The sequence below is a fragment of the Aquila chrysaetos genome, chromosome 5 (assembly GCF_900496995.4).
Source record: "Aquila chrysaetos chrysaetos chromosome 5, bAquChr1.4, whole genome shotgun sequence".
In the NCBI taxonomy this organism is placed as follows: Eukaryota; Metazoa; Chordata; class Aves; order Accipitriformes; family Accipitridae; genus Aquila; species Aquila chrysaetos.
Window position 1 is genome coordinate 22165980 of NC_044008.1, and position 276397 is coordinate 22442376.

Here is a 276397-nt window from a genome sequence, read left to right on the forward strand (position 1 = left end):
TTCACCTGCTCTAAAAGAACCTGAGATTCTGCCAATCCTTCCCAGTGTAGCTGCTTTTGCATAGAACAATTACTGGGTAAAACTGTAGTATCAGCAGCAGGGGCTATGATCTATTGGCTGTGCTCTTTGGAAAGGAATAGCTTAATCACCTTTGAGCATCAGTGGGAATGCAACCTAATCACAAGCCATGAGAAACCATCCTGATAAGCCCAGAGAACAACTGCAGCACTGGAAATGGAAAATAAGGTCCTGTAACCTCATGGCAGACATGCTAAGCAAGGCATGTTTCCTGGACCAGTAACACAGATCTCCCAGTGAAAGAAAAGACTGAGAAAATCAACTATATCATCACCCCCTCTCTGCTGGGAGGCTCCAGGTCATTTGAAAAAGTCTCAAAGTCACAATTAAAGTCAGTCTGGGTTAGGCCAATCACAAAAAGCCAATGCCAGGGAACGTTACACTCTGCTACCAGGAGACTATTGATCTCTAGATCCAGTAAAAGCTGTGACTTATTTAAAGAGAATCCATGGAGATTTAAGAACCCCAGAAGCACAGACAGAAGTTTCAAAACTGAGAAAACTCTGACATGCTTATACCTAGTCAGAGAGCCAAGAAAGCCAGGATTCGTGTTGTGCTACATATGCAGCTAGGTGCTGTCATTGGAGTGCAAATTTGGAAGAATGTAGGTCCCCAGTTTTTCATAAAAGAATCTGAGTTCCCTACAAAGAGGTGTCTCTGAGAAAGCACACTCTTGAATCTGGCAATAAACCCATCTTCTCAAAGTAAAACACAAACCATGAGGTTTTATCCATAGTTTAAAATACCACATAGTTCCAAGGATGTGCACCTGAAAGAAATGAAAACAACTGTGATCATCCACGGTGAAAAGCTTTAGTAGGTTAATTATAGTCTCTCTCTTTCCAGAGAGGAATATATTTGATGATATTTGGGCTGAATTTTGAAATACTTATCATGCTTCTCCAAATATGACATTAACATTTGCTCATGCTGTGCATTGGATCTCTGTTTGAAAGAGAGAGGCAAGAAATATTTATCAGAGTGAATTCATAATACGGACATGTTGTTCCAAAACCTGCAAGGAGAACAAAGATATTATTCTGAAATTAAATGCACTACCTTAATCAGAAAGCCACTTGAAATTAAGTCTAAGAATAACTGTACTTTCAGCCATCTCCTGCCTTTTCAGTTGTTTAAAAACAAGTATTATCTTTTATGATGTCTGCATTTTTAAACTAAAATTGAGTTTTAAATATTTAAACAACAGCTAAATAACATTAATATGAGCTGATGTGGAAGAACGTTCGCATTTGGGAACTGCCATCATTGTGTCAATAATAGTTTAAAACACTGGAGAACTTGTCTTGCAAGACATAAATCTTTAATCAACCGATGAACCGTTAGTTATACATTAATTCATATTGAAAATGGCATTCCCATGTCAGAACCACACAAAGACAGGCCTACCATGACATGGAAACCATCTGCACATAATCCAAGTTACCATTGTTTAGCAATAGCTTGATAAGCTAGAGGTCCACTTAAATGTGTATAAGAGCCATTTCTTTTCATCACATCCTAGTTCTGTCAGACTGACTTTATGACATGAAAAAAATGTAACAAGATTATGCAGCACAGCTGGACAGCTCTTCTAGGCTTTCAACCAAAATGCTGTGTAAAATTTATTGTCAAACACACCTGTCCATTCCATTTGCTTATATGTCAGTGCACAATCAGTCCCTACAAAGCTCCTACTTTGTAGAGCACCTTGAGACACAAAGCTGGTTTAGACAGCCAGGTTTTATTTCACATGAAGTTGATAAGATGATAAAAGTAAAAGCATCTTTCCTTTAAGGAGGTTTGTAGCTATTAAAGCAGTGAACAAAGACAGTACTTGGTCTGAATTTGCTCAAGATCACATACTGGGAGATAAAGAACTGCAAGTCACATTCATGTGCAAATGCCCACATTAGTCTTTGTAGTTATGAGCATTACTCCTGCTTTCTTTTACTTTTCTCCATTATAATTACTTATCATTCAAAACAGTAAGTATTCCTGCCAATTTTACTTGATCTCCCATCAGTCTCTGATGTTGAGGTGCTGCTGATATGCCTGCAGGACCTGTTAAGGCTGAGTGAGATTACTTTAAAACAGCTCATTCACTCCTGTTTGGTTGCTACCAGAAGGTTGTGATGGACACTTGTGTCTGTTCCCTAAAGGCTTTCGTGAGTTTAATCTTATATCTTTTACAATGAGGCTTTACATCTTTCACTCTAGTTTTCTCACAGGTGAACATCCTTGAAGGAACCATCAAGGAAAGTATTTGGGCTTTTGTACTTGGCAGGAAGGAAGGAAGAGGAGGAAATAAATAATAAGCACCTCCTCCCCATATCACACACATTAATAGTGCAGTGTTAGAGTATTTGAAAGATAGAGGATATTTGGAGTTAAGATTATTTGGAGGATACAGGACCCCTCCACTTCCTAGGGGCAGTTAAACTCTTGTCTCCCACCTCCCAGGGAGAGTTTGAACCACTCCAAGGTATACTTGAGTGTGTTCTTAATTTGTCCTGTTAAAGTAGATCCACTTTATATGAAATATCCATCAGGGTAAAGAAAGAAAAAACAGGCAAGACAACTAATTTCCTATCCTTTCTCCACCAAAAAGTGTAGTATACTATGCAATACTGAACATTATTAAGAAGAGCACTTGAGAGAAATCCACTCTGGAGTAAGAAATACAGCAGTGGTTAATGAACTCTGTTGTGAGATATGGGTTCAGATCCCCTTGAATTGCAAGAGAATTGAATCTGGGTTTCTCACATCTTCAAAAATTCCAGTCCAGAAAAGAGTAATTTTTCTGTCTGGCTGTTTGTCTCTTTGTCATGCTTTTACCACAAATTTGTAAAAATACAGTTGTCAAAGCTTGTCTTTTTCTTTTGGACACAATGTTTTGGGGAGTTTAGGATTAAATTTGCTGATAGTTTTGACAACTGAAATAAAACCCAAAAATATTTTTCCTGGTTTCATTTATAGTTTAAAAAAGAGAGCACGCGAGGATTAGATATCTCAAGTTTTACTTCTAGTAAAATATGTATGAAGGCAAGGACACTGAACACGTGCATTACAAATGACTCTCACCCTGACTACCTCCCCAGCTCTCCTTGCAACTCTTTCTTACTTTGCTGCCTCACAGTTTGGGACCCATTTTGCCAGCCATCTTTGCCAGGAAGACCTAATGACACACTCCAGCACCCACATGTGTATTTATCCTGGCCCCAATCTGCTTCACTTCGATGCCAGAGCTAAAGGAGTAATTTTCCAGCCCATCACAGCAGTGCAGTGCAGGAGATACAGGCGTTAGGGCTCATTCCTGCTCCCCAGCTCACAGTTCTGCTATAGGACTGAGGCAGAAGCAGCCTTGGAGTGAGTTTAAATGCAGCAAGCAGGCTCCAGAGATCCCATAATTTCACCTTCTGTAAATAGAGCCTGCCCTACCTACTACCCCCAATCTAAACAGACTTCACAAGAAACAACTGGGTGCTGTGCAATATGCATCACTGAAGAGCAGATGTGGGAAGGAAAACTTCCAGAATATATTTTATTAATGTGTGAAGATTTCCTCTATCATCAATCAAACTGTTACATTCTACAACTTGTTTTTGCTTTGCAGAGTGCTCCCTGCAAGGCACCAAAAAGAAGGCTCTTCATGGTGGGTTGAAATTCAACCTTAGTATGATGGGAGACAACAGTGTTTGTCATCACAATGATCCAGATAAAATCCAGATTACTTTCCAGAATTCCTTTGCCCTCCCTGGGTAGGGGTGGGCTGGGCAGGGAAGGGTCTCACACCCAGATCCCACCACCATGTATTGATATATTGGCCAGCTGGCAAGGGATATATAATAACTGGCTAGGTACTGCTGCCTCTCAGCTCAGGGAAAATCAATGAAACGGCTTCAGAAATGCTTCTGTCCTCTTACAGCTCCTCCTGCTATCTCAGCGGTGCAGGGACCATTCCCACAGACTCACTGAATGTACTGCAGCCAAGAGATGCAGGGATGTAGACTATTTCTTTATCAGCTATTTAGGACCAGAGTGAAGACAGGCACTGAACTGAGAATAAAAAAATCTCATTTTTCTTATGCTTGTGTCTCCCATCTGCTGACAACCAGTGTTGAGGAGGAAACCACTAGATCTAAATATTTTGCAACTTTGGTCGTATTCTTACCTTTTTGTATGTGTAGTTTTCTAGGATTATTAACAAACACAGTGAAAAGCCCCATTGTTTAACTCTGTATTAAGCACCCATATCAGACCTCAGAAGGGTTGCTTTACATGTTTTTAAGTGTACATCACTAGCTAGTTGACTGCTAGCCATCTTTTTGTTCTGTATAGAGGTCAGAGGTATCTGTAGCTTTTGTACTCCCAAATGCAAGATTATCTCTAAAATCTATTTTCCCATCTTACATTTCTTTTGTTCAGAACAGTGAAAAATAGACTGCAATAAGGTTTAGTACTTACCATGAACACTACATGCATTATGTGAATGAAACAGGTCTAGCCTAGATCTGTAACTTCCATAATTTTTTTTAATTGTTCTTGTCTTTGCCAAGTCCCCAGAACAACATAAGTTGATTTCATATCATTCGAATGACTACCAGTATTACATGCTTAATATAAACGAACAACATCTGAGGAAAAAAATAAGACTAGATGAACATAAACACCAGAGGATGATTCATTCTTGGTGTAATTTCTGTGTCAATGGAAAATACACCAGGTATAAATTTGGCCCCGTGACGCAGAACTTCCAGGAAACATGAAGCTATTGTAACTAGAGATCTCTGCTGACGTATGAATTGAAAAGCAAAATAGAAATGAGGCAAATTCAGCATGGGCATAAAAGGACAGAAGCCAGCTCTACTAATTACCCAACTGAAAGAAAATAAAAGCCTGGATCAAAATAACCTAATGTACAGAAAGAAAAGGATGAAAACATGAGGCAAGAACAACAGAATGATGACAGATTTGAGAAGCAGCACATAGTAAATAGGATGACTAAAATGGAAAGTGTTTTCCATGACATTCAGCACAGAAGACAAATCTTTGACTTCTGAGAAACTCAGTTCAGAGAGTGTTCAACGAACTACATCTTTCAATAAACATCCTTTATGCCTATTAATAACCAAAGTAATACAGCTTTTGCTAACACCATGGTCATACATAAAATTGTGAAGACATGGCTTTTGATCTGATGAAATTAGGGTAAAGGTGATCCATTCCTACATAATTGGTACTGTCATTTTGATAACTTCACAAGGGCACAAGTACCAGTTTGTCTCAGATGTCCCACACTTTCAATTTAAACTCTTATTAGTGTAAAATATAGGTAGTAGAGTAGGGTGCTGAAGAGCAAAGGTCAATATGCATTTTATTACAAATAAACCCATCTTATTGGCACATTTTTTTCCTAAATTTGATAAGAGAGTGTCAGAATCATCATTAACCCTACTGTCCTAATCTTCTGCCGTGGAGGAGCTATAGGAACATGTCACACCTCCCTCCTTCCCTGTCTGCCCTCCCTGCCTGGGTTTGCTGCCTATGGAGGATGGGAGAGAGGGGGCCACCCGCATCTTACTCCAGGGTAGAGTTAGACACAGTCAAGACATGCACTTGGTGCCCAGGACTGCCTGTAGCAATTATCCATTAATGTGCACAGATTCTACTGTGAAGAGAAGATAATTCAGGTCAGAGAACAGTGGTGAAATTTTGCTTGAGTTATTTTTAAGAAACCAGCATATTTTGTTATCTAAGGTTGTTCCTAACAATATCTAAGGTTGTTCCTAAACCAGTTAACTTATTAATGGTGTCACCAACTGTATTATAAACCCTTACGTTCCATGCAAGCTGTGACAAGTCAAACTGTAGATTCTTTTTTCTGATAGTTTATTAAAGGCAAGAAATGGTATCATTAAAAACTCAGGTTGACAAGTTCTCCAAGAGCAGTGAGGAGAAGTTTAGGCTCACTTCCAGTCATGTATTTCTCCTCCCAGGAATTAACAATCAAAAAGGGATGGGAGAGTGAAGAAGGAAGATAAATCCAGATCTTCAAATGGCCTCTCTCATCCTCATGACAAGGTAATTAAGTTATGGGCTGAGAATTTACCCTTGTTAAAACATGAACCTGTCCTTCCTGGTGAAAGCTGAGTGCATACAAATGATCTCACCAAGCTGTACCCCTAAAACTACACCATGTAATCATGAGCATAGCCACTGTGTAAACTTATATAAGCACAAATTAAATTGCCACAGACAGACGATACTGAAGATACAACCTAGATGCAATCTGATTTCTCCATGTTCTCCAGGATGGGACTAAGTCTTATCATCCTTCGTAAGTGAGCTTTTTTCAGTTGTGTTATTTAAAATAGTGTAATCAGAGGGAAGTAGCACTTTGTGATAGCCCTGTATCAGACTAATAATTACTAGATTGCAGATCTGGAATCTGAAATCATTAACAGCCTATTCATGACTATCTTTTGGCCTGTTAAAAACTACTCCAAATAGACATATTTGAGGAAGATTTTGGCAATTATGAACCTATGTCTTTCAAAGTACTAAAATTGCAGTTGCTGTGAGTTACTACATAGAGTTGAATTCTCAAATAACAGACTTTCTAAAAGATAAAGAAAACAAACAGACACATACAGAAAATCCTTACTGAAATTTTTATCATGGAAGTATTTCCATCTAAAACAATGAATAGTGTTCTTGCTTGGCTTTATTGTCATGAATTATCTATCTGTTATGATTGTCTGAACTACAAAAGAGATTTCAGTGTTTAACAAGTAATGTTTATCTCTTGATTTTCCATTATCACATTAATATTACCTAATTTCTAAAATACTAATAAATAAGGAAAAGAAGATAGTATTCTTCTCAGTCAATCCAAAATAGGACATTTTTGTCCAACAGAAAAACAAATCATATGTGTTGTTAAATTGGTTGATTTGTTCTCTGTCTTACATTTTGCAAGGAAGACTTGAGGTGTAACAGGCAGGGATTTAGTAAAAGCCATTTTCTAAATAAACAAAAGTGAATTATTTCCCTGTGGCAACCACCCTGAAGAATATCACACAAAGAATCCTACATAGTTTGATGCTTCGTTTTACATGATAAATGATGACCATCTGTCCAGGCAAGGATCAGTAGTACGGTTTCTCTTACAAAGTAAAGCAAGGTCAGAAGTTTATGCATCCATCTTTATGTGTCTGAGATGGCAAATAGCACCCTCAGTGTATTACAAGTGCATCAGTTTGCATCCCTGACCCAAAGTGAAAAATTTGGTGCAGATGATGCTGTTTACTACTTGAACAACATGAGCCAATTTCTGTAACAGTGACTTGATCCTGAAATCTACCTTCATGTAGCCTCTCAACATTGCCAATGGGATACTTGTAAAAATATGAACTATCAACTTCAGCAGCAAAGAATTTAAGGAGTATTGCCCTTCTGAAGACTTCTATTGTGGATATGACTAACTAACCAACAAAAAATGATCCTTTCTATTTAATAATCCCTAAAAACAGCAGCTGGCAAACAGGGGAACTGGACAGGAAAAGAGTCATGTGGTTGGGTAAGAGAGACATAAAGTGACAACTTTAGGACTAGAAGGAGTTGGAGTACTAGTACAGGCACCTGTTTTTCATTTAGAAGAGGGACAGAGATAGGAAAGGAACTTCCCATCAGTCTCCCTGATCTTTCTTCCCTTGTCTGGTTTCCCACGATCTAAGGAGAGAGGAGGAGAGGAGGGTTAGAAAAAAAAGTAAGCAGAAGAGAAAGGGGAAAACACATTGCTAATTTCTTCCCCTGCTCCTTCTTATCCGTGACAGGCAATACCACAGGAACAGTAACAAAACAACAGCAGGTACAAAGGACCAAAGCAGGCTAGAAGGACCAAGAGGGAGGTGTCATGGGGATACAAGGGATCACCAGATCCCTTATTATTGCTTGGCCCTGAGAAACTCCTTAGCAACCCAGTCCACATACATAGACTTTACCACCATTAAAATGTTTGGACGTGTCTCTGATGCTGCTAAATATTCAAGGTAAAACCTATCCTATCCCTTTGTAACAATTTTATATAGATCCTTCCACATTTGAGTCCTGGCTTCCAAATTCCCAATACAGGACAATATCACTAACTTCCCTACTTCTGCTTACTCTAGGAAATTCTCCTACTGCAGGAAAACTTCTCTGACGGACCATTCTAATTTTCCCTCCCTTTTTTTTTTTTTTTTTTTTATTTGTATACATAACTGGGAATATTTTTCCAACGGTGAATTAACTTGCAGTTTTCTAGACTTCCTGTGTCCTGTGTGCCTGTGGTCAGAGAAAAATGTCTAACATGATTTGTGTTAGATTCTCAACAGAGAAAAACGGAATTTGATCTTTGCTTTTAATAGAGATGTAGTGTTACCACCTTCTGTTTTGCATATAGGTTAGCCTGTTTTAGTGATAAGGGCTTGAAGTAATGCACTTCTGTGCCAGAGCTGATTCAGCACCCAGTGGTCTGATTTACTAATGTAAATCAGGACAGCAACATTGCTGCCTCTTGGTATACTCTCTTTCCCCCCATCCTCACTCCAACCCGCTGTCATTTCTAGATATGTTCAAGGCATTTGGCATCTCCATGCAGAGAAAATAATTCTTTGCACCATGTCTTACCCACATTTTCAGGTCAATAATATTAAATTTCATAACTGGGCTATGCCAATCACAGCTGGAGCAGAAGGAACCTAGAGGATTTGAGGAACTATTGCTCTGGTTCTAAATAGCGCTGTTCTTGTCTCTCTGAATCACCAGGTTTTTTGTCTGAGGTCTCCTTGCTTTTAGTTACCAAATCACATAACCAAGCATTTCTTGTCTGAGATTATAATATAAAACTACAGTAGAAGATTAAAATGCAACAGTCTGCCCTACACTATTTACATCCCTGACATCTAGCAAAGGTTTCTACAGAGCACTTACAATTCTCTATTAACTCTGTATCTAGATACACCTGCTAGGTCACTGTACAGGAGATGTGCTTCAAGAGACAGGTTGCACAGCAAGCAGAAGGTAATGGAATGGTCACATTAAATTTAACAACAGAAGCACCTCCTAATTATAAAGCAATATCCATTATTTTCAACACAATTTTATCTCTATTAAAAATAACTATCAGTCTGTGTAATCATTATATGAGTAGTGCTACAGATGAAGCTACCCAAAGGGCTATTTTTTCTGTATCTGAACTGATTTATTTTGCCTACATCTAATATTCCTAGTATATTACCTTGCCAACAGATATATGGACATACTGTTCCATACAGCAATGTATGAATTGGTGACCTTGTTAAGAAGTTAGCTATATATTAGCCCCATCTCCTGTGGGTTTGTCACCTAAAGAAATTTATGCCACACTAGTCACCTCACCAAGAAAAACATAACATAGAGAAATTGAGGGAGAAAAGTCAAGGAAAATGTGATGAGAAAGAGTAGGGATATCAGTAGAAATCATAAAAATATGAGGATTATTTTCCTTAGAATGCAGGTGAATAAGAGGCTATGGGATTCAAAAAATACAAAGAACAAGACTGAGAGATTCATTTTCTCTGTGTCAAAGCACAAAGGTAAGAGGATATTCAATCAAAATAGAATATCATTTCACATGATATTTACTCAAACTCTGGAACTACATTTCCAGATGTCACAAGCATCAGGACAGTAGCAAGATGGAAAAGGAGATTACATGTTCAGAGGTAGCAGAATAAAATATGGAACAGAGCTAACAGCATTTCAGAGGAGATTAATCTTCATGTTTCAGGGTGTAGTGAAACAGTGTCTTAACTTTTCTGAGGTATCTGAGCTGGCCACTTTCATAGTAAGACTGAATGGCTGATCAGGCCACCTAACTAGACTGCCATGTTAGATTAACTCCTAGAATAGTCTTCACCTGCAGAGTAAAATGTTGAGACTGAGCTAAATTGTTTTCCTGTTAAAAGCCAGCCAAAACCTACAAATGCATTCACTTTTCCACCCCGGTGTTATACCTGCCTACTATCCATACAGTGAGAGACTGCATTTTCCTTCCATTTGAATTATTGCAAAAAATTATGTTAAAAAGGGAAGTTAGAAGGACAAAAATAATTTGAAAGATCAAAAACACGTGTACAGATATGGAAGGAAGATGCCTACCTTCACCTTCTGAAACTGGATTGAGGTTGGACTGATAACCTCTGTAGAAACCCAGAAAGAACTATGTATGCAAGCTATGGGACATAAAATGCAGTGCTCTTCATCTTAGAGCCATTTGGTCTGTGGAAATCAGCCACATATTATCATCACAAAGAGCTGGAGGGACATCTAGTGGACTTGTTTACAAGTAGGAAGGCCTTTGTGCTATCATTTTACTGCACCGCTCCACATCAGAGGTGTTAATGGTGGTCTCCCTGTTAAATGAGCATACAAAATGCCAGAACAGTACTAAAATCCATGCCATGCAAAACAGGCAGCCAGCTATAAAACATACTGTCATCTACTCGAGATCTGTAGTCCAATTCTCATATCCATACCGAGATACAATTTAAAGCCAATCTACAGCCCACTGACACTATTAGATCAGAACTACAAGTTTAAAATACGAACTTGAGGCATTTTAACTATAAATATGTATAGTGCACATTGTGCCAGCCTTCCAAAAGGTGTTTATGGTTTAACACCTATGAAAATTCCTTTACAGGCCGCAGGCAAGAGATAATTCTATTTTAAATATCTTCTTTAAGAGTAAGAGAGAACTGTCTTCCAACTTCACCCTAATCCTATTGGCTTCAAGAGGAGGAATGCATTTTGGAAAGCAGAATGAGACATTCAGCGACATGTATTTTATAGAAACTTTATTCTTATCCAGGCTATGAATATTTACTTCCACTGGCCTTGCTCAATAATATACCTGAACATTTCCAGGCTTCTTAGGAATGGAGATACAAGTGTACTTACACATTCAGGGAAGTGGACAGAGCAGAGTTGGGGAATGCGCTGATTCTCGGGAGTAATCCTACTAATTTCAAGTACCTTTGAAAAATCCAAGAGACACTATATTTGACAGTCTAAACATTTTTGGTGCCTGAGTCCAACGATGTATTCTAAAATAGTTCATCATCTTAACATCTGTATCTTTAAGAATATCTTTAGCTAATCTGGTAATTACCACAAATTTTAATTTGAGCTTCTTGACCTGCAAATGTGTTCAACTTTGTACCAGACACGGGCAATCAATTTTCTGTTTAACTGAACTCTTGAAGTATTTTAGTTTAAGAAGCAACTGAAGGAGAATCAAGCAAAAGCCATTTCCCTCTTCTTTCCACCTGAGTGAAAAGCTGAGTCTCAGCTTTTCTCTCTCTAGTTTTCCCTCTATGGTTCTCTCTAGTTGAAACTATAGAAAGAGAAAAGTCCCCCAAATGGTGAATTTCAGTAACATTTTCAACTTCTCAAATTTAAAAGTTATTTCATTCTATGGTCTGCTTTGAATAATGTGAAATGGGCCAATATCAAAGTAGGCCAATTTAGAAAATTAGAACGGGAATCAGTTCTGTTGAAGAAGCTAATAGCTGAAAGGAAAAGGCCAACTTCTCTCAGATATAAACTTCCTAATTTACTGAGCCTTCCCAATGTGCAGAGTTATACTAAAACCACAGCTCTTGAAAAGCATGGAAGTCTCAGGTCAATGGAAACAAAGACTAGGAATAAAACAGGTAGGGGTGAAGAAGAAATCTTTATTTAAAATTTTTTAAAAAACCCTCATGTGTCTGTCTTATGATTTTTCTGGAACTTAGCAGATGGCTCTTCAGTCCTTGACAATGAAGGGCCTACAGGTACAACCTGGAACTGCCTGGAAACCAGGCTATCATCCATTTAAGTTCTCAGATCTGTTGTGTTTCCATCTGCAAGTTTTGTCCAGGCAGCCTGTGCAGACTTCAGGAATCTGAGTCAAGCTGGTGGTCATTCAGCTGCAACTCAGCAGCTGAAATAGAGTCATCCTGATACAGATGGGATTCAGTAGATCCTATTTTGTTTATGCACTACACGCCAATCTGTGTGCCTTGTATCCATTGTGAGTGGTTTCCTCTCTATCCACACCCATATTTCAGTCTGGAAGATGAGACAGAAACACAGCATCCCTACAATGAATAACAAAAAGCTCTACGAGTGCCTGCTTAAGCTACAGTCCCTGGTGGGAACCTTTCTTTTCCTCCAGTTCTCACCAGCTTAGCTCTGGTGTCTCCCAGGTGTTTGTGATGCTGCCTGGAAGAGGGAGGGCTGCCTGCATCCAGTGATCAAAGATATTACTCTTGTCCTAGTCTGAGCATAAAATTCATGTCACATAGGGTAAATTCCAGCTGGCTGTCCCAACTCTGTGCTGGGACACAAAGCTAGGAGACCCAAAATGTTGTGATTGAAAGGACAGAGACTGACCAGACTCTGATCAGTTTCTAAAGGGACAGTCTGTCCTGTCATAGCAGCACACGCCACGAGAAAGATCAGAAGATCTTTATCTGAATAATGGTAATTTTTCACCACATTAGTGAAAAATACAATGAAAAATGCTAATTTTAGAAAACAATTAGTTTTTCAAGCACCTGCACTTTTCACCCCACCCTGTAGCCCAGAGTTCTTGGTGTTGGCTTTGCAAAAAAAATCACTAGGATTTTTCTCAGATGTTTCTGATCTTGCAAGGGGAATCTCCTCCTTTTCTAGAATCATGTATTTTGACTACAAAGCAATAAGTGAATAGAATCAATGTGACAGAAGGTAGACATGCAAACAGGAAAACTCACACTTGGAAATTTTACTACATTGTTGGTTGTTTCATACAGAATAAATATTTGGTACCACAACATTGATGTGCTATAGGAATACAAATACTGAATGCATCATACACAAATAGGAGGCTGGGAGCAATCTAATCTTCAAGTAATTCTGAATTCACATGTCAAAGAAGATACCCTCCTTCAAGAAAGTATACTCTTGCTGTTTGAATATATTCCTTATGAAAAGTGCTCATTTAAGGTTATTTTGCCATACATTAATAACATGGACATTTGTAGTCCAAGCACATGTTGCTATACACCCTAATGCACCTAATGCCCTTCCCATCCATCGATAGATTCAATTCCAGGAGGAATGACCTGACACTGTTTCTACCTCTTCTATGTTCCTTTATTATGTTTTTCAATCAGGAGACCTCATCTACTTCTTCTTCCTGTCTGTAGCAGATACTCACCACAACACCCATATTCGTCACCCACTAACCCTAACCCATAAGCTCTCAGCTGGCTCATCATGCATGCCTAGGCAAAGTTCATCTACAGTGTGTAAACTCTGTACAAGAAGAAAGCAATATATCTTCAGAAGACTGGCTTTCGGAAACAGAAGTCTGCACAACCCATAAAAGAAACATATGCTTCCTGTTGCACCAACACAGGAACACTGCAACTTCTACTGCCATGTTGCCTAACACAGGCCAACATTTTATAGACTACAAGAGTGTAGAAAGTATGGTTTCATAAGTAGACAGCATTTGTCCACGGCAAGCTCTGAGATGCAAATACAGATTATTGAGCAAGACACTTGCTTTCATTGACATTTTGACTAAGGTTCCTATATTTGCTTGAATCCAAATATGAAAGCAAAGGTTCTGAAATACACACAGAAAACTGAAAACAATCTCATAAAAAAGCCCAGAGAAAACTGGCCAGATTTCCATTCCTGTAATTTTTTTCACATTTTGCCCTGAATGGACTAATAAAGCCTATCACAAACAGAGACAAAATATCTGACAATCTTTCTTCTGACTGTGCTAGTGTTAGATTTGTTCCTGTCTCACAGTGTTTTCATGGATAGACATAGGAAAGGGGAACACCACCAGCATTTGGCCAATGGATTTTATAATTAGATCATATAAAGGACATCTCCTGAAAGGTAGACAGGATCAAAAGTCAGCTCTGTGCATTTACTACGTGTGTAGTATTTATGGAAAAGTTATGAAGAGGATCAATAGTTACCCAAAAACTGAAGCTGAGGGTTTCCTTGGATAAAGATCTTGCAATGTGCAGTTTAACAAAGAGAGGCTGATTGCTGTGTCCCAGTTAATTTCGGGGAGCATCCATTTGGACTGCAGGAGCGAATTGCTGCACTCTGTATTGCTAGATGTTCTAAATCCAAGTCCAGACCTACAGTTTAAAAGTAAATTTTCATTTCTGTGGCATTCAAAATACATAGTTACATTGAATTTCTAAAAGGTTGCAGTGAACAAGCCCACGCAAACTATTCAAATGGTGAAGGTGGCTTATACCAGCCTGAAGATGACAAATAAACCTACTGCTAAGCTCATTGCTGAAAAAGGCAGCCAGCCAAAACACAAGGTTATTCCCAACAGATTTACAGGCCAGCAAAAAAAATCCCCATCTCAGGCTTGCAATCCTTTTGACTGAGTAATAATAGAAGTATTATTTCTACCAGTGCCCTTCCCATCCTTATTCGTATTTCCACCCAACTCAATTCAACAACAAAGGGTAAAAAGAAAAAAAAAAAAAACCCTCTTATCTGTTTCAGTCTTTAGGATCCAGAGAGCAAAGGAAATCTTCTCCTCTCTCACTAACTTTTTCTTCTTCACCTTTCTTTTAAAAAGAAGACACGTCTCTTCCTTTAAAAACACTTTTCCTGGAATCACAGGGTTGGCTGAGGCTGGCAGGGACCTTTGGAGATCGTCTAGTCCAACGTACCTGCTCAAAGCAGGGTCACCTAGAGCAGGTTCCTGTGGACCACGTCCAGCTGGGTTTTGAATAGCTGCAAGGACGGAGACTCCACAGCCTCTCTGGGCAACCCATGCCTGTGATTGACCACTCTCACAGTAAAAAAGTTTTCCTTATGTTCGAATGGGAATTCCCATACTTCAGTTTGTGCCAATTCCCTCTTGTTCTTTCACTGGATACCCCTTAGCGCGTGCGTCTGTCTTCTTTACTGTTCCCCATCAGATATTTGCACACTCTGAAAATATCCCCCTGAGCTTTCTCTTCTGCAGTCTAAACAATCCCAGCTCTCTCAGCTTTTCCTTGCACATCAGGATTGCCTCTAATCCCTTAATCGTCTCAGTGGTCCTTTGCAGGACTCGCTCCAGCATGCCCATGTCCTTCCTGCCCTGGGGAGTCCAGGCCTGGACAGAGCACTCCAGCTGTGGCCTCCCTAGGGCTGAGCCGGGGCCGGGGGAAGGATCACCTCCCTCAGCCTGCCGGTGCCACTGCCTGATGCACCCCGGGAGGCCGCTGCCCACCTTTGCACAAGGGCACATGTCTGGCTAATAATGTTGGTTGTACCCCAGGTCCTTTTTGGGAGCACTGCCACCCATCCAGCCAGCCCCAGGCTGCGCAGGTGCAGGGGGACCTGGCGGTGCCACGTGGCAGGCAAAAACTCTGCCACCAAAGTTTTCTCCCGCTGTCTGTCTGGGGCCTCACGAATGCTTTCACGTTGCCCTCCCTTATCACCACTAAGACAGACCAATGTAGCCAGTGATCATTTGAAAGCCCAGCATGGAAACTTGTATCTTTTTAGGAGTCGGGCCCTCTGCCCTGACAGGCGCCATGGGCAGCCCTCACCACTCCCGGCCTCCAACCCACGGGAGCCCCCAGCCTGTGCTGCACCGTGAAACATACGGGCAACGTCAGCATACGTAGGAAAGCTGCTACGCTCCTGTTATGCCGCTCCATTTACCAGTGCATAGAAGATATAATTCTCCGCTGAGCACTGAGAGGCTTCGGGGCGCGCTCTGTTCGGCCTCCTCGGTTAGTTCCCGGTAAATCTGCCAGGCACGGCACGCACCCCGCCATCCGCCTGCGCTCCCCGCGGCAGTCCACCACACGCCTCGCTCGGGCCGCGGGCAGTCGGGCGGGATGGAGCCAGGCGGCAGGGCGACGGCCGGCAGCCGGCGTGACACCGCTCACCCTGCGCGCCGGCGTGCGGCAGCTCTTCGGTAGCAGCGCCATCCACGCGGCAGACTAAAGCGGATTTTCCCGCGGCGGCCTTCGTGCCCCGGGTGCTCGCTGCCACCGCCTCCCCCGCCGCCGCCGCCGCCGCCCGGGAGCGGGAGGCGAGAGCCGGCAGCGCCGCGGGGCGCCCCGCCGCCGCCAGGGGGCGCCCAAGGGCTGCGGCCCGGGCAGGGGCGCGGGCGGTGTCTGGGCTCGGCCCCGCGCCGGGCGGCGGGCGGCGGCGTTATACCGGCGGGCGGCGTTATACCGGCGGGCGGGCGGTGTTATACCGGCGGGCGGCGGGCGGTGTTATAGCGGCGGGCGGTGTTAGTGTTATACCGGCGGGCGGCGTTATACCGGCGGGCGGGCGGTGTTATACCGGCGGGCGGCGGGCGGTGTTATAGCGGCGGGCGGTGTTAGTGTTATACCGGCGGGCGGCGGCGTTATAGCGGCGGGCGGCGGGCGGTGCGCGGTCCGTCGGGGGGCGGCGGTCGTGCCGCCTGGCTCAGCTGCGGTGACGGCCCGCAGGGTCCTGCGCTTCCGCGTGAAAAGCGGTAGGCGGGGAGGGGAGGAGGGAGAGGCCGTGAGCCTCCTCGGGGTGCCGAGACTCTTTTGTTTGTTTTCCTGGGCAAGAGCAGATGAAATCCCAGAAATGCCATTTCAGATTGTTGCCAAATGATACTGAGCAAATCAAAATGTGGTAATGAGTTGCAACAGTAGAGGATCGTCTCTGGGACACAACTCGGCAAGAGTTTGTACGTTTCGGTAAACAGAACTTGTGTGGTTTCAAAAAAGTGGGGGTGGGTTTGGTAAAGCGGCTAACTTAGGAAAGGGTACGTTTCCACGTAAGCCACCATCTCCAGGAGTGTCCTGTGTTGTGAAACCGATCATTTCCGTAAGGGGGTTTTTTGATTCCTTGATGTCAAAGCAAGAAGCGAGTATCAACTTGGTGCCATTTGTACGTGAGGTAACACACAGAAGGTCATAAACTCGTTTTAGGTCATAAACTAAGCCATGGGCAAAGCACAGCCCAGAATTCCAGTCCACCTTCCTATCCAACACAAAACTCTAGTACCATACTTATGCAGCAATTCACACCCTTCCACATCGTACAGTTTGATGCTTCTCATTGTAATACTCTTGCACAGCTTTAATTTCGTAGCAACTTTGGCAAGATACCAACCCTGAAAACATGTCTTGCAGAGGCAGAAAAGAACCGTTATCAGCTTGAAATACTAATTCTTATTTGCAGTCTCAACAAATTTCCACAAATGGAGGTGGTACCATGGTTCTCTTAAAGCCAACTCCTGCCATTTCAGAGGGGGCAGGAATTCATTCTCTTTGTGAAACACGAAGAGCATTAAAACATTTAGTTCAGTAGTGCTGGGACTAGACCCTTTTCTCAGTGCAGGGATCAAACCCTCTCTGAAGGCAGGGTTAAATTTAAACAGAATGGCTAAAGAGACACAGTCTCTAAAGGAGGTGTTCTTCCTGCTATCTCTGCCTCTCTCTCCATGAAGCTCTAACTTATCTCTAATCAAGCAGAAGACCATTTTTTTCCTGGGTCAGTTTTCTGCCAAGGAAGGGAGTTAAATCAGCTCAGGGTCTGACGAGTGCAAATACATGCAAGATTAATAGGGAAATCATGCAACTGAGAGCAAGGGGAGACAAATGTAGGATGAAGGACCTCATCCTTCAGCAGTGATGACTGGCCCAAGCCATCTTAAGCCATCAACTTCACCACCAGTAGCTGAAAAACTGTATACACCAAACCCTCCTCCCTGAGTGAAGATTACCTTTGGAGTTTGTCACATCTGGATTCCTCTCCTTCTGTAGGTGACCTTAGCTTAAAAGTACACACGATGTTGCCAGAAAAAAAACAGACAATACAGTTTTCAGTCCTTCCACGGGGGCTTTTCTCAATGAGTTCTATTAAAAGACAAAGTTCATGCACAAATAAAACCTCCCTTTGTCCCAAGTGCATGAGATTTAAGCACACATTCTCCCCCCTAACTTGACAGCAAAACAGTGTTGATTGAACCATCTTCACAAAAAAATGGAAATACTCACTACTCATGGATGAAGTAGCCCCATGTTGTGTTGTAACTTCCTATTTTTGCTTTTTTCCCAGTTGCCTCAGAATGGTACTTGCACAGGAAGGGCAGCATGTACTACTCCTGCTTTTGACTTTACTTTTTTCTTAACCATTCTTGAGAAATGCTTTGGGTTTCTACCAAAACTTTCTCACGCCTCACTGGAGGACAGTAGTACGCTTGGCAGTGCTGTGGATTCTCATGGTGGTGACCATGACCTCCAGAAGACCAACAGTCTTGCTCAGTGCCATGTTCTCCACACACAAGAACACCTGCTTGGGTGATGTTTCCATTTGCTTCAATGGCAGTGCCACTCAGGTACCAGGAGGAGGACACTTTGCTTCTGCATTGCTGTATGACTACTATACATGGGACTATCATTTGTCAAGACACTGACTGTTCATCAAGATCTGACATATACTTAAAAAGGAAGTATCACCCAGTCAGAGAGGATCTGCAGAAAGAATGGGAATATCAGCAATGCAGGCTGAAGAGCGAAGGCAGCAAGTTCAGGCACATCTCGGCTCGGATGAGCAACAGATGATACCAGCAGAGAGGAAAGTGCAGGTCCCTGCCCTTCAGCTGCTGTGGGACCATGTCCACAGTTTATGGACAAGTCACAGGAACACTGTCTTCCCATTTACAAGTGCAATTTCTGCACTTCTGCTTGTAAAAGATAGATCTCATTGACATGACCCGAATGTGTCTTCACCTAGTTATTATCCTATTAAGATAATTATATCACTGTTTTGATCAGCGAGCATTTTTGTCCTATACCTTCACACACATTAAGATCCCCTGCTTGCTATAGTGGATGCAATAAGCATTTATTTCATTAGGATCATGTCTTGGTTTTATTAAACATCCTTTGTATTGCAGTTATGATTTCCATGTTCTTGGCAGCATGGGCTTTGATGTGTAAATTCTTCAGACGGGTTCTTGGAATAAACACCACAGCTTTCTGAAATAGCCAAAAATAATCTGTTCTGAGCAGAGTCCTGGAATACATGTGAGAGGCTGGGAGAAGGGGGGGAGGCAGCTCAGATTGGCCTCTGCTCAGGGATTCCGAAACCATATGAGCAACTCGTGGTGCACAAGACATTTCAAAACATCCCCTATGAGGGAAGGTACAGAGAGAAACTGCTGCTGCTGCCAAAATGCAAAAGAGGAACTCCCAACTTTAAATCCTTTCTGGGTTGATTATGAAGTTGGCCAGGTAATTTCTAGTTGCCATGTAAAATGAACACTCTGAAAGAGGTTTCCTCTATGACTAAAATTCCTGTACTTGAGCTAAGACAGCCACAGTGTAAATTATTTCCCTGTTGCTGGGAGCCCAGCAAATATGGCCCGTTACTTCTATATTGGACAGATAACACAGCAACATTACAAAACTTTACCATGGAAAAATTACTGGTGAATAGCTCGTATGAAGGGGCTTATCTTTTGTCATCTGCAGTGGAAAGAGTTGGATTGGGAAGCTGGTTCAAACATCAAATGTATCTTTTTGCTATTCTTGTTGCATTCGTTTCTTTCATTGTCTTTATCATATAAAATACTAATAATCTGCTCAAGTGACTTGCCCTCCATTTTGGTGTCATGTCACCCAGCATAGCTATGGGTGAAGGTTTTCCTTATCCACTGGCAACTGGCTTAGAGAAAAAGAATTTCAGGCAGTGCTCCAAGAAAATCCAGACCTTCATTTTCAGCCATGACCTGAAAAATAAGCTTCAAGAGCAGAGGTCACAATCTTCCAGATCAATGAGCACACAAGGTGATGGCTGTTGTGGTTGACTGAGGTAAGCCACTACATCCTGCTTCTACTCTCACAGGGGAAAAACTTGGATTTACCCTGCCACTAGTATATTCTGGGGGTGGTAGTTTGCCTTTGGGGATATTCATGACATTTATTTTGTTTCTCTCCCCCCATGTCCCCTTTGTTTACACCCATTTGTATGGTGCATTGCTTATGGGTGAGGAAAAACCTTTTCTTCAAAGCCTAGAGAGCTTGGTTTAATTTCCTCAATTTAATTTAATTTCCCTATAGTTCTGCATGGGACTGCAAAACAGGGTGTGCCTGTGCTTATTTATTAGGGATCCCCAGGGGCTGAACTTGGCCAAGGGACTGAATCATGCCATCCTTTCTGCCAGTCAATCCCTGGCAAAAAAGTTACATGAGTGAAGATACCAGAGCTGCCATCACCCTGTGCAGCAAGACAGCAATGAGATTATGAAAGGAAAGCAGTTTTAGAAAAAAGAAGTCATTTTAGCTGCGAGTGTGTGGAACTGTGTAAGAGCTCTTGGCATATGCATGGCACTTGTACCTGGCCTTGCAGTCTCTTTGCTGTGTATATTCAAGAGACAACAGTGTGAATATTTATATATCTATACCTGCCTATGTAGGTACATAGTGGGCATGCACTCTGTCGTGGTTCACGCTTCATGACGGGGGCAGAAAAGGCAGCCTGTGCCTATAACTTAGCAGTTCCCTTGCTGAGGAAAACAAGGCAGGTAAGAGTAGGCAGCATAGTCTGAAAAACTCCAGTTACTGTAACGTAAGTTACCTTGAGAAGATCCCTCAAAAGGGGAGCCCTTTGAGGGATTTTCTGCTGTGGGCAACATCCAATTCACAATATGCAGAAGTGAAGAACAGTGATTACAGGAGTGCATTGCCAGCTATTAAATCCAAAGGCTTTTGTAAATTAACGTGTGATCAGAGATTTAGGTTTGCTCTTTCAAATGTCTTTTTCACTGACACTGCTGAGACATCTCTGATGCTCTCTTTCACTGCGTATGAAAAAAAAAGTAAACAGCATAACAACAACAGAAAATGGTCCATTAAAAATGCTAAAAACACTCTTACATTCACAACTAAGTCCATCTTGACCATCTTGTAAGAGCTCTTTATGCAACCTACCATCCTTTTGGAGAGTTCCTAAATGGTTGGAGATTGGCATACCCTCCGCCTCCATTATGGCCATTGCAACACCCAAGGAGACAGCCAAAATACGTGATCCAAAAGACAAAGCATGGGATACTCACTGGCACCTAGCTTTTAGGCCACTATTCCTATATAGGACTTGTGAGTTCTGGGGAAGAACATAATTGAACTTTTTTAGGTTAGTAAAGATTTCTTCAATCACTTTCAGCAGAGTGGATTTTTAAGAAATACCTTGTCCAGGTAGAAACAATGTAGTCAGGATCTGCTAATGTAGCATGATCAACTTTAGGAATAGGCTGCTTCAGTGCTTCTTACATCTCCAGACAGTAGTTTGGGGTGGAGAGTTGCTGTAAGTCACACAGCATTAGATAGTCTCTTTCAGACAGGAAAGCTCATCATAAAGCCTGGTAATTCTGCCTGTCAAGGTTTTGCTGATGACAATTAAGGTAGCAAAGATTAGTAGAGAAGAGATTTTCACTTATCGCAGCAACCACCTAGCTTTAGGCTGAGGGGTGATGGGATGCTTTTCCTCCCACCTCCGTTCTGTGACAACAGAATGGGGTACAGAAGGTTTGGGTTGGGTGGAGTCACAGGATTCCCCTCTGATTTTGGAAAGAGCTGTAGCAACCAGAAGGAGCTGAGAGAAAGCCCACAGTGATTCCTCCGTTGTCCAGGAGACACTGGCAAGGCATTCCCAACTCTGAGCTCTTCAGAAATGGAAACATTTACATTTCTTTTTGGTTAGTCCTGTAAACAAGTCAAACCTGCAGTAAGTACAAAAGAAAAAAAAATCCTTGTTGTTCAGAATCTATGACTGTTCACTTGTGGTGTTTAAAGACATGCCTGATTAAGTTACCCACCAGACTGTTCTAATAACTGCAGCACAGAGTGATCTGATGCCAGATGCATGAGTTCAAAAGCTCGATTACCTCCTGGCATTCAGAAAAGCTCTTACTGCTTCTCACTTCATTGTCATTGTCTATCATTACCTATACTGATTATCCTGAGATATGCTACAGAGATCACTCACAGGCTTTCTGGGCTGCTTCAGACTCTAGTGCTGGGGGAATTTGCAGAGAATGTCTGTCTCGCGGGCAATATGGGCAGTAAAATACCTGCCAGAAATTTACCCAAGTAGGATAAAATACAAAATGCAAGTTAAATATGTTTTGTGCCTGCCTCTGGGTCCTTTTCTGTCTCTCTCTGAAGTAAATATTGGCAAAGGATTTCACCCCAAAAGGCCTGTTTCTACTCATTAAAATTACCCAGAATTAGATCATTAGCTCAGTCTGTGTGGTTAAGTTACATTCAGAAACTGAACCTTGTTCACTTTCCAAACAGTGCCTGTTTCTTTCCAGTGACTCTAATAAGAGAGCAGACAACCAGCTCAGTGGTAGATGTCTACACCTGATCAGATGAATCCCATCATCAGCCAAATTGTTGCCCTAGCTACTAGATTAGAGACTTCTCAATCCCTACATTTTTTCATTGTGAATACATGTTTTCTTTGATCACTCTGCATAGTCACGTTACTTCATTATGCTGGGTGTATGATGGGAGGTGAAGACCTGAAAATGAATCATTTGGGCTCACTTCAGTAAACCAAAGTGGATTTTTTTGATTGTGGACTATGATAATGTTTCATTTGGATTTTAAAAACAGCAGGAAAACTTCTAGATTTTTAATTAAACTTTTGTGGGAACATCTGTTCTCTGAAGAACTACATGCTCACGTTTTTTCTTCATGTGTAACAAAAACAAATGTTGAAATGTTGGAATTTTGCTTGGGATTGAAACTGGGTTCTGTTTAACAGCACTAAAAACATACTGAATTCAGCCAATTAGGTCACAAAGTTACAAAAGGACATTACAGCGAAGAACCTACCATATTTAAACAGCTTTGTAGTATTTTCCTTTTACACCATAATGCTGATTGCTATGAAATACTGACCACATCTATATTAGTAAGCTGGACAACTTACGGTGTATGTTTTCCGACCATGTAAACAAATGGGACAGCCTGGCTTGCTTGCAACAGCATAGCTAGACCCTTTCCACAGCATGGTCTTCACCAGACCACACATTGCATCTAGCCCCTGGCCTCGCATTAGCCCTCAAGCAACTCCTGGCCATCATCTGAGGGAGCGCTAGTTAATGGTCATGTGCCAAAACTGGGCCAGGTGGAGGGGTAGCGAACACCAAGCAGTACAAATGATAGATTCTCAAGCCAACGCCTTGGCCCTGTTTAGCTTGCTTGCAGTTTGCTTTTAGTTTACTATTGCTAAGTAAAAGTCTCTTAAGTAGTGTAGGCTGGCTCATGCCCACACCGCTAAAGGTTAGCTCCCTTCAGAGCAGATCTCCTTGTGCCTCAGTGGTACACTGGTGGTTCTAAGATACTGCTACTATTCGGTCTGCTGCTTTCAGTTCAGTGTTCAAAATAATGTAAGAGGCGTTTTGCAGTCCATCGGGATGTTTTCATAGCAAGCACTGAAGGGTGTGTATTGCATGCCCAGGGATACATGACAGCAATGTGTGGAGGTGAATGGGAGGGCAAAAGATGCTGATATATTACGGAAAGACTGTACAGGGGAAGAGAGCCAAAGCCAGGGTAGTCCCATACATACTACCTTTTGGGAAAAAAGCCTGGAGTGAACTGTCTCCAGGACTATGCCTGGGCTTTGTCCTAGCTAAAGCAGATAGAAGAGGGCCAAACCAGAGCCATGGAGTGAAACTACAACTAAACAGAGTGACTGATCAAAGTCTCTCTCCTTTGCCCTTCTGCATTTAGCAGCAGTAGTGCCTTCAGATTGTAATCAAATGTTTCACAATGGTCCATCATCACCTTTGGGAACTCCCCGTGGACTGGAGAACTGGACTCTAGAGTCAAACCATGCTTAGCTCTCAGATTCTCTAAAGCCAAAACTTTCCAATGTCAAAATTTCACTTTCAATTTTAGAACAACTGGACTTGAAGGGCATGTACATTTCCTGCACAAAGGATAACATAAACCTTTGCTATTCCAAACTGGAGCATTTTTGTGTATGGTTTGTGGCCAGGCTTTGAAACAACACTCTGTTGCATGGTAACCATCAAAGTGACACTATCATCTGTTTTGCTGAGATACGATTTTATTACAGTGGTGCCCAGTGAAGAGTCCCCTGTAATAAAAGATTCATAAATGTCTGTTTTCAAAAGGCCTTATCTGAACCATAAAATTTATTTTCAGGCATGTGCTATAAAATAAGGCTGTGGCACTCAAGCATGATTTTATATTTTTGGCAGCAGCGTAGACGGTATGTTTAAATTTGAGTCGGTTTGCCCTGATTCAGTCTTTCTTTGGTAACTTAAGGGATGTCACAAATTATTTCACATTTTTATAGTGTTGGATTTTTTAACAGATTTCATAAAAACCCAAAAGAAGGCTGGTTTTATGCCTGTAATTTTTATGGACCAATAAATCTGTGAGATGGACTGCTGTTTCACAGCCAAATTCCAGCTCTGTACAAGCATGTTATTTTCACTGTCTTTGTAGAAACACTAATTACTATAACCAAGACTCCGTACAAAATCTTGTAGATACAGGTCTGTAATCTACTGGGAAACACCCTGAGGAATCACTTTTTTTTTTACGCACTTTTATGTTTAAAGCTTAACCTGACTGACTGGTGACTTCTCACAGAGAACTATTGTTTCAGAGCAATAGCAATAAACAACGTAATAAATATGAAATCATTTCAGATCTGTGTGTTACCATCTTCTGTCAATTAAATGAAGAAGAGTTCTTCTTTTTCTCATGCACAGCAGGACCTAGCCCAGTCCCCTGGGCTGGGAGGTGGTGGGGCAGGGACGCTACCTGCCAAATCAGGCACACATAGACGTTCATACCCAGCAACAAGCCTCTACTTCCCCACGCTGCTTCAATGCCCAACAGCTGCACCTGCAGCCTGCCTGCAAAGTCCCCGGTGTACCAGTGCATCACCCTCGCTTATGCATCACCCAAAATGCCTGTTAATCCTGGGCCATCCTACTGCCAGCTCCACTCAGCACCACAGACACTGCCTCCCACCTATCATCAGCTGTCTCAACGCCTAGTCCCATGCGCAGCCCCTCGTTGTAGATCCCTTACCTGCTGCCAGATCCGCCGCACTCATCAGCAAAGTCATTTAATTGCTAGCTACAGAGCCACAGGGCTGTAGAGCCAACGAGGAGCTGTGCAGCAAGGCCACCCCAGGACACCCACTGGCCACGCGCTGGCCGCTGTTGCTACACTCTGTTTTGCCCTCCAGGTCTCTTTTTCAGTCAGTGTGGCATGGTGAAGAGTGCGACCACCAGAAATACACCAAAAGAAGTTTCAAGAGGTGCGCTGACTTGATGATATAGTCAAAAACAAACTCGGGAAAGTTCATGCTAGGAATTAGGTTACACAGAAGTACTTTGGTTTCTAGGAAGAAGTGATATTGCAAAAATACTGTAATGTAAAACGAGTCACCCAAATGAGTTCATAGGTTAGATCATCTCTGCGCTACTGAAAAGGAATTGAATCTAAGCATTTTTAAAAAGCTAGAAAGAAAGGAAAGTGACTGACTAGGATGTAGCTCTGCTGGCATGGGAACAACAGTGAGCTACATGAAACCCAATATTAGAGGCAAATGGCTAAACATAGGCTGTAATATTTGTTCATTATATTGTATAGGTAACAAGCATGCTGTCAAAGAACTTGTCTTCACCTCTTCCTCATCCCCATAATCCCAATACATGCAAACATTTTACCAATCCCACAAGACTGTGTCTCTGTAATTCAGTTTTATCACGCTTGAGTCCACATATCTTTCACTCTTATTATTTAAACTAAATCACAGTTACTAGCTAGAATGACTTGAAATGTCTCAGGTTTTCCTGCAATTCAGAGTTTTCAGAATGAAAATAGTTCTTTTTTTTTTTTTTTAATTTTTATAAAGCTAGGTCTTGACAGAAGGCAAAAATTGATCATCTTTCCTTTAACTCCGTGGAAGGGAAGGGAGTAAAAGTAAACAAGGCAGTGGAGATACTACGCTCCTGAGAGAGCAGAACGAAGAATTTCTATAAATAACCCTGTCATTTGGTGAGAAAATGCCAGCTGCAGGAGGCAGCTCCTTACTGGAATTAGCTACAGCAATAGAGAGGAACACACAGCACAGATACAAGGTGCCAAACTCCTGGCTGCCTGAGGCCATCCCTTAAAAAGCCTTTGGCAGCACATGGCTGGTGCTGCCAGAAGGGACCGTTCCCCAGGGTGACAGCGTGGTGATACCCACACCGCCGTCCCGAGCCTGTGCTTGCCTATCCCTGCTCTACAAACCCGCGTTCACTTCACAGAAGCCTTTTCAGAGGCATGCGTTTCCTCCCTTCACTGGCACTTCTATCTATACCACACCACCAGCATGTTGTACTTAGATCTTAAAGAGCCTGGTAACTTATATGAATAGGGCCTTATCCTCTATTTTTATTTCCCAGTGGCCAGAGGATTTTTCACTGCTTGTATCTGCGCAGAAATTGTAAAGTTTCTTCTGCTGCTGAGCTGGGTCTGCTCCTGCTTGAAAAAGAAGCGCACAAAACACTTACTCCTTCCTATTTAACCCTATATAACAAATTACATTAAGGGGCACAGTTCTTTATGAAAAGACCTACTACAAATCTTTTTGGCTCAGAGGGGACACCTGACCAGAATAACTGATCAGAAAGTACACCCCAAATGAGTTTCTAGTTACAAAAAAAACCCTATTTTCCCTTTCTGTACCAAATTTGAAATGTATAACTGTGATCAACTCCTGTCATGATTCAAAAGCTGGAAAAAAAATTGCTACCCTTTGCTGTTTAGCATAAATTTGTCACTGATATTTCAGATAGGTCTAATCAGACTGACGTAGTCATAGGTAATTATTTTCCCAAAAAGTCATTACACAGTACATTAGCCAAGGAATAACGTTTTAATGCCTAGGACTGCATAATGAGTTCAGCATACACGTGAAAGCTGAGAAGTTCACCCAAAAGAGGAAGTAGTCATTTCTTATCACCTCTAATTTGCTTACATTCCTGTGGCTTACTACATAGCACAATAAATTCCTATTAAGTATTTCTATAATTCAGATCAATCTGTCATCATCCAACAATCTGGCTTGAGCTAGCCTGCAAAAGAGCAAACATCTACAGCAAACAGAGCATATCCTGTCTGTGATTGATCTCTTTCTCAACTTTCATACTTAACATGCCTCATTAAAAGTGAAAATGCTGGTTCATTCCCTCAACACCCATGTGGACAGAAGCGGTGATAAACCACGCAGCTTGGAGTGCATTCAGCATGACTGTCCTCAGCAGCCCAGATCTCTGAGACCCCTGGAGCTCTATGGAAAATGAAACTATTACAGTATCTCCTGACTGCTGCAGCTTCAGAGCGGCAACTCCGTGTGTTACTGATCCACCGGCAACCCCCAGATTTCCAATTCAAAATCCCAGCAGTGTAAAATGCAAGTGGGTAACCATCAGCCTGACCACTGCAAAGCCTTCCACCTACCTCCTGCAGAAAGCAGCCTACTGGAAGAGGTAGTTTCCAACAGCAAGCTATAGGCTAGACGGTGCTACACTTAAAGCCTCCTCCTCTTCTTCCAGATGTTCCAAATATCCAGGGAGTTGGGATACCATATACTTGACCTCCTCTGGAGGTTCCTTATCTTGCCCCCTTCATGAGATAGTATTAAGAAAAATGAAATCTGTAGAGGATTTTAATGGTTTTTAATTTAATTTCATTAACCTTGCAATTTGAGTAGCTGCTAACTGGCTGAGAACAGGATTGGTTAGCATAGCAAAAAAACGGTGACTTAGACCTTCCCGACTGACCTGTGCCCTCCTCAGGTGCAGTGATTTTTTTTTCAGTTCTACAACAAACCAGTTAAGACCATTCAGAGGAGAACAGCCTGAGCAGTGGCAGTCCCTCAGGGAGCACAGAAAGATCCCAGCCTGCAAAGACCAGTTTGCTCAGTGTTATCTATGCAAATTCCAAGGGGGTTTCTCATCTGAAATAACCCATAACCAGCAGAGAAGAGGAAGTCACACTTCCTCACACACCCACATGAAAGATAATTGACACTAATGGCATTTGCTGTATTGCGGTAGTTTCTCCCTTTGTCACACTGTGTTGCTCTCTAGTTCTGTCAGGGGTTCCCAGCACTGGCTGACTTGGTCTTATCATGACAGCCTTACTGGAAACTGTTGTTTCTTTTGTTTTTATTCTTCACAGGATTCATCATTCATGATTATTGCACCAGTTTTCAGAAGTGTTCGTCAAGTGGAAATTCCCAACTTTGAACAAACTTACACAGATTACAGTCTATATTATATTTGCCTAGCTTCCTTATTGGAAACTGGGGACAGGTTGTGCTTTTAGAATTAGCTGGTTTACTTTCCCTGAGTTACCCTCCTCTGAAAATGAAAAGAAGTTGTGTTGTAACTGGAAAGCGGCCAAGGATAAGCAGTTTTAGAATGGGTTGTGTGTCAGATCATAACCTTGGTTATTGTCATTTCCAGGCCGAGGCTCAGCTCCCCGACGTAGCGTGCAGCCATTAGAGCCAAGGAAGTAACATAATTACCTGGACACAGCAACAGGCTGTTCCCTGCGGTGGCACAGCCACCACGGCACAGGCATTGATTTTATGAATTCTCCCTCTGAAATCTCTGACATAATTTTCTTGTTCATATTGTCTGCTTGAAAGAGCACTTGGAATCGCCCCAAAGCATCCTCTTATGTAATCGGCTGAAGCTAAAAATCAAATTCTGGAATGAGAATTTACATTGAAATGGTTGTTATTGGTGGTGAAGCTCCATTTAAAAATGAGTCCATGAACTCAGCCTGAAGTTGACACAGTTTAAGGACTGGAACAATTTTCAGGGAGGCCTAGAAAAAATAAATGAGGAAAGAGAAAATGAAAGATTTAAGAAAAGATGAGTGATTTCAGCTTTTAGATTCCTGCCTGATAGTGAAGCAATTCTGAAAGACAACTTGAATAAATTAAAATTTACCTGAAAGACAAACACTGATACTATGTCCCTCTTCCTACCCAATGACAAATTATGTCTTTCCACATAAACAGTTGGACGATACAAATGACTAAAGTAAAACAGATAACAAATTACTAATGTAAAATAGATAACTGATTAGAAGAAAACATAGAAACTACTTCTGAAGCCAGTTTCTCACCACAAGGAATGTGTAGAGCAAAATAAACATTTGAATCTCTCTGGCAAAATAAAGTAGGAAAAAGAGCATGTCATCACAATGCAATAAAATGATATTATGTCTGTGGGCTTTTTTTTTTTCCCCAATGGAAGCTAAGAGAAGGGCTAGAGAGGGTGCAGAGGTGGAAACCAATCTTTGGTCTGCATGGCTGGATCCAAGGACACTATGAACAGACCAAGAGATAATTCTTTGTGCAATACTGGGAGAAGTATTAATACAAACTAATACTTCTGTAATAAGGAGAACCAAGGCAGTAAACCCAAGTCACTTTCAAAGTCAGGATTCACAATCAAGCAATTCCCCCTCCTTAGAAATTACCTCTTAGTGTGTGCATGTGTGGTCCCTGAAGACCTGGCTCTGCAATTCATACCTCAGTCATTACCTCATAGGAGGGGATAATTTGACAGCAGATATATCCTTTGTATTTTGTTTCAAAAGGTACCACATTAGTCATAGGTTGCACATTCCTCTCATGCACATTCCTGTCTTTTGTATATCACTTTAGCATTCTTCTCCTTTTGTTCCCCTTGCATCTAAATGGAATTGAGATTTTTATAGGAAAAAAAAGGCATTTGCAAACTTGCATTCGCCTCCCCATTCTTGTCTTTGCAAAGTGGAAGTACCTCCAGCAGGGTCTGATACTGCTATATTAATAAGTAAACTTAGTCAAAAATTCAGAGTTAAAAAGCTGTGAGGTAAAAATGGCAATAATTGCTGTTCTGACTGTGATTTCATGTTCAGATTGGAAGAACGTTTTAGGAACCGTGGAGCTGAAACAGAAGCACCATGAAAAGGAAACTGCTGACGGTGATCTACGGTAGACAGAAGTGGGTAGGAAATGGGTGTCTGAAGAGAGATGAGAAACAAAAGAGGTCTGAAAAATTTACTTAGCTGCCTTGACAGAAAAAATATTAGGGAACTGTGGACTTCAAGCTTTGCAAAAACTTCTATGATGATTCATGACCATGTGCCCATTTTTCCTCTGAAAGCTGTATGTGGAGTAACACTAGGGAAACCAGAGGAGCCACATCTATGAAGAGCGCAACCAAGCCCTGCAGCCATCATGGCAAAGCCACCCCTGCTTTTCATGAGGAAAATTATTCCCAGTAAATAATATCATGAAGCACCACAATATACTGATTAATCTGTAATTAGCTTTCATTTGCTTTTATTTCTTTTCCAGTGAAGCAGCATGGAAGTCACCCCCAGAGTAATCGCTCCACCTCAGGATTAACAGCTCTCCTCTGGAATGAGCAATAGCCCAAACAGAGCCTCACCCAGGCCTGCTCCCTGTACCTCATGTGTTAATCGATATTGCATATGTATGTGTTTGCTTTATGAAATGCATGTTAGAACAGGAGGGTAGAGCATTTCATGTACCTATTATCTATCCTCTTTTCCAAATAAATTCTTTGGAGGCATTTTCCTGGCACACAGTAGATTCTCTCGGTCTGCAAGCTGGCCCAGGCCCCAGGTTTTGCAGCCTATTATTTTCAGTACACTCAGCAAAAATGTTGCACTCCCCACCTGTCCTAGAGTCACTCCCACCAAAGCTGTGGTTCTACCTTTACAGGTACCACAGCACAGCCATATATTCACGGGCCAGCTCTTGGGCTCTGACCAAGAGAATCCCGTTCCTTCCCATGAGTTACTGAGATGCCAGGCAAAGACAGCTCAGACACATCAGTGTTCGGGTGTCGGTCATAACAAGTTTGCGTTGAGGTTCAATCTCATCAGTGCCTGGAGGGAATTTCCAGCCTTGTTTGTTCTCCTCGCTGTACCTCAAGCCCCTACTTCGCATTTCTTATTGCATAGGTGGATGGGAGTCCCTCTCCCCCCTCCTATTCTCTGTCAGACCCAAAAAGTGCTTTGTGCAATTCCCAAATTCTGGAGATGGGGCAGTACAAAAATACCAGAGCTCAGACACACATGGCGTTAGCAGTCATCTGGCTTCACATCCTACTGGATAAGCTACTGGATAAGCTAACTTCCAAACCATCATACTGTAACCTTCAGTACTCAAGTACACCAGGAGTGGGAAGGCTTCTGTTTCTTCTTCTCTGTGTCACTTTTAAGAGGAAAGAGAAGCTGAGTTGCTGCTGACGAGCAAAGTCCCACTGGGCTTTGAAAACACACAGAGCAATGGTGTCCAGAGAGTTCTCCAAACGGTCTGTCTTGAAGATCAAAGAGACTGACAGATGTCAAGGAATGAATAAACAAATGAATGGACAAACAAACAAGCAGATAACTAAGTGTCCTGGATTTTGCATGGAGAATTTCACTATGCAGTTTCAGAGGAACCATGCAATTGTAGAAGTACATTTCAACACAGGTTGAAATTCCCCCTATCAGACTTCCAAATGCAGCAAGACCTGATCCTAGGCCCAACAGGTAGTCTCTCCTTTCCTTACCAGTTGTTACAGTTTGAATGCTATGCTCAGTTTTTCACAATTAATCAAATAAATGCTCAACCTACGCAGCTGTTAAGAAATGCTTGATAAAAATCACAGCTGAGAAGGTGAAGGAGAATGGCTGAGAAGGTGAAGGAGAATGACTAATCCAAAGCAAACAGTACTTTGCATAAATTAAGAAATGAATACAGGGAGACATATTCACTGCAGAGCACTTCCCTTTGGAGCACTCCGTGGCTAATTGCAACCCAGTGCAATTCCATTCCACAGATTTTATTTTTGGCCCCAGCTGTGCTATTAAGCAATCTATCTTAAGACAATGATGTCTTCTAGTGACAAAAAGCTGAGGATGAGATAGAGGGCATCAAAAAGGTATCCAGCAATTTAAAAAGAAATATTCAAGTAAATTTTTACTGTTGTAGAGGGAGCACATGATGGTTTCTCAACTGTTCAACATGCTCATAAATTATCTAGGTACTGATATAAACCATTTGCTGATGATCCTAAGGTATTCAAGCTGAATATGACAAATTACAAATGGGTTTCACAACAGCGAGCAGCTGGTGATAAAATGTTAGATGATATTCAATGCTGATAAATAAAGTGATGTGTGTGGGGAAAAAAGAATCCTAACTTCACAGCTACAGAAAATACCATTGACCTCACCACCACCGTCACCACCTCTACCATGAAACCTTAACTACATGCAGTATGTATCCTCTGCTGCCTCACGGTAACACAGTAGACTTGTGAAAACAAAAGCTACCATAATGAGTAGGTTACAAACTTTTCTAAAGCTACCTATCTTGCAGAAAAATATTATAGTCCATATATGATACAGTCACATACAACTTGCTCTAGATAGCAGTGATTTGGGCTGAAGGATCAGGACCATTTTCCCTTAAAACCTGACTATATAAAGAGCACAGAATTATAACAGTGCATGGGTGCCTCCTTACACGACAACCTACTTACTTACTATACAAAGATCCAGGTACAGACTGAACATCCTCCGGATGGGTCTTCCCTGCAGTTTGGCAGAGAAGCATATTAACATGCATAGAAGTGTTACCAAAAACTGCCTAATACAAGGGAAGTGCCAGAAGTTGTCTTTTTTATCCTCCTGGTTTTGCTTAGTTAAAGAAATTATAATGAAGACTCTCTCTCTTCTGTCCAGTCTACAAGAAGCAGGTTCTGCACAGAGCATAAAGCTGCATTTTTTTGTAATATAGTGCTAAACTCTGATTTAGCCATAAGCACTAAGGAATGAGATCTCGGATTTCTAACAGTTCTGTGTTGTCAACAGTTCAGTACTTAGTAGTACTGGTTAAAAACAGGCATGTAGTTGTCAGCATTATTAGGTAGGGAACAGAGAACAGGACAGAACATGACAAGGCCACTATATAAATTCATGAAGCACTCATATTTTGAATACTGTACACAATTCAAGTGATTTCCATATAAAGAAAGATTAAATAGACCTGAATTCTTCAGACTGACAAAAAGATCAGGAGAGATAACATAGAGGTCAATAAAGCATAAGGAGTGTGAGAAAATAAGTACAGAGAAACTCTTCATTATCCCTTATGACACAAGAGCTAGATGACACCTAGAGTTAAGTGAATGACATAGTGGCTGGTGACAGGTTTAAAGCAAAGACAGATACTTCACATACCACTGGCTTAAACTTTGGAGTCCCTTGCCATAAGAAATAGAAAATTTGAAAAGTTTACATGAGTTCAAAAAAAGACTTAGGTAAATTCCTATAAGAAAAAACCTTCTGGAGATACTAAACACACACACAAAAAATTATTAAGTTTTTAAGACATGGGCATTGAGGTTGGGGAATGTCACCCTATAGTTTGTCCTGATTATCTGCAGATGTACCTGTTGAAGACAGAATACAACCTAGATGAACCTTTGATTTGACTCAGTACAAACTCTCATATGTCCTTATACAAAGCCAGGGAAGCCTGAGGTGACTGGATAGAAATGTGAAAAAGGTAATGGTGCAGAGAAGCTCTGTTGACAGTGTGCATTGAAATCCTGGCTAACTCATCAAGATTGGTTTTTGGAGTACTCTACAACAGGTAAGGAAGGATGGGATTTACAGGGGAAAATATTTACCTTTTCCTACCTCTGTGATTCTCTACATTCCCCAGATGGTACTTTTTGCCTCTTCTGGCTCCTCAGCCCCAGTTTCCCAGATGCCAACCAGCTGGGCCCCAAGAACGGGAGAGAAAATGTAGTGTTGTGTGGCAAAAAGGGAATGTGTGCCTCTAGGTCCAGCCCCACAATCCTCCCCCGGGATGGACTTGATTTTGAGATGGCATAAAGGGAAGCGGCTTGTCTTACCATGTGATACAACATGGTTGAAGGAGGAGCTTCTTTGTCAGAGGGCACAGTCCTGGCAACGGTGAAAAAGTAGCTACACCCACAAAATTTCAGGACTGCATCCTGTCCTGACTTATATCGATGGAGACCTAAAGTCAAGCCTTTAGGGGAACTAGCAAGGATGACAGCAAAAGCATGGAAGCTCATAATGTCCTGATCCAGAGCCCATCAAAATTTGCCTAGTGAGGAACAGACTTTGATTTCTTATGCTTCTATACCATATATATAATTTGTACTCTCTGAACAAAACCTATAATTACCCACATTTCAAAGCTGTTCTGTATGTCTCATAGTTTAAAAACTTGTTCTCCATTTACCTGGAAATGAATCACTGGACTTCACAGGAGAATTAAGAGCTTTTGTGCTTCTGCGAAATGAAACTCAGTAGTGTGCATATATTGCCAAGCAAAAAATAGCACAAAAGACAAATGGAATCCATATTTGACCGGGATTTACTACTAATTACTACAGATGACTTATAGAGCAGAGGCGTACTTTCCTTGGGTGGAACAAAGTCTGTTTTCTTTGTGACAATACTAAGTGAGCAGTGAACAATGCTGTTTCTGGCAGGCATAGTGATTGTTGCTGTCAAGCAGTGGTTCACAGGGCAGGTAATACGCAAAAGAAAGATTCTTGTGATGTTCATTCTTTGTCTCCCCTTGTCTCACACTTCACACACATGAACACACACACACCCTTCACAAAAATTCACAACCGTCAGATTAGACATGGGGTGGGATTTGTGGTTGTGAACTATATTACAATGAACATTCTTTAAGTGACCCTCCCATGTTGCTGGAGTTTTTCAGAATTCCATAAAATTGCCTATTACATTTAAAAGCAGTTTCTTTACAGACCTTAAGATACAGATAAGAGAATGCTGCTACCCTGTATGCTAAGTCTTACGCAAACCTATCTCCAGGAAAGACTTGATGCAATGGTTCTTCATTTCTGTGAGCTGGAACCAAAATATTGGAGTATTTAATGGAGAAAGAGAATGAAACCTTGTGAGAATCTAAACCAAATTAGCCTGTAGTGTTTGAGTCTTATAAAATACCAGAAACATAGATGGTGGCTTATGTTCTTCAAACACAGTCACTACTTTTCTCTTGTAACGATGACAGAGCATTGCTAAACTGGAGTACAGTAGAGCATCCATTCAGGAATCAGAGTCCTCTTTCATCTGAGGCAGTGACACAATGGCAGCAATTTTTGTACAGCTTTTTCCCATGATACCCAATGTCTCTGCACCAAGCAGATAATGACAAGTGATAAACAGCTCTCACAAGTACATTTACATTATCTTTGTGATCTTTTTCATGGAGTAAATCTTAGTCTGCAATATCAGCTTGTGCAGAATAGGTTGCATATATACTGTTCCAGGGCTCTTTCAAGAGCTCACTGGCTATATCCACACACCCCAAAGGGAGGGGAAAATACCCTGGAGCCAGAGCTGTGCCCATACTTTGTCTCAGATAGGAAAAGTTGGTTTGCTCCAAATGAAGGCCCTGGAGTGAACCAATATGTATGTAATGTGGATGATCAGAACCCTGAAGTAAACTGGAACAATAAAGTTTCACCCTAGGGACTACAAAATATTTCTTAGACAAAGAAAATAACAAAATATCAGAGAGTTTCGTATTCTCCAAAGACTGAGGGTCATTTCACAATGCCTCTTCAGACCCAGTTTCCTGAAAGTTGGCCCTGTATCACTTTCAAGCGCCTGATAAGACCTTTGTAGCAACTGGAACACATTTAGCTTAGCATCCTGTTGGTGTTTGTGTCTCCAAAGTATTCTTTTAAGGTAGTTCCAGCTGGCTGTGATTCAAAGGACTGCCTCCTCAGAGACATTCCACCTCATGGGACACAGGAAAAATAGGAGGACAAGAGAGAAAGAGATAAACTTATTAATAATTTCATTCACTCAAGAACAGATCTTCAAAGCCATTTGTGGACTAGAGAAAGGCAGAGGAACAAAGCTTTCTGAACTTCAAGAGTTCTGCTCACAGAAGAAAAGTCAGACAATTGCTCATCAGAGAGGAACTAACATGTGCTTCAGCTGTGAAGGCATAGGTTCTTGATTTGTCCCTGGCCTTTGTTGGACTTTGGGCATGCCACAAAGGCCTAAATACCCCCCAAGGTATCCAATTCAAGAACTTGTGAGCTCACTTTCATGTGGAGGCCAGATGGACCTGCAGTGGAGCAGCTCCCAGGAATGAAAATTAGCACACAAAACTAAAAAACAATGCAATAAGATGGCATCTGAAGGTTTTGCAGCAACAGCTGAAGGACACAAAGTCAAGCAGCAGAAAAATATTGGTTGGATTTGACTGCAGTTTTTACTGACAGACTGGGAAGCCTTGTCGCAGCATTCCTTTTTGGAAGTGGGGATGATGTCTGGTGAGCTGGCCAGCAGCAACTAGCTGTTTGGTGAATATTCTCCTGGTAGTAGAAGCAGATGAAGTCTGATCACTTTGGAGCTTACAAATAAAAGTGATCTGTAACACACCCTTAAGCGGAGCTAGAAGTGTGCCTCCAGAAAGAAACTTGAGGGTCACAAAACACCACAGAATTCAGCTGCCTGAAAACAGGCCAAAGGACTTGAGTCAGGCTGGGTATTTATGACAGTTTTCTGCTCATCATTAACTCCCAGAAACTTAAAGGAACATAGGAAGGATGCCTCAGCTTGCATCATAACAAAAACCCCATGGTCTCTGAAGGAAGGGACCCCAAATGAGGTAGCTCATTTGACTCAGCTCAGTCTCATACCTTAAATAAGCCAAGACAGAAAGAGCAAATTTGGGAAACACAGCTCAAGTAACACTACAGAACATATATCCAGAAAAAAGGCTGAAGTTTTGTTTATATAGCAAGGTGAGGACAGATACCAGATTGCTGTCTGTGACCTGACTTGGCCAGAGCAAGTTATCCTCAGTCTGGAAACCACATTAGTGCTGTGGTCAAAATGATCTGTCCTGCCTTTCAGTAAATCTTATTAGTTTAGGCATATTTCCACACAAATACAGTTAAGTGACTTCCAGGACTGAGATACACAGCCATCTTAGAGCACAAACAGAAAAAGTATGCATGGTCGAGAAATATTTTGAGATATTCAGACACTCATGGCTGTAACGTTCATCAGTGTAACCTGGGTAGGGCACAGATAAGAAACTGGGTAAATAAAAAAACACATCAATGGAACAAGCAGAACATTTTGGGTTATTATGATAGCGGTATCTGCAGACATAGAGAGAACCATGTCTTCCAGGGTGAGCTGGCAACAACCCAGCCTGAAAGCACTCAGCTGGCCAGGGTCTTGCAGATAAAAAATCAATGAGTAGAAAATACAGATGTAGGAAGATATTCTGGATTTCACAAAGAATGTGAATAGAGAGCAGAAAAGGAAGAGCCACCAAAGAGGAAGCTGAGTGGCACAAAGTCCAACACTGCAAGATAGAAATAGATTCATTATAATATTAAGTAATTAAAGAAAGTGAAAATTCTGCTTCTAAAAATAAAGGGGTTTCCTTTTGCAGTAAATGCAAAAAATGAAAGAAACAGTTCTGTCAAATTCCAGTACTTTTAAGGGAGAAAATGGTCATGAAAGGACTATTAAAGATATATGGCTGTTGTGTAACTCAGTGTTTCTCCACTCATTTGAATCACACCTTTGCTTTCTCTCCTCACAGTTAGGACTGTTATTATTGAAGAAGAAAAAAAAAAAGACAGGCTGTTCCCACACCCCTTCTAACTCATGCTCTGCACTTAGAAGCTGAGGCGTAAGATAACTTGCTGATGACCCAACAAACTGTAAAGTCCTATGCATAAGAAGCCCACAGGCACACTGAAGAGGACTCCCTGTCATACAAGGATGTTCTGGGTCTGTTTGTCTCCCGCTCACCATGACATTGTGCTCCATGAGGGAGGGGACAAGATAGCATAAGACAGGAATGAAGGTGAGAAGCAACCAGGTGGGGAAAATGTATGCACTGGATGCAGAGCAGTACATGCCTGGTTACTCTCCGCTCGTTCCCATTTTACCTGGATGTTCTGGTGAGGAGTAGGTCTAAGCCAGCAATGTGAATCACACCTGGGCTGGCTGGCTTCACCTGCCCCTTCCATCTCCTGCCTCACGCTCTTTGTCCCCTCCAGTCCATCTCCCCCACCCCACTTCCAGACATCCCTGCCTCCACTTCTGCATGTCCACTTGATCCTTTACCCTTTATGGGCTTCCTTCTGCAGGCTTCACATACACGGTTTCCTGCTGAGTGCTTCTCCCTACCTGTGCCCATAAATGACTCAAAGCACATTCTCCCCATCTTTTATCTAGTCATTCTATCTCTGAGACTTCTTTTGCCTTTCATCCTTTTTTCTTCCAAACACATCCCATCAGAGAATCTCTCATGCAAAAAGTGTTGGCCAAGCGCAAACCCAGCTTCAGAACGCATGCATATAAGCTATGAGAGCAAAGCTTGGAAACCTCTGCGGTGGGTGTTCAGCCACTAAGTATGTACTAGAAGAAGTGAAATATATGAGAATAGTGGCTATTGGCTCAAAGGCAATAGTTTTTTAATTATATTGGCTACGATATGAAAAGGTCCAAAACCTTACAGAACTCATGTGGAGATATCAATGTGGAATACGATCCTATCCCAAGCTGATTTTGAAAATTGGACCTTTAGAACTTAGATAGGAGCTTACACAGCTTTAAAACAAGATGGTTTCGGTTTCATTAGTCAGAATGTAGTCAATGGCAGGAAATACATCTTGCAAATTCCACCTGTTGAAAGATGCTGTCTGGAGAAATTATCATCTGCTTTTCAGTAGATCTCCTGTTTTTATTATATCAGCTATATATTAAGGAGTCATTTAGTCCAATGTAAGATGGAGAGTAGATGAGATATCTCTTGACATTGACGTTTCCTAGGAAATCGTAATTTCTAGAGTTTTTGTGAATCCAATACAGGAACTGACCTTTGTTCATTTAGTCAAAGTTTTTTAGAAGTGGCACTTAGTGCCACATTAAAGAGCCTATTCCTGCAAAATGTGAGCCAGTGATACTGACAATGGACTGGAACTGTAGAAAACCAGAAGAGGGCTGGGAGTAATAGCTCCCACCATTGCTACTGGACTTGTTCCAGTACTGCACTAAACACAGCAGCATTACATGTTTGCACTAAAGGGCTTTCTGGATAAGAGAGAGAAATTGTTTTCTTAATCCAGGAAAGATATTTCTGTGTACAATAAAAAACTTACAGGGCATATGAGATATAAGATAAAGCCACCATTTTTTAAGGCCAGCTGCTACAGGATATGAGCAAGGGGAATTTGTTCATTACAACTTTTCAAAGTAATTCGAAGCAAATACATTTTTTTCCTGTTTGCTATAAGCACAGGTACGTGATCAGGTTGCAGTGTTACATTACAGTTCAGGCAATCTTGCTACCTAAGGAACTAGCAGGAGCAGCACCGTTTCCACTCCGCTACAGCTGGGCTGCTTCCCTTCTGCTGGCTCACATATGCCTGACTTTGTAGTTCAAGGAGTGAAATCAGCAGTAAACTAACCCTACAAAAGTAGCCATTATTTCTCTTCTCATTTATTTCTCTGAAGTAATTTATCAGAAGTCCAGAACAGAGATGGTCAGGAATACAGCCTGCAGAGCACTGGACTAGATCTGCTGTGACTGTTATTGTGGCTCAGTGAATACACAGCTACTCATTAGGATGTGGCAATTCAAGCATGCCACTCAACTGTAACTTGCTATCAAGGAAATGTATCCACTACTGCAAATAAAGACATCCAAAATGCTGCAGCAGCATCAATCTGGTTTCCCATGCCAGAACCAGTGTGAGTGTGGCAAGTGAAAATAAGTCCCTAAATAAGTGGAGGAAAACTGCTTTAATTTATGTGATAAATTTAAATGTCAGTTTCAGGTTTGTGCAATGCACTAGACACAACAGGAAGTCTTTTCAAGAGATTACTACAAAGCATCTATCAGTGCTTTTGCTATACCTCAATGATATTCTGATATATGCTGATATCTCAGAAAAACTGGGATATTGATGCTCTGTCATAATAGTAAGAATGTACATATGAAATGAAAACCAAATAACTGCAGGTTGTCTCAAAATAGAGTGATTGGACTGGGGCCACAATAAGTGAGAAGGGAATTTCCTTCAACAAAAGAAGGGAGGCTTTACAGAATTAGCCAACTCTATAGGCAATCGCCTAGGGGATTTTTGCATTTGGCTGTTGTTACAGCATGTTTACTTGTGTGTTGGTCAATATTGCACAATTATTGCATAGTTTGGGTGAGAAAAAGAAAACATTTCAGTGGCCAGCAGAGTGAAATTAATACTTTTAGAGTTGGGAAAGATTCTCATACCTTCTTTCAGGATTGACCTATCAATGTTTAAAATCCCGTGTGAAAAAGAAAAAAAAACACTTTATTTTTGCAGCTGTAATGTCACAAGGACAGTAGTGCCTAGTAGCTTAGTAATGCAGAACACTAACTTCTCTAGAAAAGGCACCACCTGAGTGGAACTCCTTCCAGTGGGTTACATGTATAGGGTGGCCCAATCACTATTTGAGGGAGCAGGAATTTTGTAATCAGAAGAGACAAAGTTTACCTGAAGTAGTGAATTAGAAACAGGACTCTTAAAGATCAGCTTGGGAGTCAATCAGAAGAGCTACCAGTAAATTTTCTCTCTACACAAAGGCAAACAGGCAGACCTGAGCCAAAGTATGGAAATACTATTAGGGATTATTTGGAAACATTGCCATAAGCAGGAATGTCTTAATGGTAAGCATATAGGCTAAGTTGTCCAGGCTCCCTCTAAAACAAGTATCCAAGCAGAATGAAATATGCTTGGGAAGTACCTGTCTCTCTGCAGTGGCTATCATAGGAGCCTAGACTACTACCATTGAATGAACACTTCACTTTCAGGCAGTTAAATTAGTGACATGTCTGCTATGTTCATCATTCAAGCTTTCCTGTGAAACAGCAGCAAAGTGATCAGGACCATGGCTGGTCACATTCTCTTTGGTATTTCCATCGCTGCAGCCAGTAAGAGAAGATATACTGCAAGAGATTTAGTGTCTGTGCAGCTGAAACAGGATCTTATCATTGAAAGCATCCAGCTTCAGTACGGCTATTGTTGCTTCAGGACCTCATATGAACTTGTCACTTGTCTTAGCTACACTTGGTTTTCAGATCCTGCCACATCTGTATAATTTTACTTCATTTTCAGTCTGAGGACATATTCAAAAAGTTTATCTTAAGACTTTGAGGCAATAAAAAGAACACTGTACAAATCAAGCTTTCCTACCAAAAAGACTTTTCCACTGGAGGAAAGTGAAGAGAGTAATGTTATGATGCTCTCTCAGTTGAATAGCTGAATGTCTTGTTTCTGGCTGCAGTCTGGAGGGTATTAAAGGAAAAGCAGATGTCTGAATAGATCAGTGCTTCTATTTCACAGCCAAAGCAAGTAAATAAATGCTTTAGGAAAGCCGCCTTACCGCCTCTGCTTTTAGAGCTGTAGCACTGCTTGGAATAAAAATGTATCTAATGGATGTGCAGTCTACACAATGAAGCTTTGATATCAGAGGAGCAAAGCAGAATTTGTCCTCTTCAGGGCACCTCAAAGACCTTGTGTTTCAACACAGCAGATATGTCTCACAGCATATTTGTCTCCTGTAAATTGCTCTTTGAAAGTCTTGAAAGAAAAAAACACATTCAGATGGAAAATATTTTTTATTGATCAACTTCTTGTTCCAGACCCTCACTCCCCACCCATATTCCTGATCCCACATGAGCAATTCCACATGGTTTCAGGATTTGCTATTAATCATCTTTTAGTTTACTATTTCCTTGTTACACAACAGGAAGTAAGGATGTTTGACAGGAGTATTCAGTGAAATAAAGGCCAAATGTTTGATAATCAGTACAGTGTGTAATATTATTCTCAACAATTGAGTATAAATACTGATACAATGGAAAAAAATATACAGTTCTTTCCACTAAACCGTTTCCTTCTAGGCTGGATTTCCACATGACAGTTTTAAATAGCTATCAAACCAAAGATGTGTACCTCCTCAGACAAATAGGAAAGTTATCTCAGAGTCAAATACAAATGCAAACACAGAAAGCAGTTGTTAGATATATTTACGGAATATGGTCTGTTATGGTGAGATAGTCAGAATGGCATCGGAAAACAAAGGAAATTGCAAAGAAGGATAATGTAACAAAGCTGAGAAAACTTCCTCCATTCTTCATTTCTCAAAAACTTTTTCTTATGGTTTAAAAACAAGGGTTACAAATAAGAAAATCTGAAATACTTGTTCTATAGGTACATGAGGTACTATGAAAGTACTCATTTATAGCATATTGTATATAAAATATTAATTTAGAAGGAAAATGTGAACCTGATTCTCTAATTAAGTGATCTAAGACATTTTTTGTTTTGAGATACCGGGAAATGAGGATTCATAATCCCGCTTCTTTTGGACATGTTAAAATAGGCTTAATTTGCTAAATTCTTCACTTGTGAGAATAATCTCACAGTAATTAGCAGAAACTACTAACATGAGAGATGACCAGTTAGACAAGATTTGCAAGTTACTCCAAAATACAACTTGACATTGAGAAGATACTAAGGACCTCAAAAATGTGTTGTAAAATTCAATGCAAGGAATGCACACTCTTCATTCTAGGGGAAAAACAGAAGAGGAAAGAAGATTGGCTTTTTTTCTCTGAAGTGTGAGAGACTTCATTGCGTTCATATATAGTTGGAGTTAAATAACAAATGTAACCATTTGTCTACAGCTTGTGGACTTGACTGTCACAGTCCAAACAGCCCTCATATGAACAGAGGAACAAAAGCAAGATATTTTATTCTGAATGGTATCTTCTGGCAAGGGAAAACCCAAAGACTGCCTCAAAGCAAAGATGGTAGCCACTTCTCAACCACATGACTTGCATAACTTCTACAAGGCTGCATCTTTTTCCCATCTTTGAACAAGGGCTTTTCAGAGCATCTCTACTCTCTGTGGAGTTCTAGGTTGCCTCTGAAAGGGTATCCTTAAAGGAAAAGCATTTTTAAGAGCTCAGGTTCTACCAAATCATATATCCATGGGCTGCATTAATTACTGATTTGTTTACAACCTAGGAATAGGTGTTTTGCGAAGGGCTGTGGGAATGAAAAGAAGCACTGGAACAGCTGAGCAGACACGTGTAATGAGTGAGAGCACAGAGGGGACTATCTGCCTGCAAATGTCAGGGAGAAAGCAGGGGGCAGGTGCTAATAATGTGAATGTCACGCTCAGCAAATCTGAGATTGTTCCAGGGCTCTTGAAGGTTGTCTTGTTACTTTACAAACTTCCTACTTCCACTGGTTATTTGTCTCCCTTTGTCCTCTCTCTCTCTGGCAGCAAGGCAGCTACCTCTGATGCCAGACTGCACTGTGGTGCAATAGAGAGAGAGCAAGAGGAGAGAAAGTACAGGAGCAAGAGATGTCTTCAGTGGGGACAAGGGAAGGGGAGAGATAGGAACCTGATATTCCTGCTGGCTAGTACAAAATTCACTCAGACATTTCTTCTGTTCTTTAGAGAGGACAATGATATGTTTTCAGGATTAACAACTCTATCAACTCTCAAAGATGTTTTAAACTATGCATTGGATGGATACCTGTGTGTCATGGCCTTTGCTGAGTTTCCATCACTGTATGTCTGACCACAAAAACCTGAAGAAACAAGTTCAAATGTAGGTTGCCATTTTGTTTTCATTATGGTTCACATATTTATTCTCAAATTAACTGATTTGGATTATTCCTTCATTCAGAATAGAGAAGTTTCTTTTTTAATAGGCGAAATAATGTCTTAAAATATTTGGCTACATTAAACAGAATCCAGAAAAGTGGCCAAAGGAAAAATAAAATTTCAAAAGAACACAAAGTTTTATTTCTAAGTCAAAGCTATTAAATGAAAAAAAACCCGGATTTTCCCATTTCCATCCCCTGGAGACCAAATAAGGCTAAGCCACTTTAATTCAAAAGCACAGCTACTGATAGAAAAATGCAATGCATTGCAGTATAATGCATTCTTCACGCCACAAAACTCTTTTTGCATCTGGAAAGGGAGTAGCCTTCATGATGGTTAGCTACACTGATTTTTTTATAATAGATACTGTCATCACTGGAATCTTGGTCTTGAGTAACAAAATACATGTTAATAACATAACATCACGGCTCTTTTGGACACAGTGATGCTGCTTGGTATCTTTAACAGTGATACTTAAAACAACGTGAATTTCTATTTTACAAACATATATGCAGTAAATATTTTCACTATGCCATTATAAGACTATTTCTCATTTACTTCGACATTTTGTATAATCCAAATTGTCACAAATTATGGACGAATCTTAGGTTTAATATTCCCTTCACCTTTATGTGGATTGTTTTTCTTAACAGCTTAGGTTCAAACACAATAGCATCCCAGTGTAAGAATTATAACCCCTGGTGACATTGTCTTTAAGAAACTTTCATCATCTGATTTTGAAAAGCTAGTGCTTGAGAAAATATCTTTGTTATAGAAAATAAGCATTTAAAAATACAAAAGTCCTTAGTAGTAATGCTATTACTGTTACATTAACAATCTTACACATGACAAGCAGTTGATGGGTCCTGATGAGTCATTAAGAACACAGGAATTGCAGCAATGAGTTGAACACACCTAGTTCAATGTCCCATCTCTGACACTGACCTGTACCATCTGCCTCAGAGGGAGGTTTTGGGAACCCCCTCTTGGTCAGCTGTCAGAGGTGGAATTATCCACCCGCTAATATGGACTGCATTATTCCAAAAATATAAAGTATGGCAGAATCCATGAAGCATGAGGTTAGTATCCTCTATACAACAAACATAGTGATCACGTATTACAGTTCTGATATTCTTGATATGTGCAGGGTTTCTCAGCTATTTTTCTGAATCTCCACAAATTCTTGATCAGAACAAAAACTTGTGACAAAAAGTTCCACATTTAAATCAAATACTGTGCCCCAAAACTTCTTTACTCAGTTTTCGGTATTCCACCATTTTCATTTAATACACAGACCCATTCTCTCCTACAATAAGGCAGAGGGAAATTCCCAGACTGCCATCTCTGGAGCCTTTCATTATTTTACATGCTTTTGTCATACCCTTAACCTTTGTTAAAAGGAAAATATGAATAAGGAATATGCATCCAGACTACATGAATCACAACACTCTAACTATTTAATTGATTCACCTTGAGTGGGCTTGTTATGAGTTTTTAAGTGGAGGAGAAACCTGAACTAGCATTATGCAAGTGCTTGCACCGAGAACTGCATTTAAACTACAAATTCAAGCCCCCCTCCTTTTTAGTATCAGGCTTCCAAATCTGAAGCTGTAGTTAACAGACAAGTATTTTTAGACAACAGAGAAAACCTGTCGTAGGAATCACTATGTTTACAATTAACTGGGAGGGGAGGTTGGTTGTTTGGGTGGGTTTGAGGAGGTGTTTTTTGGCAATGCTCAGATTGAGCTTTCAATCAGCTTGACTCCTTTTAGATGCTTTAGTTCTAAACTAGTCAAACCACTCCTGCGCTTTTCACTGTAAATCCCACAGCCTTAGTTCGCTCTGAACTCACTAACTTCTACAACACCTTACTTTCAGGGCTTAGAGATTTCAGAATATTCTGACTCCATGAGCATAACTGAGTGTACCTCAAATCATAATAATATCCTCACCATACTTCTGCAGTGAAGTACTGCTGTCCCATTTGCAGAGGTGGGGAATTAACAGTAGGGCTGTGCTGCAATCACTACAAGGACAGCACTGTGTGCCTACTTGCCAAGGATTGGTTTTAACTAGTTACCTCATGTACTGACAGCAAGGTAAATATAGGTGTGGCATGTAGAACTTGGCACAGGATGGAAAATTCACCCAGGAAGCAGAGAAAACAGCCAGCCACACAAGTTGCCCTTGCAGTAGCTAGTTAAAAGGTAGTTGAAGTATATCAGTCCTTGTCTATAAAGGAAGCTGAGCACATGTAGCTCACATGCAGACATCTACATTCAGTCATGTGAATCCCACCTCAGTTTCCCAATGAAAACACACTTCACCTGAGATGCTCTCTTCTAGACAGTGAAGACCTAATTCTTCTTTTGTTATCATTCATACTTACCACAGTGGATATCACAGATCTGCAGTGGAACTGAATAATCTACATCTGTCCTCCAGCCCTTTTAAAAGAAAGAATTGAGGCTTATTCCCCTCTCAGCAGAACTGTTACTAAACACTTGTGTTGACAAAACGAGATTGCTTTATTAGTTTACTAAAATGGCTGCATTTTTTAATCTGTTTTTAAATGAATGCGTAAGGAGACTGCTGGTCTAGTGTATATTTAGTGAGTTGCAATCACTGTTAGGTTTCTAAATTATAAAGCTAATCAGATTGGGGGGGGGGGGGGGGGGTGGAAGAACCATATTCTGACAGATAATGTCTTATTTAAAAAATAAAATTATTTATGCAGGAAAACACCAATTTTACCACCAAATCTGATTTTTCACTAGGGAAAGAAGACCAAGTCTCATTACCCAGAAGCCTCTTGCCAATCTCACTTTCATCTTGCCCCTTTCTTCCTAGCAGCAGAAAGTGAAGCTGACAAGGGCCTTCCAGGGCAGCTGCTGGAGCCTCGCAGCTCCAGCTGTCAGTCTCTCTTGTCCCAGTATCTGCTGAGAACATTAACTCCAGAGAGGAATAAACCTATCAGCTTCATGCTCATTTGTTACTAATGTTGTCTTAATAAAGTTCAGCTACAGAAATAGTGTGCAAAAATGTCAGAAATAATTTGCTCAGCTCTGCTTTCAGCAGTGCTAATTCTAGCATACTGTGCACTTACTGTGCTGTCTGCTATATGCCTAACCTTTTCCAGCTAATGTCAATTTTTGAAAAATTTATCTATGATTTACTTGGATCTTTTGATACCTTGGAACTTTTTATTACAAAGGAACATATAAAGACAGGATTAACAATTTCCTGATGATATCCCTTTATCTGCCACTGACAAAGGAGCAAGATCATGGAGAGCAACTTCTCTGTTAATTAATGTCATCTCAACAAGAGATGGTGGCAGCACATCAAGCTATAAATAACGCTCTTTGCCAACTCTGTTCACACAGTAATCAGATTTGGCTGGGAGGAGAAAGCAGTGAGAGTGCCTGCTGGCTTTTTTTTTTTTTTTTTTTTTTTTTTTTTTTTTTTTTTTTTATGATTTGTTTATTTTGTACAGAGTACCTGGCAAAATCAAGGCACATACCTGAATGCAAATTGTTGACCCACACATTTCCCGTGACATAGTGATTGATACAGAATCTCCCTAATGAAAAGAAAAAAATTGAAAACTATTATTTTCCATACCCTGGAACAATGAAAATGTATTGTGTCTCTCCAGCTCTTGGTTCATTTCCCAATAATGCTACATGTTCTACTGTGTCAGAAAATTAATAAAGTATATATTCATTATGGAAGGTTATTTACTTTCAGAGATATCCCCAGATCTCGATGACCATAAGCAGCCAGTGTAGTTTTTCCAAGCACAATTTGGGCAGCACAGGAAGAGGGCTAATGTTGCTGCATTTTACGATGCATCATAAGGCAGAACACCTTTCCCGCCATGGCTGTTCACACCATGTTAGCCAATGAGCATCTTCACTTCTTTTCCCTGGTGTACATGACTTGAAGGAATGACCCTTTCTTTACAATTCTTCTGGGTTTCCCATCACATTGTATGCTGAGAACAAGTTTGGCCTGAAGGTAAAATTGTCCTAAATTACTGTTCTGACACTTAACGTTTGATTGTTTATGGTTTTTCCTCAAAATAATGTTAGTTACTCCACTAATAGCTATGAATCCTACACTGCTGTCTTTAGTGTGGCAAACTCCTAAAATAATTTGGGGCAAATTAGATTAATATGTTCTTTTTTGAGCATGACTGAACAGGGATTACTAGGTAGAGAATGAACACTGGTTTCTGAGAACACAGTGCTAAGCCTTGGTGAAAACCTTGTGTATATTTCTCATGGTGTTGAGACAGGAACTTTATATGGGCTCCCATTCTGTCACAGTAGCAGAGGACATAACAGCTTTGTACCAAAGGGAAGAAAACAGCATTTTTAAATGCATCAGTGCCCTTCATGAAACACACACGTCAATACCTAGTTGCAATTTATTGGTGCTCCACCATTACACTTCTCACTTAGTAACTCACGCAGGGAACCTTTAAAACCAGAAAGTCTAAACTCCACAGATTTTATGTGAAATAAGCCAGCTGAAGGGAAGTGCCACTCTAAAGTGTTCACTGAACATAGTGTTTGACAACTCTTCCACCGTACAGATTTCCATCTCTGCCAGTAATACAGCATTTCCCCAGATATCTTGCCCCATTAGGACAGACTCTTGATAGCGCCACCAATGCCCTCTGTGGTCTGTGTTGATTAGGATAGCTGTTTTTTCCCAGGCCTTTCCCCATGATTATTAAGCTCTGGAATCTCCTGCAGGAGCAGTTATCATGTTCCACTTGAGCATGTCCTCATGTCCTTGAGCAGAAAAGCTGAGTTGGAAAATTGCTTTTAACAGCTGCTCTGTTACATTCAGCACCAGAGATGTAATAAAGACCTAAACTGATTCATTAGAAAATAAATTCAGCTTTCAGTGTCCACCCCTTTGAGTTTAAGAAGTCCTTATTCATAGCTGCCTGCTTGTCAGCTACCCCCTGGTATGTGCACCCTGCACACTGAAAGCATCAGAGGTACTTCAAAAAGTCACAGTTGTAGCATGTACCTGCATCCAGTGGCAAATAAAGAAGTACAGCTGGAATATATCCTAAAAAGAGGACAGGTATAGGAGCTACAGCATGCTTGTGTCTTCTAAAGCACATCCCCTACAGCAGAGTGAAGTCAATGGGCACAGTCAAGAATAACAGCAGAAATCACAACATCTGGATTTCTCAACTTTCTCAAAATCCATCATATGACACCTTATATACCTGGTCAGTGGAGCAGAAAGCAGGAGCACACATTTAGGGGTGGATATAAGGCTGCTGAAGAGCTGGCTGTTGAACCAGCAAGATGCCTTTCAGCATGGTGGTCCTAGTAGCTCCAGCTTCTAGGACCTATCCTTCTAATATTCTCCTATTTGAAAAATAATGCTATGGCCACTCTTCTGCTCTTTGACCCCGCTTTCCAGATATACGTCTCAGTAGATCACAAGCCAGGCCAACAAGATAACTCTCGTAGGCAGGGTTGAAGAGCAAGGGCAAGCCACAGTGCTGCACTGAAAATGTATGAAATATAGGCTTAGTTGCAAGAGAGGCATAAGGCTCCCATTTCATGACTAGCTGCTGCCCAAAACAGAAATCTCACCCTCCCATAATCATTTCCCTCTTTCCCCCTGCTTTGCTGGAAGAAGCAGTTGTGTAGTCACACAGTCAGCTTGCTCAAAAAGCTAATTTGGCTGAAAACTTACCTTTTTTGTGTGTTGAGTTTGTTTTGGCAGCTGAGAGATTTATAATGGCTCAAGATCATCATGGATTTATGCCTCAAGTCTTACATTTCATGATGCGAGATTTGCTAGGTCAGCTGTATCAGTGACCCACATATGAAATACTAACAGTAACAATTGCTATACACATGCTACAAATACTATACTGCAGAAATGATGTTAAAACAATATTAAGGTCCTGCTCAATAGTCACTTCCTTTGATGTGACTCATTTGACTTCAGGATCTTTATATATTTCTTGCTTCAGTGTGAGATCAGAATTAGAACTACATGCTTTAAAAATGTTCCAGTAATTGTTCCAATATGTACATGCATGGGTTTATTAATGCTTTCAAGCTGCAGAGCAATAAATGGAATAATAAATTAATGCAGTTAGATATGTTTAAAAGTCTTACAATGTTTAAGAAATAATATATACAAACCACAGAGACTGAATGGTGCATCCCAACAGATTCACATGAAGCCAGCTGCGTCCTGTTACACACAAGCACTGAGAATTGTGCCTTGGTTTGGGATGTGAAGAAAACTTGTATTTGTTCTGCAGCTGCAGCAGTTCTCATTTTCCAAGCTGATATTAGGGGAAAAGACTTACTTTTAGACATACCAGGACATATATTATATTCTAAATTGTTATATCTAAAATAAAAGCCTTTTTACTTCGTTAAGTGCCATCAAATGACATGCAAGTAATTATTTTGATTCCCATAAGTTACTTTTTATGCTGATAAACACTTGATTTACTGGGGATTCATAGAAGTAACAAGCTGTCAAATCTCTTTGCCATAATTTACAAGCTACAGTGATGTGAACCCATCTCACTTGCTTACTGGAGAAGGCTCATATCTAGTGACCGATTTAAATATTACTCACAATTTAATATTATGTAATTAAAAAAATATACTTACCTGGAAATTCTCCATGAGCAAATGGACATTTAACCCAAGAGCCTTGCTTGGTTGTAAACTGAAAGCAGAGAAATCTGTTAGGAAAACTGGATTTTCAATTTCAATCTGTGGCTACAGATTCAACTAGAGATGATCAGTGCATTCCAGAAAGTTGCAGAAGGTGAATTCACAGCTTTCCTGCTCTATGGTATCTTCCAACCCTTGATTTAAATTAGGTCCCCCAATTCTTCAGGTATTTATAGACATGCTTATTTTACAGAAACATGTAGCTACACTAACCTAAAAGTAACCTAAAAGAAAATAATATGCCTACATTAGCCTTATGTGGCATTTTTTTCTCGACTAGAAAAATAAAAGGTACTCCAGTAAATGTAGTGTATTGATCATTTTTATTATCAAATATTTAATATGGAAAATGTTATACATTAAGTTTAGTTCATACTTCAGAGTTTGCATTGACCTAAAACATTTTGTGCCCTGCTTTTCCTAAGCACAAAAAACAGAGGGCACAATCTGACCTATGTCCTATCTATCATTGCTGCTGCACTTCCAAAGAACCTCCTTTTAATCTAGTCTTTCACATTTCCTTTATTCTTACTTCCCATTCATCAGAGCTATGAAACAAAATATTGAACCTAAAGAACATTAGCAACTAATTTTTTTAGAGCTGACAGAAAGAGGGTGGTTAAAAAGAGTTGTATAAAGAAATCCCTTTACCTTCATGCAAAGTCTTGGGTGAGTGTCCACACGAGAATATTTAACCTGCTTGAAAGGAGAGCACTCAGCATTAGCTAGTTTCATTAACTAGTTTCACAAAAACAGTTACCCAAAATTTTCATTATTTGATTACTGAGAAAGGAACTGCTTTGTCTACTTTATAAACATTCCAGAAAGTTAATCACATAAAATAATAAGAATAGAAACAACCGCTACTTTGGATTACTGAATAATTTGCTTCTTTTTATCTGTAACGTGTAACTTTTTTTATAGTCAGTCTGACCCATTAGAGCTAAATTAATTGATTCTATGGTGGCTTGTGTGCAAAATTCTGATTACACACTCATCTTGTTTCAGTCCCTTATTTACCACTCATCAACAACTCAGCAGAACATTTAAACATACACCCAAAAATGCTGATCCACTTTCAGTTCAGAAATTTTTCATTTTTCCATATCCCTATTCCAGAAAAGACTAAATGTAGACTGCATTTTAGACATCCACTTAAGTGACCTACAAAATGTTGCTTTCTTGATTAACAACTGTTTACCCTTCAAGGACTTCACCATAAAAAGCCTTGTCTCATATAAACAATTACTATCCATGGAAGTGATCTTTCTTAAATAAACACCGTTGCTCAAGTGACTAAGCATAACACACTGCATCATGACCAAACACCTCTTCCCTGTAACTTTTTTGAGAAGATCATAACGGATGTCCTCAGGTATGTCTACAATAGGGTCACAGAAGATAGTTCTCTAAGAGTCCAGTGAGATACGGAGCATTGCCATTGACAGAGAAAGCCCCAGCCTAATTAGAGTTAAGAGTTATATAGCTTTTGGGCCTAAGTCAGTACATGTGCATAGTATTAGAGTATCCAGCATTGTGTGGATTTACTGGGGGAGCCGGCAGTATCTGAGGAATCTCTGAAGTAGTCTCCAGCACACTATAGAGATGTTTTTCGAGGTTACGGTACAATAAATGGACCAAATTCAATATCAAAACTTTTAGGATTAATTAGAAAAAAAGGGAAAATTCATTCTGTCCATGAATATTAATATTCAGCCATTAAATGCAATGAGTAAATACAGGAAAACGCTCATTGCCTGTAATAAACTAATCTTGGATTGTGTTCTGGGTAATAGATATGACCATTACCAGCCAAACCTCATTTTAGGCTTTTTTTTGCTTTTTTTTCCTCTCCTGCAAGCAATGAGTTGTGCTTGTTGTCAGTAGGTGACAAATCCCACAGGGATGACTCACATGTGTAAAATTAAATATATTTGGTTTTGCAAGATCAGAGCTTTGTTGAAACCCATTAAAATGGTGAATCTGAACAATCACTGAACACTTGGCCAGGAGTTACTAATCAAAAAAGTATCCAACAATCTTGAGTCAACCCCCCCCCCCAAGTCATGTCATTAGAATAATACTCATAAAGTTTCAAAAATTCAGAATTTGTATTTGATTTTATTTGCCTTTTCAGTTGTTACCTCAAGTTTACTGGCTTTTCTCCACAATCAGAAAAGCCTGAAACCTACTTTTCAAGACAAAAGCCAGAATTCTAACCAACCTCATAACTCCAGTGCATTCAGCATCATGAGACTTCAGATTGAAGTATTAAGCAGCTCAAGATACAAGCAATGAAAACCCTTTTCAACTTTAGAACATAAGTGCTAGAAAAACTGAGGGACTCAATATGTCAACACCCATAATTTCAAGACATTGGACCAGGCTGAGGAAGGCACTTCAAAGAGACCTTAATAAAGTACAAAACAATTGTGCCCTACCAAAGTACCATTATGTGTCCAGTAAGATTTAAAGAGATTTAGGTTCATCTCACTTACATCTTCGGTGTCTGAATGTTAAATACCCAAATCTGATCTAATCACAATTATTGTGATAGTCAGTGAAAAGAAAGAGGTACCTTCAGAGAGAAATCCCTCCAACCTTTCTTAAATGCCTATCTTCAGATGAGAAGAGTTGTCCTCCCAGTATGTCTGTTTCACTTACTTTAAAGGGAATCTGACACGAATAGCATAGACTTGAACACCTATCTTTTAGACAACAAAGTCAGGGCAGATGAATCATGCCTTTACTATAAATGAAAAGCAGACCCTATTTACCCCAAAGAATTTAGCAAACATTACTAGCTTCACAGTCATCTCCACTTTTTATTTCTTAATAGTGAGTCAGTGAGCATTTTGAATAAATCCTGTGGTTAGTGTACAAGAACAGACTGTGATTATGAATAGTCTTAAGTATCAGAGAAGAAGAGAGGAATTTGCAAATGCTCTTATTCCAAAGTCTAGCTCTTCACATTACGTCTTTGGTGATGGCCTTCAATCTCACAGTTTGAATAAATCCGCATAGTTCTTACTTTCTCAGGAGAATTTTTGGAAGAGTTTTGTATATCTTCACAGTGGTCGTTAGACTTCATTAACCTGCATAGGTTAACCATGACAAGCACAGGACAGGCTGGCTCCCAAGCTAGGGTTTGTGTTGCTGGGTTATAAACAATATTATCCCATAGCGCCTTTGTATCTGTACACAAAGAGTCAAAATATTATTCAAGATGTCTAAAAATGAATCAAAATTGTTCATAAATCTGGAACCTATACATGTGCTTAAAACCAAAAGCATTACTTTTCCATTTCTTTGTCATTTTCAACAATCAGAACTGCAGTGTTTCACGCTGTAACAGTGTAAAACTTTAATTCATTCCACCAAAGTGTTGGCATTTACCAGAGGTACTCAACCTGAGAGCTTAGTCTTACCAGTCTCCCACTACGGTGATAGATAGGCATCACTAGGGTTCTTAAGCAGGCTGCACAAGCTCCTGGAAGTTCATTCTCTGCCCATCAATCACAGGGGGAGTGTAACGCAAGTAAATTCCTAACCAAGAACCTTCTGTTAACCGTGTATAGTAAATCGGAATGAATCCGTACATTAGTGACTGAAGATGGTATTGGAGACGATTCTGTGTGTCTTGTTGTCGTGAGCCAAAAAAAGAACCAATCTGCTTTAGATATTCCAGCAGAGCTGTCACTTAGAAAAAAGAAAGATTTAAATAGAAAATAATGTGGCTTAAAAGCTGGAACTCCCTATATACTTGAATAGCTGGGTGCTACAGTCTAAAAAATTGCCTGAGATTCCTGCAAGGAGGATAGTTGAGCAAACAAAAAGTATAGCTGTGAAAAAGTATTTCCCATCTTCACTTCCTTATCAAAGCTATAAGTTAAGTTTTCAATTGTAATTGTCCATTGGAACTTCCTAAATGGACAAAAATAAGCTTCAAGAGCTTCAGTGTGCCAAAGCACATACTGCCTTTCCTCTTACTACGTAAAGCTTTGTATCATATGCTTCAGCTATCCCTGTAGTCCTGATTCAAGGGCATCAGAGAGCAGAATGACTGCAGTAGGAAGGGAAGGAAAAGAAGCAGAATACAGAAGAAAGGAAGGAATCATGGGATTAATGAGCCCAATTTCCTGCACTTGCAAAGCATAACCATTCCAAGCACAGGAAACAGGTAGAGCTAGGAGAAAACTTGGAAGAAAACAACCTGTGCCCCATGAGACCCAGCCTCAGGCTGAACAGCTACTAAGAATAGAGGTTAGGACTTCATACTGCAGATGGCCAACAGGCTTTGCTTTTATGACCTTCAAGACAGATCTGACTACATGACATAGACATAGCTACAGACAGAGCTTGAGCATTCCTATAAGTGCTGTCCATTGCATAAATAGATTTAAAAAAAAAAAATCACTTTTTATTTAGTCAAACTGCCCTCCATTGCTACAAAGGAATGGTAGTGTCACAAACACTGCATTCTGCCACAATAAAATAAACCTGAAATGAAGGCTGGGCTTACTAAAGAGGAAATTGCTTCCATTTTAACACAAATGTATCGGACCTGCAAGAATGTGGAAGGATTGCAGTGAATGTCTATGCAGTTTAATGGAGTTTGGATGCACTGTTGTGGGTTGGTGTTTTTATTCTCTCTCAAGGTTTTTTTGTTGGTTTTTTTTTTTAAATCAAACACTAAAATCCCTTAATGGGCTTCTTAGCATAGTCTGGGGAAAAAATATTGTTGTACTTATGTTGGACTTAACACAATAAAACACTTTTTCAGCCTATGCTTTTTTCTATCTGTCTGGTAAAACTTTAACTAAAACCCTATGTAATACAACAATTTCTTTTTCAACTGTCATCTCAGACCAAACTCTGACTTTGCTGGAACACTTTGTATGAATATTTTCCCATTAAGTATGGGAACTCCCATATGCAGTTAACTGTCTTCTTTTTCAACTCCGTATTCCCTCCTTTAAGTTGGATTTCAGACACCTTCTTCAAATCTCTCCTTGAAGCCTTCTTCTCACATAAGCATTTCAAAGCTGACCTCAGTGGCTTTTCTTCCTTCTGGCCAACTTGTGTGTGACTTAAGAAAATGTGGGAAATGACTAGAAAGTTACTTAGTGTTTATATTGGCATAAATTTGGTGAACAGTATGGTCTGAAAGTAAGTTATTTCATCTACCCACAGTATGATAATTTCCTTGAAGTTTTGCAATCCATGGTTTTCACCTTAGATGAATTTCAAATTGCAACATACTACTGGAGCTGCTGAAAATCACTCATATAAAGAGTAATCGCACAGTACTTGCCATTTTCAAAGGGGCAACGTTGTATCCTCCTTGCATCTGGAATTGCCAGCCAACCCTAGAACCCAAAAAGTGGCCATTAGCTAGAGATTCTCAGATACACTAGGTTTTAACATTTCAGACAGAATATGACAGAACACCTTTCCACCAAAGATAAAGATGCTATGTTTATTAGAAAGCTTTGGAAATAGTTTTTTAAAAGGATGTTTTGCACTAGATACCTATATTATTGTTCATCGTTAGGGGGATAGGAGCTGTTGAACTAAGGTGATTCCTTTTAACACTATATCCCTACTATTTCTGAGTCATATATTTAGCCCAATTTCATTTAGAAAGTCTTCCAGTTTGATTTTCATTAAGTTTCTTACAGTGTCATTACTTTCTAGGGATATCAAAAGACATTCAAGAATCACATCAGATCTCCTGGCCTTTGTAATGGTAAAGGATGTATCCTTAAAATCTGAGGACTAACACTTAACCCAATCTACAAGTATATGTGCATGGCTGTTACTATACCCTAATTATTTAGATTCACGTGCAAACGTTTGTGTTACTCTCAGTCCCCATCTGTTTGCTCAGCAATTGTATTGTGGAATTCTCTGTGTATATGCTGAGAGGAATAACATCTTTCCAGTGACCTCATACCTTTCAGAGTGGAATAAAAAAAATCCTTAGGCTTGGAGGAGACCTTGTGGTTCAACTCGCATATTAAGGTATCTGATTTTAGGTGCTTACAATGTACATATCTGAGTGCAATTGAAGTGCCCAAATTACTATTACAGTAGCCATACGAAGATCTAGCCAATGTAGCCAGTGGAGTCTACAGTGCTATCCAGCTCATCCCAAAATAGCCATCTACATTTGGTCAGTTGAGTAACTGACTGCATTTACTAGATTTCCATTGACTATAAGAGTTTGGACATCTAATTCAAATGTAGATATCTACATCTGGACATCTACATTTAGGTATTTTAATACGCAAGGTAAATCCTACCCCAAAATTCACTAAGAAACTAGGTTCACATAGTATCTTTATATTTTACCAAGATCATTTTAAATTGGTTTGATGACTTTTTATTTGTTTTTATGAAAGATATTCCAAAATCTCACTTCTCAGATTATCAGGAAAAAATCTGTAGCTATCCTGAATATATTCATGGAATGAAGTTTATCCCCCTTCATTCTTGTGGCAAGAATTGCTTTAGCTTAAAAAAATCTGTTCTTTTTCCTTATAAGTGACCCTTCTGATCTGTATTTAGATAACAAACATAGTTTCTCTTTGCATGTGTTTTACCAGGCTAATGAAAACATGTTCTTTGAATCTCCTTTATAAGACAGTCTCTCCGTTCCCCAACCATTCTAGATTTTTTATGTACATCTTCCATTTGAATTAACCTTTCTTGAATATGGATACAAGAATTGCCTACAGTATTTCAAAGAAGGCCTTGCCAATACTTTCCTGTTAGCTTGGAATAATCTAACCCACTAGACCTTCGTTCACGTTTACATCATGTAAGCACATTAGTTTAATCATCCTGCAATAAACTATTACACTCAGATCTTTTTTCTTCCACTGTTATTTCTAAATGAGGACTCACATCTTACAGCAAGAATTCTTTTTATTAGAGCGAGTCCATGAACTTCCACTTCATATATTACATTTCATCCTCCTTTAGTTATATCACATATGAAGATCTCTAGTCTCTTCCAGTTATCCTGACCCTCTTCCATTTTGATTACACCTCTCAACTGTATTATCAGCAAATCTCATTAACATGTTCCCACATTTTGTGTCCATGTCATTGCTGAAAACATTTATATAAGAACTGCTCTAAGTGTGGTCCTTAAATAACCTTCCTACTAGCACAGCCCCATTCAACAGGAGTAGTCAAGTTAGCCCTCCAGCTAGGCATTATCTACCATACAAATCTTGTTCTTGCTCCCAGCTTCCTCAATTCCTCTTTTCGTTTCTCATGCAGTACTATATCAAATGCTATGCTGAAATTCAGTCAGATTGAATTTTCTGTCTTTTCATTGCTTATAAAAATCAGTCAAATTAATCTTACACAATACTTTCCATAAATTAATGTAAATTGTATCCCATTTTCTTCTTATCTCCATGTTTTAATTAGTGTTTCCTAAAAAATCTCTTCCACATTTACATAATGATAAGGTCAGACAAGCCTTAGTGAAAAACTTAGGTCTAAAGCCTTTTTCTACGGATTTTTCCTCCTTTCTTAGCACAAATCCCAGATAAATTTCTTTAATCAGAAACACAAGTATATACCAAATTCCAGACTGTATTACCTCAATGCAAAGACAAGGGAGTAGCTGAGAATATTTCAGAGAAACTGATTTTAAAGATTCCTTCCCTTTTATCTGAAATGAAAAAGATGGTCATGAATCCAGGACAGTAAACGACTTTTAGTAAAGCTACATGAAGATATAGAAGGCCATTTCCTATAACTATGCCCTCAATGAGCACTTCTACCTACAAGCCACCTCCCACCAGTTCAACAAACTGCTCTGAGCTTTAACTCACCACAGCAAATGCCCCTACATCTTCACAGGTAAACCATTTGTGGCACAGGCGAACATAATAATCTTGATCTCGAAGAAAGTTGGATGCATTCACTGATATAATTTTCCTTGCCCTGTCTACTTTATAATCAAACTGCCCAGCTGAAAAAGAAAATTCAAGCATGAAACTATCACGTCTGTTTCTTTATTACTTTATTATTTCTATTTTGTTATTTCTTTAGAAAACATACAGAACGTATTTCATAACTTGATGGAGATGAAATTCAACTTCTATAGATACTTACCTAGGATGTTTGAATTAATTCTTTTTATGTCCTGATATTCCTAAAGGTATTCTTATTTTATGACATTTAATAATTTTAATGAGAATAAATCTCAACATTATTCAGTTTTAAATTAGCACTGGCAATTCTGAGAGGCCAGTACACCTACCAATTTTACCTCAGCCTTAGTACTTGGAAGTCTTATGTAGTTCATGTACAAATACTTGAAATATACACACTAATACTACTACAAAAGCTGATTATCCCAAGGTTGCAACTTCCTTTCATAGACAATATGTGCAACTATGTTAGACAAATACAATATGTGGGGGGATGTTTGTTTTTTTTTATATTCAAGGGTATGCCAAAATCAGGATAGCAGTTTGGCAAATTAATTTCAATCTGTTTATGAGATCTGTCTATAGGCAAAATATAAAACCAGCCATCCAAAGTGCATGAAAAGGACACAAACCCATTTCCAAAAGTTTAAGCATTAAGTAGGTTGTCAATATGTTTATCTGCTCTCTAGCATTTCCAAGCCAATATAAAGAAACCCATTTTCCAGGACATTACCTATCAACCACATGGTAATTATAAGTAGTGGCATTTCTAAATCATCGTTTTTTTCCCTGCTTATTCAGCTCTGAAAACATATCTTTGTATAGGTCACCAGAAATATCTCACAGCTTTAAGCTGTATAGAAGATCAGCTCACCTGAACAAGCTGGAATATATTTTCCCACATCACTGTTTCTGCAATCTGCAAAATAAAAGCCAGAGTTTTCTTCAGTGCTGCTTTATTTATATAACTGTGTAAATAAACTGCCAAATTATCCAATAGCTTCCCAACAGGAAACCAGTCTCTAATACCACTTTTTAAAGGCAGATTTACATCCAGTGCTAGATAAACAGCAGAAAAAGAAAAGCACCCTTACTACAAACAGAGATTATATCACAACTTGCCTTAAGAAGCTATCTCACCAGTGTGGGGTTTCTACTGGAAAACCTCATCAGCAGTTTAAGGTGGCAATCTAGGATATAACATTGCATTTCTTTACCCAGTACCTAAAAATAATTTAAGTAATAATAATCATAATAACAATAATTTCAGTTATTCTGTCCTTGAAAGCTACTCCTGTTGTTTACCAGGTTTATTACTCTGTTATAAACAACTGTGTATTTTTGCTATTCTGACTCTACTCTAGGCTTACAAAGAAACACCCTATTTAGCTCCCAGGAAGCTTACCAGAATTAGAGGCCAGGTAACACTTTCAGAATTAATATCTAGTATTTGTATCTTCAAAACTTAAATCTTGATTTAAGAACACTAAATCAGCTCATAATGTGCTGCTTACTGTTTGCACCTTTCCTTGCTTAACTTGGTATTAGAGCAGCGCTTTTCTGTCATTTCCCCACATAGTTCTTTTCCACAGAGAAATATTTCCTTTTTTACTCACCCTTGTAAAGTGTCTTAAAAGTGGGCTTTATAAAATGTTATTTTCCCCCCTCTTTATTCACAAAGTACATATCTACTTCAATAGTGAATTGGGATTTATCAAGAAAACAAAAGGCTTTTTAAATACAAAAAGGCTTTACTGCTATGAAAACATCAAACAGACACAATGTCTCTTATACTGTTGCCACGGGACGATACTGTACCAAGGGGCAAGGGAAAGAGCCGCCCACCAACAGGCTCTGGAGATGGGAAGGCAGAACAATCCCAGGCACTGGATCAAACAAGGAGTCTCATTTCATTTTTCGCACCACCATTTGGTGCACTTATCTCCACTAGCCACACTGTATCTTGGTCGGACCACAGTGCTGAATCTATTTTTATATGCATATGGCAGGCACTTTACCCCCAAAACATGGAAAAATGCTACCTTATCTTATCCAGTTACATGAAAACAGGCAATAGAACAGCTAGCTAATGAAAGTAAAAAGAAATTTCTTTACATTTTGTTATTAAGCTTTCCTCAATCTCTGAAACCACCTGCAGCCTAACTACGAAGAGAAGCAGAGGCTCCATCTTATGCCAAGAGAGCACACAGGACTGAACCTGCAGGCAGAGAAATAGCACATGCCAATCACAAGAAGGCCAATTAGGACAAATGCATAGTGTAGTTCAGTTTTCCGTGTACTGTTAGATACAAACTCTGGTCTCTGGTTTTTATAGTGAGTCAGATATTTATATGCACAAAATAAATCATCGAAATGTAGAATAAGACTGGTCCTGGCATACATGATCTACCATCCCAGAACGTGATTTGGCTTTGCATTTAGGACTTTTTGGTTTGGTTTTGTTTTTTTCTTTGAAAAGATGTTTCTTGAAAAACTTCTGGTTTAAGATGTTTTCCTACCTTCAACATAGTATTCCTGACTCAGCTTGACTTCACAGTAATTTGGTACTGTTTTCATGGTCACATAGATGTGTTGTGCTACATTGACTTCAATGCAATTGAATTGTACCTGTACCTGTTTAAAACATTTATAAAATCAAGTTTGTGCGTGACTTCCAGAATACATGAAAACCACTGATTATCAGAGTTAAGCAAGCAATATTCTTTATTTAAATTTATTTATATTTACAAGGAGCATTAAGCAGTCTCAGATATTGTAGCATTAAGAATGTAAAAGAAGCAGAGTATCATTACTTCTAATCCAGGATGTTGCTATCTTCTTCAATTCCAGAAATCCAAGTATCTACAAGCTATCAAATAATCCTAAAAGCATAGAAATACAGGTACCCAATGCTTGTTGAACTTCAAAAGTTCATACTACCAAAAGTTACAGTTCGTAGGCATTTTACAAGCAAAAACACTTGCCGAATAGGAAAAAAATGTCTGTTTAAACATTTAATGGTAACTTCAGCAAATTTGTTCATTCCAGGAACAGTTTGTGAGAGAGAAAGTAATTTAGGAGACAAAAGTTGAGGTCCAGTTATAGCAGGTCATTCCCTCACTGATAGCAGTAACTATTAAAAATTCCATATAGGTTTTCATGTTGGATATACTCCTATTTGGTACAAGGCATTTGGAAGGTAAAAGACATCTTATGTCACCATTCTAGTCACTGAACTGAAACTAAGAAAATTTCTTTAAATATGTTTGTTGAGTCTTGCCTATAAACTTACCTTACTCTAAAAGCTACCAATTGTTCAATTGCTGGCCCTGCATTGCCTATAGGGATGTTTGATCATCAAGTAATACAGAGCATAAACTGCAATTGCAGTTTGGGAGAAAACTTTGTTTCACGTGTGCAATCAATATAACATTTACAAAGCACACAAAGTAACACATTTTGTATGGCATTAATAACAGTTACCCACCAGTAATTGAAAGCAAATATTCATGTCTTTTAAACAGTTGGTCAAGGATGGTTTGGGTTTTGGGTTTTTTTTCCCAGTTGCAAATTTTAATAAATACTTCTGGGTTCAGTTTAGTAAAAAAATTGTACTCTGCTGTTGCAATTATTACCATGACTTTAGGACAGATGTGCACAAGTGCTTAGGCACTTGGCTGTCTTCTAGATGTGTGAATTCCATTGACATGGTTGGACTTAAATCAATCATATGTATGCACTTAAAATCTCTGTGGCATTGTGCTTCCTAGCAAGTGGAGTTACAAAAGCTTCCCCACGATTTGGTGGGCACAAAAAGAAAGCTAGCAAAATTGATACAAAAATTAGGCTTTGCAGAGGCAGCTTCTCTTGCAAAAAGGTAAGTGGGAGAAGTACAAAAATGGTGGAGAATTGAATTTATAGGTTATAAAAGGACATTTTGTTATGGAGTTTCATTTGACAATGCTGAAGCATACATTTCATCGCAGTTTTCCACAAAGTCAATAAGAGAGAAAAATAAGAGAGATACAAAATATATTTTTTCCAAAGGCTCATAAACATTTAAATGAAAAACAACCCAAAAAGGGAGTCTACCTTCTTTCCATTAAGCATCTTGCTTTTTTTCCTAGCAAATCTCACATTTGTGCACTGAGAATGCTGTGTGTCCAGTGAAAGAGAACATATTTCCAGCCCACGGATATTCTCTGAAATGAGTTAGGAATAGATTTCAAAAATATAATTTAGGCACCTTTAAGAAAAACAAAAAATAAATTAAAATATACCATATCGTAAGCTTTCCTTCTGAGTGAAAGGCACACATATTTTATCTGTTTAAAAAAGGGGCGTTATATATAACACACATGTGGGGTAGGAGCAAGGATTTAATACAGATTCCTATAAATTAAAGCTTTAATTATGCAAATTCTTATGCAAATTTTAAAAAAAAAACAACTATTAACTCTGAGTGAAGAATATCAGAAAAAATCTAAATGGTAACACACTAAGGACTTGAATGGCAGGGTGTTAGTAAAAATAGACTATGCCCAAAAAGTTTGAATGCTTTTATTTTATTTTAGTGTAGAATTGTAACTTCAGACACATAAACCATTTCTTCTGCTGCTGGAGAAGTCATTCATGTCTGAATTACCAGAGCAGACAGAAATAATGTGTGTGTGTGCGCGCGCGCGCACGCATGTGCGCACACCCATGTCAGGGTAAGAAAGAAAAGGGCACCAGTATGCTTCAGGCACTGGTAGAGGACAAGTTAAGTGTATTACATTGGGCGTAAAAATTCAGTTGTCTCAAATTCATTATCTCAGTTCTCATTCCCTCAAGAAGGGCCACGGTTTTATCTTGGTTTGTAGTAAAATAGTTTCACAAAAAATATCTTTCTGATATAATTACATGAAAACAGCTTGGACACAAATATTGCAATACGGAACAAAATTTGGCTGAACAGCTATAAATAAAAAGTAAACAGAAATGATTCAGTAGCAGTTCTGCTTCCTACCATCCAGACTCAGAATTCCTTTAATGTTTAAATGTAGAGAGCATGCGCTTCCTTGGACACATTTCATCACTGTTGAGATCTTCATGCTTTTCAGAACCATAGAAGATAAAGATGCAGGAGCATCATGGCAGAAGCTGTTTAAAATGCCACCTACAAATACAAACACAAAGACAGAGAAATCTCATTGTGCACAGGATATCTGGGGGAGAGAAAGCACCAAAGGTGAAGCTCCAGCTCTACTGAAATCAGTAGGGAAATCACCACTGACTTCAGCAAAGCCAGTACTTTAGCTAAGACTTTCACATGGCCCACATAGCTAGTTGGCTTCACTAGCAATGCAGGGGGATTGGAAAGAACGACATTACAGATGGGGTTTGATAATAAATTTCCTGGCTTAGGGAAGTGCTAACCCACAAGAGGAAGGAATCACACTTCTAACAGTTAAGGCTAGCAGAGCATACCTAGAGTAATAGTGTTTTTAAACTATCAGATCTGCTAGATAGTGGCTAGACTAATAGTTTATTTAAACTTTTTTTCAAAACCATTACCTGTATATTGTGAGCACTCTCATAGGTAGTATTTTAATTTTAGGATTGGCCGATGATCTCAATGACTGTTAAAATATCACTTTCACACAAGAGGGCACCATTGCATTCCTAGTCATGGAAAAATCCCTCACACCTACAGGATTTCCTTCTGCTTTAGACCAGAACAGCAAGAGCAGAATAAATATTATCCAGGCCTTCTTCAAGGTGTAAACAGTAGGCACAAAACACAGCTACTATGTCTCATCTTATTTTCCTATGGCAATTTAGTCACCCCAAAGCCTTAGGACATCAGTTTGTGCAGCCACCTTCTGTAAGCTAATGTAAAAGAAAAAAACAGTCTTAAGGCCGCAAATCTCAACAGTTAGCCATATTTCATCTCTTTCTACTTCTCAGACCGCCCTGCACAGAAATCAGTTAGTTATTTATGAATTTATTTTGGTACAGTGGATTTAATCCTCAATGCATTCCTTGGGCTTCTCTACCTCACATACATTGTAGTCTCAAAAATTAAGAGTCCAAGAAACTATCAAAATGAATAGCCAGGGAATTGGGTTTTGTCCCTTAGCTTTGTGGTATACAATGCAGCATACCTCATTTTAGCTGTAACTACATCATAGCAATTTCTTTGAAATATTTCTTACCCTTCTCACTTTGGTCCATAGCATGAAAGTTAAAAGACACCCAAGTAAAACAAAGTATTTTACTGCACATTCTCCTCCCCCTGGGGAGGGGCTGGAAGACCAAAAAAACATTTGACTCTTATTAGTCATGCTGCTTAACATAGTCCTAGAAGGAGTTCAAATAGTATAGCGAAGAGCATAGTATGAAACAGCAGTGCCACGATACTGTGGTTGCCATAAAATACAGGGTAACACTCTTAACTCAAATCATCAGGAAAGGGTGCATCCCTCAATGTCTAGCCAAGCATTGCTGTCAAGCGTGGATGCCCACTGACTCACATGGAAGACAGATCCACAGTTCTCACAGAGGAAAGGTAGGATGTGGAGGAGGAGGAAGGACAAATCTTACCCTTACTTACCCCTCCAATGAAGGAAAGTGCTCTAAATTTAAAGATTGGAAGTGTATTAACCTGTATAGGACCTCTTTCTATATTATGAGACCCTCACTTTCACAGTGTCCAGTTGCAGTTGAAGCCCATTGTCAAGGATTGGATACTGATACATGCAGGACGTGAAGACAGGCTGACATAAATGTGGTACCTTGGCTTGAATCTGTCAGGCCTTAAGGTGCCCTCACACTTGGTATCAGGAGAAATAAGTCCTGCATAATACATATCAAAAGTCAGAAAAGACAAACACTTCACACCTGAATCTCCATTCCATTATCCTGGTTTTGTACCATTAAGCTTGGAGGCAACAGGATATGCTGATATGAACCAAGTGGAAAAGAATGGAAAAACAAGCACACTCCACCTCAACTGACAGTAGAGTCAACTCTCAATTATCCAAGGTAATATTGTCAATGAGAGAAAACAATTTGTGCAAACCAAAGAAAAAACACTGATCATTCAAAATATACAAATTAGGCTTTACGAGCAGTGGAGTACATTGACTTTTGAAAAATTTGTAACCATGTTTCCACAGAGATGAGGCAGCCTTAAGAAGTACAGTACACAGCAGCCAGATGTGAACACTATATTCCATGTTCCAAGAACGGGTGGTGTAATAATCCTGAAGGCACATCAGGATGCATGGAGAGTTATTGTACAACACCCAATCAATCCACCCACAGTTACTTGGGAGGTTATTATATTGCAGAACTACCTGATAATTATTACTAATAATGTGATAAGTGATGATTAGTTTTAGCTCTTTCTCTTTGCTCAAAAATATATTTTCTTGACTGCATCGTATGACATGCAGTTGTGGATACCAAATGGTATCCAGGACCAACTGTTTCTGCTTAATTCCTTGGTTGTTGGTGTAACTTTCTTGATCCAGGCCTATTATCTTGCCCATTCCCATGTCTGCGTAGAAATGATTTAAGGGAAAAGCAATGTATATGTAAATATACACATTGTCAAAGCTGACAGTTCTTTACAAAGTATTCCGTTTGGGTGAATTTGACCAGATTTTTTGACACTACTTATTTTTAGGAGAGACTGTCATGACTTAATTGAATTCAGTCCTTAGTTACTACTGCTTGAGGTATGGTATTATCAAATGTCACAAGCTTGGAACTATCTCAGGAGAATCCTAAGCCATACCTATGTGCGTTAGTGACAATGGATCAGTATCAGGCAGATGTACAAACACAGTTTTAGGGACTACCGTCTGTCCGTAAGCAGGGACGCTGTCCTCCTTGATCACAGTTTCTACCTTCAAACTGAGAACAAATAAGTAATACACTAGATAAAATGAAATTACTTTTCCACTTTGGATTTTTTCCATTAATTTTAGGATGCATTTTGACAATTGCAAAATATGCTGCTCATTAATAATAATTTAAATTGATCATATCATGCATGAGGATATTAGCTTTGGATCACAATAAATATATGATACAAGGAAGAGCTGACAGAAAATAATTTCATGCTATAAATCATCACAGTATGAGACTCATTTCTGACTAATTCTTCAGTAAACTCCTACCTTATCATCTTTTAATCCCCCCGTTAGTTTTCTCTGGAACACACACCTCTTTCCTTTTCTCACGAGTAGTTTGATCTACACCCCAGAAGACATAAAGATACATCTTGCTACGCAAACCATCTGATGAGTAAATCTTGCCTGAATTTTATGTTTATGAATTATAACTGTAATTAGCCCTACATGAGAGAGGGATTGTTGCTGTAATAAAAGATTCCTTAATTATGGACACATATAAGCCCAGGCATAAAGAAGGCAAGGCTTATTGTTCAGCATGTAGACACTTTCCTTGTACTTTTGCCATCAGCTCAACCACAGCAGATTATTTTTTTATCTGATGATGCAGCAATCAACCCAGAACTGTCACGACAGCAAAACACACCTTATGTACACTTGGATAATAGAAGCCAGAGCTGAGCCATGAATACGCAATAGAAATGATTAGATGGATAATTTGAAGCCTCAGGCAAGAAGGTGAAATTGGAGAACAGAAAAAAAAATGGCAGAGAAAACCCATTAATAACAGGTCCAGGCCAACACCCAACAGAAGATCCTAACTGGGGTTTTTTTTTTCTGGTATTTCTTCCCTACAAGAATTGTAAGAATCTGAAATACCTAGTATACTGACAGTGCTAAATTTTTGAGCGTATCTAAAGCACACTAAAATTGCTTCACTGGAGCATCATTCCATGAGTATAAATTACAGTAGCGTTTCAAACCTATTTGCATAAGATTTACCACAGTATCTGCTGCATCTGTGCATTAGGATGATTCAACAAGATTCATAAACAAACTAGATATGCTCTCCTAAGATAACCACATGGTGCACTTCAGTTAATATATACCAAAATTCGCTACTTAAAAGTACTTACACCAATTATGAAATTGATTAAATTTCAGACTGGCAGCCTCTCTTTCACAATAGATTGCAATGCACAGTAAATTAGACCAGTTTCACAGTTGTATGTTCAGAAAATATTTCAAACTTTCAAGGACATGGGACAACATGGTGATATACCATGCCAAATACATTTTCTGAGAATGTAAGGCTTTTTTTAAATCATTGATATATTGATAACAATGTCTGGATATATTACAGTGCATTTCAAATACTACAGTAGCCCTTATGTACTACTAATGGTCTAGAAGAGCAGGAGGGAGAAGGCAGAGTCAAAGCTATGTTGCCAAATACTACTGAGCTGATAGCTGCAAATTCTAGGAAATAAAGTCATCTATTTGTTGCAGCTAAAAGCAATGACTACTGCAAAGGTGCTCTATTATACAGTTAAGGTCTTTTAAGGTAATTTTACCTCAAATAATAAATAATAAAAAGAATGACTATAGAAAGGGAAGTATGGAAATTAGTATACACCCACTGTTGCACAAGTGAATTAGGATGAAGACTAAAAAAAATGTTTTTTCATCACCCCTATAAGGCTGAGTCATCCTACATGCTACTTGTATTAAAGATAGCTGATAAGTCATTTTCAGGCAGCACTGAAAACCTACAACCAGCTCTGCTTCATGTACATAATCTTGAAAGATAAGGATCTTCAGTTTACAAACTCTTCAGTGCCCAATGTCTATATCCAGTTAAAAGCTAAACATCTAGTTTAAGCTTATGTCCATCATCTAAGCACCTCTGGCAGTCAACAGAGAGGGAGAAGCCCTGTTGCCTCCCTCCCAGTACATAAATCACCTTGTCCTAAAATGGGTTGAATGAATCACCACCTCGTGGTACCTGCAGTGAGTCTCCACTATCTAGATCTGCATTTGTGTAATACCCAGCACAGATTTTAACTCATAACCAACAGTATTGCAGGTGTCCTTCCCTTTGAGACTAGGGTTGAAGGGTTTGGTTTCCTCAGCCTGTGCTGCCTGAGGGCATGAAGGCATGCTTCATCTAGGCAGAGCAAATGGCAACGCCCCTGTTTCTTCTATCTTCCACGTAGTTTGTGTAACTAGCAGCTCAGCTGCTTAATCCTAAAAAGATTCATTCACAATCCTTGAACCGGCCACCGATGGTTCGCTCTGCTTACCAGCAGAAGACTAGAGACTTTTTCTGATGGGACTTTTAACTGCATCCCTTCCACAGCTTTGTTCTTTCTCTCCACCTCAACATGTGTCCCATAAATACCATGCTTTCAGAGCAAGAATCATCACAGCTGATGTTCGGCTCACGGCCCACGCCATAGCATCAGCATCTCACACGCTTGTGGCTCAGGATTGCGGTTGCTCCCTGTCTATGGACTCTCTGCCACACAGATCCAGGAAAGGCACTCTGGAGACAAGCAGTGCTCAGAGCTGGACCTCCAGCTAGGACTGTCCTCTCAGAGGGGACTGCCTGCAAGGCAGCTGCCTCGTACTTCCCTGTCAAGTGACTGTGTGCACTGGAGGAGTGATTAATGGAGGCTTCAGAGTTCAGGTAATTCAAGAGCCTATGTTATTACTGTAGGCAATAATAATAAGTAGAAGCAATAAAAACATGTGAAATGACTAAGCAATTCTCCCAATTACCATCTATGGTAAGGAAAATTATAAAGCAACAATGCACAGTCATTATTAACCTATTATTTATCAGAGCCTACCAATTTCCAATGTTTTGTACATTACCACAAACTGGTGGTAAATACTGTCATGACAGTGACCTGGTGTCACCAGGAAAGTGGATATATTATCTGCAATAAATTATGTTTACTTTTCAAAAACAAATGTAGTAAAAATATGAATGATATATACTCACTGGAAGGTTTGCTTTTACAATGAATCCCCTGCAAACAGAAACAAAAATAATATAAAAGCTGAGGTAACAATAAAAATAAATATTGCTTTATCATTGTACAGAAATATAAACATACCTTAAACAAGTAAACATATTCACAGTCCACAACAGAAATAATTTTCAAGACAAAAAAAAGAGATTTTCAAATACAGTGAAAATGCACAACACTACTGCATATGACAGCCCGATACATATGGGGACACAAGATCAGCATTAGCCTTATTTTCATGTATTTCTACTGAGCTGCAATTGTTATAACAAGTACTACAGTTCCATCAAATACAGACATCATTTTATCAAGTACTGCCATTCACACTGACCAATAGCTTATTTATTGTTTTGTCAAACTTTACAATGGACTGCTTCATACCAAGGCAAAAAACCCAAGTGATTTTTTAGTGGAAGACATCTAGAACACTACAGAATATTATATAATTTTTAGAAGATCACACTAGGCCAATGGAAGGAAGTATTACAGTAATCACAAATGAAGTTTAGAAGTAAGACTTGCCTTTTTATTTCTGAGAACTATCTGGCTCAGAATCCTGAAGATGAAGTTACTCAGGCACAGTACTTATCATGTTCAAATGGGAAAGTGTTTTTGTAAGAGGCATAGTGAACCTGACACTGAGATTTTAACAAGTTTCCAGCTATCTTTCAGACAGACTACATCCATTTTCCCAGTAAAATAAACACTTAACCACACACTAAAATTCTGTAGAGTACAAAAATAACAAATCTTACTTTGACGACTATGCATGACATTCTAAAGACCATTACTTAGCCAGCAAATACCGTTTTATGCTGTTCTGGCATTCAAGTTTCTGACATAGCACTTATACCAATATTCCTTTGTATACGGCATATATGCTCTCCTTTGCTTTCCTTTAAAATCAGTGTCTCATTCACAGAGATGCTTTTGTCACACCCACAAAAGAAGCAGGCACCACCTTGTCTCCTCTGCTCTCAAACAGACCGGCAGCTTTCAGTCTTTTTAAAACGTTTTAGGATCTTGTCAATAAGCCAACAATCTGTGAGTTTTAGAGCCAGCAAATTCTCTCAGTGGACATTTGGAAGTTCTCCAGCTGTAGACAAACACAGAGACTGCAGCCTGGGTAAGCATTAGCACAACATAAAATAACTATTGCTTGGTCTTCCATGAGGCTTTTGTCCACAGGTAATTCTGTCCTCCTCATAAACGTAGCTGTAGAGCAAAATCATATTATTGCTGCAGGTGAGAAATGACAGCATGTTAGCTACCCTGTGGCAGCTGCCTAGAGTACCTGAGAAGTGTGTTTTCTGTCCTTCATTGCTGCTTTTAAGTTTGTAGCTAGATAAGCTTGTTTTTAAAGAAGGCCTTTAGAAAACCAGTGACCAGTATCCAAACTGTATTAGTTCTCATTCCTTTATCCTTTTGGCACTTCTGTTTTTAATAATCACTTCTGGAGCTAAGTTGCCATCTTTTACAATTAGCCATTTGTTACTATGACTCATAAAAGTGCAGATGCACAAAAGGTGGTATTTTAAACCACTTTTTATAATAAGACAGAGATAGTCATATACTTTCGTAGACTGAAGATTACAAAAATTACTTGTGACATTGTTAAAGATACTACTTTGGCTGTTTCTACACAATACTACATCAACACTCAAAGAAGTAGGGCCTGTTGCAATAGGACAAGAAGTAATGGTTTTAAACTAAAAGAGGGTACATTTAGACTGGACATAAGGAAGGCATTTTTTACAATGAGGGTGGTGAAACATGGGAACAGGTTGCCCAGAGAGGTGGTAGATGCCCCATCCCTGGAAACATTCAAGGCCAGGTTGGACGGGGCTCTGAGCAACCTGATCTAGTTGAAGATGTCCCTGCTCACTGCAGGGGAGGGGGGACTAGACGACCTTTAAAGGTCCCTTCCAACCCAAACTATGCTATGATTCTGTAAAGGAAATCAAACTTCTTTACATAACTGTTCTAAAACTGAGGTACTTCTATTTCAATTGTTTCATAAATTATTCAAATTCCCCTCAAGGACTGAAAAATGTAACTGATGCGGCCTCATTTCTGCTGTAACATGTTCATAGAAATACTTGTCATTTATTAATTATTTCTGCTTCCCCCCCCCAAAAAGCTTCATTGGTAGTTTGCCGATTCTCCCAATGCACATTCATCAATAGAAAGAAGACTATAGCTTTCTGAATAATTCAGTGCAACACTAAACCAATAGAAGTGGAACTTGCCAGCTCATATAAAACTACTGGAATTTTAACTGCTGTTTCAAAGCCTTGATTTTGAATTATTTCTAATCAAACCCTGCAGGAATATGCAGAAGGACAATTTGAATTCAGTCTCTTTACTTGAGGTTCTCCATGTCCTTAGGGAGTGGAACAGACAAATATACAAAATTACTGCAAAAAAATTGAGCGAGTGAGTTAGGGAGCTAGCTTTCTTGGTAAGCAAACCTAACTGTTGGATCAACTGATTGCTGAGCCACTGCTTACTGGAAGAAATTAATCTCTCATGAGGTTGATAATTTAGCAAATTACTTCCGTATTTTTAACTTCCCATTTTGCAGCCAGACTACTGAAAATATTTTGGTTAGGTGGCTTGAGAAGTTCCCAATTGTCAGTCAAAATTTCTTAGACCGTCATCTTTAAACTAACTTCTCTAACTATTCTTTCTGGTTGCAATCATGCTGCAAAAATTACATTGAAGTAAATGACAAAATTCTCACAAAACGCAGAGGATTCAGCCTTTTACTTAAAGAAGGCCAGTGCTCTGGAGCCCCTGTTATGACACCGGAAAAAAGCAAACTGTATGTAAATAAATTATCTTAAGTTACAAACATGAAAAAAACCCCACTCACTTCTGTGGGGCTGTGGGATGATGCAGAAATCCTCCTATACCTTCTAGTCTATCCTAATTAATTATTGTTTTTCACTATTGCTCAGGTGAATCCTACCATCTGAGCACCTTCCAGTACCGTCTTGCATTTATTTTCTCATCTTCTCCTTGGGAAAAAAGAAACATATCTATCAGTGATTTTTGTTCTGGTAGGAAGATGTTTTGTCATTCTTGGGCACTTGTTTTTTTCTGAGTGAGGACTTGTTGGGAAGGTTTACATAAATAATCAAACATTTGCATAAACACTTGCCAGTTACAGCGAACATTTGGTCATAGCTCAATTCCTTATTTTTAGTGTCTCTTTTTATTTTACAATACCAAGGGGGGTGGGGGTGGTATTTTCTTTTATAATCATTTTGCAAAATAGTCAAAACAGACAGTTTGTCTCAAAGAAGAACTCAAATAAATTAACCAAGTTCCTCTCCCACTTTCTATATCTTTTGTTTTCAGGAATTTTCAGTGATGAATGCAATAGAAAAACATAACACACTAAAACCAGAATGGAAATTTTCTTCCCCTTTCACAAATGCCATGGGTGTCTTTATGCAAAAATAAGATCCTGAACACGATAGTACATTTTACTCCTATACAGAGAGCATCTTTGATTCATATCTGCTTTGGCAAACAGCCTAAGCAAAATATACTTACACAACGCACAAACAGTTAGGGATTTTCCTATTTCCCTAGGGTTTTCCCCATTTGTGGTATTACTCAACTGTAGCTAGAGGTTATCTGAACAGACACCACCAACGTGCAGCATTCTGAATAGAAGGTGTGGTGCCAACTTTTTAGCTAGCAAAGCAACTTCTCCTCAATCTAAGCCAATTGTAATATCACATTGTTTTGTTTAAAGACTGTAGAGAGAAGAAAGTGAGATCAGCAGAGGAAGACTTGGATTTCGGGGCACAGAGAGTATTTTCATGAACTAAAATTGCCAAGGAAAAGAAACAAAGATTAGATCTGCTTCCCATTTCCTCTCATATCTCCAGGCACTGAATCAAGCACAGATTTGTGGAAATTCTTCCCTGAATGTTCTGTCATGTAGGAAAGAGTCTGAGGCAAATTTGGTTTCACAGTCTACCTGTTAGCTCTGTTGCACCTCGTTCATAGAAGAATTGGTGGCAGCTCTTCCACAACTCCATAAGTAATAGTAATATGCCTGAAAATGCCTTAAAATATATTCTTTAATTGGGACCAGGTTGTCAGACACTTAACATTCACTCATTAAGGTGCTTACATTAAAGTCAGTGAATGTAGAGTGAACAGTTTTTCCCCCTTTTGAGAGATCCCCAGTGGCAGTGCTATTACCCACATTCCTACTTTAGGTTCAACTTTCAGAGAGGGCAGAGAAAAAGGAATAAGACCATATTCTGATGTTTCCCTGTATTCCAGCAATTTTTGTTCTTTGACCACCACTAAAATTAAGCATGGTACTGTACATATTCTTACAACACAAGGAAAGTGCTCAAATTGTAGCCAAAAGGCTGATAAAGATGAATTTAATCATGTTCTTTTTGATTCCCAGTCGAGGCACAAATCCATCTTATTCTGCACACAATTAGAAAAGATTTCCCAGATCACAGGGTCTAGTCCCCTGATAACCATAGGTACCACATCATCTAATCCCTTTCAAAAACTGGTGAAGATTCATTTTAAAATCAGTCAGGCCTTCATATGCACTGCTCCAATGGCCAAGACTAATCCAGAAGCCCTGTTCTCTGCCAGCACCAAATCTTTTGATTTCTAATGTAAACACAATAATGGTTAGCTTGTATTGACTTTTGATTGTGCCCATTATCTTTTCACTTAAATAGATGCTTTCCACCCTGGAATCTAATTTCCATTTACCTACAACCAGTAATATACTTTTTCTCAGCTTTTTGCGAGACTATAAGAGCCAAGTTCTTTTATTCCTCCCTAATAAAACTGGCCTTCCTTCTTACCATCACCCTTCTCAGCAGCTATTTCTACTTTAATGCATCTGTCCAAATGGAGTGACCAGAACCACACACAGTTCTGAAGACAATTTCCCACTAGGGTATATTTGGTGCCTTGTAAAGTGGTGATATTCTTTGTCTCAATTGGGAGCAGCACAATCATGTCATATCCTCCAATACAGAGAGGGACCTACTTACCCCTTTCTCTGTAAATAACCTAGCAGCAGCCTTCTGGTCTCCATCTGCTCACCCCATTCAATTCATGGAAGGAAGAGCCTACAGATGCTGGGCCATAAGAGTCCTAAATGGTGTCTCATGGCCTCTAGTGAAAAACCTGACAATGCTGTGATCTCAATCACTTCCATAAAGAAAAAGGTCTTTGAGCAGTGGACAGCCACAGTCAAAGTGATACGGATCTATACAATTTAAGAACTTTGGATGGAAACAGAGAGGATTCAAAGCTGTATCATGAGCTCCTCAGACTATCAACAAATGACTAATTTCTTTCACAGAGACATACAGTCCCAGAAACCATCTAGGGAGAATTTCACAGCTGGAAACAACTGAGTAAGCTTTAGCTTTTTCCAGAGCTATTTTCACAGGCGAAGGAGATAATGGCTTTGCACTTTACATGTCCTTGATGCTGGTGGGGATTGGAACCTCACACGATTTTTCTCATTCTATTCTTATAAAGATCACTACTGTATTTATCTTACCAAATGTAAGGAAGCAGAGGTCAAGTATTTATACAAAAAAGCATGTTATTGGAAATGGGTGAAAAGGAAAAATAATAGGCCTACAGAACACACTTGGAAATTTAATAAAATTGTGGCTGTATTTACGGAGAACCAGAGGAATTATAATAATTAATACTCATACTATGAAAATTTAGAACTGTTAAAATTTCATAGTACTACTGATACAGTGTCCCCAAAAGACCTTTTCTCAGAAGGACCATCTGTATTGGTTTTGATGTCATGTGTAATTACTTTCATTGCCAAGGTAAAACTATCTTACTGATGATCCTTTTTAATTTTTGGCAAACCACAAGGTTGTTCTTCAACTTTTACTGACAATGTGGTGATTAGATACATGTGAACAGCGTGCAATGGGATCAGCTAAGCAATCACAGAAGGAAACATTTGGACTGTTATCCATGCAGAAAAGAAATAGGCACCTGAACTTACAGCAAAGCATTATTTTGGACTACTTTGAACTACTGCTTCTACAAAAGCACCTGGATGTTGCTTGATTTTTTTTTACAGAATGCTAAAAACAAAACATCTGAGCCATGCCTACGCATTATCCAGCTCCAAGTCTCTCTGGGTGTATTCCAAGCTGAAGAAAAAACATCCCATCACATTAGTGCATTGCTGAACCTAAGAGGATAAGTACTACTGAGAAGTGGGATATTAAGCTCAGGGTCAGCACAGTGCACGAGGCCACACACTTTTTGGATGAGAGCTGGCTTGTGTCCAACAGAGCAAGGCAACATCTGCCTGTGTAAACACCATGTTGATGTGCTCTCAACTAAACAGTGAACTGACAATCAATAAACAGGTAAGAGATTATTGGGTTTATTGAAGATGATTGGACAATCTTCAGTAAGGCTACACAGTGGTCTAAAGCATAGCCTTTTACCAATTTTTGTTTCCTGCACCATTTGCCATTTCACTTGTATACACAAATGTATGGACACTGTCCTCTACAACCTGCTGTTTCTTACAAGGCCAACACTTCCATTACAGTCTAGCAGTACTTCAGTAATACTGGAGCACATGACTAACACAAGACCCTCAGGCCCCTTAGATTTTTGTCCTTCTGTTTACATGCTATTCAGGTATAACCGAGATTTCTGTCTTCAAGTCAGTATGTATTTCCTCCTGCACTGTATTGATGCAGAGGAATCCTGTTCCCATATTTTAGCTGGACTGCATGTGGCATATAATGTCTTCTGACCATTACTGTGGCTGCATAGCTGTAACCCTTTTACAGAACAAGTGAAAGAGTTGGCAGCACAGTAATTATATTTCTGGGAACTCTTTGCAGTGACATGCATTTATCCTATAAGTGGATGTCAAAACAGTATTGCTTTGAAATCTCACCACTGGGAAGAATATTCCCCCGTTGTATTTTTTTTTAAGTGAATTGTATGTAAAAATAATGCTGTGATACAAAAAGGATCTACATACAAACCACTTGCTTTCAAATTTATTGGACCAAAGGGAGCTATGACAATCTGAAATAAAAGCTGCTTGTTCTATTGTATGCTTCAACTCCAGGACGAGAAGCAGAATTTGCTTGAAGCAACAGTATGCTCTAGCTTCTTTATTTAAGAAATAAAAACCAAAAAAAATAAAATAAAACAAAAAAATAGTCAATCATTTTGATGTCATGTTTCCTAAAATATTAATACAAGTTGTTAACAAAACAGAATTGCATACAATAGACAAAGTAAAATTAAAATGCACTTTGAATGCCATACCCTCAGCTGGTATAAATCAGCATCATCCCATGCATAGAGTGTCAAAAATTTCAGACCACTCAGCTACTTGAAAGGACAACTAATCTACCAAATCAGCACTTCTAGTCTAACAATGAGACAGGGACATTCTAACACAGCATTAATGGTTATCTCAACGAATGACTGGAGATCTCATACAGAGGATGAAAAAATGGAATCAAAGAAATTTAGGGCAGAAGGGGTCTCTGGAGGTAGCCAAGTTCAGCCTCCTGCTAGAAGGAGTGCTTTCACCAACACCAGATCAAGTCAGCCATTACTTTGGCCATTTCTTGAAAAACTGGAGAACATAGATTCCACAAGCTCTCCAGACAACCACAGATACCCCATGCTTTGAGGTTAGGTATAATGATCTCTGTAGCACAGAAGAGGCTACAAGAAAAACTTAGTCAAGATCCCTCAGCAGCACTGACAGCACTGAGACTTGCAGCCTCAGAGGTGACTGGAACCAGTGGGCAGTGAGATTGCCACAGAGAAGGAAAAAAAAAAAAAACCAAGAACTGAAGTGAACATTACGAGAAGAGACCCTCCGGGATAGAATTGCTCCTCCTGCTGCTGCTGAAGGCAGTTGTTTTTTCTTTTGGAAATACTTATTTTTCTCATGGCCAGAAGAACTTTTTCTATTCCAGTTACTGTCTTCTCACACATCCTAACACTACTGCTCAGCAAAAGAGGCAATATATTGCAGGCCTGGCTTTCCAGTGCTCTGGCATAGATGGCGAAGCCCTCACCGTCTTGCTCTAGGCAACTACTCATTTTGCTTATGTTTAGAGTCAGTTCCAGGAGCAGAACACTGCTCCACTGTACACTGTGACCTTTATAAATGATAAATGCCATCCTGCTCACATTCACACATTGTGGAGGATTATGGTTGAGTGAAACTCTTTCCACTGATTTGAATGAACTTTGAATCAGATGCAAGTGGGGAAAAACTTTTTGCCTATTGTGATGGGCTGACCCTGGCTGGACACCAGGTGCCCACCAAAGCCACTATATCACTCTCCCTCCTCAGCTAGACAGGGGAGAGAAAATATAATGAAAGGCTCATTGGTCGAGATAAGGACAGGGAGAGATCACTCACCAATTATCATCACTGGCAAAACAGACTCAACTTGGGGAAAATTAATTTAATTTATTACCAGTCAAAATCAGAGCAGGATGATGAGAAATAAAAACTAAATCTTAAAACACCTTCCCCCACTCCTCCCTTCCTCCTGGGCTCAACTCCACTCCTGAGTCTCCCGATTTTCTCTGCCTCCTCCCCTCAGTGACACAGGGGGACAGGGAATGGGGGTGCAGTCAGTTCATCACACGTTGTCTCTGCCGCTCCTTCCTCCTCAGAGGGAGGACTCCTCATGCTCTTCCCCTGCTCCAGTGTGGGATCCTTCCCACAGGGTCACAAGTCCTGCCAGAAAACCTGCTCCAGCATGGACTCCTCTCTCTCCACGGGCCCACAGGTCCTGCCAGGAGCCTGCTCCACCACGGGCTTCCCACAGGGTCACAGCCTTCTTTGGGCATCCCCCTGCTCTGGTGTGGGGTCCTCCCCGGACTGCAGGTGGATATCTGCTCCACCGTGGACCTCCATGAGCTGCAGGGGGACAGCCTGCCTCACCATGGTCTTCATCACGGGCTGCAGAGGAATCTCTGCTCTGGCACCTGGAGCACCTCCTCCCCTCCTTCTGCACTGACCTCAGGGTCTGCAGGGTTGTTTCTCACATATTCTCACTCCTTTCTCCCAGCTGCTGTTGTGCAACAGGTTTTTTTCCCCCTTCTTAAACCTGTTTTCCCAGAGGCGCTACCACCGTTGCTGACCGGCTCGGCCTTGGCCAGCAGCGAGTCCATCTTGGAGCCGGCTGGCATTGGCTCTGTCGGACATAGGGAAAGCTTCTAGCAGCTTCTCACAGAAGCCACCCTTGTAGCCCCCCTGCTATCGAAACCTTGCCACGCAGACCCAATACAACTATACAAACTTCAGCTTTTTTGCAAAATAAGATTAAGTCAGCCAAATCTAAAAGAGGATTTATGTACCTGAAACATGATTTAAGCAAACTGTGGTAATCTCAGCCAAGCACCATGATACGATAATACCCTATTAATTGCCACCTAAAACTGGAGGCACCTAAGCTTATTAGGCACCTCCCTTTCTGATCTGAAAGTTCCCTGGATGCAAGTAGTTTGGTGTTTAGTTCATGACCAGAATGAAGCTAGAATGACATCCAGCTCATGCCAAAGCTCACCTGTGAGACACCTGCGTCCCCCAGCATAGCAGGTGGCTGGAGAAAATTTAATAGTAACAGAGGTCAAACTAACAAAGCTCAAGCCTAGCTTCTTTCAAATTGGAAATATTAGAAGAGGAAAGCAGAATGTGGGCATATTCCAGCTTTTATGCTCTAGCTTTCAAGTCCTAACCTCAAGGGACAGCCAGGTTCACATCCCCATTACCCTGAAACAGTTGTAACCCTAAGTTGTCCGTTTGCCACACTGCCCAGTAAATGAGAGGGTTTCCCAGGCCTCCTGTCAAAGCAGTGATATTGTTTAGAGAGGAAATCAAAGAGCGATGGTTTGAGAGAAGGACAGGCAAGATGCAGTGTAATTTTTAAACCTGAGTGCTTTCAACATTCAAATGGGAGATCTGTTTCCTACTTCAAAGGCCAGTTACTTACATTTTATTTTAAGCAGTCACGAGAAAAAAACCCAGAAATTGAAACTTTGGAAGAGTGGCTCTCAGCAGCTACTCTAAAGAGAGAACATCAGACTCTGGTTCATAACTCAGGTGCCTGGGCTTTAGCCAGTGAAGATCAGTCTAACCCAGTGCGTAACTTTTTCCCTTGCCTAACTTGAGGCAGCACCATGCTGAGCATGCAGGTTTCTCATGCTGCCCTGACAAGTCACTAATGCTTTCTCATGATCTCCATTTAATCTGTATTTAATAACCTGGAACCATAGGAAAGGAGCAGGGTCATAGAATGCATGAATGTTGCACAGATACTATCCTGAAATATTGGGGGCGGAGGGGCTTAAAAACAAAAATGAACTTGCTAATCCCAACACTGCCAGCGTGGATCATAAAGTCATACTAAAATTTAGAACAACGAAGCACACTTGGCAATAATTTCTTATAACAGTTTCAAGACTTTGGAGGCCATGTGTCAGGGCTGAGACACTCTTCAAAGCCATGGAGAGAAAAGCAGGAGCACATGTTTCTGGTTTTCGTAGCTCCCATAAAAATGGTGTTTCTCCCTCTTCTCCTTACACAGAGAAAAATTTCAAACCTAAATAAACTTGGAACTACCCCTGATTATAGCTCTTTCTGCTGAGAAACATTTTTAAATGTTGACTTTGGTTTTATTCTAGCCTTAGCTTGTTATGTTGTTGTGTAAGGATGTAAGGTCATAGAAATGATCCCTCAGGCCATGCTAGAAGCAGTGGTAGAGTAGTCTCAGATGGCAATCCTGAGAGGCCACTGCATTCCTTCCCGGTGCCACAGTATCAGTTAAGGAACTGCTTCCATCAAAGACTTAATGACAAAGATGTCTGACTAGCTCTAATTGTGCTTGCTTGAGTTACAGAAACACTCTAGCCACAGCAAAATGAGGAAAATCTTCTTAGTACATGTAGATGAAAACCTTTTTTTTGCAGCTGTATACCTGAAAATTTTTGAGAGAGAGGGTTATTTCCTAACTATTCATATTTGTATTATTATGGCATCTGAAAGTCTTAATCCTACATCAGAAATCTTATACCAGAATCCCTGCATACATGCCTTTCCTCTCCTATCAAGAGCAAAAAAAGCCAAAAACACCTTTCCCTGAAAGAGCTAGCAGTGTGAGTACATGAAAAATTAAAAAACGTTCAAAATTTGTCATGTAGAAAAGCCCTACTGAAAATATCTATATTGTGCATTCCAGCTGAAACATTTGCAGTTTGAGATAACTGATATAGAAGCTAGTTATGAATAAATTTGGAAATGCTACAGAATAATAAATCATATAAAATACAAAATAAAAAATAAGTACTTGAAAAGTCATTGCATGGTCTATTTCTCTTTTTACTGTTAACTCATAATTTTGTGGGGGTTTGGGGTGGGGGAGAAAAACAAAAAACCAAACTATGGAATAATCATATAGTTTGGCTTTATCTTATGTATCTTCCACGTACTATAGTTGCTAAAGTTAGCACAGTCCAATTAAAGGAGGCAGAGGTCCAAAAGAAGGGCTTCCAAAGAGGCAAGATTCTACCAACAGTACAACAGCAGCATTGTTTCACCTGACTCTCCCAATCACGCTACTGTCCCTAGAGGCAGCAATAATTCCTGGGCATGGCCTCAGCTTAATAAACCCATCAGTGTTCAGTACCTTCATATGTTGCTTCACCCTATGTCTCATTTTTCATGATAGCCCTTACTCACTGAAAACCACCTATGCCACACATTCCCCTAAAAAGTGCATGTGTTTTTTTCCCCCTAAGTGGAAGAGAAACTAAGCTACAAAGGCAGACTGAATGGTTACACAGATGTGACCATGCTCTAAAAATTATTCTATTATATCATATATAAATAGAATATATTGAAAATGAGGGGAAAAAATTAAAAGAACACATACTACTGACCAAAACTAAGCATGAAGCATGATACTATAATGAGAATTGCAAAAATAAATTTAAAAAAAAAAAAAAAAAAAACAACACACCACAAATGGGGAAAAAATACAATACAAAGATATCAAAATTTCAAAAGTAATAGAGAAAACTGTCACCGCAGTCATGGAAGGAAGAAGGAAGAACAGCAGGTCAGGGAGATGAGGAAGTGGGAAAAAGTTCAAGGAAGTTTGCATATGTAGGGGTGAAAGGGAAAAACAAAACTGGAGACAGTGAAATGTATTAACTGCAATAAATTCTATTTCCTCAAAGTTTTTCCAAGAAAAGACAATGAATGCACATCTAGTACTGTACAATATTGTTTGATTCATACTTTCTGAAAATATGCAGGCAAGTAGAGGCAACTCCAAGACAATCAGTTTTCCAGAAATTATTGAAATTTACCACACATATTCAAAGCAACTAAGTTGAAACATTTTCTTGCAAGAGAAAGAGCCACAGATAACTTGAAAAGTAAAACTAAAACTCTCTTCATTTTTGCATAGACACTTCCTGAATGAGATTGTACATCCCATACAGTTTTTGTGGTGAGTCCCATATTTTGCATGCTGAAAGGGCAGGATATGCAATACAGCAAGACAGGTTTTGACTCTGTTGGCTGTTCCAAAGGACTAAGTTAAATATGACTTGAAAGACCATCTTTAGATCCCACAAAAGAGAAAATGATGAATGAAAGCAGAGCTATTAGGGTTAGAAAAGAACTCAAGGTACCATCTACTCTACATTTCTGCCTTAGGAAGAATGACCTTTATCTGAGACATATGTGAGAGATATTTTCTTAGCATGCGCAGAGATCTCTGTAAGCTCCACAGGCAATCTATTCCAGTGCTCAGCATTAGTTACTGTGACTTTCCAGCTTATTCATGACCTCAGAAAATTCTGGCCCAGTGAATTCCTACAGTTGTGAAGGCAGGGTCAGGGCTGTGATGTGTCCATATCACATCTGAGTATACATGAATTTATCGGTTCTGTGACCATTCCTAGCCAAGTAGTTCAGAGCTGGTCTGAAACTTCCCCAGCAACACAGTGCTGTTTGGTGTATATTTTCTGTTTTGTGTTTTTAAGGTGGCAAATAATTTCCTGGTTTTCAAAAAATAGCCCATAAATGTTAACAAAATCAGAAAAAAAGTTTTACAAGGAAAAATATTTCCCTGAGAGTATGAAAACTACACTGAAAACATCTGTGCCAGAGTTGATATACAAAACCTAGGGATCTCTTGCAGCTATGATGGTAAGGCAATACATAGAACTTCAAATGTGAGTTCCTGGTTTGAACAGCCTGGTAGCCACAGCATGGTGCATGGGAATTCACAGGTCCCAGAAATCAAACGATTTTCAGTGAGACATAGAAGGAAACTCCTTTCTTAGGTCCAAATTACCTACCTATCTGAGAGTGAGGCCTAGCTTCTCAATGCTGAGCCAAAAAGCCAGGAGAGTATCCAAAGCTATCCTTAGAAAGAAGTCCTTTAAAACCTCTTTTTGTTCCTTCTCATTTTTGATCATCCCCTGGTTCTCTCCCATGCACAGGCATTCTGGCAAGAGAGGAAGAACGGGACAGTATAAACAAACATGCAAAGTAACAGGTACAGGATTGCCAGCTCCAGCAAATGTACAAATTAAGCTAATCCTAGACCTTAATGCAAGAATTCCAGCTAAGTCACACCACGTAGTCTCATTAAAGTTATTACTGCTCCTAAAAAATTTGTCCTGCCTAGATTTGATCAAATTACAAGTAGCTTTCCACCTGCAAAGCAGTCAGTCAGACAGCAATATTCTGCAACTGTGGAAAGCACCTACTCCCAAATCTCAATATTCACCACTGAGCTTTGGGTCCAAATGGAGCTGAAGGATACCGTTCCTCCCTAAGATCAGGGCTGAGAAAGATTTGTGTGCTAAAATTCACTGCCAATAATAAAGGTCAGCTGCTTCCATCTCCTGCTGAGCTTGCTTATATATCTTTTTTTTTCTTTTTTTTTTTTGTAATATCTACCTCCTGCTACGGGTACTGATTGCACATACTTATGTTGACGTCTCAAGGTGGTGAAGCTTCTAGCACTGCCTTGTGTTTCAGTTTCAGGATATCTTGTTGTGTCCAGTTCCAACATCTGTTAATTTTGTGCCCCCAACTTTCATGACTGTCTGTATTGCCACTGCTCTTGCTGCTTGAGTGGCTTATCTCCTTCCAGACCTTGCAACCTTTTTCAGAGTTCTTGAGGAAGGGAGAAATGCGAAAGAAAAAAAATCCCAAGAGGTACCATTTCATTCTTTGCAAGTTCTGAATTGCAGAGCTTTCTCCATCTCCACCTCTCCTTAAAGATGTGGTGGTAGATGCTCTAATAATGAGGAACACTGGAGAGTTTTATAAGTCCCTGCTTGTACCTGTCACTGGCTGTTTTCTTCTCAGGGGGTGAGGAAATGGGATGGCACCCAACCAGTGGCATAGTACACAGCAGGAAACATGGAAGCTAAGTGTCTCATCATTGCCAAGCTATTTTTGACCCTAAGAGTAAATGTAAAACACAGTCCAAGAGATAAGTCACCTAAACTTGCTAAACTGCAGCTCTCCTGACTACCAGCAGAGAAGGCAAGCAGGGGTATCTAAGCAAATGGGTTAATATCTCTCTAATACAGTGACTCAACATGATTGAGCCCCTTAAGTATGACTGCTTTAACTAATGAGTACTTAACACTTAATTATAGTATTCAAAGCACTTAATTAAAACACATAATTAAGACACATCACACAGGAAGGTCAGCACTATTTTGTACTTGTGAAAACTGGAGAAAGGAAATTACTTGAATAGGGCCACACAGGTGAGACAATGACAAGCAGGGATGCAAAACGAAGGCTTTCTATGTAGGGCATGCTCTCGTGGATTGTACTGCATCTCAGCAACTATTAGCAGAGGATATGTTTTATATTTTTATGCATCTCCTCCAGTTATCAGGTATATCGATGCATACACAAAGAAGTCTGTGGTGAATCATCTGCCTATGTTGGGACTTCACACTGTAACTGTGTCTCTCTCTCTCACTCATTCTGAGGAAGCCAGGTGTGTGATCAGTCTCTTTAGAGATTTTCCATGTCTAATACTAGTTTTTCAAACAGATTTTAGAGAACAACTGAATTATGCCACCTAGATTATCACGTCCATTTTTTTAGAGACTTGGGATCACTTTTAAAATATGAATTGCTTACCTTAATAATGAACAAAGAATGCCAATTTATTTCAGCTGAGTTAGTGGCCTAAGGGCTGTATGATATCACTGGTTTTGCAGCGCGTATTATTTAGCAAGGATGGATGGATCCATGGCATAAATATCCAGTAAAGAAACACCACATACTTCGACTATGAATAGCATGAACACGCAGCAGCTATATCAAGAATTTGCTGCCAATAACCTTTATAATTGCAGGGAAATCCCAGATTCAGTTTAGGGTTTCCTTCTTTATCCATGGACTTTGGAAACATTACTACATTTAATGGCAGACAATACAAACACTATTTCATAGTTTTCTGGAGAGTTTTTTTTAAATGCAGTGCTCTTGATCTTTACCAGCTGTTGAGTCAAATTTGGCATAAGCCTGTTTCTTTGTGTACTGCCTGCAAACAATATGGATCATAAAATGAGTAGGGCACAAACCCAATTTCAATTGTAGGCTGGGATTCCCCTATGCTTTCACAGGGAAACTTGGTTGATAACTTTGTTTGCTATTGGGTGAGGCATGGAGACCAAGCCCATTGTATTTAACCTTTGAATACCAGAATATCACTCGAGCTCTAAAGTCAAGCCATTAAAATAAGAAAGGAGAAATAAGTCATAATACATAATAAAAACTTGATTGTTCCTTTGCCATCACTCAACCCACAATTCTATATTTTCTTGCTGTTTAAATTTTTATGTAATGCTTTCATAAACATCCAATGTTCTTTTGGGTTTTTTTGCTTTCCTGTACTGAAAAGAAGTACAGTTTGTGGTACAGTAATGAAACCTGGATATTGCCTTATATAAGGCAATGCAAGGATATCTTGCTCAATATTCATGGTAAACTAAGAATGATTCATAAAGTTGTAATAAGATCCAAAATCTAAACAGTTCAGTGTGAAGGGTTTTTAAGTCACACACCTCAAAACACTATTATGTTACATAAAATAGTTATGTCACTATTTCCATCTTAAGTACAACCAATGCTTTACTCTGATAAGGAGTACCCAAGGAGGTCAAAACAGCTTACAAATATTCAAGGGACATAGCCACCTTAAAATTTAGTGTGCTGGTCAAACTCAACAGTTTCAGTTATTAAACCTGCTCAAAACCTTCTGACAATACCCACAGTCTGAAAAATGCAGAAAAATGCAAATTAATTACTTTTCATTCCCCTATTGCTTTACGAAGAACCACATAACCTCAGGGTTGACTCTGCAGAAGAGAAATCCACTATACAAACTTATGGGAAAACTTAATAAAGAAAAAAACAATTTTCTATAATATTCACTTGTAGCAATAGCAGCTACAGAAAACTTCTGATAGTTTTAAAGCTACAATATGTCATTATCACATTAAGCAAATTGCTAGAAAAAATCTTTGTGATCTGATGTGCTATAGCAGAAGGCAGCACACATATATTGCACACAGACAAAGACAAATTGTGACCCCTGGTTAGTGCCCCTATAAAGACCATTGAGTTATAAATTATGGAGAAGATAAACTGCTCCCTTTTAAAGTAACTCAGGTAGGAATGGGATTGAGGCCACAAACTGCGGTTGGTTATGCAGGGAAATTGAAGTTACTTCCAAAGGAAAAGAAAGAAGGAGTTTTCACTAACAAGCTAGCCATGAGACTCTAAAGTTCATGTAGCTAAAATGCTTTGCACTAGATTGAAAATGCTATGCTGGCAGTAATTTGTCCTGTTGAGATCATTATTGTTCCCAGTGAGAAAACATTTTTGTCCTAAAAAGTCATTAATGCATTCAAGATTCTACTGAATACATCTAGCAGAAACAGTGCATAGAGAACACGAACTGAATCCTATCTTTAACATCACAAATGATTGATTGATTCCATTATACTGGAAACAATGTATTTCCCCTGTAAATAAAAAAAAAAAAAAAAAATACACTTTGGTCAGTTATCAAACCTTCAGTATTGGAAAAGTTGTAAGACAAACGCTTGAAAGCAAAGAAAGGGATCCAGTCTACCAAACCTCAGGGTTGTGTCTATACGTTATGCATCTAGCAAATCGGTCATCTTCTTTCTCTGTCATACCCAAGATATGACAAAGAAAGATGTCCTTTAAGGTCCCCAGAGGTAAGTCCTATCCCCTAGACTGAATCTCACCGAAAAAGGTTGCTATTGTTTTTTACATGCTGAGTCTGACAGTCATACACTCTTTGGAGGGATAAATCAGAACAGTAAATCATTTCTATTTTAAACTCTCATTGCAGCAGACCAAGGAGCGTAAATTATTTAAAATACATGTGTGTTTGCATTCATAAACATAAGTACATAAAAATTCTTGAAAAGTGCTCAGGTACATCTAGAGATTAATCTCTTATGACTACGTTTTATTATTCTAAAAACATTGTCTAAGTGGATAGAGGCTACAGAATTTGAATGCAGGAATATGGGGTGGGGCGGGGGGGGTGAGGGGATGTCCCCAATCTAGTATTTTATAAGCACCTTTATTCATGTTATTTTCTAAGATACGTATAAAATATAGAATAAATTGCTCTAACATGTATTAACTTAATATCTGCGCAGTACCACCACATTTAGACAATCTTTAGTATGTCTTATTGCCTGTCATAAACACTGACATCTTCAAGCAGAAGTCTGTACAGACAGCCAAATTCTTTCATGCCATCAATTTCACTTCTCTGTAGCAAGTACATAGGTATCATCCTCTACTAAGACTGAAAGTCAGATTCCCTATTATTTTATCCTTTTTTAATTTATCTTTCAATTTACTCTATTCTTACAGTTTCAGAATGCCAACAGAAGCAGAATATCTCCATACTGCCCCTTTGTGGGCATATTTGGAAACACACAAAATTCAAAGCTGTTAAAGAGATGGTATGGTTCACACTCCACTTTTATGCACATACATAAGTCATTAAATTTAATACTGCAGTTACAGTCATCCCACAAAATGAAAAACAGGTTTTACTCTTTCTCAAGCTTAATTCATTTATTCACAGGAAAGTCAGTGTTTCACATATTCCTAACATAATTAGCAATTTCTGAAACCTCCCGTTCCTCCCTCCCTCATCTCTTTGGCACCACTGCTGTTGTAAAAACTGACTCTCCAAAGTAATGAATATGAACTAAATAATTTTGTTCAAATAAAAAAGACAGATTAAAAAAGGTACTAACAACAGCAGTTGGAAATAGTGTAAGATGCATTTTCTCTGCTCCCTTCCTAACAGTCATTTTTGCCACTTTGGATACTTAATTCAGAATGACAGGAATATAAAGTGAATGTTCAGGACAGCTGAAATATTTTTCCATTTTTGCTTTCTTGCTTTTCTTACAATTATTTTGGCAGCATACAACTACTATACTAATAGATAGCAAATAGGAACAAGTAAGAGATTACCTGAGAACATGAAAGTCCACATTCTTCAATCCTGGGAATAATCTGACAATCAGAATTCCAAAAAAGAATTATTAGAAGAATCTGAACATGAATACTTATCATCCTAAATTGAAAAAAAAAAAAAAAAGCAAAACCTCAGAAGAGATCTTCTACTCTGACAATTCTCCCTCTCATGCCAAAACTTTAATATGAATTTTAGTCCCTCCCACAGCACCTCTGAGCTCCTCCCTCTAAAACTTTCCAAAGACAGAAAATTGCTAGTTGTGAGAAATATAAAGCATGTTCAACTCATTTCTTATGTTCCGCAGTGAAAAATGGGAAACGTGAATTTCTGACAATCATAGTAAAAGCCTTTTCCTTCTGGATTTCATCATGTCAGCTTTAGATCAGTTTTAGCAAATTTCTTTTCTGTAAATTCTATGTATAAATGGGAATTTTGTTTCTAGAGTGATGTACCAGGCAGGTTCACTGGAATCCAAATGCATTCTTATGTCTATTTATTTTCCTGGTTTCCTAATGCATTGAATAAAAAGAAAAACAGCTTTGCTGAGGTAGGTAGTCTTGGAAGACTGGTTTCTTGGTTTTCATCAGGAGGAAAACCAGATTCTTTTACCCTAGAAATCTGCGCCTTGAACTTTTTTCACTTATTATTTAATTGTATCAACAGAAGCCTCTTGTTCTATAGCCTATCTCCAGTTTTTGGATTTTCAACACACTTGGGAAGTATGCATGCTTTGCCAAAGAAGCTCAACACCACCAGCTCTGAAAGCAGGGTACGAGTGAGTCACAGCACCTCAATACCTGTTAACGTAACAAAATGCCCAGGAGTGCCTTTATGGGTGCTACCTTGCATAGCCCCACTACCCTTCACAAGGAACAAGTATTCCAAAACCACACTGTGGTTCATATGGAGGCTATATGTGGTGTGTTATGCTCATAGGTGGAACAGGGAGTTATTCCTCCACAGGGAGGGCTTGCTCACAACTAAGAGAGATATCCTTCAGCAGGACAGTGCCAGAACCCAAGTCCTCAGTGCTCCTGCAAAACTTCTTACATCAGTTAAAGTAGGGAACACAGAATTAACACCATCTGCTAGGATCTGGCTTTACCAGTATTTTTTTAAATAAACAGGTGAATGACAATGTCTACTCTGCCAATGTATCTAGTACACTTGTATTTTAGATACTTCCATGTGAGTCCAGTTTGTCAATTTTCCAAAAAGACTTTATTTTTGGAAGTATCAATCACAGCACTGAACAAATTGTTATTTAATTATTTTGGTTAAAAAATAACAATTAAATTTCATCATCTATACATAAAAATATATCAGATGAAAGATCTGCCCAGTCCACTCTCCTGTGCCCAACAGCATCAGAAGCAGATGCTTAGGAAAAATAAGAAAGAAGTTAAATGTGCTACTTCCATGGATTATTTTAACCTATATGCTGCCAAGTTCCAATGCCCTGGATCTTACGGATTTTCTGAACCGAAAGCCTTGTGGACATCACTGTTTTTAATAGCCTTTTCTGGACCTTTCTTACACAAATTTGTACAACTTTTTGCATCTATTTATCCTTTTGGTTTTCAAAACTTCTTGTGGCAATGAGTTACACAATTAAACTATGTTTATTTGCTTTGTTTTGATTTTAAAACTGCTTCCAAATAGTTCAGTTGGGTTCCCCCCTTGTTCTTGCTTTAGAAAAAATAGAGAATATCCATTATCATCTCACCTTTGCCAAAACAGTTACAATTTTATTGATTTCTAACTTATCTCCCTTATTTTTTCTAAGATTAAGAATATACCTCTTCATTTTTACTATACCCTTTTGTAAGATAAGGGTCCCGCACACAATATTCAGGAGTGAGCAGATCAAGGATCTTTTACACAATAGCATTCTGATGTTGACTGAATCATCAGAAGCATGATGTCCCTCTCCCAAAAAGCCATTTTGACCCTCCTTAGTTTAACATTTACCAGTCTGCCTACTGCAAGCAAGCCAGTTCAGCACACACCACAGTTAGTAGTTTTGCAACTTCAATTGCAATTTATGGGGCCCTGTAGAATACTGTTTGATTACTGTTTCAGATATTTGTTTTAAACTTAGATCTGAGACAATTCCTCCACCTCACCCTTCAGTAGGTTCCCTGTAATGAATTCCACCGGAAGCAAGCATTTCATTTTTTTTTACTGTGTCGTTAGAGTCCTTGAGCAAAAGCTGTCCGTTCATACCTCCATTACTAGTCAGTTCTACAGATTTCTCCATTACTAGTCAGCTCCATAGACTTTTTAGGAGGCTTCCTTCTCATCTTTGGTTAAAAAAGGGTGGTATTGACCTTTCTTAAAAATGTTGCATTGGGAGCTGCAAAAAGATGTTTTCTTACAGGTGGCATTTGGGGGGATATCTTATATATGTACCGTTATGAGTTTTCCCTACATTACTTCTAAAGAAGCTCCTTGTGCCTGGAAAGCTTGTATCCTTTCAACTGCTCCTTTTAATTTCCTTTGGAGACTTACTCATTTTACATACTTCCTTTTTTACTTATACATTAGCATAGCACATTTTTTCAGATGTTGCACTTGTGTCACTACAGAAGAGCAGATTTTTGAGTGGCTGCCTGGAAAGGGACCAAGAGTTCTTTCTCTTTCTATGGGGTCTGTGATTACTTGCTCCAAGCAACAGTCATTTGTAGTGTTTACAAATTCAGTTTCTGCATCAAGCCCTGAGGTAACACTCCTCCAGTTTCCATAGAAATGACTGATGTCGCTCACTTACTAAGTTTTCTTCTCTCTTACTGTTTCTGGTATTTCTTAGCACACCTGTGTCACCTTCTGAATAAAGTGGTTAGTAGCACTGCTCTAACAGTATACTCTTTCTATGCAGGAACACTGTTTCAGTCCAGACAGTTTCTGTAATAGCTGTTATTAAGTTCAGCAGGCAACAACCTTATTGTTATTTACTTTATTTGACAGTAAGCTTTTTTAAAATCATGTCTAGACTAGCACAATCTACTTTACTGTTCCTACATAATTTATATCCTGCAATTACAGTGTTCATCCATTGTTTTTATTACGTCAGGTTACAGAACCCCCATTAAGCTAACATTCCCATGAAAAGCTGGACAGTATAATAGACCCATGCCGTGTTTTTTGAAAAACTATCATTTATGTAGAAGCATCTATGCATGTGAAATTTATATGGGCACTATCTCTTAGGCTCCCTCCTCAAATGGGACTCTAATTCTTGATAATAATTCTTGAAAATAATTTCTTGATAACTGATTTCTCTTATTCCTTGTTCCTCACTACACCTTACCTATATTTTAATCAACATTTGTCTTGTGTTTGACATTTTTATTACTTCATCCCTGAAGAACAGATGATAGCAAATTATATACTATCCTGCTTCTACCAAGGTTCCCTCTGTCTTTATTCTTCAGACTTGTAAAAAAAACCCTTAATAGGAAGTGCATCCTTTTGCACTTTAGTATTATAGACACTTTGTGCCCTAAAGCTTTATTAGAGCACTGATCAAGGATATAGAAGAGCCAAAATCTAAACATTTCTCAGTCCCAGAACGTTTGAGTTCAAATCTTGCACACTTCAGGATGGTAGCCTGGCTGCTGAGGTTTTTTTAATAAAATGCAGAGATAGACCCTAGGGTACAGAGCAAAATCCAGTATTTCCTGTTCTCCATTCCCTCTTCGGTCAAGCCTGATCTCTGGACCATCAGCCCAGGTGCCTTCTTTTTAATTGCTCTCTGGCTTCACAAATTTTGCATGCTTGGCTACACACTTGGCCCATTTCAAAAGAGACCACTAATATAATTCTACTGTTGCTCAAGTGTGTTTAAGGAGCATTACATGGAAATAAAAGTTAGGACAGGTGTATCACCAGACATAACTAAGCAGCCAGACATGGATTTTGTGACTTTTTGTGCAGGAGTTTAGGCACAGAACTCCACACAGACTTCCACCTTGGCTACATATGTACTGACTTTGTCGAGATGAACATATCAATGCCTAGGCTGGAAGGCATGTCCCTGTCACATCCATACTGGAGAAGTCCCAGCCTTCTTTGGAGCACAATAGCCACATTCACACTGCATTTTGCGAGAGTATCCTGTCATACAGCACTACACACTTTCATGTCTCACCAACACAGGCACACATATCTTATAATTATTATTCCAGCTGTCTTGAGATGAAGGGCCATGGCCAGCACAGTCCCATGGCTCCTCTTTTAACTTAGTGTGCAGTCATATTGCCTGCACCAGGCAACAGACATCTTGCCTCAGGGCCACTCACATCAACCACACGGCAGCTGAGTGTTTATAACTTAACAGCTTCTTGTCATGTTGGGCAAGCTCTGGAGCGGAGCCATGTGGGGTGCTACTGTCATCACAACAAAATATTCACAATGATTCAGAACTACTTGGGAGCTGTACTTTTCCAGGAGTGTGCCTACATCTCCTGTCCAGAGTGAGCCTGCGCAGCCAGGCCAGGTACTCAGTGGAGGGTACCAGCAGGGCACACAAGTCCCACAGAGCCACAAGACAGGTTGGTGAAACAAGAGCTGCCCAGTGCTCCTGTGTCCAGCATGTTACTGCTTCGTTGTCCAAAAAGAATCATGCCTTATTTCCTCTACATGATCCAAGGGGACCCTCACTCTCTTCCCCAACGCCGTCCCCTTCCTACAACAGTGATAAGTATTCAGCAATGACGGCAGATGTTACAGTAGGTAGCACCTTAGGAGCATTGCCTACAACCTGTAGAAGCAGTCAAAGCACACCCAGAACTGCAGGTAGAGGCTGGAAATATCATTAAAGCACAAGTCTGCAGTACAAGGGGCAAATGAAATGCTAAATGGGACGCAAGGATGCTGCTATTTCACCTGGCTGATGCTGTACTATAAGCAGGCACTTATAGCTAGACCCAATGTTGATGAGATTACACACTATTTGTAATTACCCTGCATTTGGGCCCCTTTGGAAAATGCAACTTTCAAAATATGGCCTTAAGCAGAGGAAGGTCAGGTGCACCAGACACCTAGGGATTAAGTCCTATGTATGCAACTACTATTAAAACCATGTATACTGTATCTAGGTAGCAATGTCTAGTTAAGAAGTGATTTACTTCCAGGTAGAACTACTAGCCATAGTATTGTTTCCAGTGATATTGCTTCCCTGCCAAAGCAAAACAGTTTCTCCTGTGAGTAATCAAGAGTTCCGCCTTGTATCTACTTCTCTCACAACCCACAGTTCCAGGAAAAAGGCAGGAAAGGATGAAGCACTGCTGGAAGATTGTCCCTGCCCTCACCCTTCTCCCTCCAATACTGTCATGGTTTAACCCCAGCCAACAAGTAAGCCCCACACAGCCGCTCACTCACTCCCCCCCACGTTGGGATGGGGGAGAGAATCGGAAGAGTAGAAGTGAGAAAACTTATGGGTTGAGATAAAGACAGTTTAATAGGTAAAGCAAAAGCTGCACATGCAAGCAAAGCAAAACAAGGAATTCATTCACCACTTACTTACCATCGGCAGGCAGGTGTTCAGCCATCTCCAGGACAGCAGGGCTCCATCACACGTAACGGTGGCTTGGGAAGACAAACGCCATCACTCCTAACATCCCCCCTTCGTCCTTCTTCCCCCAGCTTTATATGCTGAGCATGACATCATATGGTCTGGAATATCCCTTTGGTCAGTTGGGGTCAGCTGTCCCAGCTGTGTCCTCTCCCAGCTTCTTGTGTACCCCCAGTCTACCTGCTGGTGTGGTGGGGTGAGAAGCACAAAAGGCCTTGACTCTGGGTAAGGAGTGAGTGAGCAGCTGTGTGGTGCTTTGCTGCTGGCTTTGGTTAAGCCACGACACCCACTGAGGAGGGCAGCGAGCAGCTGGAGTTTGGCCCTTAGCTAAAGTTAACCCACCACAAGTATAAGACAGGCATGGGGTCCATGCTGGTATTTGAGAGGACCCACAAGCATAGGATGCCTGGGAGATGAGTGTGTGTGTGTGTTTGCTAGCACACACCAAGCTGGACCAGTTGGCGAGTAGGAGACCTGTGGAGCAGGTAAGAGGGCTTGGGATCTGTGCAGGGGTAGTGGACAGAGAAGCCATGCTCCTGCTGCTCAAGGGATATGCAAATGTCCATGTGAACAGAGTGGTGGGTGGGTGTGCGTGCTTTCACTAGTGAGCTTCAACCTGGATGAGCGGAAGGGGACAAGGTGACTTGGCTGTCTGCACTTACATGAGTCCTGGCAGTACTATATGCGGGTGCTGTTGAAGGCAGTGCCTCCTCATGGCAGCATGTGTAGCCAGCTGTGTCAGTGTCCTCCGTGTGTGTGTCTCTGGGACGCATGCTCAGTCTTGCTGCTGGTTGAACCTGCGAACAGAAAAGCAGCAGCTGCGTTCATCAGCCTGGGACAGAGACCTCTGGGCCTCAGGACAGCTCAGGCTGGGGTCCAGCAGCCAGGCACGAAGTACCCTAATCCCCAGAGCTGCTGTAGGAGCAGCCCCTTATAACACATTCCTTAACAGACATTTAGCACAATCAGTAGTTTGAATTGGTATGTATACAATTATCTACATTAAGTTTTTTACTTACTAAGGGATTGCCAGTTGGTGGGTTTTTTCATCCCCACACAATCTGTGAACTGTTGCTATTCTTTTCCATCCAGATCTGTTTACAGAAACAGCCTCAGGTATAAGCTGGGTAAAACAAGCTGCGCAACTCTTGCAGCTGAAGGGGCGGGCAGTGCTGCTCTTCCTCTGCACACTCCTGGTGGCACTAGTCTGACATTTCAGTAAGATGATTGAACTCTTTAAGCCTACAAGAAAGTGCAACTACCTGTGTTCGAGCTTTCTATACACAGAAAATTGGCTACAAGTTACTGACTCATAGATCTAGCACCTTCTGTGCCAGTCAGCAATGCTCATTTTTTGCACTAATAATGCTGCTAAATATTTAAGGGTTCTGTTTAAAATATTGCAAGTTAGTTGTTAATGACATATCATCTTCAACATCATTTTATTCAAGTCTTGCACAGTTCTATTTATTTTTTAAAAAGCCAAAACAACCAACCAATCCAGAAATAAACAAACCCCGCGTTTTTTTCAAAAACCAAAGTGCTCTGAATGACTTCAGATTCAGGGACAGAAAACAGTTCTATCACTTATCACCTTGTTGTCCATCTTTTCTGGATTGGGGCAGGCATTCGTAGATAAATATTTTTTTATATTTATCTAAGTATGTGCAATATAGCTGAGCAAAATGAGCTGCATTTACTTATTTTCTCCCACTTGAAAATGTTTCCAGATATATTTATTCTGCTTTTTATTCTGTATACCTTCAGAGAGGAAAAAAGAAGTCATGAAACCTCATTTCAGTTGGATTCTACTTGAAATTCAGCTTGAAAATACTTGCTATAGAGATGCACAGTATATATAGGCTGTCATCATAAAGGTATAAGCAGTGCTCTTAGACTTTCAATGGCTGTAGCTGCTTAAGCTGCAAATTAGGCACTTTTTCCTCAGAAAGGAATCTGAAGCCAACTTAGATACTACGGCTGTCTATACAGTGCATGGAGAGTGTGCAGAGGTTGAGAAGAGGGTCTGGAATTCCAAGCATCCTGAGCAGAACTGCCTAGTGCTAGGCTATTGGGAAATGCTAACAAGAAGCTGTGCTTAAACCCTTAGCCCCCTCAAGAGTTCATGACTGCAAAGACATGCCTTTGCTCACTTTTCAAAAGCCACAGTTCTTCTCTTAAAAGACAATTACATCTTCTCTTAAGGCACTTAAACATTGGAAAGAAAAATAAAGCAGGGCATTTTGCATTGTGACTGGATTAAAACCAAATCATGCACAAATTATATCAATGCAAAGACTAGATACATACACAATCCACAGTGGCTTCCAATTTTACATGATTCATCCATTTCAGCCTATCCATCTATGAACTGACAGTTCAGAGACAGGAGATAACAAGTTTAAAACCCCTCCAAGCTGAGAACAACACTGGCTCGAAGTGCTTGTCCTCTCAGGTGAGTGCTCTGATCTCCAGGCTAGTACATAAAACACAGGCATCAGCACTTTTCATTTAAAGCAGTCACAGCCACTTTTTAAATGGGACCTGATCAAAACAGTGCATTAAACACACCCCTAGAACAAGCCTTTTAGGTAGACCACCACCTAGTTCTTCCTAGACTCATGAGGAAACCTAACTTTCAGCTGGTATTAGGAGACTACCTTAAAAGAAAAAGCTGGAAAGACTGGAGCCAGCTAGAAAAGTGAGGAAGCAAAGAAGGGTGGATATGATACAGATGTATAATGAACTAGACAAATCAACTTAAGACTTATCCTGTGCTATTAGCATTATACTCATAAAAATGCTGTTCATGACACTTACAGTTAAATATTTGCTAAATGATTACTAGCTGGTGTTTTAGAAAACTGATGTAAAGGCCAGTTAAAAGAATGCATTCTTTGAAAAGGAAGACATGCATGATCTATTTTCCAGAAATGTGCATATTTTTCTGCTTTGCCTTTATTAATAGGTGGGAAAAGTTTGGGATCTGAAATACTGTGTGTAGATTATACAGGACAGCTGGGGAAATTGGTGTGCCCAAAGGATTTTGTCTGCACGTCTTTTACTTTACATTTTTCCCTAGTTGAGAACTCTTGTACATTACAATGAACATTTTTAATTTTTCCATATCGACATTTTGTTTTTCATAATCTAAAGGTACCATTGACTCTCTTTGCTTTCGGCAGCTGGTTGAAAGACTCTTTGGTACCCTTGATTCTGTAACGTTAACATTAGTGGTGGGAACAGCCTTCTGTCTTGAGATCTGTAACATTAACTGAAGGTGGGTTGAAAGTAGTCTGGAGACAAAGAGACAGATCAGTGACAGATTCAAAATATTAAATACTGTAGAGTCTCATACACTAACTCTAAATGCATATCAGACAATATGGAAAACCTAAAAACTTAAGAACATAAGTATATAATAAACACAAATCAAGACAAAAAAACATGTAAAGCATCGGCCTTCTTGGTAAACTATTGCTAACTAATCTTACCAATCTCTCTGGACATATTTGTCCATCTGTTGCATCTTTTCTTACACCTAGTAGGTAAGCTTTCAGTAAGTGGTTGTTACCTTTGGTATTGGTCTGGTAATGTCTCCAGCACAATGTGACTTATATATTTTATTTAGTTTCCCAAACACAACTGTAATGAAAATAGTAAAAACAACTCCTGTCTACATCCAGTATACTGAGTTGTAAAAACTGAATACAACTAAATTCTACTTTCAAGTAAACTAAATGAATGCAGACACAGAACAAATAACAGAAATTGAATAAAATTAGTAACATCCTCACTAAGATTCAAAAGCACAAAAAAAATATTTTATTTCTTCCATTGTAACAAAGATTTTGGGGCTGAACTACACACTACAGAGTTCCTAAATAACTGATTCTTTTGAAGTCATTGTCATGAAACCTGTATAATACTGGAAGAAGGAATTTGTCAAGTGTCACATGAAGTTATAGGAATATTCTCTTACATACACAATTGACTGAAGTGCTCTGTTTTAAACTGAAGCTACTATAGCAATAAAACATTTCTTAGACTTTAAAGCAATTTCCAGAACAAGCTCTCCTTGACCAGAATGGAATGCTATATCCTCCGTACCTGTTTCCAGAGAAATTAAAATTCTTCTGTATCCTTGCTTTTTTTCAATCTTTTATACTATTGAGAACAACGCTGTTTGCACCTTCTTGTGCCCGTGTACATAATTTTGCTGTGACTGGGGCTGCAGGAAATCTGGTTGGGCTGGTGTTGACTTCAGTCATCCATGGCTCAAAGTCCTACCCAAGAATAAAATCTGCTCCATTTGACTCAAAACTGTTCCTCCTGGGTTCAAAAATATCTTAAGTCATCTTCATGGTATAGTCAACCTTTCTGTTTCAAAAATGAGATTTTAATTACAATAGGAATTTAGGACCCTTACTATGCTTTTCTAATACTTCTTCCTCCACCACTACAGCTATACTGTAACTATTATAAGTAAATGCATACAACTGTGTAAGAGGCTGCCATGACAATAAATTCAAATTGCAACCGTTTTGATTACATCAGTGGGAATAAAAACCCGAAACCAAACGAACAGTATTTGTCCCTTAAAAAAAACCCTGTTCAGTACAAGCTAACCCTTGGCTACTTTTAAAAACAAAACAAAATACAACATTACTCAAGATATACCTTTATCTGTGTCTACATCTCTCTTGTTGATTTTTTTCTTCGGCGTCCTGTGGTATTCTACTGCTGGCACTTAAACAACTCACTTGAAGGAGAATACAGAAGCTGCTGTATTCCAGAAATCCTCTAAAATAAGTCACATTATTGTAAGTTCTGTTTCACTAAATCTAATCAATCCATCAATAATTCTAAAGGAATTCCACTGCCTCCTTGCCCTCTGGAAATTAAACACTTGTAAATCAATCCTTTGTCTAACCCTCAACCTAGTACAGAAAAAGATATTCAGTTTGGGCAGTGGACTGGCACCAGCTTCCTTACTCTGAGGCATTTCTCTGAACTACATCAAGCTCTACAAGTAAAACCCTGCCAAGTTCCTCTTCCTTATGTCATCAAACATTCATTTATTTGAAATACATTTTAAGAGACAGAATGTCATTCACATGTCACTTAAAGAACTTTAACCTTCACTTAAGAAGTTCTGTATGTGTAGGCTTACACATTTGGAAGGCAGTAAATCTGTGCCCATACTTTCTGAACTGTTGCATAATCTCTTTGGTTTTATACTTAACAACAATCCTCCTAATGAAAAGGAGGAAATTAGACTCTGGGGAAGTCCAGTGAAACAACTCATTATTCTGGGTGGAAGTAAAAAAAGGGAGGAATTTTTTTTAGAGACTGTATACACCTCCTAAGATCATGTATGCACTGTGGCCATTTTCCACTTCAACAACAGTGAAAATTTAGCAGCAATATGTTTCCCCTATGCTGTTTAGTGGTGCAAAATCAGCACTGGTGACTCTGGCCAAGCAGCTGCTTTAATAATACAGTCAGCTGATCAATGGAGCTTCAGAAGCAGAAGTATGTCCTCTGTAAATTAGGTGTTCAGGGCAGTACATGCCCCTTCAAATTCTTTGGCCTTATAACTGCTCTGGGTACTACTTACTCATAGTCAAGTATCATGGATCTTCCTTAGCACATGATATCAGTAAGATAAGACTATTTTAAATTAGCTACTCAATTATAAAACCAAAATACTTGTTTTCCCTGCAATGCCAGTTATTTACTGTGCTTGAAGTATCTGTCATGCAAGCAATACACTGCAGTGGCAGGGAATCTCTTATCCTGAAAATTTAAAAGAAGAAGGTGTTATCTTCAGAGAATGAAGGTATTTAGTACATGTGAGCAGCATAGCTTTTAGAAAAGTAAGAAAAAAAATATGGATGCACTTTTCAAATAAATGAGAAGCTATGACTAAGACCCTCTAGCTGATCCATCTCAAAGGCATTGTAAAAATTACAACAGGCATGGAACTTGTGCAACTTAATAAAAGAAGCTTGCTTTGAAAAGCTAGAAAATTTCATTCTTTTCTATCATGCAATAGAAAGAAAAGGTTGCCTCTTTAAGGTCAAACTCTTTAGTTATGCAAATTATGCTGAAACACTAGAGTTAGATAGCTGAATAAGTAAGGAATCTACCTCACCTTTCTGAAAGATTCTGAGGGTAATAAGGTATTTTAAGGATTAACATTTTTGTTTTCTCCAATACCATAAGAGCATGACTCTGGATTTACCAGCATATCTAAAACAGTAGATTTTGCTTATACGTATCTTCTTGCAGGAGTGAAGATACACAGTGAAACAGCAGAAAGTGTCTGACTATATTTGATGTTGTAAAGTGTTAAGTTTTCTGAACCCAACTCAACACAGTATTTTAGCACCTGTTTTAACGGTAATGGTTTAATTACTTCAACAGATCTATGCATATTTTATATGGTACATGCTAAGGCACTTCAGTAGATATGGGCAAGTGTTCAGTACCTTCCTGCATTAAGTTGTAGGTACATAAAAATATTCCTGGTTAAACAGTCAAAGGATGAAAAGACCTAGCCATAAAAATCTCACTTTTCATATTCCATGCAAATACCCTAAGAGTGGGAAAAGAGGGTAGGAGGATTTGCTTGAGTATAGCAGTGTAAATTTAGCAAATTTAAACAGAGTGCAATCTTAATAAAAAAAAAAAATACACACACACACACATATATATATATACACATTTGCTCTGACTTCACCACCACGTCATAGTACACAGAATGAGACACAATATGCAACATTGACACACACACAAATTGAAATGTATATTTTTATTAAGCATGCAGCTCCACTAAAAGGATCCCATTTCATGCTCTGATGATATGATACAATCAGATTAGCCAATTCTAGCTGCTTGCTGCTGCAAAAGAAAGGCAGAGACCTGCTACGCCTACTTCCTTCAATCTCAGCCTTGTTCATTAGACTACCTGCCAACATGATTAAATTTGTTGACCTATCAGAAAACCAATCCATCCTAATAAACTGAACAGCTTCCTTTGGGTCAGCTAGCAAGTTAGCTCAGATGATACACAAGAGCCTACAGGACAAGACAGGAATGCATGGCTGGAACCAAGTGTGGGAAAGGTAAGGAAGGACGTGAAACTGCTTCTTCCATAAGAGAGCCTGATTCCCATACAATAATTAAAAGTGGCAACCACAAGATTCTCCAGTATAACAGGCATTCCTAAGAGACAGAGCAGTTTATTAAAAGATACTCCCTACCTTATTCTACTACTTAATACCTACCTAATTCAAATGATCCTTTTCCTTATGCACAGTCAACCAGTCTTAAGTCAGAAAAGGATCTAGTTAATTTAGCTAAGTATTTAAGACCTACTGCCTTCTAATTGTTAACATAAATGCTTTTATTATTCAGTAGTAAATCACTTGTAGTATGGACTCCTCCCACCTAACTTTAAGATAATCTTAAGAGCTGAGGATTCACATTATGTCTGAACCAAAATAACAGCTTATTTCTCCTCTCTCCTTCCTTTCTGGCTCTTTCCCCTTCATATTCAGTCACACAATTTCACTCTTCCCTCTGCCATTGCACAGACTCTGGCACTCTTGTCATCAAAAATGAATTAATTCAATTATTCCAAGAAGAAAAAAAAAAAAAATCTATTTGCTGCATTAGTGAGTTAAACAAGCCTACTCTGAAATGAAATGAGTACCTAAGTTGATTCAAGGTAAACAAACAGCAGTGGTGCAGGGCAGGGAATGGATGCTGGGGAATGGGAGGATGTCAAGGAGAATACAGCTTTAAATTTTAGTCCAGCAGTTAACTCAGTTCAAACCATCTCATGAAACTACAGCCTCAGTATGTAACCAATCTCTTTTGACTCCCTCCCTAGTGAACAGAGGAAGATAAAATCTGAAGCTCTCTGAAAGTCCTTTTCTCCCATTTCACCACCTAGAGACAGAGCCTAATTTCCAAACCTGGGTACTAAAATGGAAGTAACCCAACAAGTCTGACAATATGACCAAAAGCCATAACACAGCACTGAGGCAAGTCCCAAAGCTGGGGGGCCTCAGCCTCCTGCCATGTAACTGCCACATACACAGTGCAGGAGAATCAGTTCAAGCACTTCGCACGTATAACAATTTGGCTGAATGTTGGCATGCTTCCTAAAAAAACAGGTCCTAAGCCAAGAAAAGATTTAAACCAAAACAAAATCTAACCCCTAGAAATCTATTATTTATACCTGCTCTCTTCCTCTTGTCCTTACTCCTCTGCCATTGTTACTTAAACAGCTATGGAGATATTAAAATTGCAAATTACTTCTCAAGCACCTAAATTATTGTCTTCTATCTGAAGCCAACAATAGAGCCAACTTTGAATTCTGAAGCCAAATCCAAATCAGCTACTTGAAATCTCACCATACATATTAACATACTTTGCTTTGTGCAAAAACATGTAATTAGGAATCTAATTTAGGAACATTTGGGACATCTATGCAATATTTACATTCATGTTCGAATACAAAAACCTGACACAAATATTTGAAAAAAAACTTGTGCCTTTGACAATGACAGCTACAAATATGAATAAGATAACTTACTTTCCATCTCTCCACTCTTTCCAAAGATTAATTATGAATACGTCATGAGCTTAGCAAAATGTGAAGTTTCACATGGACCTTATTAACAATTTTATGTGCACAGGCTCCATACTGATGTAAAGATCTGACTGCTCACTGGGGCCCTGCAGAGTAAAGCCGAATATATTGATATTTCTCTTCAGACTTTTAGCTTCTTATCTCACTTACTGGTGATCAAGTTTACAAAGAAATTGGATCCTCTTCTATGTAACCTAGCAGCACCAGTAACTGCCATCTGCAACTTGGAGACCATGTGATTTCAGCAACCTACTTACGTTAGCGGTGAAGGAGCCAATTTTTCCATAATAATTCAACATCTGGTTATAATGCAAGTAGGCCAGTTACTAGCATCCTTTCTTACACTCAAGAACAAAGAGACATCTTCATTTCTTACCATCCTAGACTGACATAAAAAGAGAATTTGTATTATCATATAGATTTAAACCCTTGGAAATTACTAAATATATCAATATTAGACTGGAAAGAGTTTTACACACTATTTCTGTATAAAGTCACAGAAAGGATGAACTACCGCAACCACTTAGTCAGAAGAACATGTTTTTCCATGAAATATTAGACTGTCTTTATAAGTCACCTTAAGAGCTCTGGTATATGGGGCACTCAGTCTGGAGTGCAGAACAGTCAATGCTGGCAGAAGACATGTTCACCCTGGCAGATGCAGGATGCCCAGATCATTCACATATAGGTACACACTTATAAGGACAGCCCAAATGTAAGCCACACACAAATCCCACCTGCCTTTGAGCCATACAACATTAGAGTGCTCTCTAAAAAACTATCTCAAGGCACCTGTCAAGCCATCATAAGCCTCATAATACTCTCACAAAGCCAGTTGTGGGAAGTGGTAAATATCTGGGCTAAGTGTAGGCCCAAACATACATGAAGGACTCAAACCATCTCTCCTCCCTACTCCTCAGAAGTTCTTAAGTTCACTCAGAACCTGCACCTGAGCAGCAGTTTATGTTTACATATTGTAACTATGAAACAAGCTCAAGCTAATTTTTTTAAATACAATATAGCCCACTGTACTGTCTATATATTGTCTGTACTGCCAGCAGAACTCTTTTGATTCTGCCTGCTCTCCAGGCACAATGAATCTTCACTTCTAGAAAATAGCAAAGAACTTCCATTTCCCATTGTCGACAATAGTGAGACTGACACTGGCTCCTGCAAGTATGTAAGACAAGGCATGAGCCACAGGTGTTGATTTGGGTGGTACGTAACATCAGCTCACTGCTTAACTGCTACAAATTAAGCACAAATTTGTCCATCACTACTAGCTCTCTACTTACCCATGCTATTCAATCTGATATTTAACACCTGATTCAACAAGGGTTCCACATCCTTTTTATATTTATACGTGACTGATTTACCACAAAATTACATGTTAAACTTATACAGTGCCAAGTTCTTTCCAGCATAAACAGGTATTTACTGGCATCGCTTTCTGCTAGCCTTCAGGCAAATACCTGCTCCATGTGTCTCATTCTCAGCAAAATTTGGCCTGTTGTGACTCTATAGCAAAAAAACCCCAACCTTTACAACAGGGAGAAAATTAAAGAAAGAGTTTTCATGACAGATATTACAGGTAACAAAGATATAAATCAAAACAGAAAACCAATAGACAGGTATATAATCTTACCACTGAAGCATGAATGTCACCTGAATTGTTAACACAAGTTGCTTCTTACAGCAAGGTATTTTTGTTTCCTTAAAAAAAAAAAAAACAAACCACACAAAACAAACAAACAAACAACAAACAAACTATCATGTATCAATGTTCTGTTATCATTTTAAAGTCTACCAGGGAAATTTAGGAACACGATAAGGGCAACCCCAGAGGATTAGAAAATAGGCAGGAGACTGACAGTTCCTAAGACATTGTACATGTGTCCCAGGTTAGTTCAAAGTATCTCTGAGCACAGACAAAACTGATTTTGCTGTCCTGAGTATGAGGAACCAGGCTGCTCTCATAGAGTTGGAATGGTGATGCCAAAGCCTTGGCCAGACTGCTTTGTCACTCTTCAGCTGCCTGAGGGCAGAGAAACTAATCACTACTGTGGAAGGAACTACCATCATCTGCAAGCAAGCATCCCAAATACATCAAATCATTTAGAGACAGCAAAGATGGCATTCTATGGCTCTGGAAGAAACACACAGGCCATGAGGTCAGTTGACACTCAGAGGTCTGCTGCCCTATATACATCTGCCTATGATTAGAATTAGCACTATTTTGCTCTGAAAGAGATACTTCATATTTTATTCTCCTTAAGAGTCTTTCTCTCCACATCAAAATACAAAAAATTATACTGAAGGAAGAGACTGAGTTCTTTAACTTTTGAGGCTCAAGTTGCAAGGTTTTACTTCTAAATCAAGCTAGGAATAATATATTTTACATACACATAGTGTTCAGTCCCACGGTTTTCCCACAGAACAGTATGCAGATTGATCTCTTTGCACAGAACAAGTAACAAAAAATCTCTAAAGAAGGCAGATATTTAAAGCAACACTCATTTCTTACCACTGACCTTCCCAGACACCTTTCCAAACAGGCAAAGACAGCCCATCACAGTTTTGCTTCCCAGCAGCTACTGTAGGATGGTGATGAGGAGCTAAACTACCTTCTCTCTCTTCTGCTCCTTAAGTCATTGTACCTTCTGTTTTCCAAACAGGACCACTTGCAATTTCTCAGCACCCCCACATCATCAAGTCCTTTCAATTAGAAATACCAAACAAGCAAATTATACTTAATCGCTTTGTGGTGATCACTGCTAAGGGTGAACAGATTTTCTCGTCCACATCAGAGAGGTTGATGAGGTACCCTACCATTCTTCCTAGGGTCTTCACAACAACTACAATACAGACCACCCTTACCATCCTGCAAAGCCACTTGTACAAGGAAGCCTTTTCTCCACTCTTTTTCCTTAAACTTATATGAATTACTGGGTACAATCCACATATGCTGAAGACTTTCTTTTCCTAAAATTAGAATCATACAATCATAGAACTGTTTGGGTTGGAAGGGACCTTTAGAGATCATCTCATTCCAAACTAGGTTGCTGAAAACCCTATGCATTATTAAAGAAAAAAAAAATTAAAGAAAAATTATTTACAACTTATTAAAGAAAATTATTTTAGAACACTATTAAAATTGTTAATAAAATTATTAGAGAAAAAGCTACAAACTTCAGTGTTCAAAAAAAAATCCTCTTAAAAAAGAAAAAAAAAAAAAAAAGGAAGTATATTCACAATTTTCCAACCTTTTTGTAGACAGGCTTTTAAGAACTTAAAGCTCAGAGAAACTAGAGTTATTAGCAAATATGGGGGTTTTGCAATTAAGAGTAAATCAATTACCAAACATATTTACCTTAACTGCATTTCTAGAAATCTTACCAAATTGTATTTGTCTGGGTTTGGGGTAGAAAGTAGTTGTTGTGTGTTTCTATGGTTTAGCCCTATAGAAGAAAAGAAGCAAAAGCAACTATAATCCAAGCAGCAATAAATAAAAGCAGTATTGGAAAATTTTCTCTCATTTCTGTGCTAAGGACTACATCTATCTATTTATTCAGTTTTACTACTTAAATTAATACTAACATACTGAAAGGCTTAGAGATCTGGAATTTTTCAGATTGATAGAAAACACTTTTACCTGAACTCTGAGGCTGCTGATTACTGTTAGGTAGGGAAGAGCATAAACCCTGTGATGAATTACTTTTATAAGAGCTGACTTTGTCCAGATTAAATTTTCTAAAAATCAAAAAAATTATTACATTTCTCAAATTCAGATGTATATACTGATTTTGTTATCATCACATATACCCACAACTATATAACAACATCAGTAACATTGGAATGTAAATAAAGCAACACTGCAAAAATACAACACAAAGTCCTGAGTTTACTATGGGCTTATATAAACCAACTTTGTTTCCTAATGCAGATGAAAATTTGATGACCTGGAAAAAGAAAAGCATTTAAAGGCAAGTTCTTAGGAACCAATTTCCCTAATATGAACTGCAATACATGTAACTTACCCTTTTTTTTCCACCAGACCACAGCTACGAGTGCAACTAAGTACTTGAAATACTTTGTTCCTTTGATTTTAGCAACAAAAAATATTAATTTTATCAGATTTGGTTTTCTGCTATGACCACAATATTTTTCAATCAAGGTTGCTTAAAGGAATAACACTAGTGAGTGAATTAGAAGTTATCCTTATCTAAAGAGCTGTAGTGCATTTAGGATTCACACCATTAGAAATAACACAGGCTGAAATGCCTTGTTCTGCTCACTTAAATGTGTGAGGATCCCACCTGCCAATGAGCCTTGGTGGCACAAAGTAAGATTTAAATACTAAACCCTCCTCAGTGCAAGCAATCACAAGTAATAATAAACAGACCCAACTGCCTCTGTGGAGAACAATGTTATATCCAGTTGTACAAAAAGCTCTCAGTTCTCCACCTCACTGTATATTAAAACCAATTCAGCCATTCTACTAACTGAAAATGCACTGCAAAAATCTTCTCGGATTATTTACCACAAGTACTACTTCATTCTGGTGAAATTAATTTTTTTTTTGGCTTTGGTTTGTTGGGGGGCAGAGGATTCTCTGATAGACCATGACATCTCCATGAGAACCATTATGGCTCGCCTTTAAAGTCCTAGTGCATCATTATGAGGACAGACTGGATTTTAGAGAGAAATATATACTCTGTAATTAGATACTAGATCAATGGATCAGATTATTAATAGAATAGATACTGAAGTATTGGGTCATGACACTCACAAAAAATGGAGGTTAACATACACGAGATGCTGCACATGAGGACACCAGCAGTTTCTAGAACAGAAAGTAACCCTTAATCATCTGGAAGGACTGAAATAAAAACTCCTTCCCAACTTTCAAAATTTCAGCTGAGGTCAGCAGGGTAGGATTTCAGATTTTAGACTGTATTAACACCAGGACCAAACAAGAAATAAAAATAAGTTGAGTCACAGAAAAAAAGGAAAGCTGCTTCTCACCATGTCCTCCCTTCTCACCAGATCTAGGAAAAGTCTTTCCTTGAAAAGCATGGACCAGCAAATGACAGGGATATGGGGAAGTCTGGAAAGACTTGTAGAATGGCAACTATCAACAAAGTGATGCTATGTAGCCCTCAAAAAACAGGAAGTCTAGGATAGGGTTTGAAAATGTTGTAAGCGGCAAAAATGCTGGCTTAAGATAACACCGTATCTGCTGTCCTGTGCTGTAGCATCTCAATCCTTCAGATGAACTGAGAGTGTGAAGCCACATTGTAAACTGAATAAGGAAACCGATGCAGCTTTATAACTTTTTCAGAACAAAGTGTGATTTTGTGCGATTTGAGTGATTTGGGGGTTTTTAGGCAGATCAGTCTGAAGCATCACAGGTGTGCTGGTGGAACTCAGTGTAGCAGCAGACAGTATGGAGCACGTTGACATTTTAATGCTATCTTTTTTCCTTCCCATTTCAACCATGAACTTCAGTGTTTATATAATGCAGATAAAATAATTCTGATTTTATGTAACTTTTTATATAAATCATATGTTGGAAACAACATAAAAATAAATACAAAAACTCCAGGATGAACCACATTGAAATAAACGAGACTCTTTCCATAGACTTCAATGGAAATGGGTAAATGAGCAGCAGAACACGATGGAACAATTTAAACCAGGACTGCTGACAAAGAGTACATATCCTCAGAACTGAGCCTGAGTGACTCAAGGCCTCAGTCTAGAAAAACAAGCTCCAGAGTAGTTGATATTAATCCTGGTTATTTGTTAAATGGTGAGCCTGGGAACAACCAAGAACCAGTCACAATCCCTGCACTGTCAATAGGGGCCAGTAGGAAAGACAGGCTACACCCTATACAGACAGTGTAGAGGTACAGAGGTAGGAGCTATGGAGGTAGGAGGCACTCCATCAGCAACCCCACTCTGCTGGCACTTCTGAAAATAACCAATGTTGGGGCAACCTCCAGCAACTCAGCCCCTGCAGAAGCACTTGGCCTCTTGTAGCTGCTGGAAAGCAGAGCTTGTAATACAGGAACATATTTCCAAGTTCCTTCTGGATGCCCAAAGTCTGATGTCATAAAGCATAAAACCATGCAATACAAAACAGCAAATCATCTTATGCACACAGTGTTTGAACAGTCTTATTTTCCCTTTCCAGAACCTACAGGTGGTAAGAATCCCTACAAACTCTGGATATCTGAATTTCAGCCTCCATGGTTCACAATAAGCAGAGGAGAAGAGAACAGGGCCTGTTTAAACCTAAACACTCTGCCCTTTGTTTGAGAAAATGGCCACTACCAAGCACCTACATAAAAGGTGTTTCTTGGATTAGGAGCTACATCAAATTTTAATAACAGAGTCAGCTAGGGGAAAAATTGTTCAAAAAAGCCATTCAATATCAGTTTTAGATTTTTTCTCCAGAAACAGTTTATCTTTACAGAACAAAAAAGAATAATTATAACCTGTTCACTAAAGAGGTTATAACTTTTGAACGAATGAAACAGAAAGGTTAAGTAGGAAATAGATGTTAAAAAAAAAACCTCCAAAGAAAACTCCAGTAAGCATTATATAAGGCTATTTTATACCCGGAGACATCTCCTGTCTTGAAAAAGGAAGTATGAAAAGCAATTTTTGCTTATATTTGATGGTCATAACTTGATATTAACAAAACACTGATTAGAAAGTAATTGGCCAACACAAACTGTTTTCATGGGCATTTCTTTCTTCATCGCTTAAAGCTAGCAGGCATAGTTTTCCTTTCGCATGAATCTGATTTACCATAACACGTTCAGCTCTCATTGTTATTTCACTCGTTGGCTGTTTTCCCTATATTTATATAGGGGCAGAAAAACAGTTTACTGTGAAATATCTCATACTAGCATTAGACAGGTAACACCAGATAAGGGGGGGAAAAAAAAATCCAAAACTCATCTTTCAAAGATACTTATCTAAGATACTACTATTCATAAAATGGATGATACCAACGTTTTCTTCTGTCAGTGTCTCCCTGAGGGACTTCCCACTCAAACAAAAGTACTTCTAACATTTGAAAAAACAGGAAACCATTATAAAACCAAATCAATTGCCAGGGAAGCCTGACTACTCCAGTTTCTGAAACTAATTCAGAATATATTATTCTGATCTCATGGATTCACTTCACAAAGACAAGACCCAGATCACAAAACATGCAATTTTTTATTTGAGAAACTCCTTTAACTCCAACTATAATTGACAGTGATCTACACACAAACCAACTGATTACATGGTCAGTCTAAAGTTGTAATTCCTGGTACGGATCATGTACAAGTCTAATTTTTCAAACGGGGAATGGAGAAGAGAAGGGTCATATGACCAAGGCAAAACATAGCAAAGGAATGTGACAGGAAGGGACAAAGGAAGTACTAACAAAAGACAAATACTCTGTTGATCTACTTCCAATGAGGCAGAAGTCCAATTCTACCTCCAGTTGATATGAAGTCATATCCAAGATCAAAAAGAGGGCCACTATGAGTTTGCAGTGTGCTAAGCTGACTAATTAAGCAGGAAACTATTCATTTTTTTTAATCGATAGATTTTCTGCCAGTTTAATCAGATACCAGCCATGGCTAGCACAAGGGTAGAGGCCAGAGGAGACAAACCCTTTCAGCACTTAGATCAGCTCATTTGCCTTGTAAAAATCTCCCCCTTCAGTTGCTGGAGACAAATGGTAGGAAAGATCTAAAACACTCGTAACAACTCAAAACTATCCATGCAGAACATATATGTACATGTAAAAACACATATACACAGTCCATTTGACACAGAGACATTTCTGGATACAGAGAGGTCTGTATTGCTGTTGTGGGGTAGGCATTGTACCATTTCTTCCAGATGCCTCATTCTAGTTGAGCGCCTAAGGTACTTTAAGCCCAGGTTCACAACAGAAGCTTAGGTCCAACAAAACTACAGACATACTGCTTTTCTAACTATAACTAGGCATGGCTCTTAACAGAAAAACAGTAGTCAGAAACACCAAAGGTGAGACTTGATACATTGGATCCTAACTGCAGTTTTCCTCCTCACCCGTCTGTTCTTATAAGGCAGGTTACTACTAAAAACAAAAAAATATACATCAATAGTCAACTGTGTGTTCTTGTTCCTGGTGAGATGCTACAAGAAATTTGCCTGCAGGAACAGAGAGCATTAAAAAATGCTCTTAAAACTGCTTCTGCTTTCCTAGCTTTTCCTAGCTAAGTTGGTAGCTGAGGAAGGATTCATGCACCAGGTACACACAATTTTATTTTTTTTCAGAAGCTGCTTCAGCCAGATTTATTTGTTTATTTTACCTAGGGCTATTTCTTTTTTTTTCTTTTAAGCTAGGACCCCAACTCCTGGTATAAGCTAAGCAGTAGTCCATGGCATTAATTCTACTGAAACCCAGCAAGGCTGGAATGGGCATTCTCCAGCCAGTTCCAAGCAGAAACCCTTGTAACATGGCACATACACTGTTACCTCAACCATGCTGACCTCAGAGAGGGGTATGATTTTTTTGCCTTTAACAGGCTTCCCTGCTGTGCTGTGGAAACAAATTATCTACCAGCACACCCTAATTAAAGCTACAAGCAATCAAGATTTACTTCGTGTCTATCTACAGTCTGTCCAGTTTCAATCCATGCGTGAGATTTAGAAAGTTGTTTGGATGTTTATTTTTAGGTAGAACTGTCACCATTTCTTTGCAACTTTCAAAAAAATATTGTACAATCAAAAACTAACTTGTTCTACCTATAAAAATGGTCAGATTGTAGCAGACATAATAATTTATCTGCATTGTTGAGAGAATGTTCACACAAGTACCACCAGTAGAGGCATGAGATTTGGCAGTATTTAAGAAACAGAAGCTGCAGCCTCTCATTGTTGATGTATTAGTCTGGACCAAAACCACACACTATTTTAGGTGATCAGAGAGGTTGCTACATACAAGCTCTGAAGAAGCACTGCTCTAAACCTGAAAGAGTATTCTTTATGTATTAAAATGCCGTAATAATTGTCAGCTTTCCCAAAAACAAAAGAAAACATGCTGGCATACCTGAAGTGCTCTGCACTGTATGTACCTTTCTCTCTACTTCCTCTCCCCAAAAGCAAAGAGGCAAGCTTTGCAGCATGCTCTGAACAAATTATTTGGGTTGTTTCAGATTAAAAAAGAATGAACTTCAAAGTCTAGAACTTGTCAAAAAACATCAATAAAGCAATAAAAACAGAAAAACAATAAAAACCCCACCACCTTGTCAGCAGCTATCACCCTAGTTACACCAAAAAGCCTATTAACATGGAAATTCTTACAGTGTTCTTAATCTACATGATCATACACATAATTCAGCTAGGAGGAAAAGGCAATCTGTATGGGAGATATCCCATGTTTAAGGGCAGCTAGGTTCTGTAAGTTTTAAAGATAGTTAGGAAAATAAATAAATGAAAAGTAATATTCCTAAAAATACATTTTCATAGGTGAAAAAACTCTTAATATCAGTAGTATCTCCTGTTATTTGGCTGATTGCTTCTGTTTGTTATTTTTTTGTTTTGGCTAGTAGATTTTGTGCCTGGCCACTCAGAAGAAGCCCCTTCCCCTTTAACAGTCCAGAAATGGAAGCTTAATGGGAAAGAATATTCTGTTTTCACGTCTCCAATTAGAATGTCAATCCACATTCTTGAGTTTCCACATAATAAAGACTTTTATTTATATAAAAGCAATGAGATGCAAAACAACTTTACAACTCCTACAAAAGTGAAGTATAAGCAAAAATATCAATTATGACTTGTACTCATAACTTTACAAAAGCATTTATCAGTTACACTGACTGCATAACTGCAGTTATAACAATCTCCTGCAAATATATGAAGCCTACTACATAGTCATATTTTACTTTGCCATCAGCATAAATCCATGTGACTCTCTACCTTTTTTCTAAAGGTATGTTCTAAAGCAACACTAGAATACAGATACCAACAGAAAAGACAGATGTGTTAAAAGTATTATCAATATATTTCAAAATTATTAGAAAGACACATTATTTACTGTGTTACTCCTTGGCTCCTACTGCTGTAACTCTATTGCTGTTTATAAACTGAAAAATTTTTAAGCCTTAATTCAAACAGTTGATTTACTGTATTGGGTTGTACTGTATTGGCTGCATTTGCAGAATCCAAACTACTGAGCCATCTGCACCACAACTGCTTTCCAGGCTTTGTCTTTGTCAAAATCCTTTAAGGTATTATTGGAAACCTAAAAGTAAACAAATTTCAGACAAATGGAAACATGAAACAATGGTTTGGTTAAAAACTGAAGTTCAAGCAAATAAATATCTGAGAGAAGCTAGGAGAATGTAAACATGAATAGTTAGTCAGAGCTATTAAAATATTCTGTGCATTGTAAATTGTATAGTTTTGTATATTGTATAGTATACATTTACAATATAAAACGTAATAGTGTAAACTGTATAATACTCGAGACATTTGGGTCAAAGAAACTTGGCCAAATTCCTATTTTAAACATGTTACTTAGGTCATTTTTTCAAGATTTTTTCCAAAATGTGACTGAAAGCCCTAGCACCTTAATCTCTAAACCCAAAGCCAGAAGTAGCCCCCTGCAGTCCAACTGAAGCAAGATTTATCTACATACATGCAAGCAAACTTCTTGCCCAAGAACACAGACTTCTAAGAAGCCAGAGACCTACAACTTCACCTGTAACAATATTTGTGCGTTTCAATACTAAAAAGTAAGCAAAAAGGTTTTGCTTTTCCGGACAAAGTGCTCCTTTTAGCATTTAACTCTCACCCAATATCTCAGTGACTCACAAACTAGGAATACTTATGTATTATGTAAATAAACCCCGGAATAGATCTGTTTAGCCATGCCATGACCTATGCTCTAAAATGTGACTTGCTGCAGTGGAAGTGCTGCTGTGCTTCATCTTTTATACAGAATGTAACTCTCAGGACACAGATCCAGAAAATAAGCAACCTACACCAAACGCCCCCAGCAGCCTGAGGGCACATAAATCCACAGCTTCCACTTTCTGTTACCAGCTGTATAATGACTTGACTGAATTTCAGTCCCTGCTCCCAATGCTTTCTATCTAGTGCTGTTTCAATGCAGATGCTCTTTCTAGAGCAGGGACTGAATCCAGCACTCTAGCGCTGGGCCATGCAGTAAGCATTCAGCTAACCTGAGTTACTCTCTCCTAGTCTTTAAAGATACAGCGCTTTGATCTGTACAGCAGAGGTGAGGAAAGCCTAAGGGCTACCATGCTGTGCTAGGAGATGGATGTAGTTAACCTCCGTGGGCTGAAGAAAGCTGGGTTCCATCAGTCCCTGAAATAGCACTCTAGCCCTGAATGACTACATGAAAAGTGGTAGCAGTAATATAATATTGGCATCACCATGCTCTAAAAAAAGTATGTGCCAAATCTGTATCTGAAAGGATAGCTTGAACATGTAAGTGCAGGAGGGAAATGGAGGGAAATATAAATTCTGATCTTTATGACCAACTTTGGTAGTGTAATTAGGACACAGAGAGACCTGGGATTCCAGGCAGCCTCCTCTGCACACTACTTCATACCGTCCAGCACAGATAGCCACTCACTCAGCTTGCCCATTGTTGTTCCTACGCTCCACGTTCTTAACTCTTTCCATTCAAAGCTTAGGGACCTTAAGAGAACTAACTCGGCTTAGTAAATTCACTCCCCCACAGCAGGCCGTGGAAAGGTACAACTATATCGAACACTCTCATTCTATAGCCCAAAACTTCTGCTCACATTGAAAGGGTAAAAATCCATTCCTTTCTTAATAGATGGCTATCTCATTATTAGAACATGGTCATGCAAGGCCCATCATCTTTTCTGTAACTTCATTCTGACATATGAACAGCTATTATGGATCTGCATCCTGGGGAGTAGGGAATACCATTTTATCTTAGTACAACGATGAACCTCATCTTTAATTGGGAGCCCATACTACAAATAAGAACAAAAGGGGGCTTTAACATTACAACTGTTTTTCTCTTAACAGGACTTGTCACAGACATACAGATATTGCATCTGTCATGCTCCAGTTATCGTTTAATCAGCAAAATATTATCTCTTTATTACAAAATTCACCAGTGCATTAACATCTTCACAGTTTTAAAGAGCAGCTTTTAATTGTGATCTGAATTAAGTAACGAAAACATTATCAAAAAAAATCTTTTAAAATACAGATTTTTAAATTTAACAATGGTTATAAATACATACCTCTGTTGTTCTGTATTCCTGTTTTTTAACCTGTGATGCTGTCCACGATGAATCATGTAGTTTCATTTTTGTCTTGTAATTTACACACTGTATTACAGTTCCAATAGTAAGGCATGCCTGAATTAGCAGCATCAACATCAGAAGCAACAGGAGTACATCATAAGACTGCTGAAAATAGGGACATGAATATGTTAACTACTTGAATAAAATATTTTCTGCCATTCTCACCCCCATATTCTTGAGATTTGTATCTAGGTTTCATTAACTCAAATTATAATTTACAGTTTATTTCAGCATGAAGCTTCAATTAAAATTTGAGTGCCTGAGTTTGCTCAAAGTAGAACAGATCGATAATTTTTAATAAAACGTTAATTTGCCAAATGATCTTTTCCTCTAGAAAGAGAACAGAATTGAGGAAAACATCCTCTGAAATATAAAGCCTCACTGCTGGTTCTGACCCGAGCAATGTCACAGCTATGCCTGGGCCTGGCCCTGTGCCTTGCTGGCTGCAACCTTGCCCTGTTGACCTGAATTCCTGGCTGACCTTGGATCTGCCTCACTACTATGGACTTGTCTGGCAACCACTGAACTATTGGCTGAACCTGGTTACCATGGCTGGACCTGCCTTGTTTTTCTTTTTTTTTGGTACTGCAGGACTGAACATCATCACAGATTGATAAACACTTAGACGGTAAAGCCCTAGAAAGCTCTTCAGCAATGCACATATGGAAATGCTTTAAGATTTGCAAACTTTTCTTCTTCTCTGCCCCAGGCCAGGCTTTGAATGAATCCAGGTGTAAACTTACAAGCCCAACTGTTGGTAGACATCCTAAGAAACAGAAAAATGTATTCTTCAAGTAAACCTAGAATCTTTCATTTATATACTACAAATTTATAAAAACCTCAAGGATGCCAGCATATTACATATTATTCTTACTGATTCTTTAGAATAATATCCCTTTTTTTTTTAAACTATAATTCCAGGGTGGCAATAGATTTAACATACTTAAAATTATATCATTAAATAAAGAGTTTTTTAATAATTTCTGTAACATTTTATTCAATCTTTATAATGCAGTACCTTGTCTTCTTATACTTCCTAATTCATTCTTGTGTTGCTACTGTAATAGATAGATGTTAATTTTCCAATTGCATAAAAATACATACTTTAACAGCAGGTGGATAATTTTTAAAGATGTCAACAACTTGCATGATACTGAAGGATAAGTATGCAGAAGCAGTGAACAACAATGGAGAGGTAACACTGCTAATGGCAATCAGGACCTCAACCTAAAAAATAAAAGATAATAAATGTTAAATAAGAATAAGAACAAGTTAACACTTCAGTTTGTCAGCTATATCTCCTCGAAGCAAGCATAACAAAAGTGTGTAAAAGCATATAAGATCACACATATGAGACAAACATTAAGAGCCATCCATACTGCACAGAGATACAGAAGCAAGCTCTGAATAGACTAAGTTTCCTAGCCAAAACAGTTGTTTTGTAATTCATTTTCCATTTAATATGGATGATAGGTTTTTTGTTTGATTTTTAAAGTGCCTTTCATATGCAGATAGAGGAAGCAATACCCAGTTTAAAGACCCAGTATAGAATTATCATTTATTGTTCAGTTTGTATGAAATAATGAGAATTAACAGCAGATATTGCAGACTTACAACCTAAAATAACTACGCAAATAAATTTGAGTGCTTTGAGGCAAATTTATTGCCATACAATAGCAGCTGAGTTTTCATTCAAATATCATCCCTACAGGATCAAATTCTGACTTCAGTTGTGGTCATGCATCATTACTGACTTAAATATGGTTGCATGATTATAACTTAACACAGATGTTTTAAGAAGGCTTAACTACACATCTGGGACATTCAAGGAATAAATACACTCTACTGAATATTCTTAGTCCTTGTTGCTAGTCATGCAGATGACAGAACAGAAGGGACCTCAGCTCAGGAGCATGAGAGCAATTCGGGGCATACCATGTGAGGTACGTCATTTTCCTATCCATTCCAAAAGAACCAGTAACAAAAAACCCCAACAAACAGTCCTCTGAATTCTTTTCTAGCACTGGTGGAATTAAGTCTCCAAAGAAACTACTGGATTTCTTTTCAGGAATATCAGCATACACTCATGCTACATATTTCTGTCACATTTTGTAGAAGTAACTGAAAACAAGTGAGCAAATATGAGTAGTGCCCACTATCACAGGCAGGCTTTCTTAGCATTATTCCACTCTAGTGACAAAACCCAAGAATTTTACACACTTACCAGACATTTACTTGGATATTCAGCAGCTACATGACTTGCAATAGCACTTGGAAAGCACTAAACAAAAAAACGTAACAATATTTACCTACTTGAAAATTACAAAAATTACAATTGAGTTACAGTGATTCCCCCTAGTCACAGATCGCATCCTAAATTTCCTGAAAAGGTAAAACTGTATAGACTTATTATGACAGTATTAGGAATCAATTATTGAAATGGAGATAAAACCAATCTTCATTTAATTTGCATTTGACAAGTATCATGCATTAAACCTACACATGCTCAAATATAATAATCCTCAAAACTTGACACCTCTACATAAAAACCTAATGAACCCTACTGAATTTTGTTAATTCTGAATGCTGAAAAACTTGTTTGTGATCTTTTTCCACTTCATGCTGAGGGATTTTCCAGACATGGGAGCCATATATAAACCTAATGTTCATTGTCTTCTTTCTCAACAGGTTCAATCTGTGGCAAGCAGGGTAGCACAGCATCCTTTATGAATCCACTGCTCCTAGGTACAGGCTGTTACTACTGACAAGGGTTAACAATCACAGTCTCAGGCTTTTAAGACAGTTAAGGCTGACAGGCTAAAGATGATGTTCTAAGGATTCTACCATGCTGAAACTAAACTCAACTTTTTATTTTGCAGCCTGAAATATTCTAAAACCTAGGACTTATTTGACAAAACACTTTACTTCCAATACCCTTGTTTTATTACTCATTTCCATTTTACCGAACTAAGGACTGAAAATGTATCAGAACATTTTATAAGAACCAAAGTATTGTAAATCAAAATAGAACAAGCATATTGCATAAATATATTAAGTATACTGAAGCGCTAATTCATTTGCTAAGCAGCAATTGCCATTTAGTATTAGGGCCAAATAAATATTCCAGTAGGGAGGGCAAAAATGAAAAAAAAAATTTAAAAAAAAAAAAAAAAAAATCAAAGACATTGTTTTAAAAGAGTACCTTCATTTTGCACTACTTACAGCAACTAAGATCCAAAAGAATGTTACTGAAAGATATGGACCTGAGACTAGAACATCCATATTCAAAGCAATTATTCCACCAAATACTGATGAAATTCCAATAATCACCTCAATTACCTAAAACAAAGAAGAGCACGCAAATTATTAACAGTGCATTTGAACACCAGATTTCCTATTTGCATATAGAAAGGAACTCACTGGAAGGAAAAAAATGCATTTATGCTATTAGCTATGCACGAAGTCAATGTTTTTCAGATCTAAAATACTGCAAAACTCCAGCTGGCTTAAGTGAAAACAAGATCAGCTTCATTATACATATTTATGCTCTCATTTATTAGCTCCACTGAACAACAGTTCAGTTTACACTATTTATCCTTCAGTCATTAAGTAGTCTCCTTCCTATTATACACAGCAGTTATCATTTATCTTGCAATATTCTAAAAGGAAACATTTTAAGAAATATCTCTCATTTCTGTTTTTATTCTTTCAGCTCTTACCTACACTGATCCCTTCGTGGCTTTAAAGAAGCTTAGGACTTTGAAACATAAAGGAACAAATGGATTTAATGAAAGAAAACAATACTTTTCTTACTGAGTATGACTTCAGAATTCGAGTAGGAAAGCTGACATTGCTCAAAACAACGGTACTGTCATGTGCAGTATTCTAGAGGTGAATAAAAAAATCATGATCAAAAAAACCACACAAAGCAATACATTTCTTTCTAATATCCTGTACAACTTGTACCTGTTACAGGTCCTAACGGTGCCGTGCAATGTCTGGCTGGCCCATCAGAGCCGGTAGTGACCCACCACAGTGTTCACTAGTGTCAGACCACATCACTCACATTAAAAACAAATGAGGTAGTCCCAGATGACCTGTTATACAACCACTGTTCAACAATGAAATATGGTCATCTTGTCTCCCCTTTCCACCTTCAAAATACATACTTTCTTCCTGAGCCTCCAGATTTTACTGATGTGGATAAACAGTAACTGAAGGAGGACAGTACACTACACGACTTTATCTAGCAAGCAATACTTCTACTGGAACACAAAATGGCGCAGCATGTTTGCTTCATTAGTACCTAAAAGAAGTACTGTTGTAGAAAAATGAGGGTGGGATTTGGGAGAGCACTTGTGACTAAAGAAAATTTTATCTATAGCCCCAAATCCTGAAGCCAATATTTGTTGTCCAGATACCACCAAACTGGCATACGTGATGAATACTTTCTCCACCTCAGGCTTCAAAAAGGCATTGCTTGCACACATAAAAATCACAGTATTCTAATGTTTTATACATCATTAAGTTTTGTTCTACAAAACAGAAATAAAACATTTGCCATGCCTGTTCATAAGATATTCAAACAACCCAGTGCTGTATAATAGCAACAGTTCATTTTGCAGAGGGCCCATTGCACTCTTAAAGATAGAAGAGGCTATTACTGTTAAGTACGGTCCTTTTATTTATTGTTCAAATCTAGTTTTACCATGTAATATGAAGTTATATACTGGAGTTGCCAGTAACTTGTCAATGTATGTAATACAGGAAAAATCAAATATTTTTTAACACCAAAAAAAAAAAAAAAAGACATTTTTAATCCTTAAGGGTACCTACTTTCTTTCTCATACAGCACTCTTCAGTAGACCTAGCTGAAATGATTACAGTAGTTGCCATGAAGATTTCCAGCAGAATAAGCAGAATCAAGTTGAAATTTATCTGTCAATAAAATCCCAGACATAAATGAGTTACAACTTCCATACTAAAAATAAAGGAGGGGGTGGGTTCTAGCAGGATCCAGCAAGCTATTTTCTGTGACATTTAGACATTATTAATTAGATATCTTGTTAACCTTTTTCTTGGTTTTTGATTAATTTCTCAGACAACACTTAGCTGTCTACATAATACTCAGAATGCCTAACCTAAGAAAGAAACATTTCTTTCATTTATGGGAATGTTCTGCCTGAAGATTTTATCACTGTCTTCCAGAAGAGCACTTAATGACAAGAGGGTGATTGCTGGGCACGTTTGCATTTTGCAGGACCTTCCCTGTGAAATCAGAACACTGCAACAAATCATGGAAGATTCACAGGAACAGAAAGAGGACAAATACGAGCAAGCCTAACTAGCCCAGGAGCTAAGGCAATCCACTGCGGGAAGGAAGGAGGGCCACAGGCTCCCAGCCCCTATGCTGCAATCCAAATGGTGCAATACAATGTCTAATGCTGAATGAAAACACAATCCAAAGACCTGGGCCAAGACTCCTATGTGCTCTACCTAGTGCTAGTAGAGCACTGATGAACACTCTTTGTGGTTTCATAAGTCTTGCAGGTCTCACAGACTACATTATTGTGTAAAAACACAGATGCTGTCAGTCCTCCTGCCATTGCTCACCTTCAAGAGACAAATTAGTGAATGTAATACTTAATATTTCTCTTTGGTTCCTTATTGCCTCATGAAAAGAGGTAGATACCTACTCTACATGGGCTGAATCATTTCCTAGAGGCACACAAGTTAGGCAGAGTGGATCTCCCTCTGTCTTCAAAAACACCATGTTTTTCCACTGGCAGCCCAAGAAAACATTTGGTGGTTAGGTCAGGCCATTGGGCAAAGTACCAAAAGTTCAGGGAGAAGTGACTCCATTCAGAACCTATACAATTACAGCAAACCATTGTTCAATGACTTAGAACAGAATTATATTGTTATCTTATGTCAGACCTGCTTTGTAGATGATCAAATCTCAGTTTTTCTCTGACACGTATCTTGCAGCACATGTTTTTTGAAAAAGATTATAAGTAGCAGATTTGAGAGGCTTTTTTGGGCACTGAAATTCATCCTTCTAAGGAAATCATAATTGGAACTATGTGCCTTGCAGTACACAACAGACTGTACAGTTGTACTAGAGCCACAAACAGCAATAAATGTCATAGTGGTAAGCTTCTAGGGAAAGTGCTAGCATAAAGAATAAAGACATTATTTGGCAAAAGAAGACGTGTCAAACATGGCCTGCAGAACAATTTAATCGAGCCCATAAATTCCCATGATTTGGACGTGTTTTGACACATACTGCTGGTACTGACGTGGGCTGGCAAGGCCACACTATACACTGCAGTGCCAAGTAGATGTACAAGTTTAAGTCCAGAACCAGTGTAACTACATTGATGACTAGCTCATTTAGTGCTAGCTCATTTAATGCTATAAGTAGTAAATGACAGAAATTGAAAAAGTAATAGTAATAAATTAGATTCTTTAATTTAACTTTTATCTTTCCAGTGTGTTTTTTCTGGTATGACATGTCTAGAATATCAGACAGAGCCTTCCACTCATAAAATCAGTTCAATGTCCCTAGACCAAAGTAAAAATATCTTATCTCCAGTTTTGGAGTTTAGGTGGTTTTGGTTTTATTTTTTAAACGGAAATACAGCTAAAGCTAGAATTAAGTACTTTTTTATACCATCTGTAACAATGGAAATTCAATGTTAGATTTCTAAGCACTAAAGAAAATTCTCTCTACAACTACCACTGTACATAAAATCTATCAACAGATGCAGAGAACCAAATAAGTTGTGTCCCTAATCCTCTTCCATGACTAAAGAACATGCAAGTGCAACTGGGTAGAAAGTAGTAGATTAGTACAACCCGAATCCAACTTGCTCTGAACCTGCAGCAGGTATTAAAAACATGGTTCACTGAAACTGTATGAAAGGGTTGAATTAATTTCAACATTAAATAATTTAAAGTTCAACATAGTTGCTTAAATGCATACTTTTAACACGATTTAAGATATCTTACAGGTGTTTCAAGACATCTGCACAGGTCTGACAAATAATGACAGATGACCTAAAGGAGACATGCCCTCTTGCATCAGCAGGTGGAGCAAGGCAGGACAAGCCAGCACATCCCTAATGGAGACACACACTTACGGTTAGGCAGCTAAATCTACACTCCAATATCTGTGTGCACCCACATTGCCTACACTTCCACTATTGTGTCAGTGGAGACCTAGTCTCTACAGACAAGAGAGGGAACCCCAAAAGCTACTTGGCCAACCAGTCACTAGGAGTGGGGTTCAATTATACTGGCTGCTAGTGCCATATGAAATACTCAAGCATATTGAACGTGCCTGCATGAATGGAATGTATGACACAGGACTGGTAGGAGATTCTCACCCATCCAGAGTAGAAGCAGCAGTCAGGCAGAATATCTCACAGCACTTTTAAAATAAGAGACGTCTAAGTTCAGGCCACGGAATCCTGCCTTAGCCATCTGTGCTGAGGCAACAAGATTGTATGGCAGGGTCCCAGCGACTGGATCATCTCAACTATAATGGAGGTACACTGAACTTGCAAGGAGACAATAAATGTGTGTACTCAATTTGGAGTTAATTTGAATCCTGTTCAAGCTCTGAACGCTTTCAGTTGCAGTGGCCAGCGTGCATGAGATTCTACTCATTTTTGTCCATCAGGCTTCTTACTCCAAGAGCTGGGAAGGAACAGAGTGGCAGCAGCGGCAGTTTGCATCTTTGACACATCATATCATTCCTCTTGATAGTGTACTAACTACAGAACTGCACCCTACTGGAGTGGTGTCACACAGCCACAGTCTAGGACATGGCTTGTATCTTGCATTCCATTTACCCATCTAAAGGAATTTCACAGAGCTATCCATCAACATGAGTTAACACTAATGAAGTATTACCCAGGTCCTTTATAAAGGGGGAGGAGAGCAGGTTAAATGTGAATTGTCTTAATTGGATAACCTTATCTTTTTTTATGAGTCTTACTGCCTTTAAACTACTGACAGTGATTTTGCATCAGACCTAGTATTATTTTCTTGTGCAGTTTCCCATGGGGAGGGAAAATAAATATGATGATGAAAGAACAGTTAAAGAGATGGTATTCTACATTTTCTTTGTACCACATGGGTAGTGGAAAACAGCTGGCAGTGACCTGCCAAACAGTGAGACTGTCTCACTGAAACAGTATCCTTCAAAGAGGAGAGCAAGTCAGCACCATGAATAACTCTTAAGACAGAAAGGTTCAAAAAAGCTTCAGAGCCAGCTTTGCACACACTGTTATCCTGACTTATCTTTATTCAGTGATCAACGACATAGTATGGACATGCAATAGGCAAGTGAAAAGAATTAAAACCATGTAACCAAGGATGTCATGTGGATATTATTGTAGATAACTAACATTTGGCAAAGAGAGAATTTGCCTTGTTATAAATTTAATGTTTGTCACTTACACTTTTCCAGTCTAATATAATCTCTTTTTTCAAATTGTTCGATCTGCCTTGAAAGTACAAAAGCTGTTAATATTTAATAATAGAAAATGCAAATTTTTATGCAATCTAAAAACTACTCACTTCAGAAGTATGCAGCTAAAGTTAACCTCTTACACACAGGGCCAGCTCCAAGCTTCTCAAGAGCATAAGCAAAATTGATTTTGTCACACTGGGGCTCATGACAAAATAACTATTTATTGTGGTGGCAAAATGAGTCCCCTGGGCCCACCTTTCCTGGGCAGACATAGCCCTCCACTGTTCCGACAGCGCTGTGATACTGTCTACCAGGGGAAGGGGATGCAAAGGGTCTGGTAGTCTCCAGTCACACTTCTCTGCTGTTTTCTCTCAGAATGCTTGGACTGGTTTCTAATATTGGAACTCTCTACCAAGAAAAGAAGGGAAAAGGCAGTACCCTCCGTGTCTTGCACATAATTCATTCATCCCCAACAGCCTAAAACACTTGAGGGGGCAAATGCAAGAGTGAACTGCTACACTAGCAATAAGCTAGCAAAGGCTGTGCAAAGAATTGACTGGTGTAAACTGTCCTGAGATACACACAGGACCTAGGGGGCCATGACATTGTCCCATCAAACACAGGGCAAAACTGCCCACATCTAAAGCCAGTACTACTTGAATTCAAGTGATCTGACTGTCCAGAGTCCTAAATCTCCACAGCTCCGACTCACTGCAGTACTCCATCTCTCTGAAAATTGGGCCAGCTACACAGAAATGTGAAGCTAGACTTAGTTACCCAATTTGAAAAGCAGGTTTGTAAGTATTGGCCTAATACACTGCACTTTCTAAGGGGAAGTAAACACAGTTAATTTGAAAGTTCAACATCTGTGAAATCTGGAGCTAACCAGATATTAAACTAACATAGATAACTCCAAAGCAAACTCCACCTCTGCACTGTTTTTCTGTTAGAAAAGTCTTTTGTTACTAACACTAATTCAGATCTGCTATATTATTATAGGGAGCTATTATTACTGCTGAGCATTTAGTATCACAACAGCTGATATGATGGGGGAGAAGAACTGAACAATAGCACATGAGAACAGTCATTAACCTTCATACGAAATGTATGACATAGTTGCATTGAGTACCGCTATTCTGTGATAGTATATTATGAACATTCATCAATGACAATACCTATTGCTATGCTATTTACTCATACATGTAATATTCTTGTGTAGTATAGAGGTCTTGAAATATTTTACTATAGAAAAAAAAAACCAAAACCACCTTATAGTTCTACTGTTTGGCTCAGACTACCAAAGACAGATGTTAAAAGTTGTGACTCAAAACCAGTGAACTTTTCCCAGCATGAAATATGTGTGCTTCAAATGATGTAACTGTTGCATTCTCTTTGTTGATGATGTATAAGAAAAATGTTCATCAAAAGTTTCTTTCCTGGTGGCCTCACAAGCAAAACTATCCATTGAAGAAGGTCCAGGAAAGGATTGTACTTAATCCGATGATGAAATGTCCTAGAAGTAGAACTGTTTGGGACACCTTCTCATTTCAGTAAAATTCAACCCTAAAAACTGACTAGTCTACAGATGAGCTACTAATTCATTTTCAATTTTCTCTTCTGACCCTGCTCTTTCAAAAAAAAAAAAAAACCAAAAACAAAAAAAAAAAACAACAAAACTTGCTACAGTCAATAGAAAAATAGTCAGTTGATCAAACTGGATCACATTTGAGGATCTAATTCATGTTTTCAAACTTTGAATACAAGACAGGAAACTAATTTCCATATTAATCTCCTCTAAGTTAGCTATACTGTGCATCTTTTAGCCATATAAGTTTTCATCCCCAATGTCAATTTTCCAGTCTTGTCTTACTCAGAAAAGTAAAGTTACTGCTAGATGATCTCTCCTCACAGACTAAGTGGGAATACTGGGGTATTGACAACAATTTAATTACATTTGATCCCCCCCCCCCCTTTTTTAAACAAAGATAAATGTAGCATTAATTAGTAATTGTTTTAGTAACTTACATTTATAGCTGATGGATTAAGGACAAGTTTGCATCCAAACCAAATTAAACACGTTGTTGTAACAGCAAATGTAGAGACGAACAGAATCTGAAAATTGGGTATCTGAAAAACAGTTTCAGAATGGGTTTCTCTCTCATTTTAATCGGGGGGGGGGGGGGCATATAACTGCCAATAAAATCTTATACTTACCACATTAATTTTATTCCTTGCTATAGCAAAGCTCACAACTGCTGAAGGAATACACTAGGAAAATTAAAAGAGAAGACTAGTGGGATATTCTGCACAAAGAATTTTATATATATTTCTATACATGTAATTTATTTGGTCTGAATTCATATTTCAGTTAACTTAGACAAACAGATCAGAAACACTGAGGAAAGTCTGTCACTCTTGTCTGAGCTCATTAATTACAATCGGTATCTGAGGATTACAAGAGGTTTAAATATGCCTTCCATATCCCTCAGTTCTGACTAGCTACCCAGCACAATGTGATGAGTCAAGAAAAGAAAGAAAGTCTTTCATGAGGCATTTCATGCCTTTGTTAGTTTAAATTAACTCTAGAAGGCCTGAGAACCTTGAGCAGGAAAAGAAAAACACTGCTACTCCCAAACTGGGCCTCCACATTCTTTTAAACAAAGTCATGGTTGTGTAAGTTAAAATTTGGCCAGTCTTAACACAGTTCTGAAGAACTTTGTTAAAACTGATCTGTTGAGTCAAATTACACTTTAAGAATTGTGCTTGGGATCTCCACTATGTTCACCAGCAACTGTGTTTCTATACTTAAGGACAGAGCTAAATGGGAAAATCATGCATAAAAGAAAAGTTTCACAAAGTAATTTCTCTATCCCTTAGCAGTTCCCCACCACAACAGATAAGGTACCATTACAGATCCAACTCTATTTTACACAAATACATAACGTTACAACTTACTAATAAGGAAAATAAAAATATACTCAACTAAAACTATTAAAAATTATGCATTATTTAACATGTAAACATGTAACAAATGCTGCATTTCTTTACTAATTACCTTTTCATACGTCTGAATGCTGATGGCTTAACAATGGAACCACTGTAACTAGATTAATATCGACATTTAAAATTCTTGGCAGCATTTCTTTAACACCTAAATTACCTGTATTTAACATCATTAAAACATCCTTTTATGTCCTGGATGCCTAGAGTCTCTAGAACACTGCATGACTATGATTAAGCAACTGAATCCTACTACTAGTCAAGATGGTTAAAAAAGTCTAGAGAGCAATTCAGCTCATGCTAAACTAGACACTTAGTGGTTAATTGGCTATGCAGCTCTCTCGGCTCTTCCAACTATATTGACTCCATTATCTATAGTAGGAGCTGTAACACCTTGCTCACGAACAGACACCCAAACGTATACATCTTTACCCACAGTAAGCCATTGAAACCCAACGTGATAACCTTCTGCATCTACCAGATCTTTGGAAATTCCCCATAAATACAAAGTTCAAAGAGACAAGACTTGGGGCAAAAAAAGAGGCATCTCAGTAACTAACACTAATCTTGCAGATACTAACTTCAAAAACTGCTTCAACTTTATTCTAACACCTCTAGCAGAAACATAAGTGACAACTCATTCACAGAGAAACTCCTGGAACTTGTTTGTTTAAAGTAAAGCATTAGTTTTGTAGCTAATTTAAAACAAATCTAGAAGTCAAGTTGCAAAAATAACAATGACAGAACAGAATCCTGCCATGAACAAAGCAAGTACATCATACTTATCTTATGCATATAGATCTAAAGTGTAGATTAAGCATATATAATACAGTAAAAAATATGAGTCTTAAAAATATAGTAAAAAATACTGGACTTCAGAAAATGTCAGACACCTTTAACGCATATTTTACTAATAAAATAATAATATTCAAGAAAACTTTAGTCTGCTTCAGTACTTGGATATTATGGCAAAATAAACTTAAAAAGTAATACTTGGAAATACAATCTGAAATACATTCTGATAGCATTTAGCCAGGAAATTCCCTAAATAGATAACAATGCAAATTTTCTTAAATCAAGCACACAAAAACTATTCATGCAGATAACTACTGCATGCCAGTGGTGAGCTGGTTAATGAAAATAGTAGCACAAACCAGTTGTCTTTATGACAACCATCATTTCCTTAACCATGGGATTAAAACCCATTTAATGAACTGTTAAATAGAATTAAATCTTCCAGGAAGAAAGTTAGTAGTAAAAAGACAGACAGAATAAAAGACAATAAACCCACAAAAATTATTTACTATTGATCTTGCTGTCAAACAGCCACAGCAAATAATTAAGAATGCTTACTGAACCTGCTGCACAACGTAAATAATCCATTTCAGATGGAAAAATATTTCCCAGATATAGTGAAAATCCAGAAGTAATAAGGAGACAAGTCTGCAAAGCAACAAATAAGATAATTTAATATGAATAAAACTATTTTTAAAAAAAAAAAAGCAACTAGTCAGATAGAAATCAGTAACTCCTTTCAAATTAAGCTACTGCTGAACACTTAATAATGCAGTGTTTGTGTGAATAATGTTGAAGAAAAATATCAAAACATGCTGAGTTCTGAAGAAGATGTTTTGCTGGTTACCAAGACTTAGTACCGAACAATATAATCATGTTTGAATCAAGCATTGTGCTCTGACTTGGCAAATACCTAATAAAATGCTCAAAAGGTAATTGCAGTGTTCGGTAGTAAAAATGTTTCAGAAACCTCAACTAAGCCTCTACTTTGCATTCTCTGCTTGGCACCACCAACATTCATTGTGTGTATGGGCTGCTGGGCAATTACCAACTAGAACACAGTAACAAAAATAATATTAGGATACACTGATAAAGATTCCTCCACCTACATTCCTGCCTCCCTCCAAACTCTCTTCCTGCTTTGGTCCAGTGGCACACCCATAAATGTTCAACTCCTCCTGTTCCCTTGCTAACTATTCCACTTATTTCATTATTATCAGAGTTACACTCTCAGCAATAAATGATTAGTGTATTCTACTAACATTTTTTCTTTTTGCTTGTTGCTCCTCTGAGTAGGCATTTCTTTGAAGGGGCTGGGGAAGATGACAGACAGAATGGCTCTTTTGTTTTATTGGGGCATTTTTTTCATGTTACAAAATTATGGGGGTCTTTAAAAAGTCCTTCTCAAAAAATAACAGAAAATAAGGATAGCATATGTGCGTGTATAAGCACACACACAGCGAGTTCTGGCAGACTGAAAGAACAGTATTTATAGAACACAACTTGAAATTTTGCTTGAAGCATATTGAATTGTTCCTGCACAAGAACAGCCCATACTGGCAGCCACTTTGATGTCACTCTACGGTTTGCAACTGCTCCCTGAAGTAGACAGTTCTGTTCAGTATGACTTCTGTTGCTCCACATACAGACTTTCCTTTCTGGACACTGTCTTTCAGAAGAGTTGAGAGAGATGAACCACTATAATACTTGGGAGAAAAATCTAATTGGAATTTATTGGATTAGCTTATTAATAAAACTGCATTTTCATTTATCCATAAAATTCATGCTTCTTGATAATATGACTTCAGCAAATGATCAGTAAACATTAATATCTTCAATCATTCACAACAACTCAGTAAAAAGGAAAAAACTAAAGACAGTTGTCCTTTTTGACAATTAATTTTGAGAAAATTTAATGTAAAGAAAGCCAGCTCTTCTTTTGCTCTCTTTTTATGTAACAGTACATATGAAAGGAAATCCAAGTTTTGCAGATTGTCAGAAAGGAAAAAATTTTCAGCTGTTTCCATGAAAATAACACAATACTTTTATTCACTGTGCAAAACCAAGTAATTACCACATTAACAGTGAAACTTTTTTAGCTCTTAATAAAAATTACTCTTCAAAACACACAAACTGACAGAAAAAGAAAAGATCAAATTCTAATTGCTATAATGAACTTTAATTAACTTGGCTCAGAACTTGAAGAAGCATATGATGTACATGCAAGATCAGTGTCCTATGATTCTAGCAGTGACACAAAAATTCAAATCACTGTGACATTCATGTAAAAAACACAAGTATATACCTCCCTACATGAAGATTCTACCAAATAACTACATGATTATTGAACCTTGACAGACGAGTGTGGCAGTTAAGTACGATACATATTTTTAATGCCAAAACACTATTAACAATTAAAAATATGTTAAAAGAATGCATACGATGAGGACACTTTACATTCTTTCCCAAAAGGCACTGCTTATACATACATATTGGTTGCTATTTACCACTACCATAGTTATTCTACGTTTATGCTATATGATTAATATTAAAGATAAAAATCAGCCTTCGTATAGCATCTTTGATTAGTGCAGAATTACCCAAAGAATACTGTTAGTCAATTAAGTGTTACATTCTAAATTTGTTAAATATGTTCCTTTCTGTACAAATATTTATATTCAATACTATCAGTGATGAAATTCTGAGTTCCCAAATGATGTGAAACAGAACAGCTTACTAGGCACTGAGACATTACCTACATTTTCAAATTTTGTATCATTTAAAGTACTTACTCCCATCAGCAAAGAAAAGATCCATGTTCTGTAGCTAAAGCAAGGATGCAGCCTCTTTGATAGCTGAAGGTCACTGGATTTGATATCTGGTATATAATTTCCATTCTCTTGCTTTCCCCGCTCCAAAGTTGGCATCCTGTCATAGCTAAATTCTTCTCTGTAACCTTCTTCCCTGGTCATAACACTTCACAAAGGCAATTAAGTAATAATAACGGAAATGCAAATGATGAAGAAAAAACAAAAATACAATTTAGTTCCTTCACATACTCAGATCAGTGCTCAACTATGATTTTGTCTATTTAAGGTAAAATAAGTAAAAGCAATATTTAGTAATGAGCTGTATTTACATTTCAAAATACGTAAGCATTCTAACAACTTACTTGCATACAGTAAGTAAATTACATCTTATAGCCACAGTTCATAATAATACAGTATAAATACCAACAAAATGAAAGTTTGTGTATCTATGATACCTCAACAGACTTTTATTTCAAGATCTCAGAACCATTTTTGGAGGTGTTTAGTTTGAGGGTAACTCTATAACCAAAGCTTTTTTCTTTTTTCTTTTTTTTTTTTTAATTCTAGGACAGAAAATATATTTAAACATGTTTGGATATTAACTTCCATTTGATCTTAACATTTCTTATCAGGTATCTAAAATGACAGAATTCACTATGAGTCCGATGAACTCATATACTCACAATAACTCAGCTACAGCAAACTGTTTCTAATTTACCCAGTATCAAGCATTTCTCTTGTTCACTTAGCCCTTTTTTATTCATCTCACTGCTTGCCAATCTGTTCAAATACCTGGAGGAGTATCTTATATTAGAATTAAGTTATTGCAGATTTTTCAACAGTTAAAAACCTTCATGCTTACCTTCAAATGAAAAGTTAACTGTCAGTTTAAAACAGTCTTGTGAACACAGCTGCCTGTGCACTTTGTGATATTCTCACCGTTCAGTGAGTCATGCTGTCTTTGAAAAGTTCTCCCTTACACTTTGGCTTTCAACAACATCTATTCAGATATGGAACAAAAGCACAGCAAAAACTTCAGCTAAGCCAGGGAACAGGAAAATGCCTCCTGAATTTTAATTAACAGAACACACTAGAAAATTACTGTACTACATTCTCATAGGGCTGCTTCCAAATCAGACCAACGAATTTAAAAAGTTTCAAGTCTCTTTTTTATTTGAGTACTACCTCTTACTTGGCATCTTAAATAAAACCCTCCTCATAGTTTACCAGTTTTAGTTATTATAATAGCCAGTGTTAACAATATTCAACAACCTAGTTCTTGTTTCAAAAGAGCAAAAGCTACTTACAATGCAGTATTCTCCTAGAATAAGCTACAGATAAAAATTCAAGTATTCAAGTATCCCAACAAGTTTGGGAGGTTAGAAAGTTAGGTTAGAAACCTGTCAAGAATATTATTTCCACTGTAGAACTCTTCTTCATCTTTTTGTACTAACCCTAGTTTTCTAGAGCGTTCAGATTCAATCGTGCTGACACACTTCAATCGTGCTGACATTCATACTTACAGAACACCAGGATGACTAAACAACATATTTTAAATCTAGCAGGCAGCAGTGACATGCAATGGCCAGCACACATTGGATCCAGTCCTCCTGCTTATTAGGCAAAGGAAAAAAAAAAGCTTTTATCTTGAAGATGTTGGCATCTTGACAGCTACAGCAATGACAGGGACTTTTGTCTGAACTTTAAACACTCTTGTAACCAAGACACAATTAAATCTTCAGTACTCTGAAGGGCATCACCTTTAAAGTATGCCAAAAAACCTTCAGAACAGCACTACTTCTCAGTTTGTACGGACTGCAGATTTTGCTCTTCTCATAATGCCAGACAATACTGAAAGAATATTGAAGTGTTACAGTTGTTTTAATAGACTGAAACATGGAAATTAATACACCATACACAGCACTAGACACAGCTGTAAAACTGTGTTAGAAAAGGAGGAAAAAATAGACTGTGTAGCCAAGCAAAACTGTCTTAAGTAATTAAGCCCTTCTGTTCCTCTGTTCACAGAGGAAACACTATGCAAATATTTCCATTATCTGTAACTTTTCAAAGACTATGGTTTAATGGAAAATGGGTAATACTTCACATCTTTTTCAATGAATGCTAGGTACTGGTTTGCTCTAACACAAATTACCATAGATAAAAAAACAGGATCATATTTTATCTCTTTCCACCAATTCAGGGAGATCAACTTATTTTTTACACTAAATTGGTGGGATATTCAGGTATTTACTTGATCTAATCTCTTTGAATAAAAAGAATTTATAACGTCCTGCACCACTGAACAAAGCAGGGCTCAAACCCTAGAAATTTTTATTCGCAATTCCAAGTGTTTCAGCCAGTATTACACCTGAAACCTCCCTCTCAAGCGTGGCAGGCACTACAGTGTTTCCTCAAGTTATGTTGAAATTCCTTCTGCCTCTTTTCCTGTGCACTTCTCAGTATTTGCCATTTTCCTTTTTGCACAGAGGTTCATGACACAGTTACTGTATCCTCTGCATTTGGCATCAGTGTCAATGAAAACACTTAAACTTCACAGTTCAGTTTCTACTCTAAAGGAGCTACTTTTAAAGGACATCCAGACTGAATACTGATCTTTTCTGCCTAGGCCATTTTCTTGCAGTAAGATTCCTGAGAAGCACAGCCTGGGAAGGCTGTTACAAACTACAGGACATTCAGACAGGAATTTATGCATGTATAATCACTCCTCCAGAAAAACAATTTATTCACCTGTCACGTTTTTGCCAACCAACACTCCTCTGCCTGCACTCCATATGAATCTTAGTGAAAGAAAACAGTAGTTAAAATGCTTTAAATCAATGTATCTAGAAGTGGAGGCTGTCACTCCCTCAGCACTTTTCTAAAAAGACCACTTACTACACACACTTATGGACGTTTCTCCTCCCAATAGCATCACCTCAGTCACTTCAGAGCAAGACACTGGAACCTGTGTGTAATTACTGGCAACCAGAATTTCTTCTGGTCTAGAAACTGTATAGAACTCTATAAAGGTATTAAACAATCTGCAATGCACTCCTAAGCTGTTTTTTGCCCAATAATGCTGAGGTAACCATACGAGTAGAAAATAAAAGGTTGCCGAAGTCAACTGCTACTCTAGTCTCAGAATCTAATCACAAGACTATGCTGCCTTTCTACAACAGCCATAAAGTAGTTTCCCATAAAATATACACTGCTCTTCCCAACTTCCTGAAACCATCTCCTGTAACAGTCTTATGTGGCAGTTCCCATTGAAATTACTGGGATGCTGAGCTCATCAATTCAAATACCATGCTTTGTGAAACACTATTTATTAAACAAAATGTAAAGGGGGCTTACACAAAATACTTAAAAGTGCATTGCGTGAAGAGAACTGGTAAAAATACCAACTATGGAAATGGTAAGCAACAGTCAATAAAATTTTGTTTCCTCTAGAGCCACAGCACCTCCTACATTGATAAGACAAAAATACATATTTTTTTGGTCAATCAAGTTTACAGTGTTCTAGAGCTTATTCTATCATTTTGAAACTGGCTGCTACTGAGAGCATAGCAATTCAACAATACACCATTAGCACGTACATACTCTCCCACGCACTCCATTTTACCACACTGGACAGACTCCATGTCTGACTTATTCCCGGTGCCACACAAGCGCACCAAATACCCTCAGCCCAGGTGAGATGGCAGCCTACCTGTGGGCTTTGTGTGCTCAGGACTCCTTGCTTACAAAAACCCAGAAAACCTGTCACACACTACAATCACAATTCCAGACAGCATCACCATCACTTTGCTTTAAGCTTTTTGTGGTAACCACACCCCACCACCTTCAATGTCTCCTCAAGCCCTGCCGCCCTGAAACCCTACCGAAGGGGGTCCTCTCACCCTCCTTTCTGCCAACAGTCCCCACCACTCGGCCCTGCCAGGAGAGGGCCCTGTGCCGCCTGTGGCGAGGAGGCGGCGGGCCTGACAACAGCCCGCCCCTCCCCGGCTCCACGGACACCGTCGCCTCCGAGCCGCGGGCAAAGGTGCCTCACAGGGCCGTCTCCTCACAGGGCCGTCTCCTCACGGCGGGGCGAAGGGCTGGAAAGCAGCCCCCTCACGGCGGGGCGGGGGGCGGGAAAGCAGGCCCCTCACGGCGGGGCGGGGGGGCGCGCAACACCCCTCAGAGAAGGCGCGAGGGAAGTAGGCTGCCACCGCTCGACGCCCCATGACGTCACGCTCGAGGCGCGCGGGCTGCGGCGCGGCGCGGCTCCCACAGCGCAGTGCAGGGCGAAGCGGCTGGCTCCAACCCCCGCGCGCGCGCCCGCAGCGGGAAAAGCCGCCTCGGCCCCTAGCACCGCCCCAGGGCACGCGGCGTGCGCTCTTTCACGTGACCAGGAGCCAGCCGCGTGATTGGCCGGCGGCGGCGTGGGGGCTTGAAACGTGGCCGTAGGAAAGGGTGCGGCTGAGTGGAGGTGTTTGCTGTGGGGCGCTCGGGGATGCTCGGCCTCTTTTCTAAGGCGCTCTCCTACTTCTGGAGACGTGCAGGTGACGAGGAAAGAGAAGATGAGAGATGGGCGGCCTCAGGTAGGAGTTCCTGGGCCCGTTCTGGGTTTGCAGGACCTGTGTGCAGCTTCAGAGTCTTGAGAGCGTTGGCGGTCTCGTCCCCCACGTGAGTGTGGCTGAGTGAAGACCTGTTGCCTTAAGAAAGGAAATCAGGAAAAGAAGACAGCTTTTTGACTACAGGGGGTGTCGGAAGGTTCCTAGCAGTACTTTTTTTGCTATGTTTCCTGAGTAGGACAGATTACTGTTGCTACTTAGAGTATGGAGTGACGTGTAAAGGGAGTGTTGTGGTGGTGGATGGTGGATGCTTTGGGCTTTCCCCTGTGATATTGTCTTAATAAATAAACCTTCATCTTTCTTGTGCTGTAGAATGGAAGTGATAGTGTAGCTTTGATGTTTTGAGGCTCCAAAATGGTGTACGTTTAAGATTCCTTTAGTAGCATTACTCAATGTAGTAAAAAGTGCTTTTTTATATTTATGAATACAGAAAACAAAAAAGATTACTTACTGTATTAATAGTCTTGACTGTGAGTGTAGCTAATAATATGCTAGAAATATAAACTAGCATACTTCAGTCCAGCTTTAAGCCTGAAGTTGTACTGCAGTGCTGTTGAGTGAGTGTTTGTGTGATATCTAAGTAGATACTACTTCTAATCCAAAAGACTTGAAACTCCTAGGTCTCCAGAGAAACAGCACCACATCTCATTTCAGAAGTGTATTAACTATAATATTATATAAAGAAATTTGAAGAATTAATTTGTATAGTTTATTTACTTTTCCTGCTTTTTCAGTATAGAAATTTAAATGTGTTGGATTCCCCATGCAAACTATGCTGAGAACTTTCTTTTGCTATGGAAAATCTTGAAAATAGTTGTTGGCCCCAAGCTTTTGCGGAAAGCTGTTTAGCTTGCAGGTATTTTTTTTAATCACAAATTTTTCGAGGTATTTGAATATATATATTTTATATATTCAACTGCTGGATTCTGCACCTGAAATGGGGTAGTACTGGCCTGGCTAAACAGAGAGCTTTGGCTGCAACTCAGGGAAAAAAAAAAAAAGAGAGAGTTTATGACCTTTGGTAGAAGGGGCAGGCAACTCAGGAGGACTACAAGGATGTCGTGAGGTTATGCAGGGAGAAAATTAGAAGGGCCAAAGCCCAACTAGAACTTAATCTGGCTACTGCCGTAAAAGACAATAAAAAATGTTTCTATAAATACATTAGCAACAAAAGGAGGGCTATGGAGAATCTCCATCCTTTATTGGATGCGGGGGGAAACAGTGACAAAGGATGAGGAAAAGGCTGAGGTACTTAATGCTGCCTTTGCCTCAGTCTTTAATAGAAAGACCAGTTGTTCTTGGGGTACCCAGCCCCCTGAGCTGGAAGACAGGGATGGAGAGCAGAATGAAGCCCCCATATCCAAGGGGAAATGGTTAGCGACCTGCTACACCACTTAGACATACCCGAGTCTATGGGGCCAGATGGGATTCACCCAAGGGTACTGAGGGAGCTGGCAGAAGTGCTCACCAAGCCACTTTCAACCATTTATCGGCAGTCCTGGCTAACTGGGGAGGTCCCAGTTCACTGGAGGTTAGCGCTTGTGATGTCCATCTACAAGAAGAGCCAGAAGGCAGATCCGGGGAACTACAGGCCTGTCAGTCTGACCTCGGTGCTGGGGAAGGTTATGGAGCAGATCATCTTGAGTGCCATCACACAGCATGTACAGGACAACCAGGTGATCAGGCCCAGTCAGCATGGGTTTATGAAAGGCAGGTCCTGCTTGACTAACCCAATCTCCTTCTATGACAAGGTGACCTGCTTAGTGGATGAGGGAAAGGCTGTGGATGTTGTTTACCTGGACTTTATTAAAGACTTTGTCACCATTTCCCACAGCATCCTCCTGGAGAAACTGGCTGCTCATGGCTTAGATGGGTGTACACTTTGTGTTTTAGGAAAAAAAAAAAAAAAAAACACAAAAAAAACAAACAAAAAAAACCACCAAACCAGGTTGGATGGCTGGGCCCAAAGAGTGGTGGTGAATAGATGTGGGAACACTTGACTCAGTGACCACCTGTGAAAATAATGATATTATTGCTCTGGTTGGCAGAAAGCCATGGGAACAGTGAGGTTCCCGGCGAAGTAATCATGCTGAAAGAACACGGAACCAAGAATTGTGTAGAGATAAGATAGTTGCTGCTGAGTGGAAAATTTTGGAAAGTTTCTGCCTATGATTGCTGGCTGTTGCATCGGCCACAAGTAGTAGATAAAAGGACTTGTTTTGTTCAATAAAGGGTCTTCGTTTGCAACCAGCTTCGGAGTCTGTTTTCAATTGCAACAAATGGAGGTAAATCCAGTTGGTGGCTGGTCACAAGTGGTGTTCCCCAGGGTTCAGTATTGGGGCTAGTTCTGTTTAAAGTCTTTATCAGTGATCTGGACGAGGGGATGGAGTGCACCCTCAGTAAGTTTGCAGATGACACCAAGTTGGGTGGGAGTGTTGATGTGCTTGAGGGTAGGAAGGCTCCACAGAGGGACCTGGACAAGCTGGATCATTGGACCGAGGCCAATTGTATGAGGTTCAACAAGGCCAAGTGCCTAGTCCTGCACTTGAGTCACAACAACCCCATGTAATGCTACAGGCCTGGGGAAGAGTGGCTGGAAAGCTGCCTGGTGGGAAAGGACCTGGGGGTGTTGGTCAACAGCCGGCTGAATATGAGCCAGCAGTGTGCCCAGGTGGCCAAGAAGGCCAATAGTATCCTGGCTTGTATCAGAAATAGTGTGGCCAGCAGGACTAGGGAAGTGATCATCCCTTTGTGCTCAGCACTGGTGAGGCTGCACCTCAAATACTGTGTTTGGTTGGGGCCCTCACTACAAGAAGGATGTGGAGGTGCCGGAGCATGTCCAAACAAGAGCAACAAAGCTGCTGAAGAGTCTAGAGAACAAGTCCTGTGAGAAGTGGCTGAGGGAACTGGGGTTGTTTAGCCTGGAGAAAAGGAGGCTGAGGGGAGACCTTATTGTTCTTTCCAACTACCTGAAAGGAGCTTATAGTGAGGTGAGTGTCCATCTTTTCTCCCAAGTAACAAGCAATAGGACGAGAGGAAACAGCCTCAAGTTGTACCAGGGGACGTTTAGACTGGATACTAGGAAAAATTTCTTCACTGAAAGGGTTGTCAGGCCTAGGAACAGGCTGCCTAGGGAAGTGGTTGATTTGCCATCCCTGGAGATATTTAAAAGATGTGTAGATGTGGTGCTTAGGGACATGGTTTAGTGGTGGGCTTGGTAGTGTTAGGTTATCAGTTGGACTCGATGATCTTAAAGGTCTTTTCCAACCTAAATGATACTATGATTTTACAGTTATACATACAAATTGGGGGATGAGAGGCTGAAGAGCAGCCATGTGGAAAGAGATCTGGGGGTTTGTGTTGATGGCAAGTTGAATATGAGTCAACAGTGTGCCTGGCAGCAAAAAGGGCCAACCGTGTCCTGCGTGTCAAGCACAGCATAGCTGGCATCAAGCACAGCGTAGCTAGCCGGCCGAGGGAGGTGATTGTCCCACTCTACACCACACTGGTGCGGCCCCACCTTGAGTACTGAGTGCGCTTTTGGGCACCTCAGTATAAGAAGGACATCAGAGTGTGTCCAGAGGAGGGTGACCAAGATGATGGAAGGCCTCGAGGGCAAGACTTACGAGAAGCGGCGGAGGTCACTTGGTTTGTTCAGCTTGGAGAAGAGAAGGCTGAGGGGTGACCTCATGGCAGTCTACAGCTTCCTCACGGGGGGGGCAGCGGAGGGAGAGTGCTGATCTCCTCTCTCTGGTGACCAGCGATAGGACACGAGGAAATGCAATGAAGCTGTGTCAGGGAAGTTCAGGTTGGACATTGGGAAAAGGCTCTTCACTGGGAGGGTGGTCGGTCACTGGAACAAGCTCCCCAGGGAAGGGGTCACAGCACCAAGCCTGTCAGTTCAAGGAGCGCCTGGACAATGCTCTTAGTCCTATGGTTTACTTTTAGGTAGTCCTGCAAGGAGCAGGGAGTTGGACTGTGATCCTTGTGGGTCCCTTCCAACTCAAGATAATCTATGATTTTTCTCATGCAGCTTAAAGAATGTTGTTTTTACAATGTAGTTTGTATTTAACTAGCTTTCTTAGTTGGTTGAAACCATAACTTGGCATAAGACTTCAAGACTGAAATGTGAAACTAATTAGTTGGAACCTGTTGGTATTGTTAGTTGAACAAGAGAATGACTTCTTGATAGAAGGGATGGCACTTTTAGTAGCTTTAATTACCTGTTGCATAGTTCTGTAAACAAGTGATTTGTTTTTATGTCAATGCTTTTCCTCTGGATGCAGGTGATAAAGAATTAAAAACTGTACAAGGAGTAGTGACAAGATTTTGCCATGATTATGGGATGATAGATGACATGATAATCTTCACAAAGGATGCTGTTACAAAAAATATGCCTCTGACTGTTGGACAGGAAGTTACTGCCACTGTTGAAGAGGATAAAACATCAGGTGGCTTGAAGGCCATCAGGGTAAGAGGTGAAGAAAAATAGTAGGCTCACTTTCTCTGTAAATCCCTTGAGACATTCTTTTGGAGGTTACTATAGTTCTAGCCTTCCAAATTCTACAAAATAGTAGAAATTGCCAGCCTTTTACCTAGTGTGTATAAGTTGTTTGGGGTTTTTTATTGTTATTTTATTCTATCTCATTTAAAATGTTGTTCCTTTAATACTGATTCTCTGAATATAGGTCTAGATGTAGTGAGTATGAAACTATTGGTTGATAAAATTGCATCAGAATTTGTTTAATCATACCTAGTTCAAATCTCTGTGTATTAACCTTTCTGAGCTTCAAAGTCAATTTTATGTTATTGTTATATGAATGGAAAAGAAAATAAAAGCAGGGGCTGCTAGTTTACTCTTGTTTGCACAGAAGTGAATTTCAAAACTTCTTGTTAAAAATCAGCAACTAAATGTCATGGAGTTATAAAAATGGAGATTTCAGTACCTTTCTTGCTTAACACTTCATTTGTAAACCTACTTCAAGCTTGACTATACTTTGTCAAAACTTTAAACTACTGTAATTTTTTTAATCTTATAGGCTCAACTCTTGGGTGCCTATGATAATCTACCTGACAAAGACTGACAGCAGTGCAAAAGCAGTTGATAACTGGGTGGTACAGAACCCATCTTCTTGGCTTGTATCTGCTTGGCTTAGCTGCATTACGCTTTAAATACAGCACTAGACTAGTGTACTTCATGTAATAAACTCACCCTGACCAAAAGTCTGAGCCAAAGCTTTAGCTGCTGTACAGAACAAATCACACTTGTGGTGGGTTGACCCTGGCTGGATGCCAGGTGCCCACCAAAGCCACTCTCACTCCCCTCCTCAGCTGGACAGGGGAGAGAAAATATAACAAAAGGCTTGTGGTTAAGATAAAGACAGGGAGAGATCACTTATCAGTTACTGTCACGGCCAAAACAGACTTGACTTGGGGAAATTAGTTTAATTTATTACCAATCAAATCAGAGTAGGATAATGAGAAATAAAACTAAATTTTAAAAACAGTTCCCCCCACCCCTCCCTTCTTCCTAGGCTTAACTTTAATTCTTATTTTCTCTACCTCCTCCCTGCGGCGGCGCAGGGGGAAGGGGTATGGGGGTTGGGGTCAGTTCATCACATGTTGTCTCTGCTGCTCCTTCCTCCTTAGGGGGAGGACTCCTCACTCTTCCCCTGCTCCGGTGTGGGGTCCCTCCCACAAGAGATGGTGCTCTGTGAACCTCTCCAGTGTAAGTCCTTTCCACGGGCAGCAGTTCTTCACAGACTGCTCCAGCATGGGTCCCTTCTACAGGCTGCAATCCTTCAGGCACAGACTGCTCCAGTGTGGGTCTCCTGCAGGGTCACAAGTCCTGCCAGGAAATCTGCTCTAGTGTGGGGTCCTTTCTCCATGGGTCCACATGTCCTGCCAGGAGCCTGTTCCAGTGTGGGCTTCCCACAGGGTCACAGCCTCCTTCAGGCATCCACCTGCTCCGGCGTGGGGTCCTCCCCGGACTGCAGGTGGAGATCTGCTCCACCGTGGACCTCCATGAGCTGCAGGGGGACAGCCTGCCTCACCATGGTCTTCCCCACGGGCTGCAGGGGAATCTCTGCTCCAGCACCTGGGGCACCTCCTCCCCTCCTTCTTCACTGACCTGGGGGTCTGCAGGGCTGCTTCTCTCACATATTCTCACTCCTCTCTCTGGCTGCAGTTGCCGTTGCATGGGGTTTTTCCCCCTTCTTAAATACATTATCCCAGAGGTGCTACCACTGTTGCTGATGGGCTTGGCCTTGTCCAGCGGCAGGTCCGTCTTGAAGCCGGCTGGCATTGGCTCTGTCAGACATGGGGGAAACTTCTAGTAGCTTCTCACAAAAGTCACCCCTGTAGCCCCCCAGCTACCAAAACCTTGCCATGCAAACCCAATACAACAGTGTAAGTAGTTTAAAAGTTAACTTGTGTTATCTAGTAAATGGATGTTTTATAATTAAACATCTTATCAACTCATGCTGTCTATAAAGAATGTAATCGGCAAACATAGTGGCTTCATGGATCATGTTTCAGATAATAGGAAGGTAATGATTAGCCAAAGTATTCTAATGTATCTAGTAATCTTATTAGTAAAGTTCTGATACGCAGGTTTAATAAGTGTGTAAGTTACCAGATTAAAGACTTTGTCATTACTATGTTAAATTAGCAAATGATACATAACTTGTCAAAAGGAGATCAAAATCCTGCATCGATTAGCATATAGAATTTCTGATTCCTCATGCCTTTCTTTTATGCACCATCCTGATTTTGGTACTTCAGAGGCATTTTGGTCAGTTGCCAGCAGTGTCCAGACATAACCAGCTGTCTGTCATATGGAAGTGAGTTTGTACTATTTTGACACATTTGGTAATTCTGTTGGTACCAGGTGGCATATATTAATAGAGTGAATTACAGTTGGTAATGTACTGCACACTTTTCAGAATTAGTCTGTTGACCAGTCCTGAAACTGTTCATACTAATGGTAAGCAGAGACATACCTTTAAAAATACTTTTCATCTGTCACCATGGGGTTACTTCTTATTTATATTTCTCTTCTGTTAGACGTGGCTCTTCTCTTGATGATAAACTTGAGCAGCTGAAGCTCCACTGGATTTTTCTGTGCACTCTTTTGGAAAAGAGCCTCATGGCTTTTAAGTAAGGCCCTGAATATCAGTAGAGGCATTGACACATCTATGGAAAGCAAGGTTGTATGATGTACTCTCTTCCTTGCTCCCTATCCCCCTCAAAATTTGAGGATTTGACCCACATGTTTTAATTTTCCATGTGTCTCAAGGTCAGGCTAACTCCATAAACTACTGAGCACTTGGAAATCCAGGGGGTCATGTACATCTGGAGAGTCCTCTACAATGTATCTGTGATGTGCAGGAGACCTAACTGCCAGTGTCATTGTTGCATAAAACATCTAATTAAAATTACAAAAAGGATGCATATTGTGGAGGCCACATGTTGTATGTACATAAAGCTCACATACACATCTATGACTGGAAGTATACTAAAAATTTTAACACTGCCTGTTGATGATACTTAGATTTTGAAGAGCTGCACTTAAGGCCAGTAGAGTCTCTGTAAAGAATGACCATATACCAGGCTGGTTTGTGAGTGTTCACTTGAGCAGTTTAGTACAATACGGTTCCAATCACTGTAATGGTCTAACTTTGAGTATGACTGTGTGGATGAAGGATAAGTGGAGGTTGGTCTTTAATGTGAGAAAGGGTTGCCTCCTGTAAAACACGTTAGTACAGGTGTTAGTCTGGAAGGTTACTTTATTATATTTCTCGCCTTTTTTGTGTTGAATTTAAAAGTCTCCCTAGGATTCAAAGCTCTAACTTCATCAGCCACTATAGCTGTTAATCTTAGGGAAAGATCTTTATCTAATTAACATATAAATAGGAAACCAATGCAAAGATGCTGAATGCCTGCTGGAAGCCTTTACTGTAATCATTATTTGTCAATAATAAATATGCTTTTCATCTGAACATGATAATAGTCCATGAGATGTATGCCAGGCTAAGGGGGAAGACAAGTTTTCTTGCCAAAGTAATGAATTGAACATGATAAACTCCTCCCTAGAGGCTGGACGTAAGCTTAAAATAAATGCATACCTATGAGAACTTTTTTCCTCTAATGGTTGAATTCGCAGTAACTGTACTGTGTCTGATAAAATGAAGTTGACTAGAAATGTGACTTCTCAAGCAGGAGTAGTAGACAGAAGATAAAGACACCAGAAGACTAACTTGATTTGCATTTTACTCTGTGTAATGTGTGGAGGTTTAGATGCACTTTTCTGTATTCTTGAATTCTGTAGACTACTGAGGAAATGCAGTAGAGTTACTTGTTTAGACTTTTTTGAAGCTCTGTTGCTGATGTAGTAATAACTAACGATCTCATGAAAACTATTTCTGAGATGTTGGCAGTTAACAATCAGTTGGGTGTTTTGTTTTTTTTTAATCTGGGTTTGTTAGGCATCTGTTTTTTAATACTTTATTTCAGGAAGATTTAAAAGGTTGCATGCTTCCATTTTTCTCTGTTTTGTCCTTCCTTTGACTCAAAATAGCAACAAGAACAATTTCTGAAGGCTAAAGTAAGAAAGATGCTTCATACTAAAGATTAGAACTACACAAGAGAGCAACACTAAATTGTAAAATGAACTCCAATTAGATACAAAATTTTGAGGGGAGTTTTTCTTAGCAAATCCATTTCATTTTGAAACCAATGCAGTTTCATTGATTAAATAAAACTGAGGAAAGAATTTTAGCGGGGAAGAGAGTTTTATTGTATGATCTAAAATGAAACATAAAAGGAAAGTGAAAGAGAAGTCTCATTTCTAAAATATTACCAGCTCTAGTGCTATCAAAAAACCTAGTGTCTTACCAGGTAACTAGTAAGATAACTTTATGTCTTTTTATTTTCTTTAAGTGGAATGACTTTCCTATGTGAAAACTAAGTATTGTAAGTCCAGCAAGCAATATCAGTGCTTGCTGGTAAAATAGTACTCACACACACAGTCAAAAAATAAATTACTTTAAATCTTCATTCTCCTTCCTTGTTTTCCTTCTGACTGACAGCTTTCACAATACTGTTGAAATATTGTCATCACTCCAAAATACATAAATCTGGTAACTGAAAACTACATAAGGATTTCCAAAAAAAACTAGGATATTTTATCAATTGGGGCATGTTTTGCTGTATGTGCTAGGTAATGGCCAGTGTATTCTGTAAGTTTTCTGAAATAAACAGATTTAGACTTGTAATTAGTCTAGTCTAGACTAGTACACCTGTTGTTGGGGTTACATTTCACTTGTGGAAACAGCACAGTGTTGTTTAAAGTGAACAGTACACTGTTCTGGTCACTGCAATGGAGTGTGCTGGGATAATATCACCAGTCCTGCTGTTAGCTCTGCAATGGGTATATATGCCACCACAGCAGGTACATAGAACATGTCCTTGTCCTAGCCAAGGATGAGTCTGCCTGCATAAACACTATGTAAATTTTCAGCAAGTACTTTCATGTGGAATTTTTTTGCCAGTTCCTTTGCTAAGCAAGTCTCCATTGTAAAAGGAGCCGACTCACGGGCTAGTCCAAGTAGCTTCCCTCACCAGTTTTTATTTTGGGACCTCAGCATCTGGAATAGGATCCCTGTGATCAAGACAAAGCAGTTAACGTTTGAACTGTTTCTTCTTGCTTTATAATGTAAGTGTTCTTTGTGAAAATTGTGCCTCCAAGGAAGAGAACTCACAGTTCTAGGAATTCTAGTAATTAAGAGCAGTGATGCTATATCCTTGCCCCGAAATAGCTGGGCGGAAAAAATGGTTTGTATACCTCGATAGTTTGTAGCTTGTGTTCTGCAGAGGGCTGTTTAAGTAGGCAAACTTACATTTGAGATGGTGATACGGAGAGTCTGTAAGAAGCAGCTCTTTAGAGGTTTTTTTTTTTTTTATTCGGGTTATTAAAGAGCAACTGAGGGGCAGTCTGAAATACATAGTGTTTATAAATAGCATCTTGAAAACTTTTTTTTTTCTTTCTGAACTAGTGATGTTCTAGTTCCACTTGTGTACAATCAGATTGCTGGGGGGGGGCAAAGTCCTCTTGTCAATATGAAGAAAATTCTTAAGTAAACCTAAAGCAAGGGAAGCATGAGAAAGATTTGACAAATCAACATGTAATTATAGTAGTTGTCAGTGTTGCAGCATACAGCAGACTTCTAAGAAAAGTTACTTACTGTTTACTATTCATGTTTTTGTGTACAGAAATTAAGAGCTACAGTGAGTATAGAATAAGGAGCTTGACTTCCATAAGCAGTTGAAATTCTGATATTTGTCGTAGGAATGTATGTTTAACATACAATTCTAAGTATCAGCTGTTTGAATGTTGGGGTTTTTTGTATTAATAGGTGGATGCAGCCCAGAATACGTGGGGAGAGTCCAATCCTACTTGTGATGCTTCTGAACTAAATATGAAAATATTAATTGGCAATATTACCTCTCTCTCTAAGGATGGTGGCTATATTAATCAGAATACTTTTTTTGCAATGGAAGACGTCTGTGAAGGTGTGTTGGGGCTTTCTTGTTTGCTCTTCCTTAATTATTTTTTTTATATGTACAATAGAAATATCTTCTGGTAAACTTGCAGTCCACATCCCAAGAAAGTTCTCATAGAGTCTATGTAGTGAAACAAATACAGGGATTTGGGTGAAGAAAGCTACCTGTTCATTCTCACTGAGCATAACTTGCAAACGGTCATGTAAGCCTAAGTTACATGTAAGCAAGTGTATTTTTCCACTAGCATCTCTTATGTAGTTTGTCATAACCTACTGGGGAAGAACTGCGAAGAGACCTTTGAACTCAGTGGGTCTAAATACTGCATTGTTCTGGCTGGTCATTTTATTTAACTTAAACTGGTTGTGTATGGGAGTAATGTAAATGTCATCAGTAGCAATTGAAAAATGTTCTGTTTTGCATAGGTTTCAAACCTTGTGAAGGTGACTGGGTGCAAGCGAAATATTTTATTAACCCAACAACATGGAACAGTGAAGCAGTTGCTGTAAAGCCTTTGAGATATAAGCAAATAGATAAGGTAAATGTTTTGCACATTGGTTTTGGCAAGAGGAATCTTGTGTGCACTGGGCTTTCGAAGATGGTTTTAAGTTGCTAATATTGGTAGATCTTCTGTAACACCTCTTTATTTAAAAGATAAAACATATCAACTCATCCATTTATAGGATTATTTCTAAAATAACAAAGCTTTTTGAAAAAGCATACACATTTTGGTTAGAACAGGAAGAGTAACTTATTTACTGGCTACCAACTGTTGATTTGGATGCTTACTGTTTTAGTTACATTGGTTGTAATGAGGATGTGTGGATTTTCAAACTTTTTTTTAAGTAATGACTGTGAAATTTATCATGTTTACTTTACTTTAGCCAAGTATTTTGGCTTAAAAACAACCGTTGTCCCTTTTTTATTTTAATGAAAATATTTGTTCCCTCTAGGAATACATATATTAGGTTTATTGTATTTGACTTAACTGTAATATATTGAATAATATTTGCATGTCGAGCACATGAAAAAAAATTTCTCTTGCGACTGCTAGTACTGAAGTATAAATTAGATAAGTTGGTAAGTTGCAAGACAGATACCATGATTAAGTCAAATGTACATGTTGTAGTATGCGCTTAAGTGGAACCTAATGCTTACCTGAAGTATTTGTGTTTCTTTACACTTTTAAATCTAAAGACAAGCACGGTGATTCTAGGTTAGGGCTGTACGTTCATCTCCTATGAATAACTGAAACTTCAGAATGCAGCTCTATTAATGCTAGGATGACTGTTGTAGGAAAAAACTATGCAGTGGTAGTATGCCTATTAGCTTAAGCAGATAATACCAAGTAACACTGAATAACAAACTGTTACAGGTTCGCATTTCCAGCATCTGTGGAAGAAGTGGTACAGTAGATGACAGTATATTTTTCACTTTGGATTCACTGAGACTTCCTGATGGCTATTCACCTTGTAAACATGATCTAGTGAACACGATTGTGGTGGAGAGTAATCAGTCGTGTTATATTTGGAGAGCTCTCTGCTTGGTGCCAGTCAGCCAGGATGGGTAATATTCATTCTTTAATTCTCTTTCCACTTAATAAAAACTACAGATGAATTGTAATTACACAGCTTAAATTCGTTGCATCTGTTAAGCAAGAAATACTGTGAATTCTTCACTAGTTGACTAGAAGGCGTGATAGATCATTGGGAAGATCAGTGTGGTATGTTTTGGCCCTTGCTTTTTCTTCCTTTCCAGAAGGTGGAGACATCTGTGGTTACTGGAGGAGCAAAACTAGTAGCAGCTGAGCTCAGGGATATTGCTAGGCAAGGAAGGAATTTTGCATGGTTATGTTAGAAAAATGCCAAGCTCATGCTCTGACTTTGTGTTTCCTTTCATCTGTGTTCTTCTAGTGAGGACTTTACTGTTTGAAAACCATTCTCAGCAAAACTGATGTAAAATGGATGTTTCTTTAATCCATTTTGCTTAAGTTCTAGTGATTCTTCAGATATCTGTCCTAAAATAATAGTTCCATGATCTCAATAATAGACATTCAGTAGGCTTGCAAATATCAAACTGGGAGGTTCTGCAGGAATTTTAGATGGCATATGTGATGTGAGGAGGATCTGGACAGATTGCAGAAAAGGCTGGAAAAAGTAGATGATATTCAGTATGGAGAAGGAGCAAAATTTTGTGAAATAATCCACTACACAAATATAGAATGGGCAACAACTAGTCAGTAGCAATTCTGCAGGAAAGATCTGGAGTTTGACTTGTGAGTTCAAGTGTCTGTCCTGTGAAAAACACAAATACTGCTCAAATGTATATAAATAGGGCTATTACCTGTAAAATCTGTCACTTTCAATGCTAACAAGGCCTTGGTAGGATTACCAAGCCTGATTCTGCAGGCCAAAAATAAGCTATCAACCAACTGGAAAGTCCACAGGAGAGCAAAAAGGACATTCAGATACCTCTCAAACATAGCCTTTGGGAGAACTTGCCTTGTTTGATCTCTAGGAAATATAGCTAAGGGCGGTACATATGTCCTCAAAGGAACTACAAGGAATGGAATAAGATGTTTGTTTTCACTGGAGATAAAGGATATAATAGATTTAAATTGTACCTAGATGGAGCTTGAGGTGTTTACATCACTCTGCACAACAGTACAATTTGTTCATTTATTTTTTCAGTTGGACCTGTTTTTAATGATGGATTTTATATGGAAAATTATTACTAAAGTAATGTTACAAAAGTAGACCTTAGGGTTGATCTCTCAGTTTTAGTGTATTTCTTACCATATCAAAAAATTGAGGCAGCCTGAGCTGCAATGGGAGACATCTAGTGGGCTTTGCTAGTAAATTCATGTAGCTAATAAAGAACAGCTGCAGTAATTTTCCACTTTATTGTATTAGATAACTAAGGAATACTTAGGGTATGTAAATATTGGTGAGATTGTTAAAATATTTCCAAGTTATTTTAGTGCCAGTTTATCTAACTGAATAGTTTCTTAATTGTACAACAGAAACTTTTTTTTTAATGGTTTCTACAGGTAGCTGAGACTGAGAGGTTAGTTACGGTCACTGTCTCAGGAAAGAGCATGTGACTTGTGTTTCATAGGCATTTTTCATCAGTAGTATGTGTGATAGTTTTTAAGAGTGCTTTTTGGTTTTCAGCTTTTTTCAATTTCTTCTTCAGTCTGTTGCTTTCAGATTGTAGTAGTAAGCAGAAGACATAAATAAGTGCTTGGGGTACATGTAGAAACACTTCCAGTCTAGTCATTTTACCTCTTCAGCTCCAGTGCTAATCAGGACTCTTGCTAAGGAGCTGCTCTTTGTTGTGACTTGGTTCAGCTCCCAAACAGATCCATAACAGCTTCAGCCACAATTTGATTCAGTTCTTCAGCAAAGAGTAGCTAGCTTCTTAATCACTTTAGCCTTGTATCCAAGGTTTTGTGCTGGTTTATTGTGCTGCTGACAAAAGGCTTGTTGTTTTTAATTACCTTTACCAATCTAAGCAGCAAATCTCATTGTCCTGGAAGTATAAATAGCAGAGAAAAAGTGAACCCTCTCACCCTCACCTGCTTCTTCCTAAATACTGTGACTATGCTTTGGTATAGTGATTCTTAAACTTGTGCTGAATCAAAGATATTTGCTGAGTCTATTTGTGTTTCAAAATCACTAGCTAAAATTAAAAATTATTTTTACAGACAATCTCACTCTAATGGAGTCAGTCTGGATGAGCCTTATGAAAACTTAATGAGAGACAAAGGAGGGTTGGAAGTATCAAGAATGACTAATTTTGGAACTCTGAAGCAGGGGGAATCTAAAAGAATGATCATTTGGATAGAGTAAGCCTTTCTGATTTTCTAAGCTTTCTTCTTTCCATCATTCTCTAGTCTGTAAACCTGTCTTTCATACAGAAGCCTCTCATAGTTGAGTCTTGTGGTTCATGGTCTTCAAGTGACGCCCAAATACTATGGAATTAAAGAGAATTTCATATTGAATTAGGTGTCTTCAGGATAGTCTTTTTATTGAGCACCTATCTTGCAGATAGTGCTTTGAGACTCCCCAGTCCTATGTGTCTTTTCAATCCTAATAAAATCCTTTCGAGAATGAGGATTAAAGTAAATGTTTTTACTTGTAAGTGTATTTAATTTAAAATGCAGGTGTGCTATTCTCAAAATCTTAGAACAAGAGGACTGTTGCATACTCATGTATTAAAAGCAGACCAGATTTTTTTTTCCTAAGTGTTTTTTGGTGGTGTTTTTTTGTGGTGTTGGTTTTTTTGGGGGGGTAGGTTTTTTGTTTTGTTGGGGGGGGGGGGTAACTTGGATGCTGAAGAATGATGTTGGTGTATCCTTGAGGGATTTTTTTTTGTTTTGGTGGTTTTCTCTTGGGTTTTGTTGGGTTTTTTTTCACATCTGGGCATACAGGCTCAAATGAAGTCACACCTGAATACCCTCTATTTGTAACTACATATCCTAAGAGTTAGTTACACAGTGATAAATTTTAAGTTACCATAGTTTTTTGTTTTTTTTTTACACACGGTATTTCTGTATGCTTCATATGGTAGTTGATATGACCTAGAAATATTAACATTTAGGAGAGGTTCTAGTTCTCATGAGTTAGAAGCAGCAGTGCAATTTCTTCCTGATTAGCAGTTATGAAATAATAGTGAACTAAGCTGCTACAGACAGTTGTATTTGACTTCAGGTAGAATTAAGCTTCCCAAGAACATAAACTATGCATTTAATTATGTAATTAATTATATAACTACTTCTAGGAATAAAGGGAGTGTACCACAGTCCTTAATCAGCTGCAGCTTAGCTGGATGGGTGAAAGACAAGCAATTCAGTCTTCAGAGTCCTCAAAAATGTGAGAATAGTCCAGAAGCATATCTGTCATCTTTTCCAATAAATCAAGAAAACCTCTCAAAAGCTGGGATTAATTCATATAACGACAGTGGAGGAACAACATATGAGTCATTGAATAATACATCCATTATGAAGAATGGAGTCATTCCAGGTACAGTGAAATGTTAACATTTGAATGCTGAGTGTTAATTCCTTAGAAGACCTGTAGGGTTGCTTGAGAAGACTTGCCTGTGCTAGCCATAGCAATTGTGGTAACAGAATTTATTATAATGTGTTTACTACAGAAGAAATTAATTCTCAGGATACAAATTTATCAAAGACAAAAGAAAACTTTTCCTTGGTGAAAGATGACAATCTACATAATGGAGGACATGAGCAAAGAGAAGATGTGGAACAACCAATAGAGCATGTCAATATTACTGGAGAAATTCTCATACCACCAGGTGGAAAAACATACATAGTGATCATATGCACAGCTGTGTAAGTATTTCTTTCCATTGGTTCTGACTGATACAATGGCAACAAGTCATAAAAATTGACTTAATAGTTCCCTTATTCTGAGCACAGTTCTGTTTGGTGTAGGATAAAGTAAGCCAGTACATATTAGCAAATGATGTGGAATCCTATATTAGACCTTGAAAGTAGTTAGCATTTTAATGCTTGATTCTGATTTTTGTTGAAAGAAAATGGTAGTAGTAAATGAAGAAATATAGTGGGAGTAGATAACTTCTCTCAAAAAAAAAAAAATCACAGTAAGGTGAAGATAATGCCTACAGCTGGCTATATTCTTTTCAGGAGACCCATTGCTCCATGAGCACTAGAGCTAATGTAGATTTCCTGGGAATTTGAGTTATGTCTGATACGTTTCTTCCAGTCTTGGTACCCTGATGTCATACTCATGTTGCTGCATGGCTGGATCTTAAACTTCACTGTCCTGTGATATTAAATGCAGGTTACCTATGCTGACATAAAAAAAAAATGCTTTCTTCCTTGAAGGTGTAATTAATAGAGGAAGTGGTTTGTAGATCTTGGAAAACCCTTAAAAAACAAAAATACTTTGCTGTACAAAATATTTCATGGATTTAGTTAAGAATAAGAAGTGGGTTTGGGTGAGGTCTTTCAGTATTCAAGTAGGAACCTCATGCTGGAAAGCTTACTTTCATGTACTTTTCAGTTACTTCCAGCTGTAGCTCTACAAACTGTGTACCACAACCATTGATTCTTATGATCATAATTTGAAAGTTGAACAGGGGAAATCAAGGTCAAATGGTTTCATTCATTAAAGTAACACTGCATTAACTTTCAAACTACTTCTGTTACCATTTTGAATACTGAGGCAAGGGGTAGAAATTTTCTTAGGAGAGTGTTTTAACTGCAGTTTGAAAAATAAGATGCAAGCATGGCCTGCCTTTGTGGAGAAAGGCATGTGGAAAGAACAATTTATATTTCACTGTAGATCTGTAAATACCACAAAGTCTGAAAATCTTCTAATAATTTGGAACAATCCACACAAAATTCCATGGAGGCAGCAGCATGAAGGTAACAAGTGCTTGCTGGCCACTTAAGAGACCATGGAGACTGAAAATTTAGACTATAAATCTGGACAGTTCAGTGTCTGCACTGAGTTCATGTATCAGAGAAAACCAGGCTATAGCTTAACCTGAGCAGGTAGTGCTAGTTGATATGAAAAAGTGGTACTCCTGGCAAAGAGAAAGTAAGCTGGTATTCTACTGGGATGCTTTTGTTTCAGACACATAGTAACAGTGTTGGACCATAGAGTTAGTGCCAAGGAGAGAATTGGGCTCTGGGTAGTGCTGGGATGAGTTCATTAAGGGATTTCAGAACAGGTGGTGTGTGTTCGATCTCTTGTCTTAAGTTCCTTGGAACAGTTTCTTCAGATTGGTTTCTCTCTGGGTTTTGGGGGGGGTTTCCCCCCCTCTGTCACTCCCCAAGCACTGCTTACACATATAAAGTGTGCTTTTTCAGAAACATAGGATCTGTCCTACTTTCTCCATTTGATGCCCTTACAGTTAGGGTTCAGTTCTGAGCAGCCTTAAGCAAGGTGGAGCAAAGCTGTTGCTGCAGTGAAGCGATATGCTTCAGTTTCCTCTGATTGAAATGTTTTGCTAATCTTTTTCAGTAACAGTAATTCCAAGGTATTCCTTGTGAAAGAATTATTTTAATTCTGTGCCTAGTATGTTAGGGGAGGGATCTCTTTACCCAAGCTTTTGATGAAATAGGGATTTTGAGACTTTTTTTTTTTTTTTTAATATATATTATTATTTACGATACCTGTATTGAACTTGGGGTGGGGAGTAAGAAAGAGGAATTACCCTAAGTGAGCAGTTCTCATATGTTACTGAAATAAGAATCTACAATTTTATTTTAAAAAAATACTTATGGCTGGGGAAAATAAAGTGTGAACATGATGGTTTTAAGAACATAACTTCTGCTTACTTGAAGAAATCCTGGACACAGTAGAGAACTCCTGTTGCTTGGTTTTTCTGATTTTACTGTTGGACGCTATATTGAAGCCACCGTAACAAGTGAGGAAGAATTACTAATAGCACCTGTGGAACCATTTTCTCCAAGAAAGCCTAAAATTATTGCAGAACCTCAGCCAAGGAAAACAACAGTGGTTGCCCCTAAGTACAGAAGGTAGTGTGAATTAGACAAAAAAAATAACACTTACCTAATACAGCAATACCAAATAGAGCAGTACCTGTTCTACAACACTCACAAAGAAAATGTGAAACTGGGAGAGTCTGTACGTGTTTATACATGTATGTTGTAAACAAGGTAATTGTGGACATTACTGATAAAAGAGGTTGTTTTAGTAACGAACTGCTTGATTTCTTTGTCAAACAGGAGCTCTTCCCACTATATAATGTGGTGATAAACAAGATAAACGCTGTTGCATAGTAATCTACAAATAACAATAGTGTTACTAATAAAAAAGATGGAAAATCGGAAATAGTTTTCAGAGAGAGCTTCTTAACTCCTCAAGCAACTTTGACATCTATATCTGATAAATGCTTCCTATCTTTCATTCAGAATTTTTCCTTTTGCAAATAAGCTTCCATTATACTTATAGTATTTGCTTAGTTATAAAAATATCCCTAAACTGAAAAAGCAGACAAATGATGTTTTCAAATAATCTGTAACTGGAACACTCTACCTTTCTTCCCAGTATAGCAAACTTCTCAATTGTCACTTTGAAGAAATCATTGGGTTTGTCATGTGTGTGTTTTGGTTTTATAGCCTTGGTGATGTGGCATGTTCATTAGCTGTTTTTCACATAACTTAATTTGAGAATGCTAAATGATATGTCATACATTTTTGTTTTAGAAATCACAGAAAGTATTTGCCAAGCTTTCTCCCGCATTATACCATACCAGATGACTTAAGAAGGTGTGTGGAGCAGAAGTTAGACATACTGACCTTTCAGCCTTTCCTAGCAGAGGTATGCAACTGTAGGTTTATGTAAGAAAGTATATTTTATGTAAGTGTGTTTGTTCAAGCTGGCCTTAATTTATCAAAAATGTATAGCCCTTGGTGTAATAGAAGATGATGTAATATTGTTATCAAGTAGACTTAAGACTTTAGTCTGTATTCCATAACTTCCGTGGGTTTCAGTATGTCACAGAATCCAAGCTTACAAGAGTACAGAAGGGTAAACGTGACAAACGGAAAAGGAAGTAGAAGTATACTGCTGGGGGGATATTACAGAAGCTGAACAAAGATTCTTCTTCAGTCTCACTTTTTAGGCATCATTGGAAAGGGGTTTTGGGGGTGTCAGAACAGTAGTCCAGCAGTTGTTTCATAGCAAATGAAAGCAGAAATTCTTAAGTTATTGCAATAACAGAGGTTTCTTTTCTGGTTGTTCAAAACTTTTTCAAAAAAATCCTCAGATTTCATTCACTATTGGCTTGTTCAAATTCTTCCAGCAAGTATAGTGATTTCAGAATACATTAAAAAAAAAAAGTCCTAGTTTCAGCTGGAATAGAGTTAACTGTCTTCCGAGTAGCTGGTATGGTGCTATGTTTTGAGTTCAGTATGAGAAGAATGTTGATAACACCGATGTTTTCAGTTGCTGCTAGTAGTGTTTAGACTAATGTCAAGGATTTTTCAGCTTCTCATGCCCAGCCAGTGAGAAAGCTGGAGGGGCACAAGAAGTTGGCACAGGACACAGCCAGGGCACCTGACCCAAACTGGCCAACAGGGTATTCCATACCATGGGACGTCCCATCCAGTATAGGAACTGGGAAGTGGGGGCGGGGAATCGCCGCTCGGGGACTAGCTGGGTGCCAGTCGGCAGGTGGTGAGCAATTGCACTGCGCATCATTTGTACATTCCAATCCTTTCATTATTGCTGTTGTCATTTTATTAGTGTCATCATTATCATTATTCGTTTCTTCTTTTCTGTTCTATTAAACTGTTGTTATCTCAACCCGGGGGTTTTGCTTCTTTTTCCCGATTTTCTCCCCCATCCCACTGGGTGGGGGGGAGTGAGTGAGCGGCTGCGTGGTGCTTAGCTGCTGGCTGGGGTTAAACCACAACAAAAAAAAAAAAAAACCTCCAAAACCAAAAAAAACACCACCAAACCTGAAGTCTAACAAGAGTATTACAGTGATTACTCCTCCAAAACTTTGTCCTGATTTCTGGTAGAACATTGCTGCAACACACTTTTTTTTCCCTAACTTTTTAAGGACTTAACTGGGACTGATAACTAATTTTTCAAAAATGTAAAAGGCTGTTGTCTGATTTCTAAACAGCTCACAAAACCTGAGATCACAGCATTAAGATAGCAGGTTAGTGACCCTCTCTCAAAAAGAAGATAAAACTCTGTAGTGTTTAAAATAATTTTATACTGAAAGCCTGCCATTAATGGTAAATTTTTTTAACCACACCTTAAGATCTGTCTGGTACTGGTGACCGTTTTAAGTCTGCTCCAGTAAGCACTGCTCATTCGCCTTGTATTTGAGTGAGAAGATACCAAATAGGAAGCATTCTGTGCTATCAGCCATTGTTTAGATAGAGCTTTGTACTGTTAGAGAATACCTCATCAGTGAGATGCATTAAGCTCAGAGGGAGAAAGTTCAGGTTCTTCCAGCTTGCCATAAGTTGTATAATCATCAGTCAGGCCACGACTGAAATGACTACCTCTTCACCCACCTCTGGGCAGTGTACTGCTTTCTGGGATCGCTGAGCACAGAATTCAGTTTGTAGACTGCCCCTGAATTCAGATGTTGAAAGTGCCATTGTAGCAGGGAGAGACTTGGTAGCTGACTGGCTATTGTATTTGAGCTCCAAGGACTATGCTAATTCTACTTTGACTAGTGGGGGAGCTTAGAATATTAGCAAGTGTATAGATACATGTATTTAGGTGCCTTAATTGGCAACTCAGTTGCTGTGCAGTCTGTTTTAAGAGGTGTTTTGTATAATGTTAAGAATAGTGGGTTCCATATTTTAGTGTAGAAGTTACAACAGTAATGTATACTGTTTTGTTTTTCAGCCTCTTAATCTAGATAATTATAAAGCAAACTTTTCTACTCTCTTGTGGCTTGAAGAAATCCATGCAGAAATGGAGATGAAAGACTTTAACATGAGTGGGGTTACTTTGAAAAGAAATGGGAACTTGTTAGTATTGGAAGTGCCAGGAGTAGAAGAGGGCAGACCTCGCCTGATTACAGGTAGTAATTAATGTGAGATAAAGCATGTTGATCAATATTTTCAGTGCAATACAAACTCCATTGCTTATTCATTTCTTTAAAGAAGTCTTTCATATATTTGAACACAGAGTTATTAATCTGGGCTACTAGACAGGTGAACTGCACTGTTAGTGTCTCAGTGTGAGTATTACAGTGACTGCTGTCTGAAGCAGTATTGCATGTGTCTGTTCTTTGCTTTCAGCAAAAATAAAGTGTGCGATGTAGTAATAAAAGACAATAGGTATATCAAAAGCAAAAGTTGGGAAAGTAGTTACAATTGAATTCAGAATCTCAAATAATATGCAAGATACTGTTTTCAGGAGGTGTTGTCTGATGGCGTCAATATTAGGTGCCTTTTAAAATGTAATATACAACTGCATATGGCATTTCAGAACAGGTACTCACGAATACAGCAACTTTGCTGAAGTTAGTTTAGGAATTTGCAGGATGCTAGATGTTTAACCATGCAAAAGAGGAAGAAATTAAGTGGTGTGGTGAGAACTTTACTATTCCTTGTAACAGTATGTTGCCTTTTAACTTTGTTTACAATTAGGTGATAAGGTGATACTGAAAAGTCAGGTCTACTCTGAGCATATAATAGAGTACGTTGCCTATATTACTGAGGTAAGCAAGGTGTATGTGCTGTTGAAAATACTGTGGCCCACAGGTTTCAAAGGGGAAGCTGGCAATTCATGGAGTTAAAGACTAGTTTAACCTGACTTTCAGGAAGCCAGATTTTTTTATCTACATTCTGAGTGGTGATTTTGTATTTTTACTGTATTTTTTTACGTCTTGGGCTTCCCTATTCTTTCTAGATTATAATCTTTACCTGCTCTGAAAACACTCATAATCTAGATATGCAATATGTTGATAGAAGGTAAATATAGATGTTCTTTTGGGGGGTAAGGGGGGGGCGAGGGGGAGTGTTCAATGCTTTCAGAGATGCTTCTTTGTGTTTAAAGTACTAAACCTTCATTAGTAAACTGACTTTTTTTTTTTTTATCATTGCAACAGATATGTAATGAAGATGTTACTCTTAAATTTAATGCAGACTTTGAACAGACTTACAACTTGGAACCCATGGATGTGGAATTTGTTCACTGCAGGTATTTTTATAAGTTTCCAAAAAGTAGTATTTAATGATTTCTCTACTAAAGTGACTTCTAAAATATACATGATGGTCAATTGGTTGTTTTGGTGGATGCAGATAGAAGGACATAATTAAGATCTTGCCAATTCTTTCACCTCTTTCCCTCAACACACCTTTGCCACTACATTCATTAGTAAAAGACTGCAACTGTAGTCACTATGTACAAAGAATTCTCACCGTAAGCCTCTCTAAATGATTGCACCAAAGCCAAGCAGTCAAATGGCGGGGGGGGGGGGGGGGGGTGAGTGTTTTGTTTTCGGGGGGGGGGGGGGAGGTTCTTGGGTTTGGGGTTTTTTTTTTTAAGAAAAAAAAATATACTAATATGGCTGCAAGACTAAGCAAAAAAAATTGCTGATGTTAACCACCCATACTTTTTTACTTTTGTTTTGTTCATGGGATGTTATTATCTGTATACAGTTACTTAATCTTCTGTGCAAAGCTGATTTTACAGAGAACTTCCTTGAAAGACTGTCTAAGTCTGGAACACTAGGCCATCTTTTTCTCACTGAAGAGCTTGAGAATGTATGTATCAATATTATTCATAGCAAAGCTGTTGATTGATGCTTCTGCAGCGTATTTCTCAATAGATGCTTCTTTAAAAAAAAAAGAGCGTTTTTTATATAAAACTCCTATTTTTATATGCACTGGTGCATAGTAAAAAAATACCAGATACTTTGTAGGTGTATGCTGTTGTAGTTTATGGAAATGTAAGTTTTTACTTTAATCTACAAATTTGTATTCTGATAACAGGCTTACTAGCAGGCGATGCCATTTGGCAGTTGAGCAAGCTATCTACCTGGGTGAAAAAGGTACACTTCAGTTGACTTAAGCTATCTAGAGGAGTTTGTTTGTTGGGAGTCTTGTGTTTTATATTGCTTTCACATCAGGGCATACTGAGAGGAATGCATTGTAGTTTGTTCTTAGAGGAGTTTTCTGTAAATTTTTATTTATTTATTTATTTACAAACAACTCTCTGAATCTAGAGTAAGTGTCATCAGAATGATTTCATCTGTTGGTGATCACGGGGAGAGGAGTGGAAACAAACTTCTGTGAACTGTTTGAGCCAATAAGAACTGTAGAAATCATACTCTTAAAACAATAGCAAATGAAATGGCAGTGTTTTGTGTTACCTCAGAATTTATTAAAAAGCACTGATTTCCTGTTTTATGGTTGAGTAGAACGATCCGTCTGACCTTCACACAGGTCTTTACCACTTTTAGTTCTAATAAACCAGTTTTGGCAACTCAGAGCAAGCTGACGTATCAGCAGTAATGTAGTCAGTGAAACATACACAGTGTTTGTGTGGCTTTCAAATTTCTCTATTTTCTCTTTCTCCTTCAAATTTGAAGTGTTGTTTCCAGAAAGGCTTGTCTTACAATCACCACAAGTTATCAAGACCCAGAATGCTACTGAGTATTGTGGTGTTGATGGTGGCCTTGAACAATGTTCCCAGCAGGAACATAAGGTATCTATTCTGTAAATGTTCCTTAAAATGCTGAATACCATTCAGATTGGTAACAGACACCTACTGTACAGCTATTGTTAGAAAGGATTTGCATAATGTGGAGTATCAAAGAATCAAAGTTGTATTCTGCTGCTTTCTGTTGACAGTTTTTGTTTGCTGCCTGGGGACAGGGGATTTTATGATAACTGATACTATTAAGTTAACACTCCCATCTCAAATGGAAAGTGCTTATAAAAAAACTGTATGATTTATAATTGGAATTGTCAGATTTGCCTTAGACTAGTTTTTGTAGCTACTATTGAGTAGATACTTAAGTCCTGTCACTGTGGCAGGAAATAATTTTATGATAGAAGGTAATCATCCTGTTCTGAGTAGGTTTACCAAGGTTTCTTAACTTCTAGTTAAATTATATGGAGAAAATGTAGAAATCTGGCTTAGAAAGGACTTCAGCAGGTTCCCTAGTCCTCCTTCCTATTTGAAGCAGGACTGTCACCAACACTAAATCAAGTTAGCTTTGGGGGGGATGAGGAGGGCATTTCTTTATTTTTGCCTAGAGGTTCCACAGCCTCTGCATAACCTGTGTTTCACTACCTCTCCACTCAAGGCTTTTTTCCTAATTCCCAGTATGAATCTTCCATCTGCAACTTGTGGATGTGGTCCATTGTTATATCATATGTGACTACAAAGAAGAGTTTGTCTCTTTGTAACTCTCTGATTTAAGCCGTCACGGGCTATTAGACTGCCTCTTTACCTCCTCTTGGCCAAACTAAAAACTCAAGCGCTCTCAGGTTCTCCCGTTCATAACAAGAACGTGATTTTGGCTCATGTACAGTTCTAGCATCCACAGTAACCCAGGATCTTGAGAAGGGCCTGAGGATTACTACTCAGTCAGCAGGTTCTCGACCTATCTTAGTTCACAGTTATTCAATCCCAGGTGTGGAGCTTTCCACTTCTCCTTACTGAATTTCATGAGGTTTTCTGTTGGCTCTGTTGCCAAGTTTCTCATGGTCTCTCTGAACTGAAGATGCACCATCAGGCATTTGAGGTATGACTCCTGATTTTGTGTTGTCTGCAAATTTGTTGAGGGTGTTACTTGGTCTCATTGTAGTCATTAACGAAGGTACTGAATAATATCAGTCCCAACAGCAACCCTGGGGTTCTTACCTTTTCACCATCTTCCAGCTGAGTATCGAACTATTGATTAATACTCTTTGAGCCCAGCAGTTCAGTCAATTTTCAACTCATCAAACTGTCTGTTGATCTGGCTAATATGTCCTCAGGCTGCAAATAACGATGTGGTAAGTAAACCATTTCAAAAGCCTTGCTGAAGTCAAGGAGTATTACAATGACTGCTTTTCTTTTGTCCACGTAGTAGTCTGTCCACATAACAGTCTCTTCGTCATAGAGGAAAATCAGCTTGGTCATGAAAGGTCTGCCCCTTGGTTTAGCTGTGTTGACTATTCCTGGTCACCCTTTTTTCCAACCATGTGAAGGACATGGAATCTGGAAGAATGTGCTCCATGATATTCTCAGGGACTGGAGTGAGACTGATGAGCTATAGTTCCCCAGATCTTCCTTGTCCATCTTAAATTGGAGCAATATTAGCTTTTTCCTGCTGTCAGAGGCATTCCCTGGCTTGTCATGATTATGTTTTTATTGTAGATAATAGGCAGCAGTGTCCACAGTTGAATCAGCGTGGTGGATCACATCTACCCTATCCAGTGTCTCTAAGCAGTTTGTAGCATGGTCCTCGCCTTCTGTTACTTGTCCATTTCCTTCCCATACTGTTACTTTGCACAGGAGTCTGGAGCCCTGCGTCTGAGGCAGAAAGAACATTGAGTTCTTTCCCATATCATCCATCAATAAATTGTCTTCTCTTACCCATCTGTGAGCCTCCATAATCCTTGAACTGTCTCTCTTCCACCACAACACTTGCTAAATCCCTTCTTATTACACTGTTCCTGCCACATTTTAGCTTCAGCTGTGCTTTGTTCTCTTTGACCTTCCTGATTTTGTCCAATTGTCCAAGCAGTGTTTTTATATTTTGCCTGTCCTTGTTTCTGCTTGTACTAAGCTTTTATAAATTCATCAAGAAGCTACAAGCTTAGCTAAGCAGGCCTTCTACTGAAATTCCTGATGATCTTGTGCAACAGGATGGTTTGTTTATGAACACTCAATAAGTAACTTTTAGCTCTCCTGGGCACCTTTTTCCCCATGTGGTAGCTTCCCAGAGGATTTTGCCTGGTGATTTTTTAGAAACTGAGGTTTGCTCTAGAACTGCCAGAGTTCTGACTCCGCTGCTTTACCTTCTTAGCCTTCCTCCAATCTTGCAATCTCTGCAACAAAAGCTGGCGTATGGACACATGCTCTTTCCTGTATATGAGCAGCACGTCTAGTAGAGTGTTGTTTCTGATCAGTATGTCAGCCATTTACGTTAGGAAGCTGTCACCAACTCAGTCTAGAAATTCTAGACATTTCCTGGGTAAATTGCAGCAGGTATGTGAATGATTGAAATCTCCAGGAAGCTGCACAACCTGTGATCAGGAGACTGATGTGAACTGTTTGTCAGAAGTCTCATCCATGTTGTCTTCCTTCTGGTGGGGATTTGTTACAGTCCACCAGACAGTATGATTGCTGTTACCACAGCAGGATGGAACAACTCAGACATGTCTCTGGTTTTGCAATTAATAACGTGCAGTCAAGGAGCTTCTGCACATAGACCCAGAGCTGTGCTGGTGAGAGCAGCAGCACAGCTAGTTATTGTTCTGCAAGATGCCTGCTTCTGCTGGGGCCTTTCTGTTTGACTAGAAGTGTGGTGGAGAACATCACCTGGACCCCTCATGCTTACCCCAGAGCTATATGATCATCCCCTTGATCTATTCAAGGTGTCACTTATCCACATGGGTAAGCAGCAAAAGGAGTAGCCAGAAGGAGTAGATGAGCCTTGCAGTCTTTCCATGACATCCTGGCTCTGGGGAAGCAGCAAACGTACCTGGATGATACCTCTGTCCTGTACAAGGAGGAGTAATCAACCTTTAACACTTATCACTTTACTGGATTAGGATCAGTATTATGAGATGATTGAGGCATCTGGTCTAGAACCTTGCAAACACCCATTCCCTAAAAGCGGTTTTCTTCCATGCTGCAATCTGAAAGAGGTATCGTCTTGCTTAGTAGTATGGAGTGTGAACGTTAGCTTTTGTGGAAGGAAACAAGTTATTCAGCCATGGCTGACTGCGAAATAAATGTTTAATGTTAACATAAGCCAAACTTCTAGAAGTCTTAAATTTAAAAGGTGGGAATTCCTAGCACCACCTTCTACTATCTTTCTGTCTTCACAGTAGATATTCTATTTAATGGGATAATGCTATTTAATGGGAAAAATTAAATCCTAGCAGCTTCAAAAGTGTTAGTGAAGATGGTTTCCTGTCATCTTAAGGTTGTAAATGCATTTATCTTCACTTGCTGTTTTCAGGTCAAAAAACTGCAGAACCAACAAGCAAAATACATGGCATCAAGGGAGATGAACATAACAGATGCGATAAAAGTAGCTGCGCAAACAAGCCAACTTGGTATACTTTAATACTTTATATTCAAGTATAGACAGTTCAGGATTGCAACCACTTCAGTAAACCAGGGCTGAGTAAGATACCTTTTAGATGTCCTTGTGCTCTGTCTTTTTAAAGACAAATTCTAGAACAGTGCTAGCAGGAAGTCTCATTAGAGTCTTTCTGTGGATTACTTAAACATCTCCAGTTCATAGAATCATAGAATGGTTTGGGTTGGAAGGGACCTTAGTTCCAGCTCCTGTGTCATAGGCAGGGACACCTTCCACTAGACCAGGTTGCTCAAAGCCCCGTCCACCCTGGCCTTGAACACTTCCAGGGAGGTGGCAGCAGACATCTAGTGATATATTTTGTACTGACTAAATTATCATTTCCCCATTGTTTACTGGAAAACTTTTGGTCATGTTCAAAGTTTCCAACTTGTTACTGGGATGCTGTGTCTCATCCTTGGGATAGCTACTTTGCCAAAGATGCTAAAACTTTAGAAAAGTTTTCAGAAAGCCTAGACCATTGCTATGCTTTTCTGGAACGTGTGACTTTAAATATCAGTGTACTTAATTGCCAAAGAGGGTGATTTTATCACTCTGTAGCAATAGGATGCCTTAAGAAATATGGAATAGATTACCTGGAATGCACTTCTGTCCAAGGGTTAGTAAGATTCTGCTGTGGAAAGCTAAAGCTAGACTAATTCAGACAGAATTAAAAAAAAAAATTTCTGTAGTCATGACTTACTACTGGTCATCTAGTACTGGTACTATCCCTGAAGTACCAGTTACTGAAAGTTACTGAAATTTTGCTATTCTAGGATAAAAAGGTGAGCTTGATGCTAAAATTACTGATTAGTTTTTACAGATTGTTGGGTTATGTAATCACAGTTCTTTTTCTGGCCTTCAGTTTTGTTAAAGATCCAATACACTTCTGAAATATTAATGGCTTATTTTCTACATGCTATTCTATGAAGTCAGAATTTTTGAGAAAATCATTGGTTATTACCACATAAGGAAAATGAAAACTTTTTGAAGCATAATGTGAATTGGAACTGCTTTAATCTACATATGTTAAAAAAATATTTACGTGGACTTTTAATATTTGCTTATCTTGATTATAGTTGGTGAAACTGTGCCACTTAAACAGAGAGCTGGTGAATTTTTCAATCCTATGCTGAATGACCAACAGAAACTGGCAGTGAAAAGGATACTGAGTGGTGAATGTCGTCCAACACCTTATGTTCTCTTTGGACCACCAGGAACTGGAAAAACATTAACAGTAATTGAAGCTATTTTACAGGTAATGGTGGATGACAAATCAGTGATCTCTAATCTTTTCAGTGTTGGAAGACTTATAGCAATTCTGTAAGTACCATCATATTTTTTCCCAAGGAGTTTTCAAAATACTCTTTTTAAGATCATTTTCTATAGCTCCGTGAAAGCAGAAAGATCTTTATGAATTTAACAGAATTCCTGAATGGCTTATTTTTAAGTCTTCATGTCTTTGTCTTTAAAGCTTTAGTGAATAGTATCTAATTTGTGATTCCAGTAGTGCATAATATAGTAGTGCATAATATATTCATGAAGCACAGGTATGTTATCCATAAATTAATTCTGCTGTTGGCACACTCAGTTTGAGAGTACTTAGTCATGAATGTCAAGACTAGTGTTCCTGAACTGCAAAAGGATAGATGACTATAATGTGTATGCAAAACTCTTCTGGATTCTGTATTCAGTGAAAAAAAATGGGCATGTTTGACCTATTGCCACTTCTCTAAATAACCTTTTTTAATGTCCCTCTTCTTTAATGTAGATACATTATACTCTACCAGGTAGTCGAATTTTGGTTTGTGCGCCATCAAATGCTGCAACAGATCTGATTTGCTTACGGCTGCATCAAAGCAATCTGTTAAAACCGGGAGCTATGGTCCGAGTTAATGCTAGCTTCAGGTCAGCAGAGGTAAATATTATAGATATTTGCCACTTAATATTTCCATTTTAATATTTTGATCTTAAAATACTGATTTAGTAATGTAACTATCAGTGGTTATTAGGCTGGTTAGGCTTGTTTAGGATCCAAAGTATGAACATACTACTTCAGCTTTTCCAGAAGATTAACTGGAAAATGTTGATCATGGTCCTTAATTTGATTGTATGAGCATAGAATCTTAACCTCTTTCCTGCAGAGCTTAACTCCACAAGCAGCACATACATATCTGTGGGGTTTTTAATGTGGTAAGATGCTTTGACTTACAAAGCAATCCTAGAATGTGTTACTGAAGTCAAGCCTTTGACTCCAGATTAAGACTACTTACACAGAAAAGTAAGCAAGTGGGATTGTCATCTTTATACAGTACACACACATCATGTGTGCATTTTGTGTATATGTCTGTATATATATACAAATATGTATATGAAACATCCATATGTTCAATTTTGATCCTTACGATAAAGGCAAAACAGATGTGTTGCATATACACTGATTTGTTTAGGCAAATTAATGAAGAATTAATTTCAGTGTTTGAATAGGTCTAAATCTAAGTGTTTTGCTCAGCTTCTAAAATAGATTTCAGTGGGCTTTTTTATTCAAATTAAAATGTCTAGTTTTAGAGCGGCATTTAGTTTTACAAAATACCTTTTTGTTTCTGCAGCAAATTGATGACATGGTGAAACCTTACTGCAAAGATGGTGATGATATTCAGAAAGCATTGTGGTTCAGAATAATAATTACCACATGCAGCAGTGCAGGAATGTTTTATCAAACAGCAACACGGTAGAGTACTATGGATATGAATATCAGAGAGATAGCTGGATGCTACAAAACCCAGAGTTTTTAGATACCCTATGTACTGTAATTTGAGCTGTTTTAATACAGTTTATTGCATGTGCCTCTATTTTGAAATTGTCATCCTAGAAGACCACTTGGTTTTAGTAATGTTTCAGCAGAGACTTTCTCCGTGGTAAATTTAAGAATTATCTTGAATAATGTTACACATTTTTGACACAATAATTTCTCCTCCACTACCAGTGGGAGCCTTGGAAATTATATTGCTGTTGACAAACACTGTGGCTTAAAATGATTATCTCACTAAAAATTATGTTGTATTTGGTTTTTATCAAGCCACCTTTACTAACTGTAAACAACCACCATGTCAAGTGTTGTTAACTAAAGATTCCACTTTGACTTTAACTTTGTAAAAGGACACTCTGAAGCCTAACTGGCTCGAGTTGTTTGGTAGAAACAAAGCCTGGGGATTGTCTTTGCTATATCAAGTGCATTGTTCTAGTTAAATAGCTGAAGGAAATCAAGAAAAACGAAAGCTTTTCCAAGTGTCTTAACTGTAGTATAAACAATGCTTTAATTAAGATAACCAGTGATTGTGTATACCTGAGTGTGTAAGCGAAATCAAATGGCAAATTAAAGTTACTGGGTTGCTTTTTGTATATTCTGTGTTGAAAATAGCCATCTTTGCTCTGTGTGTGTGGAGTTGCCTGGCACACTTGACAAGGAAGTTAACAGAATTGCTGAGGTCAACCACAGGGTGGCAGAATGAACTAATCTGAAAACAGCCCTTTTTTGGGTTCATATTATTTAATTCTAGGCTTGGACACTTCACTCATGTGATTCTGGATGAGGCAGGGCAAGCAAATGAACCAGAGAGCCTGATTCCTATTGGGTTGATTTCAGAAGCTAATGGACAGGTAGTTCTCTTAACATCATTTACTGAAAGGAAAAAAGTTATGGTTTACTGTTTTTTATTTTTCTGAATGATGTAGAATGCAAGCCACTTCCTAGTAATGAGTATGGAACTCTGAGTACTTGTAATAAATCTTATTCATGCACAATATCCATTTCCCACACTTAAACAAGTGGGTTTACATCAAAAAGAAGCCTACATTGTTAGGACAGGATTCAGTGTGTGGAAGATGTCAAAATAAAAATTCGCTTTCTTAGTTTAAAACAATGATGTACTTCTGTCCTAGGCCTAACACTTCTTTACAAACTGTTTGGGGGAAAGCAGACTACTTGATATAAATTAATCTTTGAATTCTGAAGTGTGTATGTTGTTATTGAAACTATATTTTTTAATAACTGATTTAATACAAGATGGATTTTTTTAATTGCATATACAGATAGTTCTTGTTGGAGATCCAAAGCAGTTAGGGCCAGTAATAAAATCTAAAATTGCACTGACTTTTGGATTAAATATGTCCTTGCTGGAAAGACTGACATCAAGAGAGATATATCTGAGAGATGAGGATGCTTTTAGTGCCTGTGGAGCATATAATCCTTTGTTGGTGAGTAAAACTACAATTTTAATTAATTTTTTCATCTAAATGAAAAAAGGAGAAACTGTGGTTCCTGCTGTTTCCTTACCACCTTTTTGCTCCCTGATACTTAGTGATAAGTCTAGCTTGAGCTTTAGTTCTCTAGGAGAGCTTGATTATTTTGAATATATATCTGAATAGCAAGGATGCTGAGCCCTCCAGCATGTTAAAACCCTTCTTTGAAGGGGTTCTCTATTCTTAAGCAGAATAAATCAAATATGTGCACAAAGCAGAATTCTAAATAATGGCTTAAAATTCTCTTCCATCTCCATTGTCCACATTTACCGTAACTTCTTAATTTTCCACAAATGAGCAAGTAGACCTTTTACTTTCAACATAAAAAGATAAACAAAGCCTTCTCTTTAAACATAAAGATTAATTTTGCAAACATCACATTTCAGGAAGGGAAAAAAGAAACTGTTCCTGTTTCTTTATCACCTCTTCCTCTGAAGGATGGCTTCCCAAAACTCTTGTATGGTGAAGTACCTGAAGTCTATGTTAAGTGGCAGAGGTAGCATAGTACATAAATGAGCACAGATGTTTCAGCTGCTTTAGATTATCTGAATCTGAAATATAGGATTAAAGTTAAACTTACTAACTTGCCTTCCCATTCTTGTGGTAATATATTTGAAGAATTAAACTGAGAGCAAAAGATGACTAGGTGACCATGTAAGCAGAGGAGGGAGGAAATCTGATGGCAGACTTTAAGGGGGAAAGTGAGAGTGTTTGGCCCTATGCTTTAGGTTGGGTTCAGCCTACCGAAAAACCTGTCATGCTTCCTCCTAAAATCTGTTAGGGCAAACTTTTCATTGTTGTGTTCGTTATACAATGCTTAAGGAGAATTGGCACAGTGAGAGAGCAGGAAGTGTGAGGGCTTTAGGGATACCATTGGACTTGAGTATCATATGTTAGTCTTTTTACAGGACATATTTTTTCTGAGCTGGTTATTGCTGACTGGAATGCTTCCTTATGGCCGTTCTGTCATTTAAAGACAAATACATTTCTGGTTTCTAAGGCCAGCTTCTATTAGCTATTCTGATGGTCCCTTTTTGCCTGTCAAGACTTCCTCAGAAAAACGTTACATCCATGGAAACCCCATGAAAAGAATCTGACTCTCTTAAAAAAAAAAAAAGAGAATGTGCCTTTAGATCAAATGTTTTAAGAAACTGGAGAATGACCAATTAATCTATCATGTACGTTCTGTTCTTTTTTTCTTTATTTTTCTTTTTCCTTTGGAGGGGAAGGAGGTGGTCCTTCAAAACTGCTTTTATTTAGTACTTCCTTATATAAGATCACACCTGCAGTTTTTGCCTTTAATACAGTTCTTCGGCAGCTTTAGAAGAGCTAAATGCTAGAGGATGGTAAGATAGTACCTGCTTGGGAGCTGTGTACTATGAAGTCTGATGAATAATTACCTGTTACAGATTTTGGTTTTTGTCTTTGCAGATCACAAAACTTGTAAAGAACTACAGGTCACATTCTGCATTGCTTGCCTTGCCATCTAAATTGTTTTATCATAAGGAGCTAGAAGTTTGTGCAGACACTTCAGTAGTAACTTCTTTGTTGCATTGGGGGAAATTGCCCAGGAAGGGATTTCCATTAATTTTTCATGGAATAAGGGTATGTAAAATGTAGATGTAGTGAAGGTATGAATAAGGAGGTCTGATAGAAGTTTGCTGATGTTGTAGATGAGTTTTCTGTAGAATGAATTCTAGAAAGAATGTGAAAAAAAAATAAACTCTCTTTTGCAAGTAATGTGACTTCCTGACCATCTGGTTTTAGAAACAACTACTGAAGTCAAATGTTTGCTAAGAATGTGAGCAGCTGTCCATTGAAGTGTATTGTGGAGACATTTTGGTACAAATTTAAATTCATAGCAGATTGACCAAGATGGGGCTACACTCAGCTGCCTTCAGATTGCTTTTGATGAGAGTTTGCTACATTAGAGTGAATACAAGCCTCTAAAACTAGAGGATTATTAAGGCTTAAGTAGGCAGGGGAAAAAATAGTACTTTAGAAAAAACTTTTTCTTTAGTCTTCCAAGAAGTTAGTAAAAAGTGATAATACCCACTGCTTGGAGATGCTTGGTTTTGAACTCTTCTACCTTGCACAAAACCAAGATACCAGCTTGCTAACATGTTATTCTGAGTTGAGATTGAACTCCTTTGTTGCACACTTAAAGTACTCTTATCATAAATTCTCCAGCTTAAAAAAAACAATATAAAATGTCAGCTGATACTTGTTCATCAGAAAGGGTGTATAGCAAAGAGGAGAAATTGTATATAACATCACATCACTTTTTTTGCATTTAGGATGTATAAGAATAATCTATTAATAAATATATAGTCACTTCTGCACCCAGTCTTTGTCATCTTGTTTCCTTTCCGCTAATACAGGGCAGTGAAACACGTGAAGGTCACAGTCCTTCATGGTTTAATCCAACTGAAGCAGTTCAAGTAATGCAGTACTGTTGCCACCTTGCTAAAAATGAAAATGCTGCAGTGTCAGTGACTGATATTGGAGTGATTACACCATATCGTAAACAGGTATAACTGATGCCTAAGAACTTCAAAGTTGCTGTATTTCATCTTGTGGTGAAATACATTCACATTGTGGCTGTGGTTTGTTAAAGCAAGGAGGCATATCTCAAAACTTCACTGTTGTGTGTCGTATTACACAGTGTATTATCAATCATTAATGATGTTTCCGTTGAAATCTAAACCTAGAGAAAGACAGCAGTAATGGCATTCTACTTTTTTTAGTTTTAAAAATCAGGAAATGATAAAGGACAGATCTGCTTGCAGTTTTGGAGACAGAAGCAGATTTTTTCAGTTGTTGGGAGTAAAGAGCGCAAGTCAAGAATTTATTATCTAACAGCTGGAACAGCAATCTGATTCTGTCACTCTCTGCACTGAGGAGTGGAACAAAAGGGAAATGTAGTGAAGTAGGTGGCATGTCACCTTGTTATGGCTTTGAGGAAACTAGAGGAATTGGGACTTCTTACCTGTCCTGTAGTCAGACTTGACGTTTGTGCTGCTATTTAAACCTGTAGAGAATGTCAACTTCAAATGCTGTGCTTTTATTTTTCAAACTATTTATATTCAAGTCTGTTAAGTATGTGATGTCTGCTTTCATTTTAAAAGAAGATTAAATCTCCTTTCATTTCCAGAGGATGCTCTGGACAGTGTGCATATTGGTTTTTCTTGATGTTCACATCTCAGTATTCATGGCTTTGCATGTGTGGGTTGGGGGAAACACTGTGAGGTATGTGGAAAAGCCCAACGCCTTCTGAAGAAATCTCACTTGCAAATTAGAGCTCTGCCTGTACTGATCCTACTGGTCAGGTATATGCACCTGCCTATGCTTACAGTTGCTGTTTATTTTTCAAATCTTTATGTATAGTATTGATGTGACTGAACCTCTTATACTCCCTAAAACATTTCACATCATTTAATATGATTATGTCCTTCATCTGCCTATGATGCAAGATATATAATAGTAACGTCTGCTTCAAGAAAGTCACCTTGTATTGCAGGAACACTGATTAGAAAGTAGTCATTGACTGTAATCCTTAGCTTAGCCAGGCATGATTTCTTGGTAAATTTCTTGGAGCACTTAAGGTATAGTCTCCAAGCAGCTTTTAGCAGATGGTAATAACTGATCCCATGCATACCACCATTCCAGTGCGTGAGACTCCTTGTTCCCTTTCTCTTTTGGGGAGGGTACTTAAGGTCACATCTCACCTCTGTCTTTCACTCTGCATGATGGAGCTGGCAAGCAAAGGTGGAATCTCTGCACAGTCTTGAGGGGCTGAGGGAAGCTGCTTGCCCTACCACATCTGTGGTAAGCATGGTTTTGGATATAATGCACACTGGAAGAAGAGGGTTGATGGATCTAAGTTGTTCTTCTCATTAAAATCTGGATTATTAAAAATCTGTTGATTTCTGTTTAAATGATGGTAGTGAGTGCTTCACCTTCTAAGTTGTGTAATAAGTGTGATACTACTTAGGAAAAGTTACTAGTTTATTTTAAAACCTTAGTAGTGGATGATGGCTAAGCTTGGTGTAGGCATTCCCTGTGTTAAATCACATACTTGTATATTGCAGTATGTTTTCAGTTTTGAAGTAATATACTCTCAAACGTAAAAATAAATTCCTTCAAACACTTTTTCTTCTTGGTAGGTGGAAAAAATTCGATTTCTTCTGAGAAGTATTGATTTGGCAGACATTAAAGTTGGCACAGTAGAAGAGTTTCAAGGGCAGGAGTACATGGTTATCATCTTATCAACAGTATGTATATTTGTTGCAGTCCTGTGGAGAGTTTTTGTATATGTCTAATTGTCCATGTTTCCTTTTTGATATTGAGCTTTTAAAAATATAAATTTTTGAAAGCTATGTTTTTGTCAGTCTGTCACAGTATTTGAAAACAGAGCTTATTTTTAAATGCATGAAACAGTACAGCATCTGTGATTTTGGGGTAAACCTTAAACCTTTGTAGATACTCGTGCTGAATTTATTTTAGTTTCATGTGGATAATGTACCTTTCACTTAAGTGTGCATAGGGAGAATGGAAACTGGATACATTATAAATATTAGAGAGACAACTGTGCAAGTCACAGTATTAAAAAGTAATTGCTATTTGATTTTAAAAAGCTGATGTAGGTTCTTTCATTCTTTTTCAACTTCAGTTTGAGAATTGTCACTTAATGGTATACAGCTGACGACTTTCTAGACACCAATGCTGACTGTGCCTAGAAGCTGAATACCCTTTATCACAATTTATTCATTTTGCATTGGTAGGAGAGCACTTGGTAGTCTTTCTTGATCATCTTGATGGTGCACTTTAAGTGCTATGCTGGTTGTATTATAGGGATGTTGGTAAAGGTGCTAGCTTTTTGAATCTGAAGCTATCAAATGCCTTGAAGAAAGGGTCTGGGAAAAAAAAATAATACATGCTGTGTTTCTACTTCAGCAGTATGCTAGTCACAGGCTATCATTTTAATAGTACATCACCTCCTTTATTCACAGTTGGTTTTGGTTGACCACATCTATGGAAATGTGAAGGTATAGGGGCGTAAACTGCATCACTAGAGATTTTTAGATAACCATGAAAATGCAGAGGTATTTAGTTTCGCTCTGTGCAATAAATGGGTCTTTCAGAAAAGTGCTGACAAAAGGGAGCATTCAGGAAATGTGGGAAGATGCACACGTTTGGGAAGATGATGTTTGTGGATTTGTGTTGAGCCCATCCCTTGCATTTGACAAAGGGGGAAAGAAGATTGTGTCACAGAGTACTGGGAGGGAGTTGCTGTTATTATTTGGAAGCTGGCAGCCCTTGTCTCTCACCTTCTTTTGCAAACTTGATGATCAGTGTGCTTCAGCAGACGTCTGTTTTTTCTGAAAGATCTCAGTGCACGTTACCTGCAGATGACAGACAAAGATGTAGTCATAGTTTTCAGGCAGTTAACTAGAGTGTGGAAATCCTCTCTGAGCAGCTGAGACATCAGGTTTCAGAAGACTTGGCGGCTGAGCTGAGGTTAGGTGCAGGTGTATGCCAGTTCCCTCTCTAAATGCTAGATATTATGCCAGTGCATGCACATATCCCTGGTGTTTGAATTCACATGAAAGCCCTGTAAAGGGAAAAACTACAGCAGGTTCTTTATGTCCTACTTTTCTGTCCTTTGTCTTCTCAAGCATGTAAGATTGTTGGCTGGGGCTCTTGACAGGAGACAGTTCTTTGTGCTTTTAAACAGAAGTCAGTGTGGAGTTGAGAAGTGTAAGCAGCAGCTGATAAGTCAGCTGACAGCTACTGAGGCTTTTTGCAGACAGCATCTTGCTACCAGGATATGTGATATCAATCCTTTATGTTGTGAGACAACATCCATCAAATATGCACTGTTGTAGGCACACTGAACTCCTGGACAGGAGTAAAAATCTGTGCTGGATCACTGGAAAAGCAGGGTGAATGCTGGGGCGGAGGAACAGTTGGGTTTTGGGTGTTCTTTTGTGGCTTGGGAGAAGAGTTTGTAGTATTTTCATAGTGGTACTATTCTTACTTTCTTTGTTCTGTGTCATACCATAGCTTTTCAGTCCAGCATTGTATCTCTCTTAAAGTAGTTCTAACTATGTACTATGCTCCTGTTTATAAGAACTCATTATTTAGGTCATGAAAATCTTCTTTTATGAAAAATTGGTTCAAATATAGATGAAAGAGAGGTGAAATTTAATGAGCAGTAGTTACAGCACACTATTTGCTTTGGCTGTTTTTTCTAAGCTAGTCAAAGCACACTGATGAGACTACTGAAGAAGACTTGCAGAAAGACACACTGTGAATTGTCATTCAACTGTAAAAACTAGAATACCAGCAGCTCTAGCATTTCTTCTACTGACAAGATAAAATCACTTTTTTTTTTTTATGAAGCAATTCTGGTATCTTGTGTTTCAAATTACAGTGGATAGTCCTGATGCTAAACTAAAACTAGTACACCATTCTCTTGAAATTGCTGAAGTTGCATTAGCAGACTGTTGGAGAATAGACCTTCTGTGGGAAAGCCGATAGTGGGAAATAGTTAGCTAGCTGAAATTTGGATTATGAAGCTAACTTGTGCATTGTTGACATTGAGCTGTGGATTGCTGCAGTAAGCAAATATTATGTTAAGGTTACACTATGGCTAGGTAAGTTGCTTTCTCATTACTCTATTTCTAAAATTATCCATGATTAATTTTAGGTGCGATCTCATGAAGGCTTATTTGGTGATGACATGTACTGTTTGGGCTTTCTCTCTAATCCGAAGAGATTTAATGTAGCAATTACTAGAGCAAAAGCTTTGCTGATTGTCGTGGGAAATCCTCATGCTCTTGTGAAAGTAAGTTTTGTTTTTATATCTTTGAATTGCATGTGGTATTTGCCACAGTAAATGAATGATTTGGGGGGTTAATCTGATATGAGGGAACATCAGATTATGTTAAGAATTGGTACGCTGTACTCAGTCTGCATTTGGGAATATCTGAACTCCATAGGTTCCTATAAGTACGGACTGTTCAGGCACCTACACAGTAGCCTTCCAAGCACAAAGGAAATTGTAATGCTGATCTGTACATACGGGTTCCTACCTCCTTTTTCTGTCTAGAAGAGGTCAGAACCTCAATGCTGAAGTTCTCCAGCAGCCTGCAAGTCCAGTAAGCATGTTCTGAATAATCTTATGCAATCAGATTCTTCACAAAATGCAGTTGCTTCACTTTTTAAATGGAGGGTGGTAGAAGTGATTGTTCCCAATTAATATAACTGCCTACCAGGGAGGCAGTCTCCTTTTGAACCCATGCACAGTCCTTCCATAGGAATAACGTGAGTTTTTCTTAATATCTGCTAAGATGTTATGTTTGACTTTCTGGATAAGAAGGAAAGCAGTATTCCAGAAATGGTCTGAATAGAAAGTTTAGTCTCCCTACAGCTATGTGCAACAAATGTAACTTACAGCAGCTGTAGGTATCTTCCTCCCATGTTACACCATGCTTGCACCATTTGTAGAGTTCTGTTTCTGGAAAAGATCCTATTAAATCTCCTGCATTCATGTGCCATGTTAATTTGTTTGCAAATTAACTTCACAGAGCAGCATGATTTAAATTAAACATTAATCTTCTCTTGTAGGATCCCTGTTTTTGTGCACTGTTAGAATACAGTTTAATGAATAGAGTTTATGTAGGTTGTGACCTGCCTTCAGAGCTGGAATGCCTGCAGAAGTGAGTGTCTGGTCTTTGCTTTAACCTTGCTAGATATGGATCAGTTTATAATATTTTTAAAGCTAGTAATCATTTGAAAGATTGATAAACACAACAACCTGTCATATCATAGTAAGATTTGATTTTGCAGTCTTAAGTACTGTAGACATAATAACATGTAATGTAATTGTATTTTCTCTCTTCCCATAAGAAGAGTCTAAGCACTAACTATTAAATAAGAGCTGTTGTTAACTTTGGTATTGTATGTATCTCTAAATGTTGCATTACATATTTGACGACCGTAAGGATTTGGGGTTGCGGGGTGGGGGGGGTGCAGGGGAAACGTCTAAGGTGACTGTACTGTAATTAAAGAAAATTGCTTGAAGATTGATTTAAACATGTCCCTTCTAGTAACATGTAATGCATTGTTAAAGGAGTATTATCTACTAGATCAAACATTTTTTTTCTTTTTTAATCAAAATTGTTGTTTGTGCAAAGATAAGCAAAATTTTTATCGTAGTCCCTTTAACTGACAGATGTGACTAGTTTTTCAGTGTTCAAGATGCATTCAGTCCTCATCTGTTTTGAAATTAAGAATATTTAACATAAATTTGGTAATGAGCAAATCCAGCACCTTTTGTCCTGAGGGAAAGGCACATGTTCTGAAATGGTTGGAAATTTCTCCAAACAAGACTTCTAATACTTTTTTTTTTTTAAGGAGCGAAAAAGTTGAAATTTAACAGTATACAATAGTAGTGGCAACTTAATTGCTTTTCTGTTTAAAATGTGTACAATTTTATGCCTCTGCATAGAACAGTATGCCTGAATCTATAACAGTATGCCTGAATCCTACAAGTTTCAGAGAAGAAATTGATGAACTCTTACATTAGCTTTTTCTTACTTTATAATTTTTTCAGCTTCTCAATTTTCTCAGACTTCTGTAGTGCCTCCTAAAACTGGACCATCCCAAGGACATATATGTGTCTTGTAATTTTATTATGGGACTGTTACAGTAATATATCCAGAATGTGAACTGGAATGATACATGAGTATCTCCACTTTACTGATGTTGAGTATCTTAAGCCAAGCATACTTAAAAACCCTACTTCTAGTTCTTAAGGCCTTTGTATATACAGCTGAGATCTCACAGGATTTCCTTGGTTTTCTACTGCAGTCTAGCTATCTGCTGTGGTGTATGTCAAAACAATACCTCAGATAGTGGGTTGAAGGGGGGAGGGGAAACGTTTTGCGTTTCTACAAATATGCTGTAGAATAAAGTATCTTGGTTTATTTTGACAAAATAAAAATAACTGATGGCTTAGCAGTATTCCTGCTATCAGCTTCATTGGGTACTGTGCTGTACCCTTAAACAGTGTTTTTCTTGTCTTCTCATTGATGACTAAGTCTCTCCACACAACACTTCAGGAATAGTTGGACAACTAGCCACTGTGTTTAGGAACTGTCAGTACAACAAGACAGCTTTCTGTAACAGACAGAAGTCTTTTGGGTAGGACTATAGCCTATAGAGAAACAAATGGAGGGGAAAAAAAGATAGCAAGCTTTTATTTGCTTGTTTACAGTCCACTCAGAGAATCACAGAATGGTTTGGCTTGGAAGGGACCTTCAGAGATTATCTAGTTCCAACCCCCCTGCCATGGGCAGGGACACCTTCCGCTAGACCAGGTTGCTCAAAGCCCCATCCAACCTGGCCTTGAACACTGCCAGGGAGGGGACATCCACAGCTTCTCTGGGCAACCTGTTCCAGTGTCTCACCACCCTCACAGTAAAGAACTTCTTCCTTACATCTAATCTAAATGCACCTTCTTTCAGTTTAAAGCCATTACCATCACTTCCATTCCATTCCAGTGGTATGCACTGTACTATTTTCCTCTGCAATGCACAATATGTAGATACTGCAACTTACAAGATGGCAAATGGGATAAAACACCAAAGCCAGATACTACGTAGGGTACACTGTACTGTGACACATGGTGTGGACAACCCAGAACTACCTCTCACCCAGACTACACTGTGTGAGTGTATCTAGTCTGAGCCACAGCTGCTTATGAACAGCACTTGGAGTATTCAGCCCAGCCTCTTTGGCATGGAGTTATGCTGGCTAAGTTGCTTTCACTCATGGCAGCCCAGGATAGATGGTTTGTGTTGTTGGAGAATGATGCTGAAAATACCAGCATCAATGATGCTATGCCAGTATTCTACATCAAACTCAGGAAGTTGTTTAACTAAGAATCTGTCCTAGTTGTTGCCTATTGAAAGACCTCTTGCTTCAGGATTGTGTTACGATGTACCACATCTCACAAAACACTGTTTAGACCTACCATTGCTTGGACTTGCTGCCAGCCTTGCTCTTTGTCAGTGTGCTTGTGCTGTCTTCAGAGAACAGTGAAGAGATTGTAGTGGAGATGGATGATGCTTACTTTATTGGAAGATATAATCCAAAACTTCCGATCAGTATTTCCATGACCTCTGCATAGCAAAGTAGCAGAGGACTGATTTTATTGTCATACTTAATAGCTACAAGTTAATAATCTTTTAACCATAATAGTTTGCATGTTGACACCAGTTTCTACAAAGATAAAAAACTACTTGGTTTATTTTTGAACACTATGCTTTTATTACTCAGCAAAAGTCAAATGATAAATGCCTATTATCATACGTGGTGTTTATTTTTTCTGGAAGAGTTCTTAGTTTAAGGGGCAAGTACACATTTTTGAGGGAAGAAAAAAAAATCTTTCATCCAACAAGTACGTTTTGCCAGTGGAGGAACTCATATACTTTTTTCACTGATAACTATTCTTAACTGTAACTCATATCGTCCACAATTAAAATTTAAAAAAAAATAAAATAAAAAATAAAAACCTTTTCCCTGAGTTACTAGGAATAGCCTCTGACAGTCTAAAAAGTGCTTACAGAGAAGTGCTTATGCCTCGTTGTGATGGCAGCACAAAGCAAGCTTGCACTCTCTTTATGTTGGAGAGGGGGGATTTCTGTTCCTGCTTCTATTGTTATGCATTTAAAACTACATTTTATTTCTAACTCTTTCACCTCAGACTGTGTGCTGCTGCTTATTAATGACTGAGAAGCTGTACTGTGTGATATGAAATGACTTTGTCTTCCTCCTTCTCTTGCAATGTTTCTCATTTTCTGCCTACCCAGCTGCTACTGAAAACCTTGTTTGAAGAGAGGCCTACCTATCGGAATTGTACAGGATTAAACAGTGTTTGCAACTTTAGAACAGTTTCTTCTGGCAGCTTGATGTGCAGGCAGAGCTGGCTGTTCCAGAGGTGTTAGCTTCAATATTCTAGTCATCTCTTTGATGAAGACATATGGCCTGATGAGCTGGAATGAGGAATAGGGGAGAAAACAGTATGAGATCTTGATATTGGTTAAAATCATCTTTCATTTTTTACTGTGACAGATAGTTACGTAAGTTTCTTTTGGGATATGTGAAGAAAGAGAATCAGCTGCTGCATGCAAAAGTAGCAATGACAGAGTCAGTTGAGTCAGTCTCTGAAAGAAATAGACAGTTGAACTAAGTCTTATTTTGCATGAAAACCATGTTCTAGTTACTCAGTTCTGTTTACAGGAACAGTCTTTTCCCAAAAAAAAGAAAAAAAAAAAAAAAACCAAAAAACAACTCTTTGTCACAGCTGTTTCTGATTTATTAATTCCTTGCCTTACTAAAAAATTACAAAAGCCAGACAGAGGGTTTCCACCACGTCTTGAGGAGCATGTCAGAAGTACATCAAGTCAGAGAACATAGGAACACTATTACAGATTTCTCTGTTTCCTCACTTCCCTCCAAATATTGTATTAGACATTGTGGGCTTAAGAAAAGCAAGAAACTGAGAAAGAGGTAGTCTGTAAAGCAGACAATGCCTGAGCCATTTAACATAAGCAGTTAAGAGCTGAAATTTGAAAACCTTTGAAAGACCAGTCAAGCCATCAAAAAACCTCAGAGGTTTTCTTGCCAGAAACAAAGCGCGTAGTACTCAAGTGCACACTAAATGGGTTCTTGTCATTTTCTCAGTATGTTTCAAATGGTAGCAAAGGTCTGAGAAGTCTGTTACATGTTGTAGCTGTCTCAGCTTTACAGTGGTTCCAACAGCTGAATTCTGTACTGTGGCAGCAAGAGTTCCCTCACTGGATGGCCTTTGCTTTTTGAAAAAAGTACCTTAACTTGTAGGTGGATGCATTTAGATCACAAGTAAAAGGAAAAGTGTGCACTTCTAATAGTATTTTAGAATATGAAGGCTTTATTAAGAGTGGCAATCCCTCGTGTTGCTTATTATAGTCTTCTACTGACTATTTTTAATGTTTTTAAGTTCCCTTTAAATTGCTGCTGTTCATCTGTCCACGCTGGTGCACTGTAGGTCGTGCCACACTAAGTCACTGATTGATGCAGGAGTTGCTGGGCAAGTATTTTTATATGTTTCATTTGTTATTTCTGCTAGTTCCACATTTTTTTTCCTAACAGCTGTTTAACTGTGCTTTATCTAATAGAAGTTACATCCCTGCCAAGTAAATAGCAACATCTTGAAGATCAAACTGTGGGCCTCTGACATGAGCCTAATTATTCAAGTCATACCACTTCGGTAGTCCAAGACACATGCATGGCTGGATGCTGCCTCATGCCACGCTGATCAGGCTTCACAGATATGCTATGTGTATTTTTCCAGATAAAGGCGGGTGGGAGTCTCTGTTATTCATCCTCCTGAAAAATAGTTAGTCTACATCTGAAGGGAAAAAAACTGAGGCTGTAGTTACAACCTGTATTCAACACTTTGTGTGATTGTGTTTTTTTTCCATAGGGCCTATTATCCCACTAAGAATATTAGATCGATAGGGCAAGAAATAGAATTCAGTGTGCAGGCAACTGCACATGCTATTTACTGTCTTCTGCAACCTTGATTTGACAATATTATGAAAGTTTAGTACGCTTTTCTTCTTTAAATAAAATAGCTTCAAGGTGTCAAGCATACTGTGCTGCACATTTTGGAGCTCAGATAGCAGAATAATGAGTATTCTAAATCTTAATAAGAAACAGACTCTTTTAAAAAGCAGTATTGGTTTTTTGCAACTAACAAAAGAGGAGAACAGCATTTATTCATAGATTCAGAAACAATTCGTTTGTCTCAGTTTTACCAGCCTTGTTAAAATTTATATACTCTGATTATTTAAACAATTGGCTTTTTTTTTTTTTTAATAGTAATGGTAAGGAAAATTCAGTGTGCCTCTAGGCTGTGGGGAAGGGTGTTCTTCCAGCACATGATGAAGAGTGGGAGTGTAAAATAATCCTTTTGAACTGTTTAAATTTTCTTACAGTTTTAAGTGTCATTTTGTCTCAGTATCTCTTTAAAGATATTTCAGTACCAGTTTCTTGAGAATTATTCTACAAGAGCAAAAGGAAATGCTTCTACTGTGGCATCTCACAGAAGTACAGTAAGTGAGGAGGTGATGTGCTGTAGAAGGACAGAAGTCAAACTGCAGACTGTGGAATGAAGAATTCTATTTAAATAGAGAACAAAGTGCTGTTGAAATGTTAAATTTGGAAAGGCTTAGAATTTGTCCGAAAGGCACAGATTAATAGTTCCAGTCTAGAACTAATAGTTTGAAAGAATACTAATGTCAAGGAAGAAAAAAATAGGAGCCAGAAGAGACTATAGCTAATGAAAGAATACAGTCAATAAAGGGAAAATGCAGAAACAATTTTTGGTTTAAAAACAAAAACAATGACATATAAACGTAGAAAAACAAACAAAAACCTCCACCAGAATTAGTCACTTTTCTAACCTTTACTTGTTTCTCTTCAGTGCTCTTCATATATGACTTCTCTTCCCTAACTGGAAGGTGCAGATGATGTGGAACTGCTAGAACTAAACAGACAATTCCTTTCTGTCATCTGGTGCGTATACATTTGGCAATGTAAATGCCTGAGAGTTGTGTTTCATTTAGATTGTCTAGGCTACCTCTCTAGCTGATGGAGAGAAATTACTCTGGAAGGCTGTTTACTTCATCCTAAAATGTGTCTAGAATATGCAAATTAATCCCTGAAGGTGCCTGTCCCTCTCCACTGACTGGAGAGCGAGTCTAGAAACTGAGACAAGCAAGTTCTGGGTAACTGAAGCTAGGTGAAGGGAAACCTGCCCTAGCTGCCTGTGTCATCTGTTCCCAGAAGCACAGGAAGCAGCTCTTCTGTAAGTTAATGAAAAGCAGTGTAGCTAAGAGGGGATATGACGATGTTCAGAAAAATGACACAACTGGAATTTGGGGGTTTTTTTCTCTTGCTGAGGAAGTAAAGGTTGCTGATGTAGAGGTAAACTGGTTTACTGTGGAATATAGTAGCACAAAAGGAAATGCTTCAGTGATCACTAAGTACTGAAAAGCTGCATTAGTAGAAGAATAATTCTGAGTCATGATGGCAAAGCTCAGCACATCTTAATGTGAGGAAGTATGTGAACTTGAGGTGTTAAGTGCAACTGACATCAAACTATTCTCATTAACAACAGTGATCACATGGAGAATAAATTAAGGCCTATTTAAGTACAGTGTTACTAAGTTTGTCAGTAAATCTAAATTTACAAAAGCCTGGTGCCAAAGACCTTGGTTTATTGATAAATGGGGAGAGCTATTCATTATGACAGCACTCCTCAAATCACACCCACACTGCAAGTCCAAGAGACTTGCATGAATTATCTTAGCTCACTTTAAAACGAATGAACAGTTAACAGTGTTTGTGATGCAAAATAAACATGTGAGTTCAGCAGTTGTTCAAATATATACCTTGTCTACATGGGAATGTTACTTCCCGTTAGGAAAGTCCTGGACAGAACTTGGGTCCTTTTTCATTTGCTTTTGGTACACTTTAATACAACAGAATTCAGTTACCATCTTCAAGGAAAATACTGCCACTTTTCTGTTTACTTTGGAGTATGCACAATGTAAAAGTATGTAAATATTGTGGTTCATGGTTCATTCCTTGTAGTTCTTTCAGCTGTGAAGAAAGTGCATCCGAACAGTATCAAAATTAAGGGAAGGTGAGAAGTAATGGAAATTCAGAGTAGGAAAGATAGCAGAGATGAATAATGGAGATGAATAATAGAGAAATATTTCCATGAGCACTCTCCTTAAGGAGAGGTATGTGGCAGCAGCGTTGAATCTGCACATGGGTATTGAAGGTGCAGCTGATGCTGTTCTAGCTGGTCGCTGAGGGAGCTGGGTGAGTAGTGCTTTGTGGCTTCTCGGTTCCTCCATAAAACCATACAGATGATAATGCGGGGAGGAGGTCCGTGAACTATATCCTGTGTGTCAGGTTTTAACATGCTTGGGCATGTCTTTAGTGGCATACAATACAACTAGGGTCCCAAAAAACACTTTGCTTCAATAACAGCTAGGGTATTTGGCTGCTTTTTTGTGAATGGAAAGCTCTCCCTTAATGTGCCTTGTAGTACAATGACACTTGGCAGAAGTGTGTGTTTCCACAAGAGATCTGGGTATTCCTAAATAATATGTCTGAAAAGCAACAAAATGTGTCACTGTATGAGTACCAGGAAGATGATCCCAGTCACTGTCAACCTGCCGGGTGATCGCTATCACAATATTTGAGTGTGTTTAGAGGGGTCATAGCAACCAGAAGAGCAGCCCTGCTAGTGCAAGGGGCAAATGGGAAGTGGGGTTGTCCTTAATAGCAAGTTTTTTTTAAGCAACCACATGTACCATGTTGACCGTAAGACAGAAATGTGCTCCAAAGAAAAAGCCAAATTGCTGCAACCTGTGTTATTTCAGTTGGCCCTCTTCAGCAGGGTGGCCCGGGGGCAAGGTTGGTGTCCCCAGGGCAAGGGAGGGTGGCCGGGCGGCAGTCCATGGCACAGCCCGGGCAGAGCAGTGGTTGCCTGAGCCAGGTGCGGTTACTGCAGCACTTACGGATCTGCCCTCGGCACAGACCGGGTGTGCCAGGCCATCTGGGGCAGAGCAGAGCAGCACCCATACGAATCCCTGGCAGCAGGCGGGGTGGAGGGGAGAAGCACAAAAATATGCATATTATCAGCTCTTGGCGATTTGCTGAAAATATTTTTCAGGGAAGCCAACGGCCTCGTGGTGGGTTCCATTCTGTTGCTAATAGCCGTGCCCTGGGGCAATGAAGAGGACAGGATAGCGAGGACAGAAGGGTACTGAAAATTTCCCTTTTGGCTTCCCTTAAATTAGTGAGCAAACAGCACAGACGGGATAAGTGAGGCAGAAGAAGAAATCCAGCATGAACGTTCCCTGTAGAGTGCCTGAAATGAAGACATTCTTTGTGTGGAACAGGACAGCAAACAAAAGGCATTTTCACCTCTATCATTTCTGTTCTGGGGAGAGCTCTCTGAAGACTGTTCATGTCTTGCTTATAAAAAAGGATAGTGACAGTAATTATCAGCCCTGTAACCCTCCAGATGTGTATTTCCACCCTTGAAAACAGCATGCTGGTTTTCGTAGGCACCCTACTTCTGTCACCGGCCCAACAGCCCATGCTGGAAGGGACAGGTGCTGACGTGGGCAGAAGCAGTCAGGTTCAGCATGTGCTGTACTGCTGTCACACTGACGGATGATGCAACTCATTTGACCTGTCCAAATTTCTGTAGTGTTGAGGTTGTGCTGGAGTTGCCTGGTTTAAGACTTGATGTTTGTCAGATGTGGCGATTTTTAACTTCTGACCAAAGGAATTGCTAATAATAGGCTAGTAAATAGTGTGCAATTGACTTTCTCAGGGTGTTCATTAATTTTACTTAAGCCACCACCCATTCTTAAAAGCAACTTGTTTGCCAGAGTCTTCAGTCAGTTTTCTGCAGTATCATACTACCAAGCTTTTTTTAAAGTGTGTTATACTAGGTACCACTAACTAGGTAATAAGTCATCCCAGTACATACCAGGTGAATGTTACAGTCTCATTTGCACTGAAAAGGGTAACTGTAGTATTACCCCTTTGTACTTCAGCATGTCCTGAAATTAAGTCTTAAAAATGCTTGTGTGCTATAAGCATATATGGCCTTTATGGTAGTGCCCTGTACATGAAGCTCATCTGTGTGGAGTCATTGCTACCACCACAGAAAAATCTAGCAAGAGAAAATTTAAAGAACAGATTTTTTTTTTTAAAAAGTGACTCATTGCAGAAGTACACGTGGAAAGAAACAGATTACAAAAAAGAAGAATTAATTTTTACATAATTTATTAATAGAAGAAATAAAAATAATTACAGACAGATTAATGCTGTTGTTTGTAAACTGCTATGTAATCTTTACCCAGATTAAACTGCAGATCTGCCTGGGATTGAAGTCAACAAGATTTGGTCTGGACTCAAAAGCCAATCTTTATTGTCCTGCTGCCTTCTTGTAGAGATACCCTGAAATAAAGTAAGTTAACATTGTTTCCTCAGCATGAGAAGAAGTGTTAACAGTTCAAGATAGCTTTCCCTTCTGGTTTTCATTCTTATGTCCTAGTGTTTGCATCACTCTGTGTATTGCCAGGCAAGAGCAGAGTGCTACCTCTAGTCATAACATACTGAGGAAGGACTAACACGTCATGAACAAGAATCAGCCCTACATACACCATACCTGAAGATACGGTAGTGAACGGTCTGGTGACACTGGTTTGAATTGCACATTAATGTGGTCTCAAACATGTTCCTTTTATAAATGATGCTTCAAACATTTTAAGAGTAAATTATTCAAAGAACCAGCTGGAAATCAACTCTTACCTCACATGGTAGGTACATTTTAAAAAATCTCTTGAAAACAATGAAGTGCTTTAAAAGTACATTCTCCTATCTTTTCTTCTGTTAGTCTGCAGTGCATCAAGCTCATTGTTACTTCCTACAAAGTAAAATTATGTTTGAGACCCTGGAGCAAATGTGTTCCAAAAATGTCTATTTTAGTAATTACTTGTGCTCCTACTGTAAAAGGAATTTGCCATTTCCAGGTTTTTATAATGGAAGGTTTTGCATTGGACTTGTGGCTGGAAACCTGTAGCAAGCTGTACCTTGTAATCCACAAGCCTGAGGTAGCAGGTATCTGTATTCAGCCAAAATTCCAAATAAAATTTTTGTCAGTAAGCCTTCAGCTGAATGACAAAACAACTCCTCAAGGGATTATCTGATGTAGTCTGAAGATAGGGCCTAGACACAAAGAAGTAAATTCACTCACGTGAGCAATGCCATTGAAATTAAGGCATTTTCCTAGACAGTGCTGAGCACTCCATGCTCAAAGAATAATGTAATTGAAGCTTGTAAGTAACCTCATAGACTTCACAGACTTTTTGAACCTGCTTTGAGAAGCAAAGGGAAACTGTACATCTGTTTATTTCAAGAGGGTTTTTTCCCACATCTCCTTTTTGTGCAGTAGGTTTGGGATGTATGCAGAAAGCCTCATGATGTTTGAGGAAGATGTTGACTCAGTGTCCTGAGTGTCTGAATGTAAATGTAGACGACTAATGGTATGTTAAAAGTGTGAACAAACCCACAACTTCCATGCGGTCAGACCTGTGGGGTTGTCAGTTTACTTAACTCATATGAAAGATTGGTAACTGCAGAACAGGTTAAGAACATGAGAAATTAAATCATCCCAGTTTCCAGTTAAAGGTTATCCCAAGCATTTTCTCTTAAAAAATATCTGTGTACTGTTTGCATCTGGAAAGCCAAGTTCTTACTGAGCGTTTTTGATGCTTTGAAAAGCAACTGCTTTATGTAGTGTAGATACAGGTTCTGTATAAGGACGTCATCCACTCTCCACTGACTGCAAAGGAAGGAATCCCATTAAAAGCTCAGGAGGTAATACAATTTAAAAAATAAAAGAAAATAAAATTTTCAGTAAGTGCATTGTCTTTACATCAGTGTGTATTTGCATGCATTGAGGCTGAAAACCTTTAAATTATGACCTTCGGTCAGGTACTCATCGAATCTCTCCCTTTTTAACAGAACATTACAGATATAATGCAAATTTTTGAACAGCTGCCTGCATATTTTGTGGTAAATGTATGCAGTGTAATAATCCATTAACACCCGAGCAGTTCCATTAGCACAGATAGAATGAGACAGGTACCTTCGCAATTCTTCTGCCTCACCAACATCATCTGCGGCAGCAGTGCCTGGGGAGGCATATACCTCCCTCTCCCTAGCAAAGTACGAAATTGCCGCACACCCTCTGGAGTGCCTCAGACTGATCAAATCCATCGCATTTAAAGAAAATGCATAGCCTGATTTAACTCCCACTGCCAGCAGTTTCATGCCATGTATTTTAGACTTTGGTAGCGTTACTCCTGCTTGCCATTGGGTGATGCAGAGCAACGTTTACACTGGCACCTTATTTCTTTCTTCAGATAATAGGTTTTTGTAGGTTTAATCAGGATAACTGTTAAAGATTGTTGCCACTATGATATTCCTTTAATAATTTTTCCCAGCTTCATTTCTTTTAGTAATCAAAAATGTGTATTTATCTTACATTCAGATAAGAAAATACATTATGACCTAATATTGCAAAGACTAATTTTCCTTTTGTCGTTTTAGGATCACGATGAACAACTACAGCCCACAGATACTAAGCTGAATGCCTGAAGGGCAGCATCAGTTTTTCTGCAGATACTATCTGTCTTGCTTGACTTGACTGTTTTTTACTTGACTTTTTCTTCTAATGTGAAAACTTCATTATATACTAATTTAATTCTGCTCCAGCAGAATCTTTATTGAATAATCTAAGCCTATAAGCTTTTTCCATCAAATACCTATGCTGTTGTTATTGTCATATATCTAGCAGCTTGTGAATCAGCATAAAAGTTATTCATATGCTGTGATTTTCTGTATCAAAAAGTAAGTACATATTAAATATCTTATAAATGCCTTCAAAAAGTCTATTACATCAAATAATTATTTCAGAGTTTATCAACCAAATTTATAATTTTGTCCAAGTGCTTTTGATACAATTTGCTTCGAATGTGAATTTCTGGGTTCCTGGTGTAACACCTGATCTTCTCTTCGGCTTCTCGGCAAAATACATCAGTTAGAAGAAGCTACAGCGACACAATGGCAGAGCTGGAAAGCCTTTGGTTCCTGCCAGCAGAAAATATTACGTGATCTGACGTTAGCAGGGTTGGGAAGAAGCCACATCCATTCCACAGCCTTCAACCTGGGGCAGTGTCTGCCCTTATCTTGTTGATTGGCATTAGTTATGATACTGTACACAGCATGGTCTCTACGATTTCTCCTCGGGGCCAGCTGCATGGCCTGTAGTTCCCCATGTCATGGCACTCATACATCTTAATTATGGGTAAAATGGTATGTTTCTTCCAGACTAAATAGAACTTCTTCAGGGTTCAAGCAGTTGTTTAAGTTCAAAATTATTCAGATCTATTTTTTAATGAACTCCTTAATATACTGGCTGCAGATTAACAGGTTCCCTTAATTTGGTGGGTTTTTTCACATGACTAGTTCTTTTTTAACAAGCTCTAGTAGATACTTTATATTCCATCATTATCTCCCCCTTACTGCAATATATTAATTTTATCTTCCTGCTACTTTGCAAAGAAAATGCTAATTTAGTGTAAGTCCATTTTCTGCATCATGACTGACAGCTTTACCCTCCCTCCCCACAGTCTGATCTGTTTGGCTGTTAGGGTTTCATATTCTTGTGGTTTAACCCCAGCTGGCAACTAGGCGCTGTGCAGCTGCTCACTTACTTTCCCCCAGTGGGATGAGGGAGAGAATCGAGGCGGGGGGGAGGGGGGGGGGAAGTAAAACTTGTGGGTTGAGATAAGAACAGTTTACTAATTGAAATAAAATATAATAATGGTAGTGAAAAGGAAGATAACAAAAAGAGAGATAAAACCCAAGACAGACAAGTGATGCACAATGCAATTCCTCACCACCCACTGACCGATGCCTGAGCAGCGATCTGCCCCTCCTGGCCAACTCCCCCCAGTTTGTATACTGGCCATGACATCCTATGGTATGGAATATCCCTGTGGCAGGTTTGGGTCAGCTGTCCCAGCTATACTCCCTCCCAGCTTCTTGTGCACCTCCTCACTTGCAGAGCATGGGAAACTGAGAAATCCTTGACTTAGGATAAGCACTACGTAGCAACAACTAAAACATCAGTGTGTTATCAACATTATTCTCACACTGAATCCAGAACACAGCACTGTACCAGCTACTAGGAAGAAAATAAACTATCCCAGCTGAAACCAGGACACATCTGTTCTAACTTTATATAAGGAACTTTGCCACTTGTCTTTATCCCCACAAACAAAAGGGATTTGATCAATAACTTCAGCTTATAGCTTTCGGCATACTCTAACTTCAGCAGTAGGGGCTTATGCCAAAATCAGTATTTTATAATATAAATTCAGCATAATGGGAAATTACTCAACCATTGATATTCTCTGTTCAGATGTAAGTAGCTCAGTACAGTCAAGTTAATAGTGGAGACCTCTACGTTATTACACCTAGATGACAGCAGCACCCAGCAAGAGCTCGGCCAGGCTGCAGCCCGCTTGTGCTGAACAATGTACAAATGCAGACCATTTGCAAACATGTGTGCAGTGGCTTAGCCTTACTAATGTGAATATTTAAACTTTTTTTAGTATGGCTGACTGTAGGACAATAAAATTAAGGAAGTGTGTCAGGTTTTACAGAACGAGGGACACAACCAGCAGCATGTGCAGGTTTGCCAAAACTAACAGAACAGCACACGAATTAAAAATGTTTTGCCCAAGGCTACATCAGTTACATTCATAGGATTACAAGGAAAACCTGTTTTGTTGATAGATGAGAATCCAGCTCTTCAGTAAATGTATGTAATCTTACCCTAATAGCTCTTATGGGTGACATCACTTACAAAGCAAAATGTTTGCAGCCAGGAATGGAGGGACATGATTTGCAGCAGCTATACAGCACTTAACGCCACAGTAGCTCTCAAGGGCGTGTTTTCTTTCTGGGTTTGGGCATCTTTCCAGATGTAACAGAGACATGAAATACTACCTATGTAACATAAGGTTATAGAATAGGTTTAGCATGGAAGGGACCTCTGGAGATCATCTAGTCCATCCCCCCTGCTCTGAGCCCGTCCAACAGGGTCAGGTTGCTCAGGGCCACGTACAGTCAGGTTTTTAATAGCTCCAAGGATGGAGACTCCGCTTCGCTGAGCAACCTCTTCCAGTGTTTGACCACCATTACAGTAATATTTTTTTCTTGCACCTAATTAGAATTCCTGTTCTTCACACATGTCCTTTCCTTCTCATAGGAAGGTGAAAAGCGTTTCTTCAATAATCTTCTAAAATAAGAGAAATAAAATAAGGCCAAATAAAAAACTAAATTTGTCAAAACTGTCTGAAGCAAGCAGAAATTTCTTACAATATATCTGGGAGGATCTGTTTGCAATTTTGTCCTTTACTGGAGGACTGATAATTACTATCTCTGGAACAAGACAGAATTAGTATTACTTCAAACCTTTATCAGTTTAGTTTGCCTTGTGATAATTTTGGGCATCAAATTTGCTTGCGCACCATTTTAACATTAAGTCAATAGAACTACTCAGAGGATGTAAATTACAGAAAATACATTTATTATTCAGGTTCTGAGCTGTAGTTTTACTTGGTTCAAGGGCACAAGAGGCTAGGATACTCCAGATAGATAGCCCTAAAATCTAGATAACGCAGATGCAGACAGCAAAAACGAGAGTCACGCTAATGACCCCGCATGGCATTGCCCAGCACTCCAGACTCCTGGGGAACGAGTTCCTGTTCCTCAGCCCAGGCAGGTTTCTTGCCTTTGTCCCACACTACACCTGAGCTACTAAGCCCTGTGGGGAGCTGGGACAAGGCTACTGGATGGACTAGAAGGACTTCGCTGTTTGTCACTTACTTCCAAGCATTGGGCACTTTGGTTGCAGTGATGGTTCAGACCCAGCTGCTGGACATCCTGAAGAAAAGACTATTGGACTTGTGCAGACCAGAACTGCAACTGCGGGGGACACTGTGGGTTTGTGGATGCAAACACTGTGTTAGTGCACAGACAACCTGCTAGCACATAGCAAACCTGACTTATTCAGGACATACAGGACTGGGCAGGTAATAGGCGTGGCGTGCCTGTAGAAATTGTGAGGAGTCTCTCTTATCTGTGCCAGACTTCATGCGCTTCTGTCAGGGAAATCACAGGAACGCAGCAGTACTACCGCAGGGTGCAATGCAGATGCTGCCTACTGCTGCTGGACTCAAGCTGGTTCTGACAGGGGCAAAAACATGTTTTCACTGTGCTGCATAGGGTAATATCTGCAGCACCAATATTGATCATTGCTGTTGAGAATTGACTATTTCTCTCATATATATTGGGATTCTGAATTTTTTGAGAAATGCTGCGAGAATTTTTCCTTCTCAGCTCTTTACTTCAGTCACTTCTAAATCTCTGAGCTGAAACTAAGCCAAAATATTCATGTATAGGCTGTAGTCAAAGCTCATTCAAAGGGGAAAAGATGATTATGAGTTCTTGAATAGTAAAACCAGATGATTTTCTATTTTAACTCATTCTCTTTGTTGCTATATTATTATTATTAAAAACAGCTTTATTATTAACTAGGCAAAGCACTGGTTTTATTAGGAGTTTTCATCCAATCTCGTTGTTCCAGAAATTTATGTTTTGGCATCCATGAGAAAATATGCCCACCTCTGGAAATAAATGCCAGGAAATCTCCATTCATATGTGCCCATTTGCAAACATTACACAGCAAAAGCCACTAAAGATTGTATTCTGGTTCTGCATTACCTTTTCTGTGATATTTTTTTCTAACAATGAAGCATGTCACCAGCTGAAGTCTTCTGGACACTAAGTCCTTCCAGTATCTGGTTCAGTTTACACTGGAACATCTCTTGAGGATAGGCCAATGCCCAAATTCATACCCAGCGGCATCTGCCAGATGTGAGAAAGGCTGCCTGACCCCCGTAACTCGATATACAAAAAATAATTGACCTCATGAGGCAGGAACGTATTAGGAAGTATCCACACGTCTGCACACGTGGATGCCAAGCTTGAGACCGGTAAACTCCCTTTGCTCCCACACATGCTGTCGTGCCTGACAGGCTCCAATCAACGGTTATTGGTGCTCCTGCTGTGCCTAGCGGTCTTATGGCAGTTGGTAGGGGCAAATCCACCCTCTCCGTGGGAGAATGCAGAGCTGTTCCCAGGAGGACACTTCCCTGTGGTGCATTGTGAGACTTGCTTTTTCTTAGCAGGCTCAAGGGCAGAAGTTGTGTTAGTCTGCCAAGGCATATGGCTTTGTAGGGCCTGCACACTGTTTGGTTCTGTGTTTACTGGCAATTGTGGTTTGGGACACTAGATCAGAGAGACAGTTCGTCATTATGTGAAGGCATTGAGTATGGAGACTGAACACGGAGCATATGATAAATCTGGCAAACAAGATGAATGCTGCGTTCTCATCCATCAACGCTTAAGGAGCAGCAGAACAAGACGCAGCATGGTAGGTGGGATTATACTGCCTTGCTGACATGGGATGACCAGTAATGGCTCCACAACGTCTGGAGGATGTCATGGCTGCAAGGGAGGTACTCTAGCCTTTCAGGGCCAGGGTACATAACTGAAGAAATCTATTCAAGTACTGAAATGGGCTCTCAGCAATTCTACTTTGCAGTCGAGTACATTTAGAAGATTCAGGGTAGGGTTGGCCTGTGCATGTGGAACACAAAAGTAAAACGGCACTGGCTTGAACATCATCTGGATGTCAAGATTGCAAAAGCATGTACATACAGCCATGACTTGCCTTTGTCACAGTCTGTAACTGGAAAACTAGAGGCAAATATGTTTTTGTGGCACGGAGCCTACACTCTGGTGGATCCCTTAGCCAAACCATGTGCCCTCATAAGAGCTATAGACTTAAGGTTAAAGCAGGCAACAGAAATTAGGGATGCCATATGTGCTCAAATTCATGCCACGCCTGACAATTCTAATGAGTAATTACTCACTGCAAATACATGTGCTGTTTTGTACATTGTGAACTGTTGTTAGACATGTTGTACTGATAGTTTACAGATTTTAAAGTGCTTCTTTTCCCTTTTGGGGTGGGGGTTTTTGGGTGGTTTTTTTTTTTTTTAAGAGCGCTCCTGGGATGAGGGCACTGTTAATCTTTATGGAGTATTTTGTGCCTAATTAATTGTAAGGACTTAGGTAGCTGAGGGCTTTTATTTTCCTTCACAGAATAAAATATCAATTAAAATGTAAATCTCTGAGATTGCTGGCTTGGGGACATGGGGATCCCTATAATTGAACTGTGTAGATTACTCACTGTTTCCAAATACATTAATAATATGTTGGCACAGCTGCTCCTTCTCATTTCCTTACAATTAAATGGACAATACCAAGTGTTAAAAACAAACAATGACCTGTATTAATTTTGCCAATGTATGCAATGGGGTTAAAATAGTTGTGTAGTTAGAACACCTGATTGATAATAACAGTTAATGGTCCCCATCAAAAAGACTGCGACCTGCATGAACAAAAACTGATGAAAAATGAAGGAGTTTCACTTACCTCCTTGCCTCTTCTCATTTCCTTTCCCTTTCATGTCTGTACTTGGACATGTGATGCAGGGCTGGCTAGAGACTACCTGGATGAGAACTCTTTCTCCCCTTCATTTGCTTGAGCTGTCCGTCTCCCTGGAATCGTCTTCACTCTGTGGTAGCAAAAATGAGCCAGCTTAACTCTCTGTTAAGTATCTGCAAAGGAATCTTTGCAGTGAAAGGCACGTGCATCTCTCCAGAACAAGACACAGAGGTCCAACCCACGCTGCAGGGAGAGGGGAGCTGTGTACTCATAACCCTGTACAGAATCACAGACCCACAAGAAAACGTGCTGGAAGTTGCTTAGGGTGGTTGTGAACCAGCGTTGCTTTCCCTAACCTCGACTTGTCTCCTTCTTATTCCGCAGACGTGTGCAAACTTCTCTGCTCTGTTCCTCCTGCATTTCTCTACCTCCTGGAACATGGCCTCTCTCTTTTGCCTCTGCGGCAGTATCTTCCACAGCTCTCTTCCTAAACTCCCTCCAGAGGAGCAGCAGTATGCTCAGCCTTCTGGCAGCACAGCTCATCTTGCAGATCTCAGAGTTCCATGCAGAACCCACCCAGCTACAACTCCTTAACAAGAGAAGGAATCCCTCCAGTACTACTTCCGTATGTCAAGATGTAAGGTTAAAACCTTCCTTCCTCTTAATATACCATTTATTTGAAGGTTGATGCACAGAAATAGCAAGACAACAATTGAGCATAACTGAATGCTCTGAGCAACTGTAAAATTACAACATGAGCGTTTTCCTCTATTTTTCATTAAAGAAAATTCTGACATCCTGTAGCAGAGGAGACAACGTGGTATCCTAGGGGTTAGAGCACTTCCCTGGGAAGTGAAATATCTGACCTTTAGGTCCTCTTCACCCTGAAGAATTTGAATCTGTACTTCTCAATAAAATGCCTAATCATGCTACAAAATAGGCTACAGCAGCAGTGTTCTCTGTCTGTCCTGCTGAAGCAGAGCCAGTGTACAGCACTAAGTGCTAGATTAATGGGACCAGGGAGAGGGGACAAGCAATAGACGACCTGTGTGTAGCACAGCGAGAAGAGGACTCCCAGCAGTTTATGAGTCCTGGAGAGTTTTGTTCCTTGCTCCTAACGATACTTACGTATTTTAGCTTGTGATGCCCAAAACAAGCAGGACTAGCAGCAGAAATCAGGGCTCTTACCCCTTCACTTAGGGTTTAATGAAAAAAAAAAAAGCCATCATCATCTCATCTGTACTTCCTTGTTCATTTGAATTAGGAGTTTACTTCAACTTTAAATGCTCCTTGCTACACTGAACTGGAATTATGACAGCCTTCCATGTGATACTTAATACCACTGCCTGGCAGGATGAAGCCTTTACTTTGCAAGCTTCAGAGTGGAATTTGAAAGAATGTTGCTGATTGCAATCTGTACTGAGCAAAGCAGTTAACCATGTGCTTTGCTTTCTTTTGTCAGAATTTGAAATTTTGAAGCAAGAGACTAAAACAAGAAACAAGCTGTCTTCCGGCAACAGAAAGATACAAGTATAAAGACACCATCAACTCAATACACAATGCATTTATGTCTTTAGTCTCCGCTGAAGTAATACAAACTGCCAAAACTAAATTCAAATAAATTTTCAAGATGCTGTTTTCTTTGTTTTTTCCCTTGGTATTAGTTTCTGTACTTCGGTGGGCTCTGTCTGAATGTGTCTTCAGTCTCACATTGGTAATTTCATCTCCAGGTCCCATGCACTGTCGAACCCAACCTTTCCAATACTGTATGCGTTTCCCACCATGAGCAATCTGTATGCAGCTGCAGTCCCTGCTGCTGAAACATTTCAGCACCATGTCTCGCTGTCTTCAGCCGCAGTATTGAGCCCCCACAAAACATCCACATTTGGACTCCAGACAGCCTTTTGGCTTGCACCACTGTAAGTTCTCTTGACTCCACAATGATCAATGCCATATGACATTAGAATAAAAGCACTAGGTGTGGAATGGTTGCTGGAGGTGACTTATTGATATGTCCCCTCTTAAGAGGAGGTGAACCTCCAGGGTGGGATGTGGTGGATATACACGAAATCTGTTCCATAATAGTTCCCTAAGCAGCATAACCTGCAACCTTAGATGTTAGCAACACCAGGGGAGCTTGATATGCTGACTCTGAGAAACAACACGGAGGGTGGAGCAGAGTGGAGACACCACGGCCAGGCTCTGTGATAGCACTGCAAGGACAGAGAACTGGAACTACTGGAACAAGAATGGAAGGTCCCTGCATTGAATCCACTGAAGAAAGGAAGTGAAACAATGGGGTTCTGTCAATGCTATGGCCTTACTTCTGATTTATATCAGAAGTGCCCAGTTCTGGAGTAGTGATGTGCTAAATCATGTTCTCTGGGTGAACTTTGCTCATTATAATCTCATTATAATACCAAAACACACCTCCATCCCAAAACCTACCTGCCTTCAAGGTGCAACCACCCCTCACTGAGCATGCAGTCTGAATTTTCTCTAGCATATACCTTCAAAAGTAAAGCGAGGAGATTTTACACCAATCATAATAAAGGTATGTATGACTAGAGTCACTCAAGCTCCACCTAAAAATAAGAAAATAGTATAAAAGGGCTTAAGAGTGGAGGAATGCTAGGGAAGATACCATCATAGACAAGTCGGAAGGACATCGGTGACTTCTGGGATCAGTTGACATGCTGAACCTCTCTTCCCCCCCACAGGGATGCCTATTGGGTAAGATTCGAACCCTCGGTTATACCAAGTGCTTCCCCAGGAAACTCAGAAATCTCTATAGCATTTTTCCATAATTTAGTGTGCTTGTAGTCAACTATATTATTATTTGCACATGCTTTGCAGACAGTGTATCTATCACTGATAATCCAAAAGAACCTGTACTCCTATTGCTTTAATAAACTGTACTGTTCATTAATCTAGCCATGATAGTTCGTTGAACACAACCAAACTCCTTAAATCTGGCTGTTCTAGTTCGTTGAACATGACTAAATTGAAAGTACAGTGTGCTTTTTGTGCATCCGTAACCATGATAGTTCAATATATTGACCACGACTGGACTTATAGTGCTGAATTGGGCCTCACTCAGCATCTAAACCTAGCCGTCCCCAGCCCCTCCGATATCTGAGGATAAGCTGGAATGCAAGGGGGTTTATTTTCTGCCAAACTTCTTTAACACAACAACTAGGTCAATGTTGCAAAAAGTCCCACATCAAAGGACACAAAAGTATGCCCTGTTTCATTTTCCTGGTTGCTGTGGATAACTAGTTGGGAAGTTTTCAGGAAATGAAATGGTTTTAGGTTTTTGCATATAAAATGGCTTTTAAAATAATGATCATAGTATATTATGTCTCTGACTGTTCCTTTAGATTGGAGACCTAAGATGTAACTGATTAACGGTTATGACATTTATTGATTAATCAACACACCTCTAAGAGACTGATAATACTCTAACTGGCTAAGGAACAAATGTCTAATATTAGTAATACTCATTCACAACTGTATCACTACAAACACAACAATTCTGTGTTACAGTTATATTGCCTGTTAGTAGTAGTAATTCACAATTATATTACTATGAAGAAATTGTATATATCGCATGCAAGCTCTATCACACTGCAGTTCTATTGCCTTCCCTTCTCCACGTAGTATTAGGGCACAAGCCCATCCCTTCCTACCCCACCCTTGCACGCCAAGTGTTTTGGACATAGACCTGGTGAGAGTCCAGCGGGTTGTCCCAAGGGTGTTGTCTAGCATCCTGGGGGACTTGGGGCCACAGGTCAGCTTTACCACTGGAGGTGTCCACACTTCTGCAACCAGAATATCCCACCCTTCTTTGTTCTCCACTGCATTATACCTAATGCCTATTATTTTCATTATTTCCTGTTTTTTTCCTATTTAATTATTTTAATTCCTAGTGTTTATTTCCCTCAGCCCACTTTTTCACCATCTCTGCACCTCCCTTTCTCTGCCTAGACTCATCCCAGACAAGTGGGACCTCTTTAATGACCTGGCCCTAGGTTTTTTTTTTCCTCATTGGTCCCAATTCTGCTACATCCACATCCCAGTTTGGTGTTTCTAGCACTGTTTATCTAGGCAGTTTTGATACAATATGGTATTACTCATACTGTTATCTAGATATTCCCAAGACTCCCTTCAGATCCTTTCGTTCAACCTGGTTACATTTCATCTATACCACATGCTTTTTGGACAGAATTATGTTATCTTAGTTTAGCCTTGACTTCCCTGCTAACTCTGTTTAAGCCAAGTAGTTTCTTGTTTTATGCAGAGACAGCATGCACACCAGAGCAACGAAATAACCCATTTTGTGCTCACACAGTCTCTTTGCCCTTGAACAGTTTCAGTTGCCCTCCTAGTTCCCACGGCATCGTTAGCTGATTTTGAAGCCCAGTGTTTGAGCAGAGCTCTTACTCACAGTGTGGCCCTGCACATGCCAGTGCTTCCACCCATCCAAGTACATCCCTGCACATGGCAAGCAGACGGTGCAGAAGTCACTAAGAGAATGTCTTGCTACTTCAAAGCCTCACCACAGGCCTTTCTTAGCACAAGAGGACACAAGCAAGAAAGGACATAAGAAGGCAGAAATCAGTCTCCTACAGCCTGCACTGCTGACACAGTGGCAGACAATGGCAGTGGGAAAGAGCCCAGGCCACATCATGTCTTCCTGCAGCAATCTCTTCCTTCTTCTGCACAGCAGGGAGAAGCTGAAGTAGAAGCAGAAGGGAGAGCGAGCAGCCAGCCAGCCCAGCACCCTGCTGTCACCAGCAGCCCTGCAGGGTCAGTACCATCTCCTGCCACCTGCAGGAGCCTCTTTTGCTTGAACGTATTACCAACAGGAAAGGGAAAGGGACCTGGAATCAGTACTCCTTCTCCAAGCATTTTAATGAGGCCGGTTGTATAATCTCCTCAGACCTTCTCACTTCATCTGAATGGAAGGGAGCAAAATTTGCTTTCAATCACCCACTTCTACTTGAGAAACAATATACAGCACAGTGAGCTGAAACTTTTAAGGTCCAGTTGAATAGGTTTCCCCAGAGAGCTGCAGGACTGGGAGGATAAGAGACATAAAAAAAGAGGAGGTCTAAAGAAAATATTGGACCGATACTTGTTGAAGATGGTCATCTGGCTAATAGGGATGAAGAACAAGTGGCTGCATTCAATGCTTTCTTTGCCTCAGTCTTAGTAAGACTGGGCTGCCTGGTCCCCTGAGTCAGAGGACCACGAGTGCTGGAACAGTGACTTTCCATTTGTGCTCACTGACGTTGTAAGGGACCAGCTGTACCAGCTCGATGTTCACAAGTCCATGGGGCCTGCGTTGGGTTTGTGTGGCAGGGTTTTGGTAGTGGGGGAGGGGGCTACTGTGAGAAGCTGCTCGAAGCTTCCCCAGCTCCAAGTCAGACCCACCTCTGGCCAAGGCTGAGCCCATCAGTGATGGCGGTATTGCCTCTGGGAGAACAGATTTAAGAGGGGGAACCTGCAGTGAGTAGGGGATTGGGATGTGAGGGGAACCCCTCTGCGGATACCGAGGTCAGTGAGGAAGGAGGAGAGGAGGTGCGCCAGAGGAGCAGATGCCCATCTGCAGCCTGTGAAGGACCCCACACCAGAGCAGGTGGATGCCCCTGAGGATGTCCGTGACTCCATGGGAAAGCCCACGCTGGAGCACCCTGTGTCTGAAGATTTGTGGCCTGCAGAAAGGACCCACGCCAGGGAAGTTCATGAAGGACTGTCTCCCGCAGGAGGGACCCCACGGTGGAGCAGGGGCCGGGTGAGGAGTCCTCCCCCTGAGGAGGAAGGAGCGGCAGAGATGAGGTGTGAGGAACCGACCCCAACCCACATTCCCCGTCCCCCTGCACCGCCGGGGGGAGGAGGGAGAGAGAACTGGGAGTGGGGTTGAGCTGGGAAGGAGGGAGGGGTGGGGGGAAGGTGTTTTAAGATTTGGGTTTACTTCTCATTATCCTGTCTTGATTTGATTGGTAACAAATGAAATTGATTTCGGTTTTTTTTCCCCAAGTGAAGTCTGGTTTTTGTCCATGACAGTAATTGGTGAGTGATCCCTCCCTGCCCTTGTCTTGACCCACAAGCTTTTCTTTATATTTTCTCCTCATCATCCCACAGGGGGACAAGTGAGCAAGCGGCCTCATGGTGCTTTGTTGCCAGCTGGGCTTAAACCATGACAGGGCCTGATGGGATTCATCCCAGAGTTCTGAAGAAGCTAGTGGATGTTATGGCAGGACCCCTCTTGATCATCTACCAAAGGTGTTGGGAGTCCGGGGAGGTCCCTGCTGACTGGTAGCTAGGCAATGTTATTCCAATCTACAAGAAGGGCATGAGGGAAGACCCAGGGAAGACCTCTTAGTCTTAGTTAACCTCTTAACCTCAATTCCTGGAAAAATTATGAAGAAGATTATACTGGGTACTATTGAAAGTCATTTGAAGAATAATGCAATCATCAGGCACAGTCAATAAGGGTTCACAAAGGAAAGTCCTGTTTAACTAATTTGATATCCTTCTATGATAAGGTTACCCACCTAGTGGATAAGGGAAGGTGGTGGATGTAGTTTTTCTGGATTTTAGTGAGGCTTTTGATGCTGTCCCTCACAGCATCCTTCTGTACAAGTTGTCCAACTGTGGGATGAGTGGATTCACGGTGCACTGGGTGAAGAACTGGCTGAACAGCAGGGCTCAAAGGGTTGCAGTGAATGGGGCTGCATCTGGCTGGCGACCAGTCATCAGTGGTGTTCCTCAGGGTTCAACTCTAAGGCCAGTCCTGTTCAATATATTTATCAACGATTTGGATGCAGGAGTTAAATGCACCATTAGCAAGTTTGCTGATGATACCAAACTGGGAGGTGCTGTTGACTCTCTTGAGGGACAAAATGCCTTGCAGAGGGATCTAGATAGATTGGAGCATTGGGCAATGATTAATGGGAAGAAATTTAACAAGTCAAAATGGAGGATTCTGCACCTAGGATGGAGTAATGCCGGGCCCAAGCATAAATTGGGAGAGGAGTGGCTGGAGAGCAGCCCTGCAGAAGGGGGTCTGGGGGTGCTGGTTGGCAGCAGGCTCAATATCAGTCAGTGGTGTGCCCTGGTAGCCAAGAGGGCAAACCGCATCCTGGGGTGCATCAAACACAGCATAACCAGCTACTCAAAAGACGTGATTATCCTGCTGTATTTAGCATCAGTGTGGCCTCACCTTGAGTACTGTGTGGAGTTCTGGGCCCCACAATTTAAGAAGGATGTGAAGGTCCTTGAATGAGTCCAGAGGAGGGAACAAAGGTGGTGAAAGGGCTGGAAGGCATGTCCTATTAGGAGCGGCTGAGGAATTTGGGGTCATCTAGTTTGAAGAACAGGAGGCTGAGGGGCGACCTCGTTCCTCTCTACAGCTCCCTGAGGAGGGGAAGTGGAGAGGGAGGTGCTGAGCTCTTCTCCCTGGGATCCAGTGATAGGGAATGGCCCAAAGCTGCATCAGGGGAGGTTTAGACTGGACATGAGGAAGCATTTCTTTACCGAGAGGGTGGTCAAACAGGCTTCCTAGAGCGGTGGTCGATGCCCCAAGCCTGTCAGTGTTTAAGAGGCATTTGGACAATGCCCTTGATAACATGCTTTAACTCTTGGTTAGCCCTGAATTGGTCAGGCAGTGGGGCTAGATGATCGTTGTAGGTCCCTTCCAACTGAAATAGTCTATTCTATCCTAAACAATCCCAGAAGAGATCCATTAGCAAGGGGACATGCATTGCTGCAAAAAATACTTCACCACTGTCAGCAACAGTATCACATCTTACTGTTAAGAGTCACTTTTTCTTGACAGGGAGCACAGATTCTCCTCTTACTGCCAAAGCTTCATCTCGGTGCCAGCAGCCACAGCCAGGCTGCATTGCCAGTTGCCACTTTTCACTATCATCCGGCATCTCGCTTCACTTTACTGCCAAAACCCTCACCTCAGTGCCAAGACCCACTGTCACAGCTCACTGCCATCTGGCAGTTCCCATTGCCAACCCTACACAGTCTCGTCTTACTGGGTGCATCTGCAAAGGAATGACTGCTCTCACCAAAGGCAGGACTGCTGCTCACGTAGACAGACAGCAGTACCTGCAGAGCTGTGGCAGCACTAACTGCAAACCTAGCCTAGCAAAAGCATCCATGCACCCATGGGAGTAGTTGGTCTGCGCGAGGGCCACGCTGCCCCCACACCACTGCTTGGTGAGCGATGCAATTCCCAAGGTGGGCTGATGGGGCAAGGGCTACACGGATTAGAGTCACAGCCTCGGCTGAAGGCAAGAAACACCCCACAGCTGCTTCTCAGTCCTTCTGCTCCTTGACGATGTTATCAGAGAAGCTGCATCCTTTCCATAAAGACACCCCAGGGGACTGCATGAAGGATTCATGGTAATGTGACTGATGTTAAAACCACCAGATTAAAAGGCAGCAATTCCCAAGTGACTGGGAACTGACAAGGACAAGGACAGCACGCAGTTGCCCTTGGGGAAATGGCTAAGCTGGGACAAACTGTAATATAAGAGACAGTGAGTGGGATTCGTGTGTAAACTCTGGACACCTACAATGTGGAAATGATTCATCTCATTTTGAAGAGGACCTCTGCATTTTGTCACATGAACTGCACCATTACTTTTAGTTATTTCTCCTCCTACATGATTCAGGAATAGTGCTCTGCAACATCTAGCTCAGATGCCTTCACATTTGAACAGATAAATCTCACCCTGCACCTAGAGGTAGTGTACCCTCTGCTTAGAAGGCATATTCTAGATGCTACAGGTCTCCCTGTCAGAATTTGCAATCAATCTCTCACTTTTACTCATTTGCTTTTAAATTTCTGAACTTTCAGAACTTCAGAAAACAAGATTTTAAAAAGCCACACACTTTACCTTGAAGAATCAATATAGTCTGTATGATAATACCAAATGATTTATTCAAACTGTCTAAAAATAATACTCCTTTTTTGATCTTTTGTTAGAATTAATTAGAATTCATTCACATGACTTTCCACTTTGATCTGTAAATCAATTTCTGACCCTACCAGCAGTTTGTGAAATATTTATTAGCACAGGATTATTATCACAGCCTGCTTATTGTCTAGATTATCCAGCAGCATACATGCCAGCATATTATTGCTGAGAAACTTGGCTATGGTATTTGTCTGTAAATTATGGCAGTAATTTTCTGTGTCCCAGTCTCTGCCCTACTACACGTTTCTGTTTCCCCACATGTTTTGGTCTGACAGTACTGTTCCATCTTGACTGTCTCTTTGGCTTGCTATACAGACATAATCTTGCCAAGCAAGATTACAAAATCGATATGATTAAATCAAATAATGGTATTATAATGAAGTAAGCTTCAAAAGAGAAATTTAAATTACTTGTGGATGTCATACTTATTTTAAAAGTGGAGTGTCTGATTTATGGTTATTTTTCTATGCCAGTAGGACTCCTTGCATATTAAATGTGAAACTAGATATAATTTAGGGGGAAGATACAATAAATGTCTACAAAAGCATATGCGTCATGGAAAAGATGAATAGGGATTGATCCAAATACCTTCCCATAACTGGGGCCCATCAAATTAAATTATGTTTGAAACAAACAGAAACTGAAACAAACAGTGGTGTTGATACAACAGGTTGTAAGCCTGTGGAATTCCTTAACAAAAAGGCTGTGGATGCCAGAAATTTGCACAGTCCCAACAGGAGACCAGAAAGAATACTGTGAGAAGAGACCTTTTGGGGGTTATTACACCATCACAAGCTCAGGAAATGCCCTGAACATAGTTGAAAGATGGGACAGTGGCAGGGAAAAGGCATCAACACAGGTTGCCTCATTTTTACACTTCCTTAATTGTCCAGTTACGGCCACACTTGGAGATGTAATGAGGGACTAGAGGGACCCAGGATGGCTGCTCCTATGTTCTTAAAGTTTGTAGATGTTTACACCGAGCTTCCTCAGAACTGGTTGCTAGAGGCTGGCATTATTTCCTCATGGAAAAACACAAGGAAGCATCTAGAGTCAGCATCTACATAGCAGGCAAGTGGTAAGGGCTTAGGCAGGGGAAGATAGGAGGAGAAATACCACAGGAAGCCTCTGAAAGCAAAAAGCAAGCAGTTGTTTTGAATTAAATAACTGGATGGGCAAAAGAAAGGATTCAAAAAGGAGATGACAAAGTGAGGATTAGGAAAATGGTCTTTCAGCAACATTCTCAATAAGCAGGACAAGATTGTCAACAGCAGAGAAAAGCATGGTAAAATGACTATGATGTTGAAAGTCTGAGCAAAATTTTTGCAGAAGATTAGCTGTACTGCCTCAGGCTGTCAGTCCACCTTGCTCAGTATCATCCCTCTGGCAGCAGCAATAACAAGTGCATAAGGAGTTTCAGCTGTTTGTTGTTGGAATGGATAGCCAGTATGTTAGGGGCTGGTAAAATACACGCACAGCCCAAATACAGCTATGGCAAGAGAATTTGTTGCATCCATCCATCACCGCAGGTAGGAAGGATTGTTGAGATGGTACCTCTCTTCCCCGTCTTCTGCCCATGAGGCAGATACTGCATGTTGGTCCTTACAGAGGACCAACAAGCCACAGAGCCTATGGAAGGTGAGGAGCAGGGAAGATGAAACAAGTGATGGTGACAGCTTCAGGTTTAGGCTCTCCTGCCTTCTCAGTACTCTTCAGCAGCATGTGGCACTGACAGCTTTGTGTCTGCTGCCTGGGATCCTTCATCAGGGCTGTCACCATCAGGGCATCCCTCTTGCCTTGCTCATTACATCCCTCCCTGGATGGAAGGTCCCCTGCCAAGAAGTACTATTTAATTTTGCACCATTTATTTAAACTTGAATAACAAGCAGGACCATCATATTGTTCACAGTGTCTGCGGAATGGGAAATTTCAAGGAAAAGATGAAAATCTCTGCCTTACTTATGCTGTGTTGCAGATGACAACTGCAAATCTTTGAGAGAAATGACAGCGATACTTGTTTAAGCGCATCTCTGGTTATCATCTAAGTACTGCTAAATATAAAATCTGTAAACAACTTAAGAAAGAGGAACTGTGACCTGAAGCTTTTGTCTGAACGCCATAGCTGCTGGCTAGGATGCAGCACGTACGTCCTCCTTTGATGCCGTGTGGTCCAGCTTTTGCCCAGAGAGTGATAATACGTGCTCCGTTCCCAGCCCGTTCCAGAGATGGACAGCAAGGCCTGCTCACCTCTGTGAAGATACAGGCCTGAACCCCATTAGGCTGAGGCAAGCCAAAAGCTGCCCTCTGCTTTTCTGGCAAGCTCTCCACCCCTCGGGCTGCTTTATCAGGCATGACTAACCCCACATGAGCTTTAAAAAGCGAGCAGCTGGAAGGCTTTCTGACGGGAGCACCTAAATCCTGACGTGCCCGCAGGTTCCAGTCCTTCAGGGCACAGCCTGCTCGGGTGAGGGTCTCCCTTTCCCTCACGGCCGCCCCCCCCCCCCCTTCACAAGCCACTGGGCTGCGGGAGGCACCGCCGTACCGGGGCCTGGGCTCCCCTGTGTGCGCTGCGGGGCGGCCTGGGGCAGGAGAGGGGAGGGCAGCCCGCGCCTCCTCCCGTCAGGGTCACCCGCCCCGGCTGCCTCCAGGCCCCCTCCGGGGCCTCCCGCCGCCCTCCTCCTCCTCCTCTCCCCCCGCCCGCCTCGGCGTCCCTCAGCGGGCGGCCGCGGCCGCCGAGCCCGCCCGGCCCCGCGCGCCCCCCGAGCCGCGCCGGCGCATGCGCGCTGCCGCCGCGCGGTGGCTCCTGCGGGGACGCGGCCGCCGCCGCCGCCGCAACGTGTTGCACGCCGCAGCCTCGCATGGGTTGTGCCCGTACCGGCTGCCTGCGGCCCCGCCGCTCCCGGCCGCTGCTCCCAGCTCGGCAGGCTCCAGCTGTTCACTCTAGAACCTTAAAGGACCTCTGCGTTCCCGCAATTCATTCCGGTGCTGCTCTCGCCTCCTCCTCCTCCTCTTCCTCCTCCTCCTCCTCCCCACGGCTGCTGCGAGCCCCTTCTTGAATTGCTCCGCACGTTACTGCTGCTTGGTGCAGGCGGACATTTCCATGCAAGCGCCAGCCACCCGCTGCAGTAACACGCGTCAACCCATCACTCGCCTCCCGCTCCGAATCCGGAGCGATTTCGTTACTTGTGGAGGCGCGGGGACCGTTTTCCGGCAGGAAGGTCCAGTCTAAGTTTATTTGCGGCTTCCGCTCCTATTTACAAGTCATCGGTTTTGCTCACCACCCCCCGGGAACCGAGGGAACCGAAGTCGCCAGGTAAATGCCCTCTTCCTTGCCCGCAGCACTTCAGCGAGGCAGCTCCGCTCCGTCTTGCTGCGTGGCTGCTTCGCCGCTATTGTACGGCACGAATCGCAAAGCGGAGGCAGCGTTTAACTCGCGCGGCTGTCACCGGGCCGCTCTTTTCGTCTCCCGCCTCCCGCGGACACCTCCCCGCCCGGCTCCGGGGAGAGGGGAGGCTGCCTCCCGCTGCACAGCCGCCGCCGCGCCGCTGCGGGGCTTGCGGCCGCCCGGCCGCGGCGTTGTTCCGGCCCGTCTGCGCCGCTTCTCCCCGCGGCTGCGGGGGGCGAGCGGGGGGATGCCCCCGCCGGGCTGTCGGCCGGGGAGCCCCGCGCGGGGCCCGGCGGGAGGCCGGGGGTAGCGGCAGCGTCCCGCCGGCCCCAACGCGGTGCCGCTGCGGCGGCGGAGCCCGGCCGCGGCCCCGCCGTTACCGCTGTCGGTGTTGTCCCCGCAGGCCGGGCGGGGGCCGCCCGCAGCCAGCCCGCCGCAGCGCGCCGCCCGTCCCCGGGGAGGCCCGGCGGCGTGAGGCCGCCCGCCGCCGCCGCTTATGCAACACATCATCGATAACCACCCCGACATGGCCACCGCGCTGCTGGCGGGCGAGAAGCTGAAGGAGCTCATCCTGCCCGGGCAGCAGGACGACAAGGCGGGCGCGCTGGCGGCCCTGCTCCTCCAGCTGAAGCTGGAGCTGCCCTTCGACCGCGTGGTCACCATCGGCACCGTCCTCATCCCCATCCTCCTCGTCACCCTCGTCTTCACCAAGAACTTCGCCGGTAAGGGCGGCGGGACGCCGGCAGCGGGCGGGGTGGGGCAGGGCCGCGCCCTTACGGCTGCCGAGCAGGACCCTTGGGGCCTTGGCGGGCGCCCGCCGCCCCTCGCCCTGGGGCCTTGGCGGGCGGCGGCGCGGCGGCGGCCGCTCCCCAGCAGTCACCTGTGCTGAGGAGGAGGCGGCCGCCGCCCCTCGCCTTCGCGCCTTGGGGGGGGGCGGCGGTGTCGCGCCGGCGGCCGCTCCCTAACGGCTCCCTAACGGCCGCTGGCGCTGAGGGGGCGGCCGCCGCCGCCTGGCGCCCGGGCGGGCGGGTGAGTGCCTGTTCCCGCCGGTGGGGAGGGTGCCCCGGCCGCCCCCGCTCGGCGAGCGGCCCCGCGTCGCTGACCTGCAGGCAGCGACGTGGCGGGGAGGCGTCCGCGGCCCTGCAGCGTCTGAGGGCTAGTGTGGGAGGCACGGGGTGCGGTTTTATCCTCCTCGAGGTGGATCCTGGACAGGTCCTGAGCTGGGCCCTGGCTGACTTCGAGCATTTGTCCTGACGTCAGCTCAGGCATCGACAACGTGAGCGTTTAACTGGCCTGCTAGGGAGAGGCAGATGCTTTCGTGGAGACTGATGCGATATATGGAGACACACGCACGCTCTGCTTTGCCATATCGTGACAGCGGAAGTCACTGATGTCTGTTTCTGTTGAGGGCCTACATCTTGCATACAGCCGGTAACAGTTTAAAAAGCCTGGTTTGATTGCCCGTCACCGCCAGTGCAGAGTCTTTCCAGTCTAGGAAGGTCAGGTTTTGATGAACCTTGAAAATTACTGACCCAGTAAACTGTTATGATGCCTTTTAGGCCATTAGCAGATATGTAAACATGGTTTTACTCTCTGAAATATAGGCCTGATGACTGTAGTTGCCAGTGCATGACTGCTTTTAAGGTTCCCTGAAGCTCCATACTGAAGCTCCATGTGAAATTATTAGCGCTTTAATATACAGGACTGACCTGGCAGTCTGTAGGTTGTGAGGTTAGTGGCAATTGGCTGTATTCAATCAGTCTAAACATACCAGCATCAGGATCTTGCTATGCACGCTGCCTTGGGATTGACTTCCAACACTTACGTATCCTTAATACTCGTTTTCAATATAAGATAAAGTTAAATTACCTAGAAGAATAACTGCTGGCAAATGGAGTCTTGAGATTTTTCTTAATTATAGTTAAAACTTTTTCGATCTACCTCAGTTTTTAAACATAGTTGTATAGCTCAAGATCTGCAGCCAGTTAATGATAAGAGCCTCATTTTTTGGATGGTCATCTAGAAGTATCTCAAAGAGACCGTATTTTCAGGGCATGCTGAGCTTGCTAAACATCTGAAAACTGTCTCTTCATAGCAACTGAAAGGCAGGATTCAAGGTCACCTTTGGTGATCCTCTGTAGAATGCAAAAGCTTGGGGATCCCTTCCTCTATTTGGTTTGTAGAGAAGTGAACTAGGAAAAAGGCAATCCTGCAGAAGCTCATGAGACTGCATACCTACGTATGTGCCTTCACACTGTTTGAGATGTACGGGTTTGAACCTCAGCATGCCTAAAGATAACCTTGGGGGCAGGAAAGGTCGTGCCCCTTCATGTGTGTTCCTCTACATTGTTCAAGTTTCCCAGCAGAAGTCCTTTGATGACTCACTGCTCGTGCAGACAGCAGTAACTTGTTCTGTGTGAACAAATCCTCTGAGACTGCAGATTGTGGAGGAAGCCTCAAGTCTAAGAGACTCAGATTAATACAGTGGACGTCCTTCTGCAAGTCTAAACTGTGGTCCACACAAGTATGTGGAAGAGAGGGTGTCTACTGAATTTCTGCATTTGAGTTTATTTTATGCTGTGGAAGACTATTCTCCAGGCTGATGGTCGTGTTCCAAATTTGTTTTTCAGAAGTATCAAAAGCAGTATCATTTGTGTCTACTTACAAACCGTGTATGCTCATTTGACCCACTAAGATATAGGGCAGTAACCTACTGTGTCCTGCCAGGGCAAAGCTTCCAAGACAACACAGAAAACACCCTTACATCTTTGGAAAAATGTGGGACAACCCTATTCTGTCATATGATGCCATGTGTTTGTTCAGATGGTCTGCAGTTAGAAAAATAATATGAGAAAAAGGAAAAAATTAAGGATACAAGGGAATGTAACACAAACACTGTAAGGGTCTGATGAAGCTAAATAGATTCCTGTTTGGAGTGGAGTTGAAGAGCTCAGGATTAGTGGATTCAATTCTGCTTCCACAGAGTTCAAGAGCGAAACTCCTATTAATTTTAAAGTGACCTGAATCAGGTGTTATACTCTGTTACAAAACTGTCTTCTTTACTAAGTCAGGCTTGTCCAGAGACACTGAGGGTGGTAATAACAATAGTCCAGCTGGATACATACTTATTCCTGATTCTGCAGTTTGTGTTATGTTTCACCCATGCACTGCCATTGATCTTTCAAAAATCTGTATTTGTTTGCTTGCTTTGGATACTGCTCCCTGTGTGCAATTTAAATAATAGGTAAGAAAAGTGCAAACTTTGCTGGCAAAGTTGAGTAAGGTTCCTGCTGCACCTTTGGCTGTGAATATCGAAATATGTTCCCAAACTTTGCTTTGAGCCCTTGTGTGCATCAGTTATTTCTTCAGAATAGGAAATAAAAACTGACGCTTACCGTTATTCCTACTTCTGTTTATGATATCCAATGCAAGCCATGGAAAGCTATCATCACGCCACTAAACTGACAACAACCCCCTTTTCCGGGGTCTATCCCGTCTTATTTAATCAGTGTTGGTAAAGTTCTTGAAACAGTGGTGTGTGCACTTGAGACTTAAAAGTGTAGTGATCAAAAAGCAGTGGTTTCTCACAAAACTTTTTGCTCTGGATTGGAAGAGCCTGCATGATTAGTGCATAGAAGAGATAAAAGCCTATGTACTTCTCTGATCTACCTTTGAGTTTACGTGTGTGGGATGAAGCGTAGCTTAAAGCGTAGTCAAGAGCAACTGTACAGTCCAGTGCAAGTGTAGTGAGAGCTGTTTGGCCGAGCGGCGTGGGCGTCCTGCCCCGGGGGTGTGCAGAAGGCCCCCCGTCCCAGGAGGCCTGGGCGTCCCAGGGCCGTGCTAAGCCTTCTGGGGTCAGAGACTGCCATGGAGCACGTATGAAAGCAGAGTTCAGCCCCACAGCGCAGGACAAAGAACAAGTGTGTTGTTTATTTAAAAGATGATAATTAACAACCTTAAAAATCGTTATGTCTGTAGTATAATATATTGTACGCTGTAGTTTGCCTGTGGGTGAAGATAAAGTTATTTAGTTAATTATGTGTTTTAGTGCCACGGGCAAAGTCGTTGTTTAGGTTAATGCATTTGGTATTCATGTAAGTGATTTGTTTGTCCTCGTATTGGAGGTTTCTGATCTTTACATCACTTTGGAGAAACTAAATTACAAATTTCTGTTTTAGTAGCATAAAAGGCAAGAGCTGGTTGTTTAGCAGATACTATGCTGATTTTCTGAATAAATCACAATCCAGCTGAATTTAATGTGTTACAAAAGGCTTTAAATTAGGTATTGCGCTTTTCTTCTATTACATGTACCATAGAATCATAGAATGGTTTGGGTTGGAAGGGACCTTAAAGATCATCTAGTTCCAGCCCCCCTGCCATGGGCAGGGACACCTTCCACTAGACCAGGTTGCTCAAAGCCCCATCCAACCTGGCCTTGGACACTTCCAGGGATGGGGCATCCACAGCCTCTCTGGGCAACCTGTTCCAGTGTCTTGCCACCCTCACGGTAAAGAATTTCTTCCTAATATCTCATCTAAATTTACCCTCTTTCAGTTTAAAACCATTACCCCTCATCCTATCACTACACTCCCTGATAAAAAGTCTCTCCCCATCTTTCCTGCAGGCCCCCTTTAAGTACTGGAAGGCTGCTGTAAGGTCTCCCTGGAGCCTTCTCTTCTCCAGGCTAAACAACCCCAACTCTCTCAGCCTGTCCTCATAGGGGAGATGCTCCAGCCCCCTGATCGTCTTCGTGGCCCTCCTCTGGACCTGCTCCAACAGGTCCATGTCCTTCTTATGTTGGGGGCCCCAGAGCTGAACACAGTACTGCAGGTGGGGTCTCCCCAGAGCAGAGTAGAGGGGTAGAATCACCTCCCTCGACCTGCTGGTCACACTCCTTGTTATGCAGCCCAGGATGCTTACAGTATCCTTCCAGTCTGACTCAATGTAAAAAAAAAAAAAAAAAAAAAAAAAAGGGCTGTCATCCTTGGTTCACTTTTGCCCTATAAATGAATCTGTAACATAACCAAAATTTATTGGGAGATAAATTTTTTTTTCCAAACTTCACTACGAGATGGCAGTGCATTTTGGGTGAAATCGAGCTCTCTGCAGAGGGAAGCCATAGGGCATATGCATCGCTAGGATGTGCTCCTGAGAATTAAATTCAAACTGCAAAGGAGCCAGTAAGAGTTTGACTATTGATTTCAATGGCAACAGGACTTCACTCTGATGGCTGAAGTAAGATACGATTCTTGCACTGGCCCCTCTGCAAAGAAATGCATACAGCCTTTTTTTGCACTTCCTAAACTTTGTTTCATAAGAGAAAAGAAAGTCACTCAGCTAACCTCCTACATTATTATTTTTTGAGTCACCCAATTCTCCTTTAATGTTTTTCAAGCAAACCAGTGCGATTCCAGAAAGGATGCCTCTAGAAAGTTAATTAAAATAAATCCATGTCCCATATTTATACTGGGCATAAGATCATCATAAAGTCATTTAGGAGCAATAGTCAGCTACCCCACACAAAGAAAGCCCACATGAGCACCCACAAGAGAAGAATGAATATTGTTTCCCTTTCTAAAACTCACCAATAGACAGACTTCATATAAAACCAGGACATCCTGTATTTAGGGGCCAGTGTACATTGACCTTGAGGATAATAAGGAAAGTTTTGGAGGCGTGTTTCTCTGACCCAGTGGATGGATCTGTATTTAAGTATAATTGGTTTTCTGGAGTCACGGGGCTCTCAGCCCCGGTGAAGGTGCCTACAGAAGGCAGCATAGGCTAAAGGAAACCTCTCCTGTAGCAATGTCCTTGTTGAGAATAACAGTGCACACAGTTGGTAGTCCCAAGGGAACTTACTTCAGTTTGCTCTGTTTTTGTTTGGAAATTACTGCCTTAAAGATAGCAGTTAATTTTTTTATTTAAATATGGATACCAGTGTGTTTGAATTTCTGTCAGAACAGTGACATGACCCCTATCACACCCTATATATCCTTAGGCATCTGCTGGAGCACTCATGCAAATGTATATGCAGTGCTTTGCAAAGGTCCGTGTTTGTATCTGACTCGTTAGAGGTTTGTTTTCTCATACCTGAAGATCCAGAAGCCTGACTTTTCATTCCCTAGCAGCTTGAACAGTTAGTTATTCTTGTGCAAACTAGAAGTAAAATACAACCAATATGAATGGAGAGTTCAGATTTGGTAGTACTGCACTGTCCCAGTGCAGGAATAGGTGACGATACCAGGTACTGGCTGGTGGAGAAGCAAATTGTAAGCCTGTAAGTATAGGGTGTCACTTGTGTCCTTCCATTTTAGCTGTGTTGGAGCCTGCTAGATTGTTTTCTTTCCCACGATAAAGGTTTTGGGGTTCTTTTTATTTAGTTAGTTAGTTAGTTATCTATTTAGTTATTTTTAAATAAAGTATTTAAAGTGTTTCCTTGATGAAGCAGACTACCCTTAGGCTAATATTTAGTGAAAAAAATGGTAAAACACCAAACTTTAATTAAATATTAGTAGGTAAGGCTCTAAGATAGGTAGCTCTAGTCCAGCTATAGTCTCCGTGTTGGTGTTCAGCAGTTGTTTTTAGTTATGATGTTTCAGTATCTCCTGTCAAGGCATGGTCAGTCTGGAGAAGTATGGATCTAGATAAAAAGTGATTAGTCTTTTAATACACTTTCACTTCCTTTCTAAAATGCACAGAATGAGGAGTATTAGACTGCAACATTCATTACCAGTTTGAAGTGGGTCTGTTTGATGTTCCATGTGTTTTTCATCCTTTCCTCTACTATCCTGGTTTTTACCATGGAACTATTACACACAAACCACAGCCACAGGTAGGATGCTGCTGGGTCAGCAAGTGCTGTATTCCGTCCCCTGTGACCAGCAACGATGCTACCGGCAGCGAGTGGCAGCCTTTTGTAGCGAAGCGTCTCATGGCATTTGCAGAACTTGCAAGACACTGTGCTACAATCCAGTAGATGAAGAGATACTTGGCTTTCGTGATGTCCAACTTTGTTTGTATTGTTTAATGTTTTTAGTAAGCAAATGGTTTGAATATTCCGGTTCAGTGTTGTGCTGTGTTCAGAAGCAACACTATCAGTAACGTCTGTGGGAGGTTCTCTGTGTAAGGGACCAGAGAGTGGTGGGCCCCAAAGGAGAATACGTTGCTATTTCTGTTATGTGTTATCTTCACAGTATTGAAATATTTTGGTTTCCAAACTTTCAAAAGCTGTAGGACTGATGTGGTCAATTACAGGGATTGCTAAGTCATATCCCTCTTGTATAGTGCCTCGTGCTTTCTATTCACAGTGAGTTATTCTTTCCGTATTGCAGTCATGTTTGCTTTTCCCTCAGAAGTTGTTAAATACCAATACTTTATTAAATCAAAGCAAAACAGTCATCCAGTTGAATTTTTATACTTTAGTCAAAAGCCAAGCTTTGGCATTGATTTTATTGCTAGGTTTATAAAACAGTGACTACAAAATACCAAAAAGTTGCTCATAAATACTGTATTTCTATGTCTCTTAGCAGTTACGTAGCTCAGCCCTCTACCACCCTTCTGCTAGAAAATTCTCATGAGGAAGTAATGGAAGGAGACAGTAAGTTAAATGACTGAAGGGTCAGTTCAAGTTTTTATGTTTTATTTCCTGATTTGTAATCATTTGCATAAGCAATGCTTACTTCACTGTGTAATACAGTATATGCGTGAGTTCAATGTCTTTTTATGCATTTCACCCTACAGTATGTTTGAAATAGTATATGTTGAGGATTTCTGTATTATGAGATGGAGTTTTATTTTGTATTTCTGGTCAACTTTTCTGATTTGTGTTTCTGTTTCAAGCTGTGAGCAGGATATTTATATACGCTTTCTTAGGTGACTTATCTGATAGATGGCTTTTGATCTTATTTTCCATTTTTTCTCTTTAACTGAACTTAAAGCCACATATAGTAAGAAAGTGAAGATGACGTTTTTCCAAGTGACTATTGTTAGTGCTAAGAGTGTAGGGCCAGATTGTTTTATGTACCTGATGACACCAGTGCAGAAATTGGTTCTGAAGTGGTCTTAGCAGTGAAAAGAGAATTTAAGGAGTGTCTCAGTACCACTTGGGTTTAAGTGCTTTCTAATCATGTATTTTTAAAAAGAACTGAAATCGTACAAGCAACCACAGGCTGGCTGCAGTTCAACTGCTGGCTGTTTGCTCTGCTGATGGAATTTTTCCCAAAGGGTAAGGGCAGTTCGCACACACACAAACATGAGGTGTGCACAAGATATGTGAGCTGGCTCCCCGTGAGTTTTGATCATTTAAAGATTTGCAGTTACACAGCTAACTGTTAAATAGAAAGGTATTCTTGAGGAAATGCATGAGTCTCACACGTGTAATCATTCCACTGCAGTTCCTAGTGGCTACAGATATTTTTCTGTCATGAATTCCATTTCTCAAACTTCATTGACACATATACATCATCTTGTTTTCATATGGACTTTAATGACCCTGTTTGCACTATTAGGCCCTTCATCTTCTCAAGTGTCATGTATGTGAAGAGGTCCAAAATGTGCATGAGATTTAGCTTACTACATGCTTTCAGAGACCTTCAACAATTTGAACAGATGGTCAAAAATATTTTTGTTTAAGAACTACTTAATTCATTCACCTTTGTCAAGAGGAAACCTTGTGAATAAATAAGAGTAAGGTCGAGACTGTTTTTCAAAGCTACCCTGAAGTATTTGAGCCTTTTTTTCTCCCTAAACTAGATGGAAATTATACAACCATGATCTAGAAGAAATCTCAGCTTGTATTGTTTCTTAGAACTGTAAAACTCTTCAGGAAGAATCTGCGTCATCACTGAGTTCCTTGGGTTCTGTCAGTATTAAAAATGACTGCAGTGGGCACCTTCAGTAGGTATACACGTTTAATTACAAAAGCTGAATAATTTTGCAGTAGACCAGCATGATTCTTGTAGAGGTTCCCTTTGTTTCACAGTACAGGATTTATTCTAAGAAAAACACTGAAATCAGTGCAGATATTTACATTGTCAGGGATTTTGTCCCAGGCATGTATTATACTCTTGAATTTGAACTGGGAAAGACAGCAGTTCATTATGATAGCAAGGTCTGGGGATTTGTACTTTCTTTACCGGCACCATGTCTGTCTTGCAGATTCTAAGTTACCAGAGCAGTGATGGAGCCAGGTGCTGAGATGCGTGGTGTGTTTTTTGCAGCTTAGAGCTCAGTGACTATTTCTGGAGCATTTTAGTTGTATGCTGAAGTAATTATTTCAGCATTTTGAGTTTGAGGTACCTTATCTTCTGTGGGATCCATGACCTGTTCAGGAGGGCAGGAGACCTCCACACTGGAACTGTCAGAGCCCCCTGGGAGCCTTGGGGGGCTGATTCTCCTGGCTCTGTTGTGATAGATCAAAACAGTTCTGATACTTTATAAAACCCAATTTCTCTACACATGGAGGAAGCAGTTTTCCAAAAAGCAATAGATCAGCCATCTCTGCCTCCTAAATACTATGTTATTAAAATAACATTATTACCTAATGAGCTAACTATTGGCATTTTTCTTCTTTTTCAATATGAAGTTTTCCAGGTGCTGTGTTTATGCCAAGAGGTACTTAATACAAGCCATCTTTTTCATTTCTAGCCATTAAATAACAATAATGCAATAGAACAAACCTGCTGTTTCCTGTTGCTTCCTGTGTTTGTATTTTGTGCTTGACTCTTGACATAAGAAGCCACCCTTGTTTATGTATCATCAGTTTCACTGGATTTTCATAATTCACTTCACTTTGGCATTTACATGTTCTTGCAGTTTACTTTAGGTGTTACTCTAGTCCACATTACCATAGTGTCTGGGTGCTTGTGTAGTTGCTTTGGGGTTCCATCTCAAGAGGGGAATTTTTGAATTGCCCTAAACTGGTTTTTTTGATCTTTGGAAAACATTAAAACATTTATTTTCACACATTACTTCTCCTATGCAGAAGATCTGTACCTCACCAAAATTCCACTCACCTCCTCATGTAAGTGCTAAATTTAGAAGTAAATATTATTCAGATCTCTTTTGTAGGACTGTCTGCATGGCTGAATTTCATTAATTATATTTTGATGAATACGTTCTTTTAAATTCAGATCTAACCTTCCCTCAAATCTTAACATAATACAAAGCAACATTGTAATACAGAAACACACCTCTATGTACAAATACAAGCATTATAATTTCCTTCCAGGTGTTTTTTGTGTTCTCACAGAGCTCTCTTGAGCACAGGAAGAAATGCTCCTAGTGATGTTCAACAGTACAGTCACTATAAATATGCTCTCTTTCCAGTGATGTTACCACCATACTGCATGGCCGTCACATGATAGATGGTAGCTCATTATTGAGGAAATATTCCTCTATAGAAGCAGCTTAAGGGATTTCGTTTAGGTGCTTCTGCACCTTCTGCATAACAGTTACCATTTCTGGAATAACCTTCTCCAACAGACTTCAACATACCAACCAAGTAGGAGTAGGTATCTTTCTCTCCTGAATAACCTGGGCAGGCGTTACAAGTCTTTAAGCCTCACATTGCTGGTAAGTGAACTTCAGCATACCAGCTAATTTTAGAAGACCAATGTTCATTACATACAGGGAATACAGTTCTGTAAATTTATATATACACTAGGAAAGTGCATTACTAATTTATTGATTCTGCAGATCCAAAATATATGCACTTCAAGCAGCAGTCCTCCAAGGAAAAAAGATCCAAATTGTAAATACGGGAACACCTGGTGCTGCCCTTACATTGCAGTTACCCCTGTGGGTAACCCATTACCTATCAGTCTTTGAAACTGCTTATTTACACCTCACCCATCACGACTAATCCTTGTAGAGTATAGGCCAGTAAAACTTACTAGCAGCAGTGGTTTCCTGTCTCATTTCTTTAGGGACTTTCTTTTCAAGATTTTTTTCTTAAACAGGACAAGTGGTTTCAGAGAGTGGGCAAAAAAGGCTATACCTTACCTTGTTGATCATGGAGAAATTTGTACCTTAGGAAGACTTCATGGGCATGGAACCTATATTCAGATTTGGAAAGAATATTCCCTAAGAAAGGTAAAGGTATTGTCTTTTTGTTTTAATAAAAGTAATAATTCTTAATAATTAGCTTGCTAAGTTAAGGCTTAGTTTGATGAATGTTTTCTTTTCTTATTCATATGAGTAAACTTGGTGAGTTAAATAGGACTGTAAGACTACAGTTGGTACACAAAAGTAATTTCAGGAATCCATCCTCATGCTGTACTAATTTCTAACCTTTAAATACCCTTTAAATAAAGTAGTTGAAATAAACCAGTTAAATTAAGGGAGTTTTTCCTTTGGCTGTGAATTGATTTGGGTATTATCCAGCATTTGTTAAAATCACATTCAAAGTAGAGAGTTACATACTCCTTGTGGACTGCGTGACTGAGATGGAAAACCTGTATACTGTTTAGATAATGTTATACTTCCTTAGACTACCTTTTCAACCTCAGTAACATGAATGTTTTTTGTTCTTTTTTTCCAGAGAGAAGAGGATCCAGGACATTTCTTCTTTTCCGTTTAAAAATTGCCGAAAAACTACTAAATAAATTATTTCTGTTTCTCAAAATAAACAGTTTGCTACCTGCTTTCTTGTGCAATCCTTTTAGTACCCAAGATGAATGAGGCATGTATGTCTGATTGCTTACACGTATGTGACACAATGTAAGGAGAGCAGTATGATAAGGACTACCCTTGTCAAATACTGGCATTTATTGCTGAATTCAGGGAGTTTCTCATTTATCTTGGCTGTTAGAAACTTGTGTTCTGGCATCTGATGGGCAGGGAGATTCAGAGATTCTACCTAAATGCTGAATTTCTCCTTAGAGTCAAGCGGAGAGGACCGTACAAGGAGTGCTTCAGAGAACTTGACTGGAATGCCAGCTTTTCTTTATAGGCAGGTTGGGCACCAGCATGAGGATGATCTAGCAGCCCTCTTCAAGAGGGCAGAAAGCCGATTGCTAGGAAGCACTAGGCCCAGGGTGAGTCTGTAGTATATTTAACTCAGTAAGTACACTTATCAATATACTTACCTGATACTTAACTCGGGTGTCCAGCATAAGAGTTTAGGCACTTGTCCAGGAGCTGGGAGATCCAGCCTGTTCGGCAGCAGCTAAGCACCTCTTCTGGGGCCTATATCCAATGTAGGGCCATGGCGGTCAGGGCGAATGTTTACTTCTAGATCCTCAAAGAATTTTTTGCACAAGAGGCATAGTTATCTTTGTCTTGGTGCAGCAAGCACAAGAATTTTCATCTTTTTTCATTTTTTAGTTATGTTTTCTGAAAACTGGGTTCCTTTTTTATCTTTTTTTCTGTCTGCTGTTAGAAAATTGTGCTATTCCTTCTGCATTACTGAATTACTGCACTAGAATGCTGAAATCATGCAATTCAGTGGGAAGATTAATGAGGTGTGATTTCTTTTTCCAGAATAAATTCTAAAAGCTGAAGGTCACAGGAGACATACACAAGTTATTATTATGGTTTATATTTTGCTTTGGGTGAATATACTTTATTTCACTGGGAATACAATAGGTGTGAAAAGTCATTTGCCTTTTTATATAGGGGCATATACTGTTTATTACTAATGTTTTCCTTTCTTACTTTTTAATGTCTACCAAAAGCATTGTAAATGTGTTGTCCATATTTATTTAAATAACTTTTGCTCATAATAGTATTTTAAAAGTTTGAAACTGACCCCCCTACAGCATCAGTTCTTCAAAAAGAGGTGCACACGCCAAATTTTATGCACTGTGAGTAATCCCATTGGCTTCAAAGGAGCTGCCCAATGCATGGAGTGAGTAAAGTCTTTTTGGGAGCAGGTCTAATTATTTACAGTGTGTCGAATACTAAGAGGTTGGCATTGTTATCTTTATTTTAAAGGGGCAAGTGAATGTTTGTATTAGATGCAATTCACTCACTTTTCCAGGAAGACTTGTAAAAACTTAACTTTGCAAAGGTAATGGAGAATGATACATATCTACATCTTCACCATGTCTTCTTGACAGTGTCGTTTCTACGTACTATACTCCAGCTCACATTTTTTTGTAAGGTTGGTTTTTTTTATACATAGGCAAATGCGCACACACAGAGCCTCCTTGGTGAGCTATGCTGTTGATACCTCGTCATTCGATTGAGATGCAATACTGAGGCCCAAGCTCTAGCCACTTGTATTTCAATGATAGCCTTCTAGCCATATTTTACCTAATACGTTGTTAGTGCTACTGGCCATCGCATTCATTTTTGGAAATGGCCCTTTCTCAAAAGTGAAAAAAATTACTCCTGCATGAATCAGCCATTCTTGCTGGACATGACGTGAAGAAATAAAAAAATTCACCTTGAGGACAATCAAGCATTGGAGCAGGTTGCACAGGCAGCTTGTGTGGAGCCCATCTTTGGAGGTTTTCAGACTGACAAAGCCCTAATCAAGCTGGTCTGAACTCAGTCTTTGCCCTGCTTTGAGAGGATGTGGGGCTAGGTAACTTCTGAGGTTCCTTCCAGCATTTCCGTGATTCTGCATTAGGGTATAACTTCAGGGAATGGTCTAGAACAGCAGTTACCAGATTTTTCCATTGGTAAGTCCATTTCCAGATCTGAGATGCATTTTTGCAGTGGGAAGTTTCACAGGGGTTCCAATCCTAAACCTCAGCACCCCAGCCCCTTGCTTGAAGAATTTCAGAATTTACAGTATTATATCTCCTGGTTGAAATTAAGCAGGAGATTTATTTATCTAACACATTTTCATGCCTAGCACTTGCAGCCTGACAAACAGTGTTTCATTCAAGGCCTTTTTAAGAGGGCAGTTGAATATATACTAAAGTATATGGAGGTTAGGAACCACTGAAAGGACGTGGCTGACCTTGGATTAGGAACAGTAGGAGTGGGAGCCTGTGCCTGCAGGAATCCCACAAGCATTTCTCAGAGCCTTTACTAACAGGCAGCAGACTCGGCAGCTCCTAGCTTCCACACTTTGCCTTCACTCCTTCTTTCCATACTCTCTGTTTGGATTCTTTCTGAAGATTTTTTTGAGCACAGCCCCTTCCTTCACCCCTCTCCCTACCCTGGCTATCTTTTCACAACCATGCACTCTCTTTCATTCCCCTAAAGCATGCCACAGTACTTCCTGCAAGTCATTTTTCTCCATTTAAGTAGTACTTAAACTGATGGGATGAGATGGTACAGGATGGAGCATGGGAAAAAAATTAGCTGCCAAGGGATTTTAATTTTTCAAGTGGCATAACACAATCAATTATATTACACAACTAAAGTAATTCTGTGTTATTTCATCTTGTTTGCATGTCTAAAAAATTCAGTGAGATATCTCTCATACCTTATCCATGAGAATAGATTTGTGGATTTCTAGAAGCTATTTACACGCATAGTAGGTAGAATACAATGTATTTATGTACAACTGTTGAAAACTTCTGATGTAGTGCTCCTGTGATCATCCAATAGTACTGAAAAAAGGGAAGCTAAACTTCTTAGTATGCATCTTTATACTCAAGTCAGTATAAGATAAAGTATAATTTACTTTATAATATATTAACGTCAAGGACTTTTTTTCCAATGTAGTAATTATTTCTGCACAGCATTAGCACAGGGTTACTTAGTCTCTTAAAAATTATTCAAAAGGAACATTTCCTGGAATTACAGTGACTGTAGGGAAGTATTACTGAAGACAGGGTTTGTTCTTAGGTATTCCTAGTGATGTTTTCTGAAACTGTGTTGAACTTCATATTCTGGCATGCAGTTAACATATTTGTGTCAGTGAACCTAAGGGCAGACCTTCAGACTTTGAACTTACTAAGATTTCACTCTGAGCATCAGAACTAAAAATCTTGCAGTAAGCCATGACATTTAATGCAGAAAAGTTGATTTTAGTATTCCAGCCACCAATAGCAATGGCAGCTTAGTTATCTTACTTTTTTTTTTTGCCTTTGCTACAGATGCACACATGTGCAAATCACAGACACATGTCCACCCTGAACCACCTTTTCATTATTGTTTGCAACTGGCAAAATATTATTTTGGAGATGATGACCTTGCTCTCCATTTTTTTTTTGGTAGGAATTTCTGTCTCTTGGGCTCACAAGAATGTAGCTATCAAGGAGAGTGGAGGGATAGATTATATTTATGGGCTTAAGCCTACACAATATTGAGAAGATGACCAATCCACTCAGCCATAATAATGTCCCCTAACCTTTTTAAAAAATTTCTTTACAGCAGCTTACTCTATTGTCTTTTCCTACACAATCAGTTACACCGTATGCAATTAAACTGCAAAGTCTTGGGAAAAAGCTGCATTTCATGATGGCTGGAGTGATTATATGAAAAAGAAACTTCCTAAACTGCCAAGGATTTTCAGGATTAAATAAGAATATCAATAGAAACTTTCTATATTTATGAATATGAAGTTAAAAGCAAATACATTTTTTTTCTATTGCATGATCCAATGTCAGAGCTATGATTTTAACACTGTTACAGCTTTTTTTTTTTAATGCTACTTACCTATCAGGAGAACACTGTAAAATAAAAAAGTACATCTGCTGTGCCTTCTTGAAACTGCATTAAGTAGGGTCCTCACAGCTAGAGTGAGCTATATGTGTGAGAGCAACTTGTTACTCCCCTATCCTCATCAGATCTGCATGTTGAGATCCAGCTCTCTGTTACTGCCACCTTTCATAACAAACAAGATTACTTATTGACATGGTGCTTTTCTTTCTCATTTATTCCTTATTGACACAGTTTGCAGTGGAGGGGAAGCAGGTCCATACGCTACTATGATGGGATCAAACACCTTCATGGTGTTAAATGCCAGGTGAAATGCTGCCATCGCCTAAGAAGTAACATTCACAAAAGCTAACTCAAACCTAGTGGCAGTCTTCCTTGGCAGCCTCTTGTCAATGAAGAGAGACAGGCTCCTCCAGGCAACAGCTAATTTAGTCTTTTGCTTTGAATCATTGTCTGGAAGGGTATTCCTCTCTTCTCTGTTGTCTGGACCGTTTTCTAGATGAATGAGTTTCCTAAGCCTGATGCTATGCTTTGTGAGTCAAGTCCTATGCTGAGAAGGTTAAGCTAAACTCCCCTGTGGAATAACTTTACCAAAATTAGTGGCATTCACTGACAGTGAGTATGGCTCAAACATATTAGAAAATGACAGTTGAATAAAATTGTGTTGTAACCCCACTGCCCCCACTTCAATCAGTTATCAGAAGTCCCACTGACTTCACTGAGGATTGGGTTTCATCTGTAGGGTCTTGGGATTTACATGGCAGGTAATGAAAATCATGTTAATTTAACAAATAAGCAAAGAAAATACTAGACTAGCATCAACAAATAACAAAACATTGAATAAGAATGGGACACCGTGCTCAGCTATCCCAACAAATTAGAGATCTCTCACAACTTACCAGGCAATGGGAGCAGCTAAAAAAGTGTTTAACAGAGGAAAAGCAAACAAATTCCTGTAAAATGACATTTGCTTTCTTTACTGGGCTGGGCAGCCCCATTTTTGAAGCCTCTAATGAACCTGTTCAGTCCAAACCAGAGTTGTGAAGCTCTTCAGACTTTTTTCACTGAAGCAGTGGCAATGGAAAGTGCAGAATTAGTCTCTAAGTGATCTGTTCAACATAAATGTAAATGTTGAGACATTTTGATTTGTTTCTCTTTTTTTATTTATAAAATAAATATATATTTGATTGTTGTGGTATAGATACAATTTTGGCAGAAGTCACCTTAGCTTTCAGGTCTCAGTGAAGAGAACTGTTCACAGTTTATTTGGTAGTAACAACTGATACATGAATCCAAAACTAATCCTTATAGATGATTTGTATGAATACTTGTTGCTGTCTTCCCAAGTATTCATGGTGTTGAGACCTAGGAGAAATGAACCCATGTATGTCACAGGAAACTAGGTTTCATATTGGCAGATTCTACTGAGCTCAGGGACACCCAGTTAAAAATATTTCTGCCTATGAGAAATGCACCACGCTTCTTTGCCTTTATTTTTCCCATGGGAACATTTTCACATAGGAATCTACTTTGCCTCCTGGGAAATCATAGAGTAACTCTTTGATAGTAGAAGTTGAAATTATTTGTATGCATCCCTTCACGGGTGGTGTTGGGAGGGCATGTAATTACCGAAACCAAGAGTCAGTGAGCATTTTTCTTGTAACACATGGCTGTAAATACACAAAAATAGTCTAAATGGGAAGCTGTGTAACATTAGACTGCTTTAAGCTCTCCTCTGAGGTTGAAGTTAGATCATTTTAAAATAGCATTCAAAAGTGATTTTAAAGAACTTTCAGGGCTTACTCACTTTACATGCTATCTTGGGTAACATCATTTATTCTGTCAACTCTGTTTAAATCGGTTGTATTTTTAGAAAAGAATCCTCACTGAATCACTTTTTAAAAAAAAAACAGAACAATTTTTGTACAGTCCTCAGCATGTAGATCTCTGTAGGTCACAGAAGAGGTTTACACCTCAACATTTTACTAAAGAACTAGTAAATGCTTTTGATTTGCTCACATATGAGAAGTAGTTGGTCAAGTAAGGAGTTCTCTGTTAAGCCAGAAGGATTAGAGGTTTTTGCCTGCCTATTAATTTTTAATATTTTATTTATTGTTCTCAAACGACATAATATTTTATTATTTCTCTTCATGATTTGTATTATTAAGAGAACAGTACCACCACTCTCTTCCAGTGAGCTGTTCTTGATCTGAATTGTAGACTGCGTTCAGAACTGGAGCGAGCTTGGTGTTCTTGAGCGATTCTCAATTCAAGCAAACATGCCTTCTTCCTATGGGTCTCATTTTAGGAAGCTTTTTAAAGGTATACCAGAACTCTGTAAAATATATTCCGTTTGTACTACCTGCCAAAACATGAAAATATGGTCTTCCTCTTTGAAGAAGGTGTTTTGATAATGGTCATTGTTATTTGGGCAATTAATATTGTTCTAGCTTTCACAAGTTTTTCTATCTTACTTTCATATATTGCTAGAAAAATGTAATTGTATAAAAACATAACTTATCTGCTGGGTCGAGACAAAAGTCCTTTTAGCCCAACATCCTGTCTCTGATGGTGGTAAAAAGCAAATGCTCAGGAAGGAGCATTAAAATAGACAAGCATACTTCTTTTGATAAACCCTTCCACCCTCCAGCAGCCTGTGGCTTAAACATGTCCTGAGAGAAAAATTGCATCACTATCTGGGTATTTAATAATCCTTGCTATACTTTTTCTTCCATTACTTTGTCTGATTGCTTTCTTAATCCACAGTATTTGTTTCTTCCATAATACTATATGACAGCGAGTTCCAGCATTTGATTGTACATTGTGTAAAAAACAATGTTACAGTTTCAAATGTAGAATTAAATTTTCATAGTGATAAATACAGTTAACACACCAGATTCTGTCCTGGTCAGTCACACTTTAATTCAAGAGTGTTAGCTGGGAGGGATACAGTTGACTAAATGCTTGTATGTCTTTAAGTTTTAATTTTTTTCTACTATATCCAGTGAGTGGACTTTATTAATAAGGATTAAAAACGTTGCCTTCAACTACATCTAACTTTTTTCTATTTAGAAGAATATTTAGCTGGGATGCACCTTAAATTTCACCTAAATGAGCCTTTCAGCATTTGCACATATCCTCAGCTACTGTATAGTGGACATCAGGTCTTTCAGCTTTACAGAGTTTAGGTCACAGTTGCTTAGGATATTGTTCTCAGAGAAGTAATTAAACCAAAACATGTATTTCTTGCTGACTTTTCTAGCTCAGGTTCATTCTAAAACTTCCAGGTAAATAGTTTTGCCTGAGGGCTTGTGAAGATGTGCGCAGGCTGAGCTGTCTAATAGACATGGAGGGCTTAACGGTCATGTAAAGATACAATAAAATAAAATTGATATAATTTGAAATGTTTATTTTCCAGAGCTCCTTTTGTAGGTTAAATGCACAGCAGTGACTTTTCTCTCTGTTATACAGAGGAGCCAATATACTGTTATACACCACACAACTTCACCCGCGATCAAGCCTTGTATGCCAGAGGATATTGTTGGACAGAATTAAAAGATGCCTTGCCAGGAGTTGATGCCAGCCACTGGCCCTCCTTGTTTGAGCATAAGTTCCTACCTTATGCACTGCTGGCTTTTGCTGGGATAATGTACATTCCAGCTCTGGGCTGGGAATTTCTGGCCTCTACCCGACTGACTTCAGAGCTTAATTTTTTGCTTCAGGAGATCGATAACTGCTACCACCGTGCAGCTGAAGGGCGGGCACCCAAAATAGAGAAACAGATTCAGTCCAAAGGCCCGGGGATCACCGAGAGAGAGAAGAGAGAAATCATTGAGAATGCAGAGAAGGAAAAAAGCCCTGAGCAGAACTTGTTTGAGAAATACCTGGAAAGAAGAGGACGAAGTAACTTTTTAGCTAAGCTTTATCTTGCAAGACATTTGTTCATCATCTTTTTAAGCATCATACCAATTACATACTTGTCCACCTACTATGCTACACAGAAGCAAAATGAATTTACATGTGCACTAGGAGAGCCTCCAGACAAAACAAGCAGCTCCAAATTGCACATCAGAGTGAACTGTAAACTGCCATCTGTCCAGCTCCAGCGGATTATTGCTGGTGTAGATATCGTTCTCCTATGCTTCATGAACTTGATAATCCTCATCAACTTAATTCACCTCTTCATCTTTCGCAAGTCTAACTTCATATTTGATAAACTGAACAAAGTTGGAATAAAGACCAAGAAACAGTGGCAGAAGTCCCAGTTTTGTGATATCAATATTTTGGCCATGTTTTGTAATGAAAATCGGGACCACATAAAATCATTGAACCGTCTGGATTTTATTACAAATGAAAGCGATCTGATGTATGACAATGTGGTACGCCAGCTGCTTGCAGCGTTGGCCCAGTCCAATCATGATGCCACTCCAACCATGCGTGATTCAGGGATCCAAACAATAGACCCAAGCGTTGATCCAGCAGACATTGATGCTAATGAGCAGCTCATCATTAAGAGACCAAGGAAGAAGATGAAATGGATCCCAACTACCAATCCCCTTCCTCAGCCATTCAAGGAACAGTTAGCCATTATGAAGGTTGAAAACCATAAACCTGAAAAACCGAAGCCTGTGCGGAGAAAAACAGCAACAGACAGCCTTATAGCTCCTTTGTTAGAGTCTGCTGCAAAAACCTCACAGCAATCGTCCACTCATAAAACGGAGCCAAACGCCATCCCAAGCACAAGCAGTGAAAAAAAACACACACGACACTTTTCCTTGGATGTTCATCCATATATACTTAGTAGCAAAAAACCCAAGCCAGAGATTCAAGCCATCCCCTCGATGCCTACGTCAAAAAGCCAAGAAGGTGGATTTTTAAACCAGGAAGAGAATGTCGTAGTACACGTTACCTCCTCTCTCAAAGGTACAGTATGCCATAATGCCCGTACCACCTCCAGAGACCATAATTTGCATAGCTATCTTCAGGAAATCAAAGCTTATCTGAACTGTTTGACCTACCTTGCTAGATTTTGGGATAGCTAATAATCTTAGGGCTTGTAGGCCTCAGAAACAGAGGTTCTCTCTCTTTAACAGCTATATGGAGGATAAGGATTATTACAGCTAGAGCTGTACAAAACAGCCTGCAGCCTGTTGGTGCAGGTAATTTTTCAAATGTAAGCATATATTCACAGTTACAAATGTGGTCATGCCTTGCCAATGAAATGAGGAGAGTTTGGCCTCCATGATACCCTTCCTGCTCCACCAGCACCTAGCACGTTTCAAACCTGCGTTATTTTCAAGTCATATGGAAACTGCCATGGTAGATGACCAGTATTCTGACCAGTGATAGCCACTTAGGAGTGTGTGAGAAACTGTGCTAATGGCAGTTAAAGCTGCCTGTAGAAAAAAAAATCTCTTTAACTACCAATTCTTAGGGGCTGACATGTGTTTGTCACCCAGGAAATCACAACTTAGATCATTGATATTGTTCACACAAGAGATGTTTGAAATTATCCTTTGTCTCATGTGGACCAGAGGATGGATGGTCTGAAGTGTGGGTGCCGGTCAGGGGTTCAGGAATTCTGCCATTCTCTTCCCATGTGGCTTCACAGGAGATGCTCTTTCTGTGCCCCAGTTTCCTGTGTGTGTCTTGGAAATCCTGTCTCTTTCTTACTTCAAAGGAGTGTTTCAAATATATCAATAGTTATTAGGTGCTAGAGTGATGGGGAAAGCCATGTGAGCATTACGAAAAGTGATAGATCAGTAGATAAACTGATAGACAGGTAGATATCTTCTTGTTTATTTTTGTAAGCTACTGATATAAGAAAGAAGCAGTATGCAGTTGAAGTTACAGAAAGATTTGTACATACTTAAAGCAATGGCTCTCATCTCATTACAAGCTAAGACCTCCCTCTGGGCTTCGACAGACTGACAGCTACCGTCACCCCACTGCCCAGCAAAGAAGTGATTTGAGGTATAAAAGTTTCTGTCACTTCCAAATCCCTATGCTCCTTAGAGCCCTCCAACTCCCCAATATGCATGTGAGCTATTCTACAGCATTCCTTATCCAGTCACCTGCTCTGATTTCAACTCCTCAAAACTACTGGGGTTTTCTGGTCTCAATTACCTTTATCTAAATCAGTGCTTGAATATTTTAAGGGCAAAAAATATTTACTGTAGTTTTGGGGCTCTGTTAATCCCCATTCCCATTAAAAACTTTCAGCTTTGCTTTTGAGTTAGACCTACATTGCAGTCCATCAGGTAAGGTAGACTTACAATTTCTGGAAAGAGACATCAGTGAATGTCAAATTGCTGAGTTCTTTCTAAAGACAAGTGGCTTACAATGTGTAACCACTAGTTTTTCCCATTGGAAATATCAGTGCCTTTTGTATTCCATCCTGTGGATTTCAACAGTCATAACATTTGTCAAAACATTAAATCATAACATTTACAAAACACCTGCCAGACTGTAGAGGAGAATAAAAGATACTTTTCAGTTGTTTTTTGTTCATTTTACAAAAATACCATCCACATAAGGAAGCATGAGCATGCGTAAAAAAGAGCGAGATTTACAAAACCCATTTGTTGTTTGTCCTATTTCCCCGAGCTTACAACCCTGTTGTTTTGAAACAGTCCTGTTGGATTTCTCAAAGGGTCCCAAGACCATTCATTTTTGGGTCCCATCCTGCTCCCACTGAAATCAGTGGCAAAACTGCCAGTGACTTGTATTGGTTCAGGACACTCCTCTCTGACGGACTGGAAGGGTGAAAGACTACCTGTCTTTTAACTGGCTGGTTTGTTTTCTTTCAGACACCCCTCATCCTGCAAAAGAGATCCTATACTCATCTGAGACATGCAGAACTGTGCCTGCTGCTGGGGCTTTTGTCACATGTAACCACAACCATATAGCCACAACCGCTGCTGCAACGAGCATGACTTTGAACCAAGTCAAGCCAGAGCCAACACCTGCACTGAACTGCAACCCAGCCCACCCTCTGCTGCACATCAACACACTGTACGAGGATCACGAGGAGGACGTTTCAAACATCGTAGACAACGGTATTCACTCGCCAACTGACACCGGGGAAATTCTCTCCATCCCTACCCCGAAGCAGATAAGGTTGGCAACATTTGATGAACCCATGGCAATCGTGAGCTCGGTGGAGTACTGAAGACCCCGGGCTGCACAGCCGAGCCCTCGTGGCCAGGCCCAAGACCACGGCAGTGCGGGCCACGGTCCCCCCTACGAGGCAATTCACTGCATGAGCATGGGGAGTTTTCACACAGACTATAGCTTTGGTAATAACGCCAAACGGTTTTTCAGGATCACATCATGAGCACTGTCAGTCATTTGCAGAATAGAATAAAGAAAACGTGGTGGAAATAGACCTTGAACGCCCAGACAACCATTAGCTCTAGCTCGAAACTATAGTTTCCTGATTTAAACAGGGATTAGCACAATTTATGAACGTTAAGAGTCTGATGGCATGCCACAGTAATTTTAGTGAGTGTTTAAATCCTTTGCATTCAGAATCACTGATTAAAGTTAAAACAACATGGAGGTGAGGTAAACTCTTTTAATGGCAGCAGTTAAATAAGAGTTCTTTTCTAAGCAGAGAGGATTTTTTTTCAATTCAGGATTATGAAAAAGTTATATGCAAGCAAAATTTTTGTTTGTTTGTTTCTTTAGCTCGCTAATGTTGGGCTTGATGGAGACTTAGCTGAAAGGGCCTCACTACCACCAGCATTTAAGTGCAAAAAGATTGATACACTCAATCTCTTGCATTTATAAATGAAAATACCTGAGGTATGCCCCGCCCTTTAACAAGCTTATATGTTTGATGGAAGATGATGAAATGAAGAGTTTATTTTTTTAAATATATTTTACCATGGGAAAAATTACTTTAATAACTTTTCAAACCGGGTGTTGCTTTTAACAAAATGTGTAGAAGAGAGTCATTGTAGCTGCTTATTTTTTCATAGTATATTTATGAACCAGGTTAGAAACTTTCAAGGGTGCTTCACTGATACGAAAAATCTTATGAAGGTTGTTACAAAATATCTTACAGAATATGAAACCAGCAAAACTGTTTTCAAATAACACACAGTTAAAGAAGTCTCTGATTTTAGGTCTGCAGACTTGGCTAGTCCTTAATTCAGCAAACGCTTAAGGCCATGGATGGCACTGAAACGACTCATATGTCTAAAGCTAAGCACACACTGAAATGGCTTTGCTGGATCTGGGCTCTAGTGCAGGCAGACAATAATCCTGCAGTATGTGCTATCACTCTGATTCAATATTTGCCTTCCTGGGCTCAAAGCACATCTTCATGCCCATCTTCCTATAACTACGGTATGTGTGATTTAATAGAAAACTCTAGTATAACTAAAACGGCTATTAAAAGTGTATCATGCAATAACCATTATCAGCAAAATTATAGTGAAACAAAAAGTGACTGTGCTAAAATAATATTCCTAGCTGCATTCAGAATTATGGACTATGTGTGTTTGCTTCAAAATTATGTATAATGGTAGAAAAAATATGCAGCACAAATATGGGACTGAAATCTTGAATTTATTTTTAATTTATTACCTCAGACATGGATATATTATACCAATATTTAACGAAAATAGCACTGAAAATAAATACCTATTATTCTGAATAGTTTAATGTGTACTACTTCCTAGCTTAGTTACGTACAAGTGGGATTTTATCGCAAGCGGTAGGCAGGACATGTAAAGCCACCGTTCCCCCCTACGTTACTTCAGTTATGCCCAGCCTTTTTGGCCTGAACAGCCACATACCAAAAAGGCAGCAGGCCACAGGACACACAGCACAGACAGGGGAGGGGGCACTGGGGACAGCCGAAGGACCTGGCTGTAACACCCCGAGGCCTCGGCACGGGGCGGCGTGGAGCTGAGGGGGGACACGGAGCTCGGTCCAGGGCAGCTGGGAGATGATGGCTGCAACAGCTCCTGCTGGCTTCTCCCCTTCCAGCCCTGGGGACGTCAGTGTTCCCCCACAGCCCGCAGCAGAGCTGTCTGCGTGAAGCAGCCATGGAACCAGCAGGGATTTGAGCAGTTTATAGGCTGCCTGTGGCTCCAGGGCCATGGGTTGGTCACCCCTCTTCTAACCTGCTCAAACACAAGCTGCGGGGTGTTCAGCGTCACTGCCTGCGTGACTGATAAACTGGTGTGACTTTTTAAATAACAAATCTGCACCTGCGTAGCCAGGGCCTCATTCCACCCCAGGTACAGGAGGAAGCTTTCTGCAGCAAGGCAGCCTAGGAATGGAGCATCACCCGTGACGGGACTGCAAGCAAGGTCTCTGCCTGGCCTGATGGGTCAGTGTCATCCATTCAGAGTCACCTGAAAGCAATGGCACATAGAGACTTTGGAGGTAAGCCAAATGTCCGTTACATCCTATTCACTCAGATTAATACTGTAGTTAGAATTAATTTTTCCGGCAAATTAAAACCATTATAGTTGAGTACTTGTTGAACACCAATAAAAAATTAGAAAAAATATGGAAAATTACCTTAAGAAAATCAGAAACCTGTTCATAAAAGCAGAGTGAAAGAATAGGACCCTGATGCCAGATTTAAAGAGATGTAACTCCCTTATGCCACTGTACTTTCAATTGCCAGAAGGCAGGATGGTGAATTTCTTCCTGGTTGCAGCAACTCAGCTGTCAATGTTACAAATGCATGGGAAATTTTGGGGGTTGTCTGTTGGCTCTCCACTTGGTATCACACATTGAGCAATATGTCAACTGTACAGGTCTGTAGCTAAAGTGATATACCAATATACATATATACCAGTGTCAGGCAAAGCAGACTATGTCTGAAAACCAAAGATCCAAACTTTGTGTAGTACATCATTGAAAATAGCAACATTCAGTAACTAGAGAGATTTTCATTATGCAGAAATGCAGGGCTGGGTTCTCAGGCAGGTATACGTACTGATCTAACGAGGGTGGTGTTTCCCAGGAAGGGTTGCCCACTAAGGAGCACGTCTCCTATTCATTCAAGAGCAGGACTCAAGTCTGTGTGGGCACACTGCACACTTTCTCCATGACGCTGCTGGTTTCTATTGATTCAGGATCTGTTGGTGCCCTTGTAGAAATCAATATCAGACTTGATTGGACCAACTTAAAGAAAGAAAGGAAAGCATATAGCTTTCCTCATCCCTGGGACAAGCTAAACTCAGGGAAGCCCCACTTTACTCATCTTCACCTGTTGTGTTACAGGAGCGTTGCACTATCCTCTTTCACAAGCCGGAGGCTGCGGATGTCAGGCGCCCAGCCCTGAGTGTTAACACGCTAACTGCTTGCTAAGGGCAGGATGGTGGACCAGACACAGTATTTCGCCGACCAAGCAAGCAGAGCAAGTGAGTCTTGCCTGATGTGGGGTAGATAACTGACGCAGGCACATAGCAAACACTGCCTTGCTGAACTCAAAGGAAAATGGTAGTGTCCTACCCACCCAGAGGAACTTACCTAAACTGAATGACCAAAGATGAGAAAGATGAGACAGCCTCATTTTTAAATGTCTCTTTAGCCTGAATCGCATTAGCATCTCCATCTGCCTTCTCTGCCTAATGGTTTCAGCTTGACAGATCGGATGACTCACATTCTCCAAGGCTGCTTTCCCATTTACTTCACCGGGAAAAGGACGGCATGTTGAGAGCACAGAAACCCCTTTCTTGGGGGTACTCTTATTCAGAGTACGTTTGACAACCAAACAGGAGAGACAAGTGTTTCAGAAGCATCTTTTGAAGCTATATTTAGGCTGTCTAAACCCAGCAGGAGATCAGCCATTTCTGTCTCACAGCCAGCTAGAGAAGTGCTTCTGCTGGGATATTTTAGTGCAATAACGCTTTTTAGTATTGATGTTACTAACATTTACACATACACACACAGAGATTTATATATATCAACTGTATACCTACAAATTCTATATATGCGTGTAAATATGTATCTGTGGCATAGAAATGTTCATCTTCTCTACTTTGCTGTGTAAATAAGCTCTACTTAGTCATGTCTTTTCTCTTCATTTCCCATTGTCATGCATTAGGCCCAACCAGCAACGTTATGCGTCTTTCTGACTCTGCTGGGATTTTCTGATGCTCGGCATGCTGGGGAGGATGCTCTGTTCCCTGCAGAGTCAGATGTGCTGGGTAGTTTATATTTTGATATTGACAGTGAGTCAGGCCCTGATCTTGGGAGCCCTTTTCTGGCGGTGCTTCCTATGACTCCTTGGCACCAAAATACAGGACAGAATTTATCTCTGCGCTGGGGATGCGGTTAGTATAGCTGACAGCTATTTTGCATATCCTTTGTATCTCCAGAGCTGGCTCCCAAAGCCAGCGTTGGACCCAGAGGCAAGCAAAGCAGACTTGAAGTTCCTGTCGCTTGTCCCTGGTTACCAGCCACCAGGTTATCTGCCAATTAAAAGTACAGCAGGGATAGTGCTCACAGGCTCTCTCTGTAAGAGAGAGATGCCGTACTGAGGGTATTCCATCTCTAGCTTTAAGAAAGCTTGTCACTGCCCTTTCAGGCTTGCATCAAAAGGAGCACTAACGAAAAGCTAAGTCTGAGAGCATGAGCCCAGGCTCCTAAAGCCACTGACTCACTGAAAACTGAAGACAGCCTTACACACACTTGACCTAGCGCTGCGTAGGGGAACGTTCTTCCCTTCACATCACAGTCATAGAGGAGTACTGAGAGGAATAGTGAAAACCCAGCTTTAACCTTTCAGTCAGAGAGTTCAAGAAGCTCTAGAAGAGCTCATCATTGCTGTCCCCAGCTTACGGACGCAGACACTGACGCACAGGCAAGTGAAACAATTTGTCCCAAAGCTACTTAGGCTGTGTCTAAACTATCTAATCTAAAGCTGAGAACATGCCATAGGTAGGGCACTGCCCTGCCTGCCAGCGTAAGCAAGTGAGGATGGTTTTGGGTGCTGCAGGAAAGCTCTCTGAATTCTTCTCCTAGCAGAAAACACTTTTTTTATTCTACCAGAAACATTGTGGAATATTGATCAAGGAATGTTTTGCTTTAAAGAAACAATGGATTTTTCTCATTAAAATCGTTCTGCTAGAATACAAGCCACAGAGCACACTGGGAGTTTTAAACAGGACAATTATTTTTCAGACACCTTCCAATATTTTCTGGCTTTTAACGAGGGATATTCCACTCCATCTGTAAACAGACTGTAACTAATGGGAAAACATTCTATGTACATTATTTACAAGCAACAAATTTTCAGCTTTTGCTATTCTCTGAACAGTTTTAAAGCATTTCTTAGCTGTTTTGCAACACTGTACAAACAGAAAAATTTATGAACGACTCTGCCACACCAATGAGGATCTTGGGGGTCTGCCGGTCAGATTCAAGGAAATGCTGGCCCGCCTATCCTGTTGCCCTCAGTGGTTATTGATGCTTCTGACTTAATGCTTTACTGACATACTATTTGTTCACAGAATTAATTTGCCCGGAGTCAGAGCCAGCTTAAGCTGAAAGAAGAAGTTGTTGGGCCTCCTGCTGGGCTTGAGAGCAAAGAAGTTTCCTGACTCTTTTGGTTAACTAGAAATAATTTTGCTTTATAATCTCAGGGTTCATAGCATTCACCAGTCTAGCTTTCCAAAAACACATCCAGGGAGTGCACAGAATACAATAAATCCCTGGAAGAGGAATGCATGATTCACAAGCAAAATCTGGTGTCTTGCATGAAATGAGACAGAAAACCACTCCATAACCTCCACTGCAGATGCCTGCCTGTAAAGAAAAATTACATGCTTAAAAGATTATAGCGGGTTTTGCTTTTAGAGCAAAAGCATTTGCTTTTATACTATGTCAATAAAACCATGGCAGTTTACCGCAGTTAGCTGCTCTGGGATAACAAGCCTGTGCCCAGACCCTGGGGCGCACAGCAGAGACAGATGGGTGCATTTTGCTGCAGAGGGAAAGAGCTTCTGAGAGCAGTTCAGGAACTTCTTTTGCAAAGTGATGGATGTGCTCATCCACACAAACTTGGAAAAAGGATGTGCCGCAATGGGGGCTAAGAAAACTCTGTACTATCTGTCCTCTATGTACAGTCCTGCGGACTTCATGTTGACAGATTTATCCTGTTATTGGAAAGGCCTAAACAATGTAGAGAAGTGACTAGCTGTATAGAAGAAATGAATAGCCTGGAGAAGACTCTGAGGAGGGAGACCTTATTGTGGCCTTTTGATACTTAAAGGGGGCTTATAAGAAAGATGGAGACAGACTTTTTAACAGGGAGTGTAGTGATAGGACAAGGGGTAATGATTTTAAACTGAAAGAGGGTAGATTCAGACTAGATATAAGGAAGAAATAGTCCAAAACAACAGAGCTGAGAGCCTGAGGAACCACGTATCCCAGCAGAGCCAAGGGATGCTTCACAGGACAACTAGAGTGGCAGAAGAGTCAAAGGAGCTTCTGGGAAAAGCTTTAAATATCATGAGAATGACTCCAAGGCAGTGGCAGAGAATATTGTAACACCTGGGAAGAAGACATTGAGTGAAGGGCCACAAAAATGGTGGAGTGTCCCAATCCAATGTCGGGGAAGGTTTCGATGTGATCCCAAGAGAGAGATTAAGACACAAATGAGGTCAAATGCCGTATACCCAAAAGAGCTTTTATTATCAAAAGTAGAAAATAGTAGCGATAGGCTAGAATGGAAGAAAAGGCAGAAATCAAGCAAGCAGTCGGGATAGAGTTGCAAGGATAGTCACCACCATGGATCCAGCGGCGTCCTGTTGGTCCTCAGTCTTCAATTCTTCAGTGGTGGGTGCACACCACGGCTTGTTTCCATGGTTTTTTTATAGGGCATAGTTCAATGATGCATGCACATACGTACTGTTCGTGCACTGTTCACGCACTGCAAGTTTCGTCTATCACACGACCTTCGCGTGGTCAACACCAGAAACCAGTACCTTATGTCAAAGACTACAGTTTCCATGAGAATGGTAGTCTCTACATTCTTCACTGGCTCCGGCCTGTCTCCTCCCCTGGATGCCTCAGTGGCCTGGTAATTGTCCTTCTGGACAGAGGAGTGTCCTGCTTAAACAGGCCATCTCTGGGATAAGTGGCTCGTCACAGCAAACAATCCTTGAGACAATGGCTTGAGATGACAGTCCAGTCTCTCACAACAAACAATCTTTGAGACAAATAGCTTGAGAGAACAATTCAGTCTCTCACATGGAGGTACTGGAGCATCTCTCCTAGGAGGAAAAGCTAAGAGCTGGGACAAGGTATATAACCTTTCAGCTAGGCAGGTGGTGGCTGCAAAAGGAACAGCGTTCGACACCCCTAAGGTCTCTGCCATCATGCAGACCCCTGACTCCAGACTCCCTCACAGCCTGGCTGCTCTCCTGGAAACTCCTCTCAGACCACGTGAAATCAAGGGACTTTCTGTTGTGGAAAGAGAGCATCAACATGGGAAAAGCCAGCAATAAAGCATATATGCAGATATGTATTTTTCCCTCTATATTCCAGGATCTTTGCAAAAGTCTGTTTAAATCTTATTCCCACAGATTTGTCAGAATGTCCCACAGCAGCAGTCAAAGTATTTTTCTGCAAGCCTGTCTTTACTTATGAGTTGCTGGCTTTGACTGCCACTACCTAATTTGCTCTAAATCGTCAGTTTCTACTCAAGTTCTGGGGAGGCCTGGTCTCCTGTCTTAAGTCCTTTTGTTTAAACAAAGTCTAATATTAAAGTAACCACAGGATGGGAACCAAGGGCAGATCCAAGAGCAAAGTCTTGGAAGGACACACTTGGACCTAAAGCAAGAGCTATTTCTTTTCCTTATTTTTCCCTTTTACCACCTAAATACAGGTTTATGTTACACTGAATCTCTGGGAAACACTAGAGGAAATGTGGGCTGGCAAATGAAATGTCCTCTGCAGGCATGCTCCTTTTCTTCCCAGCAGACCAAGTATCTCCTCTGGAGGTTCTGGCCCTGGGCTTTACACAGTTATAATTAAAACTTTATGGTTTTATATTGTACTGACTTCCTCAGCAAATACATATTAAAATAGGAATGTCATTTTCACTGCAAATGGGAATTTGCTTTTTGATTTTTACCCTAAGCATTGAAACCAAAATCCATAAAAGTTTATCTAATTTCTGCAAGTTTTAAGTTGTATAATTAAGTCTTGTAAGTTCTGTAGTGAATTAAGCTGTGTAAATCACTAGGGTTTTTTTAAATTTTTGTTGTTTGAGCTAACAGTGAATTGCAAGATACTTGATGACAGGTTTCATGTGCAAAATCAGGGCAGGAGACTTCTGATGAGATAACTTGCTAATTTATTTTATGTTACTACCTAGTGTTTGGGCAGCAGTAACACTGGGGAGCTGCTGTCATAGCCCAGTAATACAATGGCAGCTCCGGCCAAGAAGCCAGCAAGCCTACAGCCATGGCACTGCTCCTGCGCAGGCAGCTTTGCCTGCTTGCCTGGGCTTAGAGCTGCCCTTACTTGGGGGCTCCTGAGCGAGCACTGAGCAGCCTCAACTTTTTAGTCATTAAAACACACCCTCTATTCAGAGGGTTGCCCACTTCTTTGTTTCTGCAGGCCAAAACTTTACCCACTGCAAAATGAAAGCCCACGGATCTGCTGCCTTGGCTATACGATGCACAGGGGCATGGGAGAGATCGCTTGACCTGCTGGCTTTCACAAGAGAGCAGACGATGAGCAGAAAGCGGCTGAGTCAGGGCCCAGAGCTACCAAAGGCAACAGCCATCCTCCGGGAAGTAAGACACAGCCAAAGGCCATGCAGCCAGTGCTTGTCCTTTACTGGGCAGGTCACTAAGTTATTTCTGCTCCCCTCCCCTTCACCCAAAGTCCAAAGTCTGCGGCGTCCCTGTCGACTGAGCCCTCCTCTGAAATTCCGCCCTCTTTCTCTACTATGCACTTCCTTGCACATAAAAACTGTTCTTCTAAAGCCAATTCTTACAAATACTGTGCCTAGGTTTCACTGGCTACTTCTTCATTAGCCAGTAATGCAGTGCCATAGGAGCAGATCAGTAAATCAAAGCAGTCAGTGCTGATTTCCCCACTGCTCCAGTATATGTGGTCTAGGAGTTTAAATTCAGGCAACATTTAGCGTGCTGCTCTGGACCAAACATTCCTGCCAGGCACGCATGTGAGACCTGCCGTGTGTCTGGACCCTTATTTCGCTATCAGGGGCTGGTTTGTACCTCAGGTGGAGCCTCCAGGTCTGTTTTCTCCTGGAGAAGCTGCACTCACAACAGGTCTGCTCTGCAAAAGGAACCAGTGTGCAGCTGGCAGGTCCATCAGGGAATTTTCTCCAAAACACACCGCTCCTGCAAGGCAAAATACCAAAGCTCATGGTGTCGTTATACTCTCTTGTCCCGTATCGTCCCTTCCCGAGCCGTCCTCACGACACCTTACTCCTAGATGGTATATTGGCTGTGCAGCACCCTGCTCTGCCTCTGCGTCCCCTGAGCACCTACCCGGCTGCAGCCCACCAGCACAGCTGGCACAGAAGAGGCTGCGGAACTGTTTCCCCTACCAGCAGTGAAGAAAACAGGGAGGACCAGCAGGAGCTAATACTGTTCACTAGATCTGAACAGCCAAACTCAGTGGAATTTACCAGTTCATGTGCAAGGTGAGTTCTGCCCAGAGGGTAAGATTATGCATATGAGCCATCGTGATGTTCAGCTTTGCCCATTGAAAGTAGTAACGTTCAGCTACCATGAAGTAAAATTAGACTATGGATTTAGAGCGTATTAACTACCTCTGTGTGGCAACTATGCGTGTGCATACTCTTGCCCCATGCTAAATGTTAAATAAATGCCCCGTTCTCGCTGAAGAGCAAGCTTTGCTTTACTGTAGGATGGACACATATACAAGGCTTGTTACCCCAGAGTACCTAACTGGAATACCTCCTAAATCCGTGTCCTAGCCTTCCCCACCAGCTTCTTGTGTTCTGTGGAGCTGACTCCAGTAGGCAACTCCTTAGAGACAGGAACACTAATGTCTCCATTGCAATGTTGAAGTTTTAAATGTTCATTTGTTGGTTTTGCTTAGGAAGCCAAAGACCATGTGATAAGTGATACCAAATGTGTCCAAATAAGCTATGATTGTGCTGAGCAATCCATCAGGTTCGGAGTAATAAATGACTACACAAACAGCTAGCTTTAATGATGTTTCCTCTGCAGATTTATAGCCGAAATAAAGCCCCAAAGCATTTGGCTCCTGAGGAGTACTGACAAGAGTTGTTTAGCACGGATGGCTGATACATACAGATTTTATGGCATAGAAGCTGCTATACCTGAATGCAAACTGAGGATTTTATGGTATCATTTCCATTTGCTTCCCCCTGAATGTTAATCAAGCAGCAAATGTATGAATAAGATAACATTGATTCTGTTAGCAGGCTGGCAATCAGCTAATCGACTTTCTCTGTGCACTAGGTAATGTGTATGTGCTGGTCCAATTATCTCTTACTCCCGGAGAAATAATTGCTAATATTTAGCAGAACCATTATTCCAATGATACATTAGCTCCAAATGTTTCTGTTAAAATATCTTCCTCTTGCTAGCTCCCTTAATTGCCTTCTGAAATGTTAACATGTATCTGCCCTTGTGTTGATATATTAAATCCTTTTCTTTTAATTAGAGAGTTCAAAGACAAAAGCTTGACAAACGCAATGGAGTCAACTCTCCTCTACATTAGCCTGGACCTTTTATTTTGCAATCACTTAGGTTGGACCAGGAGCTGTTCCCACTGTCTTGCCAAGCTTGAGTCCTGCTGGGCAGTCAGGATGGGCTCGCTCATCTTCCGCAAAGACAGAGGCAGCAAATGTCTCGGTCCTTGTCCTCAGAAAGGCTGTGACTAAGAGGCCACCTACCTGCTGAGTGCCCTTCACCACAGCAAACTTGGTCAGCCGAAGCCTGTACTTCGGTGGCATTAACTGAACCACTAATCCCAGGCCATAGAAATTCAGATGGAATTTAATATAAACTGCTTTATTCAGACACAGCTGGCACAGGACATTTTTCATAATCTAAATTATTTTCATGATTTATTTATTAAAGTTAGCCAGAAAGATCTGAGAGCTCATTACTTTAGTACATGTCAGAAGAAAAAGAAAATAAATAAAAACACAGTTGTGAATTATTTGCTCAAGTAGTGCTCTTTCTCCATCTCCTGCAAAAATGTTGGGATGAAAACACCTGACGTGCACAGAAAAAGGGATGTACAAGACCAAAAGAGAGAGGACAGCAGGCACATGCATGAAATTACTAAATGAAAACTCAGTGATAACATAACAAAACCAGCTTGCATTTTCCCATCATAAAAGCAGCCTGTGCAAAATTGTATGTTTACCTGTTCTGTTAGACTGTACAGGTAAAATAAAGAAATGCTATATGCTATAGCTAAACTAAATGTCAAAATCAAATGCCAGGCTGCAACACTCCTCTATGAAATAAGTTTTTATTGACCCTCCTGCATCACCTCTCTTTTCTTCCCCCTTTCAATACAGTGCTGAAGAGTGTGGATAACAGATGCTGCTTTTGGGAAAGGGGTTTGCGAGGTGGAGGTCTCAATCGGTTTTGTTGGATATTAAGATTATTGCCTGTCTGGTTTTATTATGAACATGTCTGTTGTCAGCTGAGTTACCATACACAAAGAGATTCATCTGGGCAAGCATAACTGCTCCTTCTCTGAGGGGGTTAATATTTTTTAATTCAAAGGTAGCAACACAGGCTGGGGTATACCTACGCTCTGCATCCCCCTCCTTGAAGCTTCTCGTTCAGCCAATGGCATGTGCAAGCCTGAAGAAATCAGGCTCCTGCCAGGCTGCTTTGGGGCTCTCAGACGAGGATTAGATACCTGTCTCACCTGCAGGAGCCACTCCAGCAATGTTCTGGCTACCGTCTGAAGCTGCATTAAAAAAAGAAGGTTCTCCACCACTGAGACTTATAAGGTGGACTATGTGAGTATAGGCAGGTACACTGATTTATTCAGTGACTGCAACAATTTCACTCCCTTCCCATAGATGATACGAAGTGAGGAATTCAGCTCAGTTCTTACATTTTCTAGAAAAACATACGATTAAAATGTGCTTGGCAATTTTGGATCAGTGGATAAAAACATTGAAGTAGAGGGATTTTCTCTTCTTCTTAGGGTCCAGTGTTTTGAAGTAGGGTGGGGTTCTTTCTCTCAGCACCAGCTCTGCTTTACTGTTAAAACTGTCCTGATCATTAAGGATCTTGCAATAAGAAAGATTTTCTAGCCGGTAAGTCTGATACCTCACTAAACCGGGAAGCAAGATGAGGATCTGCAGTATGAATTGCATTGAGCTCAAAGGTGCTGCCTGACGGGAGCCCGACAGGTCTGCGCAGCCGGAGGCTGACCGACCGATGCCCGGGGCACGCGGTAAGTATGGGTGGCATAGCAGTTCTACAGGCAGCACATAACATGCATTTCTAATTAGCTCACGCCAGCTCCTCCCGCTCCCCCCCTCCCCAGGAGACTTGAATAGCGTCGACAGGAGGTACCTTCAGTACACGCGTGGAAATGTCTCCATTAACTTCAAAATTGCCGTTGATCACAGTCATGGGCTGAGGTGGAAATGAAAGGTTCAGAAAGGAGCCACTTTCTAGTCCCTCTGACAAATTAATCCGAAAGCTGACATTTCATATGTGATTTAACCAGTTCTGAACAGACTCACTAGATGTCCAGTTTTGTTGGTTAATATTCTCACAGAATCCATTACAAATATCATTAGAGGAGATAAAATATTATAATTCGTTAACTTGCTTATGGGTGATTTTACCATTTAGTACAAGTATTTAAGTATTTGTAACAACCTCAGCCGTTATCCTGGTAACTAGTATCAATAACAGGCTTCCTAAATGAACTATAAGCACAATTAATCAAACAATACCTTAATTGCATATTGCATTAGTTATACATTTTCCCCATGACAGCAATTAAAATTCAAGCCTTGCCTGAAGGTAGAATTAAGAATCAACAAACACATTTTTTAACAGCTTAAAGCTAAAATCACCTTTTACGTAATTTCTTATTAAGAGATAATCATAACATTGGACTTGCAAGTAACTTGCAGACATGGTCATTTATCTGATTTTTTTTTCATACATACCCATTTTTTGTTATTATCCATTTGTTATCACCCAACATACTGACACGTCTTTGCACATGTTGTACAACCTTGTCTACCAAGAGGTTTATAATCAGTTTGTCAGGAAGAAATTAAATTTTTTAAATTGCAACATTAAATGCAAAACTATCACAACTGCATATGACAGAAATAGAGAAAATATGTTTCCACAAAGCTTGTGGAATAGGATCTGAATTAATCTCAGTGATGGACAAGGAGTAGAAATTCTTCTTTTACTAACCCTTCTGCAAAGAGACATCCTCCTAGCAGTAAGCAGCAATGTTTATTCTTTTACTATCACAAATCATATGTAGCTAAAAACATTCATCCCTCACTTGTGAGCCTTCACTCACGGCTTTGATAAATAACACCACATTAATATTGCACAGAAAGAACTTGGAACAGTTTTCCATATACCTGCCATGTGTGCTTTGTGTTTATGCTAATTTATTTTATGGATTTAGAGTGCTCCCAGTGGTACTGCAATGAAATCAGTGCAGTTATTGTAATTGGATTTACCTTGCCGGAGGAAAGGTCAGCTTTCAAAGAAGAAGGAATTATTTTACCTTTCCTTTCATCAGCCAGACTCCTCTCCGATGTCTACACATAAAGCTTCAACTTCCACCTCCTTTGTTGACTAACAATTTACTGCATTTTGTCTGGAAAAAAAAAAAAAAGCCAGAGTAACCCTCAGCTGAAAGCATTTTCAAGCTGCATTTAGAAATCACTTTACTCATTTCTGAAGTGCAGTTACCCCGAGTGAAGTGAAAAGGCTTTTCTAATAAGAAGCAGCGACAGACAATTTCAAAGCAAAATTTCAGGGGGAATGGAGAGAAGTCAGGCTGTAATTACACCTGGTGAAAATTACCTGGGATTGAAGGCTAATAGAGCATCTCTTTTTAAGTCCCACGGGAACGCTTAAGGGACTGAAGGCAGCAGAGAATTCCCACCATGGGACAGGAGCGGATGAGGTGGAACAGACAGACAAAAGCAGATCTGCTGAAGGGCCAGAGATGATGTGAAGGATCTGGGCAGTCACAAGGCAGACGCTGAGGCTGGCTTCGTGTGAGCTACCTCCAAAATGCCGAGCAGCGTAACTGCTCGCTGAGGCACGATACTGCAACTGTGGGTTGGGCCGATCTGGGTCCCGAGCCCATCTCCGTGGGGCCCCACGGGTCCCTGCTTGCCCACACTAGCCCAAGCCAGCACTTCCTCGGGAGTGTCAGCACCTCCGTACACTCTGTCACATTCTTGTGCTCTAAAGTATCTGAATAAGTACATTTATAGAGATCCAGGGTACCAACAGTTCCCAGGGAAATTAAACAGCTTTTTCTAGGCAGGCTTTGCTGAATCAGCCTAAAGTTAAACTCCTTTTTGGAAAATATTGACTTTGTACAACCCAAATTTATACCAATGTGCCAGGAGAGCGGTTTCACAACTGGCATACGTGGCTCCAGGTAAGGTAACCGAGGGCAGCCGGCAGCTCAGCCCACGCGCAGGATGCATCCGCAGCGTGCAGCAAACATATTACTGCCGGAGCCAGTCTTTCCCTCGGGTCTCTGTGTCTCTGGCTGCAAGAAGGATTAAACATTTTTAACTTGTATATTTTCTGATGGGCAAGGTCAGTCTCTGAAATGATGGGTATTGGATCATGTCACGCCTGAACACAAGCGTAAGTGACCCATGAAATTAAAGGACATTTTCTGGCATTCGCTCAGGACAGCTCAAGTTCCCCGAAGCTGGATCAGCCTGGAAAGTCCTAGCAACAAAGAAAAGATATTCATCTCTAGGTGGAAGAAATACCTGAAGTAAAAACACACAAACAGGAAGAGCCTAACTTGAGCCCAATGAAACAGAAAAATGGTGGTGGTTTGGGTCTACATAGGCCAGCTAGGGTCTGCCTCTGGTCTACAGGGCTTTGGAGGGGCTTCCCACAACTCCCAAAGGATACGGCATGGCATCCAGCCACCTGATCTGCCCTTTGAAAACCAACTTGCTAGGTTGATATCCACTACCTTTTGGATTTCACTACGTCCATTGCATTGTTAAAAACTTGCTGGAGTGCCTACAGCCATATAGGCATTTCTGTCTTTTTAATAACATCAATAAATACATTTTCAGAAAATCAACATAAGACCATCAATCTGTAACAGTCCAGTCTTGCCTATTAGATAAATACCAAAAGTTGTGCAGTTACTGGATGACTAAAAATTGCTCAGCCTGATGGTCTCTAAAAAGGGAGACAAGAATTACTTTTCAAACACAGAAACTGCAGATGACCGATGTTTGCATCAAGCAAAAAATTCACATCAACTTTCTAATATCTAATACAATTATGTCAAGCACTGACTTTTTTTTAACATGTGAAAAGGGCCTTCTATGAAAACGTGCCCATGCACCATTTTAATCTGAATGAGAAGCAGCATTGCCAGGCATTGCAGTGATTTCTCCAACTTACCACATCTGCTTGGTATTTGGAGCCTTCAGTTATATTCATGGTATCATCACAGGGTACAGGGTGGAGATTTGCAGGGGAAGGAAACAACAGCTTAGCACGAAACTGTATAGTACAGTTCTGGTTGCCAGAAATGGCATTAATAGTAGTGACATACCTGCCCTGTCAAAGTGCAAACATTTTCTTACAGTCAGCTTTATAAAACACATAAGATAAGATGCCCAGAAATGAGATGCCTGGGCATGAGGTGAACAACTGACTTCTTGTCTGTTCTTTACATAAAGGACTTTATGTGCCCTACTTATGAAAAAAAAAAAAAAAAAAAGGATTTTGAAGCTGGTAATTGCACGTTTTGAATGCAGAAGTTTGTTTAAAATACAAGCAATAAACCAGGAAATCATTACATAACGGCATTATGAAAAGGTTTCTGGCATTAATAAGATAAACTTAAGTTACACAATATTGATGTTTTCTCTAGTGTTCTATAATCACTTTTTCAGAGAGATGTTCCACTAACCTATTGAATTACTCTATTTGTTCCAAATTTTAAATATTGAGCTAAAGTATTTATCTTCTCCTACTTCTTATGTCCTACCAAAAAAGTACTAACTGGATTTCACAATTTAGCTTTACTTATGCTCAGTGAATGCAGCAGGGCACTGTCAGACAGTAAAGAAATTAGGAATATGGTGCCTTGTACTTTGAGCTGGTTTCATTTTTGAGCATCCCAGATTTTCAAGCACTGTGTCAGATGATATGTCATCAATGAGAGTAATTCTGTCAGAACAACTCTGATTTTCAGTAACCTCTTCATCGCTCCCAGGGAGACCTGTGGCCCAGAACAGCCAAACCGTTCCCTTTTGCATTCTCAGCATCTTCTTTGTAGTCCACAAGAGTTGAAGTCTACATGAGACATGGGCATGTGCCTGGTCTTCTGCTCTCTCTGACACAGAAAATGTCTCTTACTGCTCTTCCTGTGTCCTGTATGCCTCTGGCATAGAACTGTGAGTAAGGTAGAAAATGTCCATATTACCAAACCCTTTTCCTAATAGGGACTTGAGACATTACTAGCCAACAATGTACTGGTAACTTAGTACTTACTGTCTTTCCAAGTACTTGTCAATTCACAAAGCCCTCTAGATACTAATCTCATTTTATTTGTATTAGAGATAGAGCTCTGCCACTTGCATCACGAGACAAAGAGCAAGATTAGGAGTGTGCAGGCTGCCATTCTCACACTGCATGTTCTTTTGCCACATGAAAACTGATTTAGAAATGAATGATTAATTCTGGACATCAGTGATTTTTATTTTTTTTTCATTTACTGCCACTGTAAAGTCAGTAATCTTCACTGAGCATTTGACAGCCATCTAAAGTGCCTAGCACTGAACATGTGAGAAAAGGTGACTATATCACTGCCTCCTATTTTGCACGTGTACACAAATGTATACATGAAAGGTATAAATCTTTTCAGAGCAACATTTGCCCTCACAGGGCCAAGCTTAATGTCAGTGTTCAACAATAATGTTACTCCCTGAATTTGCTTGCAGCCTACTGCTGCACAAAGGACCTAACTGAAAGGAAACCTACCCACTGGGTCTGTAAAACTCCTATTTCCAAAAAAGCATTGTCCCAGCAGGCAGTGTACTTCAGCAGAGTGCCTAAGGGTACCTCCTGAGATGATACCTTTGGTCTCCTGCTTTCTGAAATGTGCCCACACAAATAAAAGTACCCAGCTATAACCTCAGAGCATACTGTTAGTAAGTACAGTACCATGATGCGAGCATCCAATCGTTCTACTAAAGCTTGCTGTAAACAAAATGTAGCTCAAATGTGCCGAAAAGCATTGCAGCATATTTTCAAGATCAAGTTTCTCTTACCAGGTTAGAATTTCTAACACATTTGTAGTCGCCATTTATCCTGGTCTCTTCAGAGTGTGTAACACATTCCCATGATATAGAAAATAAAAATGCAGGACTGTGTTTAGCCTTATTCTAGTCCAAAAGCTGCTGCATACCAAGGCAAGGCCTTAATAACACTTGACTGGCCTAGTCACATCTGTTACTACTCAGTGACTATTGTTTAACATTTGGTTATAATTTTCAAGCAGTTTCATTCAGTCCTTCTATGAACCAGCGGTTTGACTGGTGTACACAATGAGTACAGACTCATCCAAGCTAGTAACCACAGTGAGTAAACCCCAGAAGTGGCATGCAGAGATGCTTCAGTTAGCTCTGTGGGAGCCATCACGGCAATCAGAAGCAGGGTTAGCTATGCCAGTGTGTGTCCTCTGCCCCAGCTGGACAGACCTGCCAGAAAGCTTGGCAACCCAGGCTGGCAGATTTACATGGTGCTCCACTGAGCCATAGGGACTCACCAGCTGGGATGTCTGTCCTGGGTTCCTCTGAGTTTCTGCTCCTGGCTATGCCATGGTTCTTCAGTCCCTTCTAAGTGGAAAACCTCCTCAAGAATGGGTGAGGGAAGGACAACTGCACAATAGGAACTCATACCACTTCATCCCAAGTGCCTCCACTCAGCACAGATTCAAATCAGTCAGCCCAGCCTGAGAATAGGAATAGGAGATGATGAATGATGTACAAAACCTCTGGACATAAGTATTAACTGAGTTGTCCTGAAATGGCTGGATAAGGTAGTGAAAAAAATCACTGCTTGCCTCTGACATAGTGGGACTGAAATTAAGCATTCATTTTCCTTGCAAGTAAAGATAGATTGCCAGGATCTGTTCTGGAGGTGCAATGCACTGACTGCCCAGTGGCAATATCCTACACACTGAGTTTGCTCATGTAACGGTTGTTCTTTCCCCCTCAGTTTTGCCTCAGACCTAAAGTGTGACATGTCTCAGTTCCCACAAGTGACCACTGTGTGATTAAACACAGGAGTGCAGGATCTGCAAATGTAAACAGCTCTGATACCCAGAGAACTGCATCTTGGGCATCCTGAAATCTTGCCACAAGACAGGTCAAGACAGCAATTTGATGTCCCACCAAGCCTTTTCTTCTCCAGGCTGAAAAAACCCAGCTCCCTCAGCCTCGGCCAGATGAGTTCCAGCTGGTCAACTCTTTCTTGTCCAAAACTGGACACAGTACTCCAGACACAACCTCATGAGTGCCAGAGACAGAGAATTAATCTTGTGTCTGGTCCTGCTGGCTACAGTTTTGTTAATAGAGCCCAGAATGTGGTTGACCACCTTTGCTGCAACAGCACCCTGTTGACTCTTGTTCAACTCATCCTCCACAGCTGCCAGGTCCTTTTCTGCAAAGCTGAAAATGGAACAAAATTCTAGAGCAGCGGACTTCAAAAGTAATCCCAAGGAGAATGATGAATTGATGTCCTCAGTTAACATTCCCATTTCACATTAGCTCCTTATTTCTGAACATTTGCTCACCCATGTCAGCAAACAGCCCATACATCAGCTATGATCACTCATGGTGCCAGCACGGCACAGCTAACATGACATTGACCCGTTCCATATGGAATTATCTGATTATACAGACTATAAAAATACAGCACCAAAGGCTGTAAAATCACTGGGAGGGTACTGCTCCCACAAGCCCTACATAAATCAGCATGGATTTGGGCAGCTGTGATGGGATGGACAGTGAGGTCTTCTTTCTCCTTGTTGTCCTGCAGATGGGTATGTGTTCCAAGGCAATTGCTCCACAGCAAGACAAACGCAAACACTTCATTTTCCCTCTTGCCACCCATGTACAGCTCAGCAGCACTGCACTGCACTGCACTGCACTGATTAAATTGGGAAGAATGACTGAAGAAGAGCACTTTGCTTTGACCAGCACTGGCAGCAATAGAATAAGGAGAGGGTTTTTCTCTGTTTCCTTCTTCTTCTGCTACTACATTGTATCACAGCTAGCTGCTTTTAGAGATGCCAGCTGTTTTGTCAGACCAGCTTTGTTGAATGAGAAGGTGTCAGGAAGCATGTAGGAAAACTCCCCCCACTTTGAACTGTAGGAAATTTGCCCTGAGAGGAAAAACCCCCAGTTTAGGCCAGTCAATCAGATTGACATTTGCTCTCATAAGTTGCTTCCTTGGAGTCAGCATCCCAGGAAATGCCATGCGTCACAACCGGAGAGTCCTACAGTTCGCCTTTCTACGTCCTGAACTCAGCCATCTCCCTTAAACGCTGTTGCAGTTCTTACCGACCACTGCTGCCATATGCTTAGCCCTTCTGACCTGCCTCCGTCTGTGTTCACTTTCTACCCTGCACAGGGACCTCTGACTCTCCCCAACAGTGGGTTTAAAAGCATCTTCCTGTCTCTGAGTGGGACAGTGGTATGTCATGGAACAACCACAGTGTTGTGAAACACTGATGAAAAATGCCAGATGGGAAACGACACGTCAAGATACTCTTTACTTACTAAAAATACACCCACTCCTCAGAATCCCTCAAAATTGCCTTTTTACCTCTTCCTTTACTCAGTGGCTTGTAAATCTATACTAACTTGTGGAAGAAAAAGCAATAATGTCATGTCTAGGTTTTCCACAGAAAGTGCAAACCTGAAGTGCCATCAAACAGCTTTTTGAAAAGGACTGGGGCAGTACTCTTAATATCATCTACTAATGACTTCTGGATCATAAGCATTAATACAACAATATTGAAGTCCAAAAGAAATGAAAGCTTTGGCCTCAGTTAATGTATGTTTAAAGAACATGGCATTTTTAATAAGAGTACAGCCTTAGCAGAAAGTTCATAGTGTCATTTCCATAAGGCAACTACTTTTGGGAACACAGTATCCTTTAGATCTACAAAGGGATGATTTACAAACCAGTTGCATAAAAGAGAAGATTTGATGGTTCTAGTTATGATTTGTGTAATGACTGACAAAACAAAGGTAGAGTAAACCTGGACCTATATTTTATACAGGTTGTTCAATCTTAAACAAAACTGAAAAAAAATCCAAACTTGTTTTATCTCAGATGGGAGGTGCACTATAGCTAACGATGAGACTTGCAAAGCATCTCATAAACTGTAGGAATAAGTGTTATTAACAGATTGGATATAAATATTTGAAATCCTGTATTAAACTTTAAGCTTTTTTTTCCTTTTGGGTCAGAACACAAGATTTTGCTTCAGCTGTTTCTGTTGCACAGGGGTTTGTGCTAAGTTATGTTAGTTATTGGGAACTCAGCACTGAATGAAACCACCCCCTGATAAACACCTTGGCTGTAATCATAGAATCATTTAGGTTGGAAAAGACCTTTAAGATGATGGAGTCCAACATCAACCTAACACTGCCAAGTCCACCACTAAACCATGTCCCAAAGCACCACATCTACCCATCTTTTAAATACCTCCAGGGACGGCAATTCAACCACTTCCCTGGGCAGCCTGTTCCAATGCTTGATAACCCTTTTGGTGAAGAAATTTTTCCTAATATCCAATGTAAACCTCCCCTGGTGCAACTTGAGGCCATTTCCTCTTGTCCTATCACTTGTTAGTTGGGAGAAGAGACCAACAGCCACCTCGCTACAACCTCCTTTCAGTCACAGCCTACGCCCTGATCAGACGCAGGCACCTTAATGGAGCCAGGCACCAAATGCCACAGAAAGACGCTGCTCTCAGTAATAAGGCTTCTATCTGAGCAAGAAGAGCACAGAGCTCGCAGAGAGACTTCCATAGTGTGCTATGTAGGCACACGTACCAGCAGCAATGACATCTTCTCTGTTCCCATACCCAAGTTTACAGGTTCACATGGGCTTTGGGCTTCATGGTTTCATTAAGCAGTGTCTGACCTTTCTGCCATCAGCAGTGCACAAGTCACTGATAACAGGGCACACCACAAACTTTCCGTGGGCTGATATGTGATGGGTTAGTGCCAGCTGCCCTGACCACGCACCCTTCGCTGCATTGGGCTGGTCCGCGTGGACCTTCCAGGCTCCGGGAGGATGAATGCCCTCAAAGAAAACACAGAGCAACAGTGGCTGATTCCTTGTGTTTTAATCTGAATTAACACCGTCCTTGGTGAAATTGTTCCATTTCTAGTGGTTGTCCTGGCCCTGCTGTGGAAAAACAGCAAACCTGGTTGAAACCCTGGAGGGGGATATCTCTGTTTCTGCCAGCCTAGTCATGTCTAATGGCTGGGCCTGGGCCAAAAGATATATGGATATGTGCACACACTACCGTATAGGTTGCACGATCATGCTTTCTATGCTCATGTACATAGGCTTCCATCAATAGTGTTATAAACCAAAAGAACCTAAAGGACTCTGCTTTTGCGAATGCAGTTTTATTTTAAGTTCCCAATGGCTTCCAGCTTTGTGCCAACCAGCTCTGGAAAAGAGTCCCAGGACTCAGTATTGCACTAATTTGAATCAAGTTAAATATGAAATAACTGATCTGACATTTAGGGTGTCAAATGCTTTTTAAATCTCAGTTGAAGCAGAACAGTATGTCCTGGAAACATGTAAACACCACATAGAAATAATCAATATGATAAAAACCAGTATGAAGAACAAAGGAAATGCAGTTCCCAAAAATGTAACAACTAAGGAGCTGACCAGCACTCTGCTGATTGTACTACAATGTCATAATCAAAAGCTCAAGAGGAAGCAGCATCAGGGGAATTACATTAATAAATCTTAGATGAGCAAACTCAGAAAAATTAATGGCTTAAAGGCAAGCAATGCTTTTTATATGATAGAAGGCTCTGTGGGCAAGATGATTAATCTGTGTTTCACATTATAAATTAGAAGCAAACAAGATATTGCACAGTGTAAACTCAGTGAAGAATCATAGAATGGTTTGGGTTGGAAAAGACTTTAAAGATCATCTAGTTCCAACCCCCCTGCCATGGGCAAGGACACCTTCCACTAGACCAGGTTGCTCAAAGCCCCATCCAACCTGGCCTTGGACACTTCCAGGGATGGGGCATCCACAGCTTCTCTGGGCAACCTGTTCCAGTGTCTCACCACCCTCACAGTAAAGAACTTCTTCCTAATACTTAATCTAAATCTACCCTCTTTCAGTTTAAAACCGTTACCCCTCGTCCTATCACTACACTCCCTGTTAAAGCGTCCCTCCCCATCTTTCCTGTAGGCCCCCTTTAAGTACTGGAAGGCTGCTGTAAGGTCTCCCTGGAGCCTTCTCTTCTCCAGGCTGAACAACCCCAACTCTCTCAGCCTGTCCTCATAGGGGAGATGCTCCAGCCCTCTCATCCTTTTTGTGGCCCTCCTCTGGACTCACTCCAACAGGTCCATGTTTTTCTTGTACTGAGGACCCCAGAGCTGAATGCAGTACTGCAGGTGGGGTCGCATGAGAGTGGAGTAGAGAGGCAGAATCACCTACCTTAACCTGCTGGCCACACTGCTTTTGATGCAGCCCAGAATGCGATTGGCTTTCTGGGCTGTGAGCGTGCATTGCTGGCTTATATTCAGTTTTTCATGCACTAATACCTCCAAGTCCTTCTCCGCAGGTCTGCTCTCAATCCACTCATTGCCCAGCCTGTATTTGTGCTTGGGATTGCCCCGACCCATGTGCAGGACCTTGCACTTGGCCTTGTTGAACTTCATGAGGTTCGCACAGGCCCACCTCTCAAGCCTGTCAAGGTCCCTCTAGATGGCATCCAGTCTGTCTTTTTTTTTAAGGGTGAAATACATAGGAAGCACTGGAGAAATCTTACTGGATCCACTTGCAGGGACAGAATGGCGTTTCAACACTGCTGCTAAGCCTTCTACAAAAGGAAAAGAACATGATGAAAAGTGTCTTGAGCCAAAAATTGAGTAATAAATAAATGTGAATGCCATAAGCACACAAGAAACACCATACAGAATGGAAATAAAGGATGACATGCCTGACACACTGAAAGCATGACATATACAACATATGCTAGAAAGCTGGCTTCAAAACAGCACTCACATTTCCATTTCTAGTTGTTAGGGACAGCTGTATTAACCAGGTGTATGTCTCAATGCCCTCTATCAGGAGACTTAAAATTAATCTCTATTCTGCTTTCAAACCATGAAGCTCATTTCCTGGGAGTCTATCTGGAACAGAGACCTGAATTCTACCTCTACTTTCTCCATGAAGCATCTGATGACATGTTTATTTTCTGATGAGTTTGCTCAATAGTACCTTCTAAACTTCATTAATTAAATTATTAACATAATCACTAGAGCTGGTCCAAACCCACTTATTTTCCTTGTAAAATAATTAGTTTAGCTTCTACCTAAGTTTCCCAGAGTATTATCATTCTAACAAAACAGCAACAACAAACAATACCATCAAGCCAACAAAGAAGATATATGGGAGGTGGGTGGTGGTGGTGGTTGCTTTGGTAAGACATACCTATTATCTAATAGAAAAATAGCTATCTGAAATTATTGTTTAATTATGACTTTCCACCAAATTTTTCCTATAGTTAAAAAACATAAAGCTGACTACTAGTGCTAGAAAGCTGCTGTTGCTAAAGCCAGGCAGATCAAGAGGCTTCTTTTCAAAAACCTGTCCAACCAGGAGCTCAGACCTGGAAGGGCTGCTTGACTCCTGGGGTGGGAAGCTAGAAAAGAAAGAGGACTTGGTTCAAGGGACCCAGAAGGCAGCAGAAAACTAAGAACTGAGATGAGCATTACAGATAACAACACTCTGTGAATAAGAAGTGGAGTTACAGAGACAGGTCTTGGAAGGGCAAGATAGTCAAGAAAGTGTGAACATGCTACACTGGTGGGAAATTTTGCAGTATTAATGAGTTTCCAATTCTGCTTATTACCTAGCCATCCTCGTGTTTTCTTTACCAGTTTCAGTGAACAGATCCATTCCAAATCATGAGATAGGTATATTTAGCTGTTGAATTTGTGCTTTTCTTTCATGACTACTTTGGCTGAACCCTGCACTGAAACTCAAGGTGCTATGGCAGGTGGCAAGCCTCCACCTCTAGCTCTTCTGAGAGCTCCTAGGCAAGAATGACAGTACCTGGGATTACTGGGAGACAAGTACACTATGTTGAGGAACATGACATAAGACTCCAGCACAAGTACTGAGAAAAGCATCCTGTCAAAAAGATGGTTTCAGGAAACTGAAGTGCTGATGAACTCCAACGTCTACTTACTCAAGGCAGTCCCCTCTCAGTGTGAGCTGCTATGTGAGAAGAGATTCCTGCTGCAAACTTCAGCACAGCAGAGCTGATATGAGCAGAAGGGACACCATCACTCCAGTCCTCCAAGGGAAGCTTTATCATGTGGAAGACCTTTCATGGAAAAAGACATATTTATTACCCTTTCAGTAAACAACAACAAATATCAAAAACAATATAAAAGACATCCACCACCTAGAGAGGTTTCTTTTATATCATGGCAGGGATGTTGAAGGCTCAGAAAGTAGAGCACTATATTGCACAGGTCATTTTCCCAACACTACCGCTTTAGTTACTTTGACTGTAAATTACTGAAAGGTAGCAGGCACCCTACATAGTGCTGTCTGCAAGGTCAGGAAACCAAACAGCAGAGAAACAGCCCTGGAAGATGCATTCAGAATAAAGCAGTAGGACTACTCTAATTGATGCTGACAATTTAGCCAAGATATCATCAATCCCAACTCTCCAGTCAGTCCTAGAACTGACCAGGGATATTCCCAGCACCCCACCTTTGTGACCTGGAAGAAGTGGAGCCATCAGAAATGATTAACACTAAACATGAAAGATCCCTTAGGTTTTATTATGAGACCATACCACTGCTTTAAAGTGCTGATACCTTAAAATGCATGCATCTGGTGTAGACAGAATAGAGCTGTAGGACTGTTATTTTGGGCAATCTGGTAACTGAATCACCAAGCAGTATTTGACCTATTTGTTACAATGTTAGGATGTAATATGATACTCTTCCAAGAAATCTCCAGTTTCCACCAGTTGCCTGTCTTGGTCAGCATGAGCATTGCACCTCCCTTTATTTTGCTGTGGTCTTGCCTAAGGCTCAACATATTCTTCAAAGCCAACAAACACAAATATTGTATTCATAATGTATCAGTCTGAGTGCCCTAATATGATAAAACAGGAGTAATATTTACAAAATGGGAATAGTCTAAGATTCAAGCTTCAAACACTCCTTAACTGAAAACTTTGCTGCTGTGAAGGCAGCCTAAGGATGACTCTAGACATTAGCAGAATGGGAGAACAAGAAAAGCAAGGCTTCACAGAAATCGCTTCAAGCAGATTAGACAAATCTTTATAGAATTGGAGCATTTGAAATAATGTTTAATTTGATAATTTTAATCCTGTAGCCCAGATAAGATTCTCTACTAAATTCTATTACATGGATTAAAATCATTAACAAAAGATTTCTTCTCTACAATAGACGGTACTGCAAATGAAAGTTAATGTCAAGGACAGAACGCTATGTACCTTAGATAGCTCCTTTTTTTTTCTCTCACTGCCTCATCCACAAGCAAATCCACATATTTGACCAATAAACACAGAGCTTCTGAAAAATGTGTGTCTGTGTTTGTGTTCTCTTTGATAACATGGGAACACTATGTCCTTTGATATTTGAATTTTACTGGCCCAGAAAGTAGATCAGGACAGTAGAGGGCACAAGAAAACAAGGTTAAATTGTGATACTTTAACCAGTTTCTCAGCAAACTACAATGGCATATTGAACAGATTGAAATTTATGGTTTTCGATCAAATTGATTTGGCTAGAAGCATGTAATTTTACCATGTTGAAGCATAATGGGTGCACGACCAGTGAAGTATAAACTGAAGTAAAATTACACAGATGGGTATGTTTAGCCAATTAACATATTGGTGTCAAAAATCTTACCTTACAAAGACGGCCAGCATCTAAAACAGAAGGAAACAAAGAACCACAGGAGATCCTACCACTAGGGTTTTTTGCCCTCTAGATTGCTCTGCATGTCTTTCCATAATACCATACTGAAAAGCGAAACGTTCAAGGACATGATGTGACTCCAATTAACTTTTCAAGATGCACAAACAGTGGCATTAAAAAGTAAACACTACATGTATCAGAAGGCTAATGGCAAAAGGGATTCACCCACAGTTAAAGCCTTTTCGCAGTTCATGCTTAAATTCTGCTCAGAAAATAGTTTCTTTATGGCAGGGCAGAACTTACCGCTGTTTTCTCCTCCTTTGCAGTCTCACTGTCACCACATCTGCCTTCACCTTTAGGCACTTTTTTTTCCCCTCCTTCACGTCTCTAGTCAGATCTTAATTTTTAGCTGTACTTCTGACTGGAGCTAGTCCTTTGTCCCCTGGCACTGGACAAAAAAGCCCAAGAAACAATATGGGTGCAAAAAAACCAATGAGAACTGTCCGGTGAAAAAAAAATCTCTTCCCACAAATAAATACTTTAACTATTTGAGCCAGAATTTGGGATGTATGGGGAAGTGACTGTGGCTTTGATAAGCTCCCTGGGGTAGAAGTGTGTGGCTGGATGAAGGGGAAGGATTGGATGAGTAACATCTTTACAGATGTTCCCCTGACCCTTACAGATACCTTTAGAAAATACAGAGGTCTTTTTAAGTTAGGAGTATCCTTTGACTCACTCTGTTCCATGCTGATGCCAGCACAGATCAAACGAATATAGTATCAAAACCAGTGCTACCTTCCTGATGATATCTGCTATCTTCTGCGCTGGCGAGATTTCAGATGAAAAGAAAGTCTGAGACTCTGTTAGTTGTGTGACTTGTTTTAAGTTTCTGACCAATATTTTGTGGTGCTTCAGAACAAGACTGTGCTAAGACTCTTAACTTGACCGCCCAAACTTTCCATGGATGTGCCTTTTTTATTGGAACCCAAAATATTCAGTTGGGAAAACACTGAACTTCCAGCTCTGTTCCCATGCTATCTGATTTATCAAAATCTCCTGTAGGTAGCTGGATTTATGAAAAAGGGCATCTTTACTGTAATTTATCTGTGGAAATAATAGATGAGTACTCTTCTTGTCAAGGGCTGTATACAATATCAGCTGTTAACAGTGGAAGTCACCGAGATAGTGATTGTATTTTCTCCAGAAGAAAGAAGATAATGTTATAATAAGGTAAATACATAAACATGAAAACTCTTTTTTAACAAAAGAAATCTTTTTTCTTCTCTGATTTACCCAGTCTTACTGCTATTGTTTAACTTTTCTGACCCCAGGAAAGCCATTCTCTAAAAATTCATGATCTGTTATAAAGGCCATTTTTAGTTCTGGTTATCTGTAATGTGAAGTTCAGCTACACACAAGTACAGTAAATAATTGATGTTGGACAAAATATCAAAACACTTTTGAAGTTTTAAAGAGTTATATTCTTGGCATTCTAGATCCATGTTATAAAATAGTCTTTGTTTCATAACAAGGGTCTAATCTTACCACCCTGTTAATCCTAAATCTCAGTTTGTCCAAACAACAGAGCTACTGTTTCTATGACTGCAACACAGCTTGCTCCTATACTTAATTTGGTATGGTTTTTAATTGATTAAATAACCAGTGAGGTTAAAATTGAGATTAGTTTTTTGTAAAAGATCGGATGAGCTTTTATTAAAGTATACCATTTTGATGAGTGACTTTACGCTGAAGAGGATGACAGTAAACAAATACGTATTCCAGCAAAGGGTAGATGGTACTGTCCGGTGTAACATTTTCCAGTTACAGCCATTCTGACCATCCAGAACAAAATTAATGTCAAATCTAGCCAATTTTAAAAATTAAATTAAAATTTGGTCACTGAGCACAAAGAATTCAAGACAATTGAAACAGCTACTGGGAATCTGCTAATCTGGGAATTAGAGACAAATGACATTTCTTCCATACATCTACAAAAGTTAATGTTGTTTACTATTATTCTAGGAACTGGCAATAAACATTCAACTAAAACTCACACCCAGTCCATTAAATCTTTGGTGATATAAGTATACTTAACATTCACGTGGCCATTGCCAAGGTTTATCCTGTTTCAGTGAGTGTAGGCCAAGAGTGCAGAGTGATGGTTTACATTTTGAATTATTCATTACATTAAGTTGATGTCCTGAGATTCAGGCCTGGCCACCATACAAACATGCACCGGTATGCTTAAAATTTGGTCTTATCATTCCTATTTTGATATTCCTAGCAACTTAAAAACACAACAAATCCACTGAAGTAAATATTTACGCAAGGTTTTTGGTCGAATGTGTTTTAACAGCATCCTTCATTCTGACTGACTGCTATGTGTCATATAAAGTAATCAGGGTCAGGATCAGAAATAATTTTAGTAATCAGTGGAGCAAAAAAAGAGCAATGCCATATTCTTGTAAATTTTCAGAGCTTATTGATTCCAATAAAGAAGACTGTTATAATAAACCCAGTGCAACTCCATGTACCTTTCCCACACACTCCACAATGCCTGCTCTATTCCTTCTTTAATGGATCTTCTGAATAAGAAAAGCACAACATGCTTCTGTCTTTACATTTCTGTGTACACTCCACTGCACCTGCACTTAGCTGAACCATGTGGAGACATATAGAAATACGAATATTGAATCGGATTCGAAACAGTGACCTGTTTTGCTCATAGCACTTGGTAAACTTTATTTCTGAAGTACCATTTCCCATACAAACTATACTTTTTGCCCATTGTTAAAACTGCACAACATCACATTGATTTCCAGAAAATAACAGGAGTTCCACTAGTGCATAACTCCAAAAAAAGTGGTGTTAATACAGGGACATTTACAAACAAAAATGAAAAATTATATTATCTAAAACAATAAACATCAGCGCTGAAAAATTAAGCATTGTTTTCTCTATAAAGAGAGAGTCCCAACACATTTCCAGAGTTCATTTATGCAGATGAATAGTCAAATGACTGAGAAGCCTGTTTACATTGCGCTCTTCACCTGAAACATGATTATCGTAGTTAAACAGCCACCTAATATCTGAAAAAAGGGAGAGTTAAGATAAAGCCACAGCTAACACCCAGGAACAACATAACTGTCAGTCCAGAATCCTAAGCTCCATCCATGCGGACTAGAATCGCTCTCCAAAAAGGAAAACCCAGTTTCTCTTTTTATACTTTTGATCTTGTGAGCTTTGGTTGAGAGAACTGACCCCCAAGGAATTATTTCCATAAGCAAAGATAATTTTTATAAATTTAGTAAAATCAGCTTGTGTGCCTGGACTCCAGTGAGTGCTGGATACTCCCTGCTGGTCCTTGTAGACTTTCACTTGTAAATACCATTCTGGATTCAGCAGTCCTCAGCTGAAACTTCATTTAAACTTTAGACTGTTTTGCATACGTGGAGAGTAAAATGTCACTTTTCCACAGAAACACCCATTTACATTGTTTTGGTTTGGGTTTTTTCAACATTCTCAACTACCATCAAGCTTGTGCAATTGTTAATACAAGTGGGGGGTATCCTCTTTATGTTCCCTGGACAAGCCTGCTTTGCTCTGCAGGAATACCGCACCTTCATGAGAGCAGTCCAGCAAGTTGACTATTACTAGCAGGCCAAATTGCAGCACTATTCCCTGGTCAGAAAAAGTTACAATCCTGCCAGTGAAACAAATTCACCATAGAATTAACCAATCCTGCTCCCAGAAAAGAAGACTGGTGGGAGAAAATAAAAGAAGGCTTCACTATCACAAAAGACAGGGAAGTGGTAGCATTTCCAGGTATTTTTAAATGGTATAAACCATTAAAAGCAGTAAAGATACCTAAAATCAGAATCTTTCCAAGTGACTACACATTCTGCCCTGGTTTCACCCCCAGGAGCACTGTCAAACAAAATCCTAGAAGCTTATTTTCAGCAGGGGGGAAGCAAAGAAATATGAAGGCCGGGTTCTTTTAGGTATAGAAACTGTGAGGATTTAAACAGCAGGAGGACAGTTAGCTCTGCATTTGACCCGGTTTTCCCCGCGGAGAGGCAGCGATGAGTTTGCTCTCCCTTTGCCTGCTTCTCCAGGGTGAGCGGGCACGGCTGCCCCAGCGGGCAGGGCTAGCTCCATCTCCCAAAGTGAGCGGGAGAAGAGGCTCTCGCCTCCCGCACCGGTGGGACAGAGGCTCTGCCTGACTTGTCCTTGCAGCCAAGCAGTCGCTCTTCGGTGGGAGGAAAAGAGAAAGACAGAAATGTGGTCAAAAGTAGTGAAGGCAAGCAAGGAAGAAAATGAGACAAGCCTTCCTCACCCCTCACCCCATGCACTCATCGCCCAGGCAGCAGAGCTTCACTGCTAGTGCCCCCTCCCGCAAGAGAGTGCCCCTGTGAAGCTATCAGTCATCTTCTTCATTCAAGATTTTCTGTCCTGCTCATATTTGTTGGCATTTGACCATTCTCCACAGCTTTGCTTGTCACGTTCCTAAAAGACGCCACATCCTGGAGTTCCTTTGTAGTTCTTGGTTCTTTTCTGAAATCCTCCTGCCCCAGTTTGCTGGGTAAAGGGGGTATTCAGCATGTCTTTGTGCTGTGAGGCAGAGAAACGTGTTAAAGTCCAGTTCACAGGTTTTAGGGAAGTGGGAAGAAGCAGGGGGCATGAAGCTCTGAAAGTTCAGGACCCTCTAAAGTGCAGGGCTTGCTTTTCCTAAAGCTCCGAATGCAAGCTCAGAACTGTCAGGAAAAACAAAACCCTGTAGATTTACACTGCTGTCTGATGTACACGCACCCAGGGCTAGCCTTGGGGTCTTCTGTTTACTCTCAAGTTGTATAGATCTGGCTTCAAAAACGTAGGTGGGGGCACATTTCAGAGACAGATCCTTTGAAAAAGGAAAAATATCAAAGAGTCTGAGGGCTGTTTTTCAGAAACCCTTCTATAAGACAGAGAGTCTGTTCCGCTCACCCTGAAGTTAACAGCAAAAGTCCAAAAGAAACTTCAGAAGGGCAATGTGCCCTTCCCTCCTCTTGCCACCCCTAGTCAGGTCTGATCCTACAGCTTTTGCTATCCTCTTGTACGACATGGACCCAGGTTTAAGGTCTTCTCAGCCCTGCAAAGACATAACCAGCGACGACCCGCTGGCTAAAACGACAGGCACGTCCTGAAGGAGGGAGTAGCACTTGGAGCTGCAGCTCCACCTTTAGATGGAGATCAGCATCGGAAACACCACAGCGGGAAAATCACCCGTGGCAGCCACACAGCTTGAACGTGCACACAGCGAAGGCAGGAAATCTTTGTGGCCGTGGGGTGCACGCTGCTGGGCAGTCTCTCAAGCAGCCCCCGATGGCAGCTGCTGGCATGGCTACCTGGGTGTCCCCGGACCAGACCTGCCCCCTGTGCGCCCCAGCAGTTTTCCAGTACCATCATTTTCCAGTAGTCTCAGAAGAACACTCACCCGCTGTCACCCGCTGAGAGACACCTCTCTTGCTCCCCCAGACCCTCTCCTCTTTCCTGGCCCCCATTTCAGTGCCTCGGGATGTCTACATCACCCAGAAAACCGGTCGGCCTTGACGCAGGCGTCCCCGCTGCCCCAGAGGGTGATGTCTGTCCACGCCGCCACCACTCTCTGCGGAAGCGGTCCAGAGGCTCCAGGGGGGCCGTGGGGGCCTGCTGCCCTGCAGGGGACACGGCCAGGCCAGGAGGCACCTTCCCAGCTCTGAGGGGCTGTGGAGATGCCTGTAGCATTGGCGCACCTCACACAGGCCCCAGGGGAGGAACGGAGTCTGGAGGAGGAGGAAGCTCAGGTGGAAGTGGGGGATGCGAAGGGAGGACTTGCCCGAGGGGGTGCACCCCGGACTGGGGGAAGGAAGGGAGCTGGAGGGGATAAGGGGCAGGACCGGGGCGGGGGGGGGGGGGTCTCAGCGAGGGGCGGCGATGCCCAGCCGGCGGGCAGGGATGCGGGCAGCCAGCAGGCAGGCCAGCACGACGCCGACGAGCTGCAGCAGCGCCAGGCCCAGGGCAGCCGTGGCGAGGTAGAACATGTTGCTGCTGACGAAGGCCGACACCTTGCCGAAGCAGCCGTCGCGGTGCAGCCCGCGTGCGCCGGGCGGGCGGCGCTGGCAGCCCCGGCGGGCCCGGCAGCAGCTGAGGGGCACCGAGCCGTTTTGCTGCAGCCCCCAGGGCGAGGCGAGCCAGTCGCGGTAGCTCTCCACGCCGCAGCAGGACAAGGTGCGCTGCAAAGCATCCAGGGCGTCCGCCGTCCCCTCATCCTCTCCGTAGGCGAGCAGGGCCCGGCGCAGCCCTTCGTGGAAGCCCTGCGCCACGTTCCGGCGGTAGAGGAGCGCCGAGAGCCCGGCCGTCAGCCCGGCCGCCAGCACGGCGGTCAGGAAGGCGCCGTAGGCGCGCAGGAGGCCGCGGTGCTCCGTGGCGGCGCCGAAGCAGCCCAGGAAGCCCCAGATGATGACGGCGGCGCCGGTGGCCAAGAGGATGGCGGGGGCGCTGGGGCAGTCGCTGGCCGACAGCGCCAGGTAGCTGCCCAGGGACACCTTGGCCCAGAGGCCGACGATGAGCATGGTCAGCCCCGCCGCCCAGAAGACCAAGCTGAAGGCCATGAGGGACAGCTTGAGCACGGTCATGGTGCCCTCGGGCCCAGGCGCCGGCGGCCCGCGGCGGTGGCGCCGGGGGGCTCCCGCGGCCGCCGGCGCCGCCGCTGCTCTCCGAGGGCGCCGGCCCGCGGCCGCGGCGCTCGGCGGGGGGGAGAGGGCGCCGTGGCGGTGCTCGGCGGGCGGGCGGGTCTGCCGGGCAGCCCTCGGTGCGGGGCCGGGCGGCGGCCTCCCCCCGCGGCAGCCGGTGCGAGTCGCGCCGCCCTTCCGCCCCGTCCGCCCTTTTCAGTGCCCGGCGCGGGGGCGCGGCCGGCGGCGGCGGCGCTTGTCCGCGCCGCGGGGCTCGGCGGGACCGGGCAGACGGGACGGGACGGGACGGGACGGGACGGGACGGGACGGGGGTCCCCTCCCCTCCCCTCCCCTCTCTCTCCCCGTGCTCTCCGCTTTTAGACGAGCAGCCGCCTCTCGTTAGCGCGTACCCAGCAAACGGCGGTACCCGGGGGAGAAGCACTTACGTACGGTCCTCAGCGCGCTTTTCCGAGGTCTGGGGGGTCGTAAATGGGAGAGTGTGCGTGGGCTGGCACCTTCCTCCGGACCGGCGGGCGAAAAGGTTCTGCAAGCTGAAAGCTCGAGGTTAGCTTTCACTGGAACATGCTGCAGCCCAGCTTTACCCTGGGCAAGGGACCGAACTGTTTTTGGAAGCATTATGAGTAGCACCTAAAAACCCCACAAATAACCCACAGGAAGCATAAGAAATCTATCAAACGAGAGGCTTTCTTTTTATTTCTTATACTGCATCGAGCTGTGCTGTTAGGACACGTTGTAAAACCAAGCATAAATCTGTACCTGACTATTAACTAACTACCCAGTCATTCGGTCAGTCTTGATTTTCCCAGCTGGAAACTGTTGTCTGGGTGGCCTGACTCTGTTAAATATTCACGTGATTTAGCCCGTGATAACACTGAACCGCAGAGAAGGCATTAAATGGCCACGCAGGGACGGCCAGGGATAGACACTGCTATGTAATGAGTGGCCCAGGAAGGTCCGATAGGAGATTCCACCATCCCGTACAGTCTCATTGCAAAAGATAAGCTACTCCTACAAGCTGGATAAGAAAAAGATGAAAAGGAAACCTTAAATGAGGCAGGCTCTCAGGCAGAGGTAGAATTAGCATCCCCAGTGGCAATTCATTGCTGAGTGAGTCTTTGACCACAGTAAGCGACCAATTTCTCTTTCGCATTTCTTGACAACACCACAAGAGGTATGTAGTACTCTTCAGTTCAAGATTTTGTACCATCTTCATTTCTATGGGTCTTTGCACTGAACACAGGAACTGCTCAAAACCATTGTGAGACATAGAGTTGACTTTCATATTGTCTTCAGGTGCTCAAGGAATTAATTTTGTTATATACTAGCATACTATCAGACTTCTATAAAATGTTTCTATTGCTTTTTAAAAATGTTTTAATAAAATATTACTACAGTTTCATTAGTTGGTGAAAGATCTTTAACCTGTGCAGTTTACTGGATCACCATGCACTTCAAACTGATACAGGTTTGAGTGAAATTGGGGTTTTTAGTTTGTATATGCAATGGTGACACCAAAAAATCAGGTCAGAGTACCCTGTTGTTCACATCTTTATCAAACTCCTTTGGGACTGAATTCTGAGGTTTAATTGTGTTCCAATGGTAATTTTTGTGTGGAAGTTTGAGAAAAACACTTTGTTGGTTTCTTTCGGTTACAGAATCGTGGAAGGAAAGGAGGTGCTTTATGTATCACATTTTAACACATCCATTTAATATACAACCAGAAACTCATCGTTGTCAAAGCATTAATATAGCATAATCATTGAAACATCATCTGTTCTTTATTAAAGGCCTTAATAATATAATTCACGGGAAACTGTTATCATTCCTGCACTTTACAGATTCTCTTCTTTTGCCTTTTTACAAGATAAAGCTCCTCATCAGTTTCTTGACAGATCAAGTCTGAGCTAGTTCCTTTGATTCTCAGATCTTCTCAGAAGATTCCCAGTTCTGCATGTCAAGATGATCTAGGAATGATGATTTCCATGCTCTAGAAGTACTCCCCAGTACATTGCATTATATTACCCATTTTTAGCACTAAATCATATGACTAATATCCACAGTGAAGAATAAAAGCTCATGGCAAAGACAAACTAGAGGTCTGCAGGTATGGAATTTCCCAACCAACAGCTAAAAGGTGGTGGTTTTCACGGTTTCACACCTAAGTGAACATACAGTGTTGGGAGGCTCTGAAGGTGACATTCATGAAGCTGTCTTTCTGCTGAAGCAGTGAGTCTCTGTTGGCCAGGCAGTTGTCAACCATGCAGGGAAAAGTCCTTGCTGTCCTTGTAATTGTCTGATCATTGCTGCATCACCATCTTCCAACCACCTGTTTTTTCTCTTAGGATTTTACACCTTTTCACAGCAGTGGTTTTTCCTTTTGAATCCTTGAACTGCTAACTATCCACATCTCAAAACTACCCACTGCCATTTTGGCTTTCTTATCTTGCATAACTCTGTGTACTTGCTCATGATGGAGTGATTTTTTCAGAAGTTTCTCGGAGCTGGTGCTATCAGAACTAGGTCTTGGATCGCAGACAGCTGAAACTGGTAGAAGGGCTGGACTAGCTACGTTAGGCAGTGCTAATGAGGGACTACAGCCCCTTTTCACAGGACAAACCTGTGAATGCTGCCTCTGGATACTGTCTCAGATTTGAAGGCACATTTGGCTTCAACACCAATAAAGAACACCAAAATGAACACCAATAAGTCCTGTTTTCTGTTACCCTTGCCCTTCCTTACAATGACAGCAGCTAGGCAAAAATAGCTTTAGAACAGGCTTGTATGGGTATTTTGGGAGGCATTACACCAGGCAGGAGTGGTCAAAATACAGGACATATGGGCAGATCTGTTGTCATGCAGATTCCTCTAGCATGTGTCAGAGATGAAGGATGGTGCTAAGGGTACAGAAATCTAAAAGTATCTCTGTAAAGATATTTTATGATCTGTCGGTGCTGTTGTGAAGTATTTGGTGCATAATAGCTATTGGTTTCACTGGCAGTTAAGTGGTGAACTTCCTCCAAAAATCATGTTAAGCATTCAGTGTTAGAAGATGCCAGATGATAGCAACATTTGCATGTTTTTTAACCAGGGTGAAATGAGTAAACAGGGCCAAATTCTGCTCATTCTCATAAGCTGTGCCACTGAACTGTTTGGGTAAGTAAAGGAGGTAAGATTGGGCTCCTTGAGTGTATATGAAGCCATGAACGATGAAACAGCTTCAGTGTCTGAAAAAAATCGTACTAGAATAGCTTGATTTTTCAGACATTGGCAGAATCATAAAACATGTTTACATTTTAGTAAGAAAACCGGTAGAGAATCTCATGAAATCATACTAGTGAATAAATGTTCATGATACTGCATGTGATATGTGGACTGACAATCTGATGAAAGAGAAGTGATATTCCTTTACATGTCTTTTTGGAAAGCGAAGTGTTGTGGAAATACCATAAGAAGTGAGGATTCAGAAGTGCCTAACCCGCTAGTGAGAGTAGCAATACCAATTATCAAAGAGTGGTTACAAACACGGGCAGCAAATATAGTGAGATTGACCTTGGAAAATGCAAACTAATATATCTTAGAGAAAACTGGTACTTAGGGGCAGGAAGAAGCCTGCCAAACAGTGCATCTGAAGGATAATGTGGGTGATAGCAGATAGCTAATTAGGCAGCGCTTTGCAATACTGTTTGGCAAGGAAAAGCAGTCTGCTTGAAGCATGAATTTTCCTCTTTCCTTGCTGTTTTAGTTTGGGCATGCCTTAAGTGTTACATCTCTTCCCTGGCAGAGGCATGATGATTTTAATACAGTTTTCCACCTCCACTTTCTCTGATTTTTTTTGCCCACGTTTACACTTGCAATTCTGAAGTGACTATTTCCAAACAGTCTGTAACAGAGAGAAAAATGATGCCGGGATTCTTCATGGCTTCTCAAGGAAACTGAGCCCTTCTCTGGTCGCCAGTTCATGGCTATGTAAGGTAGCTCTGGCTACAAGAACAAGTGGCAGCACTGGCACAGAGAGCAAGATCAGGTAGTCGGGAGCTTTACTGCAAAAGTATGGGTAGCAAGAGTAGCTTCAAAAAAGCAGTATTAGTTTAGCGTTCACAAATGTGCTTTCCTTAGATGCCTGAATGAGATTTTCCTGTCATGGCTCACAGAGAGGTAATATAGCTGCCAAAGTACCTGCTTTTATTTACCTTGGGGAAAACTAGAGCTCCTGTGATGCCACCGCAGTGTCCTGCTGATGTTCTACCAGTGTACCAGTGTAGATGTTGTAACTATTTATTATTGGTATTTTCTTGTCTGGTGATATGCTTAAGAGCTCCTCCCATGGACAAGATGCCTACTGGGTGGGATCCATGTAAATACAAACCAAAAAGATTTCTTATGTTAAAGTCTGATTTTGTGATGCTTTGTCATGTTGACTGATCTCTTACACCATAAATTCAATTCCAATGAATTAAATAAAACTGTTAATAGGAAAAGCAGTTCTTCAGTGTGAGGAAAGTTATCAAAATCCAATTGAAATTATTTTTATGTAAAACTGAATGATACTTTATTCTAAATTGAATCAAATGGAACAGAAGTCATAGTTTTACACTCTCCCAGTGCTGTGCAGCATGGATGTGGTGCAAGTCCAGGCTGGATGGGAAAAGAAGACGGACTTGGAGGAAGACAGAATTTCCCCTTGATCTTCCCATTAACTCTGGGAAGGGAATGTGTTAACGTTTCGTAACACAACTCACTTCCAGCTGCAAGTCCCTTCAGGGAAAATTAATAGATGATGAAATACCACCTACTCTTGGCCCCTTCACAAACCCTTGATCCAAGAGGAAATACTGGATAAACTGCTTCTGCTCTATCAGCGCAACTGAGGGACGCAGACCGGAGCGGCATTAGGGTGGGATTCCTGCCAGCTTGCATAGCTGAGCAGGAGATGTCTTCGCCTGCAGCAAGTATGATCCTAAGGCAGAATTCAGCCTGCTGTTTCTTGGAATGTACCTCACCAACAGTAGTAGCACGAGCGCTATTTTTTTCACACTGAGTTTATTTTAAGAACTCGGGTATACAATCTCTATTATAGATCATCTACTTTACTATTAATAGCAACGACCAGAGTTCCTTTGGATTAATGATTTACTTCTAATGTGTTTTTTAACCTTAAAATAAAGCACAAAACTTAATTTTAGCTGTAGCTTCCCCATAGCTACAGAGGATAATATGATCCATGCCTTGAGCAAGTCTCTCAAGGAAAATTCAATGCACTTTCCAGTTACCCCACAGAAAATTATTATGTGCTGAACATCAGATACGTTTCAACACTAGTATATCCAAATAGCATGCAGGCCAGATAGATGGGAAAGACTGCCAAAATACCATGTCAGAGGAATTAAAAAAGAAGTAGGTCTTTAGGCTTTTCATTTCAGGGAGCAATGGGAAGACAAGACAAGGTTAAACATTGCCAAACTTTATGCTTGATCTTAAAAAGATTTGCATATATTACCACTAATTCTCAATTTCCACTTGTATTAGGAGCTGAGGGTATTAAGTATTTCACATATTGGCATCTATGTAATGTGCATATTGACAGTAGTTAAGTGTACTTAGCAAGTCATCATTCATATAATATTTACCCACACTTATCAATACAGATTTCCATATATGAGGGAGATTTCCAAGATCTGCAGTAGCAAAAATCTATTCTGCTTTTCACTTGGTTGGTATAATTTGTATCAGCTTTGCTGGCTTTGAAAATTAAAGACCTTGCCTCTTTAAAACCCCTTTTCTTTTCCTCTTATCATAAACAAATGCCATTATACTAATTGTGGACTAGCCAATCCAAAACAAAATAAATTGGGGTAAATTAGGGAATCATGTACCGTAGTACCTCTCTGTCCAATTTTATCACAACACTGGAGGCTTCTAGTTCACGAATGCTGATGCAGGATAGTGGTGTAAGGGAGAAGACTATTCCTCTGTGGATGCATACGATAGACCACAATACACCATGTAATATTATTTTGATATGTTAATCAACGGACAGTAGACTTTTTAGTAATATTGTAAGTGTAGCTTTATAGAATGAATATCTGTCATTGCTGATTATATTAAAATTATTATATACACAGCCTGATATATAGAAGTGATCAATATGTTGCCTGTTACACATATGTATCGACAAATATCTACCAGTAGTCCCTTGCTTCCTACTGGTGCTTGGCACAACGTTAGTCAGGAGAAGGAATATTTGGTTACAAGTGAGCTTCATGCTTTTCTGGTCCCTGGGTCAGGAATTGGGAAATCCCACAGATAATTGCCACAGCTGAAGCATCTAGCAGAAAATTGAGGTCCAATAAAAAGGTAGGTATTCCACATGCACTGATTGATTCACATCTGCACATATATCATCTTTAACTCTGCCATGTTTCCAGGTTTTGACAGCTAACGCCATCACAGGTAGAGGACAAGGTGACCACACACTCTCTGTGGACTGGTTTAAGAACGCCACGGGGCACAGACTGTTATCCTAGGGTCACTGAAACCTGTGTCCTTCCTGAGGTGAATGGTTAGGGCATTTCTATAATACAACATTAGAGTACCAGAGGATTTTCCAAGCCTTGGGGTCTGGATCCATGGACTTTTACAGCTTCCTTGAATTGCTCACACGGAGTGTCCTCAAGCAAGCATCACTCTTACCTGCTGTGAAGGTCAGGAAAGACTTATTTAAAGGAAACAGTCTGCCTGCAAACAACGCACCACACTGGTATCATTGCCTTAATCAGGGCAATAATTTGTCAGCCTGCCTGTCTTCTCTGATACTCTCAGATATGAAGAATCTTGTTTAGCTCTCCTGTGATGGTAAAATCTTAAACATTCTTACTATGATTTTCTTTGAAAAATGCCTATTGCACTATTCATTAAATTATATAGCTTGTCTGTATGCAATAAAGCATTAATCAGCATGATGGTGAACATGAGAATTACAAGCAGTTTTCCTGGAGATTCCTATAGGAAGGACTGCTGAATACTTTCTTTTTTTTTTTTTTTTTTTTTTTTTTTTGAGACAATTTTCATGTACTTTTAAAGTTACTGGTCTTCACAGGTTCATGAGGAGAAAGTCCTGCTTAACTAACTTAATTTCTTTTTATGACAAGGTCACCCATCTAGTCGACCAAGGGAAGCCAGTGGATGTGGGGGTTTTTTATTTTAGCAAAGCTTTTGATACTGTCTCTCACAGTATCCTCCTGGACAAAATGTCAAGCACACAGCTAGACAAGTCCATAATATGTTGGGTGAACAATTGGCTGATGGGTCGGGCTCAAAGAGTTATAGTAAATGGGGTTATATCAGGCTGGCAGCCAGTCACCAGTGGGGTTGCCCAGGACTCAGTTTTAGGGCCAGAGCCCTTTAATGTTTTCATAAATGATCTGGATGCAGGAATCAAATGTACATTCAGTAAGTTTGCCAATGATGCTAAACTAGGAGGAGCTGTGGACTCCCTTGAGGATAGAGAGAACTTGCAGAGAGATCTAGACAGACTAGAGGGCTGGGCAATCACCAGCTGTATGAAATTTAACAAGAGCAAGTGCAGGATTCTCCACCTGGGATGGGTTAATCCTGGTTATATGAACAAATCAGAGGATGAGAGGCTGAAGAGCAGCCATGTGGAAAGAGATCTGGGGGTTTGTGTTGATGGCAAGTTGAATATGAGTCAACAGTGTGCCTGGCAGCAAAAAGGGCCAACCGTGTCCTGCGTGTCAAGCACAGCATAGCTGGCATCAAGCACAGCGTAGCTAGCCGGCCGAGGGAGGTGATTGTCCCACTCTACACCACACTGGTGCGGCCCCACCTTGAGTACTGAGTGCGCTTTTGGGCACCTCGGTATAAGAAGGACATCAGAGTGTGTCCAGAGGAGGGTGACCAAGATGATGGAAGGCCTCGAGGGCAAGACTTACGAGAAGCGGCGGAGGTCACTTGGTTTGTTCAGCTTGGAGAAGAGAAGGCTGAGGGGTGACCTCATGGCAGTCTACAGCTTCCTCACGGGGGGGGCAGCGGAGGGAGAGTGCTGATCTCCTCTCTCTGGTGACCAGCGATAGGACACGAGGAAATGCAATGAAGCTGTGTCAGGGAAGTTCAGGTTGGACATTGGGAAAAGGCTCTTCACTGGGAGGGTGGTCGGTCACTGGAACAAGCTCCCCAGGGAAGGGGTCACAGCACCAAGCCTGTCAGTTCAAGGAGCGCCTGGACAATGCTCTTAGTCCTATGGTTTACTTTTAGGTAGTCCTGCAAGGAGCAGGGAGTTGGACTCAATGATCCTTGTGGGTCCCTTCCAACCAGAGATATTCCTTGATTCTATGATTCCATATTCTTAACTACCTGAGCTGAAATTTTCCAGGGCAGATATTTATCTGAGTCTGAAATACAATTTTTTTTTAACTTCCAGCAACAATGGTTCCACAAAAACCATTTTGAAAAAGTTTAGGGTAAAAGACACTATTTTTCTCCTTTAAAAATAGCATTTTAACCACCTCCTTATAGCACTTCCAGGCTTTGGACTACAGACTTGAAAGCTGGCAAAGGACTAGGAAGCATTTTTTTTCTGTAATTTTCACATGAAACTGGTTAAATTTGGAAAACTATAAATCTCTGCAACCTTATTTCAGACCTCCTCAGTCAAGATTTTGTTTGGAACTCCTGGAGGTATCTTCTGAGCATGATTCACGCCAAGGTTTCAATTTTTTCCCTGAAGTCTGTGCTCTTAACTACTCTTATCCCCTTTGGCCAAGCACTGGAATTCTAATTTTCCGGTGCTCTCCATGTTCCTGCTGATGGTACCCAAGCAGGCAGGAAGAAGAAATGGGTGCAAATGCAATGACAGAAGTTTGTCCAAAGGACAAGGTTTGGCTTGGAAAAAGGGGTGACATGGCAGTAAGTTGGCAGGAAGACCTGGAAAATGGAATTACAGGCCATTTGAATGTATTAATCAAAATAAATTGGGTGGGGACGGGAAATCAGGGGATTTGGAAATCAGGAGAGGAAAAGGAATGAGATGTGGAGACAGCCACAGTGTTCCCATTCAGACCGGCCTGTCTTCTCCAGGAGATGGTAAGTGGAAGCTGAGTTGTGATCATGTTTATGTTTAATTTATAGTGTTAGTTTTAAATACTCTGACAAAAAAAAAAACAAAAACAAAACAACAAAAACCCAAACCTTCAATGTCTCAGATGGATTACCTGAAATTAGTGCACAGTTCCTCATTGTAAAATTTCGCATCATCTCCTTTGACAGGGTATAATGCAGATAGATTAATCCAGGTTTGTAAAACGAACCAAAACTAATAAAAGGAATAAGAAAATTATAATTTCCAGCACTGGAGAGCAAGAGAGTTCTTATTTTACCTAAGTAATTAATTGAAAATTTGCAGTGAATCTTAACGGTACACGATTCTTCCTTTACCTTTGATGAGGAAAAAGGACTGTTACAGTCAACTCAGGGATGACTAATTCCTCCCTAAAATAAAAAAAATACAGTAATCCATCCTTACAGAATCTTACAGATTCAAAAGACATCCTTTTATCTTTGAGCTAAAGGAGTATTTCTGCTACAGAACAATATTTGAATTCTTTCTAAGCAAGTAGATACAGCAGAATATACCCCTAGGCATATAACACTTGATTCCTCACTGCATGGAAAGGTGACTCATTAAAAGCAAGCCCAAATTTGAGTACAGCAGTATTGGGCTGATGCAAAGCCAGAGTAAACACAGGAATCAAGACCTGTAAACTTTGATGGGAACTTTATCTTACCTTTCATCATCCTTCAGAATATCTAGATGCTATCGTCACCTGCCACATCTCTAATTTGCCCCCTTCACCTGTTCTCCGACAACTTTGTAGACAACTATCTCATTAAAAGAAAAAGACAACTGGGGAACCTATGCCCTTCATCTTCTTGCTCAGTTATTTAAAGTACTTAGCAAAAAATCCAGATTCAGTTAGCAGATCACAGCTCCCTAACACAATTCTGGTCTTTATTGCCATCCGCAAGTTAAGTTTGCTTGTGAAGAACTTCACTTTTGATATGGAATCTCCCCATGTGTGAAAATAAGTTCCCAGTTTAAACTGGGTTAAGTCACATTTACAATTGTTTGTAAATATTTTGTATCACAAATGGTTCTGCTTTGTAATGGCAGCTCTGAGATATGCCAACAGGACATTTATCATGCTAAGTAAAGCTCTTGGCACTGATATTTACCATCTGTGGGCTTGCAAAGTCCTCTTCCTTGGTGTGTCTCGTCTACTTCTTTCACAGCTAAGTAGTATTATTTCACAGTCTTCTGCTGATAGCAAGGTTACTACACAAGAAAAGGAGCCTGAGGTCAATACGCTTATTAGAACACTTAGAAGACGTGGTTGTTAACTCTGGTGTGCCATCTGTGAATACTGCTTTAAAACAATTTGTTTTGTATGATGCCCAAGTCATAGGTATCATATACTTTTATACTGTCGTAGTTTTGTTTTGTTTTCCCAGGAAGAGCATCAAATTTAGGCAGTAACCTGGCTGGGGATTATTCAGTTTTTCAGATGGAGGAATTTTGTTGCAGGGCATGGATAGCCCTTAAGCAAGTGGTTTAGGAAGTTATTGCTGTTAGTTCCTAGATTCTCATCGGAGGTGGAGGGACAGATTACAAGACTGCTTCTAGGCCACTGTCATGCCAGGTAGGATGGATTTGCATAAACCCTCACAAGTTCATTAGGGGCGCTAAACTCTGATTGAAGGGTGGTAACTCTTTAAACCGCTCTACCAGGACCACAGACCCTAGTGCAGGTGGAAGGAAGCTGTCTGTTGTGGTCACACGGTAGTTTTCACCTCTTCTTTTCCCTAACAGAGTCCTTTTCAAACTTGTTGCCCTTGTTTCCCCAGTAAGTTCTCCACCTCAGAAAACATTTGGCTTAAGGTGAAATTGCTGCGTCCAGATCATAAGCTTGTTCAAGACTCCCCTGTTCCACACCTTCAGCTTAAGCTCAACAAAGCAAATAAGAAGCTTTTCTCTTTCTTGATGATGTCTCCTTCCTCCTCTTCACTCTTATCCTTAGGTGTATGCCCCAGGATTTTCTGCAGGAAGTTTGAACAAGCTTTATTTCTCGGAGCTTGCACCTTCTCATTTCAAGGTCTATTAGAGGACACAGGCACAGGAACTGACAGTTTGACTCAAATCCATGGGAGGTAATTGAATATTCTGACATGCAGTAGGTATAACTTTGGATTTTACGTTCTGATTCTGCATTGTACAACTATTCCCTACTACTGAAACACATACACAAACACAAGGTAACATTAAGGAGGCCTAATGATTTTATTAGCGACTTAATTTTTTTTCAGGAGAAAGGCATTGTGAAGGGACCTTTCATGAGTTAAGCACTTTTCCCATCTATTCTGTGAAGGCAAAAGCAGCTGGGATTTGTGAATTGGAGTATTTCTAGATATTAGTAATAAAGGGATTGTAATCATATGTCAGGCTTGGGGTTTTTTTTAATCAAATGACACAATTGAAGGAAATACGACATTAACAGTATTGATGCTCTCCAGCCTTAGCCCACTCACAGCAAGGTCCTAGAGCCAGGTCCTGTAGCCACTGAAGTGTGACAGAACTTTGCCAGGGACTTCAGCTGTGCAAGCCTTGTCCTTAAATGAACACATGTACACATAAGGAGTCTTAGAGCTCATGCAAGTAGGGGAGCTGGTGAGCAGGCAAGTTGATTATAGCACTTTGACTAATCCCCCATATGGACATTGTATGTGCGGAAGACCCTGCACCACCTACTCCAAATTAATTTACTGTTTGCTTTGAACGATCCACCAGGGATTCAGTGGAGAGCAGGCAGCACCCCGCTCTTTCAATCCCCAGCACAATTGTTGCAGGACAAGCTGTTAGTCTTTACGTATGCCCCAAGGCTTGTGAGAAGGATGGAATTTAACAGAACAGTCCTGTTGCTAAACCAGGGTTTTCAATAAAACTCTAAAACAAGGTTCTGGACCCATCCTTTTATTCCTTGTGTCCACATCTCGCATTGACATCAGCAGTGACTTTAAGTGCTTCATAATCCAGCCTTTATCTTCAACTCCCTTGTTTATTTATTTACAGGGATTACACCCAAAGCCTCCCATAATGCCATACAGCTTTCAAATCTGAGGCAGACTAGTGTGTGTTGAGGATTGCAAACTGGCTTTAGCCCAGACTTTTCTGCTCTGTAGCTCTAATCCAGCCTGTTGTTAGTTGAAGACAGCACTGTGTGATTTAATTGTTCCTGTGTAGGAACAAGACCGTATATAATAGCTCCATTGTCTCTCCTTGTCTTCCAAAGCCTGCGGGCCTTCTGGTTTCCTCCGGTGAACATAAAGATTAACGTGTAGGATCCCAGGCTCCCTCGCAGGGGCACACCTCTGGTTTGTCTTCTTTTCCAGCCTTTCCTGCAGAGAAGCACAAGCTCTGATTTGCCTCCTGGGTGATCCTTCTCCCTGGACGAGGAAAGCCCAGAGCGTGTCTCTCACATCCATCTCGCTGTCACAGCAATGCCACGTTGCTCACTCCGCACGCCTCCCACACAAATGAGCCCGAAAACAGCCCTGTGCTGACACAGCTTCTGCTACCCAAGCCACGTTATTCATGGCTACTTGGAGTGCCTCCACATCACACGGCGTTGTGCTGTGCAGGTCAGCTGCCAATTTAATGGGAAGGGGGAAAGGAAGAGGATGATGCAGAGGAAGAACAAGGGGGCTGTAGCCCCTCTGCCACCAGCACCATCCCCTTCCCCATGCCCACTGCAGGCTTCATGCCTGCCTGCACCCATGCCGCCGTCTCCAGCACAGCAGCTGGGGCTGGGCCTGGGGTACCAAAGCCTTGCTCACAGTCATCAGCTTCCCACAGAGCTTCCCTTCGCAGCAAGCACTCGTGATGGACTGACCCCAAGCGTCATGCAAGTTTTAAGGGTAAATGGTAAAGTCCAGAGGCGGTTGAGTTAGTTCAGTGTGTGGTTTGGTTCTTCTGATTTACCAAATCAGCTTTGCTGGAGCCAGTTCTAGCCACGTACAGCAGCTCGGTCATCGAAGCAGCGTTGAAGGAAGAACTCTGAGACCTTCCCAGCGCTGCTGTGGGTCGTAGCCTTCAGGATCAGATACACCGATACTGCGTAGGGCATTGGTTTTGGCTGGCAATCTTTCGCTATGGCAGCCTGCAACCTCTGCCCTGCCCCGGCCGTCTCTGCATGAGTAATAGAAAGGCCGTATCGCTTCTGGTCGCAGCAGAACTGCACTTTAATTTCCCTCTCAGCACACTGCATGCAGTTGAGACGCTGCTCTCTTAGAGCAACATAGATATACTCCATACTCTCGACCTTAGGGAATGAAGTCTATTAGAGCTGGCCCACAGATGCCTTTTCTGAAAGGTAACAAAACTGCAGCGAGCGAGATTGAAATGACATAAAGCTGTCTCTCTTCCAGGGAAGCCGGTCAAGTGAGTTCTGCAGAGCTACTCGTCATTCTGCCCGTCTTTCTTCCTCTCACCCGCAGCCTGAAGCAGACGCTCCCTCCGAAAGTCCCGTTGGAAAAGAAAAACGGGGGGGGGGGGGGGGGGTGTCCCCGCTGCCGCGCGCGGAGCCCCCGGGCGCGCTGACGGCGGCAGACCGCTAGAGGGCGCCACAGCGCCGCGGCAGCGCCCCCGCCCGCCGCCGCCCCGCTCCCGGCGGGCCTCTCGCGGCAGCCCCCCCGCCCCGCGGCCGTTCCCGCCCAGCCCTGGCAGCGCGGGCTCCCGGCGGGCCCGGCTGGGCGGCGACCCCTGCGCTTCCCTGCCTGCCGCCCGGGTCGGCCCAGCCCGGCGGCGTCCAGGGCCGGCTGCCCGGCGGCGCTCGCCTGCGGGACGCTCGCTCCCTCCGGAAAGCCCCGTTTTGTCCGTCGCCGGCTGGCAGAACGGCTGCCAGGTAAACCCTCTAGTCACCACAGGGGACAGGAGGAGGGGGCGGGAGGGAGGGAGGGAAGGAAGGACAGAATCACTTCCTTATCAAACAAGCGTTTTTAAGATCTTGCCCCTTATAATTCACAGAGAAGTCTCTGAAATGAGCCAGGTAGCGGGAACACAAATAGGGCGCACGCTTCCTGAAGTCAGGATGAGTCAGCCATCGTGAAGCAAGGGTTGCCAAAGGCCACCAAGTTTGTTTCCTGGCCTGTGTTTTCCACGGCTGCCCCAGCTCGCCCTGGAAGCTCCTGCAGCGCAGACGGCAGCGGTCACACCGCCGCCGCCTCGCTCCCGTGCTTGAAACGCCAGAGGTGGTGGTCAAGGGTCCTGCTGAACCGGGGAGGGCCTCGGCGGTGGTGGGTTCGAGCGCGTTTTCCAGGCGGTACGCAGTACCGGCCCCAGCCTGCGGCCTGGCACCCGCCTCCACGGCCCAGAGGCTGGGACAATCTTAAGACTCATTAGTCTAGAGAAAGCAAAAGGAGACATGACAGTGTTTAAGCAGGTGAAGTCTGCTACGAAGACACGGGGAGTAAGTTGTTCTCCAGACCCACAGTGAGTAGGGCACGAGCTACCGGGCTTGGATGCAAGCAAACACCAATTTAGGTTGGATGCTTGAACAACCTTCCTACCACACAAGGTTTTTAATGGTAGGGTTGTTGCGGGTGGTAGTGGTGAATCGTTCATTATTGCAAGTTCTTAAGAATCTTTTGTGACAGGGACAGACATATGCCCGTCCAGTAAGCAGCCTGGTGACTTCCCCGGCAATCTGTTCGGGGGCTGATTCAAACGTCACACCGGGTCTCCATTTTCTACGAACCAGAGATCACTGAAGACAATTGAGTGACTCTAGCTAACGTCACCATCGCTGCTGTCAGTTCCTAAGAAACCTTACGTAAAAGTAACTTTTCAAGAAGAAAACAGAGCAAGGGATGGAAGGACAAGGGCAAGAAGGAGGGAGGAAAGGAAAGAAGGAAAGAGAGAGGGAGGGAGGGTGGGCGGAAATGCACTTAGCCCCCTCCTTGCTCCTACCCCATCCTGGAAACACCTATGCCTAAAAGCAGTGTCGTGTGCATAAGGAACCCTTCTGACTCTCTACACAATAAAACTACCTCAGATATACTGTGCTGTGGCTGGTAACTATTCAGTGAGGCTCAGTTTCAGTAAAAAAAAAATAATGCATTTTAAGTAGAGTTGAAAGGCTGAAGAAATCCGTGAATCACCTGCCAAGCCCTCTCTTCACTACTGGCATCTGCCATTGACCTCAAAACATTCCCACGTCAACAGTGACATTTAAAGAAGAAGATACACGAAGTATTAAAAACAAATGTTAAGAACTGGATTTATATGTTACACTAGGCCACTTAGCAGAATCCAGTGACCCATCTTGTAATTGCTAATTAATGGGGCATTAAATTACCGCAACCCTCTGCAAATACGGATCAGTGCATAATTTGCAGTCACACACACTCCCACAGTGACACCACAGCTGTCAGTGGGGTCACTGGCACAGTCCTGGCAAGAGGGCCTTTCTAATCATACCAGTGCATCTGCTGCTGGCAGAGCTGCGGAGTCCTGCTCCCCTGGGATGGCCGGACATGGAAATGCCAAGGTCTTTGCAGTTTGATAAACTTCCTCCCGTTTCAGTGCTCCATCTCCACTTTCAGAAGTGTTGTGTGCCACAGACCAGGCTGAAACAGGACAGGCAGAATCTCCAGCCATGCTGTTTCATGTCAGCAGAGACCTGCACCTTACCTTGGTCCTTGCAGAGGCACGTTCAACCACCGCAGCTCTCACTGAGCCAGCAAAGGAAACGCTGCCTGAAGTAACCGTATGTGAAAGCACCAACACTGTTGACATAATCAGGGTGCAGCATCATGAGCTAAAGGAAAAACAGGCTAGCAAGGTTCACAGTATTCCCACAAGCAGAGGCCTTGCCAATCAGATTGGATCAGGTGAGGCCTTCCCTGCAGGCTAAGGCAGTGCTCCCCAACTCTGACTAAAAATCACTGAACCTTTGCAGCTGAAGCAGTGGGAAGCTTGGGAACAGGTCTGTAGTCTATCAAGGGGCTCACAAAGTTTGCACAAAATACCAGGAGTGGTGTAGCAGGAGGAGCTGCAGCTCGAAAAATGCCGAACTAACACTCAAGACGTACAGCTTGAACCAAACACATTACACTGCAAATAGCTGGGGCTTGAGTGTAAGCCTGGCGCATGCTGATAGCTGAGCAGATCTGAGTAAGAAATGTCTGATCGGCTGTGTAAGGGACACTAGTGTGACTTAAGATTCAAGTTGCTGACCAGCGGGACCTCTGGCACATGCTGCTTAGCCAACACTACACAGTGTTATACCTGCTACCTGCCACGGTACAGCCCCACGGTGGATCCAGTGCCATGGAAAGCTTGTGGCTGGGCAAGGCGGATGCCTAAAAGAGGTGGGATTAGAAACAGACTCAGAAGCAAGCAGCTGTGGTCAGCGGGGAGCAGCTGCATCTGGAAATGGCAGTACTTGGACCAGGGGATGTCCTTGGATGCCGAGAAAGCCATCTGGCACAATCCCCAAAAGCAGCCACCAACTTGCTCTTGTCCAGTACAGCGTCACATCTTTTTCGGTGGCCTTCACCCACGAGTTGTAAAAAAAAAAAAAAGGTATTTGAAATCTGTGGACTGCAGTAGATTAAAATGCCCACGGTGAAATTTTCTTCCTTATCTGTCAGACACTGGATGGCTTTTTTTCCCCAGAAGTGAAGGTCTGCATAGCTTATACCTTTACTTGATTACGTGTATTT

The 276397-nt window shown here is 40.6% G+C and overlaps 6 protein-coding genes and 1 long non-coding RNA gene across 29 annotated transcripts; 3 read left to right on the forward strand and 4 right to left on the reverse strand.

The window, feature by feature from the left end:
• Nucleotides 1-41924: 41924 nt before the first annotated feature.
• Nucleotides 41925-88609, reverse strand: IL17REL (interleukin 17 receptor E like). 3 transcript variants are annotated; one of them, XM_030016307.1, is made up of 17 exons: nucleotides 88260-88609; nucleotides 69607-69634; nucleotides 63707-63856; nucleotides 62791-62900; nucleotides 61218-61332; nucleotides 59573-59617; nucleotides 58597-58736; nucleotides 58362-58433; nucleotides 56058-56112; nucleotides 53775-53938; nucleotides 51395-51439; nucleotides 50678-50735; nucleotides 50195-50340; nucleotides 47530-47589; nucleotides 46396-46453; nucleotides 43876-43930; nucleotides 41925-42898 (listed from the first exon to the last, which is right to left on the reverse strand). In XM_030016307.1, the coding sequence occupies exons 1-17, from the start codon at nucleotides 88359-88361 to the stop codon at nucleotides 42871-42873; spliced, it is 1431 nt and encodes a 476-aa protein (XP_029872167.1). In that variant the 5' UTR covers nucleotides 88362-88609; the 3' UTR covers nucleotides 41925-42870. The 3 variants fall into 3 exon arrangements, with proteins under 3 accessions (XP_029872167.1, XP_029872166.1, XP_029872168.1); XM_030016306.1 differs by having other exon boundaries at nucleotides 51395-51442; XM_030016308.1 differs by lacking the exon at nucleotides 58362-58433 and having other exon boundaries at nucleotides 51395-51442.
• Nucleotides 88610-109717: 21108 nt separating this feature from the next.
• Nucleotides 109718-131579, reverse strand: MLC1 (modulator of VRAC current 1). 7 transcript variants are annotated; one of them, XM_030015634.1, is made up of 13 exons: nucleotides 131476-131578; nucleotides 130815-130952; nucleotides 129935-130118; nucleotides 127701-127790; nucleotides 125562-125615; nucleotides 125373-125474; nucleotides 119705-119806; nucleotides 118682-118753; nucleotides 118091-118207; nucleotides 117093-117149; nucleotides 115973-116095; nucleotides 114806-114973; nucleotides 109718-112800 (listed from the first exon to the last, which is right to left on the reverse strand). In XM_030015634.1, the coding sequence occupies exons 3-13, from the start codon at nucleotides 130112-130114 to the stop codon at nucleotides 112726-112728; spliced, it is 1140 nt and encodes a 379-aa protein (XP_029871494.1). In that variant the 5' UTR covers nucleotides 130115-130118; nucleotides 130815-130952; nucleotides 131476-131578; the 3' UTR covers nucleotides 109718-112725. The 7 variants fall into 7 exon arrangements, with proteins under 7 accessions (XP_029871494.1, XP_029871496.1, XP_029871495.1 ...); XM_030015636.1 differs by lacking the exon at nucleotides 127701-127790 and having other exon boundaries at nucleotides 131476-131579; XM_030015635.1 differs by lacking the exon at nucleotides 125562-125615 and having other exon boundaries at nucleotides 125373-125459.
• A 2871-nt stretch (nucleotides 131580-134450) lies between these two features.
• Nucleotides 134451-150119, forward strand: LOC115340935 (RNA helicase Mov10l1). The gene is made up of 8 exons (XM_030012958.1): nucleotides 134451-134538; nucleotides 138858-139042; nucleotides 144987-145143; nucleotides 145557-145669; nucleotides 146507-146697; nucleotides 148838-148978; nucleotides 149914-150005; nucleotides 150094-150119. Exons 1-8 carry the CDS (start codon nucleotides 134451-134453, stop codon nucleotides 150117-150119), a joined length of 993 nt encoding a protein of 330 aa, XP_029868818.1.
• LOC115341465 (RNA helicase Mov10l1-like) lies at nucleotides 150045-186167 on the forward strand. Of its 8 annotated transcripts, none has more exons than XM_030014535.2 (23): nucleotides 150045-150155; nucleotides 150289-150484; nucleotides 152468-152662; nucleotides 153353-153467; nucleotides 155520-155697; nucleotides 156269-156339; nucleotides 156730-156821; nucleotides 157616-157674; nucleotides 158215-158330; nucleotides 161806-161902; nucleotides 163005-163183; nucleotides 163697-163843; nucleotides 164535-164656; nucleotides 165486-165585; nucleotides 166018-166182; nucleotides 167659-167832; nucleotides 168609-168758; nucleotides 170394-170501; nucleotides 172940-173077; nucleotides 173860-173951; nucleotides 179765-179856; nucleotides 183234-184752; nucleotides 185488-186167. In XM_030014535.2, exons 1-21 carry the CDS (start codon nucleotides 150134-150136, stop codon nucleotides 179778-179780), a joined length of 2532 nt encoding a protein of 843 aa, XP_029870395.1. In that variant the 5' UTR covers nucleotides 150045-150133; the 3' UTR covers nucleotides 179781-179856; nucleotides 183234-184752; nucleotides 185488-186167. The 8 variants fall into 8 exon arrangements, with proteins under 8 accessions (XP_029870395.1, XP_029870397.1, XP_029870396.1 ...); XM_030014537.2 differs by having other exon boundaries at nucleotides 183234-184418; XM_030014536.2 differs by having other exon boundaries at nucleotides 183234-183692; nucleotides 184328-186167.
• LOC115341467 lies at nucleotides 176542-203501 on the reverse strand. 2 transcript variants are annotated; one of them, XR_003923413.1, is made up of 4 exons: nucleotides 203398-203483; nucleotides 202619-202771; nucleotides 191512-191653; nucleotides 176542-177290 (listed from the first exon to the last, which is right to left on the reverse strand). It is a non-coding gene; the product is annotated as an uncharacterized LOC115341467 (long non-coding RNA). The 2 variants fall into 2 exon arrangements; XR_003923412.1 differs by lacking the exon at nucleotides 202619-202771 and having other exon boundaries at nucleotides 203398-203501.
• Nucleotides 203502-203722: 221 nt separating this feature from the next.
• On the forward strand, nucleotides 203723-228130 carry PANX2 (pannexin 2). Of its 7 annotated transcripts, XM_030014547.1 has the most exons (5): nucleotides 203723-203835; nucleotides 204311-204629; nucleotides 222940-224391; nucleotides 225368-225441; nucleotides 226278-226380. In XM_030014547.1, exons 2-4 carry the CDS (start codon nucleotides 204404-204406, stop codon nucleotides 225397-225399), a joined length of 1710 nt encoding a protein of 569 aa, XP_029870407.1. In that variant the 5' UTR covers nucleotides 203723-203835; nucleotides 204311-204403; the 3' UTR covers nucleotides 225400-225441; nucleotides 226278-226380. The 7 variants fall into 7 exon arrangements, with proteins under 7 accessions (XP_029870407.1, XP_029870402.1, XP_029870408.1 ...); XM_030014542.2 differs by lacking the exon at nucleotides 225368-225441 and having other exon boundaries at nucleotides 226278-228130; XM_030014545.2 differs by lacking the exons at nucleotides 203723-203835; nucleotides 225368-225441 and adding an exon at nucleotides 211437-211504 and having other exon boundaries at nucleotides 204543-204629; nucleotides 226278-228130.
• A 27510-nt stretch (nucleotides 228131-255640) lies between these two features.
• Nucleotides 255641-259549, reverse strand: LOC115341901 (tetraspanin-7-like). The gene has a single exon (XM_030015484.2). It carries the CDS (start codon nucleotides 259547-259549, stop codon nucleotides 258833-258835), a length of 717 nt encoding a protein of 238 aa, XP_029871344.1. The 3' UTR covers nucleotides 255641-258832.
• Between the last annotated feature and the right edge of the window lie 16848 nt (nucleotides 259550-276397).

What these genes read in the sequence shown, in the direction of transcription:
- IL17REL (XM_030016306.1), bottom strand. Translation starts at nt 88,361, where the DNA reads ATGATAAGTATTCATGTTCAGATTCTTCTAATAATTCTTTTTTGGAAT. An exon ending in ATATATTCCAGCTTGTTCAG is followed by an intron (nt 58,737 to 59,572) that starts GTGAGCTGATCT and finishes TTTCTTTTTCAG; the next exon opens with CTGGGCAGTTTGATTATAAA. An exon ending in TGCTCATGGAGAATTTCCAG is followed by an intron (nt 50,341 to 50,677) that starts GTAAGTATATTT and finishes CCCTAATATCAG; the next exon opens with CTTGGAAAATGAGAACTGCT.
- MLC1 (XM_030015634.1), bottom strand. Translation starts at nt 130,114, where the DNA reads ATGACCAGGGAAGAAGGTTACAGAGAAGAATTTAGCTATGACAGGATG. An exon ending in CAAGGAATAAAATTAATGTG is followed by an intron (nt 125,475 to 125,561) that starts GTAAGTATAAGA and finishes ACTGTTTTTCAG; the next exon opens with ATACCCAATTTTCAGATTCT. An exon ending in AGTGCTGTATGAGAAAGAAA is followed by an intron (nt 118,754 to 119,704) that starts GTAGGTACCCTT and finishes ATTCACCTCTAG; the next exon opens with AATACTGCACATGACAGTAC.
- LOC115340935 (XM_030012958.1), top strand. Translation starts at nt 134,451, where the DNA reads ATGCTCGGCCTCTTTTCTAAGGCGCTCTCCTACTTCTGGAGACGTGCA. An exon ending in TGAGAGATGGGCGGCCTCAG is followed by an intron (nt 134,539 to 138,857) that starts GTAGGAGTTCCT and finishes CTCTGGATGCAG; the next exon opens with GTGATAAAGAATTAAAAACT. An exon ending in GTGGCTTGAAGGCCATCAGG is followed by an intron (nt 139,043 to 144,986) that starts GTAAGAGGTGAA and finishes TTGTATTAATAG; the next exon opens with GTGGATGCAGCCCAGAATAC.
- LOC115341465 (XM_030014533.2), top strand. Translation starts at nt 150,134, where the DNA reads ATGAAGAATGGAGTCATTCCAG. An exon ending in TTTTATCAAACAGCAACACG is followed by an intron (nt 164,657 to 165,485) that starts GTAGAGTACTAT and finishes ATTTAATTCTAG; the next exon opens with GCTTGGACACTTCACTCATG. An exon ending in TAATTTTTCATGGAATAAGG is followed by an intron (nt 167,833 to 168,608) that starts GTATGTAAAATG and finishes CCGCTAATACAG; the next exon opens with GGCAGTGAAACACGTGAAGG.
- PANX2 (XM_030014542.2), top strand. Translation starts at nt 204,404, where the DNA reads ATGCAACACATCATCGATAACCACCCCGACATGGCCACCGCGCTGCTG. An exon ending in CTTCACCAAGAACTTCGCCG is followed by an intron (nt 204,630 to 222,939) that starts GTAAGGGCGGCG and finishes TCTGTTATACAG; the next exon opens with AGGAGCCAATATACTGTTAT. An exon ending in CGTTACCTCCTCTCTCAAAG is followed by an intron (nt 224,392 to 226,277) that starts GTACAGTATGCC and finishes GTTTTCTTTCAG; the next exon opens with ACACCCCTCATCCTGCAAAA.
- LOC115341901 (XM_030015484.2), bottom strand. Translation starts at nt 259,549, where the DNA reads ATGACCGTGCTCAAGCTGTCCCTCATGGCCTTCAGCTTGGTCTTCTGG.